Source organism: Cervus elaphus, chromosome 15, assembly GCF_910594005.1.
Source record: "Cervus elaphus chromosome 15, mCerEla1.1, whole genome shotgun sequence".
NCBI classification, from domain to species: Eukaryota; Metazoa; Chordata; class Mammalia; order Artiodactyla; family Cervidae; genus Cervus; species Cervus elaphus.
In genome coordinates, this window is record NC_057829.1 from 17,987,343 (window position 1) to 18,275,700 (window position 288,358).

General features: G+C 40.1%; 1 protein-coding gene and 2 long non-coding RNA genes across 5 annotated transcripts; 1 reads left to right on the forward strand and 2 right to left on the reverse strand.

The window, feature by feature from the left end:
- Positions 1 to 10,960: 10,960 nt before the first annotated feature.
- On the forward strand, positions 10,961 to 199,361 carry ARID5B (AT-rich interaction domain 5B). Of its 3 annotated transcripts, XM_043926466.1 has the most exons (10): positions 10,961 to 11,118; positions 11,550 to 11,804; positions 43,112 to 43,337; positions 100,606 to 100,836; positions 154,083 to 154,195; positions 160,395 to 160,599; positions 162,537 to 162,589; positions 172,196 to 172,293; positions 189,898 to 190,096; positions 193,316 to 199,361. In XM_043926466.1, exons 1-10 carry the CDS (start codon positions 11,098 to 11,100, stop codon positions 195,473 to 195,475), a joined length of 3,561 nt encoding a protein of 1,186 aa, XP_043782401.1. In that variant the 5' UTR covers positions 10,961 to 11,097; the 3' UTR covers positions 195,476 to 199,361. The 3 variants fall into 3 exon arrangements, with proteins under 3 accessions (XP_043782401.1, XP_043782402.1, XP_043782403.1); XM_043926467.1 differs by lacking the exons at positions 10,961 to 11,118; positions 11,550 to 11,804 and adding an exon at positions 12,887 to 13,003; XM_043926468.1 differs by lacking the exons at positions 10,961 to 11,118; positions 11,550 to 11,804; positions 43,112 to 43,337; positions 100,606 to 100,836 and adding an exon at positions 150,543 to 152,673.
- LOC122709252 lies at positions 53,425 to 61,881 on the reverse strand. The gene is made up of 3 exons (XR_006345442.1): positions 61,746 to 61,881; positions 54,729 to 54,851; positions 53,425 to 53,521 (listed from the first exon to the last, which is right to left on the reverse strand). It is a non-coding gene; the product is annotated as an uncharacterized LOC122709252 (long non-coding RNA).
- Positions 187,947 to 208,355, reverse strand: LOC122709253. The gene is made up of 3 exons (XR_006345443.1): positions 208,218 to 208,355; positions 191,834 to 191,844; positions 187,947 to 187,959 (listed from the first exon to the last, which is right to left on the reverse strand). It is a non-coding gene; the product is annotated as an uncharacterized LOC122709253 (long non-coding RNA).
- Positions 208,356 to 288,358: the final 80,003 nt, after the last annotated feature.

The window sequence follows — 288,358 nt, forward strand, 5'->3', positions numbered from 1 at the left end:
ATGTAACTTTTCAATACTTCCAAGTAAAATTTTCAAAACTGTTTTCCATACCATCTTTCTATGATGTCTTCCAAGTGGCTACATTCTCCACCTTCTCTTCATGGTACCACAGTCCATAGTGGCTGGACTCGGCTCTGGTTGCACATTAGAATTCTTTGTTTGGGGGGAAGGGGGGTGGAGTTCATATGACCTGTTACCCACCCTCAGAGATTCTGATTTCAGTAACCTGGAGGTGGGACCTGAGCACCATATCTTAAAAATTTGCCAGATGAACCCAGCGTGCAGCCAAAGTTGATGGCCACCAGTTCAGATGAACTGGCTTCAAAGTGGGGCCATAATTCATCAGGATTCTGAAAAAGAAATTTTGAATGTCTTTATATATATTTTTTGTCTCATTCTTTTAAAATTCTTTATAATTTATATCTTGAGTGTATTAGTGCATATTAGTATAATTGTATATTACAGATTAGTGCAGTAGTAAATATATAATTTATTGACAAATACACACATATTGGTGTGCATTCTAAAACAAGGGTTTTCTAATAGAAGTGCATCCTCCAAAAGTTTGAATCTAAATAACTCATTGAGTAAGTAGCCATTTCTACTAAGTAGGCATTTCTTTAATTATAGTCTTTGTGGTCTGTTGTTTTATATTGTTATTTGCCTTTCATTTGTGCATTTTGTCTTATCTCCCACAGTAGATTATAAATGCCTTTAAGGCAAAGATCCTGATTCCTGATTTTTCTATCCCCTATATTTCTTGGCATGGTATATAACTTCGACTTTGGGCAAACTTTAGTTTCCTCACTTAAAAAATATTGAAAATATTAATAATAGTACCTTCATAGCATTATTATTAGGATTACATTTGAGATAATTCATACATAGTTCCTAACATATATTATGGACTCAGTAAATGGGAGCTATTTTATTACTCGTTTGTTGAATTGAATTCTTATACTCCATATATATGGAATGCCAGGTACCATGCTAGAAAATGAGGAAAAAATGTATAAGACATGGTTCCCCTTTGAGCAACTCATAGTCTAACAACAGCAAACAAACAAACAAAAAAAACCCCAGACATTTAAACATTCAATCATAAGGATACAAAAATAGATGCTCATATCAGAATATGTACAAATGTTAACAGAATATAGCTAAGGGAGCAATTAATCTTTTCCAGTGCCCTGAAGCATGAATAGGAGTTTTCCTGTGGATGAGGAAGAGGTATATGCTTGAAAGAAGAGCATAAGCAAATGTATAGAGCACTTGTTCTCGAAGCACAGTCTGGGGATCCATGAAAATCCCTGAGACCATTTCACGTGGTTAAAATAACATTCATAATAATACTCAGACATTGTTTGCTTTTTTTCACTTGCATACTCTTACAAAAGTATAGTGGCATTTTCCAGAAGCTACATGATTTGTAATATCCAACAGATTGAATGTAGAAGCAGCTATGAGAATCCAGCTGTCTTCTGTTAAAGAGATTAGTAAAAATGTAAAACAATGCCTCTCTTTCCACTAAGTTATAGTTATTTTTTAAATACACATATGTCAACACGTAATGTGTTTATTATTGTTATTTTAAATGAGTTACTATTTAAAATATTTAAATTATAATTTTTAATGTGGTAAATACACACATGCATATATTTATATAAAACCACCATAAACAAAAGCTCTTTGAGGTCCTCCACAATTTTTAAAGTGAAAGGGTCCTGAGACCACTAGCATAAAGGCATAAAATTGCATGTTGTGTCCAAGGAATAAATGAATACATGCAGTTAGCTGCCTCCAGTTCTTTTTGGAGTAGGGTATAAATTGTAAATATGCACATCACACATTCATACACAATGAATATGATTACCATATCCTCTCAGCCCATGAGTAACAGATAAAATATGCTAAAATGCTGAAAGAGTTAACCCAAATCTCTTGGTGATTTTTGGAAAGGAGGAGGGAGCAGATTTAGTTAATCCAGTGAAAGTCATCGCATATAAATTTGCAAACTAAAATACTCCCTGGGCTGAGGTCATGTGTTTAATTTTAGCAAGTAGGGTGAATATGTTTGGGTAGGTATTTATACTAAGCAGTGGACTGAGCTGGAGATAGGTTTGACAGTGGAAACAGTGATACAATCTTTATTATTTTCAATGCAAAAAAAAAATGAACTATTAATGTGATGTTCTGGTTGAGAATTTAAACTCTCAAAAAATCTGGAAATTCAAAGTCATGGTACCCATAGCAACCATAACTCTGCCCCCTTGCATGCCCAGTGTGGAGTATTTTGTATTGCAGTACATGCTGTGAAATCTATGCCTAAATGTGCTATATAGCAGAGTTACAGTTGCTGTGGGAACTGTAACTTTGAATTGCCTGCCTTTTGTGTCATTAAACTTTCAGCTGAAGTATTGCATTAAAGGAATTTTTTTTTCCTCCACTGCGTTTCCTCATTTAAAAAAAAAAAATTGATTGGGTGTTTTTTTTTTAAAAGGATGCAAATGATGTTAGACTCAAAAGGAAGGATAATGCAGTCTTGTTTCCCTTTCCCAGATATATGCACTGATACAACATTAGTGAATTACCACATTTACATATTTCAACCTGCAATAACAAGTCATAAAATAATCCTCAACTTATATAGCAGCTTTAATCCTGAAGGGTCCCATCACACACATAGACACACAGTAACTGAACCACATTGGACAAGAAAACTCAATAAATATTTAACCACGCCCAACAAAATTATACAGTGCTTTAGGACAAGCAGTCCAGAAGAAAGGCACTGTGATCCAGTGGTTGGAACACAAACCAAGGAGTGAGAAATCTCATGCTCCTTCTCTACTCTTTTGATGGCATTGACTCACTCCCTGACCTTGAATCAGCCATTTGAATCCCTCACAACTCTGGGTATTCCATTTTCTCTGTTTACTAAGGAAGAATTTCTAGGACCAAGGACACGAAAAGACTACAAAAGGTCATTTGGTTGTGTCTACTACTGCCAGTCAAGGCACGTACCTACATATTCTAGAACAGGCAATTTCTGCTAAAAGAGGGAAGAGAATAAATGTTTTAGCATTTGAGGGTCATACAGTGTCTGTTGTAACTACTCAACTCTGCCATTTTAGCGTGATAGACGCCATAGACAATACAAAATGAATAAGCATGGCTGAGTTCCAACAAAATTTATTTATGAACACAGATTTGAGCTTCATATAATTTTTATTTGTTACAAAATATTATTCTTCTAGTTATTTTTTCCAACTATTTGAAAGTGTAAAACACATTCTTAGCTCATGGGTAGTACAAAAACAGGTAGTAGGCTACAGTTTGCCAACCCCCACTCTAGAAGTTTGAGTTGTGAGTCAGGCTGAAGACCAGCTTTAGACAGATGTGGACTTCTAAATATTTAACTAGCTTCCCAAACCAAAAGAGGTATGTCTGTGTTAGTTTTTATATATCTAGATGTAGATACAGATATATACATATGGTATACATCCAATAAAATGTATACATATATATATACACACACACACATATATATATATGTAGGTACGTAAATTCGTTGTATATTTTGCTGATTCACAGGAAGTGTAGCACAAATGTACAAATAATAATAAAATATGCCACACTCTTCACTGTAAATTCCACAGAGCCAATCTCTTCTCAAAGGATGCTTTTGTTAACTTGTTGCTGAACTCTTGTATCCATAGCTAACCTACAATAGGATTAACAAATGAGCGTAGTTCCAACTTGAATGTCTGAAACTTCACTTAAATTGAGGAGTAAAATAAAAGTGAAGATAAAAGACATAGCCAAGAATTTCACTCTTTCATCAACGACATGAGCAACTTCTTTGATGAATTATATAGCTTTCAAAAATTTCCTTCCTTTTTTGTGCTATTCACAATATTATTGGTTACAGATCTGACACATGTTTAAGTTTAATCCATGTATTAGTCAGGGCTCTTCAAAGAAACAGAACCAATAGGAGATATATCTCACAATTTGCGGAGGCTGAAAAAACCCCAAGATCTGTGGTCAGCAAGATGAAGACCCAGGAGAACTGACCTTTAGTTCCAGCATGAGTCCAAAGGCCCAAGAACCAGGACAGCCAATGGTCTAAATTCCAGTCCAAAAATCCGCAGGCTTAAGACTCAGGAAGAGCCAATGTTTCAGTCCAAGTCCAAAGGCTAGAAAAGACCCATGTGACAGCTCAATTAGTCAGGTAAGAGTTCTCTCTTACTCAGACTTTTGTTCTAGTCAGGCCTTCAACTGATTGGATGAGGCTCACCCACGAGAGGTTGGGTGCAGTCTGCTTTACTCAGTCTACTGATTCAAATGTGAATCTCACCCAGAAACATTCTCACAGATACATCTAAGATAATGTTTGACCAACTATCTGGGTATCCCATGACCCAGTCAAGTTGACAGATAAAATTAATCATCACAATTGGCAATATTTACATTTTCTCCATCTCCTTCTTAAGTCTAAACAATCAACAACAATACAATAAATCAAGCCCTGATTTGTAATGTTTGCTGAGTTCCATGGGCTAAATACCTCATCACAGCCAATTTCAAGCTACCAACTTAATGCCAATGGTCATGGATTGACAAGACACTGTTATATAGTATTGTAATCATCAAAATACAAAAGGTATAAATAACCTAAAGAGGATAGACAATATTAAAATGTAGTAAGAGAGAAAGTGGTAAACTTTCAGTATGTACTACCTTTGTTTTTAATATAATGTATCATGAATTTATATAATTTATTTTTTATTAAAATTATAGTTTATATAAAACTATATAATATAGTTAAATATTTACCAAATAGTTGTGTTTAATAGCCAGTTTGCAAAATTCCAGAAAATGTAACAATTAGCTCTGGCGAGTCCATAAGAGGTGCTTCCAGCACACCCTGAGAACAGCATTGTGTAAACTGATTGAGGCTCATGTGGTCGCTAACCTTCTTTGTGAAAAGTCTGCCCAATTCCATTTGGCCACAGCTTATTGAAGATGAGAAGAGAAATAATCTCATTATTCTTCTTGTTATTCTTTTTTCTCTGAAGTTCTCAGATTTCTTTATACTCTTAGTGAATAACTACACTTACATATTTCAACCTGAAATAACAAGTCATAAAATTACCAGTCTGTGGCCATGGCAAAATGTAGGTGGAGGCAGCCAGGGACTTGCTAATACTTCCATGGGTTTGGTTGATGGCTGAGCACAGGGGGCTGCCACTACACAGATGACCAGTCTGGATAATTCTTCCACAATTATCTGAGAAATTCTGACAAAGCTGGAATTAGGATTTGAGTCCTGTGGATAATTATAGCCATGGACACGGAGTCACAGAAAATCAGTGCAGAATGGCCTCTTGACTTTCAGTCTAGTGATTTACCTACCATGCCCACTCTGCTTCTAAGTAATGAGTTACTTAATGCTTGTCAAGTATTTTTAAGTTGTAAATCACTAAATACAAGGCATCAGTAACGTCTATTTGAAACTGCACAGAGAAATTTTTAGTAGGCGGTATATGAGTCCCCCAGTGGAGCCAACACTCCATGTCTGTACATTTTCTTGTCTTCTTTTCTAAAAATCAGGTATGACAAGATGTTTTAATAACCTCATATGGCTGGGACCTCTGTTTTTGGTATGATCTAAGATAGCTGTTCCCAACAACCCCTTGAATACCATGCTAGAGGTCAATTTGATCAAATTCTTTATTAGTATGTGGATCATAAATGAGTCTGAATAACAAGGAGCCTATAAGTCACCATCACCCTCTCCCTTAGGATGCTGTCCACCTGAGATGGAATGGTGTGGCATTTCAGATAGAGGAACAAGGTCACAATTTAGTCAAAAGTCATACATCCACCACTACAAGGCATGCAATTTTAAAAAGAAGAAGAAAAAAGAAAGAACTTCAGTTACTTCTAAACTAAATAGCCCAGAAATGTCTAGGGCACTTGAAGGCAATGAATTGTTAAAATTAAGGGGTGTTTGGGTCTATGTGTGACTAGGGTGAGGGAATGGGACTTGGTTTTAATTTACAAATTAGAAAAAAATAAATTGACTCAACATTGCTATTGTAACTGGAAATGGCTTGGGCAAATTTAATCCAACTTCCCTGAAAATTCTTGATTAGTCTCCCAATGGGGAAAAAAAATCAAGATAAGATAGGAAGTCTCCTCCATCTGTACTAAGGGCAGAGGAACTTGGGGCCTCCCGTGCCCACAAAGCACATCACATGACCGAGGAGGGGGGCGTGGGGGGGGGGGAGGGGACCCTTTTCTCTGAGTTCCCCACTTCTCTCTTGGTTGTGGCCTCCAGTCCTGGAGAAATCTATTCCAGGCTACCGGCCTTTACTGTCTAGACCTGAGTTAGAGACCCACCCGCACCACAGCCCGGAGGCAGGCGACAAGCTGGAGGCCCAAATTTAAGATGTAACTCAACCTTTGACCACTAGAGGTCTCCTGGAAAGCAATGACCCATATAACCCGGTTTATCCTTCTTCAAACCAATAGAGTTGTTGAACTAAGACTCTGGCGAGCCTGCTCTGCTGGAGGCCGCCTTATTAATAACTCCACCCACCCCCACCGCTCACGATGGCGCCAGGCTTGGAAGGGGGAGGGGGCTGGGTCGTGGCTGACACGCAGACTGTCCTAGCTTTTCAACCCACGAATCAGTCTGCAGACTCGGGGGCCACCCGCCTCGAACCCCACTTCTTGACCAAGCAAGACGGGAGAGAGCTTCTATAACTGGAGGTCCCCAGGTGGGCAGCGCGGTGTCCCGCGGACTTCTAACCAGCTGTGGACTAGCCAAGGGACCAATGTGCAGAATCCCTTAGCATCAGGTCCATCCGCAGGCCAGGATCCCCCCTCCCCCAGCTTCGCCCCACTCGTTCCTCCCGTCCCCTTTCACCTTCTCCTTTTGCCTTGCGATCGCCAAAGTGGCCCGAGTTTAACCGGTGGAAAGAGATTAGGGGACCATTCACCGTCCGTGTTCTGACCCATGCGGTATTTTCTGGAAAAATATATTGGCTTCTAGGTATAAAAGGAAAGGGGGAAAAAAAAAGTGGTGGGGGGAGCCGAGGGGGAGCAAGGAAGGAAACAGCCAGGTTGAATTCCCAGTCTTTATCAAGCAATTCGCTCACCAATGAAAGAAAGCTGCAGTGGCAGATTCGAGCCACATGCGGTAGTGTGTAGCAATTAGTAGATAAAATGCTGACTAAAGTGCTAAAACATGAAGTATTATTATAGCCAAGGTCAAAAATGTTTCAGTTGTTTTTTACAACTTGGGGGAGGGGGAGTCCCAGAGGGGCGCAGAGAAGGTTGAATTTTTGAAATGGTCGCCTTCTTTTTTCAAATTGTACTTTTTTTTTTCTTTTAATGATCCTGTTTATTATAGTCCAAGCTGCCTAATTATGTCACTGCTGGTTCTTGCAACTAACTTAATCCTCCTGATCCTTTATGAAATGATTCGCAGACACTGAAAAATGTGTCTACTGCTTCCCCACTCCCTTGAGGGGCGGGTATGATTTTTAATTTTTTAACCTTTTAAATAAACCAAATAAAACAGAGTTGGGGTTTGGGCTAGCAAAGCAGCAGGGATATAGATATGTGGGTATAGGTTCTTGTGTTTTGGTGTAAGAAAGAACCCAGAAATAGTGTGTGGTATAAACATATACTGCTTTTTTCCTACTCTTCTTTTATACACAGTGAGTCCCAGCTGTGTACAAGCTTTTTTATAGATAAATAAAGCAGTTGCTTTCATGATTATAACTGTCCTGAATGGATTGTCTTCTTACAACATTCAATCTGTTTATGAGTATTTACTTTACATTAGCCCAAGGACCCTGCACTGCAGGAGTTTGCCTCTATTCCCCTGGGTGTCGGTGTCTCAAGTCTTACATCTGCTCTGTGATTGATGGAGCCTTGAATCCACGTTATTACTCTCTCACAAGCAGAAATCAAACAGGCTATTAACTACATTACTTCAAAGAACTGTTTCAATACAATCTCCTTATCTTAATTGAAACTTTCTTTGTATGGATATTTGTTACATAGATAATTTACAGGTGCCTATCAAGCATAATATTAAAGAAAGAAAATACAGGATTTTTTGTTTTGTTTTTGTAAACACACCATTGTGATCTTTAATTTTGAAAGTCATTCACAGGATTGGACCTGAAGTTTGATTTATTAGATTTTATTATGTTCATGGGGGTGGTGCTGCTGCTGCTAAAATAAGAGAGTCCCTGTGATTCAGTTTTGAAATTTAGCTTCCATCTGATTACAAGGTTGTAGATATTCAAAAATATTCAGACCTAGATCGCTGCAATTGTTAACATCTCAAAAACCTTGTTGAGAGTCAGGCAGCTTGCAGCCTAGTTCAGCACCTACCTTGAAGAGACAGAGAAACAGGGTTTCTAATTAAGTGAAGTTCCTTACAGACCCTTAAAGACTTAATAGCACCAAAACCAGCAGAAGTTGCTTAGATGCTATGAGGAGCTATGTATTTTTAAAGAGAGAGATTTAATATACAATCGAGGGATACCCTCAGGCATTCTGTTGAGGTTTCCTGCATAAATGCTGCTGCGTTGGTCATACAGGAAACTGACTCACAGTCGATCTCAAATATGATCTTGTCAAAATACTGCAACTCAAGTTTTTTAACATAGGATTTCTTGAACTGGATGTGTATATTTACACTAACAGGACAGAGACTAACTGAAGCCTTAGGTGTCTCTCATATTTTTTAAAAATTATGTAAAATGCCCTTCAGTCAAATCCATTCATATGTAAAAAAAATGAACAAAATGGGTTATTCTAATCAAACGTCTGCAGTAAGCATCATAAACTTAAAAAGAGAGAGAAAGCGCCAGAGAGCTGTAATTTCTCTTTGTAACCCATGTTTATAAAATAGAAAGATCAGATGAAATTTCAAGGAAGATAATTAAAGAGTGATGTGCAAGTCATAATTTGGCTAATGCAAAAGATGGGAGGCTGAGAATTGTTACACTGTCCTTCATGGTGCAGAGTTGTAATATTACTTTAAATTATTAAAATAGTTTTCGACATCTTTCAGAATACCGGCTCTTTGGCATGGGCTTTTATTACTTATTGTAATTGGAGGATCTGCCATTTTCTTGCGTTTATCTCTGCGTGTATAGAAACGAGATAGATCTTGCCTTTTATTACTTCCCCATGTTCTGAATCAAAAATGTGGTTTAGATAATGTTTAAGTGCCCTAATTCTTACTGCAGCGGACGCAGACGTTATGAAAAAGCATAAAAATACACACAGAGGGTCTTTCCACCTCAAGTCCCTGAATATTAGGCATTTGTGCTCTGCCGAGTGTATTAACTTCAGCCATGTGAATATAATTTTCATTAAAGTAATCCTGTTTCAACTAGATGCTGTGACTAGAGGTGAAACGTTGCGAAAGCGTTAAAAATAGCTTACTAGTAATTTCAACATCCTGTAATTTTATCACAGATCAAGTTTCAACTGTCATACTATACAGACCTTATTCCCCATATAGTACATGTTTACTTTTTTAGCATGCCAGACTCACTTTGGAAAGATTGGTGCCAATATAATAAAATCGGGGCGGGGGGTGGTGATACTGAAAGGAGTGGGAGGAGAGCGGGGAAGGGGGTGGGGGAGCGTGGGGGAAGCGAGTACACCATTTTACATCAACACTGCGAAAATGCAATCTAGCCTCGCGGAGGACCGGCAGCTGGGTCGGAGCGAGCGAGGGCTTTGCAGTCTCTGCCTGTTCCTTGTTCTGTCGCTCTTAAGTTTCTCTGTGTTTGCATAATAGCCGTGCATGCAAACCTCGCAATGCTCCAGGGCTCCAGAACAATAAATATACACATTTAAAGCCTTTATTGTCTTACGGTTCATGCCCCCGGTTTTCAACAGCTTAATTTCTGGTTGTATTTAACTAGTTTGCAAATGGATTTTTTCAGTTTCAAACTATTATTGAGGAAGCTCCCCTCCCTTTTTGGCGGGGGAGGGGTTGGGGGTGGGGTAGGAGTCAGTATATTATCCCTGTAGCGCTGGGTTATATAAACACATTATCATTTGAGAGCGCCCTTGGCGTCCATCAGCATTGTAAACACGTACTAGTGTATATACTTCAAAATTAAAGAATGCACACGCAGAACCAGGAGCCTGAATTCATATTCCGAGCAGACTCGCTGCTCGCATTTATTGATTTATCATGCATCGTTTATTGTTCCAGTCCCTAAATGCAGTCGCTGTCCGTTCAATATTGTTTGCAAAATCCTGAGATGTGTGTGCGCTGCTCACTTGTCTTTCTGTTCTGTTTTTTTTTTTCTGAGTATTTTTTTTTTTTGCGAAGCGAACAAATGCATTAATATTTATATGTTTATATAATCGATAACCCACTTTTCCCTTCCACGTAAATAGGCATCAAAAGATAATTTAACAGATTAGTTCTCGAAAACATGGCAGTGAGGAAGCGTAATTTAACTATCAAACAAATCTACATGTCTAATAACAGCAAATCTGCTAAGGAGCATTAGAAAGAGGAGCAGCGCCCCGGAATCTCTGCAGGAAATGTTCTTTATATTAGACATATACAAGCAGGTCCTGTCAGATGCACAGCGGAGCTCGCTAGCTCTCGTCTCCTCCAAAAATTTCATCAAACGACATCGCTAGACAAGGGAGATTGAGAAGAGGGAGATAGCATCTTCACACAATTTTAGGGTAGAATTTATTTTTACAAACCTCCCTATCCATTTTTTGCCTTGATCCATCCGCTTCCCGCCGAGATCGGACGGAGCCTTTCTGTCGATTATGAATTTGATCAACCCACATTTAGAAGGAAACCTACATAGTTCTAACAGGAGCTGAAAATTGAGACGTCAGAGAAATATTAGGACATAATTTTAATCATTTTAGTGGCGAAGGGGAGGCAAGAACTTAGTTTTATATTGAGACAGTACGCCGGCTGAAGGCAGAGAATGTGTCTCCCTTCCAGGACCTGATGCAATCCATTCAAGCCAACAAGTTTGGAGAGAATGTTGAGTTCAATCAATTCAGAACGTCGAGATGGAGCCCAACTCACTCCAGGTATTTCGCTCTCCTCCGCTCTTCCGATCCCGGCACCCCCCGGCACCCCCCAGCCCCCCGGCTCACCCACACCTCTGCACCCACCCACGCCCCCCACAAACTTTTCACCAAACTTTTACCCTCTACATCCCCCAAATCATTTTTATTGTTTTAAAAAATCCCTGATCATACATACATAATGTAATTTTACCGCCTCAGATGGAGAGGTAGGGAGAGGTGGCGGGGGGTGGGGGTGGGGGGCCGGAGTTTTTTTTTTTTTTTTTTTTAAGGGAGGCAGAAAATTTGTGGGCTCTATTATTTTTCCACCCAGCTTTATATCTGTTGGCTCTTCTGTATTAAGAGTGGATGTCTGTGTGTAAATGTGTCTGGGAATAGACGTTTGTGCTCTGATGTCTACATTATTTATTTGGTGCTTTTTTTTCCCCCTGCAGTGGGTCGGCTCACCGTGTGGCTTGCACGGACCTTACATTTTCTACAAGGCTTTTCAATTCCACCTTGAAGGCAAACCAAGAATTTTGTCCCTTGGCGACTTTTTCTTTGTAAGATGTACGCCAAAGGATCCGATTTGCATAGCGGAGCTCCAGCTGTTGTGGGAAGAGAGGACCAGCCGGCAACTTTTATCCAGCTCTAAACTTTATTTCCTCCCAGAAGACACTCCCCAGGGCAGAAATAGCGACCATGGCGAGGTGGTAAACTTATATCTCCCTCTCTTCTTTATTATTTTTTCCCGTAGTAATGCTTATTACAGGGCAAGCTTGAAAATACTGTATTCACTTCTGCAGGCAAGCAAGATCGACTTCTTTTTTAAAGGGGTAGCGCCACTAGCTGGGGCTCGAGTATTTTGCCATTGTCAGAGTTTGGCTGTCAGCTTTACAAAGAGGATCCAACTGCTGATTTTAGTCAAGATCAAATAACTTGTTCGAGAAGGGTTTTGTTCAAGGATGTGTGTGTGTGTGTGTGCGTGCGCGCGCGCGTGTGTGTGATCTTTCTGCTGCCGCTTGAACATCACATGCTTTTTATATTTTTTGCTTTTTGAAAATTTACCTTCGAGTTTGGCTCGGTCGGGGATGGGTGGATTTCTTTCGGTGGGTTTCGATATTGTTCACGTTTTTGTTTTTTTTTTTTTTTTTAAAGTAAGTATTTGATATGTTTAAGAGGGCGGAAATTACGAAATGGAGGCAGAGTGAGATCAAAAGCTATTGAGTTGGCAAAGACGTGTTGAATAAAGTGATAAATGACAGGTACTGGAATAATACATTCAAATAACTTGCAGATCTGCCCGGGCGGATTTCAAAGCGGTCGTGTAACCGGCACAAACACGTTAAGCATTAACAACTATCTCTCGTCCCCACCCCCTCTCCCCGGACAGACCATTTGATGTTTTACTTTTCAATTACTCCACGCAAAGTGGACGTCTTCCAGCGCGATCTTTGGGGATGTGGGGGACGCGGACCGGGGAGGGAAATGCAGAGGGGTGTGTGCTCGCCCACTGGCCCTGCGGGTCCGGCGTCCTCCGTGCCCAGACGGCGCTCCCGGGGAGGGTGGAGAGGAACCGAGCCTCCCTGGCACGTTTCTGGGCGGCCGCGGGGGCGCTCGTCGCGTTCCTGGGAGGACGCCCGAGGTGAGCCCGCTGTCACCGGGCGCCGGGGCGGCCGCCTCTCTTCGGCTCTGTCATTTCATGTGTGACCGCAGTTCTGCGGGCTCCCCTCGTCAGCTGACCGACCTCAGCGCCGTGGTACCTACCGGGGGAACTATTTTGGGGAGGCTGTGCCCACTGCGCGGCCGCCTGGCAAGGCTTTGTGTTGTCCAAGCGAGAGCACGGTAATCAAACTCAGACTTTTGAGGGCAGCTAGCTCTGTCTGTGCCAGGCTCTCGAGCTTTCGAGGTAGGTGTAAGGATCTTTTTGTTAAATGAATGGTTCTCCGTTTAACTCATCCCGGAGCGGAGCTCGAAGCTAGCTGCCTGCCAGTCCTTCTAGAATTCCTTGGTCTGATGGAGTTGATTGTACTTTTGGCATCTCCAGTTCACTCCTTCTCCGGGGAATCGAATTACCCATCAGTGGTCTCTGCTGGTTAATTACTGGAGTTCGTCAAAACGTTCGCCCTCCGATCTGCCTCTTCGGAAATAAGCCCCTCCCTCCTCTCCGAACACCCCCCCCCCCGCCCCTCCGCCCTCCGCCCTCCCCCCTCCCCCCTCCCCGCCAGCTCTGGTTTTTAAACGTTCACATTTCCCGACGTCTGCCGGCAATTTTACAAAGGTGTTGTTTGGAAATACTGTGAAAAATCCTGCAACCTACCAACAGGTTGAGCTCTTTTCTCCTGCCAAGGTCTCGGGCCCCCTCCCCCGACCCAACTTTCCTGCGCAGCTGTCTTCCTCCTCCTCCCCCTCCTGATTTCTTATTATTTGCTTTTCAAATTTATTACTTCAACATGGCCTGTGATCTGGAAAAGGGAAGGATTAAATATCCAGAAAAGAGCTGGTGCCTAATAGACTTCTGACTAAACCCAGAAGGAAATTATTCAGTGTTTTATGGGATATTTTGTGGCCACGCTATTTTTTTTTTTAATTGAAAGTGGAATATTTTTTAAAGACCCTGAATTGACCCCACTTGGTCCAGTTTTAATTTCTGTTGTGTAATTAAATAGTGAATTCTGACTTAAGAGTAAAAGAAATATTAGGCAAAGATTGCATCTGGTAGAACTGCTGATAGTGAACAGATATATTTTCAAATACACGATTTTTTACAAATATATTCTTTATGGGGAAATGTAAGCGAACCATTTTAATGATCTTTGCATTTCGTCATTGCTATATGAGCCATACCTGAGAAAATTAATCTTGCTATTTAAAAGTAAACTCTAGGGGTTTGGGGGAGGGAGATGGCTCTATTTATAATCCTCAGCTGCATATACATCGCCTAATATTATGCATGATTTGTTTTTTAATGCTAACACGGCTGGTAATTAGCTGTATGATTATACTTGTATATTTCATTAGGACTTTGGCTGATGTCATTGTGAATTATTCAGCCATATTAAAACAATTTTCAATTGAGATAATGACACGCCTCAAAATTATGCAAATACAGGCTACATTGTGCAAAATAATTATGACAAATGTAAAGCAGGTAGAAAGTTTCCCAATGCAGATCGGTTTTCCACCCTGGTGATGTCATTTCCCCCCTGGCCTAAGTTAGTCATTCATTAGCAGAATAGCAACAGCAGTCTTCTCTGGAGGAGAGCCCACAGAAACCAGCATTTACCTCTGGCACCTAGAGGGGGCAACAGGGCCCTCTCATTAAGACCCTTGCTTTGTTTTCACTTAACTCTATTAAGTTGTTTATATACAGTGAAATGATTTTATTATTGATTTTAAATAGTTTTGAATGATGCATTTGCCATTTGCAGTGCATAACTGGAAGAGGAGGGTTTCATGGTGATGTGCACTGTTACTTGGAGAAAATGTTTAGCACATTTAATCAGCCAGGGCAGTTTATTTAAAGTAGCCAAATGGAGGTTAATAATTTCTTGATTGAGCTGACATCAGCATCCATTTCGAAAGGACAGCCAGGACTCAGTATGGTCTTTTGGTTTAAGAGAACCATTCTGTCTTTTTATGATTTCTTGAAATATGAAGACGTCAGTTCTAAAAACAGGAAAATTATCACTGTGTGAGGTTAGAAATAGCGTCCCTGTGTGGTGTGCTATGATCTTTAGAATACTTTTTTTTTTTTTTTTGGCGTGGGAGGGAAAGTTTCTTATTGATCTTTGCAGTAATTGTAGGAGGCTAGATAAGGCAGGACTTTGTGTGTCCATTTTACAGCTGGAGACAGGCTTGCAGACATTATGTGGTTTGTCAGAGGTCACTTGCTAGAATCTAGACCTTCTTAAATTTTAGGTTTGGTGTATTTTTCCCACTGAAACCTAGTCTTGAAACTAGAGCTTGAATACATCATGTTACATTCTAGAAGTGTATACTCATGTGGGCAGTTCCTTGTACATTTTAGAACTATGACTAGTTAGTCAGCTTTGCTAAAGGTCACCAGATATTTAGGTAGCAGAATCATTCTTATTCTATAAAGTTCAGATAATCGTAGTCAGTGGCATATAACAACAACAGTTACATTTAATACCATTATTAATAATCATTAACAATTTATTACTAGTTTAGATAATTTTTCTAATGTCTGGACTGCTTATATCCCTGCTTCCTGCACGTACTTAGGGTACTGGCAGCTGGTGTGAAGGAGAAGCATTCCAGAGAGTCACATGTTGATTCTACAGTTTACTATTTGTTTGACCTTGAACAGTCCTAAATGCTCTGAGCCTCAGTTTAGTCAGCTGTAAAATGGGAGGGAACAATAGTAAGGCTGACTGGAGATTGTTATATATATTGAGACATTATTATGGGCAAAATTACTTTATCACTATAAATTAAATGAATAGAAAAGAGTTATGATTATAGGGGTCTTTAGATATTCTTAATTTATAAATAAGAAACATAGTAACTTAGGTCTATGTGGAGTCTTCTGGGCCTCATCATGATACTGTTTTGAATTATGAAAGTGAAGAGCAAGGCCATATGCAAGGAGTTAAGTGTCTGGTAATTACCTACAATTGCCATATTCAGCCAGTAGCTCTTCAGGGGAGGAAAATGGCAAAGTAGGTGGGTAATTGGCTCTGTTACTGGGTAACTTCTGATTATATTCCTTTTCAGTTTGCCAAGTGCTTAATCTATTGGCAATATACCCTCTTAAAATAGGTGGATGTACGAGCTTGAATTTCATGGGGTGGATTCTACAAGGCTTGCTGGTCCCCTGCAACATGAATGTGGATGTGTAAGCCAGTGTTGTCAGAGAGTCAGGATCAAGCATATCTGGTCATTACAGATTCTAGCATGCAGCCAGGGTTTCTAACAGTGGTTTGACTATCTAGTTAAAAAAAATTTTTAATGCATATTCCCAAGCCCTTATTGAAATTAATTTATATAGAATCTCTGGAATTGGGATCCAGAATTCTGCATTTTAAATTGTCTTGCTCTCTCTGTGTGGATCTTGGGCAAGTTAAACTCTGTGCCTCAGTTTTCTCATCTGTAAAATGGGAATAGAGAGCCCACTTCCTAGGATTATTTTAAGGATTAAATGAGCTAATATATATAAAGTGCTTACAACTAAGGTGGGAAATAGTAGAATTGCTAAAATAATTTACTCATTATTACTATCATTAATATTAGTATTATTGTTCTCATTAAAGTTTGAGACCACTGCCTTGGACCTTCCTAAAGAAAGCTTTTCTCTATGAGAGGGTGACGTATAGGTTAGTTTACTAGAACATATAGCTGATTCAAGTCACCCCAGATCAGGCTGGCTTTCATCCATATGGTGGATTTAGCTGTGTTGCCATTATAAAAGGCTCCTTAAGGATTTACATTTTATTATTGAAGTATGCTGTTAACTGGATCAGCAGGATTTTTTAGATTGCCTGATCATATCACAGACACATTCTGAAATTCAGGTGCCGGACTGTCCTTGCTTCCCCCGTGGGTGGCCTCTCAGCCTCTGGTTTGTTTCCATGAGCTGATTTTTTAGAAGTTTCTGAGATCACCTCAGGGTCGTCACTAGCCTTGGTCAATTTCTTTAACTTTTTCTAAGCCTCAGTTTCTTCTTCTGTCAAATGGATTTAAAGGTTTCTACCTTTGCCAGGAGAATTAGTAATACTAAAAGTCCTGAAACAAATGATGGACGCTGTTATAATAGTTATTATTTATTGTTAGTAATGATCTTACGCTAAGAGAAGGAATATCTTTATACTTTGCGTAGCAGGCCCTTTAGAACCAGGGTGAAAACCAATGAATTATATGGAGAGAGTTTACTGGACTGTGACAGGCATCAGCAAACTAAGGCCTGAGGGCCGAACCTGGCCCACTGTCTGCTTTTGTAAATAAAGTTTTACTGGGACACAGTCAGACTGTTTATGTATTGTTTATAGCTGCTCTCATGCTATAATGTCAGAGTTGAATAGTTATGACAGTGACCATATGGCCCACACAGTGGAAAATATTTACTCTTTGGCCCTTTATAGAAAATGCTTGCTGACCCCTGGCCTATAGAGTTGATCTGAAATAAGGAATGTGACTGTGTACCTTTTTGTCTTTCTTACTTGGCTTTGGAGCAAGATCCAGTAATAGAAGGAATACTTCAATATGTCAAAAACATTCATATATACAAAATTCTGTTTCAGCTTTGAGCCTCGGATGTTAAAATTTGAGAATCAGTAAAATGTACACTAAGTTTTATTTTGTGTGCTTAAGATCCTAATTCCAGCCAATGTTGGATTCATCTATCCTGAGTTAATAAAGGCTACTTGTTGAGTGCTAACCATGTGCTCAGTGCTTTGCTAGGTATAGAGATGGATGTGAAACAATTCATGATGTAGCTCTTTTTCTTAAGAAGCTTATCAATCTTGATAGAGAGGTGAGATCAACACGTTTTTTTAAAAATGTAAAAGCAATATATTATATAACACACTAGTGAATTGTGCTGACAATAAATGCAATATGTTTTGAAAAGAAAGCTCACTGTCTACATGTTTTTGGAAAACAAATGTATTAATCATTGTCAATTAAACATTGACTGAAGACCTACTAGGTGCTCGACAACCAGGTAGAGAGGTAATGGAGAATAGCCCAACCCTCAAAAATCTCTTAGTCTGCTCCCATAGACAGATACTGGTCACAGAAAAGCTGTCGGATTCTGTGCCCCTTAGTTAAGTGGAGATGAACTGAAGTCACTATTTGTAGTCTTTCATTATCTTTGTGGAAATTAGGAAGTACTGCCTTCACCTTTGAGGTTCATTCAATCCATGCATACTTATAGAGCACCTGCTTTGTGCCAGAGCCTGTTCTAGGCCCCTGGATACAGCAGTGAACAAGACAGACAAGCACCTCTGCCGTCAGGGGACTTAGAGTCCAGTGGTTAGTTTTAACCGCCCATGTAGTTTGCACATCATGCTTCACGTGCCATCTGTGGTATCTGTATTCTTTTTCTGTGCTCATCATCCCATCATCCCTGCTCCCACCGCAGTGCTGTTATTAGGGGTGGAAGGTTGTGCCTTACTCATCTCTGGGTCTCTGCACAGTATTCAGTGCATTTGTCAAGTATCTATTGAAGGACTGAATGACATAATTAAAATATCGTCTTCCCCACAACCTGCTCTCTTTAAGCTTGACCCAATTTCTTTCTTTCTTACAGAAGGTCATTCACCTGTGGCCCAGCTCCAGCAGCCCACCTCACACTTCTTTGTCTTCTAAAATCTATTATCATTTTGCACCATAAGGTGTAAAGAAGTGCAAAAAGTTTCTTTTTAGGAGAACTCACCAAAGAAATTAGTGACTATATGGGACTGAATGATCAGGCGAGAGCCAGCATCTCCCACCTTTTTGAGCACTTTTTCAGTCTTCAGCTATCAGTCCATAAAAAGTCAGGACTTTGGGGAAGTTCCCTGGTGGTCCAATGGTTTGGATTCCTTGTTTTCACTGCCAAGGGCCTGGTTCAATCCATGGTTAGGGAACTAGGATCCCAAAAGCCATGTGGGGTGGCCAAAAGCAATTTTATTAAAAGATAAGTAAAGATTTTTTTTTTTAAGTCAGGCTTTGGATGGCAAACTGTGAAAAGATAAAACTTGAGGGAAGAGAAGTCACTTCTTACCTGAGTGTTAGTTGGCAGTTTCTGCAAACTAGCATGTTTCTCAGACCGATGGTCTTGATGAGGCCATATGTCCGATGACAAATCAAAATTGTAAGCAATTAAAACCTCTCTTGGCATTGAGTATCAGGCACATACTAAGGAAATGCTATTTTTATGAAGTACATGAGTCCATACATGTAAATACTTTGTTATTAATTATTAATAAAGCATAATGTTCATAGTGGCATCTAGTTTTACAGGACTCAGGCTCATTTATCAACGTCTAGTTTTAACCAATATCCAGGATATAATCGCTGGAATCAAATGCATTTGCTTGTCATTTTTTTATAGCCAGGGTGGTTGGATATTTGCCATCTTCCACTCAGAATAATATTGTAGCTAGTGATTACCCGTTGGCTTGGCTTTTAAATAAATTTAAAATAAATTTATTGATTGTTGGCTTAAGGATTCATTGGCCTCTCAGAAATGTGGTCATGGATTCCTGCATTTCTTGAAAAATCTGCTCCCATGCCCTTGCGTGAGGATGGCTTGGCTATTTTTAGTGTTACCATGATCTTTGCTGGCTTCCTGGAGGTTAGAACTTGGGCCAGGCTTGGGCCTTCAAAGAGCGTGGCTAATGTCCTGGACTGTGAGTGTCCATTTGGATGACACATTTCAAACATGCGATTATTGAAAGGGTGCTTTAGAACATGCTAATGGCATAAGTCTCTAGTATATACTTGTGTAAATTAATTCTGCTTTTAAAATCAGATGCACTGTTAGCTGCATTAGAGATGGATATTTGACATTTATCACACAGACCAGGATGTGTGTTTTAATTGCATGAATTTCCTGTAGAATCTTGGTGGCTGTATAAAATTGACTCGCAGTGGTGAGTGTCCTTGTGCACATGACCATCATGTTCAGGGTCTCATATCCATCCGTGTGCAGAGACAAAAAGGGGGTAGAAACCACTGGTCAATTTAGTGGCCCCAGAAATGTCCCCCCACCCCAACCCCCACTGCCTTTCCTTTCTCATGACTCGAGCACACCCTGACTATGATGTACACCCCTCCTCCCCAGAGTTGAGTTCCAAGCCTGATCAGTGGCACTAAACATTAAACTCTTGTCTTTGAGAATAATAGGCTTTGCTTTCTACACCCTCAAGCATGTTGAGCTACTGTGCAGGCTGGAAAATAAAAATGTTCTAATTGTGTCTTTTAAATAAGCATAGGAGTGAATTAATTAGACCATATTTTGTCTTTAGTTGCTTAGTTACACAATAGTATTCCTGAGCACAAGTAAGATAAATTGGCTCTTTTTGGGCTGCCTGTCCCTTAATCATAATTACTGTATTGCTTAGGAGAGTAAAGCATACATAGATTTTGAATTTTTTATTAATAGTCAAAAATATGCATATGATATATAAAGTATATGCTGTTCAACCTGTTTTATATGCTTTTATGTGGGAAGAAGTTTTATTGTGGTGGTAACATTTGCATTAGTTGCTCAAAGATGTAGTTCTGGGAAATACATAATTGAAATGTTTTTGAATTGCTTTTTCTGGCCTTTTCAATCTTATTCAAAATAATAGTGCCTCCAGTCCTAGAGCAGTCATTCTCATTTGATTTAACATCTTTCTTTGCACTGCACACACGGCGCCCAGTTTTAACCCTGAAGAGCCTAGATGCGGTTGGTGATTCACGGACCTCATACATCGTGTCTTAGGTTCTGGGGCCTCACGCTGTCGGGGGGCAGAGGATAGCAGAACGCCTGCATCTAGCAGCCATTACTCCAATGCCCTTAGCCCTGGCACACTTTCACTTCCCTTGCAGAAGGCTCCAGGGTTGGAGATCATAGGAGTTTGTTGTAGCTTGGGCTGGACAGCACTATGTGCTTGCCTTCTGAGGTCTTGCAAAATGGCAAGTGGCTTCTGAGACTTGGGCTTCTAGCCCCCTGCACCCCCAACCCCTGCATCACGGAGGGCAGCAAGAGTTGGACAGCTTGATGTAGTTATTGAACAATGGGAGAGTCTGGCTTAGGACCCAGCATGCGTGCTGGGTAAATATATGTGAAAATCGACCCCATTGTTCTGTTGGGTTTGAAAAGCAAGTAAATTATTTACAGATATTTGTTAATTAAAGCACATGTTGCTTTACCAGCACAAAAGAACACAGTATAACTAGAGACAAAGAACTAAGTGCAAATACTTTAATCTTGCTATTTTTTTGTGTTCTTCTTAAGGAATATGTTTAAAAATATGTATTTGTTGTTGTTTAGTTGTTAAGTCCTGTCCAAATCTTTTGTGACCCCATGGACTGTAGCCCACTAGGCTCATCTGTCCTTAGAATTTTCCAGGCAAGAATACTGGAGTGGGTTCCCGTTTCCTTCTCCGGGGGATCTTCTCCACTTAGGGATTGAACCTGCGTCTCCTGTTTGGCAGGCAGATTCTTCACCAGTGAGCCACATGGGAAGCTCAAAAATGTGTGTGCATAATAAAGTGTGTGTGTGTATATATACAGATATGTATATATGGTGTTGTGTGTTTGTGTGTGTTTTATTCCCACAAGGGAAGCCATGAACACTACAGAGATAACAGACCAAGTTATTTGTTGCTAGGCTGCTCCACATTCCTCGTGGAACATCAGAAATGGAAATCATTTTGGTTTTCCGTTTAGTCCAAGCTTTGCTTGCCATCACCTAATTTGAGCTCAGCTCTGAGTACCATTGGGGAAAAAAGGCAAAGTAGCAAGATACTATACCAAAGAATAAAAACGTTCTCACTTATTACCTTGTCCTCAGACTTTCCTTGGGGCTTACCAGATGGCGCTAGTGGTAATGAACCCATCGCCAACACAGGAGACTTAAGAGATGTGGGTTTGATCCCTTTGTCAGGAAGATCTTCTGGAGGAGGGCATGGTAACCTGTAGGAGCCTGTAGGCTGGTGGGCTACAATCTGTAGGGTCGCAAAGAGTCAGACATGACTGAAGTGACTTAGCACAGAGTGGCAGACTTTCCTTAATGAAGGCCCAGGTTTAGTTGTTTTTCTTCTGTGACAACCCAACTTTGGCGGCATTCTGATTGGAAACGTCCTCTGGAATGAGGGCCATTGACCTGTGGTGAAGGAGTCTGATGCAGAGTTGGTTGTGATAACGTCCTGCGATCTTTTCCTGGCTGGAACGTTGGCCTGTCCATGGGTGCAGCTGGTCCCTCTGCCTCTGCCGTCTGTCCGGATGTGTGTGGTGGTAGGCAGGACTGGCCAGACAGCTCTTGGCATTGTTATTGAGATGACCACGAAGACTTGCCATGGCTGTATAAGGAAAAGGCTCCTGTCTGATGAGCCTTGGATGTTTTAATAGACTCACAGGCTATTCAAGTCAAGCCCCCTTTATGTAATAGATGAAGAGACTGAGGCTCAGAACAATCGTGGGGATGTGCTCAGAGCCAGTGAGTGACGGGTAGAACCAGAACCCAGTCCCTCAGGTACAGTGGCCTGCTGCTTCGGAAAGGGACTGCTCTCTTGAGGCGACAGTCTGAGGAAAGCAGGCAAGTGCTTCCCATGGGTGTGCTCAGGTGGGCCATCCCAGTACCCTGTCCTACACCAGCAGGCTAACACCAGTAGGCCTTAGCGGTGGCTCTGTGGGACATCACTTTTATGAAATCAATGATGAAGGGTGTGGCCTTTATTCTAATGATGAGATACTTACCAAAATGTGAGTGATTACATGGAAACCAGGCTTGATATTCAGGGTCCCCTCTGGACCTTACCTTTATTACCCTCATTTCCAATTTTTTTCCTGGAGCTAGGTGGGCCCTCTGATAGGGATATTTATATTGTCTCAAGGAAAGCTTTGCTAAGATGGCACTCTTGGTGATAAACGGAATTGGCATTTCTGCCACTATTTGATTTTCATGGATGATTTCTTTAATTCAGAAGTGATTATTGCAAGCCTACTATGTGCAGGTTCCTTGCACTGGGATATAACAGTGAACACAATGACTGATGCCCAGATAAAGATTTATGTTTTCATGTTACTCACTGTCCCATAGGAAGAAGGAAAAGGCAGCCTGATTGATTTATCCAGAACAGAGAAACCCCATCTCCATACATTGTCATCTTGGAACCACATTCACACCTCCTCCTTTCAGATGCACAACCCAAAGAAAGTGTCCTAACTTGCTCTTTTCCAAAACCATTTGCAAAAGTTTCACCCACAGTGTTTTCAATGAAGTTACGATGTTTTTTTGACAATTGGGTATCTATAACGTGTCAGGCATTACACATATATTAACATACAAATCAAATACTCATTTAATTATCAAAGAAATTCTCCAAGGTTGATAGTATTGTGATATTTCCATACTTTATGGATGAGGCAGCTGGGTCCGAAAGAGGTCTTGAGTAACCTACCCAAAGTCACATATAGGTAAGACTCATGCAGAATTGAAAACACCTGGTTCTGAATTCCACCAGGGGATTTTTGTGTCCCCCTATTTAGAATAGATTGAGAATTAAAATCAGGATTTTCATTATATACTGACTTATACTTTGTCTGAGCCTTTATGAAGAGTTTCTTTTGGTCTTTTATTAATTTATTCAGCATATGGTTCTTAAAAGCTTCTATCCTGCTGTCTCAGTACTAAGTGATCAGATTGGCTGTTGACTGGTACACGCGTTAATTTGATGGTATTACCATACACCTATGCACTAAGGCATTTCACCGGCTCCCACAGGCCCACGCGAGGCACCAGGCACCTCTGCAGTTTGACAGGCAAGGAGGCCCAGCCTCTCCCTCCAGAGTGGCATCTGTGTGCAGGTCGTGCTGGTTCCTGGAGAGACTGGTAGGAAGCCAGGTAGCTCCTGCTGTCCTGGGGTTTCTTGTTGGGTGGACAGTAAAGGCACAGCTAATCAAACAATCCTAAATAAACAGGTGATTTTGTGGCCTGGTTAGCCTGGTGAAGGCAAAATACAGGGACCTATGATGGGTGCCTGCTCTTACTTGGAAATCTGTGGAGGCATTTTGAACTCAGGGCTAGAGAGATTCTGGTGAAGATTGGTATGAGGTTTCTTGGTAGGATGTAGAGGTGGGAGCATTCTCCTTTTGGCATGATTTCTGAGCTGAACCTAATCTTGGTGAATCTAGTCAACAGGTTAGACGTTGTCCACTGACACCCATTGAAGAGGGCTACTAGTCTAGATCCCATTAAACCCCTCATAGCATCTTCAGAGCTGATTTACATCATCAGAATGGCTGTGGACAAGTAGAAAATGGGGCTTACAGGCCTACTAAGGCTTATGGGCCAAATCTGACCTGCTGCCTGTTTTGTCAATAAAGTTTTATTGGCACACAGCCACAGCCACTTGTTTTACAAATTGTCTCTGGCAGCTTTCACACTATCCTGGAGGAGCCGAGTAGTTGGAACATATGCACAGAGCCTAACATATTTATCATCTGGCCCTTTACAGAAAACATTTGCCTGACCTCTGGTCTAAAATGATTTTATTGGCTTCTTTTTTTTTTTTTAATTTTATTGGGAGTATGGTTTATTTACAGTGTTGTGTTAGTTTCAGGTGTTAAGTGGCTTCTTTTTTTTTATGGAAATATAATTGCTTTACAATGCTGTTGGTTTCTGCTGTACAACAGAGTGGATCAGCTATATGTGTATGTGTGTGTGTGTGTGTATATATATCCCCTCCCTCTTGAACCTCCATCCCACACCACCCCATGCCACCCCCCTAGGTCATCCCAGAGCACCGAGCTGAGCTCCCCGTGCTATACTACAGGTTCCGACCAGCTATCTCTTTTACATGTGGTCGTTATATGTGTCAACACTAGTCTGTCTGTCTCACCTTTCCCTCCTCCTCCCGTGTCACATGTCCACTCTGTTTGCGTCTCTATTCCTACCCTGCAAATAAGTACATGTATAATATTTTTCTAGATTCCATTTGTATGAGTTAATGTATGATATTTGTTTTTCTATTTCTTCACTCTTTACGACAGACTCTAGGTATCTGTACTAAAATGGTCCTAATAAAGGCAGTAGTGAAACTAGTGCTGACAACTTCACTTGGACCTTTCGTGTAACCATAATACCATGAGGTAGTCATTTCATTTTGCAAGAGGGCAACCCAAGAGGCTCGGCCATCCAGATTTCTAAATTCATTCATCAGGTAAACGATAGAGACTAAATGGGAGCTTGAGCTGTCTTGATTCCAGAACACAGAAGGCAAAACCCTCCTGCTGTCCTGCTAACAAGCCGAAGAAACGGGGCCATACCAGAAAGGGGGTGTAAAATCTGCTGAGGTTTTTCCCCGTGAAGTAATAAAATAGCACAACCTCTGTATCCATCTTTCAAGGTCTTGTTCAAAACCCACCTTGCCTGATGAGGGGAGAGGGGGACCCAGAGCAGAGGCACAGGTGTGGGCCCGGTCAGGAAGCCATGGTGGAGCCAAGGCTGGGGGACGATGTGATGCTTGGAAGAACCAGGGAGCAGTGACTTGTTTGTACGTTGCTCCTCAGGTCCTGCCCATCATTGCGGGGCAGCAGTGTCATTTGATGTTGCCCGATTTTTCCACTGTTCAAGAGAAGTGCCCCAAAGCCATATTTTTGTGTAGTTATAGTTGGCAATTCTGTTCAATTTTTAAAAAACTCTGTGGGCCAAACAAAATGTGTCTTCAATCTAGATGTGGCCCGTGGACTGCCACCTTGCATTCTGCAGAGCAAAGGTTTGGAGTATTACAGTTTTTAAAACTTTCTCATATTTGGCCCATTTTGTGTAGTGAAGCAGAAGGAATCTTTTGGTCTTAAAGGGGCAGCAAAGGAAGAAGCTCAAGCAGCCTGGTGGACAAAACCCTCACCATTCTCTCCAGCCAGAGAGTCTGGAGGGATGGAAGGAATGGATGGATGCACAAGCTGGGGCCCACAGTCAGGAAGGGAACAGGGATGGAAATGTGGAGAGAAAGGAGTGAGTGAGTCGGGAGGTCTCCTGTAGCCATGCTGAGGGCACCCTGGAGAAGGGGAGCTTGTGAACATCAGGCCCTTGAAAATACCTAGGGCTTTCATGGGTGGAGGTTTTGAAGAGAGTGAGAGAGGAGGCAAAAGAAGCCACAGAAAAATAGAAAGGCAGGACGTTCCAGGACTGGAAGTGGCCTGCCCTTGGCAGAGCAGCAGGGGTCCGATGGACAGGGAGGTAGACTGGGCCGGACCTGGAGTTGTCTAGCAGGTCAGGCTGGACCTGGACCTCAACCTGGAGGCAGGGCTGGTTAGTAATTTCACATGTCTTGTTTCTTGCTAGTTAGGATATAAACTGTTTGTCTTGAAGCTTGGTAGAACCACACATGCATGTGTATTCTGCCTCTTAGCTGCATGTCATCTTGGTCCATTACTGAATTTTTCTGGGGTCCCTGTTTCCTTATCTGTGAAATAGGCTAGTCTTGCTGGGCTGTGATTATCAAATGAGATTTATATGTGCATAAACCCCAAACCGTAGTCTGGCTAATAGCAGACCCAGGCCTTTAGCAGATGTGAGTTATTGACCCTGCCCTTCCTGATTCTGGACCAAATCTTAACTTTGTTGTCTCCACGAAGTCTGTCACATTGCTCAGACTGTTAATAGTGCCTTAATAAGTAATTTATTGGTTGAGTCATTGGATTTCTAGCTATTGTTTAAAAAAAAATAACTAAGAAAATTATCCATTTAAACAGAATTAAACTTCCTGGTTCTCCATTCTCCAAAAGATTTTTCGTGTGTTTAGGTTCAGAGTTTTTTTGAGGTGTGTTTGAGCTTTCCTGTCACTCTGAACGGGGCACCCTCAAGCCTGTTGAGCTCTGTTCCATTTGGGTCTTAAAGAACCTTGAGGAGGCACTTCTTCCACCAGCCACAACAAAATAAAATGAGATGGGAGTCAAAAGATAAAACCTACATTCTGGATGTCCCATCTCAGTGTACTAAAGGAAGTTCAGACCTGGTGCTTCCCAGGTCTCTCCCCTTTCATGATGCAACCTCCAGGAAACCTGGTGTTGATGTGCTGAATGTCACAACAGTGGATTTATTTTAAATATCCTCATTTTCCCACCATTTAAAAAAGTCTCTCCTAGTTCCTATTCTTCAGAACACCCCTAATTTGGAAACTAGTTTCACCCTGTCATCTCATCCTCTTCTTCTTTTGGTGGTGGTGGTAGGGAGTGCATTCCAAACCAATTCCTTTAAGATGTGTAATGCCAGGTTCTTTTAAAAAGCAGAAAGCATCAGCAAATGGATATAAAGGGATAGGGTCCCAGCCAAAATGGCTGGGGGAGCTTAGAAGAAGGATCTTCAAGACAGAGACTGCCTGCTGGGCCATTAAATCCTTTGGCTTTGGGGTAATCCCACAGTGCATATCAGATGACTAGAATTCAGATGAAAACACTGCTATAGTACTCAAGCTCCCCACCAAATTATTCCAAAATCTAGTGTACATGGGTTGTAAATACAGAAAATAATTGAATTCTGTATGTCTTAAGTGAAATAATCTGTTCCGTTCTGTTTCTTGTGGACCTTCTTCATAATAGTCTAATTGTGTTCTGTGCTCCTGGGGGCTGAATGTGAATTCAGCAACAGTGCATCGGGTTGTAAAATATACAGCCCCAACGATCTGGGCAGGCAAGGAGGAGGTTCTAGAGTAAAGGCTAAAGATGTTTTTTTCTAATGCAAATTATATGAATCACACACATGGTAGTGTCTTTTAAAATGATCAATGGGCTCTGGCGTTTTTCTTTATAGTTGTAGGTCCTGTTTCTCCACATTTTGGATGTTACTGGATCAGTAATTTAATAGACAGCCAAGCAGGTGTTCAAATCACTCCTGACCCCCAGAATTCCTTAAATGACCCCCAAAGCAGTGGAGTGAAAACATTTTCAGCATGTCAGAATATTGAAGTACCTCAGTTGTCTTAATATTTTTTCATCTTAATTTTTAAGGCTGTTTTCTGCCTTTTTCTCTTTGGCTAAAGCAAAGAGAAGCCTTGCCTTGATCTTGGCCATGAGGACTGTGTGTTTGCAGGACCTGTAGATTGTATGTATACCCGGCACAGTGTTTAAATGGTCAGCTGTGCCAAGGCCCTTGAAAAGGTGAGAGGAGGACAAGAGAGATGACGCTTGAGGTTCTTCTGCAATAGCTGAGGATATAATATTGTTCTTAAAGGCACACCATTTCTATTTTTAAATATAGGCTTTTGATTGCAAACTTATTCAGTTCAATGCAATCGATGTGTATTAGTACAGGGTGCTTTGGGGGGTGATGAGATGAGTAAGATTGGCTCTTCTTCCTCTGGTTGCATAGAAGAGAGAAAGTTAGCTTTACTTGATGGGTTTATATTTTACTTTGGCCCTTCCATCCTGACAGGTACATGTATATAGTTCTATGTGCTCAGTCCCTCAGTTGTGTCTGACTCTTTGAGACCCCGTGGACAATATAGCCCACCCACCAGGCTCATCTGTCCGTGGAGTTCTCCAGGCAAGAATACTGGATTGGGTAGCCTTTTGCTTCTCCAAGGGATCGACCCGCCCCAGGGATCAAACATGGTCTCCTGGATTGCAGGTGGATTCTTTACTGTCTGAGCCACCAGGGAAGCCCCTCCATTGTTTTGTGGTATTCTGGGAAGTTTCTGTGGCTACCCCCCAAAAGAAAATACCTCTTAAAAAAAAAAAAAAAAAAGAAAATACCTCTTGTGAAGGCAGTTTTTCCAGGATATAGGCAGTTGCATAAAGCATTTTTCCATTGGCTTGTCAGTTTCTTAGCAGAAATTAATTTCCAGACATAGTTGAAACTGTTATTTAGCACCTTGTTTCACAGACTTTCATTGTCACATAAAAATGTGTAAAAGTATTTTGTGTTTAAAGACTAGTGTACTAGCTCTCTATTGTTCTGTAACAACTTACTCCAAATTTCACATCTTAAAACATTATCTTCACAGTTTCTGTAGGTCAGGAGTCTGGGTAAAGGTTAGCTAGGTGTGCCTGAATCAGGGTCTCTCAAAGCTTCCTGCAGGGTGCCTGGTTGGGCCTTACTCATCTCAAAGCTCTTTTGGGCTAGACTCTACTTTTGAGTTCACTCAGTTGTCTGTTCCTGGGCTGTTGGACTGAGGTCCTGCTCCCTTGTTAGCCATGGACCTTGATCTCCCTGGTTTCTTGTCATGCCTCACAGGCTTCTCCACAGGCCAGCTCCGACGTGGGAACTGACTTCCCTCACAGTATGTGGCAGGAGCCACAGACCTTTTGTAACCTAATCTTGGAATTGAAATCCTATCACTTTTCCATAGGTCTGCTTGTTAGATGTAAGACGTTGTGTCCAGCCCACATTCAAGGGTAGGGGATCACACAGGGCATGAATACAGATAGGTGGGGATCATTGGGCACCCTCAGAGAGGATGCCCACTACAATCAGTGGAACCAGTCACTTTAGTATAAAGCTAGTTTGGTGAGGATTGGAAGATAATCTTCTTACCCTGTCTTGCTCTTTTTTTTTTTTTTCTCCTTTTCTTGTTTTTATGTATTTTCCTTGAGTGGCTCCTTCCAAACACCTACCCACTTTTCTGGGCATTTAATTATAGATGACGTATGTATTAATAGTAGATAGCCGATTGCTTTAATCCATCAAAGGTTTGTTAGTCTTTGAGCATGTCAACAAGTTATATTGAGTCTTTCTTAAACTTCATGTCTTCACCAGTGAATTAGAGGAGTTTTGCTGGAAAGGGCATTGTGTGTGGTGTGATGATGAGTCTGTAGCGAGAAGGGGAATGAGGATCTATAACTGGTATAATTAAACAGGCTCCTAAGTGTATAAAAACATAGGTACATTCCATGCACCATAGTTAAGGAGAGGCATTAAATCAGGTTGGCATATAGCCATGTAAAGAAAACCTAAACATCCAAATGAAAGGGATTGTTGTCCCAGTTTGTGTTCCTGACAAGTGTATCTATAGGAGATATGCGTCTCTTAGCCACCCTTCAACTTCATGCACATGTCAGGGAGCAGCTGGCCCTCCATCTTTTAAATTATGTGGAAATTAGCTGTTTCCATAGGAAAACTCATCTGTTTCAGGGAAGATGAAACTTGGTTTTTGATAAGGTGTTTAAAACATACCTATGGAGGCATTAAAGATTTGAGAAAAGGGTGGCATTAAGCAGATTCTAGTCAGTATTTTAATAATGGAAATTGATTTATGGAGTAGCTTCCGTGCTAAACCTGCCGGAAACTTAGAGGAAAGGAGTCTGGATTTTAAATTTAGAAGCACACATCAGCTCTAGGATGTGTGTATGTTGTGTGTGTTTTCCTTTTTGTTTTTTTTTCACCTTGAGTTTGACAATACACCACGTCCCTGCCAGTGCCTCTGTGTCCTCTGTTCCCTCTGTGTGCAGGGTCCGGCGTCCCTCTCCCACCTCTCTCCCCTTTTAGCCTCACTTGTTCCTTCTCTTCCTCAGGGTTTCAGCAGAGACCTTCCCTGACCGTTGCTTTGACATCATACCCAGTCCTACCCCTTGTCTCCCATTATGGCCTCTCCTAGTTCTTTTGCCTCATATTTTATTATCTGACTCCTTACATCCCTCTCCCCCAACACAGACACAAACAGTACCCCTCCGCCACAACGGTAGGTTCCAGGAAGGTAGGGATTTTTATGTAATTCCTGATGATAATCCCAAAGCCTGACATGTAGTTGTTCAGGAGCTGAGTCATGTCCGACTCTTCTGCAACGCCATGGGCTGTAGCCCATCAGGCTCCTCTGTCCATGGGCTTCCTCAGGCAAGAATGCTGGAGTGGGTCACCATTTCCTTCTCCAGGGGATCTTCCTGACCCAAAGATTGAACCTGCGTCTCCTGCATTGGCAGGCAGATTCTTTACCACTGAGCTACCAGGAAAGTCCGACATATAGTTAGCACTCAATAAATATTTGTTGAATGAATGAGATCACTTATGACAGTTTCTCATTCTATAAGTCACTTTTAGCTGAGGACTGTGGTTTGCTGTCTGTGTCCTGTGTCCCTTGCCCCCGCTAGACTGTTCTTCCCCGGCCCCTTGCTGTGCCAGAGTGGAGCGCAGCTCTAGGATATGCCCTGGACATTGAACATGAAGGAGTGAATGGATTCTCTGGCAAAGCAGACTAGAGAGAGCGAGAGGAACCTTCACTTCCTAGGCAAGAGACAGGAGCCCTGGGCAGCACCGGTGTCATTTCATCCTTTTCTGTCCACGGCTGGTCCTCAGCCCAATACCTGTCACACAGCAGATTACGGGTTAATTGGATCAGATTCAGTTGAGTTGGGGAAAAATTCAAACAAAATTCCTCCGGACAATAGCATTGGGCGAAGCTCAGCTTGTGAATGCTCAGCTTGTGATGGGTCCTTCTGGATTCCCTTCTGCAACTGTTTTGTCAGAACACTCAACGGCGTTCATTCATTCACTCATTCATTTATTCATTCAGCTCCTCCTGGTAGTATATAGAATATCAGAAGGTATGGAAGACAAGTTACAGCCCTGCCTTCAGGAAGTGTACCTTGAGGAAAACTTGGGCTTTATTCTCTGGTCTATATACCATCCCTGAGGTGGCGGAGAGTGGAAATAAGGCAGTTAAAGTTGCTCGTGGTCTGTCCTCTGTGTTGGTCTCCACACCACAGTCTTTGAACAGGCGTAGAAAGGTCACCAACTGTGGTTGCAAATTGGCTCTTATGCTAATCCTGTCTTATTCAAAAACACTCAATATTTTTCCAAACTGAGTTTAGAGCTTTTGACTAAAGCCTGAATCATTTACTGTGTCAGAGCATATCGCCAGTATGGGAAAAACTAGAACTTTAAAATCCAAAGCCCCTTTTAAGTAATCCAATATAGGATAATTACATTATTAAATAAAGCCCTGGGTCTCAAATTATTCCACTGCCATTGTACATGTGAAGATAATAATGTGAACTGTGCTAAGCGAACAGAGGAAAAAAAAAAAAAGTTTAACAGGAGGGAGCATGTCTAAATCATATGTTTATGTTTAAATAAAAGCTACACAAAATAGGAAGATTTACTTGGTTTCTACATTAAAGTGTCCTAAATAGGCGTTAAGGCTTTCTATGATTGTCTGTGAAGACTGCTCTTCTCATTAATGGCAGCCGTATATCAAGATGCTGTTGCCAGATCACCAATAACTTTGACTAATTTTGATGGCTCCCATTGTGATTTTCATATACCAACAGGGACAAGAAATTTTCTTCTTCCTTTTAGGGTCTCAAAGGAATATGGGCCCCACTGAACTTCGTACCTGGGCAGAGTGCCATGTGCCTATAAAACTAGGTAAAAAAAAGATCGGGAGATGCGAAAGTAATGAGTTGAAGTCATTCAGCGTGTTAGAACATCCGGGTTGGGTGGTGGTTGAATCTGAGTTCTATTGCTATTGTTTGTGCTTTTGAGAATGTTCTTTATAGGTACCTCTGTTGAGCTTTAACACTGGAATGGTGCTCCTTTATCTTCTTTTGCTTCTGTTTTAATGGCCAGAGCTAAGTATATGAGTGCCAAGCTAGTTTTTATTATGGCAGCCTGAAAGTAGTTAAGAAAAAATAGACTGTGACGTTAACACCCTATTAATTTGGCTAAAGGAAGGGTAGGCTGGTTCAACCATTGACTGAAGGTGTCTTCTCTACATATCAAATGCTTCCCTGTTTAGAGAGAATGCGGGGATGTGTTTTCTTGTTTCTGTGTAATTTTTTTTTTAATCTTAGGGAGGAAAAAAGATGAATGCATGGTAAATCCAAAAGAAAAGAAATGGAACTGGGAATTAACGACAGGATGTTTCTGAGGTTTTCTTTCAAGATGGCCTTCTGGTAGGGGAGCAGGCTGCTGCCTAACAGATTTTAGATTAGCGTGTATTAAAAATGTATTTAGGAACATAAAATATTTAGGGTTTTTGAATTACTTGTTTGATACTCAAATGCCTTTGGCAATGCCATGAAGGATGGTCATATTACATTTGACAAATCGTCCCTGAGAGCAGTCTTGTGTTTGCTTACTCCCTCTAATTGTGCCAGGATGAATTTCCAAAATCCACTGAGCCACAAAAGTCACCCAGACATCTGGTCGTGGAGGGGGCAGTGGCTGAAAGAGAAGGGACTGGCCTGGGAAATTGGAACCCTATACACTAGGGAGCCTCCATGGCAAATCCATTGCATCATGTTAAGGGAGTCAAATTAAACCTTAGCATACTTGAGAGGATGTCTTCATCACTCAGACAACAGAAAATTCTTCACATTTTAAATTAAGGCATATAGTCTTACTTTGGGGACAAAAACAAAATAAAAATTAAAATATTTTCTGTTGCAAAATGACTTTAAATCCCACCCACCCTGGGAAATTGGTGGGAGGTGGGGAAGGTTTACTTATTCCAGGACGGGAGTAGGTTGGAGTGTTACTACTGTAATGGCTTAAGAGACTGGTTTCTGGGACTTCCCTGGTGGTCCAGTGGTTAGGAATCCAGCTTCCACTGCAGGGGGAATGCGTTTGATCCCTGGTCAGGGAACTAAGATTGGACATGCTGTGTAGCACAGTTGGGGGAAAAAAAAAAAAAAGAGAGACCAGTTTCCCAGAGACCATAGGGTTACCAAACTGGTTTCAGGTTCTACTTCAGTTTTCTCATCACTAAAATGGGCCTAAGAACACCTACCTCAGCAAGTCCTTATGGGGATTAGATAAGATAATGTCTGTTGAATTCATAGATTAGTGTGGGTAAAATAACATACCTCAGAGCTTGTCACTGCTATATCCTTGAGAGTTGAGGAATATAACTTAGAAGCCCAAACATTCTTGATTGCTTTCTGGCTCATCTTTGCCTTGGAGGCACCCATCAGGAGCTACAGGGATATCATCCCCAGACAAAGAATTAAGAGTTAGGAAGTACACAGTTCCTTGCAGGTGCCTTGCGAAGACCAGCCCCGCTCCTTTTCAGTTACAGTGATGTTAATATGTAATAATAGTCATACCCATGATTTCTAGGATGCCTTCATCGACAGTTGTGCTAGAATTACCCCATAGGCTAGATACGCTATGAGGTGGGTTCTTTTATCCTATTCACCTCCCCTGGCCCTGCCTTTTTAAGATGAGACCTGAGCAAGATAATGGTCACACCCCAACGTTAATATTAAACACAGTAGAGCTACATTGGAACCTGGGTCCATGAGACTCACAAGCCAGTGCTTCCTCACCTCTCTTAGTTTCTTCTAGCATGGAGCATCCAGACAGGGGTGGGGGCTATCCACAACAAGCAGACGTACCTGTTGTAAGCTCTGGGCTCAGCACAGTCCATGGCTCCTTAGAAAGCACAAGAGAAGTAAAAGTTAAACAAACATCTTTGCCATTAAAAAGGTGTTTATTGTAGGAGAGAGAATGATGCAATTTGGCATCAAATTCTGACACCTAACAATGATTTAGTATGTCACAACTAATAATCTCAGTAATTCCCACTTCAGGAACCAAGTTAGTGTTGGTATCATTTTATTTTGTCAAGTTAAATACATTAAAAAACAGCTACTACTATCCATTGCCATCCTCATAATATCTTTTTTCCCCCTCTAAAACACCACCAGATGAAAGGAAGAGATATGAAGTCTTAAATAGAAAAGAGTGTGTAGGGAGCCTCTCTTGACTAGCATTCTTGATTAGAATCTCCCTTCTTTCTGCCCTGAGGGCCCGCCTGTGTGGCCCCATTAACAGAATTCCTGGGCCCCGCTTCTATCAAGGTTCCCCATAGAAGAGAGAGGGATGGAGGAGAGTGAAGGCAGGTGTTTATCCTGTTCTTTCCTGTGAGGTTCCCACAGACTGTCGGTGTCCCGCTGAGAAAGAGTCAAAGCCACTGGTAGAAGGTCTGCTCTGATCCTGTAGCCATTCCCTCCACCTTTGACAGTTTCACCCAGGAATGGTGACAGGTGAGCTGCTATGAGCCCACTTTCCTTGACTACGCTGTCTTAGGGTTCTTTTACACCCACCCACATCTTTGTTATTAGTCCCTTTGTGATTATCGTTATTCAAATATTCCATCTTTTTCCTGTTGGGATCCTGACTGATACAAGGATAGTCCTTGAAATCTAGCATATTTAGTTTCTTGAAATATACAATGCTTTGTCTTCATTGTTCTCATTTCACTGTTAATCAGTGAAAACTTTGTATTGTTGACCCACATTACCATTCTCTTTTGCTGGATATTCTTGGATCTCTGATTGACACCCATGTGCCTGCCGAATGAAACCTTTAACTCTTTCCATAGATAGCCTATTAGCAAGACACACAAATGTGTTACAGGGAGAGTGAGGGGGCAGATGGGTAGGGTCTTGAATGGCAGCTATCTGAGGGAGGCTTGGATTTAAAGGAGTGAGTGGCCAGTGTAACCAGGCTTAAGTGGGGCACTTTCTTTTCCTTGGTTGAGTCCGCTGGTGTGCACCATGGGCATACATGCCCATTCCAATGATTAGGGCATCAGTAACTTTTAAAAGTTTGTCTTCAGTTTTAGTTTCTGTCTTGATAAAAAACTCCCCCTCTTGGGACTTCCCTGGCAATTCAGTGGGACTTCGCTTCCAGTGCAGGGGCTGCCGGTTTGATCCCTCGTGGGGGAGTTAAGATCCCACATGCTCGAGGCCAAAAAAAACCCCCAAACATAAAATAGAAGCAATTCTGTAACATTCAGTAAAGACTTTAAAATGGTCTATATTAAATTTTTTTTCAAATTACCCACTCTTGTGGAACCAAGTAGACTGTTATTTTGGTTTCACAATTTTTTTTAGCTAACATCACCTATTAATGTGTTTTGTGTTCCTGACATTTATCACATTTCAACTGCTCTACAAAGAACATTTTAAAAACACAGGATGTTTGAGGATGATTAAGGTGAATAAGCCATGTTTTCCTATTCTCCCCGTTTAACCGCCCCTTCTCCCTGCCAACCCCCACATAATACACTAATGTGTTTATTGTCCTTTGGGCTCTATTAACATAGCTGAATATGGCTTTCCTCAGCGAAGGTCTGTTATTGGGTACCACATGGTGCTATAGGGAAGGTTCTGTTCACATAAAAAAATATATATATATATATATTTTTTATTTATATGTACACACACACATATATATATAGGCTTAGCTGTGCTAACAGAGGCCCAGAATTAAAGTTGTTTAAATAACCTGGGAGTTCAAAATCTCTCATGTCACAGCCTGTGGGTAAGTGGTTCAGGGTTAATGTGGTGACTCTGCTCCATGAAATCTTTGAGACTTGACTGCCTCTATCTTTTTTCGCCTCAGAGATTTGCTTCCATTTGTATGATCCAAAGGCATATCCATCCCCTTTGAGGGCCTGATCCAGAAGTTGTTCACATTACTGATGATCACATCCAATTGGTCAAAACTTGGTCAGGTGGCTGCATCTGGCTGTAAGGGGAGCAGGGAAATGATGTCTTTATTCTGTGCCCAGCAAATTAGCAATCTCTTATTAAAGAAGAAAGGAAGAATAGATACAGGCAAAAAGTTAACCACAGTGGGGAATATTAAATTCTTGTGTCAACTAAGCTCTTTTCTTACATATAAGCCAAATGGGTGGTGCAGTTCCGCTGAACTTGAGTTGACTCTTGAGACATCTAAACTGAGGACTGAACAAAGGACTGGAGTCTGGACGAAGGTTTAAACCAACTAGTTGGAACCAATCTATAGAGTGTAGTCATGGGTTTAGAGATTAACATTGGAATCTCCATGGAGAATGATTTCTTCAGGGAGTGATACACAGAGAAAGAAGACTGGACCCAGAAGAAACCTAAGGATATATGCTTTCCTACATTTTCCCTGTAGGGAAATAGAATGAGGGAGGAGAGAAATTGAATAGTTGTTGGGTAGGTGTTCTTCATGGGTCCATTGAGTATCTGCACATCTTGTGAGCAGAACTACTGACTGCCTTTGTTCCAACTATCTTTTCAAGAAAGTTTATGTCGTGAACAGCCTTGGAAGATGGAGCTTGTGTCTTCCTCTAAAACAAAGGGCTGCTGCTGCTGCTGCTAAATCGCTTCAGTTGTGTCCAATTCTGTGTGACCCCATAGACGGCAGTCCACCAGGCTCCTCGGTCCCTGGGATTCTCCAGGCAAGAACACTGGAGTGGGTTGCCATTTCTTTCTCCAGTGCATGAAAGTGAAAAGTGAAAGTGAAGTCACTCAGTCGTGTTCAACTCTTAGTGACCCCATGGACTGCAGCCTACCAAGCTCCTCCATTCATGGGATTTTCCAGGCAAGAGTACTGGATGGGGTGCTATTGCCTTCTCCGAAATAAAGGGCAGACATACTTATTGCTCAGTATTAAAAAATTTGGGTTCCCTATACACATGTGTACATGTGTCCCCCTGTCCCAACCCCCCCTCCCACCTCCCTCCCATCTCATCCCTCACAGTTGTCCCAGTGCACCAGCTTTGAGTGCCCTGTTTCATGCATGAAACTTGGACTGGTGTTCTATTTCACATATGGTAATATACATGTTTCAATGCTATTCTGTCATCATCCCACCCTCACCTTCTCCCACAGAGTCCAAAAGTCTGTTCTTTACATCTGTGTCTCTTTTGCTGTCTTGCATACAGGGTCATCATTACCATCTTTCTAAATTCCATATATATTTGTTAATACTGTATTGGTGTTTTTCTTTCTGACTTACTTCACTCTGTATAATAGGCTCCAGTTTCATCTACCTCATAAGAACTGACTAAAATGCATTCTTTTTAATAGATGAGTAATATTCCATTGTATATAAAAGTTAAGAATAGCCTTGGTTAGTGATATAGTGGTTTTGAAAGTTTTTAAACTCAAGACCCTTTATGCTCAGATTATTTAGGACCACAGAGGTGCTTTGGTTTATGTGGATTATATCTACTGGTATTAGCAATTAAATCTTAAAATAATTTTAAATGCTCAATTTATTTAAAAATAAAAGTAATGTGACATTTATATGCAAAAACTGATTGTCAAGCTGACTCACACTTCACAAAAAATTAAATCAAAACAGGCCTGGTGCACTGGGAAGACCTAGAGGAATCGGGTGGAGAGAGAGGTGGGAGGGGGGATCGGGATGGGGAATACATGTAAATCCATGGCTGATTCATGTCAATGTATGACAAAAACCACTACAATATTGTTAAGTAATTAGCCTCCAACTAATAAAAACAAATGGGAAAAAAAACCCAAAATGGATTATATTTGTAAATGTAAAACTATAAAACTATGAAGACAAAGGAGAAATTCTTCATGACCAGAAATCAGGCAAAAGAATTCATAGGTATAAAAGTAAAACTACAATGCATAAAATTAAAAAATGATCAATTGGACTTGATCAAAGTATAAAACTTTTTGTTAAGCACACTGATAAAGAATGAAAAGACAAGCTACAGAATAGGAGAAAATATTTTCAAACCCTATGTCTAATAAAAGACATATCACGAGGGTACAAGAACTCTCAAAACTCAACAATATGAAAATAAACAACCCAATGTTTAAAATGGGCTAAAGACTTAAATACACATTTCACCAGAAAGGATATACGGATGGCAAATTAGCACCTGAAAAGATGTTCAACATCATCAGCCATTAGGGAAATGAAAATTAAAAACATGATGAGAAACCTCTACATACATATTAAAATGGCAATAATAAGTTAATTAACAGTAATAGTATCAAGAGCTGGTAAGGACAGGGGACAACTTGAACTCTCATACATTGTTTGTGGGAATGCAAAATGGTACAGCCACTCTGGAAAACAGTTGGGCAGCTTCTGCAAAATGAAATATATACTTACAATATGACTCAACTGTCCCCCTCCTAGGTATTTATTCAAGAGAACTGAAAATGCATGTTCACACGAAAACTTGTACATGAATATTTATAGCAACTCTATTTGTAATCACCAAAGTTGGAAACAACCCAGTGTTCCTCAACGGAACACATCCATACCATGGGGTACTACTCAGCAGAAAAAAAGGAACAAGCTGTTGATACCGGCAGCAGCCTGGTGGCTCTCAAAGGCATTATGCTGAGTGAAATATAAGCAGTCTTAAAAGATTTCACACTGTATGATTTAATTTATATGACATTTTGCAGAAGAGAAAACCATACCAAGCAAGATCAGTAGTTGCCATGTGTACAAAGAACTGTACACCAAAAAAGGAAGTTTTACTGTAAGTTGATTTTAAAAATAAAATGAAAATGGCAATGTAAACCCATTATGTAAATGTAACACATTTTTATGAAAATTAACCATATTTTCAAAAACAAAAAAATTAGTATAAACAGTGGCATTGTTTTACATTTTTGTAAATTTCTTTACCATTGAGCTTAACAGAGACAGCTGTATTCTCATATCTCCTTCTGTATTCACTCTTTTGCCATACCATCTGTCATATAGTCACTGGAAAACCCCACTAGACACTTGAAAGAGAATAAGAGTGAAAAAAGCAAATAATTTCTTAGTATTATTATGATCATTGTTTTGACTCTATGGACCACCTGAAATAGTCTTGGGGATTCCCCAGGGCTCCTGGACCATACTTTGAGAGCCACTGATATATAATGTAGTGTTCCAAATTTTATTTTCATAGCATCAAGACTTTTTTTTGCCATACCCATATTTTCTATGTTTATTTAATGCTTTTGTTCAAACTAACCCATTTTTTAAAACAAAGTTTTTTAAAAAGAAACTTTCTATATCTCCCCTAAATGGGAAGCGCAGTACCACTTCCCCATAAGTGGAAAGTTACTACAAGAATAAATATGCAATGAGTAAGTTATATTGAATTTTAAAAGATTTATCCATGAGCCATCTAAACTCATCTCTGCGTGGTACTATTTGGAAAACACTAATTCAGAGAAACAAGGACAATGATGTGACATACCACTTCATTTATGTTGACAAATTTAATCCTCACCATTACCATCAGAGATAGACAGTATTACTAAACTTTAAAATTTTAAAAAATGTGTGTTTTAAAAATGGAAGCACAAGAAAGTTAAAGTTGCCCAGTGTTCCACAGGGAGTAAATTACAGGGCTGGGATTTGAACCCAGGTAATCTGGCTCCAGAGTCCAGGATGAATGCCGTGTTGGCAGATAGGAAACTTGGATTCTTGTCCAGCTTCCACCTGCAGTTGACAGTAGGACATGTCACTGAGTCTTACTGTCCTCAACACTGAAGTGAAGGAGGTGGGATAAATTAGGGCATGGAAGTTTAAATGATGGGTGCCTGTCCAAGGGGCCAGGCAGGTATGGAAACGGTGGGCTGAATGTAAGTTGACAGGGAGTGGTGGGGTCAGTGGCAAACGAGACGGCTTGCATTCCATCTAAAGAAAGCAGCTCTTACTCAGTTTCAACTTTTCTGTTTTGAGAGGGGTTTTCTGGGTTATTTTTTTTCAGATATCACTTTATTTTATTTTATAAGAGGAGTTAGAAATCTGGAGACTTTGTGTAAAATTTCTCAATTTGTACAACACTTGGAGAGGCCAGCCACACACATGAGCTGGCTGATATATGACCAGATGATCTCCTTTGACTTAGAGGAATCTGTGATTGAGTATGCTGTTACTACACAGTTGGAGAAACAAAATCCAAATGACAGAAATAGGCAGCTTAAAGCAATGATGAAAGGGGATATGAACTTAGAAAGTGTCCCAGCTCAGTCTATATAAATATTGATTCGGTTCTGGGTTAAAAGAGCTAAGGTGTGTTAATAGAATAATAGTGTATTTCTTTATGTTTATGAGAGTAAGTCAGCAATACTTATCTAGTGCTAATTTTTGGTTTGCAGAGAGCTAATGTAATCATTAGATGAGCTTATTGAAATTCTTTTCTTAGACATAGAGACTTGCCCAAGAATGGTATTAGGAACTTCAGTCAGCACTGGCACAGAATAGTAAATACAAACATGTGATTTGTGCCATTGTGTATACAGAGTAATGTTTCCTGAGACGCTTTCTGTATATGTGTTGGCTGTTTTGCTCTTTTGGGTTGTTTAGTTTCTCCCACCTCCTCCGCTTATCAGATCTCCTTCTAAATCCTGGCATTTGACAATGTTGTAGGGCTAGTTTCTCTGAATCCACAGTGAGACATACTGGTGGTTTCACAATTAATCCAAACTTGGGTTTATGGCTAATATGTGTTTATTTGAATTCCTGCATTTATTTTTATGTATTGTGTATATACATAGTACTCAGAAAGCCTGTTTCAGAGAGAAAGAGGAAGGAAGACTAAATCTATAGACTGGATCTTGAAAGATGGGTTTATTCATCAATGACATCATAAGGATTGTATTTTCTCTTGGTTAATAAACGATTTGTTTGGCGGGTGTTGGAAGCCAGCCAGAGCTAGTCATGCCATTTCTTGGAAAAGATCTGAAGCAACTGGTAATTGAAATGATAATCATTTGATCATAGTTAGAGCTATTTGAAAATAACACTCATCTCCAGACTTGTCTCTTCTAGGGAACCATATTTGGTAAAACTGTTGCCAAATTCCATTTTTGCTAATGTTGAGCCTTATATACCATGATACTTAATTATTTTCCAGTATAGTCTAAACTTGATTTCTGGTTTGCCCTTTCCAGAAGCTGTTCCCATATGCTTTGAAACAATACCCAGCCTGAATTTTTATTCTGGCATTTAATAATCACCATGTAATAGCTATAAAATGCGTGACAACTACAGATCTTTTATTTCAAGAGGATGGTGTAGTGAGTCTGAGTGAAATCATCCATTGAAATGGTACTTTGTAATATGCCCCATTGTTTATAAAGTATTGACTTTTTTTTTTTCTTGAGCAGAAGATAAAAACAGTTCCCACTTTGTCTCCTATTTAGTGGAAGTTCATATTTAATCATGATAAGGGAAAGGATTCCATTACAAAAGTTTTACTTTTCATTTTTGATCGAGATTTGTTATTTTGCTGCTACCTAACAAACTCTTCTCAGAGGCAGCTTGGAACTGGATGAGGAAAAGTGAAATTTTAGATCCTACCTTAAAACATTTTAAAAAGACTAAATGTTTTCAAATCCAGGGCTTTTTTACTGTATGAAGCTTATCTTAATAAACACTCTTTTGTTTGCTTTGGAGTAGTGTGTACTGTGTGTGTGTGTGTGTGTGTGTGTGTGTAGGTGGGAGAGAAGAAGGAAAGAGTCATGTTTTATAGAAAAATTAGCCAAAATCTCTTGTGAATTCCCTTTGTTTAATAGCTCAGAGACATCTTCCTGTTGTTGTTTGTCAAAAATATTTCTAAGATTTTGTAAGCTTAGGGGTTTTCACAGCTCAACTTTCTTCAGAAACGTGAAGTAAAAGAAATGAAAGAAGTCAGTTCAAGTTGAAATGTCAAATGCTTCAAATAATCTAACTTTAAACCCACTGAGAAGATCTTCTTAAGCCTTTTCCAAAGAATCTTCGGGAAAGAGAGGCCCTCCTTTGCTCTATGAATAGATATCTATTAAATATCTTGTTGGATTAATTCTGAATCAGAAAAGTTGGTTGTTTCCTGGAAGCAATTGAAGATGCTTAAAATTCAAATTTATGATCCATAGGAGAAACTTAAGTTTCAACTACTTTTCTTAGATTCAAAGGCTCTCTCCTCACCCGCCCTCTTGCCTCTTACCCCATATGTATTAAGAGAAAAAATCAGTTCATTTCTCAACTTACAAAGTTTTTAAGAAACTTGAGAATGTGTAAGTTTCTTTCAGTGGGAAGCACATAACATTTATGAAGTATTTCTTTTGGGATTACATCACAGTTTTATTTAATTTTAGGACAAAAGTTAAATTCAATATTTGTGTATAAGCCAAGGGAAAATGTACCATAAACATAGGAATTTGGGGGTGAGTCAGAGTTCCAAGAATCCCAGATTTACTTAGACCATTTATATAGAGACAGGCTAACCATTAGTCATCTACTTCTCGCTTTTTTACTTTTGTAATTAATGGCACCTAAAAATTAGCTTTCACCCAAGTGGTCAAAAAGGGAGACTGAGCTTTGGCAACTAGCATTAAAAATAGCTATTAGAATTACTGACCAATTTTTGGACATTTTCTAAGCACATAACAAAAAAAATCCTATAAATTACTCCTTAGCTAGACCACAAGCAGTGAAAAACCTTTGAAATGAAGTGAGTTATTGAAGGTCCTCTGTCACCAAAAAAAACACATTGTCTGCTCACATTAGATTAAACTACTCAAATGGTATTTCAGATGGGCTTTATTGAAAAATGTATTATTTACTTCAGAACCACCAATACTGTTGTTCTCTCCCAACTACCTCTTGTAGGATGAAGTCATTGCTGTTTCCGAAAAGGTGATTGTGAAGCTTGAAGACCTGGTCAAGTGGGTACATTCTGATTTCTCCAAGTGGAGATGTGGTCTCCAAGCTGGGTCAGTGAAAACGGAGTCCCTGGGAAGGAATGGACAGAAGGAAGCTCTGCTGAAGTACCGGCAGTCAACCTTGAACAGTGGACTCAACTTCAAAGACGTTCTCAAGGAAAAAGCTGACCTTGGTAATTATCATTTGTATCTCTAAATCTAACATGTGGGCATATACAGTAACCACTTCTTTTATTGTAGGTTTTTCTGGAAACCCTGTCGTTCATATTTGTGTGTGTGTGTGTGTACATACATATGTATATATATGTAATTTCTTTAATCTCAAAGGGACCTGGGAATATGAATGGATAGATGACTGGGTGTGTAAGAAATGGATGGTACCTGTTGGATCACAAGACCTTCTATTTATGGAGCCCTGTGCTAGAAACTGGATGATATAACACATGGCATTTAGCAGCTTCCAGTAGCTTCCCTCATAGCTCGTTGGTAAAGAATCCGCCTGCAATGCAGGAGATCCCGGTTGGATTCCTGGGTCAAGAAGATCCACTGAAGAAGGGATAGGCTACCCACTCCAGTATTCTTGGGCTTCCCTTGTGGCTCAGCTGGTAAAGAATGCACCCGCAATGCAGGAGACCTGGGTTCGACCCCTGGGTTGGGAAGATCCCCTGGAGAAGGGAAGGCTACCCACTCCAGTATTCTGGCCTGGAGAATTCCATGGACTATACAGTCCTTGGGGTCGCAAAGAGTCAGACACGACTGAGCGACTTTCACTTTCACTTTCAGTTGCTGTCAAAGCGTAAGTCTTAATTGAGGTACCCAAAATTGAATGAGTGGAGAGTTTAAATATTTGTTCTGAGTAGATAATATGACATTTATTAGGACTGTGTCAGGAAAGCAAAATGAAGAAGACAGATGAATTACTTAATGTGGATCAAGGGAGCAACGTCATAGCAGGGGAACCTCTGGTTGGCAACTCCTGGCCTAGGTCCCCCAAGAATTTTTAGTGTTCAGTGGTCACCATCAACTATGTGTTTTTTTCTTTCCTTCCTTCCCCTATTCCACTACAGCTTTAAAGGAGAATTTGGGATTCAGTGTCATTATTCTGTTTAGTGTTTGAATCCTGACTCTGTTGATTACTTAGCTGTGTGGACTTGGGCAAATTAACCTCCAAGCCTGGAAAATGTGTGAAACTTTTCAGGGTCACTGGGAGATGTAACACCCAGTGATAGGTGTATATTGGTGTATGGAAGGGGCTCTATAATTTATTCTGTTGCTTTTTCTTAACACTGTCTTCTCCAATGAATTTTTTGTGTCCTTTCCTGTTTTTTTCTCTTTTGTGTCTCCCGGGTAGCATTCACTGACTTACTTTCCTAGCATTGCTCAAGACCAACGTTGTTGACCTCTGATTTAGACCAGTTATTTCCTCTTTAGGCAAAGAGGAACTTCACTTTTAACATATTAAGGCATCTTTTTCTTTCATTCTAGCACAATGCTGATTTTCATAGCCCTATTTTATGCGTTAATGTGACGACTTCCTGTTTTTTCTTTTAACCTAGATTTTAACTACTACAACAAACTTAGACTATTTTAATTGGCATGATGAGACTGAATAACACCGGTAACTGACTTGTCTTTTGTGTGATTCTGGTTTGTGATGAGCTATGCTGTATTCTGGGAATAGCATTAATATTTTCTTGCAGTTTGGGTTTAATAATCAACAGTTTCTTGGCATCTTTTGTTAGATGTCAGACAATAATATTTTGGTCATGGTGGCCCGGTTGTCATGTGCACATTTAGAGAAAATTATTAATCTATTGGTTTTTATTTTAAAACCAAAGAATTTCTTTCTTTTCTTTCTTTCCTTTTTTTTTTTTTTTTAAACTGATTTTCTGATATAGGCTGTTACAAGGCCAATTTTATGAACACATGTGACTAGCCTTCTGACATGTGGTAATGCTGAATAATACAGCTGTTGTGCTACTTGCCTAATATATGATCTAAACTGTATTGCTATTGTCTTATGTTTTTCTTAACATTAAAACCTTCCTTTTGTTTGTTTGTTTTTTTTTTTTTAAGTTATGAAATATACTGTTACTAATAAAAAACTAAACAGGAAACCCATGGGGGACAAAAGGATGTGTAGATGGTTAAGCTTGATGTCACACATATAAACAAGAGTATTTATAGCAGAGCTGTTTTTGTATTTAAAATTGATAGTTTATTAATGAATGAAAAGAAACCCAACTTCTTAATTTCATCAAGACATTTAGAGGTTTTGATCTTCCTGAATTCTAAAAATGTCCATAATGTAACTTTTTAATAATTGATTCCAGAAGAAATTGGTTTATAGTGCATATTCAAAGTACTTAGTGGTTTTTAAATCTTGTTGTTCGTTAGACTCACTTAGAGAAATTTTTTAAATAATACTGATTGCTGAGGCCAGTTTTCCCAGATTCTTCATTCAGTAAGATTGAGGCAAGGCCAAGGAATGTGACCTGATAAAAGGATCTCTAGATGACTGATTTTTGGGGGGTGGGGGGTGGGGGGTGGTCTCATTTGGGAAACAGTTCTATGATTAGTGCAGAGGAAGGGAAAATAAGCAACAGGAGATTTGACTGGGAAAGCCCTCTGAAGAATAAGGAACACTGTGTATTTTTCTCTCTCTTTTTTTAATGTAAAATACCTCTTTAAGGATAGAATTTGGGGCCTTGAAATTCTACTTAGTTGGTATGAACTGTGGGGAATTTGAGACAAATAGCTTTTGTAATTGGAATGCACACTGTGTTGTAATAATGTGGAAAGAGAAACAAAAACTTTCCTTAATGTAATGAGTTTCCATTATCTGCTTCATCTAAGGGTTGCAAGTTTACATTGTGAGGAATTATATTGGGGAGATTGGGGGTGTCCTTTGCTGTGTGCATTCCTGTCCCAACAACTTTCTCTTCAACCTCTTACTTTCTCTGCAGCATCAAAATATTTGTTGTCTGCACTTTTCTTTCTACACAGTGGTTTTCTTATCTCCCTTTCTCTTGGCCACACTGAAACCACTTCCAATACCACATTGTGGATGGAAGTTCACACACTTATTAGGTTTTTCCTTCTGTAGAACCCTTCCATCTCCTCATTGTTCTTACCAGAGAAAGAAGATGAACTCTGAGATTACTTAAGACCCCCTCCCTCTTTTTGTCTAGCAGAAGTAAGGAAAGAATAGACTGATCTCACCTTCCCGTGGATAAAGTAAAACTCCAGTGTGTTATTTTTCTGACTGAACTATTTTGCAATATTAAAATATCAATAATAACAAAATAATTTGGTTGACTCTTAAAGAAGGGATTTTACCATATAAAAGCTAATTAAAGAACTCCTCTTGTTCAATGTTTAGTTAGAATAAGTTCCCTTTAATCCCAGTTTGTCACTTCCTGTCTCTCTGAATAGTAAAAAAGAAAAAAAAAGAAAAAAGAATGTTCTCACAAATGTGTTTCTGCCAACAAATTAATACTCCACAAAGAGAAACTCTGCCCCAAATGGCAACTTCCAATAACTGCTCTGACTCAAATCATCAAATCACTACTCTTTCATTTTTTTAATCCCCTTGCCCTTCAAGGACAATATTTGCGGATGTCATGTTTGCTTTTTTAAAAGAAAAAAAACCTATTTAAGATCGTAAATGATGACTAAAACTGCAGATCTAGATAGTGTGGAAAGTAATAATCTTAAAAAAAACACTTCTGAGATGTGCGAGTACACTCGTCCCTTTCCCCCTTCTTTGTCCTTTTCAAAGAAAGAAAGTTCAATATGAAACCAATTCAAATTGTGACTTTACTCAGTGAAATATCTTACCTTCTTTCAGACAGTTTCATACTGAAGTTTATAGAAAAAGGAGGGAAAAAAATAACTATGTTAAAATAGAAGGGTTAAGGAATGTATTATTCATAAGCATAATGAACACAGGAACCTGTTTTTCCAGAAGAATCGGGTTGATTAAATCGTTCACTATACAAGCCTCTAGTTATTTATTTTTGTCTTTAGAATTACAGTACTTAGCGTTTGTAATAAAGTGGACCTGATACCCATATTTGGTATGGCAGTTGGAACTAGTCAAATGAAGAATTATTTCATTTTACGAAACTTTTAGCAACTAAGGAATATAAACACTATCAGTTAAACATAGCATACTTGCATTTTTTTTATTCCTTGGGCTAAAGTTTGAAAAAAAATCAAATTATTTTATATAACACTGCTTCTTACAGAGTTCCTTTAAGTGAAGTATGAAAGCTGCAGTGTAAGCTTTATTGGCCTATAAATATGTCATTATAGTTGGACTACATTTATATGCTTTGGATTGTTGTTTAAGCCAAGAAAATATGTCTCTACAGGTTGACTTTTTATTGAAACCCTTTGAGGCATACAACAGAATGTATTTTAGGCCAAGGTTATTAAAGCAGCATTTTCTTTCTTTTTTTTTTTTTGCAGCAGACTCATTGTCAATTATGCTGCCACAAATTGTCTGTGAATGGACAGCTATGAATGGTTTCATCTCCAAATGTGTCTCTAGAAAAAGAAAGAAAAGATAGGGGAATCTGAGCTGAAATTGAGAAAAGAGACCAAAAGATGTGGGTGTGGGTAAGGCTGAATTTAATGATGGGGGTTCCTTCAGTTCAATTTCTGTTTCTAAAGTCCCATCAAATTGAGAAAGAGTGCCTTCCCCCGTCTCTTCTGTTGTTGAGACTTCTACTGTACCTTGGGGAACAGACAGCATTGTGAAAGGAGTCATGGTTTGGAGGTCAGGAGAATCTTAGCTCTTCCTGCCCTGGAGACGTCACTCAGGGCAGAAGTCACTGTGTGTTTACACCTTCAGGTCCCTCATGTGTGAAGTGGATAATAGTGTGTGCTTTGTTTTTTGAGAAGATAGACTGAGAAAAAAGTATATATGGAAGCATTTGTGAAGCTGAAGTCTGAGATGGTTTTGTCATCATCATATTATTATGAGGAGGTTCTATATCAAAGGGAGCTAGGCGGTATAATATTAGCTAACTTGTCTCTTAAGAACATCCCTAATCTCGTGTTCTGGTGATTTGGGGCAGGGTTTAAGCTCTCACTATCTGCCTCGATAGAAGACTGTTATTAAAATCCTTTAGGTTCTTGCTTTTACTTATATATATTTTATATATACACATACACTTTGTATATATTATATATACATCTATATGGAGAAAGAATACAAATATATATTTTTATGTTTATGTAAAAACATGTATTTATATTTTATATAACGCTTTTCCTCTTAAATTCTGTGTAAATAAGCTGGGCCACAGTGGCCAGTGATGTGTGGTGTCTTCTCTAATATTTTTAGTTAGAAATTGACTGTAGTCTTTGCTTGGAATTTCTGGAGGCTTTTTATTTCAAATGGTTGTTTCAACTTAGCTGTGAGTTTGATATGTCAAGCTGCTTCCCAGGATGTGGCTATGGGAAGGATTCTCACTTTGTGCTGCAGAAAACAGTATAAATGTCTCTAATAAGAAGCATGCTAAGGTGCTGACAGTTTGTCATAGTAAGTATTTTTCACCGGAGACATCTAATGAACTTCTTAGGATTGAAGACATGATTCTTACTAAGACAATCCTTTTCTTTTATCCTTACTTCCTTCCTAGATGTAAATTTTGTTTGTATGTTAAACAGTCTTCTGAGGGTATTTGTTGTTTATATTTTAACTTCCATTGCTGAACTACCAGACTATTTTTTTTCTTAAGATAGAAACTTGGGAAATTTCTTGGATGATATATTGTTGAATTATGCTGTTTGCGGATATCATGAGGAATCCCTACAGAAGGGCCTCTTCACTGAAACAGATTAGCCTTTACAGGGTCCTTGAGTTCAAAATACAAATCAATTACACTTGAAGCTTATCAAAAATTTGTAAAGATAATTTCCAAAGGATTTTGTCACAGGCTCCTCCAACAATATTGTTGTGTGAACCATGCATTCTTTAAACAATCTAATTCTAGCACAACAAACATAGGAGAGGCATGCTGTCCACATGCCAACATGGCTGTTTCTTCAAAAGGTTGCTTCATTTCATTGTCAAGTGACAGGCCAAAGAACCTCTGACAGGAGCAAGTTCACACTTCCAAGAGTCTATCCCCAGGACATTCAGGGCTTTAGAACAATGTAGTGACAAGCTATTTTCTAAGGACCTGGGAACATAGATGGGAGTTTATTCCATTCCTTTCAAAGGTAAAATTCAGCTTCGTCATGTAATCAAAGAGTTGAACACTATCCTGAAATAATGGTAAAATGAACATGTAAAAAGTGTCTTGAATAAATAACAATGATGTATGTTGTCTGCTCTCAGCCATCTTGGCTAGATCTGCTGGAAGGGAAGTCTGTGAAATCTGTGTGTGAGCCAGTCGACAGCTGGTCCTTGATATTACTGTCTAGATATTCATACTGACATCCCTCCTGAAGGCTCATTTCAAGTAAGACCCTTCCATTTGGAATTTTTATTGACTTTCAGATCTTCTAGTGTTACCTAGAGTGATGAATGTTTTCTGAAACACTAGATTCATATCTTTTGATAATGGATTTAAGGTGGATAGTCAACTGAAGAGAAGTTTATAGAATTTAAGACTTTGTTCTGAACTTTAGAGTTTGAGATGTTGGGGCAGAAGTAGAAAGTGAAATTGGAACTTCAGTGCTATTTTTAGTATTCAGGTTACCAGCATTCACCTCTTGGATACAATAGTTGAACAAAGTAAGAAACTCATGCTTTTTAGGAGCTCTTCATAGTATTGTCAGGCTGGCCATTGGTACACTTGTGATTTCCTTCCCCTTTCCTTGATATCATCCTCAATCCTCTCTTTATTTAGCCAAATAATCCCATTTTTATTTTTCAATTTTTCACCAGGATATGGTTTCAGAATCCTTCCCCATCCTAATTACTCACCAGGACATACTCTGGTTGTTCTTTTATACCGTCGTACCCATTTACATTTTGCAAGCTCATCTCTGCTAAGAACCCTAGGTGTCCAGTGGAAGAAAGCCGTGGCACATCCACCAGGCTTGGCACCCTCCGGATAGGACCGACACAGGCAAAACTATTAGAATATCTTCCCTAAAGCCGTATGGCCTTGACTTTTTACTCCTCAGGGCAAAAAGGAGGGAAAAGATGTTTTTGAATCGCTATACCTCCTGAAGTTTAGTTATCCTTTAGCAAAAAAAAAAATCAGTAGTGTTAAATGTAGACTATTATCTAATGAGTACCATCATCAGCTAATATGGCAGAAGGTTTTGTGACTCTGTATCACTTCCTTGCCTTTCAAGCTTCTGTAATTCCTATAGTTAAATATTGTAGCATTTAGGGTAGGTTTGTAGTGTATTTGCCTCAATAAAGAGCCACAGTTGAATACCAGCTTGGAGTCCAGCTTTGTTTAAGCTGTTCTGATCAAATAAGATAAAAGACCAGCATGTCTTCCCTAAATTATCGTATGTGTTAGTTTAGTTCATTATCATCCTTCTGGACTCTAGCTGTTCTTGCCTTTTTTTTTTTTTTTTTCATTTTCTGTTTTCTGGTATATGGCCATATCTATGATAAAAAAAGACCATGATGGAGAAGGCAACCAGCCCATACTTTTGTTTCAGTCTCATTAATAGAAATGTGAATTTCACAGTGAAATATCTGTGGTAGTCACCATCTGATGGGAAGATTACCAAAGATGAAAGAAATTCAGCTGTGGTCTGAGTCCCTTGCTATATATATATATTTATATACCACCTTTAGTTTCTGATTGCATACCCAGGGTCTTTTGGAAAATCTCTTAGGCAGCCTTGGCTTCTTACAAACTCATAAATATCTGGTATTATAGACAGACTGGCCTACTTGGAGCAATACTTCTATCTGCATCTGGTGATAGGAGCCTACTGTGAAGAACAAACTGACTGGTCCATGTGGTCTGTTAAACACCCTTGAAAAGTGCAACACTGTGCCTCAAAGGTGCTTTAAAAATGAAGTTTGATTCAACATTCCCCTTGAGCTGGAAGTGCAATGTGCTTTTCTTTTATTGTAACTCTAAAATACTTTTGTTTGTGTCCCACCTCTCATCTCTTTAGCTACTACATGAATTACTGCTTATAGGCCATTATTATAGCTGTTGCCATGATAGCATCACCGTGGAGTCCAGTAGTATATACATCCAACATGTGAACTGATGTAGCTATTCCAGAGGGCTGTGTGAACATGTATTTGATTTGGACATTTAGGCTTAATTCTCTTTAGTATTGATGCTGATTCTTTCCAATTGCTCATTTGTCTTTTCAAGTACTTTAAATGTGAGGTTTTATTGCAAAACAGTAATTTTCCTAAATGTCAAAGACCCACTCCTCTTCTCTCCTCTAACATTGTGTGTTTAAGTCTGTAGTTTGTACAGGTCACTTCTGAGGAAATTTGAGGTTTGAACTTTTACCCCATTTTAATGAATATATTTATTTAGGACAGATTGGAGTAATAGTGGGTTTTCAGAGGCTTTACAAAATGCTTTATGCACAGTGGGGTTCGAAAAAAACAGTGCTGTGGATTTGGGGTTTTCTTAGTTGCCTTGCCCTGTGTATTTTCAGCTAGTGTGCTGGAATTCAGTGGCCTCTTTTTGTTTCCCCCTAAAATCCCAGAGATGTGCCTGGCCTTGAATTCTCTTTCTTTGGACCTTTCCACTTGCTTTTTATTAGATTGGTACCGAAGTAATTATGGTTTCAGTCTGAATTTTAAATCACTACAACTAGACTCAGACACATCTTTATTAATCAAAACAGGAGCCATTTCAATCAACACACGTTTGCCAATGAGAAATAAGTTTTTTTACTCCTGTAGCGTAAAAATCTGCGCTTCAGGATTCGACAAACTCTTGGAAAGCATTCTCTGTCTCCTGCTGGTTGTGGAAGCATTTTCCCTGCAAAAAGTTGTCAAGATGCTTCAGTTGGGGAGAGGTCAGGTGAATATGGTAGATGAGGCAGAACTTTGTAGACCAACTTGTTCAACTTTGGAAGCATTGGTTGTGTGATGTGTGTTTGGGTATTGTTGTGGAGAAGAATTGGGCCCTTTCTGTTGACCAATGCTGGCTGCAGACATTGTAGTTTTTGGTGCATCTCATCGATTTGCTGAGCATACTTCTCAGATGTCATGGTTTTATTGGGATTCAAAAAGCTATAGTGGATCAGAGTGGGAGCAGATCATGAAACAGTGACCATGACCCCATTTTTTTGTGCAAATTTGGCTTTGGGAAGTGCTTTGGAGCTTCTTCTCAGTCATACCACTGAGTTGGTCATTGCCAGTTGTTGTATAAAATCCACTTTTTGTTTGCATGTCACAATCCAATTGGGAAATGGTTTGTTGAGGTTGCATAGAATAAGACAACACTTCAGAACAACAATTTTTTTTATTTGTGGTCAGCCCATGAGACACCCACTTATCAAACTTTTTCACCTTTCTGGTTTACTTCAAATGCCAAACAACATAGAATGGTTGACATTGAGTTCTTTGGCGACTTCTTGTGTAGTTGTAAGAGGGTAATCTTTGATGATCTTCTCAGTTGGTCATTGTCAACTTCTGATGGCTGGCCACTGTGCTGCTTATCTTCAAGGCTCTCGTCTCCTTTGCAAAACTTCTTGAACCATCACTGCACTGTACATTCATTAGCAGTTCCTGGGCTAAATGTGTTGTTGATGTTGAGAGTTGTCTCTGCTGCTTTATGACCCATTTTGAATTTGGTTTAGAAAACTGCTCGAATTTGCTTTTTGTCAAACATCATTTCTATGGTCTACAATACATAGAAAATATACAGCAAGTAACAATTCATTAGCAAAAAACATAAAGCAAAAAATGTGCATTAAAGTGAGGTATGACATAACCACATTTAAGAATGTATTCCAGTATCAAATGGCAAATTTCAACATTGCAAAACTGCAATTACTTTTTCACCAACCTAATAATTTTTAAAGCATTTCTAGCATCTTTTATGGAGAAGGCAATGGCAACCCACTCCAGTACTCTCACCTGGAAAATCCCATGGGCGGAGGAGCCTGGTAGGTTGCAGTCCATGGGGTCGCGAAGAGTTGGACACAACTGAGCGACTTCACTTTCACTTTTTACTTTCATGCATTGGAGAAGGAAATGGCAACCCACTCCAGTGTTCTTGCCTGGAGAATCCCAGGGACAGCAGAATCTGGTGGGCTGCCGTCTATGGGGTAGCACAGAGTCGGACACGACTGAAGCGACTTAGCAGCAGCGGCAGCATCTTTTATACTTCTGACCCTTTAAAAATACTGACTTTCAGCCTGTAGTCCCCCTTTCTTTGTAACTTCATGCCTACTGGATAAGAGGCAGGTGTTGTAAGCAAGCATCCAGTGAACTATTCAGCCCCAAACCCCAGATTTTTTTTTCTTTCTTTTTTTTTTCACGTGTTTTTGATGTGGACAAATTTAAAGTCTTTACTGACTTTGTTACAATACTACTCCTGCTTTATGTTCTGTTTTTTTGGCCCCAAGGCATGTAAGATCTTAGCTCCCCGACCGGGGTTTGAACCCACACTCCCTGCGTTGAAAGTATTAATACTGGACCACTTGGAAAGTCCTTCTTTTGTGTTAAATATTGTTATCGTTCATTGTTGTTGTTTTTCTGATTGCCAGTATTATCCGTGTTCATGTTAGAAAATGCAAGCAATACAACAAAGTACAGAAAAATATGTTGCTGCTTTTCCTCCCCCTCTGAAGTAACTATTGTTAGCATTTCTTATATCAATATTCTAATCTATATGAATGTGTCTTTAGGTATGAATTAATATGTATAGTCTTTTTCCCTATAAAAGTAAAATGTCTGCCCCTCCCCCGTTTAAATTTGTACAGGTGTTTTGTGACAGTACCCCCATATTATAAACCACTCTATCTCCACTGTTTCTTTCTGCCTGCATAACGTTTCATTGTAGATGTGCTTCTGTTTGGATATTTCAGTTGCTTCTGTTTTCCCACAAAGTCTGAAATTCTTGTAACTCTGCCCACATCCAGGACTGTTTCCTCATAGGTTTGTAGAGATAGAATTGCCAGCTCAAAGTGCACGCAGAAAGTTAAGAGAGCCTATCTCTCTCTTATCTCCTATCGCTTATGTAAACCTCTTGCCTTAGCCTAACTAGTCTAACTGCCTGGTCTTCTTTCTTTTTAACTACATGCACCCACTCCCCTGCTCCCCAGCCCTCCAGTAAGTCTCATACTTTACTCATTCTTGGAATGCCCCTTCCAGAATTCTTACCTGAAGGAATTCTCTCTTTTCATTAAGATTCAGTTTAAGCCCCTGAAGCCTTTGTTCAGCATCCAGCTCAAAGGATTTCCCCTGCTTACCGAGCTCTTATCACACTTAGTGTCTCTACCACCTGATTGAGCACCTATGCTATAACTAGCAATATAAAGCAGTATATTATGTGTTTGCCTTATCTTCCCAGTAACAGCCCTAACTATCCTGTAGGCTTTCTAACTTCAAAGCTATATTTAGTAGGTTAAGTAAACATGCAGCGTTTATGATCAACCTCCTCTGAAATCTCTGGCATTCTCTGCGTGATGGGGACACATGTGTGGATTTGGTGGTTGACTTGAGTTCTTCTCTGGCACTTCCTAGGACACCCTCTAGTGGAGGGGCTTCCTGTTGGTACCTAGAAGGAGAAGCAATGTAAAGTTAGCCCTCCACATCTGTGGGTTCCATATCCATGGATTCAACCAACCTCAGGGGGAAAGCACTCAGAAAAGAAAGGAAAAAAAACCTTCAGAGACTTCCAAAAAGTGAAACTTGAATTTGCCCCATTCCAGCAACTATTTACTTAGCATTTACATTGTATTAAGTGTTACAGCTAATCTAGGGATGATCTTTGAACCACACTGGTGTTAGGGTGCTAACCCTCTGTGCAGTGGAAACTCTCAGTATAACTTATACTTGGCCTTCCGCTGCAGTTCCTCCATTTTCCTAGTTCCTTATATCCATGGATCCAACCAGCCTTGGATTCTGTGTAAGTGGGCCTGTGCAGTTCCAACCCATATTGTTCCAGGGTCAATTGTATAAAGGAGGGTGTGTGTAGGTTATCTGCAAATACTCTACCATTCTATATAAGAGACTAGCATCCTTGGGTTTTGGTATCTGGGAGGTGGGGAGGGGGGAGGGTGTCTGAAACCAACCCCCCACAGATACCAAGAAGAGATGACTGTACTTGTAGTATTTGTTTCTATTTTTGGCTTCATTTGTAGTCCACTATAGGGGTCACAAAGAGTTGGCCATGACTGAGTGCACACGGATTACACATATTATGTCTATAGACTGACTCAAGGAAATTTACTGAGAGCTTTCGAACATGTTCAAAGCTAGCTTGCTAGCCTAGGGATTTTCGGTAGTGTTCTAGTAGGAGTTTGTATGTGGGCATTTTACATATTAATACTGGCATTTATTAATTCCTCTCCTCCTCAAGAGAATCTATGTCATGCGTCAGGATTATAGCAGTGACAAAAACATACAGGGAAATAAAGCCGGACTGGACTTGCTTTGCCTTATCTTTTTTTTTTTTTTTCCCCTAATCATCAGCTTGTTTGCAATCTTTTTCTTTTTAGGTGACAAGTTATTAAAGAAATGGTTTTAGTAAGATATCTAATACTTCTTATTCTAGGCAATTGTACAGTTTTAATCCTAACCTCACTTAATTACGATGATTACTCCCCAATCATGGTGGAGGATATTTTCCACCTTCCAACCACCCATTCCACTTCTTTGGTTCACAAAGAAAAGTATTCTGTTAGTTTCTACAAAAATAATGTTCCATTCCTGGCCTATTCACTCAATAAGGAATAAAACATTGTTTTCACAGCAATGCTGATAATAAGGCAGATTTCAAAGCATGATGAAACATATACTTTTCTAGCAGAGAAAAACCTATAGTTACCTGGCTAATTACCTATCATGTGATGGCTGTGTGTAAATATAGGCTTTCACATGTGCAGCCTCTGTGTGGGTTTCTTTCTTTCTTTTTTTTTTTTTTTTACATTAAGAATACTCATTTAGTTTCCATTGTTTTGTATAAATGTTTTCAATCAAAGATTTAAAAGAATGAGCAAACAGGAACTACCATTCTCAGGTGGCTTTTTTCTGACCACTGTACTAAACCTCTGCGGCATGAACTTTGAAATAAGACAGAATTGAATTCAAATTCTTGTTCTGTAAGCTGCATGACCCTAAAATTTTTAATTCTACTTTGATTGCTTATCTGTAAAACAGTTAATACCTATCTCAGGGAACTGGGGAAGATTAGATTAGATCACATATTGGGGAGTGTTTAGTCAATTCAAGAACATTAGTGTTCTTTCCTCTTTCCTTTAGAAAAGTAAACCTTAAGAAATGCTATTTTCTTCCCCAAGAAAGTAAAGTGGACAGTTGCAACCTAAATATAGAAACATGCAGTATCAGGCATCAGCTTCTACTCACATTTCATTAATCAACAAAGTGATTAATTCCTTGGTCGTGTTTTACTTCTGAGAAGTGAGGGTATGTAATCATACAGCATTCTTGGAAGGAGAATAAAATTGAATGTTGGGTGAACATTTGTAATATTTCACACACGCCCTTTGGATAATGGTAAATCTCACACAATAATAAAATATCAGGATTGATAATCTAGTTACAGAATTCTAGTTATGACTTCTTTTCTGTACTTAGTACTTCTTAAATGTCCTCTGCAGAAATTAGTTGACTTTTTAATATTTTCAGTGATTGAGGAAACTCATGACTTTACAGTTCCATCCCATCTTTTATCTGTCTCTGTGCTAGAAATTCTTTCTTTTGATGAATTAAATGAGAAATGCATGGTTTAGCATATAAGCAATTGTATTAATAATATTCTGTTGTCTTTGGTGCTGTTCTCTGAGACAACAGAGAACAAATCAAATTTTTGTTTTCTTAATAGCATTTCAAATATTTGAAAATAACTGCCCATATCTCCAATTTTCCATTCTCTAGGTCAAACACAAACACCCTCAATCTACATTCCTTATACAGCATGCCTGCTGGTTTTGCTACCTTTCTAGTGGCCCTTATCTAAAGATATCTAAGTTGTCTCACTCTCAGGGTGTAACTATGTCTTCTACTTAAAGAAAAGGAGATACTTCAATCTGTTTTTCCCTCTTAATTTGACTTTTTATACAAAAAATTTAAACCTAAAATGTACTTCTTTACGTCCTTTCTCATTCCTCTCCTCCCAGAACTAACACACTGCTAATGATCAGTAGTTGCTCTTTTCGTTACCTGTTTGTGTGCACATGTGTAAACTGTCTTGCTTTAAATGTAAGATCTTACTCTGTGGACATTATTTTGCAAGTCACTTTGTCAGCTCCTGTTAAGTAGCCTAGAGCTGTGCCACACGGTAGGCACTGACCACATAGAGCTGCTGGGCCCTGGGATGTGACTACTACAGCAGAGGAACTGAGTTTTTACTTTAATTTCAGTTTGAAATTAAAAACTAAAGCGGTGTAAAAGTTTCTTCGTTAAACATAACTTTATTGCTTTGGTAGGACTGTATCACTTTAACTGAATTATTTAACATGCACGTTAGATACGCTGTAAGTGTAAAATACACACCAGCTTTCAAAAACTTAGCATAAAAAATATATCTCATTAATAATTTTATATTGATCACCTGTTGAAATAATATTTTGATATGTTGGGTTAAATAAAATAGTATTGTAATTTACATTTTTCTTTATTTTTAATGTGGTTACTGAAAACTTTAGGAAACTTTTAGATATAAATGGTACACCTTATATTTGTATTGGACAGTGCTGATCTAGAGAGATTTGGATGGCTGTGATATTTTGCCAGATCATTTATTTTAAAGTATATGTCGGGCATACATTGCAGTGTGTGCATTTCCTCTACAGGTGGATGTGCTTTTGTGACTTTACTGAACAATGCTGTTTAGAGTACAGTATCTGTATTTCAAGCCCAGGATGTCAGGAAGCAAGCACAAAAGCGGCAGTGACATAGCTGGTACTGCGAGGTTGGCTAGGCTAACTTTGAATTAACGAACATGCTCTCAGAATGGCGCTCATTCGTATGTAGGGAATTTACATAGTAGCATCACTGTTGTATCCACTGAGTGCTCAAGATAGCCAGGGCGCTATATTTGCTGCAGAAGGAAGATGAAGTTGAAAGAGACCCAGTCTCTGCCCTTAGGAACTCATGATGTAGTGGGGTGGACAGGCACAACGAGGTTACAAGATTGTATTTAGCCAGTGCATAGATGAAAGCATAAACAGAGAGAACTGGGAGCATGGAGAAGCTTCCTGAGTGGGCCTTGCATGTGAGCAAACTTGTAAATGCTTAAAGAGCAGGGATGATGATGCCCATTCCTTTGGTTGTAGTCTCATGTGGGATTGTTGAGTAAGTGAGGCGATTCCCATCCCATGTGATCTCTGTTCTTCTGAGATATTATTAGACTTGAAGACTATCGTGGTCATCTTCAGCTTAGATTTTCTTTTTGAAGTGCCTACTTATCCCTCTAGGAACTTGGATTTGGTGCAAAGTTGGCTTTCTAGATAAAATGTTCGTGCTTGATGTTAAATGCTGACCTTTCGTTATCTCTGGTAAATACCTTGTATTCATATCAGGCCTATCTGGTTAGCAGAAGAAATACATATTTTATATATCCCTCATTGAAATTCCTAATATTTTGCCAGAGCTTTAGCACTTCCACCTAGAAAATGTTCTGAGATGTTGAAGGGAAGATAATTAAGCTTAAGGCTCTTTCTTGATTTGTTTGGATTTATAGTTTCATTTGTTTCATAACTATGGAGACTTTTCATGTCTACCAATGCGTGCACTGGTGATAAAGAAATACCAGTTGAAACTCAGTGTTAAGTCTTTATCCTCTCATTGGGTGTCCTTGATTCATCAAAGCAATATTTTCATATCATATTCTTAGCTTGTATGACATACAAGCTAAGGGGAAAAGTTAGCAATTTTAGATGGCTGATGATAAAACTTTTGTATGAAAATGTCAACTTTCTGCCTGATTACATTATTCTTGGTTGCAAGTGGCGCTAGTGTGGTTAATCAAATCAATTCATAGAAAACAGTTTCTCCCAAAAGCAGTGTTAGAGTGGATCTTAGAATTTACCCTGGGCAGAGCTTTCTAGCTGAGTAAAACATTCCCTGTCGAATCAGTTCTAGGAGTGAAGATAGGGAGGGCATAGAATCTGTACTATAGATACGAGATTCATGGTTTGCCAGGAGGTTTACTGATGATTATCAGCTGCCCCTAGCCACTGCCCCACTGCCACAACACAGAACCCATAGCTTAAGCTGTAAGTCAGATATTTATATATTCTGCTGGGGAATCATCCGAGTCATGAATACTTATTAAGAAATGATGGATAAATTTTTGTGGGGATGCCTCGACCCCTAAGTCTTCATGCAGATTTCTGAATATAAACACACAATTTCTTGGGAGCCTATTCATAGCATTCATCTAATTCTGAAAGGAGTCTATGATGATTTAAAAAAAAAAAAAGTTAGGAAATACATTTTCAATGCTTATCACTTATCACTCTGCCCAAAATACCACCCATCAGGGATTACCACCAAGGTTTATTTATTGCATTTTCCTTGAAGTCTGTGCGTATGTGACAGGGAGGAAAGGTGGTTGGATTCGCCTATTTCTGATGGTGCTTATTAATCTTCGGGTGTTTGGCTTAGATGACTTTGAGAATTTGGAGAACACTATGGACTCTCCACTGAGAAAATACATCCACAAAATTAATATGACATTTGAAGACGCTCATGGACCCATCCTAAAACTGGTCTTTGAACTCTTGGTTAAAGACTGCTGGTTGATTCCCTTTCAAGAGTATTGACTCATTGTGCTATGAAAAAAAATGAAAATGATTATGTGTCCATCCAACAAGGTTGATGAGATTCTGTTTTCAGAAATGAGGATTTCTGGTTCTCATGCATGTGTGACAAGGAAGAACATATTTATTTCTCTCATGTTGTGTATTTTTTCTATTTTTCTAAATTACTAATTTTGACAGCAGGAACGGGCACTGGGTAATTCGTATTTGCTCCTGTCCAGTTAATCAAGGTAGGCTGTATACACATTATAACTTTAGAAGTTACCTCCTCTTTAGGAAGCCCTCTGAAAACTCCTTTTGGTGAAGTAGAGCCCCCTGTTGTAATGTAAATATATTCCCTATGGCTTAATTTTTACATATCAGGTTTTCATAAAATGAGGCCTGCCAACTCTGAAAGTTCTTTTGTCACGTCAACCTAGTTGTCGTGTTTTTTGACCATGTGGCATGTGGGATTTTAGTTCCCCGACCAAGGATCGAACCTGTACCCCTGTATTGGGAAAGCAGAGTCTTAATCACTGGACCACCAGGGAAGTCCCCAGTGGCCGCTTCTAATAGCAGTTTGTTTATTACATGAATCAATCTCATGCTCAGTATTCTAAATATTTGTAAAATAATAGCTTTGGGGGTTTTACTAATGGAGCTCTGCATATTGTTTATGGGTCTAAATTTGGTCTATTTTCAGGGAGCATGAGTGGAAGCCCAAGATAAGAAACATTTTCTTTTTTATCCTGATCAAGACTCCCATGTGCCGTCTACCACTACTTATAGGAAAGGGAAATAAAGGTCCCTCCCTCACCCCAAATTTTAATCTAGGATATTGTCTGGCATGTAGTAGGTGCTCAATACATACATTGGATGAATGGATACATGATGAGGCTTTAAATCTTATACTTGGAGGCAGCATAATGTAATGGTAGAAGTCTGGCAGACCTGAACTTGAACCCTGGATTGCCAATTTTAAAAAGTCTGTGTAATAATTCCTACCTCACAGAGATGTTGTAGGATTTAATAATGTATTGAATTCCAGGTGCTTAAGACAATGTCTGGCACAATAAAGCACTTGATAAATGGTAGCATTATTAAAGTCTTAGGCCTTAACTTAGGATATCCTAGACTTTAGCCATTTGTAAACCAACATCAACATTTTTGCCATTTCGATAAATTGCTGTTTTATTATTAATATTTTCTTCTTTGCTTTTTTTAAACTTAAACAACTATAATAGGAAATTTTATGTCACTACTGCAAATGGAAAACTCATATCACTTGCTATAAATAACAGTGAAGATAAATACATAATTCTCAAAATTTAAAAAAAAAAGTGTATCTGTGTATCAACTTAAAATTGACTTGGGTACTCCTAGAGTATACCACACTTAAGTCATTTCCTTTGAGGCTTTTCTCTTGGGCAACAGCCCAGCCTGGTTATTGATAGCAGTGAGACCTGCCCGGACTGTGGCAAGCCTCATGTCAACAGCAGGCTGGGAAGGGTTGGAACCAGTTGCACTGAATTAGCCTATAGGCTCAGAAGTGTAACTGCCACACAGATGTGAAGTCTGAAAATAACCCACCGTGCACCTGCCCCTTTTGTGTGTCCGTTACAGAGTTAATTAAGCAAAATAGATTAAATACTGTAAGAACAATAGAATAAAGACTTGACTCTTACCTTTGAGATGCCTGGACTCACATGATTGGTTTCACACTCAGCTCCTCTTTGGGTTGAGGACTCAAGAATCTCAATGCTCGGCAGTTTCTGAACACAGATTCTAGTCGGGTGAGGAAAAGGGCAATTGGGATTGCTACCAATTGACCCAGCACAGTGATGGAGTGACCTGGCACATCTGAGTCCTGGGTGAAACTAACTTCTCTAGAAATTTGTCGAGCCAAATTTGGATTGGCTTAGATAAAATCCTTCAGGTTGTCTAGATTAGGGCAACCTGCCCTAGCCTTAGGTTTAAGCTAAGCAAAAAGACATAAACACTGCTCTAAAAGGAAGTGCACTGCAGTGGTACACAAAAACCAAAGGTGAAGACATGCATCTGTGTTGTGCTGCATAATTGATAAAAGCTAAAGCAACATTGGAAACAGGCTCATCATGCATGAGCCTAATCGTTTAAATATGCACAGCACATTCTAGGACGCTTGTTAATGACCCGATAGGCATGTTGCAGTCAGAACATTCATGTGGTTTGAGAAACCGCTCTGAATGTGTTCGCCAGACAGTCTGATTCCAACAGTGTCCTGAAGACCATCCTCAATTTGACTGTGCTTGTCTCTGTTATGCTGTGAAAGAAAAAGATAATTCAGCCAAGCACTGTGCCATTGGCTATAAACAGCACAGTTCTGAATACAAATATTACTAAAGGTAAATGAATCACTGAAAGAATAGTAGAATAAAATATCTCACAAATGAACTCCTGGAGTTTGGGCGAGAATAAATTTTACCATCACAAGAGCAGCACCTCAGTCCATTGACCAGTAATATTAGTTGTCCATTTAAGACACCAAAAAACATTTATGATCTTAAAGTAAGTGGTAATTAGGACTTACCAGGCTGTAAATACATAGCAGGGATTTGGTGATATAGTAAACTATGGGGGAAGCTCGAGTGGTTTCTAGTGTTAGTAGAACCTTGAGAAATATTTAAAGCCATGTTCTCCGCACCACAGTTTTTTTTTTTTTTCCCCTTAATTAGAGGTGAGGGGAATAGCAGCTGATATTTTATCAAAAAATGTGCAACTCTTTTTCATTAGGGCCAATGGGAGTATCTGACTGTTGAGAGGAGATTAAGCCTTTGTTTTGTATAATGCATTAATCTTTTAACAAACAATATATTTGGGTTGGTCAGAAAGTTCATTTAGGCTTTTCCACAAGAGGTTACGGAATAACCTGAACAAGCTTTTTTGGCCAACCCAATTCTTAAAGAAAAATATAATGCTCCCTCTTGGCCCCTCCCTCTCTTAAGTTCCCTCATTTCTGGGTCCTTTCCTTTGAATAAGGTTTGTGTAAGTGAAAAAAGACAACAGTGGAAAGGCCCTAGGCCTCTCAGCTCCTTGACTGGTTTATCTCTTCTTTCAGATTCTAAAAAGTAAAGCATTCATCATTCTAGCCCTGGACTTTGTTTCCCTGCCTTCTTATTTGTTACCTGGCAGTCTGCAGAGATGTGGAAAGGGGTACCGAGCCTCGCTTGCCTCCTGGCTTCACTCACAGCCGCAGGAACGGCGGCCTGTCACCAGGACAGGATGGCTGGACTGTGCCCAGAGCCACAGCCTGGTGACGTTCTGGCAGCGAATTGGTTGAAGATCCAGCCCAACAGCTGAGGTACAAACCAATGTCACTGCTTGGCAGGACTGGCCTGGCGGAGCAGCTTATGTTTAAGAAGCAAGACAATTCACTGTCAAGTCCATTAGCCCCCCCAGAAAATTCCAAGGGAAATGATGCATGCCCCATTCTAGTGGGTGCTGAGCATTGCTTGCCGCATCTTAGTTGCACCCTTGGTTTCTGTACCCGTATCCCAAGATCATGAGACTCTGATCATCCTTGACTGTGGCTTTTCTTGAGCTCCTACTGTGCGTGTTTATTGTATTTGTGTCTAGTATGTGCAAGGCACTGGGAAAGACCTGACCTGTGCAGTCTACACACCTACGCTGGCGTCATTAGTAACCGTCGGTTGACCGAGTTTATACACAGGGACACATGTGCCTGGGGTGAAAAACGTGGCCAGGCTCTGCCCAGAGTATCTTTATGTTTGCACATTTCTGTGGTCCTCAGTTCCCTTTGTAGATTTGCACCTTTCTTGATTTTGAAGTCTGGAATTGAATAACAATGCAACTTACAGGATAATTAGAGTGAACAGTGGAAATTAGCACATTAGCAACTCTGCAGGACTGATGCAGGCACCAGGCGAAGTGGACACGCACCTCAGGGCTGGGGGAGAAACCAGGCCCCCTGGACTGGCCAGGAATGAACTCTGCAGTGACTGGGGAGTGGGAAGGGGTAGATCTCCTAAGGAAAGATCCAGGGATATAGGAGAGGTGTCAGGGAGCACGGAAGAGAGGGCCTGGGGGCAGTGGCTGTTTACTGATTTGCATGAAAGTCTTTAGTATTTTGATCTGGTGAGGCTGCCCTGGTGTGTACCAGCGGAAGGGCAACCACCACCCCCCTCAACCCCCTCATAAGCCCCAGTGTCAGGGTGTTAACACGGGGGCAAAAAACCTCTAGATTTTGTTTGTAGCTTACTGAAAGCCCACTCTACAATGCTTAACTGAATAGTGCTCTTCAAAATGCACCGACTAAAAATAGTTTCATCTGCAGTGTGAACATAGTTTCATATTTATACTAGCATCTGGCCTAAGGAATTGAATACTCCATTCTTTAAATAGCTTCACTCCAGCTCTTGAATACTCTGAAGAAGAAAATCTCCTTCAAACACCTTGTTTACATAGGCATGTTTAAATGCAAACAAGCTCTGTTTTTAAAATGCAGTAGAATATTAATTTGGGAGTTAATAGGGCTTTGGGATAGTCTTTTTGTGTGTTTGTGTGTGGGGAGGGGAGGCAAGAGGAGGAGAAGTTGAATAGAGAGTGAGTTTAAAATATGTCCATTTAGTAAAAGATTTCTGAGACATCTACAGTTTAACTTTTTCTATTTTCCTAAATTTGATTCACGAACATGTGCATAGTATGTGTGAATCTTTACGTAACATCATATGTGAAGCCAGTTAGAATGAAATTCTTGGGAAAAAAAATTTATGCTGCTGCTAATGCCCAAGAATAATAGAAATATAAGCCTAGATATACTTTAACTTTTTCTACCAGTAAATGCTTTGGGGCCGGAAATCATTTGCCAGCAGGCAATGAATGTACTTTTGTTAGTCTTAGGGGGATACTAATGGTTAGTCCCCATGAAGAAAAATGTGAAAATAACACACTAAAAGGTAAACATTACGAATGGATGGCTAATGATTAGCTGTTATAGTCCAAAGGGGCAGGATATTTTTTTTTATAGTTTTATGACCCTTGCCCAGCCTTTATTGAAAGAACATTGTACATTCAGAGTTATATATTTCAAACTTACACCTCCTTTGAACATCCTAGCAAATATTCTCCACACTTATTTATATGCTGTAAGGGGAGGAGGATTTTAAATGTATACTGGTTTTAACATTATATTAAAGAAGAGGAACACAATTATTTAAAAAAAAAAATCTAGTTTAAGGACCCACAGAGTGGGATGTAATAATAAATGTCCACCCTATCCCCACCCCACTCAGCCTGAAAATTAACTAAGGGCTGTACCATTGTTTTATCAAGTCAGTGAGTTAGCATTTAGTATATTATTGCTACAGTAAAGGCAAGATACATCCTTCTCAAACGTGAAAAGCTTTTGTGAGCATAATCCAGTTCAGAAAAGTAAAATTGTTAACGGGTTGCATTTTTTTCCTTATTTAAAACAAAAATGGCTTTTTTGAGTCCCCCGGGGCTCTAGTTTTACAACTTAGATTAACTGCTTTAGTAAATAAAAGAATGTCGTAGAACATTGCCCACTAAAATGTTAACATGTGGGTATGTTTGAGGAGTAGTAACATAAAGGCAACTTTTCAGTCATTGATGTTGAAATTAGATTTGAGGCCATGGGTTGTTCTTCACGGTCTAGGAAAGTAAATGCTTTGGCTGAATGAAAACTATGTAGATTCTCTGGGAAACACTGAAATGTCATAATTTAAACACCACTTTCATTTTTCACCAGTGGGACTTTTCTAGATAAAAATCTAATCTAATTCTAAATCATTCTTTTAAAATGTTTTTTCCCATTACAAATGTAATATGTTTTTTATTGCAGAAAGTAAAAATATGCAAAAAGAAAAAATAAAAATGATTCTTAGTCCCACTACCCAGAGGCTACCTCTGTTAACAGTTTAATTCCAATTTACTGTATTTTCTTGATTCTAAGAGCCACTGGTTGTAAAGATGCATCATTGATTTCACAACAGCTTTTGGGGAACAAGAAACAATTTCATTCCACATTTAGACATAATTTTTAGATACATACTGATTTCAGAAAATTACAAAGTGGTGAAGGGGGCCAGGAAATGCATTTTAGAATTGATTTTTAAAGGCCCAGCTCTGGCCATCCTTTCTCATGAAGCTGTATTACTCTCTGGGTTCCCAACTCACTGGGACTCCTGCCGTAGTCCAAGACTCTTAGTGTAGTAAGGAACCTCAGTTATTCAGTTTAATTCCACTTTACATCCATCACTGTAATCCTTCCACTGTTCCCCCACTGATACTGGGTTTACTTACTTTATACAGCCCTGGATTTTTTTTCTTACATGCTCTGAATTTTAGGAAGATTTTGTTTTTATACTGGACTGAATACTCTGTCTCTGCTACATTTACCCATTGGGACCAGTTCCCCTAAGAAACCCCATGAGACACAGGGCATAGACTCTTCTCCCACATAAAAGTCCTTTTGATACGTTAAAAGCAGTTATCATGTTACTTTCAAGAGCTCCTGAAGTCTTCCTGGTTCTTCTGACATCTTCTAACTTCTAGGTTAATTACCCCTGGTGTTTTCAATCTAGAGTATTCTTATGCTCCTGTTGGTGAGTTTCGATTAATCACTGCTCGTTTAAAAATACTGTCCACAGACTATCTAAGTTGTTTAACCAATGTGGCGTGTTTAATAAGAGCATTGCATTCTTTATCCTGGACCTATATTTCCATGAATTCTGTGCATGTTCTATTGTTTCTCCCAAGAAGTACTTTCTTTTGAGTCTTATGGAAATTATAGTTAGCTAAGAAAACTGAGTCTTTTTTTAACATGAAATGTTAAGATGGACCACCACCATCCTGTTCTTGTACAATCGTTTTTTCTTTTTTAGAACCAAGTGTAAGACTACATTTTTTCTTTATTATATTTAGCATTATTTGCTTTCAGCCAATTTTCAGCCTTTTAAGAGCTTTTTACTCTTGACTCTCATACATTTGGAGCATATCTCCCAGCTGTCCCATCTGCAAGTGTAAGAAATCTTCTGTATCTTTACTCAAGTAGTGATTAAAACAACACCCACCAAATAAACACAAACCATTATTACTGTTTGAATATGATGCTATTCCTACTTGTATTTCTTTTTTTTTTTTTTTTTTCACCAGAAATTGTTTACTGCTGCTACTGCTAAGTCACTTCAGTCGTGTCTGACTCTGTTCAACCCCATAGACGGCAGCCCACCAGGCTCCCCCGTCCCTGGGATTCTCCAGGCAAGAGTACTGGAGTGGGTTGCCATTTCCTTCTCCACTTGTATTTCTTTTTAAGGTATATTTTCCTAACTTGACTCCAAGGGTCTTGTAGGGAAAAGCAGGTCTTAAATGGTCAATATTTGTATTGTCTAGAGCTCGTAGTTCAGAGTAAATTTTTGATGGATTCATTGTATGTTTGTGAATCATGTTTGTATTTCAGCCACCACCACAATTCTTGGTACATGAGCCAAGGAGAAATTAAACACACAGTGGACCTAGGTGGAGATGGTTCAGACCGTGTCATATATCCTAACTCAAAATAAGTCCTTTTCTTTCATTCATGTGTTTTCTTATAGAATGATAAACAGCTGGTTTATGGAGAAATACTCATCTTTCAGCTAGATGATTTATACTGTGTAGACAAACTGCCCAGCTATTTAACTGTTTTTCCCATTTCTAGTAGATGTTTTGCTCGAATATAGACACAACCTCCAGAAAGATACCTTTCTGGCCTGTGAATGTTAATGTCTCTGTTAATGTGCGTGCTATTTATAATTGAAAAATGATACTGGCATTTTCTTTTGACAAAGTGTTAAAAATATAGCTCAAAGTAATCAAGGGGAGCTACCCAGGCCCATGAAGTAATTCATGTAACCTTCTGGTTTGGATATGCTTGTTGTATTCGTGTAGATAATAATCTGTTTGTACATTCTTATATTTGTTTATTCTTTCATTGGTTTATTCAGTAAACACTTAAGAGCCTATTATGCTCAAGTTCCATTAGACTTTAGCTTTTAGAAAGATTCTTGACAATATTAATTTTCTTATTGTATGGAAGTATTGGGGACGAACGATCTCATGAAAATTACCTAGGTAAGAATTTTGTAGGTGTATGAATATACCCAATCTAATGTCTAATAATAAAAATAAATTTAACCTGGTGAACCAGTATACACATATACAGAAATATCTATATTACATATATGTATGTGTATATGTATAGATAGAGTTGAACCAGTGACTCCACCAAACCTGACTTTACTGTGAATGATGAATTCTAGCATTTTCTTTTTTTACTATATTCTATTTAATTTTATAAAATGCTGTTGCAACCCACCTAAGAGGTTTTGTAATCCTACTAATGGGCTGCAAACCTCAATTTAAAAAACACTGACCTAGAAGTAATCATTTTGCATGAGGTCTTCTTTCTGGTTAAGCACACTATTTCCAAACTTAACTAAGTGTTTATGGATCTGAATGTGGCCAACTGTTACTTAGGTTCTCCCAGCCCTATAACAGTTCCTATAGAACTTGTATTTCTTTTCCAAAGTCCAAAAGTGAATCTTTCTAAAGTATCCTGTTTCTAAGGCATCATTACTAGTATAGTTCTATGCTCTTTTTGGTAATCTAATGTAAAGTACTGTCATAAGTAATTAAGCTGCCCATGTCCAAAATAAAAAGAAAATCTCAGTGTAGTCCATTTATAACACAATGCCCTTGATTTTTCAGAAACTGAGGACAGTGTTGTCGTTCTTCCCATATACAGGGCTTTTACTGAATCCATCTTTTAAGCATTGTCTGAATTGGTGTGTTCTCCTCTGTGGAGAAAGAGCAATAATTTCCTGCCTTTTCGCCTTGGACCTTAGAGAAACTGCTTTCAGCATCCCAAAGACAAAGAAAAGGTTCTATTTATAGGCTTCATGTGGTTTCTAAAGTTTTAACCGAAGTGAATAGAACAATAATAAATTGCTTTCACATTTCTGCCCATAGAATTGTTTATTTAGCATTTTCTGTAAAACAAGAGACCTTCCATCCACATGAAAAGACTGTATTTTGATTGCCTGGGAGATTTGAAATGATTTCTAATCTTGCCACAACTGTCTTCTGCTATATAAATGAAATGTTTCATTTTCAAAGAGACTGTCAGGATATTCTGAAGACAGTTCCTTCCCTGCTCTGCACGCACCTCCCCACCTCTTGTATTTTCCAAGAGAACAATGGCATTATTTCTTATGTTGGAAGATATGATTTTCAGCAAGTCCTAAAATGCTTATTTTATAGCAGTTTCTTTGTTTCATGAAGTTGCTCAGAGGATTCACTTCTTTGATTCACTAACTCCCAAGTATTGCCAGTTTTATGGGAAGGTCAAACAGGACAGGGGCCCTTTGGAAATGGAGTAAGAATTGAACCTAAAATATTGCATGCATGCAAACTATTATCTGTTTTGGGGATGGAGTTGGGCGGTCAGGCCAGTGAATATCTATGTCAGAACTCCCTTCCTTTGTTGAAATAGATGGGCCTTTTCTTGATAGTTGGACAAACCGTACCAAGGGAACTGCCATTTGGGGAAGGTGTTAAGGAGAACAAGTTGAGTTTATCAGTCACGCCTTCCTTGACCCTGGGCTTAGCATTTTCAAATTATTTACATTCTGCTACACCCTGCTTTGTTTGAATTCTAGACCTACCTTGAGTGTGAAAAAGGCTCTAAGCGTCTGCCTGCAATGCGGGAAACTCGGGTTAGATTCCTGGGTGGGGAAGACCCCCTGGAGAAGGAAATAGCAACCCCACTCCAGTACCCTTGCCGGGAAAATCCCATGGACGGAGAAGCCTGGTAGGCTACAGTCCACAGGGTCTCAGAGAGTCGTACACAACTGAATGACTTCACTTTCACTTGACCCAGCCAGTTTTCACCCAAGAATCATCATGTTCTTTTGTCTCACAGTCAGAATAAACTAGTGTTTTCACCATTCAATTTAGTATGTGCTTTAATTTTGTTTAGAAATAGTCTCAGGATTCTTTTGGATTTTTTTTCCCCCACCCTGAAGTTCTTAATTTCCATGCTAAGTTCTTGAGTCTCTTTTTTTAACTGATACATCCAATAAGGAGATTTTTTTTTTAATAATTATGCCTAAAGAACTGGAAAAAGTCAAACTACAAGCATTTATCATGGCTTGCAATACCAGAAAAGTGACTAACATCCAAGCAGAGAAAAATAGCTAGCCAGTCCACTAATTATGTTAATAGGATCACGTCTGTAAGATGCACTTAATATATTCTGCTTTGATTACCCATATTGAAATACTTGAAACCCTGACTTGTAATGTGAAATTCAAAATACTTATAAATGCCAATAGCTTTTATTTACTTAGAGTCAACAACTGATGAAAAAGCTCTTACTTAAATAAATTGAGAACAAGGATGCAAACAGACATTATTCATTCATTTTATCATTTTTCCTCCCTGCTGTGGACATTAGCCTTTGGCATCTGGTCTTTAACCATAATCTATGGCTAGATGTAGGCAGGACACTGTAGTGAATTCAAATTGGATAACGCTGGAGAATTCCAGTTAAGGTTGACTGAAATCTAAAACACACTGTAATATAGACAAAGGAATTGTTATTATAGATTAAATGTATGTCGAAGATATAGAAGGATTATTATGTCTGTTTCAGATGTAATTTCATGCCTGAGAATTTACATTGAAGGAAAAATGGTCTGGATCCCATTAGCAAAAGGCCCTGTTTTGCTGTCAGTTTAATTAAATGGAAACTGCTGGCAAGAGTGCTGAGGAGGTTGATAGAAGCAATACTATTTTGTATGTTGGAACAGGAAACTGTTAGGTCTTCCAGTTTGAAAAGGATACAAAAATGAAACCTGTGATTCATTTTTGTTTACAAACTCCCTCCTAGTTTACAATGACCTTAGTGATAAATTAACTATAATAAGTTATACATAGTGTACAGGACAATGGCTTGATCCCAAGATACGAAATGCTAATCTCTGAGAAGAAAGTAGAACTTATTTTAATGTGCCTTTTCCCCTAAACAATGCCTTCTTCAACAAAAGTAATTGTTTCCTTTGGTTATTTTTCTGTAAGTAGATTGAGAAGGGGGAGGGGTGTTCTGTTTGCTTTAAAATGTGTGTGTGTGTGTGTGTGTGTGTGTGTGTGTGTGTAGCAGAAGAAAGAAGAAAAGGGAGAGAGAGTTAAAGAGAGACCCTGAAACAGTGATTTATCTGTTAAGTGTGTTTGGCTTCCTGCCTTTTGGCTGGACTTTTTGAGAGAAACATATTTGGTTTACTTTAATGGGCAAAAGCTCTGAACCTCATTTGTAGGGGAAAAAAAGAGCATGTTTTCTTTCCCTTTTTCAGTTCGGTTTATTACATCTTGACATTCTGTCTTATAATTGAATAGTAATTCTGAATTTAGGGCTGGAGAAGGAAGAAATTTAAGTGGGTCTCTTCCTCCGCTTCTCCGTCCTCCCCTTCGTGCTCCTCTGTTTCAGCGGAAAGGACTAGCTGATCCCAAAGTTTCATCTCCTTTTACAGCCACCCTTCGAACTGGCAGCAAAAAATGATTAATTTTGCTGAGACTGTGTGGCTGTCTTTGTACCTTGGACCATGCTGAGGGTTGTTGATATGTTTGTGTCCATTCTAATAGCTTGAGGTCAGTATGTGGTATTAGAAGGACATTTTCAATCTCATTTTAAAAAATAGATAGCCAGTGAAAGTATAGTCTGTGCAACACTTTCATGGTGGATGCCTGACATTATGCCTTTGGCAAAACCCAAGGGTGTACAACAGAGTGTGAAGCCTAATGTAAACTATGGATATGATGAGTCATAATGTATCAATATTGCTTCACCAGTTGATATAAATGTACCACACTAATGCAAGATTTAAGTGTTTTGCATGAAGATACCAGCAGGAAAATAATTTCTAAAAAGATGCATAAGTGGTACGAATACCAAAATCCATTTTCCCCTTAGTTTGGTACAGCTTTTTCTTTTTAATCACTATTGTCAACTAAATATATTTATTGATTGTCAGTCCCTTACTAGGTATGTTGGAAGAGATTTGTCAGTTACAAAAATGTAAAAGTTGGGTATAGTATTTCAAAAAGGTCTGATCAGATGTTTGGACTATCCAACATTAAAGAATTTACATGGGGTCATTTTCTTTTTCTATGTCCACTTTTTTTCTTCATCTCTTTTAGTGGTGCCTATTTTCTTATAATAAAAGCAAACATTTATCATGATGGGATGATACAAGGAAATAGAAAAAATTCTACTTGCCCATAATACCACCATGCTGAAATAATTGGTCTTGATATTTATTGTCTATCATCCCAGTCTTTTTTCTCTGCCTGTTATACATAAGTATTTTAAATGATTTGTAGTATATCTTCCATATTATAATACTTTTTAACTTAATATGCCCTTTATACAAAACATATTCACCTGCAGTATCATTTTTGGTAATGCACTCCACTGTATTCCATTGTACAGAAGTGCCATAATTTATCTGGCTATTCTCCTGCTGTTGGACTTTGGAGATTTTTTTCCACTTTTGACTATTGTAAACATTTTTCTCAGGAATGGTTTTGAAAATATATCATTGTCTGTATTCTTGATTATTTCCTTAGAATAAATTCCTAGGAGTGGAACTTATGAGGTCAAAGATCAGAGCAGAATTCTAAGGCTTTTCCTAAGTATTGGTTAAATAGCAAAAAAAAAAAAAAAAAATGTAAAGAACAAATATAGACGATAAAGAAAAGTAGAATTAGGATATCGTATATATTGAAAATCCCTCAGTTCTTGGCATCGCTGTAGCCAATGTAAAGCAAAAAATATGTTACTAAGTTTCAAGAGAAATTGGGCAAATTTAGATATAGCCAGTTTGGGTAGACTTGTGCTTTGTGTGTAGAACACATTTCTATACCCAGAAATGTCTCTCCAGCTCTCCCACTGTGATTAGGAAATATACTCTGAGAGCTCCTGATTGGCTCCACCTACTGGAACTTCCCACAATGCCCCTTTGAGGCCCTGCATCCGATTTGTACCAAGAATTCCAGTGGAAGAGACACACCCCCTGCCTTCTAGAATGGTTTTAGGTCTATGCTATGTGTGTGTCTCTGCTCTCACAGGAAAATACAGGAGACTGGCATGGGAGAACTAGCCAGTGATAGGCTGGGACTCCTGTGAAAGGGTTAACCCAAGAGACTTGCAGCCAATGAGCATTTATCCTGATGATGTCACAGTGGTGAGATCAGAGGCTCCAGGGAGTTTATTTTGAAATTACTCAGAACTGGAAACATTCATTCCACTCTTAGTGGGGTTTTTTTGAGTGTCAAAAACAAGGATAAATTGAAGTTTTAATAAAATAGGGCTATGTGTCTTGCTCCAGGTTCCTGAAGATCATTATTTTGAGTACAGTGAAATTAACACACATACACACACACACACAGAGATGCTAATGTAAAAAAGGGGAGGGGGGGAGCTTTTAATCTTTGTTATTGATTTTCTGTGTGTACAGTTTTATCTAAAGAATATGGTTTATCAGCCATTGTGGGGCTGAGCTTTAAGGCCAATAAAAAGCTTTGGTCCTTAGAAAATAAAATGAGATATTCAAGCAACTAGTTTATTTTAATTTCTTTTCTTTTCCATTTCATGACAGTATTTCAAATAATTAGGTTGATTTATGATTATAGATAGTTTAAAGATGTAATATGCTTTAACACTGCAGTGCTGGTTTATTGTATCTGGCCTTATCCAATTATAAAATTGAGTTTAGTCATGTAATGATTCTCCAACTAAAATATCAATCACAGTGAATGGACTGGTGCAGTGTGTATACTATGAGGCTATTTTGAGCTACTCTCTTCAAGGCATCCTCACATCTGAATATGTTTACTTGGCTTTAGTCTTTAACATGTAAGAACACATGAAACTTTGGCTAAATTTAGCCTCTCGAGTCTAATGCACATGCTTGGTGACAGCAAAAGGGGAGGTTTTGATGACGAGCAGGATATGATAGACTAGAGTAATTATTTCCGCAAGAAAATGAGCATCCTACATTATTTGTACAAATAACACAAAGTGATTATTTGGCTATGCTGTTGTAATGAAACAATAAAGATCATATTTAATTTAAAGCAGTATCCCCCAGGGTCTTCTTTTTTATTCAGAGCATTTTTGGCTACTAAAACAAACATGATTTGCTGCTATGGTTAACAACAGCAATTTTAGAGGAGAGAGAGAGAAAAAGAGAGAGAGAGATTGGCAGATCTCTTTCTATCTTTCCATTAACTGTAGCATTCCAGAAATCATGATAAAGGCATGTGGGACAGGAATGTTGAAATAAGTCGCTTATTGAAATAAGTTGCTTATTTCACTATTCTTTCCATATTGTTCACATAACCATTTATTTACAATAATTTGAGTAATCTCAGAGTTCCTCCTAAAGGCTTTTTTTGGCCAGGATAAAAAGTGCAGCTTTAAGATATTTCTCCTAAAATAAATTTGAGACGGTCTCATTTATAGTCAGCAGTGCCTTGATTACTTGCAGACACACTGGAAATTTACATGCGCTTTTCTCCTTTATAAAACACTGATCTGTTCATATCATTAGTTCCCTCATGACTAGTGCTTGGCTGCTTGCCAAGCGGTCTAAATCTGTAGTTGTAAATCGTGAGTTGAAATAGCAGAAAGTGGATTTGTAACTTAAAAAGTGTAAACAGTTTGGAAAATGAAGTAATTTTGGAGTATGATTGATTGCCTTGTGATTGTACTTTAAATTAGCCTGGGGTCTCAGGGGCAGATCTCTGCTCTAACTGCTTATTATACATTTTCAGTTTTCGAAGGAATAATAGCATTGTTGGTAGGCTTTTAAACAATGTATGCATCTCCTGGAGTGACCTTTTAGGAAATGAATAGTTTTATTGTGTGTCCATTACTTTGCCTGAAACAACATTTTTGAGTTATTAATTTGACTTGTTCTATAAATAAAGAATTCAAAATGCAAAGCAGCTGTGCAGCCCAGAGCGTAGTATATCATGCTCGGGCTCCAGAACCGCTGTTTGAGATTGCTAATCCACAGAACAAATGGTTTCTTGGATGATAAATTAATAATTTTTCTGGAGCCTATGGTTACCAAAGATTAGCCCTTCGATATTATAGAAGCCAAAAATGATTACTAAGGAAGACAGTCGATGAGTTGGCCTTCTGGGGCATTAAAAGTAGAAGCCTGCTTTTGTTGAGGGATCTCAATTCATTTAAAGGCATAGGTAGAAAAGTAGGGATAGCCCAGTGGGGCTTTCTGGGCAAAGGAGAGCAGCTGTGATGGAACAGAAGGATCTGGAGTCAGAAAGCCTAAGCTTAGGTGTCTTTTTCTAAGTATCAGATGCACCAGCTGAGTCATCCTACACAAGTCATCGAGTCTCCAGAGCTCTTTTTTCCTCACCAATAGAATGGGTATAAGAATTCCAACCACACAAAATTATGGCGTTTGAATGAGACTGGACATGAAAGACTTTTCTGTAAAGGTGAAGTACCCAGGATCGTTATCACCGTCATCATGATTATTGCTACTACTGTTGCTATTGTTATTAATATATTGGCTTTGGTCATTTTTTCCTGCTGTTTATATTGTGAGTGGCTCATTGAAGTATGTTTTGAGCAACAGTCTCCTTCACTTTTTGCTTGCCTCAGGGAGGGGTCTAGGAATAGTTTTTTTGTGCATTGATGCTGGAATTCTAGTTTTTTGTGTGTGGAAACAATTTCCCCAAGAAAGCCCTTTCTTTTTTTTTTTTTTTAATCTTCTTCCTTGTCTAATTCAACATGTCTTGGGGGTCACATTTTACTCCTATGTTTGGAGATGAAGAATCTTGGTTCCTTAAGCATTTATTAGAGCTTTTACTGCATGTCAGGCAGAGCCTGTGTTGAGCATCAGCGGTGAAAGGAGTATAGTTTTTGCCCTTGCAAGTGTCTGAACCTCAGGCAGCAGTTTCCAATAGAACTTTCTGTGATAATGGACCTTTCCCATGTCTGTGCCTTCCACTCAGGACTCACCAGCCATCTGTGGCTTTGACCACCTGACTATGGCTAGTGTGACTGAGAAACTGATTAAAAAATTTTTTTAATTTGATTTAACTTTAATTCATTCAACTTTAAATAGGCACATGTGGCTAGCAGCTACTATATTGGACAGTCCAGCTCCAGAGTAAAGATTTGCCAGTCCACTGCTAGCTTGGGGAGTAAACCTAAATATTTTGTAAGTGAATGAAGACTAAGTTACCCGCATTGCTCTTCTCTTGAATGAGGCACAATTTCAAAGCTCAAAAAAAACCCGGTTATTTGGATGATGCCAGTGGCCAAAATGGACGAGTCGCTTTTCAGTGTACATGTTGTTGAAACAGGGAGTTGGTACGTATTGATGAGGAAAATGAATAAAATACTCAGGACCCAACCTCTGGTGAGCCCGCTCATGGTGTCAGTGCTGACCAGGGATGACTGGCGGGAGGAAGCCCCAGCCAAGCCAGCAGGAGGGCGGAGGCGAGGTGGGGGCCTCAATACCCCATCGTTTTAAATGCAGGATTTATGAGGACTTCCCTGGCAGCCCTGTGGTTGGGACTCCATGCTTCCACTGTAGGGAGCACGGCTTCTATCTCTGGTTGGGGAACGAGGATCCCACATGGTCTGCGGTGCAGCCAGAAACCTAAAAACTTTAAAAAATAAGTGCGGGATTTATGAACATTGAACTACAGAGTAAAGCACCCCCTGCCCCACTGAGAAAATGTAGCGCTTCCCATTTTCTCTTTGAGTCATCCGGAATCCATTCATATCCATGGGGCAGAGAAGTCCAGCAGTACTGGGTGTGAACTCGCAGACCGAGGGGAGAAGGCGGTGTGCAGCCGGAGCGCTCCCGGCCTGCGCTCGGGGCTGGGGGCTGTGTGCTGCAGCCTGGCCTCTGCAGACCGTGCGGGTTCCCCAAAGTCCATTCTCGATTCCTATATTAGTGAGTTTCCTCTGGGAGATGAAGCAGCTTTTGGCATTGTGGAACAGTATTTAAATACTTGTGGTGAGAAGTCTAATATTAGAATGGGAACACAGAGCCTTTAGACATCATGGAATCCAATCCCCTTATTTTATTTTTATTTTTGAAATTCAGTGTTCCTGATTGAGCAATGAGGATCTGACTAAGGATTTCTCAGAGTCGACGGGAGGGATGACAGAGGGGCTTGTTTCCACTCCTCACTCCAAATACCATCTGTCATACCTGACTCCTCTCTTCACCTGTCTCGTCACCTGGTCACCAACTAATAGAAGCTCTCCTCTCCACCCTTTTCCCACACAGAGCCCTTTTTCTCATGCAGCAGCCCTCAGCAAACCAGGGGCTAGGTCTTCATCCAGGCCTGGCTTATCCAGGACCAACGGCTGGCACAGTGCCTAGGGCCCTTGATACTTTTGGGGAGGCCACAAGAATGTTTACATTCAAGATCAGAGAAAAAATGCAATGACATTTTTGGTTGAAGGAAATGTTTTAATATATAATATTTAAACATTCACCTTTATACCAATGCAAGTTTTAGTACTTTCCTATGGAGGAAGGGGCCATGGCAAGTCCCTTTGCTGCTCTGCCTTGACCTGGAGCCACCTTCCTTGGAAGGCAGGGCCCCCATCGTCTTACAAAGGAGAAACGAAGCCCAGGAAGGGCAGGGATTGGTCCCGAATTCCCAGAGTGTGTGATGTGCTGCCCCCCTGTGAAGGCCGTTTTCTCTTAGGCCATCAGGGAGATTTCTTCTTAAAACAATTTATTCCAGGGCTGGTTTTTCCTAACCGTAATGTAATTGTACTTTAATCAATAAAAAATTTCCTGTGGAACAACTGGGAGGGGTGGGGAGAAGAGAAACCCAGCAAATGTGAATTGTTGTTTATTTGTCTCTCTTAAACAATGTTTCACGTTAAACCAGCTGCAAATGAAATGAATTGCGTTATAACCGTCTTGGAAAAATAGCAGCTGATCTCATAAATTCATCGAACTTCCTGGTTCCAAAGGCCTCTCTTAAAATAATAGTAAGTGTCTCCTGCTCAGTAAATACCTGCCTCCACTTAGTGGGCAGTGAAGGAATTATAATTGCAAAACCAGAATGGCCTCCTCCTGCCTCCTCCTCCTCTGAGATGGCAGGTTCTGTGCTGACCCTGAACAGGGATGGGGAGGGAATGTGGCTGCCCAGGACAGGGACTTCTGTCTTATAGGATGCCCTCCGTCTTACAGGATGCCCGGATCCCAGATGTCATCACTCGGTGAATAGGCCGCTCCTCTGGGCATCTCTGCTGCCCAGGGTGAGCTCAAGGCTCCATGCTGAGTGCTACTTCAGTGGCAAGTCCCTTTGTGTCACAGGCTTATCTGGGGGTAAACTTCTCTCAGAAGTCCTAAGCAGTGCTTATGGCCAGGGTCTGGGGAATCAGGCAGACCTGGGTTCCAGAGTGACCTTGACCAAGCTGCCTAATCTCTCTAAGCCTCAATTTCCTCATCCATAAAATGGAAGCGGTAAATATCCCTTCCAGGGTTGCTGCAGTGATTACATACACATTAAAGGCTTAGCACTCGCCTGTCAATAGTGTGTGTTCAGTACCAAGCAGCCGGACTCCAGGAGGACAGTGTTAGATCACTGAACATTCTGACGGCAGGCCCAAAGATTCTCATTAATATTTGTATTTTTCTTTAGTTTGGCATCAAGCATTGCGATGACAGCAGTGTTAATAAACATCAGGAAACGTCCTTGGCATTTTGCAAATCGAACTATATCTTCCCTGTCCAGGTGGGTGAGATCTTCTCAGAAAATGATTCCAAGTCAGTGGCACTTGAATGTTGTCAGAGATGAAGCAAGTTTGCCACCAGATTTACCATCTCCTCAAAGTCTAGGCCGAATATTCTTCAATGCAGGTATCTTAACACCTGTCTGTTACATTCTCTGGGGCGTAAGGGGATGCATTAAGCAGAAAAGAAACACCTGACTTGGGTGTTACTAAACTCCATTATCTTCTGTCAGCCATCCACGTCAGAGGAGATGACTTCGGTCCCCGCCAACCTGAGTTTCTGGAAAATCTCACTAACTGTCTTAAGAGAGGCTTGTTTGAAACAAATGGCATTTCAAAATGTTTCCTGTCTTTGCAGGTTTAGAAATCTTATTTAAATCAGTGTAATGAGACACTTGGAACAAAATGTAATCATTCTCACTTCTGCATGTGTTGGAAGAAGCAGTACCACAGCTAGGGAGTTGGGGTTAGATGGAGCTGGGTCCCTTCACACACTGGCATTTTGCTGTGTGCTCAGGCTTGTCTCATCAGTGTGCTGTGTAGGGACAATCTGTTGGGGTCTGTATTAAGTAAATTGTACTCTGCAAGAATTGAGAGAGCCATCACTTCACCGTGATGTTTGGAAGAGTTGGACACCTTCAGTGGAGTGGCATCCTTGGACCAGCTCTCTGTCCTTCTTCTGCAGGCCCCCTTGTGACCTGAGACCAGCTGTTTTCCAGAAGGCTTTATTGAATGGAAGTGAAAAGTTCCCTTAAAGTGTGAGGATTCGTGAGGTCAAGTTTGAGGTCAAGGGAGTCTTCACATTACCGTTTACAAGAAGCATATATTTATATATTCATTCTGAAATTTAAAATTTTTTCTAAATACCATGTGAGCAAAGATAAAAGAATCATCTCATTTCTTCTGACTGAAGAAACCTGGTCTCTTCATGGTTATATGTGAAGGAATGACTCGAGGAGCGCTTACAGAAGAGCATCTTAACCCAAGATACCACGTGGTGGGAAGATACACTGGAAGAATCTCTTCCACTGACCTTGCGTGAAGACACTTGTCCAAGCTCTGAAGTCCTGCTCTCTTAGAGAAAGATGAGACGAGATGCAGCCTCCTGGTTATGTGGTGGGCTTGGAAGCCCATTGTTTGGGTTCTTCTTGTGCATGGAAGAATGAGATTTTTATCTCCAGATTTCAAAACTTGAGCAAACTTATAATACAAAATATTACTCCCCAAGGTGGTAAATTATGTTGCTTGTTAATCTAGAAATAGGCTACCTAAACAGAAAGAACAGGGATGCCTTTAAAGAATCTGATTGATTTGAAGGCTGGGGAAAGACTGATGAATCTCAGCGCTTCTTAGATGGCTTTCAAGCACTGAGGCTTTTTCAGACGCTGCTCACATGTGCCTTTGACTCAGTCCTTAGAACAGCTGGTGTCAAAGGTCCTCTAAGCTTCAGGGTTTGTCACTGGAGCAAGGAAAGGGTGTTTGGGGTGTCCCACTGGACTTGAAGCAAGGACCTGAAAGCTTAACAGCCAATAAAAAGTGTTGGTGGAAGATGGATGCTAATTTTCAGCAAGACCCGAACTCTGTTTTCCTCATGCAACCCCCTTCCCTTCCTCCTCCCATTGAAAACTGAAGAATTGCAGTGGCTTTGTCTTGGGCTTCCCTCATAGCTCAGTGGGTAAAGAATCTGCCTGCGTTGTAGGAGACTTGGGTCCAATTCCTGAGTTGGGAAGATCCCCTGGAGAAGGAAATAGCAACCCATTCCAGTATTCTTGCCTAGAGAATCCCATGGACAGAGGAGCCTGGCAGGCTGCAGTCCAGGGGTCCACAAGAGTCAGACACGACTGAGTTACTTTCACTGTCTTAAGGTGGGAGAGAGAGAGGTGGTTTTAAGTCAAAGAAGGAGACCAACATGGAATTTTTATCTTATGTAATATTTGCTGGTATTTAAGTATGCTTTGGTGGCATCTTGGCTGGTGTTCAGAGACTGTTGAAATCATCTTGGTTTTGAAGAATTGCTAAACGGAGCTGTTAAATTGTGCTTTGTAAATGGCATTTAGCTACGTATTGGTTCTGCCTTGGCCTCATGAACGATAACACCTGTTATCTGAATGGTCTCTGTCCACGTCCCAGCTGAGGAAAAACTCAAATTGAGTTTGCATTTCAGTTGAGGCAGAATATACTAATAATACCCTTCCTGATTAAAAGTGATCTTGACTGTTTATGTGGACAGAGTATGCTAGACTTACCCCGATGAAGGTGGCAAGCCAAGCGCCAGAAATAAAAATGAAAAAGGAAGCATTTAAGTTGTAGGCAACCTAGCCGATGTATCTGGTTTTTTTCTTTGTAAACCTGATCAGCATCCAAATTGTATTTTTTAAACGCCTCCTTTTGTTGAAACTATTTTACCCACCACCACTCTCTGCTTTTGAGTCTGTAATGGCAGGCAGACCTGGGCTCAAATCCATTCTTATAGCCTCCTGAGCAGAGCCCCCGCCACGGCTGCAAGTCACTTCATGTTTTTTACGCATCAGTCTCCTCATCTGGAAAATGGGGATAGTAATAATTCCTTTAGGGTTGTCTAGAGGAGGAGAAAGATGTGTTTATGACCACCACATAGAAAGAGCCCAGGAAGGGATGGTGTTTTTATCTGCTTTAGAGAGTGTCCATTTATTCTTCAAACCTCATCTCGAGCTTTCTTTTTTGAAAGCTATTCTTTTCATTTCTAATAAAAATAATTTTTTAATGTGTATTTATTTATTTGGCTTATGGGATCTAGTTCACTGACCAGGGATTGAACTCAGTCCCGCTACGTTGGGAGTGCAGAGTCTTAGCTACTAGACCAGCAGAAAAGTCCCCAGAAGTCCTTCTTGATGCTCCTTTGGTACCAACAACACGCCTCCTCTGCCGTGACTCATCAGAGCACTTACTGGTACGTTCGTTCACATGCCTGCCACCTAGAAGACCAGGCTGCACACCCTTGAGGGCAGGGCCACCAGGTCTTCGATCTTTGTCCTCCTCCATGGTCTCCTCCTGATCCACAGGGGGTGGTGTCTGATCAGCCACTGCATGGATGGCCATTTTGATGTTGAATGCTATCTTTTCCAGGTTGCGGAGGGTGCAGTTGTGTGAGCCCTGTGTGTGATGAGGGTGGGATGGGTTGTGGGTCTTGGTCTTGGGATCCAAACAGGGGAGGAGAATTTAGTGAGAGAATTATAGAGAGAAATAGTGCCGTTGGATTCACTGAGCCTAAATAGTTTTCCTGCTGAGGGGTTAAAAGTGGAGAAGTGCGCCAATGAAGGGTGTTTTATACAACAGCAGTCTCTTTCCAAGATTATCTTCCAAATAAGGCAAAATCAGGCTTCCTTGGGGGATTGTTTTGAGCCTGGAGACATGAGACTGGAAAGACTACTTGAATAGTACAACCTGACATGAGAAGTGTGCTTCTCATTTGTTCAGAAAATCACAAGGATTTTCAAGGTTATCAGTCCACTGGACAGTCTCAGAGCTTCTCTCAGATTCTCATGAATCTGCTGTAACCCCTCTTAGAGATTGGGGCCCATGCAGAAGGCAGCTGGAGTGTGATGGGGGTAGAGTGACCCTTAATGCTTGGTGACCTATCCCTGCTGTTAGGTGGGCGACCTTGGGCGAGTTATTTACCTCGTTGTGTTTCTGTTCTCTTGTATAAAACAGGAGTATCCATATGGACTTCCAGGGGGGTTCTGGGAGGATTAAGTGAATCTAAGCATGTGAAGGGGTGTTATAAATTCTGAAGTGTTATACAAATGAGTGACTACACTATGCATGATAAACTGTTTGTAATTACATAGCATTAAGCAGGCTGTGTGTGCAAGAGGGGAGTGAAGGGGGCTTGAGGGATTGCCATGATCAACATTTGGGTGCATACTCTTACCCTGTCCCCAAAATTTGATCAGAGAAACACTAGCCTGTTGAGAGGAGCCATAAATGACCACAAAAAAGGGAGGGGGGAGTGGTGTTGGTAAGGAGGAAAGGAAGCAGGTGAGAGAGGATTTCATGGTAAAATAAATTCAGCAGAGGGAGTTTAATTCCTCCTGTTGGCTAAAATGCCCCTTAGTTTGTCAAATGCCCCGAGGAGACTGTCCATGGAACTGTGTTAAATTCAATGCTTTTCATACTATGGTACCCCTTTTTTAATAAAACTTTTGATAATGTGCTCCCTTTTCTCCCCACAAGCTAGTGTTCTTTGGAATATTTGAGGGGATGATTTGCAACTTCCCTGATAGCTCAGTTGGTAAAGAATCCGCCTGCAATGCAGGAGACCCTGGTTCGATTTCCTGGGCCAGGAAGATCCGCTGGAGAAGGGATAGTCTACCCACTTTAGTATTCTTGGGCTTCCCTTGTAGTTCAGCTTGTAAAGAATCCGCCTGCAATGTGGGAGACCTGGGTTCGATCCCTGGGTTGGGACGATCCCCCAAGAAGGGAAAGGCTACCCACTCCAGTATTCTGGTCTGGAGAATTCCATGGACTGTATAGTCCATGGAGTCACAAAGAGCTGGACATGACTGAGCAACTTTAACTAGTAATAGCGATTATCTATAGAGTGTACACTAGAGTCAATATTTTTAAAAATATATTTATTTATATATTTGGCTGCATTGGGTCTTAGTTGTGGCATGCAAACTCTTAGTTGTAGTATGTGGGATCTATAATAGTTCCCTGATCAGGGATCAAACCTGGGCCTCTAGCATTGGGAGCACTGAGTCTTCACCACTGAACCACTGAAGCTAGGGAAGTACCTAGCTTCAATACTTTTTAATCTTTCAACTCAGTTATCCTCTTGGGAAACACTATTTTTATGCCCATTTTCCAGATTAGGAAACCACGCCTCTGAGAGGTCATCATTTCTCATTTCCTAGATCATATCTTTAGTAGTTGGTAAACATCTTGCCCTGCTGCTCTGTCTTTCTACCATCTACCCTGTTGAATTCTATAAATGATTGAACTTACGGGGTTCATAGTTTCTAAACTTTCCGAGCAATTGATCTTTCTGCCCACTGCTATTCCTGTACCCATGAGTAGATAAGCTGTTGAAGCCAGTCTTATGGAATATGTGATTTTGAAATATGTAGCCTTTAAAGGGTTTAACTTGTGTTACCAAGTGTGTGTACGTGTGTACTCAGTTACTCAGTAGTGTCAGACTCTTTGCAGCCCCATGGGTTATGGCTTGCCAGGCTTTTCTGTCCATGCAAGAATACTGCATTGGGTAACCACTCCCCTGAGGGATCTTCCCCACCCAGGGATCAAACAGGTGTCTCTTGCATCTCCTGCATTGGCAGGTGGATTCTTTTAGCAATGTGCTGTCTGGGAAGCTGGTGTTATCATGAGAAGTGGGTAATTCCCATGGTAAACATTACCAATCCCTGTGACCTTCCGACAGGGAGCTCTCCCCTCCTCTTCAGCTTAATAGTTCTGTATTTCTACACCTGACTTTAGGACTTTCTAGATGCACTGTAGTTGCTTCAAATTGATTTTCTGTTTCATATTTCCATCCTGCCCCAACACCTGAGTGTCTTCATCTGTTTCAATAGGGGTGTGACAACCACAGGAGTAGCTGTTACAAAGCCCAAATACAGACACAGCTCAAGCGTCCTTGTTCAGCATGGCAGGAGGGGGCCCCAGGGATTTTTATTTTAACACACCCTTCAGTGATTCTAAGTCACTAAGTCCTAGTGAACTAAGTCACTAGGAACTTAGTCACTAAGTCACTAAGTCACTGCAGTCACTCACAGGACACATGTCCTTTCTTGGGTTTCATTTAACCCCTGAGAATGGGGACATCCTGTGTGTGCTAAATTGCTTCAGTCATGACCTAAAGCTAAATTGCTTTGTGACCCTATAGACTCTAGCCCACCAGACTCTTCTGTCCATGGGATTCTCCAGGCAAGGATACTGGAGTTGGGTAGCCTTTCTCTTCTGTATGGGAACATCCTACCACTTGCCAATTGAGAACCATGGAGGAATCTCTCTCCAGGTTAAGGCAAAAACAAATTTCCTCTGAGGATTCAGTTGGAGAGATGTTAATTGAGAAGATTTATAGAGATGTGGTTAGGGCGAAGAGAACCAAGAGGGACAGTTGAGGTACCCAGGGGTTATACAGAGGAAGCAAGAGGGGTTTTGGTGGAAGTGGGAATCACAAGGGACCTGCCATGGTGTGGGACTGAAGCCACAGCCAGAACTGTGGTGCTGAAGTGGAGGGCAGCAGGGGAGAAATAGCCCAACTTCTCTCTTTTTCTCCACCTGATCTCCTGCTGTGTCTTCCATCTGCTCAACTAAGCAAAAGCCAGGGTGTGAGGGAGACCTGTGATACAACCTTCAGGGGGTCACACAGCAAGACAGAGGGACTAGGCAATGAATCTGGGAGTAGGGTATAAGTAGGGGACACCAAATGATGAATAACCAGAAAACACTAATTTGAAACATCAATTGAAATGAACATGAATTGGAAGCCTACCATGTGCTTCACTTATCTGTGATGTTAGGACATGGTAGAATGGGTAGAACTTCTACTCATTTCCTGACCTCCAAAGATCCCATGGACTAGAAAGAGGAGCCCAACATGAACAAATAAGATCAGTGTAGTGTCAGAGTAACTGTATCTTAGGAACTAAGGTGATGTCAGTGATCCAAGATAACAAGTTTCTGGAAACAATCATCCATTATCCAGAGCAGAGGTTCGCAGAGACAAAGAATAAGTATTTCAGACCGACAGGCCGTAAGGTCTCTTCTGCTACACAAATCCACCGCTATAGCATGAGAGCAGCTGTACACAGTCTATCAGTGAATAGGCCTGACTGTGTTGCAATAAAACTTTATTTACAAAAACTGGCTTCAGGCTGGATTCGGCAGCCCATACTCTAGCATAAACCGTATCACAGAAACATCTAAGAGGTGCCCAGAACAGAGATCGGTAGGACCAGTAAACTCATGTATGAAACCACCGAATTATCACTGGAATTAATTTATTAGTCACCAGCAATTTGTTTACTGTGTCTTTTATGAGAAAAGGGAAGTAGGTTTGGATATTAGAACTCAGGGAAAGGAAGACATTTGCAGTGGAAATGATTTTCAGTGGATGACAAGCGTGACGGGAAATGTGAATAAACCAGACTCGTCTCCTGAAGCCTTACATTGGCATGCTCACTACTAACCCTGTACAAAAGGAAGTAAAACAGAGCATATCCACATCAGTGCCTTTCAGTGATGGTCCCCCTCAGTGTGCTGTAGAGAGCACGTAAGAAGGTGCCAGAGTTTTTATATGACTGCATTGCTGTGAGATTGAATAGCGGTTTCAGTTTCCATTAGGTTTTAGAAGCATTTCTTTCTTTCAGATGTTAAACTAATTTTTGTACTGTGCACACTAGGGAAAAAAAAAGATAAAAAATATACCCATTCTGAACAACCAGGGTTCTCCTGATATTCTGACAGGACACAACAGAGTCCGTGGACGTGGCACTGGGGAACTTGTAGCTCGTCAGCAGGAGAATAGACAGAACCCAGAGCAGAGGGCTCTCGCGGGGTTTTATAGTTGAAGCTTTAATGTTTTTTAACTTTGGTTTGCTTTTTATCATTCACCGAAAACTAAGGGTGGCAAGTGAGGATCTCTATTAAAATAATGACACAGAGTTGCTTGCTATCTCTGGCCTTCATTGGGGTTTTGGTTATCAGAACAATGAAATAACAGTCACAGGAATGGCTTTTTTTCCTGTTTTGTTCTCTTCTCCCAGTTGGGTTTCTGATCCTTTTTTCTTGAGATGGTGGGATCCTAGAGTCCGGGACTGAAAGGCACTGTGGGGATTGTGCCAAGTACCCAGAAGAGGCCAGTGGTCCCAGCTGCCCTTTTAGGCCCACTGTGTCTGACACGGTGGTCTTCAGGTTTCCTTCCCGGTGGACTCTCTAAAGCTCCGCCGTCCAGTATGATAGCCACGAGTTCCATGTGGCTCCAAAGCCCCGAAATGTGACTTGTCCTAATTGAGATGCTGCAAATGTAAAATACAGATTTTTAAAACTTCATTTGAAAAAATGATGTAAAATATCTCATTAGTAATTCTTTGCATTGCTCATGTTGAAATACTGTTTTTTGGGACTTCCCTGGTAGTCCAGTGGCTAAGACTCTGTGCTCCCAATGCAGGGGGCCAGGGTTCAATCCCTGGTCAGGGAACTTGATCCCACATGCTGCAGCTAAGGCCGGGAACAGCCAAATAAATAAATAAAATAAATAAATATATAAAAAAAAAAAAAAATACTGTTTTTGCTGTATTGAGTTAGATAAACTAATTTTTAAAACGTACCCAAAAAAAACCTTGAATTTACACCGTGACATAAGACAAAGTGTTCTTACTATGTGATATATATATATATGTATATATATATATATATATCAAGTCATTACGTTGTATAGCCTAAATTGTTATATGTCAATTATATCATTAAAAGAGGGAGACAAAATGTTCATTGAATTATTACTTTTAATAGTAAAAGACTAGTGGTAAAACAGATAAAAATAGATTATCAAAATTAATTTTACCTGCTTTATTACTTTTTCATGTTTAATTACATATTTGGCTCACAATGTTTCTATCGAATAGTGCTGCTCTAAAAGAGCTTTCAAAAGTCATATATATGTCTTTTCTCAATTTTGAGTAGACAATTAACATTTTTTATCATAAATTTGAATGAATTTTTTTGTTAACAGGCAAAGAAAGTATTAAACGTGATAGGGGATGGAATAAGATGGTGATTGGCTATGATTAGAATAAATCTTATATATCATTTGATAAAATCTTAAATATTAAAATCTATGTTTATTAAAATACAACAGTTCTGATATAAATCATGCAAGTTCTTATCCTTAGGTTTTTATCTAGATTATTTTTTAAAATCTGGTAGCCTTGCAGAACATTCCAGCTACATTTTAAAGGGATCAGCATCATTAACCTTTATTGCTCTGGCTTTTCTGAATTCAGAACATCTTAATGCAGGCCAAAGTACTCTATTTCTACTGCCAAGCTTCTCCTTTAATGGAAATATGTGAAAAGAGGGGAAAGATCAAAGCCTATGGCTTACTGTCCCTTAATATATCAATAAAGTAGACTTCTCCAAAACCAGTATTTTGATTGGTCTCTTCAGTGGTCATAAGATGGCATAGTAGATGGAAAAGGAGGTTGGCTATGTTGAGCGCAGGCTCACTGTTGGGAAATGAATGGGGTAGGGAGTGAAACGTATCTTGAACATGTGTCCCATGCCTGTGTAGACTCTCCTAGGAAAGCCTTCCTGGACCCTCTGGGTCCAGGGGTCCGCCAATTTGAAGACCTCTGATTTAAGACGAGCCAGTGGTAGGAGAAAGGCATTTTGCCCTCCTCATTAAGCCACTCCAGAAGGCCTATGATGATTTACAAGGAAACAGTGCAATCCAGGTGTCTCTTGTCACCTGAGGATGTGAACTCCTAGAGGTCAGTGCAGCTGTGTAGAGATGACTCAGCTCTTTGAGGGTGGTCCACACACCCCTCAGTGGTAAAGTTATTTCTTAAAAAGTCAAAGAATGAGATGACCACCTAAACTCAGGCCCCATCATCTAAAAAGGCAGTGGTGCAGCACTGTTGGGAGGATAATTTCTCTAGGTTCTTTCAGCCTTTGGGGAAGAGCTGCTGGTCCAGAACCTAGAGTGAACGAATGACATATGACAGCTCTTACTCGTTGACAGGATGTTCAGATGTTAACTGCAATGCTGTCTATAGACAGTTGGCATTTGTCAATGGCCCTTCAAAGATCTAGGGGGGATAACAAGAAATTAGGACACTGACTGTGTCCTCCAGGAGGTTATAGTTTAGTTACTGGTTGGAGAGACACCTCTCTTCCTTTCAAGAAACAATGAAGAGTGCATCCAGGTAGAAAATATAACCCTTGCCAGGTAGTCCTCCTTTTTTAAAAAAATTGCATAAAATGTATGCATATAACGTTTACCACTATAACCATTTTTAAATGTAAAATTCAGTGACACTAAGTGCATTCCTAGTGTTGTACAACCTTACCACCATCTATTTCCAGCTTTTTCATCATCCTAAACAGAAACTCTGTACCCACTAAGCAGTGACTCCCCATCCCCTGCCTCTGGCCCTAGCCCCAGCCCCTGGAAACCTCTGTTCTACTCTCTGTCAGATTTGGCCTATTCTAGATAACTTCATATAAAATAGAATCATACGTTATCTGGCCTTTGTCTGCCTTATTTTACTTAGCATAATGTTTTCAAAATTCATTCATTGTTGTTGCATGTATCAGAACTTCATTCCTTTTTATGGCTAAATAATACTCCCTTGTATGCATAACCACACTGTTTATTTATCTGTTGTTGGACACTTGAGTTTCTACTTTTTGGCTCTCATGATTAATGCTGCTGTTAATGTTGATGTACCGGTGTCTGTTTGTGTTCTTGTTTTCAGTTCTTTGGAATATATACCTAGGAATGGAATTATTAGGTCATAGGATCACTCAATATGTAACTTTTTAAGGAACTTCCAGGCTGTTTTTCACTGTAGCTATACCATTTTACATTTTCATCAGCAAAGTATGAGGGTTCCAATTTTTCAACATCCTCACCAGCATTTGGAGTTTATTGTTTTTGTTTTTATTTATGTTTTAAGTAATAGTAGTATTACTAGTAGGTGTGAAGTAGTATCTATGGTTTCGGTTTGCATTTTGCTAGTGACTAATGATATTGAGTAATTTTTCATGTGCCATTTGTATAACTTCTTTGGAGAAACATCTATCCAAGTCTTTTTAAATGGAATTGTTTCTCTTTTTGCTATTTTAAGAGCTATTTGTTTTCTGTATATTAATCCTTCATTTACTATATGATTTGCAAATATTTTCTCCTATTCTATGGGTTGTCTTTTCACTTTCTTGATAGTGTCTTTTGGTACACATAAGTTTTAAATTTTGATGAAGTCCAGTTTATTTTTTGTTCTTATTGCCTACACTTCTGGTGTTATGTTTAAGAAACCATTGTGAAATCCAAGGTAATGAAGATTTCCTCCTGTGTTTTGTAGTCTTAACTCTTAAATTTGAGTCTTTGATAAATTTTGAGTTAGTTTTTATATGTGGTGTGAGGTAAGGGTCAAATGCATTTTTTTCCTATCAATACTTAGTTTTCACCCACATCATTTGTTGAAAAAACTGCCTTTTCCCATTGAATAGTCTTGGCACCCTGTCAAAAGATTTGAATGTTTATTTCTGGATTCTTTATTCTATTGGATCACATTTAAGCCTTATGCTAGTATCACACTGCTTTGATTACTATAGCTTTGTAGTAAGTTTTGAAATTAGTAAAGTGTAAGTCCTCCAGTTTTTTTCTTTCTTAGCTACTTGAGATCTCTTGAAATTCCATATAAATTTTCCAGATGTTCCTGGGCTTCCCTGGTAGCTCAGATGGTAAAGAATCTGCCTGCAATGCAGGAGACCTGGGGTTCAGAAGATCCCCTGGAGAAGGGAATGGCTACCCACTACAGTATTCTTGCCTGGAGAATGCCATGGACAGAGGAGCCTGGCAGGCTACAGTCCATGGGGTCACAAAGAGTCAGATACAACTGAGCGACTAACACACTTTTCCAGATGTCCACATCTTTTAAAAAAAAAGTTGCACAGTAAAAATGCAGACAAACAGAGGAGAAAATAAGAATCCCAGGTGATGTCACAATCTAGGTGTACCCACTGTTAATGATTTTTAGGCATTAGACAAGACAACATGGGATATCTCTTCACACCGTCTAGGATGGCTGTCAAAAAGACAATGACAAATAATAGCAAGTGCTAGCAAAGATGTGGACATATCAGAAACCTCATACACTGTTGAAGAGAATGTAAAATGGTGTAGCCACACTGGAAAACAGTCTGGCAGTTCTTTAAAAGGGCAAACGTAGAATTACCATATGACCCATCAATTTTATTCCTAGGTCTATATACACAAGAGAAATGAAAACATATACCCACACAAAAGCTTTTATACAAATGTTGATAGCATCATTATCCATAATAGCCAAAGAGTGGAAATAATCCCAGTGTCTCATCACTTGATGGAATGGATAAATAAAATGTGGCCTATCCGTACGATGGGATATTATTAAGCAATAAAAGAAAATGAAACGCTGATTGTTGTTTAGTTGCTCAGTTGTGTCCCACTCTTTTGCAACCCAAGGACTGTAGCCCACCAGATTCCTCTGTCCATGGGATTTCCCAGGCAAAAATATTGGAGTAGGTTGCCATTTCCTTCTCCAGGGGATCTTCCCAACCCAGGAATTGAACTCACATCTCCTGCATTGCAGGCAGATTCTTTACCTGGGAAGCCTTGAAATAGTAATATACTCTATAATATGTATGAACCTTGAAAACATAATGCTAAGTGATAGAAGCTGTTATAAAGAGCTACATATTGTGTGAATCCATTTATATTAAATATCCAGATAGGCAAATTTATAGAGGTAGAAAGTAGTTTAGTAGTTGCCTAGAATTGATGAGGGGCAAAGAGATGTGGAATGAGGGGATACAAGGGTTCTTTTGGGAAAATGAAAATGTTATAAATTTAATTATAGTGGTAGAGGCACAATTAAATATACTGAAAGCTTGTACATTTTAAATGAATGAATTATTTGGTATGTGAATTCTATCTCAATAATGCTATTAAACAAAAGACAAGAGGTTGAGCATATTATTTTGTACCTTTCTTATTTTCACTGACTGTAACAAAAGCATCTTTGCAAGATCTTAAATGTTATTTGATTTTATTATGTTTAATGACCACGGAGTTTTAATGAAAGTAGCCATACTGTGATGTTATTTTTCCAGATATAATATATGTTCTGTTATACAGTATATATAAACACACATATACACATGTGTATGTATGTATATATATAGAATGGCTTCAAAATGCTAGGCATTAGGAAATCAACATTAATCAATTTACACTTTTTGGTGTTTAGTGCTCCATGAGTTCAGTTTGGTTCAGTTGCTCAGTCGTGTCTGACTCTTTGTGACCCCATGGACTGCAGCACGCCAGGCTTCCCTGTCCATCACCAGCTTCCAGAGCTTACTCAAACTCATTTTCATCGAGTCGGTGTCGCCATTCAACCATCTCATCCTCTGTTGTCCCCTTCTCCTCCTGCCTTCAATCTTTCCCAGCATCAGGGTCTTTTCCAATGAGTCAGTTCTTCACATCAGGTCGCCAAAGTATTGGAGTTTCCGCTTCAGCGTCAGTCCTTCCAATGAATATTCAGGACTGATTTCCTTTAGGATTAGTGCTCCATACACAGGCTTTTCCCCTCAGATATAAACCATGTGGGAAATGATGAGATTTGGCCTGATCAGTGTTGACTACTTGTGAAATAATCATGTCCATGAAAGTCATGACAAATAGTGATTAGTCATTTTGTTAAGGCACAAATTCACATCTTTCATACTAAGAGACTAATGTGTGGAAGTTAAATCATTTAGCGATTGATCTGTCCAGCATCTCACTTTAGTTAGGTTTATTCGTAAGTTTGGGGGTTCAGGAGGGTCTCTCATATGTCCAAGGCTTACAAGGCAGCTGCAGTAATGGTATTATGGTTCTCACAATGACAGCAGACATAAACTAAAAACTGAAAAATAAAAGGTTGTGTAGCTATTTTTTTAAGAATAATTGTGCTAATGGTGGTCTGATTTCCCTCTCTTATAGCAACTTTGTCATGGTAACCAGAGGGGCTAACTGAATCTTAAAAGTAGCTTCCTGTAAACCAAGAAAGGGTTGATTTAAACTAAGTTCAAATCCAATATAATAGCCTTACTTGGGTCACTAGTAAATAAATAAATGCATAAATTAATCTCTGAGAAAACTTTTGGCACAATTTTAGAGTAGGAGAAATTTTGTCCAAGGTCTGGCTCTTATGTGGTCTCCTGGGCTCTTTATATTCTCTTCTTCAGACACTGAAACTCCCTAAGAATGAATAGTTGACTTGTAACTAAACGGTTAACCCTGTGACTGGGAGGCAGGTCAAGGCAGGTCAGGTCCCTTAGAATTACACCCCAGATGTGGTCACCACTTTTACCTACAGGTCTGTCTAGGCATGTGGTCTCACCGGTATATACACCTGCTGCATAATCCCTGTCTTGTGTGACCTTTAAATTTGTCTGAGATGAACCATGTGGGTATCGTATGCATAATTCTCAAGAAGAAATCTAAAGTGGCTTTTAAATGTGGCTTAGAATTCAGTGACTGCGTGGTGGATCTTGGTGGTGGAGGCTGGCTTTGCCTCCCAGTGGGTCCATTTGTTCCTCGAAATGATGGCCTGCTTGGTTTTAGTTTAGCTTTCTGTTGTTTTCTTTTTTGGGTGATGAAGTAATAGTAGGGCAAAAGCTGATATTAACATATTAACACATATTTTTATATTTGTGTGGCCATCCATTTGAAGTGGTTTGCTTTTGGAAACAGCTGGTTAAAACCCTGGGTTTTTGCATTTGAAATATTCTTTGTTCTGCTTGCAACCCTGAACTGGCATATTTTCCCACATTTTATTAAGTTCTAAAGTGATGTTTTTGTTGCCTATCCTGGGAAGATCTGTCTTTCCATTTATCAAAACAAATGGCAAGCTGGGGACCATTTAAAATAGTTTTTTTTTTTTTTCGTTAATAAAACCAATCTTCTTGTTCTGTTATGTTAAAAGGACATTATCTTTTTATTGTCAGTTCTGTTTGGCTGGGTCTGTTTTCTGTCTTAGCGATCTGAGGGCTGCCTCACTTGCTTACTGTGTAGAGAATTACAAAACCATTGAGGGTGGGGCAGCACCAGCTGACTTACAGTACAAACCATTTCTCAAAATAACCACAACAGTGCAATACTGATGTGCAATTTACGTCACAGTCTGTTTTTATGAAATAGTTTGTGGCATTTTCATTTCTATTCCGGATGGAATCTTGTTCTCTCTCCCTTTTAATCAGGCATTTAATTTATTTTTATTATTAATATTTTCCACTCCTTGTCTTGGCATGCCTCCAATTTAACAGCTTTGATGAGGAAAAAAAAGACCGATCTTTCCCCACCCCAACTCACTTCAACATCAGTTTAACTGTAACTGTATTTTCCCCTTTGATGTGCAGTAAGTTTGGGTACTAAGTTGACTGCTTTATGAGAGATGTAGGGACACATTACACATTTATACAGGTTGTAATCAGAAATTGATAAAGTTGACGTGCAGCTTTGAATTTTAAACACTTTGAACCAATTCAGGCTATTTAGTCGTAGGCACTGCTGCATTTTCCTTTTACAAATGTCTTTCTGTATAATGTCCTGTAATTAGAACAGGAAATCATTGAGTAACTGTAAGATGAATAAGAGCACTTAGACTGAAAGGAAAATTACCTTCCGAGAAATTATATGCCTTTTTTTTTTTTTTTTTGCTGCATGTTACAATGTGGGTAATGATAGTAACAGCTGTAGCTACTCTTATCTGTAGAATTTTCATGCTTAGGTTTTCTGGAATAAAAAAAATTTCATTTTCAGTAACAATCAAAAATGAATGGATGGAAAATAGGAAATGCCTAATTATGACAAATATTGTGTCACAACAGAGCAGCAATTAAGTGGAAACTTCAATATAATTGTCAATAGCAGTAAGAATTGGAACAGTGCCAGGTATATAAAGTTGATGCTTTGCTGTTGGTTGTTGCTAGGAGCACAGTGAAAAGTATAAAGCTTTGAGAAAGGAATGCCTAATGTAATAAAGTAACAGAAAGAAACATAAATCTTTGTAAGAGCCTCTCATATTGACATTTATTTTACTTAAATTGTCTGAAAACTAGACATCAAGTTTTATAACATGAGCAAATTCATATTTGCTTGGGGAACAAAAAAAAAGAACACTGTATATTATCCTTGAAGGACTGGGGACATTGTGTCTCAAACATAACCTTCATACATATTTGGAATCTTTTAAGTGAAAATCTTTAAATGTTTGTTTCTGTTGGCATCCAAATGCATTTGCCCTAATACGATTAAGAGAACTAAAGGGCAAAATACTTGGCAGATTTTTCACTTGAGGTAATTAGGTGCAGGAAGGAACATGCATACTTTTTCCACCAGGCTCTATAAAATCCTGGTGCGAGGGTTTTTTAAGCTTTTTTTTTTTTTTGCTTTTTAAGCTTACTGTGATGTTAGAAGTAGATTATAGTGGTTTTCAGTAAGCATACTAGTGTGATGTTTCCGAACAAGCCTTCTCTCCTCCCCCTAGAATGAAAAAGAAAGTTACATTTCTAAATTGTTGTGTAAGAGATAAAAGCAAATTTCTCCTCCGGAATTTATGTTTTCAGCCTTCTGTGCATTTGGCCACCATTATCTATTTTAAAAAATAGCATTATGGATATTTGAAAGTCAATGCTCCATTAATTCATTGTGTTTGCTATTTCATGCATCTCTCTTTTTACAAAGACGACTTGAGCAACTTGCTATTCAGAATGAATGCGGGCTCTTACCCTCTCCCCCCATCCTCTCCCCACCCCCAGCCCAATGCTGAGGATTAAAGCAATGGTATACAGTCACTGTTTGAAAAGCTTGGGTGGAGTCTCACATTGTAATTATAGTTTCTCAGTGGAATTCTGTTTTGGACTTTGAAAATATATAAATAAGTGAAAAATTGACATTGAGAGAGGTTAACAAAACGTGTAATTATGATATAAGCGCAGGATTAGAGTAATTTTGGTTGAGCATTACAAGCAGTGTACTTTTAGGTATTAACTTTTAATAGGCAAAGTTCTTTTCATTGAAGTTGAAATGAGGTTGAGTAATTTGGGGACTCATTCCCTTTGAATATTTCATTTTAAAATAGGCATACTCATAAGCATACTCACTTCACTTTTTTTTTTTTTTTTTTTGGTGGAGGGGGTACTTGAGGAATGGGATGACATTTTAATAGAATATCATAATTATGGTCTGAAATTTCAGCCTTTGGTACTATTAATTTATTGCTGGTCATTTTCTGTTGACAGAAATCAAATAATGTATATATAACCCAACCAACTGCAGCCAAATAGTGTGTGTTAGAGAAAGATTCCTTAGGGTAATACTTTGATTTCTTTCCCCATGTGGGTGTGGCTGAAAGATAATCTTTGTTCCAGGAACACTTTGTTTATCTTTTGCTAAACAAATGTGCAATTTATCCACTCTTTATTCATTCTTAGATTTATCTGCTAGACCTATTATGAACTGGAAAGGGGAAAATGTCCTACACAGCCTTATTGGCCTTATTGTCAGCTCTTATTGTCAGTTTCATGCGTAACTTTGTATAGGAATGTTTGTTTATGTGTGTATGAAATGCATAGGAGGTAGGAAGTAACTGAGGAATTTAAAAAAGAACTTTTGAAAGGATTGTTTGGCTTTATTTGTTTCTTAGCGTACTAGGGCAAAAATAAAATATGACAGCTGTTGAACAATTTACTTTTTTGTAGCTGTGTCAGGAAGAAGTTAATTTAAATGCGAAGGTTTAGGAGGAAGTTATAGGATCATAGAATTTTGGACTTGGAAAGCACTTCCAAACCCATAGTTTTATATTCCATAGTAAAGTGACCACACTTTGCCTTAAAAAAAAAAAAAAAAAAAATCATGTTTCTTCGGTTCAAGAAACTTCTGCCTAAACCACAAAGAAGAGACTGAGGGTGTCTTCACTCAATGAAACTTTGACCTAGATGAATTGTTGGTTCTTCCAGATCTCACCTCTACACTGGATCTTATCTTGACTCTCACCTAGAATGCTTGTTCACCTCTGCACAGGAGTCCTCAGGGTCTCATGGGCTTCCTCTGCTTTTTGTAAATATTAAAGGCAGTTCCTCTGGGAACATCTAATTGTAAGGTTGGAAATTTGCCTCTGCCCAAACAATGCTGAAATTCTGCTCCAAATAGATGGTTCTGTTCATATACAACAAAATTATAATGATTTTTTTTTTTTAATCGGTAAACACTGCCACATTAGACCGGGTCCCAGCTGTGCGCCTAACCTGTCAGCCAGGGGTAGGGATTCTAGGTTTGCACAACCTAAGAGTTGGCTTGATTTCCTATCACGTAGATAGAAAGTAGAAAGTTGATAAACATGAAGGTGTGTCAATATTGTTAAATTGTTGCAATGGGAATTGAGGTATTCCAAAATAAGAACACTGACTTAACCAGAGTAGAATTCTAACATAGAACAGGCTGAATTCCACAGTTGTGGATGAAACAGACATCTCTTATTTCATTTGATCAAAGACCACTATCCTCACTCCTAAATGTTGTAAATTAGTTAAATCCCTTTAACAACAAAGGAAAGATAATTTACTTCAGCCACACCCTTATTGGAAAAGAAATCAAGATATTACCCTAAGGATAATGTTATTATTATTAGTGACATTTTGTCATAATGAAAAGCTCATCAAGCTTGGAGTTAAAAAGTTGAGTTATAATCTCACCTCTATCACTTTCTAGTTCCTTGAGATCCTAGAGTAGTCACTGGAGAGTCTGATTCTGGACTTTCCCATCTCTAAGGATCTATTAACAAAGTGTCTTGGCACTAATAGGGTTGTTGTGAGAAACAACAAAAGATATGTTGTGTGAAAGCCCTTTGTACATTTTAATGTTTTATTATTAGCACCAGCCATCACAGTAATATTTTTGCTCTGCTTTCTAAGCAGGAAAGCAGTTCCTCGTATTTTTGTTTGAGTGCTTTTTTACATTCGCTGTCTTCTGTGATACCTGTAACAATGTTAGTAAAGTGTAAAAATGTTAGTAAAGTGGCAAGGAGAAGAGAATTTGGTCCCGTATTATTTCAGGTACAGTGGAGTTTTGAATAGAAACATATACTGGAAAATAGGAAAATATATGTGTGTGTGTATGTGTATATATATATATATGGAAAGAAAGATCAAAACCCAACTGAGTATATCATTGTAAGTCTATGGAAAAAAGCTAAACTCAAGTGGTGTTTTCACATTTTAATGTGCATGAACTATCTGGGAACTTGTCAAAGATAAAATAAATTCCTGGGACACTGCCTTAGAGATTCTGAATCAGAGGTTCTTAAGGTTCTCTGCCTTCCTGCATTCTCCTGTGTGATTCTGATAAGGGCAGTCCCAGAACATTCTTAGAGATACTGAGATCCAGATACAGAGATCCATACTTAGAGATCCAGAATGAATGGACATCGTTCATAGCATGTGTTTCCATGACTTGGGATCAGAGGAAATATGAGGTGGAGTCAAAAAAAAAAAAAAAAAAAAAGTCATTTCTAAGCACAGAACATAGCCAGGGATTGATTTTATCCAGAATAGGTAATTAAGAAGAACCTAGAGATGGTATCCTCATGGAGAATGAAGGAATAGGAAGGAAGTGAAGTGGTCCCAAGAGTCCAGGGGACATCATCTACTATAAAACCAACTCTGAAACATTCATTTTTTTTTTACCATTGTTCAACCTTAGAAGTATGACTTTCTCCATTTCAAGAATGTGTGAAAACACTAGTACAGCTCCCCCACACACACACACACACCACCCCTTCCATCGCAGAAGTGAAATCAACAGGCATTTTTATCGTATTTGCTGTGTACCAGAGATGGTATTAGGGGCTGAGCATGCTGAAATAAGTCCTGGGGGTTCGTGGTTATACCCCCTGATTATATATCATCATCTTGGATGATCTTGGACAAATCTTGGTCATCTTGGACAAATAGAGTGCAATAATGCAATTGACACATTAGAAGCTGCTTCTTCAAACAGTACTCAGACACTCTGCAATTCTGATGATGTTTTCATAAATATTCTCACTAAAACTTTTTTTCACTTTAACTCTGTAGAAAGCACAAATTTGAACTAGTGCCTTGGTCTACTGTAGAAATCTCAAGTTGGCATGCCTTGGGACATGTATCAGCATCTTTAAACTATTTTTCTTTGGGGACTTGCCTTCAGTGTAAACATATTTCCATTTAATTAAGTGCGCCAGCTGATGAAGTGGCTACCCACAAACCAGGCAGGAGTCTAAGCAACAGAAACTGTTAAAAGATGTCATCTTGAAATCAGCTAAACATCTCCATTCTGGAAGAAGCCTCCAGCCTGAGGAACTAAGTGAACATGATTAGAAATACATCTGGGTATTGGCCTCCTATCTGAAAAGGTCCCATGCACACCTTCCATTGGTACTGGTTATGTTCCATCATTATGTTCTGTCCTTCCTCATTCGTCTCCCACTGGTTGCCAGATGGCCACGATAATGTTGGTATCCTTAACAACTGTTTTGTGCAATTCCCTGCAGCATGGTAAAGGCTCGAAATATTGAGTGTTTTCCCTTTGGATAAGCAAGTGACATATCTGGGAATTGCTTGCAAACGCCCTGATGGTGTGGTTATAGAGAGTGATGGCAAACTGGGTCATGGCGCCCAAATTCAGCTTGACATTGTACAGGTGGCAGGATACCAAAAGGGAGGGGGTGGTTGCCATTTCTCCAGCTTAAGATAAAGAAGGATTAATCCATGCAGAATCTAGTTTTTGTAAATATGGTGACATGTAAATAAGCATCAAGATCGTTATAAGAGGGAACTTCATTAAAGTTGCTGAAATGTTCCCCTGAGTTAAGTTGGTTCTGATGGAGCTCTCACAAGGATGCTTGGGGAGTCCTCTCAGTGTGGTTCTCTGAATTGTGCCAAGTTACCAGATGGATCTGAGGAACATTAGAAGATAGGGGGTATGGGTCGGGGGGAGGGCGGAGAAGGTGGATGTATCAATCACACTGAGATAGATCACACTACAAAAAACAACCTCTAAATCAGACTCACTTGAAACAACAAGTGTTTGTGTTGTACATCCATTTAGGACCAACCAGGCGCTTTATTCCATGTTATCCTCACTCAAGACCAAAACTGGCTGAGTAGCCACTATTTGAACCATTACAGATGTCCAGAACAAAGGGAGGGAGACAGTATGTTTAGTTGCACTCTGGCTTTTAAAGGTGCCACCCACTTCTGCCATATTTCACTGGCCATAACCAGTCACATGGCCACTTGTCTTCAATGGTGGTCTTTCCACAGGACCATAATGGGAGCAAGATATATTCATTGAACAGCACTAACAATCAGCAGAGCAGGTGATGATGTTCTTGAGACCCATGGATGTCTCTCTTGGGCCAGATGGCCTTTAGACGGGCTTCAAGCACTGAAGATTATATAATCCAAAATAAAAGCAACACAGAACTGTGGAAATAGATACAAAGAGGCTCAACAAAATTCTGAATTTTCCTATTGATAAAATAATGATATTAATTATAAATAAAATATAATAATATATTTATGCACATCAGATTCTTTCAAGACAGTTTTCTAGTTCTGCTGCTTGCCAGTGACCTAAACATTGTTCAGTCTGTCTGTGGGGTTATGGATCCAACTCTTTCTTTCTTTATTGGTACCTGAGGCTTTTTCATGGAGCTGGATGAGTGATGGGGCTGAGAGGATGCTAGTATTAGCCAGACTGTGCTAAAGATGAATCAATACAAGAATCTTGCTGAAGACTATATTTTTAGTACAGAACCAGAGGTGAGCATTGAAATGATGCCATGGCTGCCACAGTTCTTTGTTGGAGGGAAGAAAGTAATGGAAATGTTTTCTCATTTGTCTAGGGGAGGATGAGGAAGAAACGAATGTGATCGTTCTCAGCTACCCTCAGTACTGCCGCTACCGCTCCATGCTGAAGCGCATCCAGGATAAGCCGTCTTCCATTCTCACGGACCAGTTTGCGTTAGCCCTGGGGGGCATCGCGGTGGTCAGCAAGAACCCTCAGATCCTGTACTGTCGGGACACCTTCGACCACCCGACTCTCATAGAAAACGAGAGCATATGCGATGAGTTTGGTGAGTCTTTTCATGATTTTTTTTTTCCTACATGAAACTTGTGCGTGTGTGGCTGGTTGTTTTCAGTGCTTGTTAGGAGCAGTGGTGGGGAACGGGGCTGACTTTCACAAGCCTGGTGTGGCACCCCCACCCCCCCTCTTCCCCCAGTGATTGCTGCAATAAGACGTCACCGCCTCCTTGGCAGCCTCTGTTTCCCAGGGCACAGGATTATTATTTAGAATTTGTTGTTCAAGACAGAGTCTGGAATTGCTTGGTCGACCTTGAAATTGGACTTTATAGGATAGGAGGCTTTTATGCTAGTCGTTTCTTAAAAGGCTTTGGCTCTTCAGATACTGATTGTTTTAAATTTAACTGATCACTCCCTTTTCCATGGTATGCATGCGTGCTGAGTCGTTTCACTCGTGTCCAGCTGTTTGTGACCCTATGGACCATAATCCTCCAGGTTCCTCTGTCCATGGGATTCTCCAGGCAAGAATACTGGAATGGGTTGCCAGGACCTCCTCCAGGAGATCTTTGTGACCCAGGGATCAAACCCACATCTCTTATGTCTCCTGCATTGGCAGGTGGGTTCTTTACCGCTAGTGCCACCATAAAGAACTATAAAAATACAGTAGTTTAAAAAGAATACACCATTTTAACCACTTCATTACTATAAGGTAGATAGATAGATATGTAATAGATCCCCATACCCCTGAATTTTGAATTGCTATGAGCTGTATGTGTAAAAATCACATCAGTTTCAAAGACTTGGTATGAATAAAAAATTGTAAACTAAATTAAAAAAAATACAAAGTTAACTCGGGTTAAATTTAGCTGCTGCTGCTGCTGCTAAGTCACTTCAGTCGTGTCCGACTCTGTGCGACCCCATGGACTGCAGCCTATCAGGCTCCTCATCCATGGGATTTTCCAGGCAGGAGTGCTGGAGTGGGTTGCCATTGCCGTCTCCAATTTAGCTGATAGAATTAAACTATTTAGGTCTTAGTTAAGAGGCTGAAAACATCAAGAAAACAATTGCCTTGGTTTTAATTCATTTCATTATTCCATAATACTGTATTTAGTTCCCTTCTTTAAGATCATATGCTGTTTAAATTTCTTGGATGTGTTCAAAATATCTGGAGAGTAAGAAATTACCAAATTTTAAGTTTTGCTTGACTCTTCATCTATTTTCTTACATGTATAAGTAGTATTGGAGAAAGAAATGGCAACCCACTCCAGTATTCTTGCCTGGAGAATCCCATGGACAGAGGAGCCTGGTAGGCTACAGTCCATGGGGTCTCAAAGAGTCAGACACGATAAAGAATGACTAACAATAACAATAATATCTTTATACACTGTACCCATCAAAGATGGATATGTGTACATGTATCTGTATCTGCATCTCTGTTTAGCTGACTGGTCATGAGTTCTCTGTAGACAGAAGGAAAGGAGGAGAAGATAGGACATCCTCAGTTGTGGAGACCTTGCATGATGCCGTGGAAGATTTGAGACAAGATAAAATCACATCTCTCAAATCTTTACTTTCTCATATCTCCCTTGAAGATATTGGATTATATCAGAAGTTCTCGATAGGCTGGGCAAGGATATCAGAATATTCTGGGGGTGCGTCGTCATAGTACACATGGCACCTGGAAGTTCCTATACTTACGGAGGCAAGAACGGCCCCCTCACCCTGTCCCTTCCCTGGGAATCACCACCATAGAGCAGGCAGGGTGATAATGGAGCCACGCTGACTCCTTCATTGGCACCTGGGTGCAGAAGTGGTAGAGACCTGTGGCCTAGAGAGCACAAGGTCCCTTTGAGCAGGAGCATTCCTTGATTCCGTTGGGTAATGTTTTTCCATGGATGCCTCATTTTGCGAATTACGCAGATTCAGATTATTCTTCTTAGTCATCACAGACCTCCACGTGGCTTGGGGAGTCCACAGTGATCTCTCTAGTCTGATTATACATGGCACCAGCAGCCCTGGAGCAGGGGCAGGTGGGATGTTGTAAGTAGGTGTGGTGGGCAGAGGAGGGTGAGGGTGACCAGATGGCCTATCTGGATCCAAGAAGGAGGGGAAGAAAGAGCAGAAGGGGACCTACGTTTATTAGACATGACTCTTCTGGGGTTTAGTTCAGTTCAGTCGCTCAATCGTGTCCAATTCTTTGTGACCCCATGAATCGCAGCACGCCAGGCCTCCTTTTCCGTCACCAACTCCCGGAGTTTACTCAAACCCATGTCCATCGAGTCAGTGATGCCATCCAGCCATCTCATTCTCTGTCGTCCCCTTCTCCTCCTGCCCCCAATCTGCCCCAGCATCAGGTCTTTCCCAATGAGTCAACTCTTCTCATGAGGTGGCCAAAGTACTGGAGTTTCAGCTTCAGCATCCGTCCTTCGAATGAACACCCAGGACTGATCTCCTTTAGGATGGACTGGTTGGATCTCCTTGCAGTCCAAGGGACTCTCAAGAGTCTTCTCCAACACCACAGCTCAAAAGCATCAATTGTTCGGCGCTCAGCTTTCTTCACAGTCCAACTCTCACATCCACACATGACCACTGGAAAAAACATAGCCTTGACTAGACAGACCTTTGTTGGCAAAGTAATGTCTCTGCTTTTTAATATGCTATCTAGGTTGGTCATAACTTTCCTTCCAAGGAGCAAGCATCTTTTAATTTCATGGCTGCAGTCACCATCTGCAGTGATTTTGGAGCCCAAAAAAATAAAGTCTGACTCTGTTTCCACTGTTTCCACATCTATTTGCCATGAAGTGATGGGACCAGATGCCATGATCTTAGTTTTCTGAATGTTGAGCTTTAAGCCAACTTTTTCACTCTCCTCTTTCACTTTCATCAAGAGGCTTTTTAGTTCCTCTTCACTTTCTGCCATAAGTGTGGTATCATCTGCATATCTGAGGTTATTGATATTTCTCCAGGCAGTCTTGATTCCAGCCTGTGCTTCCTCCGGCCCCGCGTTTCCATGATGTACTCTGCATATAAGTTAAACAAGCAGGGTGCAGACTGTCTTTCTCAGATGCCTTCTACAGCTCTGGCTTATCAGTCTGTAAGAGAGTAATAGTGTTTAAGCAACTTATTTTTTCCTTTTTCCAGGAAGATTTCTTTGTCATTCATAATACTGAAATAACCTTTTTTATTCAAGTAGTTGAATGTATCCAATACATTTAAAAAAAAAAAATACTCTTTCCAGATCAGCATTTATAAATCTTCCCTTTTCAATACTTTTTTGAGTTTTTCCTTTTCTAGCCCCTACTTGCAAACCCTCCGTCTTGCTTGCTACTCAAGACGTCTCTAAATTCTTGATGCAAAATAGAACTAAAAAAATGCTTTCCCTAATTTAAGTGTATTCAGAGTTAGAGTTTCACAATGTAATATAATGAAAAAATGTTTTAACCTTTTTGGCTAAATTAAGAGTTATTAGTCATTGAGTTTCAAAGCTGTTGCATCTAGAATTGGTAATAGAAGTTCCAATTTAACAGTGATCACAATGGTTGTTAAGAGTTACTAAATTAGTTTTAAATGTTCTCACAAACACAAGCATCTGACTTTTAAATATTTTCCTGAACTTTCGTCTGGTAATGCTGCTTTTTCTTCCCCAGTCTCTTAAAGTGGAAGCTTTCTTTTGGAATAAAGGTACCTTTGTTAAAGAGCTTCTAGATGACTAGTCTAAAAATTAGTATATTAGTATTTTTGTAGTTAAGTTTGTACTTCAAATATTTGGTACTTCTTATAGGATTTCATTTTAGTTTTAGTAAGAGAGCAACAACAACAAAAAAAACCCAAAAAACTTATTCTGACCTGATTCAAAAACCTTCACCAACATCCCTCCTTTACTTTCCACTTCTGGTCATACATGTTAATTTCCAGAGAAATTCCTTTTAAACCTCCAACCGGTGCTATTTGAAATCAGCATGGGTTAAAGGGTTTGTTAAAATGTGGGGTTGGGTTTCTCCAACCAACTAACAGTTGGTGGAAGAACATAAATTTAATTAGTGACTGGCATTAAACAAATGTTCCTAATATTAAACACTGCCAGATGACTGAAACACTTCTGTCAGATTACCGTGAGTGCCAGGGGGCCCACAGATGAATTTTCTACACAGTATATATTCTGTACCACACGTTTGGTGACTTCAGTAATTGGTCAAATGTAATTTAGGTAACAGTATGCCTAGGCTGTAAAAATCAAATTTTATTAGCCATATCACCAGGTGGATGAATGGTAGAGCTGATGGCAAAGAGTTTATAGCATTTAGCAGCTACACCTTTGACACATGAAATTCATAAATTGCCATAAAATACCTCCAAGGCCCTTCTCAAAAGGACAGTGTCTGCTTTCCTATGATTAAATAATGTTTATTTTATTAACTAATATAATTTTTGCTCTCTTCTATTAAATGGGATTACAAAGTGGGGGTGAGAGAGGGGTTTCAAAAGATAAATAAAAGGCAGTCCTCGCTCATTTTGAGGATTTAAAACCTAACTGTGGAAGACAGGATTAACACAACTGAAAGGTTAACTAATGTTACAGGAAAGTCAGGGACGAAGTATTGGATGAGTGTTGCAGAAAGCAAGTGCAGGAGGCATTTCACAGTGAGCTGGGGGCATGGAGGAGGTGGCCTGGCTGGAGAAGATAGTCGTCGTGGTGAAGGGTCGGGAAAAACCTCTGGAAAAGGCAGGGCTGGATCTGGTTTCTAAAAATAGAGAATAGTGGGGGAGGGATAACTTGGGAGATTGGGATGGGCATATACACTGATAACTAAAGAACCTGCTGTGTAGCCCAGGACACTCTCCTCAATACTCTGTAATGACTTATGTAGGAAAAGCCTCCAAAACAAGAGTAGATGTATGTATACGTATAACTAATTAACTGTGCTGTGCAGCTGACACTAACAGAAAAGTGTGAATCAACTAGACTCCAATAAAAACCTTTTTAAAATAAAATACAAATAGGGAGAGAGGGCATTAGAAAAGTTTTGGCAATGCCCAGATCATTTAAAATTCGCATTCCGACACCATTAGGAATGGCCGTCTTCACCCTAGGTCGGCTGTTGGGCTCTCTTAGATTTGTTTGCCCACAGTCCTCACTCTCCTGAGTCTGTGCCCTCCAGGTGGCCCAGTGCCCTCTCTGCCAGTAGGATGTGGATGTGAGTCAGAGGACCTGGGCTAGGACAAACCCAGTCCATGACTTTGCAAGGGAACTGGGCTTTCTTTCTTGAACAGGGTTGCCCCCTCATTTCTTCTGTGTGCCTTCCAGCTTTTTCACATTCCCCAGGTTCACCTCTGAAAATGGACTTTGCTCATGTGACAGCCTTGCCCAACTGGCTGGACACCTCTCCTCCCCTTCCACCGTCTCTATTGTCTTAATGTCGTCTGCTGAATAGCAGATTTAATTGAACAATAAAAGTAAGGCTTTTAAATCTACAATGAGTCCCTGTAAATAAATTCTCTGTGGAATTTTATGAAGCTGTTTAATGAAAAGTTTGATTAGAAACTATTAAAGAAAAATAGAATAGATGAAATTTTCATCATTTAGTCCCACGTTACAGTAGTGTCATTTTGATTTTTATTTACATTGAGATATTCAGAATAGAGTAAATATATCCTGGTTTTAATTAACTGTTCTCCTTACTTGGGAAAGGTTATTTTAGGCTTGAAGGGTTTTGATAGCATACCATCTGCTTTCTTCACTGTATTTTATTCAAGTCCCTTCTTTGCTCACAGTGTAGCACAATGTCTAAACCTATGACATAAGCATAAATTGAATCACATTAATGGCAGGTGATAGAAAAGCTTCAGCCTAGACATCCTGCCTGCATTCTTCCATCTTGTCAGTTACAATGCTCTTAAAGGCAATATGCTGTTTTCTTAGCAAAAGAGAACTGGCTATTTTTAAAGCTAAAGCAATGGACTCCACATGAAAACATTAAGAAAACTGGTTGTATTGCACATGCAATGAGGAAATGAGCTTATAATAACGATGAGGGGAAAGTGACATTACGAATGGCATTTTTTTCCCATAAAAATCTCTACATAAAATTTCTGGCCCCACTGTCCTGTTAGAATCTGCTAGCATAATGCATTCTCTGACAGCCCCCTCCCTTGCTTTTACCTCTTTTTATAATTTGATGATCCTTTGGTAAAGCACATACTCGCATTTATAGTGTTATTGTCTCCACTGTAGAGGAAACACACATGCAAACATATTGTCTGTTTTTCCTGTTAGAACAGTAAAATGTCCACCAGTTTGTACTGCACAGTGTTTACATTAATATCACGTAGATTGACTTCACATGTGTGAGCTGTTGACAGCCAAACCCAAACAGAGGCACCCGCAGCAGATAAATGGATAACTTTAAGGTATCGGCTCCTATCAGAGGTGTGAGGCAGACCCAACGTAAATGAGATGAAATCAGTTTTTAAAGGTGGGTGAAGCTAAATGGATTAAGACATGGTGGGTTAAAAAATAATAAAAGTATGGTTTATTTTTGGTTTGAGTTTTTAATTGCAGAGAGACAGAAGTAGTCATGCTTCTAAATTCTTTGGCAGATGGTGTGTGCCTGTGTGTGTGGGTGTCTTGACCAAGGAGTGGGGTGGGGTTAAAGGAAGGATGCGGTAAGTCACCTGAAAAGAACAGAGATGAAATGGACTGTCATCTTGGTGTTTGGTCCATGTATAGAGCACTGTGAGCTCTGACTTCAGGGAGAGGTTGGCTACATCAATATTAAGACGTATACTCTGCTGAGGGCCTGGAGGGCAACACGGTGTAGTAAAAAGAGTTTAGGATTATAGGTATGTAGCCCAGGTTAATCAAGGCCCAACCGTCTGGCTTGCTGTGCCTCTGGGCAGGTGATGTAAGGCCCCTCACTTGTCCCATCTATAAAATCCTGCAGTAACAACCCACTTGCTGGGCTCAGAAAAAGTTTGTATTCATTCATTTTTTGAAAAGACATTCTCTTGATAAATGAAGATTCACTACTGTTTCTATTAGAGTCTTAGGCCTTAGACAACTTGTACGTAGTCATCTAAACCCACCTTGCTCTTTGAATAATAAAGGAACCGTTTTCCTAAGGCTCGGGGGCTCATACTGGAACCTTAATGGAAAAGAAGTTTTCTACTTTTTACAGTATGTTTTAAAGACACTTTTCTGACTCTGCCGTGAATTTTTCTGTTTTCATGTTGGGTGAAATAATGACATTATAGACAAAAGAAGAAAAAGCAGAGGGAGGGAGGGAAACAGAAGAGGGGATAAAACCTTGACTTTCTATGAAAGAAAACTCAGGATGTATAAAATTATTTTGAAGCTTAAAGGATGAGCTGGACTCTGCCTCTTCCCCTCTAAACATCACATGTTTTGCTGGAAACGAAAGGAAAGGCAGTTGTTTTGTTAAGGATCATGGGAATTTGTAAGTGAGTAAACATTTTTTTCTTGCCAAAGTAGGTTTCATGGTCTCAGTGGATTTTGACGATCAAATGGCTTTGTTCCTGGTTCCTGTACACACTCAGGCTTCCCCCGCCTGCCTGCCTACAGTGCCCCCCGCCTCCCAAATGATAACAAGGCAGATGTTTCTGTTTAATTGAAGCCAAGTGGAAAAGGAGTTGTGCTTCTTACGTATTGCTATTTCTGCAGAAGACCTTTACCTTCAGAGTTCTCACTTGAAGGATTGCTTTGTCTTGGAAATTTTCTAGAGGTTCTGTTTATTGTTAGAGGGTGGTCTAACCGAGACCACTCTTGGTACCTGCTCTTTATTGCATGTAGTTTCTGAAGTAGGGACAGAGAGAATGATAAGTTCATTGTGCCAGATAGTAAACCAAACCCCAAGACAGCTGCTGGTCAAGTTGTGTGTAATATGCTCTAGTGTCCATGGAATGATTAGACTGTCCAGTCATTGGACAGCCAAGCTTTGGCTTCCAGGTCAGTAAGACACAAGAGGGCTGGAGAACAGGCCTCCTCAGGCACAGGCATTGGAAGCTGGGTGCCAACCCTTTTGGGGGGGGGGGGGTTAATAAAAAGAATTTTAATGTTGCTATTGTAAATTAATTTAAAGTTATGATGTATGGAATGGGTAGGATTAGTGGGTTTCTTTTCTATTTTTGAAACTTGAAAGGATATTTTAAAATAACTCTGGACTCCTTTTGTAGCTGAGTGGACTCGATGGGTTATTAAAAACTATTTGGACTCATGGGCTCAAGAAACTCTTGTCAGCCTAGAAGAAAGGATTTGTGTCTATATTGGCTAATATTTCATGTAGAATTTTGTAGATAAAAGCAAGAAAGTTATATTCCATTACATTAGCAAGATCAACATATTGCTCTCTGTTGTTGTTCAGTTGCCCAATCCTGTCTGACTCTTTGCGATCCCGTGGACTGCAGCATGCCAGGCTTCCCTGTCCTTCACCATCTTCCAGAGCTTGCTCCAACTCATGTCCATTGAGTCAATGATGCCATCCAACTGTCTCATCCTCTGTCATCCCCTTCTACTCCTGCCTTCAATCTTTCCCAACATCAGGGTCTTTTCTGACTACTTTCTAGGATGAAACAAATATTTTTACTAATTAAATTAAATTAATTAAATTAAAACACACTCTCTATGGGAAAGAGCTGGATCAATGAAAAATCACAGACCAAAAAATTCCTGGTTTGGGGTAGGGTTGGTAGAATGAGGTTCTGAATAAGTCTATATTCATTTGAGTTCTAAAATCCTCATGATAAATGAATATTCTCTGTAAACTCCTTTAGTCTGTCCTTTTGGGGAAACTGGATTGATTTAAGATCCTTGGACTGTAGGTCAGGCTGTCCAAGGCTGCTTAGGTCTCAGCATAGTGCCTGATACACAGTATGCACTTATCTGCTCATTCATTTCACCAATATCTACTCAATACCTACAGTACAAGTACTGATGTGGTCCTTGTGCACAAAGTTGTGAACAAGACAAGAAAATTCCCCATTCTTCAGGAGCTTACAGCATGGTATGTGGGAAGGGTATTGACAAAATGTGAGCTAGCCATGGACCATACATCCTAGGTATAGACCCTACCTCACAGGATTGTTGTGAAGATTAGATGAGTTAATGACCAAAAGCACTTAAATGGAACATGGCAAGTACTGCTTAAGTACTTATGTTACCAGAATCTTCTTGTACCCCTTGCTCTACCCAATACAACCATAACCACATATGGGGTCCACAGTGATTCCTCAAAAATCATGCACAAAATTGTTTCATACCTTTACAGACTGCTAGTGAAAATGAGGTATCATTTGCTACTCAAATTCATTCAACATACGTTCATTCCAGAAATACTTGTTTGTTTGTCCTTCTGCCTGGAATGTGTTTCCACAGATATCATGGGTCTGGCTTCTTTTCATCATTCCAGCCTCATCTCAAATGTCTCCTCCCCAGAGAAGTCTTCTCTGACCATCCACTTTCCACAGATCTGCTCTAACCCATCACCCAATGTATTCATTTCAGCACTTTCAGAAATGAACTCCTGTATTTGTCTCTTTACATGTTTTAGTCTGTCTCCCCACTCTCCACTCGTACTATATACAAGCTCTTTAAGAGCAAGAAACTCGTCTGTCTTTTCACAACAATGTGCCTGGAACTAGCACAATACTTGGCATATAGTAGGTGTGTAATCAATATTGATTAAGTGGGGACTTCCCTGGTGTTCCAGTGGTTAAGACTCCACACTTTCACTAAACGGGGGGGTGCTGGTTTGATCCCTGGTCAGGGACCTAAGATCCTGCATGCCATTCAGCATGACCAAAACATTAAAAAATTATATATATATACACACACACACATATATATATCAGAAAAGTATAGATGAGGTGAGGCCGTGAGCATATATATATATTCAACATATATATGTTGAATGGATACATGCATAATGTGCACCGGTATCATGGTTCTCTGCCAGTTCACAGATAAGAACACTTAAGCACAGCAATGTTACACAGCTAGCAAGTGGTAAGGGCTTCCCTGATGGTACAGTTAGAAGAATCTTCCTGCAAGTGGTAAACCAGGACTTGAACCTCGACAGTGTAACTCAATATCCGTGCTCTTAACCATTACACTAGCATGCTACTCACCTTGGTCCCTGCTCAGAAAGGTCTCTCAGATTTCCTGAGATCATTAGGCAGACAGGAACAGATAACTGAGCACCAGGTCTCTCCTGTAAATAGGATCTGTAGGATTTAAAGGGATTGGTATGTGTTGGAGTGGTTAAGAAAGGAATGATGATAAAGATTCGAAATCCCATTGGATTGGGATCAAGTCTGAAGGCAGCCAGTGTCTTCTCTTGTCTGTGTGACTTAACAGCAGTCTCTCTGTTGTGGCCCTTGCTGTCTTATGGTCTCTTTTCAGCATACCAGTCAGATTGATTACTTCTCTGCTCAAATCTTCCAGTGGCTTCCCACCTCATCAGAGAAGCAGATAATGAATACCGAGCCCCTCTAGAGCTGAAACTCTTTAGAAGTTGAAAGGGGCAGTAGCAAACTAATGCTGTGTTCTCCCACACGCTTTATAAGACATGGGGTTCTGATACTGACAGGACTTTCATTATACACCTCTCTGTCATTTTCTTCTTAGAATGCATTGGCTCTCCCAACTTGGCATCCTTTTTTTTTTTTTTTTTAATGAAAAAATTATAGGTCTAATTTCAAAAAAATGAAATGTATGCAAACTTTCCTGCTTCTGTCACTTCTTTATTCCTGTAGCACATAAATCATTTCCCTTTTTAAAATTAAATTTTGCTTGCCATGACTTGGTAATGGGTTTTCAAAGGAGGCAGAGTAGCCAAGCTGTTGGGTCAGGAGCCAGCTGTTCTGCCTGCTCAGGAAATCTTCTCACTGCTGGCTGCCGTGGGCCTTAATTCCATCATCTGGGCTTTATGCTCCCTTTGGAAGTTACCTAGGAATTCTCGCCCTTACTCTCGTCTCCGGACCGCCTTTATGGCTCTCCAGTCACCATCCTGGAGGACGAAAGAACCTGGGACTTGGGCAAAAGAAGATTGTGTGTTCTAAGGCTTCTTGGGTGCTTATCCATGCATTCATTGAGTACTGACTATTGAAAGCAGAACTTCAGATGTTGTTGGGATTTTGGCCTATCTTCTCAAGACCCTTAAAAATGAAGTTGATTGAGATAAAACCTAGAACAAGTGGTCACTGCCACTATTATCTGTGATCCTTTTAACAGCCCCACATTTGAGCCATGAGTGACCTTTGCTGCAGGGTCACCGTCCTAACATGCTGCCGATGCCCCAGTCAGTACTACCATCCCCCCTACGCCACCCCCACCCAGGCTGTTGACCCCCACGGACTCACTTTTCCTCCATGAAGTGAGACAAGCATGGCACTAAGGAGTCTAGAGTTATTTTTGACATTCAAAGGAGATGCTATCTGCCAAGCTTGGCAAGTGGGAAACCTTGCCCTCTCAGGATGCTGCCAGGCATCTGGAAAGGGCTGAGGAGGTCAAAGTCTAGGTGCCACTGGAATTGAAAGATGAATGAAAGAGGGCCTGGAGGTCAGGGGAGGACACTTAGAGGAAGTGGATCTTCAACTGGACGGTGACAGATTCAGAAAGGAGAACGTTATTTCAGGTGAGGACATGGAAAATACTCTGGACTTTGAAGCTCATAGAATGAGGGTTGGTGTTTTTTTTTTTTCCTTTGCTGTTTTTAGCTTTTAGCATAAACAAAATTCAGCCTCCATAAGCAAAACTCTTTTTTTTTTTTTTCCTCCTAGACGATGTCACTTTCCCCTGAGGGCACACATAGTTCTGGGTCCTACTCTCACGGGCCCCATTGTGATTAGGACCCAGAAGAAGTCTCTTGGAGTAAAAATCGTCTCTTATTAAATTGGAAATGTTCCCTTGGGTCCATAAGAAAGAAAGGAAGGGCTGCACCAACTGTGTGGCAAGGGGTAGAGGAGTGGGGAGCCAGGCGGCTGATTTTCTGGCTGTGTAAAGCGCTGCTTCTGGGCTGAACAAGCAGCTTCAGAATCATCATCTGGGACACTCTGCTTCTGTCCCTTCTGTGCTACTCAGTACTTTTCCAAAGTTATTCTTTCCTTCTGCTTGGTACTAAAGTTAACCGTGTCAACTGCATTTCTCTTCACTAGATTCTAAGCTCCTAAAGAGGTGAGAATCATGCCTTCCTCATGTTTGTATCAATATGTTTGTTGAAGGGCTTCCCTGGTGGCTCAGCAGTAAAGATCTATCTGCCTGCAATGCAGGAGACGCGAGTTCAATCCCTGGGTTGGGAAGATCGCCTGGAGGAGGGCATGGCAACCCACTCCAGTATTCTTGCCTGGAGAATCCCATGGACAGAGGAGCCTGGTGGACTACAGTTCATGGGGTCCCAAAGAGACATTACTAATGCAACTGAGCACACATGCATGCCTGTTTGTTGAGATGATATAAAAACTTCACCAGATTCCAGAGGGCTTCAAGTGTCCCTCATCTTACCACCTTCCTTAGAGTCAAGGATTTCTTGACCTCAGTCCTTTAATAGTAGCTCATTGCCCACTGATTTAATTCTCAAGGGAAACTGTCTAGTTCAAAGGAACTGGGTTTCTCTCAACATTTACTCACCTTTCCAAACTAGAGGAACAACCTTCATAAATTGGTCCACATCTTTGGTTGGTGATTGCTCATTTGTTATGATGCTTAACAGTCCCTGGAGTCTTCACAGCCTACAGGTTGCTCTTTCTGAGAAAGCTGAGAAGCATCCTTAAGTTAGAGCAAATGGTAGCCTGTCTCCAGGGTCAGTGCATCCACCCGTCCTACCTGTACCTGTAGATATCAGAATTCATTGTGGAAATCAAGGAACAGTGATGGGGCTACTAGCATACAGGACATTGACAGGTTCTATTGAAATGTGGCTTCTGTGGATCGGAAACATAATACAGATTACAGTTTAGCCCGGAATCATGTCAGAAAGTGTTGGGAAAGAAGAGGCTCAGCCAGTATAATGTTCACAATAAGGAAGATTGCTTGGCAGATGGCACTTAGGCACGAAGTATACTTTATGGATCACTGACTGGCTCTGTGTTATTGAGGATGAGGTCTTCTATCTCCCATAAGAGTTCTCTACAGAGGAGTCCGCATGAGGCAAGTTCACAACAGGCAGGGTTTAACAGATCACACTGTCTTCCTCACAGTTCCTCACAGGAGCATTTGGGTCTTTAAAATAAGAGATAAAATATTTTAACAAAGATATCATGCATACACGGTGCCAGAAACTACCCTCACAAGGCACTGACCCCTGTTCGGTCCCCAGCACATGCACTTTCAGAAAGAGGGAGAAGACTAGTAATCGTTGGTTCTTCTGAGGTTTGCTTTTATTGTAGTACAGTTGACAGGTCTTATGCTCCGGGAAGTGCATTCCGTCCCACAGTTCTTGAAAGAAAGGAAAGTGAAGTGTGCCAGGACTTGAACAAACAGGGAGTATTATAGACACCCCCCTTAAATGGACTTGCTGACACTGGATGCTAAGATCATCTGCCTGAGCTGAGGAGGTGGTCTCAGCACTGCCAGCCTGCTAACTGCTCATCCTACCCTCAGCCGTGTCGTTCACACCTCACAATGTCCTTCTCATGGAAGAGCTTTCCTCAGGCTTTTCAAAGACCTCCCAGTCTCTGATGCTTTACCTCAGAACGACTCTCTAAAACCAAGAGCAATGACTCTAAAACCAGGAGCACAGGGGTCGCTGACCACATCGGGCAGTTGAACTGTTTAGCCAGTGGCTAAACAGGAGTGCAGTAGTGGTGGGACCTCAGTAGGATGTGGGCCTCAGCTTCTCACACCGTGCCCTTAATGCTCTCCCCCAAAATGTGACCCAGTGCTAAGCGTATGGCATCACAGTTGCAGGATTATACGCAGCAAGCCCTAATTAACCAGAATTTTCAGTTAACCAGATGCTCCCCATCCCTCATCCCCTTTTTATGATATTTCAAGAAGGAAAAAAAAAAGAGTAAATAGTAAAAAACAGCTCATATGTTTTTCAAAATATTTTTCTCATTATGAAATTATTTCCATTATGGAAAGCACAAGTATAATAATAATAATAATTGCCACTCTTCTGTGAGCATGAACCATATGTCAGGCCTTATGCTAAGCCCCTTCCATACATTTTCTTAATCTTTATAGCACTCCTATAAGGAGGCTCGAATTAACCAGGGGACGAAACAGACGCTCAGAAAGTTTACAGCAAGGAAGCCACACAACTAGTAGGTGGTCAGACTGGATTCCAGGTCAGGTCTGCCTGGCTTCAAAGCTGCTATGCTTATCCACGCTTTGATATTGCCTCCCTGAATAGCACCAATAATCTCATCAGTGTTTATCTGTTTCTTTCCAGTCTTTCCAAAGCATTTTTTAGAGAGAATATTTTATATATGCAATTGTTATATCTTAAAATTTCAGTTATTATAAAATAAACCTTTTCTCATATTATTATAAACATTTTTATAGACACCATTTTAATGTTTGCATAATAGTACATAAAATGAATGTATCAGAGTTTACATACTCCCTTTCTGTAAGGAGTTTATATCATTTCCTCCAGGGTTTTGTTTGTCGCTTTAATGTATAATGTATAATTAACATTGTAATGAACATCTTTATATATAAAAACATCAGCATTTTGATGGTTTCTTTAGGATAAATTCCAGGAATCTCTTATTGCCAAAATTATTTTCCTTCTGAGCAGTAGTGGAGAGATCAGATAATCAGAGCCTGCTATGTGCTTAGTTTATAATCAGCTGTCTACAGAACCTTCCACAGCCATCACTGAAGATACTGAGAACCAGTGAGTGCTCAGAATGAAAACCCAGGGTTTCTGTATAGCTCTAAAGCACCACAGGAAAAAAAATTTCTTCAGTGACTACTGTGCTTGGGCAAGAAACTGAGCTTAAGCAGAGATTTTTCACCTCATTATCAAGTCTCCAGAAGAACTTACCAAAATTTTGATTTTTAGTCTCAGACCTCCTGAATTTGCATGTGGAATGTCCTGTTACCAATTATTTTAATTACACTTCCACACGTAAGATTGAGGGTCAGAGACTGCCTAAAGTTGGAGTCCTTGGTAATGGTAGTGGAGGATGGAAGTTGACAGCCTATTACTGCCAGCTCTTCCTTCCTTGTTAGCTTCTGTCCAGGCCTGATGGAGGAACCTGGGGCTGAAATTGGTGCCAGCTTGAGTGGTAGAGTGTGGCAAGAAGCAGCAGTAGAAGGTAGGGTCTATTCCTTAGGCAGGTGTGCATGTATATATGCTCAGTTGCGCAGTCATGTCTGAGTCTGAGACTCCATGGACTACATCCTGCCAGACTCCTCTGTCCATGGGATTTCTCAGGCAAGAATACTGGAGTGAGCTGCCATTCCCTCCTCCGGGGGATCTTCCCAACACAGGGATCGAACGTGTGTCTCTTGCATCTCCTGCATTGACAGGTGAATTCTTTACCACTGAGCCACCTGGGAAGCTCCCTCCTTAGGCAGGTGGCTCAGTTAAGACCTTGCCTTAATTGTAAAAGTACAGAGCCAGGATTTTCGAGGGATACATGCTAGTGTATTAATTCCCAAGAAACTAAGGCAAAACACAATGTACTAGAGAGGATGTTTGGCTGGAAGTCAAGAGACCTGGGTTCAGATCTAATCCTCATACTAAACAGGGAGCTTTGGCAACTCAGTTGACTCCTTGTTTCCGTGTCTTACATGTGAAATGGAACTTTGGACAGGATTTGTGAACTTTTGGGGATTTTGGCCCCTTTTGAGAATCTGATGAAACTAGGAGTCTTCTTTTGATAAAAATGTGCATGCAAATATCATGATGATGATGGTTCTGAACAATATTATTAGCAAAAATGAACATATCAAGCAAATGTAGAAAATTTTGCATATATTTTTCAGGATTCACAGACAACGTGAAACCTTGGGTTAAGAACCCTAAGGCTGCATGATCTTTAAGATCCCCTTTTGTCCTCACATTCTTGCATTCTATCAGTGAAATAATGATTTATAATAATTCTCTGTAAACTCATTTCTCTCAGCAACTCATTTCCTGAGAATTCCAGTTAAGATATATATAATAGCAGGAGCTCATAAGCTTTTATTGTATTGAGAGAGTACTGTGTTGTCAGGCAGTTTTAGGTCCCTAAATATAGTTTGTGTCCCTGAGTGATAATCCATGTAATGAGTCGTGTGAAAGGCTTGGTGAAGCCAACTTTACCATTTATAACACTTAATCCCAGCATTATCTCCTTAAATTCTTGCAACCATGCTTGGAGGCAGGTGTTGTTATCCCTGTTTTGCAGATGAGAAAAGTGAGGCTCAGCTGTTGAAGGAAGTCATCTGCCAGAGCTCCTCCAGGGATGGAGATGGGATTTGAACCCAGCTCCGTGGACTGTACAGTGGGTGCTCTTACAGTGCCTGCTGCTCTTGTTAGTAAACTGCTGACTCCTCTGATTCACTTCAATAATAATTACAGAACCAACTCGTGTGCAAAATTTTTGACATAAAGGACAAAAACAGTGTTCCCACGGGGGTTAGCCAACCACATTTTCCACATTCACCTGCACATCCCACCCTGCTTCCCCACCCTGGACAATGTCCACTTGGTGACTCACGTGAGTTTAGACGTGGTCAGTGGCCTCAGCCTTGTCTGGCCTGTGCTGATATCCTGCTCCAGGTGAGTTGTTAGAAGTTAGGAAGAAGTTAGAAGTTAGGAAGACTTTGTGCAGACTGTGATGAGTTTGTGCCTTCAGTAGGAATAGCATCAGGCCTGATGTTCTATTCATGTGCCCCACTGGGCCCATTCTCATCAGGTGCTGTTGACAATCTAGTTTGCATAGGGTGTCCCATGCCCATGGCCGCATCTGGCCTTTTGCTGTGCTACAGTGTTTGGTTGGGACACCGCCACACCGCTCTCACGCGCTTACGTCTTATCTGTGGCTGTTTTGGTGCTGCCGCGGTGGAGTTGAGCAGGCCCTACAGAGCTGAAAATATTTATGCTCTGACCCTTAAGAGAAGAATCCTCTGACCCCTGATACAGACCAAACAACCTGGGACTGTAGTTCATCAAATCTAAGACAATATGTTTGTAATACAGATTATTTTTATGTGTACCGCTTGGAATTAAAACAGCATAATTGTGAGACACCGTTTACTGGGAGACCACCAATTCTTGGAAAAACTGAAATCTGAAAAGAATTGTGCATCTTACAATCAAAATTTCGTACTTTTCAGAGAGATGTTTTAGAGATTTTTTTTTTATGTAAATATGAATTGTCTTAAAGACTATTTTCGTTTGCCCATAAATCAACCAGTCTGTTGACTCCTTGTGAAACCTATAGTAACAGACCATGTCATGGGGCCCAGTGAATTAGAAAAGTGCTGACTTTTTGGCATCTGTCTTCCCAAAGACTGCTGCTATTAATGAGTAGAAGAAATATTTTGGCATTGTTCTCCGATACTATTTTCAACTGTTAGTATAAATATTTAGGGTGTTTCAGTACAGTGGCTTATGTGGCAGTAAAATTGTTAGTTCTTTTCTCTTAGGGTTGGTATATTTGAAGAGCATGGCTGTTCTTAAACCATGTTATGAGGCTATGTACAAAAGGCTTTGTAATAGTTTGGAATGGAAAACTTCTCAGATGCTGCCTATGGTCAGATTCTTACCAGTCTGAAAAATATGCTAATTACATACAAGGCTCTGAGCAAGGAGAGGGAACTCAGTATTCCAATTTTAAACTTCCTCAGAACAAAAACAGGACACCACTTAAGGGGGAGGTAGTGATGAATGCACAGATAGCCTATGCCTCGTTATGTGTACACACATCCACCGTTATGCTTATACACACTTGCACACTCACATAAAATGTCCAGAGAGCATCTGTATTTGTGCATATAAGTCATGTTTTGTTTTTCTCCAGAAATAGAAATTTAGGAATTCTGAGTCAGGCCACTTCTTATTTGGCTAATTCAGCTGCCGAGTAAGTTATTAATGACCCCCAGATGTTGTTTATAGTGATTGGATATTTTCAGTTGTGAAATAATATTTTCTTTTTTGTGTGTGTGCAAGTGATATTTCTTAATATGCTCCATAGCATCTGAATCAAAGTTTGATGGCAGAACAGTTTGCATGTCCAATGTAATTGCTTCTAAGTGAGCTCTTCATTCTTCACATTTTTAGCTCTAATTGCTTTTTTTCCCATATGTCTAAAAATAAATATTTGCAAGTTTTGCGTTCTGCTACTCATTGTAATACATAAAATATTTGTACACTGAGCAAAATTCACTGATAATGTTCGCAATGGGCTATTTAGAGAAAGTAAGGTTTGTGTGGTAAGAGGAGATAAAATACATTTTCATTAGTCTAAATGCCAAAGACAGCCATTTATCATATTTTGAAAGAGTATTTTTAAAGGAGTGGCCAGATATTTGACCCCTGGGACTATTTAAATAGACTGAGTTGGAAAAAGAGATCTAGAGTCAAAAATAGTCTGTTTTGCTATACAATGGATATTTCAAATGATCTTTAGAGGTGGCAATCAATTTTTGGTTATCAGGGACAGGGGCCCCACTCTGTAGACTATCCAAGCCCCTGGCTTCCTGGGAAGGTCCCCTTTGCCTTCTTTTGAGTTTATTCCAGCTCATTAGCACCTCCACCCGAAGGCTGGCAGAGAAAAGGAGAGGAAGAAAAAATGAAGTCACTTCTGCTGCTCTTAATGGTCTTTGGAAAGAATGGATCATGAATGAAATAGAAACCAGTGGGAAAAATAAGCTATTGGATTTTCTGTTTTCTTTTATCCTTGCCTTCCTCCGTCAACACAGATAATCAATAGTTGGCTTAAAAACTCTTAAATGAACTCTATATCGGAAGGCTTTGCAGTTATAATAGCAATATCATTATTTTATTTACACTCCCAAAGATGGGTGAATTCCAAAGAGGTAAATATTACCCAGTCTCCATGTTGCCATGTTCCTGAGCTTTATTTTTTTCAAACCTTCCCCTAATCCATTTTTATGCACAAAATTCCCCTCCCCCCATGTTAAAGGTAACAGTTATTTGTACGGGTTCTGATATGAACATCTGCTTGGCCACCATAACTTAAACGCATGTCTTATGATCCTGACCTGGTGATATTTTGTGTTACTGAATGTTGGCAGATTTGACCTCCGTCATTGTGTTTACTTCTGAATGTGTTGTTATACTTACAGTTCACCCAGAACAATCTGTGACAAGGTTTGCTTTTATCAGAACAGCTGCCAGATTTATATCACATCTCAAGGTTCTATAGGACGTGACAATAAAGTCATTCTTCAGTGTTTGCATTGCTTAGCCATCTTTTGGATGTGTGTTCTTTAGGGTATCCTGGCTACATACATCTCAAATTTCAGCCCCTCTCTTGGACCACCAGGCAGCCCAGAGCTTTTGAGCTTTGTCTTGGAAGCTCCTTCCATCAATCAGAATACCAAATTTACATTGTTAGGTTCCCTGGAGGTGTTAGAGCTCTGGATTCAGCAATTATTTTGAATAAGAACCTTGCACTAGGGTGAGTGCCAACATTCCAAGTGCGAGCACAATGGAAAAGAGAAGTGGTTTATGTTAGAATATGGTCACATTCTTCTGATTAAACCCACTCAAAAAAGACAACATTGTAATATTTTCCAATGACTGTTTATCATGAATTACGTCAGCCTTCGTTTAAATTGCTATTATTTCTCCTTAATGCTTCTTGGTGCCTGCATAATTTACGGCACTGGCAGCCTCGGGACCATGAAATAACCTTTCACAACCAATGCACAATAGTCAAGAGCATGGCGTTTTTGTTGTTAATTATTATAAGAGTCCTTTAACTTTTACAAAGTGACATAAAATATTGTTGAGGTATTTATGGTTTGAACTACTTTTACATGGATCTATTTTGCTTCTGGCTAGTTCTTAACTAAAGCAATCATTTGTGGTTATTAGGCCGCCAGAGATATTATGTCAGAACTAGTTTAAGAGTATTATTATGTATCACATGTCATACACTACATGTCAGCACTTGAGGCTGCCTTTCAATAAAAACAAATGTAATTTTAGTTTGTGCTCTTTTAGGGATCGACAATTTGTAAGCTAACCTGAGTTCATTCGAAGGTGTCCCAACCATTGGGGAGGGAGCCTGTCTCAGCCTTCACTGTTCGTCTGTTTCCTGTGGATTTAAGACCTTTCCAAAACAAACCTTGGCCAAGGTTTAATTCAGAGTGAAGATTTGCTTCTAGGGAGCAACAGAATTAGCAAAGACTGGTTAATTGCCCATGGCTGAGCTGGGTTTGGTTCCCCCATTTGGTGGATTTTCTTCTAGATTTCCTAGAAGAAATCTAGGTCTTCTGGACTTGAGGAGAGTCCTGCCTCACTGTTCAAAGAGGCTACCCCAACATCTGGAGAGAAGTCTTGAGTAGAGTGGTAGAAATAAAAAGGAGGGGAACACATTTGAGTTTCCACAAAGCTACACTTCCCAAGCAAACTTTGAATTAGTATGTCACTCCCCTGGGTTCCAAATACTATGCATATTTTCCAGTCCCTGCTTATTTAAAGCAAGAAAGGAAGGGCGTGCCAGAAAGTTTTACAAAGAATGAAAACACATTAATGACTCATGTGAACAATTACTGATTTTCTTAACATATAATTTCTTAATTACTGTCAACCAAAATAATTTGCATGATAATATTTTCCCTTCCCCTCCCCACTCTGTCTAAGAGCCATAAAATAGTGATCAAAGGGCCTATTTGATCATTAGTAGGGAAATATAACTCCTTAATTCTCAGGGGCCTGATGGGACTCTGACATTGGATATTCTTTAGAATAATCACCTTCAACACAATAGGCAAAATGAGCTTTCCAGTAAAACAAACAGCTTTGAAAAGAGCTTGGGGGCATTTTCTTTAGCTTGAATTCAAGGAGGAAATTGTGACTTTTATGAAACTTGCATAAATTTACATGTATCCTGTCAGAGTTTTAAAATTAGACAACATGCCTGAATGCCCTGGAAATGAGTCTGCCATCCAGATTTAGAGTGCTTTTAGCTTTTTTAATTAAAGACATTTCACAAGCCAACCCCAGAGAAAGAAGAGAATTAAGCATTACATAAGAATGTAGCAAAGTTTGAGATTTAATGAGTGAATATTACCAATTTATAAAGGAGATAAAAGGTATGAAAGGAGCAGTTATTGGAAGTTCTTTTGCTTTTTTTTTTTTTAATCTAAGAAACGGAAGAAGTGAAAAGGCCAGGCTGCCATTTGCTGTAGCCCTTGTTCTGGAACTGGTTCAGAGCTCGCAGAACTGACTTGGGGCTGTGAGGCTTGTTAATGAGCTCTTGTGGCAGTGAACTGGGATCATGGGTTTGTCACGTGAATATATGTGTATGTATAAAACTCAAAAGATAGAAGAGTTGTTGCTGCCATGTGGTTGTGAGAAACCCAAAACAATTAAAACCTTCCTAGAGACCACGTTTGCAAGAATCAGCACCATCCTACAAGTGCTCGTTTTCAATTCTTTAATAACTGCGATAGTGAAATAGTTATTGAAAATTATTTTTAGCTCCACATGTTATACCGCTTTAAGAACTTAGACTAAATACTGTCAGCCTGTGTTTGCTTTCCTAGCATGTTATTCATTTATTGAGAAATTCAGAATGTAAAACATCTGGGAATAACTTGGTGTGTGCAAAGTCATCTTTAAAATGTGTGTATTTCAGGACTTCTTTTGTGTATTTATTTAGAAATATGGGAAAATTCTGTAAACATGTTCTGGAATATATGTAGCATTTGAATATGAAAGAGAGAGTTGGCATAACTGAAAACCCAAATTTCATTTTCTATAAATATTACTCTGTTGGAGAAGTGGGTTTCTGAAATTAGAGAATTCAGATTATGGTTAGCGATATTTACAAGGAAGTAGTATCTCTTCCTCTTTGCCCTGGACTGAATGTGTGAACCAGAAACGTCAATTCTGGCCCCTTGTGGGGTGTGATATGATGTTTATGTCTAAATAAAGAAGTTAATTTATTTCAGCATTTCAAGTCCTGAGTTGGAGCTGTGCAAACCCCATGGCCTAGGTATAATAGAGTATGACCAGAGGGGCCAATAACTCCCTGGTTCTGCTCAACAGTTAGTCCGTATATTTTCTAGCCAGCCTCTAAGACACTGGCAGCATCACCACAATCGCAGTAATTGAGAAATAACACAATACAGAGAGGAATCAGAGGAGGGGATGTTATCAGTGATTTGTAATTTTCTCCGTTTAAGGAGAAGTGGAAATAAGCCCCAATATTACATAGCTCTTTTCAGTGCTTATAAATTTCACATTTTGTTATCATTGTAGTAGCTTGGAAGCCTCAGGGCAATTCTTCCTGCCCCATGTTCTCTAATCCTCTTCTTTTTCTGAAATAGGATTCTCTGTGATATGAACGGAGCTCATATAATTAGGTTTGTTGGTCTGGTCCAGTGGACCGGACCAGGTGAGCTCTATGCTGTGCTGTGCTTAGTAGCTTAGTCGCGTCCAACTCTTTGCCTGGACTGTAGCCTGCCAGGCTTTTCTATCCATGAAATTCTCCAGGCAAGAATACTGGAGTGGGTTGCCATGCGCTCCTCCAGGGGATCTTCCCAACCCACGGAACAAACCCAGGTCTCCCACATTGTGGAGGGATTCTTTACCACCTGAGCCATCAGGGAAGCCCTGGTAAGATGAGCTCTATAATCCCCCAAACACCACTTTCTTGAGATTCTAAAACCCATTCTGTTTAGGAGGTTCTTTAGAAGCCCATGGGTTTCCAGCTGAGGGACATTCTCTTTATTTTAACCCTCTAGGGAATGGGGTCCTTTGAAAACCTCACTGCTTTACTTGTGTGTCACAACCACCGTGGCTTTGTCTCTGGATTTGATAGGATTCAAGGTCCTTCATCAGAGTGTCAGGGGAGTTTGTAATTTCCTCTGTTCTGTCTCATCGCAACAAAAATTTGAAGCAGCGGACCAGCATTACAGCCCTCAGACGGACCAGTGTTACAGCTCCATGTTACAGCTCAGTTTTATTTAGAAAGTAAAGGAAAATACATCCTTGAGGCATGAGGGTATGCCAACCCAAAAGACCTGAAGAGAAGAGAGACCCCCGGCCCAATTTTGGCTCCTCTTTTTATATGTTTTTTCTTCTCCCCTGGGCCTGCTCTATGTAAATTGGGCTAGCCAAAAGTGCTATTTGTTTTACCTGAGGTCCTCACTCTGGTCCTCGGACCTTCCTTTGTTCTATTTTCATGGGCTTTTCCCTTCCTTTAGCCACCACCATTCTGGACTCCTTTTTCCTATTCTTAACTACCTGACATTCCCCCCTCAAGAGATGGGAGGCCCAGTTCTTTGGGAACAGGGGTGTCGAGGGCTTTCTGGCTACATCCTGCTGAACTAGGACAGCAAGGGGCATTGGGCCTCCCCCTCTTGCTAGTCTCAAGCTTCAGAGTCCTTAAAGTAGTGTCCATCTAAGGGTGAGTGATATTTTCCCTGGTCGGCTGTAGCTTTATATATCCTTGTTGAACTGGCATTGCATGTTGTAGCTTGTTGACCTGAGCAGACACAAACTGGATTAGACAATTGATAGTACGTGGAGCAATCATAAGCAGCATCAATATGGTGATAACAGGGATTTGTAGGGGTATTAGCCAACTCCAAATTCCCCCTTGCCAGAAGAAGGATCCCCGAACGAGAGACTGTAATCACCCTAAGAACTCTCCAGCTCGTTCTTTGAGATTATGTAGGGTCTGAATGTTTTTCTTGAGGACTGTGAGACTTTCTTTAACTTAGCTGGAGGCATTTACCCAGAAACAACACGTCTCATTCAAGATGGCTCAAGTCCCTCCTTGTTCAGGGATCAGGAGATCTATCTCCTCTCTGTTTAGAGTACAACCCCTGCCACACTGTGTTGGCTGTTTAGAGCTGTCCTGAGAAATCTTATCCCCAGAAACTTAATTTTGGGGGTGACCGACACTCATTTGTAGTTCTGAATAGGTATCTGAGATCTCCCAGGGGCTCACAGGTGTATTGAGTGTCCTCTTCTGTTTTCTTCCATGGCTTGACTCGTGAGGAGTGAATCCAAGAGTCATGTCCTGGTACCTTGACCGCTGTGGGAGTAGAAAGTATTACAGGGTAGGGGCCCTTCCATGAGGGCTGGAGTTGAGCCTTTGGGGACCCATCTTTCCAGACTTTAATTAGGACTTGAGTCCCTGGAACATATAGTGGTGACTCTTTAGAATCTTTTGGGTCCTGGTTGACACCCCACAAGTGTATATCCTCTTAGAATTGCCCAATGACCATGGTATAAGACTGGAGGGTCTGAGCATCTGGATCTAGGAAGAGGTCTTTGACATAAACAAAAGGTCTCCCATATAGCATCTCATCAGGACTAAGACCAACCTGTTCCTTAGGGGTAATAAAGGTGCAGAGGAGAGCTATTGGTAAAGCCTCCTTCCATCCCAGGGAGGTTTCCTGGGTTATCTTTTTTATCACTGATTTTAAGAATTGCTTGGCTCTTTCTACTTTTCCTGAAGACTGAGGCCTCCAGGCACAATGGAGATAATAAGTAATGCCCAATGCTTTAGAGACCCCTTGGGTGGCCTTAGAAGTAAATGATGTCCCATTGTCACTTTGTACTGACTTGGGCAGACCAAATCTTGGAATGATTTCATGGAGCAGTTTTTTAACCACCTCCTCAGACTTCCCAGTCCAGGTGGGAAAACCTTCAATCCATCCTGTGAATGTATCTATTGTGATTAACAGGTATTTATACCCTTGAGAAACTGGCATCTGGATGAAGTCCATCTGCCAGTCCTCTCCTGCGTAGGTCCCATGTCATTGGACGGGCTGCGCCAGCTGGGGTCTTCAAGCTCCTTGGGGGTTGTTAAATTGGTGAATGGAACAAGAGGAGACCGCTTGCCTTATAGTCATTTGGAGGCCTGTTCCTCTGAAGGACCTTTCTAGTAATCTTTGGAGGGCCTTTTCCCCTAAATGAGTGGTGGCATGTAAGGAGTTAACCAACTTCCTTTGGAGGTTCCCAGGCATAAAAAGGAGTCCCTTCTTTTGGAATCACCCCATATCATCTTCTTGAAAGCCCTCACGCTTAGCCTTAAGAGTCTCATCTTTAGTATATGAAGGAGTTTCTGGCAAATTAGTCTGTGGAACTAAGGTAGCAACCCCATTAGGTCATTATTCAATGCTGCTCTCTTAGCTCCCTGATCGGCTATTTGGTTCCCTCACACCACTTCCGTGCTCCCATTTTGGTGTCCTTTACAGTGGGAGACTGAAACCTCAGTGGGCAGATGGACTGCCTCCAAGAGCCTAAGGATTTGATCTCCATATTTGATTGGGGACCCTCAGGTGGTCAAGTGGCCTCTTTCTTTCCAAATAGCAGCATGTGCATGTAGCACCAGAAAGGCATACTTGGGGTCAGTGTAAATGGCTACTCTTTTTCCTTTTCCCAGCTCTAAAACTCAAAGTCAGGGCTATGAGCTCAGGTAATTGGGCTGAAGTACCTGGTGGCAAAGGTTTAGCCTCTGTGGTCTTAAAATTGGAGACTACTACAAGAGGACTAGTAAAATCAATGTGTTTTCTTTGGGTAAATATGCCCTGGGTCTTATAATGAACTGGAATGATAGGAAGGAGCTGGGAATAAACCTTCTGGCAAGGAAATTAACTCAAAATTTAAAGTGAAAACAACCCGCCACATTCCCCACCACCGCCCCCCCCCCCCAAAAAACCTCAATGTGAACAATCCACAGAGATCTCCTACAACTGGAGTACAAGGTTAAATTTGTTCGTTGACAAAGGTAGCCAAACCCACTGAACCAGACTCATTAAATTACCATCCATTTTCTTAAGCGTTTCAATGAGGCCTCTAGATCAATGGTAAACAAACCAAAGAGACATGCCTCTGTGTTTAACTCTCTCCCCTGCCTGGACTTTCAACACACTGGGGCAAGTACCGAGTAGGTATAGTAGAACCACATGTTGGTGGATGACTCAGAGAAGACTGTTTTGAGAATTTTCGTCCATTGATGTTTACCAGCTCATGCTCCTTATAATGGACAGTTCTTACATGGTCATTGAAGTAGTGGGTTAGCAGACAGTCAAATATCTGAAAGTAACAATACTTATTAAATACTCAGGAATTTAGATTGTCCATGGTTTCTTTGCTCCCTAAGTGACAGATGTCTTTTCCACAGTTGCTCCTTTAGCCATCATTCAGAGTATGAAATTGACCAGCCCTAGAAGAAGTATTGGAGAAGGCAATGGCAACCCACTCCAGTATTCTTGCCTGGAAAATCCCGGGGACGGCGGAGCCTGGTGGGCTGCCGTCTATGGGGTGCCACAGGGTCGGACACAACTGAAGTGACTTAGCAGCAGCAGCAGCAGAAGTACTGCTGTCTTCAGAGTTTCATGTAAACATGCATAGAATCCTCTTCATACCATCTTGATCAAATAATATATTTATACAAACATGGGCAGGTCATCGCCACATTTTGAGGCACATTTTTATACCAGAAGAATGAAAATACTGAAAGAGGATAGAGAAGACTTAGGTATGTTCTCACCATTTGGCACATTTGTGTTTACAGTAGCTTTTAACCTGATGAGACTTTATATCTCACCCCTACAGGAAGGCAATCAGAGCACCTGGTATTTAGAACCTACTGGGGCTGGTGGAGTTTTGGGTGAAGTAGTCTACAGAATATAAAGACACTACTCTCATAGAGATAAGACCTTTGGTTGGAGATTATGAGAACTTTATGGGTAATTTTTCACACCAGTGCCCCACTTCCCTTCTGAATCGCCACAGTGTCAGTCAGTCAGCGATGTCCGACTCTTAGCGACCCCATGGACAGTAGCCCGCCAGGCTCCTCTGTCCATGGGATTCTCCAGGCAAGAATACTGGAGTGGGTTGCCATTTTCTTCTCCAGTCTGAATTGTCACAATAGCATTTAACTGGTAAACATGATTCTCTTTGTCCCTCCAGGAGTCCTCTAAGTGGATGAAGGGAAATAATATGAGCCCATTGTCACAAATGCAGAAACTGCGTTATTAGAACTTGTGGAATGAAATGTGTTAATGGAAGAATCAGGAATAAACTGGTTCCTGGTTCAACCATTGCTGCTACTCTTGTGTTCTAGTGATGGGATGTTCCTTGTGGCCCTTAAAAAGAAGCCGCCACTTCTTTGTTTTGTGTACTCACAAAAGATTGTTTTTGTGTACTCACCTTTAGGTGAGACAATAGATATTTAAGAAATTTACCCCCAAGTTTAATTCTTGGCCCATTTTCTTGTTCATTTTGTTGTTTGTTAATTTAGTCAACCTTTTGACAAGTTTTCTCATCTTGTATCCAACAATGATAGTTTCCCATAGTCGTCCTAAGGATTGGGCAAAATAATGTATGGGAAATGTTTAGCACTGTGCTTCTGATATGGTAGTTCTTAAAAAAGAGCAATAGTAGTCATGATCAAGGTCACAGAGATAGAGTTGGTGGTGTGCCTGTTTCACCTCTTTTGTATCTTGGATAGAGATAAGAGACTTCTTAGCATCCTCAGCAACTTCCATACAAAGATATGATTTATGTGTCTGCCCCCTCTGTTTAAGCAGCTTCATATTCAAGCCTCAATTTCCTCAGCTTTAAAATGAGTGAGATAGGGAATTCCTTGATGGTCTAGTGATCAGGACTCCACACCTCCTCTGCAGGGGGTAAGCATTCAACCCCTGGTCGGGGAACTAAGATCCTACAAGCTCTGCAGTAGGGCCAAAATAAAATGAGGGAGATAACCACCCTCAACACAGAGTGTCTTCATCCATTCACTCTTCTTTTGGTTGAGGTTACCATTCATCAGTTCAACAAATATATTCACAGAGAACTTAATATGTATTACTGCATTAGATCTGGAGCCAAACTTAGTGAATTAAACAAATGTAAGTCCCTTGCCCTTCTGAAGACTAGAATCTAAGGATGTGAATGGTAAGCAAATATATACAAAATCACACACATGCACCCACACAAGAGAATTACAGGTCACGATAAGAGCTACAAACACCAAAAGATTGCTGTCTAGATGAAAAGAAATAATGTATGTGAAAATGTGTCATTGGCTATAAAATGTAGACCTTCAGAGACTTTATTTTGACCAGTGGCTGCCACACATGCTCAGCGCCTAAGGTTTACTGGAGACACCACCACTCCTTTTTCTTTGAGGCTCATTTCAGAACAGAGAGTGGAAGGGAACCTTTCTGTTGAGTTTATAATAGCAATTACAAGCTGATAAGGGCAACCCATTCATCAAACGATCATACCTCCGGACTTTATCTCTTCGGGTCAAATGTTTCCTGATTGATATTGACTACCATATCTTAAGCAGCTTTGAACAGATAAAAAGCTAGAAAAGAAATTCCTTTGAAGGAGATTTGACAAAATTATGTTTTCTGATTTTTTTTCCCCCTTTAAAGAGAGAGAGTAACTTCTCATTGTTCTTCTTAAAGAGCACAAAAGCTACAGAATTGCAGAAAATGCAAAAAAAAAAAAAAAATTATGGGTACATACTGAATGAATTGCCACTGATCCAAACTATCATCTGTGTTGATATTCTTTTTTTGTTCTGAAATTGTTTGGAAAGAACTTTAAAAATATTACAAATGACCCTTTACCAAAGATACCTAGGAACAGATATCCCAAGAAAAAATACCTTCTTGGTTATTACATACAAGTGCCATATTGGAAAAGTGCTATAAGCAAAGTCTCACAGGTTAAGTATAATTCATTTATTTGTTGAAACAGTGTTTGAAAGGTGGGGAAGGTAGGTTTCTGACCATGGGCCTGATATCCAGCTTCTAATTGAAATGACCATAAACATTGCAATTAATCAACTATGTACTCAATTATAAAGTATATAATTACATTCTGAACAGTAAAAAGCCTCCTAAAGTGTTTATAAATCAGTTAAACAGGGCAATACAGTAACCGATCACTTAAAATTATATTTGATGAGATGTGTCATCTATCGCAGTGTTTTCCACACAGTTCTTATCTTACATCTTTGTGATTCATTTGTGCCATGTTTTTTGCCTCAATAAATCTCACAGTAAAGGAACCTCTTTGTCTTGGCCATAGAATTAGAGACATTATTTTGAGTGGAATGACTCCAAAATCTTTCAAGATTTTGGAGTGGGGAAGATCTGGGCACATTTTAAGGCTTTTTGGAAAGGTAATCTGTATTTGTCTGTCTGCCTTTACTCATTATAAATTTCTCTGTAACAAGCTTGGGCATTTGTACTTACATTGTGATCTTGATACTGTCTCCCCAGGTGGCATGTGTTGCCTTGAAATTAGCTTGATGACCTATGTTTGCTTGCGTACTTTCAACAGTAGATGCTCAATATTACAACAGAGGTGTAATTAGAAAAACATGCTAAATACAAATCACTCTTGATCAAGTCACTGCATGTTGAGAAGTATAGGCAGAACTAACTTAGCACCATATAGTGGTGCCTATATTTATATAAATCCTTTAAGTTTTATATGTATAATCAAGCTGCTGCTGATGCTAAGTCGCTTCAGTCTTGTCCGACTCTGTGCGACCCCATAGACGGCAGCCCACCAGGCTCCCCCGTCCCTGGGATTCTCCAGGCAAGAACACTGGAGTGGGTTGCCATTTCCTTCTCCAATGCATGAAAGTGAAAAGTGAAAGTGAAGTTGCTCAGTCGTGTCTGACTCTTAGCGACCCCATGGACCGCAGCCTTCCAGGCTCCTCCGTCCATGGGATTTTCCAGGCAAGAGTACTGGAGTGGGGTGCCATTGCCTTCTCCGGTATAATCAAGCAGGTCATTCCAAAGTAGGCTGACTTAGGAACAGTGGGACTGAAGCAAAGTAAAAGCATATTTGCATTTTTAACTTTGACAAGTTGGAAGAATTTCTGATATTTTGATAAACGTATTCCAGAATGCCTTTCATTCTGTGGATGTTCAAGAGGTATTTGTGTCTGGTGAAGATATACTGAAGACCCTGGTCTTGCAAATTCTAACTTGTGCCTCAGAATGAATAACGGAGAAATATGAGTAACTTCAAGAAGGTTAGCTTTCTAATAAGGTGGTGATACCATTTCATTTCTCTCCTTTTCCTCTCCTTTGGTTGGGACCAGATTCCAAATGGTTTTTCCATAAGTGAAGGCAGAGTCGTGCTGGGTAGTTATATCCAATACCTGTTGCAAGAAACAGAACCACGCAGAACAACTAGCCAAGGCAGGACTGCCCAATGGTGTGACTTAAAGGCCTTCCCCTGCATCTCAGGGGGAGCTCACATGGTTCTTTTGATCCTCCTTTTTCCTGAGTAATGTGCTCGCAGATACTTGTGGGGAGAGCAGTTGGTTTGTTCATTTATCCATATGGCCAACCAACATGTGTTGATAACCAACTTTGTCATTGTATGTAACCCTGTGTAAGGATATGGGACTGGAAAAGCAAGGAATGCAACATAGTGCTGACCTTTGAGGTACACACATGTTCCTGGGGGCTCCCTTGGATTCAGTAGACACTTAACTTATAATGCTGTAAGTGCTGTGATAGAACTAAGTGAATCCTTCTCAGATTCAATAGAAGAGAGGAAAATATTTATTATTTTTTAATCTCATTTATTCCCTGGAATATTTTACTGCAACTAATATAGTTAAGGGACTGGCAAGTTTTACAAGTGACTAATATATTAATCCCACTCTTCCCTTCTGCCTTGTGGGATTGTCAGTTGAGTCAGGGCTTAAAAATGGAACTTGATGAGATTTGTCCTAAAGATGTTGACTAATACCAGTTAAACCCCTAAACATGACACACAGATTGACTATGTCTTTTTCACGCTTTTTAAAGACCCAAAGATGCACCTAGTTAGTAACCTGCTCCATGTCCTTAATAAAGAGCAGGCTAATTAAAAATTGTTTGCTGGATGGAAATGAATACATGAAGAATCACATGTTAAAGCAGGCATCGTCAGCCTGCATAAAGAGCTGGACATGGCTAGTGGGGAATGAGAGGAGTAATTGTGAGCCCTTTATCACCGAGGATGACACATACAAATGTAGACTTAGATACAGGGAGTGGGGTAAGGAGGCTCTTGGCAGGGCGGGCAGCCAGCTGTCGCCCACTGTGTCCATAATACAAACTGAAAGAGCAGGGAAGGAGTCTGTGTCTCCTCGCTTCCTCCCTCTGTCTCTCCTATCCTACCTGTCCCTCAAGCCCCTTCCTTTCACAAGTCCTGCACCAACCTCTTTGGATCCATCTCTGTGGCTTGTGAAGAGCTACAGCATAGAAGGTCTTTGCCATGATGATGCGTTTGTCACATGGAGACAGGGAAGAGGATGTTGGTCCCTTCCCTTGTGCTCTGTCTAGCCGGGCAATGTGGGACTGTTTTCAGTTTCTTGATCTTGTTTTCCTATCCCTTGATTCTAAACCTAGGCATATATCCTTCCTGGAAAAGAAACCATGTCATCGTTTTCTCACCCTTCAAACTGGCCAGCCTCTTCTGTCTTGCCGATCTCAGCTTAAACATCACTTCCTAAGAACGGTCTTCTCAGATGTTTCCATGATTTCAGCACTCCTGTGGTATTCTCAAAGCTTCTCCTCTTGCTTATTAATAACATCTACCCACCCACTTGACCCTATCTCTCTGTTCTCCATGTTAGGACCTCAGCCTTGTGAGAGTAGGGCCAAGGAATGTCTTGGGAACCCGTGTACCCAGTATATACCCTACATATCCTAGGAAACCAACATATGTTGAAAAGATATTTCAGTTCTGACTAGCAGCAAACGAACTCAATTCTGCTTCCCTGGAAAGCAAGAATCTTGTCTCATGATTCTTTGGTGACCCTTGTAAGGCTAATTGGTGCCCAAGAAAAGTTTTTGAAAACAGTTCTTAATTCTGTTTTTATATTTACCTTAACTATGCTTGAGAAGAGTTTTCTTTAATGATGTGAGGGACATGGAGAGGATGAACGAGCTTGGACTTGCTTCTTTCTTAGTTGGAAGGACTTACATAAGCAGAGTATCACTAGTTTATAGTACTGAATGAGCAATCGCCTGCGAAATGTGAGCCAGTTGTCACTGCATTCTGCTTTACAGTCTCTCTCCTCTTTGGCCCACATCTCAGGGAACGAAAGTCTATTCCTCAGTAGGGTCTTTTAGTAGGCTGCTCTATAAAGCAGATAGCATGGCGCCAAAGACACATGAGCGTCTGGGTCTCAGTCTCCCCTCACGATTACTCACCACCTTTTGTGCTCCTGGGAAATTACTTAACCTTACTAAGCCTCAGTTTTCTCATTTTTAAATTGATAGTAATGATGCTACACACCTCAAGGGGGTATTATAGTCATCTCTTGGTGCTCTCAGGGAATTGTTCCAGAGTCCCCTCTGATAAAATCAGAGGATCCTCCAGTTCCTTATATAAATTAATTGTTTCCATACAACCTTAGCACCTCTCATACACTTTAGTCATCTCAAGATTACTTTTTTAATTTTGTTGAAATATAGTTGACTTGGGGCTTCTCTGGTAGCTTAGATGGTAAAGAATCCTCCTGCAATGCAGGAGAACCTGAGTTTGATCCCTGGGTTGAGACGATCCCCTGGAAAAGGGAATGGCTACCCACTTCAGTACTCTTGCCTAGAAAATTCCATGGACAGAGGAGCTTGGTGGGCTACAGTCCATGGGGTCACAGTCAAACACAACTGAGCAACTTTTACTCATAGTTGATTTACAATGTTGTTAGTTTCTGCTGTGCAGCAAAGTAATTCAGTTATACATATGTATACCTTTTAAAAAATATATATATGTATTTTTTATTGAAGCTTGGTTGACTTCAGTGTTTCAGGTGCACAGCAGTATATATGCATGTGTATACATATATGAATATATGTATATATTCAGTTATACATTTTTACATATATTATTTTTCAGATTATTTTCCATTGTAGGTTATTACAAGATATTGACTCTAGTTCCCTGTGCTATGCAGTCAACCTTTCTTGCTTGTTGCATATCTATTTTTTTTAAATTAGAAATGTCATCTTTAGATTACTTTTAATGCCTAATACAATGTAAATGATATGTAAATATTTGTAAACACAAGGTAAATGTTAATGTAAACAGTTGCTGGCAGGTGGAAAATTCAAGTTTCACTTTCTGGAACTTTCTGAAGTTTTTTTTTTTTAATATGGGTATTTTGATCCATGGTTGTTGAATCTGAGGATGCAGAAGCACTCAGATACGGAGGGCCAGCTCTACATGAGGATTAAGTTCACAGCACCAGGCATAAGACATTTGTTAGTGATCTGCAGTATCTGTCATTGCTCACCTCAGTCCAGAGAGACCTGACAGCCTCCATCTGCTCCCTGGGTGGTGGTGGTGGGACAGTGCACAGAGAGACCTAGGATTCATCTGTCTAGAATATTCCAGAGCTACTGTGTTCTTGCCTCCATTTTTATTCTCTCCCCCTCTATTGCTGCCCGGCGCTTGCGTGCAACAGTAAGGACCACTCTCAGTTCCAGATGTGCCACACCCTCCCTTATCTTGGTGGCTTTCCAAGTCAACTTGAAAGTTTAGAATCAGATTTATTTATTTAACACTTTTTTCTTCTTTTTGCCTCATAACAGCCTCTGTTGTTTTTTTCTTTTTAAGTTTATTATCCTCAATATTTTTCTAAACTGATTTCATAGGGAAGACAATCTTTCCTTGGAATCAGCCAACAACCAACAGGAGCATACATGACCAAAAAATAGTAGGAAGACAATTGTAGGACATAAAACCCAAAAATAATAATGAGAAGGATGGTGATGATGCTTATATGCTGTTTACTATATGCCAAGCACTCATCTGAGCCCTGAATCATTTTCTCCATTTTGCAGAGGATGAAACTAGTTGCCTGTGTGAACCGTATAGTGGAAAGAGTATGTAATTAGCTTAGTTTGCCCTTAGGACTGCATCCTGATAGAAAAGTATTTTTCTGCATTTAATATCCAACAAAAGAAAGAGATCACCTTACCACAAGTTCTCCCCTTGTTTAGCTGAGACATTTGACTCGATTTATACACGTCTACATCTCTGTAGCTTGATCATGACATTGGAATGTCAAAAATAATAAAAGAGAGAGGAAAACAGTATGAAGTGAAATCTACGCTTACTGGTAAGAAACATAAAGCATTTGGCATCAACAGAAAGCTTTAGTCTTTGATGTGGAAAATAGAAGAGTTCTTGCTGTTTCCATTTGGGTCAGAGAAAGAGATGATGGCTCTATGATAAGTTTAGTGGGTTCTAAAGCTAGATGTAATAATTGAAGAGTCACAAGTTGTCCTGCCCTGAGAACATGCAAGTGTGAAATACATACGTTAGGAAAAATGTAATCAGTGAGGAACCACACAACAGGAAAAGCAGAAAATATTTAATAAGACAAGTCCCAATTATCCTATGAGTGAGACCTTGTTATGAGATGAAGCTACATATATGTGTGAGTTGGAGGTTGATGACAGATGATGGAAGAGACAGAAAAGTATGGATGAGTAATTTTTGGTGAATCTTCCTTTTTTAATTTATTTTTTATTGAAGTATAATTGAATTACAATATTGTCTTAACTGTTGCACAGCAAAGTGATTCAGTTGTACATATATCTGTATGTATGTATGTGTGTGTATATATGTTCTTTTCTATTATGGTTTATCACAGGATATTGAATAAATGGCAACCCACTCCAGTATTCTTGCCTGGAAAATCCCATGGACGGAGAAGCCTGGTAGGCTATAGTCAGTCCGTGGGGTCGCAAAGAGCCAGACACGACTGAGCGACTTCACTTTCACTCTCCCTGTGCTATACACTATGACTTTGTTGTTTATCCATTCTATATATACCAATTTTGATGGATCTTCTTACCTCCATACATACAGAAGCCAACAACCTGCAGTGTCCCTATTCTGGACAGCAACCTGAGGAGGAAATGTTTTATTTTAGCTATGGCAGTGTCCTCAGTTTTAAACAATTTTTTTCCCCCGTTTTAAAAAATGTTCACACGATTAATGCCTCTTGCATGTATTCAACAAAAGTTGCCTAGCAACCATCAAGAAGCATTTTTGGAGCGCAAAGGGTCTAAAAATGAATGAAGAGCAAAAACAGTTTGTTGCAGCTGAAATGACCAGGTTTCTGATACCAGGTACAAGATCTGATCTGGCATCCTTAGAGACCCCCTGAAATATCCTGTTCATATTGATCACATGCAAAGAGGGAATGTGTAAGATACAGGAGGAACCTCTAAGTATAGCTTGATCCACTTCTCTGCCTTCAGGCCGGCTGCCTCCTGCCTAATCCCATGTGGATGGGGTTTTGGAAAACACTTAAGAAGAAGGACTATAACACCTCCTCTGGGTAACCCATTTTGGAATCTTGCAGCCTTTGGATTGAGACCACTAGGTAAAGAACATGGGTTAATCCAGGTTAATCTTCTCTTCAGGTTACTGATTTACCATAGTCATATGTTATTCTAAATGAAAACAACTTATGGGATCTTCTATATCAGAGGTCACAAATGCAGGTGCCCAGAGGTGTCAGCAGAGAACCTAGAGGGAGAAGGGTAGTGGGGCTTATGAGAAATCAGGAAGCAGTAGATACCCATGCTCTGCCTAAAGGAGCAACTGGTTTTCAGCTCCAGTCTTTTATTATGTTGTAGGAATAAGAGCCCAGAGTTGTCAGTTCTCTTCAACTCTTTAAGAAGAGCCAGGCATATCAATTTATATGTGAAAAATCTCATGATTTTCAATTGATGACAAATAATTTTTTTTAAATCTACAAACTAAATAAACTAGGATACCAGGCAGATTTGGTCTATGAACCAGCCTTATGAAACTGTCATGTTATATAGATGAGGGAACTGAGGAAGGCCTGGTGAGTGAGGATTCAAATTTAATGAATATGTGAACTCCTTAAAGTGAGGAACTGTGCTATTTTATCCCCAGCTGGACTAGCACAGTTTCAGGCTTGTGATGGCAACTCCACAAGTATTTATTGAATCAACAAATGTTAGATCTTAGAAGCTAAACCAGGACTTGGGTCGGCCAGTAAGAAATCAGGACCTTAAATACTTTTTATTAAATGACTTTATTTTCTTTCTAAGTGACCTTCATTAACTTCTATTTAGATAGAACTTGCTCTTTTGCCATACTGAGGCTTGTTTAAAGTGGCATTTGATTAATAGGAATGTTCTAGTGAAAATGTCAGAGGAAAAGCTCTGGATTCTATCTGGAGTTCAACCTTCCCATAGATCTGTGTATACTGGGACTCTTACAAACAATAGGTTTTCTTGGCCTATCATATTCAATTCCATTCAAATATTTGTCTATTTATTGAGCTCCTACAATGTGCAGAGGCCTCTGTATGGTGATTTCAAGACATAGGGGACTCAGGGGACCTGGGAGGGATCAGGCTTCAATGATAATTTAGAGAATGAAGATTCTTGGCATAGTCTCTCTTTTTATTTATTTTTTAAAACATTTTTTATTGGCGTATACTTGCTTTACAAGTTGTGTTAGTTTCTGCTGTGCAGCGCAGTGAATCAGCCACATGTAAACATGCATTCCCCTCTTCCTTGAATTTCTTTCCCATTTAGGTTCACAGAGAACTGAGTAGAGTTCTCTGAGCTATATAGTAGGTTCTCATTACTTATCTATTTTATACATAGTATCAATAGAGTATTATGTCAATCCTAATCTCCCAATTTCTCTCTTTTTAAAAAAAAAAATTTGGTCCTATTTAGGCAGCACTTTGCTGTGTGGCAATTTCCTTTCTTCACTTTTTGTCCTGAGATTTAATCTTGCCCAAAACATAGAATCGGTTATCACCAAGACATCCTCTCTTTTAACAACCTCTGGTTATTGTCTCTGTGTTGGAAGACTCAGCCAGAGTGGACAACATTCAGCCTACGTGGAGGTATACCAGATGCCGAGTGATCCTCCATTGTGTTTGTTCTTTCTTCTTGGGTTCTATAAGGTGCTTACCTCTATGCCAAGGGTTCAAGTGTTTCCACCGTGTCAATAACACACCCACTAGAGACCTACTGGCCTCCTGAAATGCTTGATGTGTTACTTCCAGGTGTCTTAGCATGTAATAGTAATAATAATGAAGTCCACCATTTATTAGTGTTTTCTAAATACCAGATAATGTACTAGTCATGTTGTCTCATTTTATCTCATTCATAGTCTTTCTCATTCATAATTGTTCAATCCTTTTTTTTGGATAAGTGGGCAAATTCAACCCCAGAGAGAGATGGACTTGCCCAGGGTCATACAGTTGCTTAGTTTGTGAATTTTATGAAGAACTATCTGCCCTCAAAGCCTCTGCCTTCTTAACTTCCTTATGAAACTTGGGGATCCAGCAACAGTTTAAACAGCTTAACCAGCCTTCTGTGAAAGGTATACTTTTTTTTTTTTTTTTAAAGCCAACTCTAAGGGATACTTTAAACAAAGTGAATGATTTTGAATGAGACTGTGTTTAATTTCAGAACAGTGTCCTTTGCTGGCAAAGATAATCATATGTAATGCCATCTTGCAACCTCTCTGCGTGTGTGTGATTTCATAAAACTGGTGTAGCAGTTTATTATTATAAAATTAGTAGCACATAGAACAAACCCGGGACCCAAGCCAGACGAAATAGACAATGAGTAGTTATATAAGGTTTTGGAAGCACATGTAGTAGAACACAAGCTCACTGTATTTTCTTCTCAATTGTCTGCTGTTTGTTAATGTTTCCTTTTCAACATGATTGCATCTCAGTTTAATAGCACTTGCCATCTCAGGCTTTATGGTGCCAGGCCTGACATAGTTACATCCCCTTTGTGCTAAAAATATTGCATGTATATATTCAACCACAACCCGACATGTTTAGCTAATGGGTTACTCAAGGAGCTATGCGCTTATATAATTAAGTGATGTATGTAATTTTGTGTTAACACATTTGCAATGTGTGTTTCCCTGGTGATTGCAATACTTTATTCCGTGTAAAGTGTGACATTTTAATTCCCGCCGAACAATTTCCTACCTTGATTTGCCTTGTTTTTGTGGCAAGGGATTATTTTGCAATCAAGATAAAAGCATTATTTATGAAATTTCTAGGCTATCCCATTACTGGGAACTTTTAACTGCAGATCAATCTCCTATTTTATTGATCCTTGTTAAAAATCTTTATTAGAATTTAAATTTGATCTCTACATTATAGATTTGCCGAGACTTTGGCCTGCAGGAGCACTTTTTTTTTAAGGCAGCTTTGCAGGAATGGGGTTTTCTTAAAAACTAGTTCTCACCAGACAGTGTGCCATCTTCCCCAGAGAACTTTCTCTTCCATGTTGCTCTCTTTCACCCTGTTTAGGTTCTCTAGCAGAGCCAGCATCATCCTGTGGGCTTGGAGGGTCTTGGCAAAACAAGTCAGATTTATAGATTTTCACAGACAAGGCAAGTCTCTGTTAAGCTTTTAAGTGGTTGACAATAGCTGGGTCTCAAAGTTACACAGTGGGAATTAAAATGTGAATGCATATTTCCCCCCGTATTAATGGCCACTGTGACCAAGGGAAGGTGCTACAGAAAGGTGAACAGCCCAGCCACCTCCCCCTCTTCAGAAATATTTCTTTTCTCTCATGGAATCAGCAGTCAGTGCAATTTAATAAACATTTACTAGACCCTCACTAAGTACCATACACTGCTTTAAAATATGATCATCAACTGTTCTGTAAATGTTTATTGAGCACCTACTATGATGCTGCTGCTGTGACTAAGACTGATGTCATCTCTCTAGTCTGGTGAGGCAGAGAGACCCACAGATGATTTTGGTACAGGGTGCCAGGTGCTGGGGTAGAAGCATACTTGATCTAGAAGTTACAGACAAAGAAATCTTCCCACAGCAGGAGACATGGAAAATAAGTGTTTTAGGGGATGCAATTCCCAATGCAAGTCTAGGGGAACAAGTTACAAGTCGGGGCAGGAAGGACAGAGGTGAAGAAGGAAGAGTATTGTTGTCAGAGCTCGGGCACACAGGTGTGGAGCCACGTGAAGAGCCTGGAACCTCTAGGGCACTTGTTACCACTGGAAGGTAACGAGGATGCTCCGAGGCAAGGTAGGCAGTGGTTCATGTCTCCCGCAGGTCTTGAATTCCCAAAGTCTTTCCTCACATGAGGAGGCCCCTGGGCTTGCTTTCAGCCCAGCCCAGCAAAAGCAAGCAGGTGGCAGGCGCTGACGCCAAATGTGGAGTATTGCCCTGCTGGCTTCACAAGCGTTTTCCTTTAAGTCCCTCCCATTTGGGTCTGAGCAAACAGCTGGGAGTGTGGTGCGGAGAAGCCCCGCCAGAGGACCCACGGTTGCATGCTCCAAGTGAGCTTTCTCAGTTGTGTGTTTTGGCATTCGAACACAGCGGGAATGTCCTTGTCAGCTCCCATTTGACTTTATTAATTGCAGTTCCTTGGAAAGTGTGTTTTAGTTACGTGGTCTTGGGATGACAGAGCTCACCCTGCAGAGAGACCCAGGAGGAGGTGTTCGGGGCCCGTTGCAAAGCCATCTGCTGCCAAGGCACCGCTGCTGGTCCCTTGCAGCCAACAGACATGGGTGTCTGTCATGCTCTGCCGCTGGCTGTGTGACTGTGGGAAGTTTGCAGTCTCTGGGCCTCCCTTTCCTGACAAGTAGAATACGGATTTGGACTTGATGGTGTCCGAGGTTCACCTTATGCTGGAATTTCACCATTCTTTAAATTAGTCATGAACAATCCTGCCGCCATCACAGCTCCTAGCAGTGATCTTTGGTTCCAGATCCACTAGAAAACCCACAGGCCACTTTCTGCACTTCACGTCTTCTCTGGCTCTATATTTGAGAAGGCTGTCTACACTAGCACTCAGATCTAGGTTTTAATTTTTTAAGATGCAGAGGGAATTGCTGAGCTTCCGAATATTCCTGGAAGATACGGCGGCCTGGCTCAGCAATCCGCTTCGTTAGCGGTGTCACCGGAGGCTGTCACCAGCAGCGCCATTTGTTTCCAGGCCCCGCCCCCTCCTCCCCTCCCCTCCCCCCCTGCCCCCCTCCCCTCCCCTCCCCTCCCCTCCCCCCGCCCCCACTTCCCAGAGCCCTGAGGCTGAGGTTAATAATGTCAAAAGAATGTTTTAAAATTGCTCTTCTGTTGATTCCAAAGAGTCAGAGCCCTCACGTGGTTAGAGTCCTGGGCTAAGAGTCAAATTCTAAATTTAATTCTAGCCTCTGTGAACGTCTTCGTGCCTCACTCTCTCAACATTAAGTGATGTTTCAGTTTTCTCATCTGCAAAATAGGCCTAAGATCCCTTGCTCCACAGAAATATTTGCAGACAGCTTTGTGGTACACAAGGATTGGCATTATATTGGGGCAGAATATCATTTTTCATTCCATAATGGGACTGAAACAAAAGCCCTTTTGAGTATGCACCTTGTGTAAACTTACCGTGCTTAAATGCTGATGAATTTCAGAGGTCGGCAAACACCACCCCCTTTCTTCATTATATTTTTTAAAGCTAAACAAGGCTAACTAGGGAATTCATTTTGGAATAAAAAGACATGAAAGAAAGGGTATTTCAGCTTGCACAAAGAAGAACAAGAATCATCATGTTTGCTAAAGAACTCACAGCTGTTTAATTTTGTAGTAAAATTACTTTAAAAACTTTGCAAATTCAAAGACAAAACCAAACAACTGTTGTTGCAACACTGAATTTCCACGTGTAAGTAGAAAAGCCAAGTTAAGATTAATCTGCCCCTAAAATCACATTAAAAATACAGAACGTTTTTGTTAATGCTGGTTGGAGGAGCGGCTTTTATCTGAAGAGAAGAGACATAAAAGAGGGAAATGGTACGTTTACTGGTAATAAGATGAAAAATAGTTTATGTTCTCATGTACTTTGCCCCCAGCTTTTTCTTAAGCTGCTCAGTCTGTTTTAATACCAGGTTTGTTTGCTTTTTGGGGATGGGCCTGTTAGGCAGGAAATTGTTGAAAGGCCTACAGCAGAATTTTTATTTAAATGGTGTTTTTAAAAATTAAAATTAAATACCAAATCGAGTAACCGATGATTAAATTTGGAGTTCAGATTTTTATAAAATTTTATTTTTAGATGATAAGTTCTAAACCTGTACTTGTTCCGTAAATTCCAAGTTTCCATATGTTGCCCATTGTCAGAAACAAATAAACTGTTCCTCATTTAAAAAGAAAAAAAGTGGTTTTCTTCCATATTAGGGAATTATTCAGTCTTCTTTCCTTGGTTCCTATAATTCCAAGCCAGTTGGAACATCAGTCTATTTTTGGTTATGAAGAAACTTTTAAAATGTAGGCCTGAATTTTTTTAAGGTTCTAAATCTCATAAAAATCAATTTACCACATATGTAACAGTTATGGTTGTAAATATAGTGAAGTCACTGTATTCTAGAAAGACTGATTTCTAATTTCCATATTAGCCCCTCCCCACATCCTCCTTCCCTCTCCACATAGGAGGGCTGCTAAATGTAAATTCTGAAACATATAAAACAACATAAGGTTGTGATTTGTGACTGTTTCTGTGGAGGCTGAATGTTCTTACCTGAATTTGATTAAACTCTCTAGTTAGTTTCTGGGTTTTTATGGTTTTCCCACCACATCACATAGATTGACCACAAGAGGGCAACCGAGAGTTTCCTTTCAGCTAACAAAGCCAGAAATGGTTTTAATATCAGCTAAGTGTTTTAACTTGCTAAGGATTTATTTCCCCGCCTTCCAATTGCCACACATGCAGCCTCCGAGTTTCCACTAACAGTGAATAATAATCCAAATAAAGTTCTTCTGAGGGAAAATATAGACAGACTGGTCCAGACAAGAGCTTTTGCCCAAATAAGGATTCCTTGTGTGGAGACCCCATGTGTTAGATAACCATCGGCTCACAGTTGGTCATGAGTTAATAATGTTGGATGCTGAAATATGTATACCATGTGCTATAAAAGAGTTTGGAGGGTAAAGACAAATACTGCTACAGTTAGATATCAGAGACATACCAGAGGTGTGCAGACTGCTTCTCTAGATGTAAGCTGAACCTGCCAAATAATTTCATAAAAATTATTGTTACAAGTATTAGACAGTGGAATGAATAATTGTCATTACACATTTTGTTGATGTTGTGGAGATTTTAGTCTGAATCTCTCTGCATGCCATTGCCTTAAATGCTATGTCAACTCTTGCCTTCTAAGAAAAGAAAATATTTCCTAACTTTATTTCCACTGCTACCGTTGCTGTTTTTATTTTTATAATGAGAACCCTAAAAAAGGGGTGGGGGAATTCTATAAAAGAACCCAGGCAGGTGTGTAACCCTTTGATTGGCATGTTTTATTTGGAGAACCCTGTTTCTCCCTAGGTCCATTTCTATGTCGCTGCTACCGCAGGATCAAAAGAGGAGGAGAGGGAGGGGACAGGCTTTAAATTCAGCAACTGTAACAAGTTATTTGGGAGGATGAGACATAGGCCAGCCCTCTTCTCAGGGTGATGCCCCCTGGTCTTTTGGCTGCTAAGATTGGGAAAAGAATGCATCTTCTCTCCTGTCCCCTAGAGTTCAAACCTTTTTGTCCTGTCAACTTCTCTGGGCTTATCGGAGCTCCTGTCCTCAACAAACAACTTCTCTTTGTGTCATACGAAGCTCTGGGACTTCAAGTACCTTGGGAGAGCGATGAAGGCCATGCCCTTGCCTTTGGGCCTGAATGTATCTGACCTCTCTACTTACTAGCAGATGAAAACTCCAAAAAGAAAAACACATCCAGACCATGAACTTACTCAACAATTTGTGATGGAGAAGCTTTTACTTTCCAGTGAGTCAAAATCACTCAAAATCTGTTTTCTCTTACTCAGTTTGCAAATGACTTACCTTATGCCCAGCTCATGCTGGCAGCAGGGAAGAATAGTAAGTAAAATTAAAAATTAGCTCTTTTTCTCACTTTCTTCCCCTTCCCCCACTCTCTCACCCTCCAAATCTGATGTCAAAGCTTAAAATTTGCTTTGGCATCTTAGTTAAGGAAGTTAATGAAATAACATCTTCATCAGGGCCATTTAGTTACTTTGAGTCAATGATTACCAGATTTGAATTTTACAAAGGAGACATTTCAGGTTTGGCAAAATGTTCAGATACTAACATCTATGCATGACTACCCTCCAAAACAGTGAATAAAAGTCTAGATTGTACTGAAACTTTGAATCATGATTTTTGCTTATTATTTTAGCTTCAGATGTTAATCTTATTCTGCCTGCTTTTTAAGACACATTTGTAAGGACCTATCTATAATAGTAACACTGGACTGTTGACTAAACCAGCATCGCCCAAGAGAAAGATAATGCAAGTCATATGTAACTTAAAATTTCCCAGTAACCACATTTTAAAGGGTAAAAAGAAACAGGTAGAGTTAATTTTTTTTTAATGTAAGGCAGTATATCCAAAATATTTTAATATATAATCAGTATAACATGTTAGTAATGGCCTATTTTATATTTTTTGTATATTCTTGGAAACTCAGTGTGTATTTTATACTTACAGCACATCTCAATTCAGACTAGATGTCTTAGGTGCTCAAGAGCCTCATGTGGATAGTGGTTGCCGTATTGGACAGAGCAACTCTAAACAGTCCTAGAAACGTTTTAGCTTTCACTGAAATAAATGGGATAACTCCTAACATCTTCCGTGTGTTCTCCATGTTCACTGTGAGATTTCTATGGGTATTTTTACACTTTTCCCTGTCGTGTGACGTCCTCTCACTCCCAGGAGCTGAGCTCCCTAGCTGACCCCACCGGGTTATAACGAGCTGACCTTGTTTAATATACCACCAGGCACTGTGGATCTTATTGCCGCTTCTCCACACACACCCCAGGCCCTTTCTCCTCACGCCACTTGGCTGCAACACATACTAGTCTTTGCCACCTGCGGGTTCTAAAAAATGACAAACAGGAATAGTAATCTTTTTGCTTCTAAGTAAGAGACTGTCCTGCTTGTTTTTCACTTTATTTTTGGCTGCACCCTGTGGCATGCAGAATCTTAGTTCTGCCACCAGGAACTGAACCTGGGCCCTCGGCAGTTAAAGCACCGAGTCCTCCAGGGAATTCTCGGAAACTATCCTACTTCTTGTGGCTTCCCAGCTGGCACAGTGGTAAAGAATCTGCCTGACAATGCAGGAGACATAGGAGATGTGGGTTCAATCCCTGGGTTGGGAAGATCCCCTGGAGAAGGAAATCACAACCCACTCCAGTAATCTTGCCTGCGAAATTCCATGGACAGAGGAGGTTGGCATGCTGCATTCCATGGGGTTGCAAAGACTCGGACACGACTTAGTGACTGAGAGCACACACATCTACTTCTTAAATTATTCTTTCTGAGTGATAGAAAAACATGAAGAGAGTGAAAAATCCTCTTTCAGCACAAATTCCTTTGGGGATTTTTTAAAAGAAATTGGGAAACTATTATGTGAAGATCTTTTACTTTTCCTATGTGTATGTGTTTGAAAAAGTGAAAAACCTATACTATATTAGTCCAAGTCTATAACAAGTTAAAGATCTCCATGTTAATCCACACACACATACACACACACACACACACAGAGTCTCTTTTACTTATTTCCAAGTGGGGACTGTTTTCTTTAGAGATGTAGCAAATCAATTACCCTTAATGTTGAACATGGAATATCTCATTTCCAAACCTAGAGAAATGGCTGAACCAGAAAGTTCTGTTTATATATGAGTTTAAGAACTGTTTTGATATTTACTGCTCCTTGCAAGATTATTCAATACAAAAATGTAGCTTTCACTTCTGTGCTGTCACATACGATAGTAACTCCATAGAACGTATCAATCATGGAGTAGAATAAGCAGGTTTGTTGATTGTAAAAAAAAAAGAAAAGAAAAATAGACAAAAATTAATTATCTATGCTTAAGAGGTCTTTATAAAATTCATAAATTATAGCCATCAAAATGTCTTTTAAAAGCATTTCCAGAGTGAATCTTTAAATAGCCTAAAACAAAGCACTAGTATCTTAATATTCTATTGATATTACAGATAATCATATAGACTTAAATCTGTCTTAAATCTTAAGACTTAAATCATATAGATAATCATAAAGACTTAAATCTGTGTATATTGAATAGCTATCAAAAAATGCAAGCATGAGTTATTTCAGATTCTTAAGAAAGAGGATACAGTGAGCAGTGAGACAACACATTTGTTCTAAGTGTAGTAGTTGTGATGCAGGTTTTTTCCCTCAACATCCAGCATGATCTTCCCTTTTAACTGAGGAGCCGGGGGTTTGGAATTGGCTGGTGGGTACCCGGCATCTGGGGAAATGAATAGCAGGAGAAATGAGTTGCAAGGTAGATGTGAAACTGACATTTGAGCCACTGTGCTATTTAAGTGTCTGGTTGTTAGTTTTGCTGGGTTTGTGACTTCATGACAAGACTTTACAGCTGGGGGAGGAGACAGGACCCTTTGTGTGCTGTCTGAGCACCTAAAGAACTCCACCTCCTTTGGATCTTAAGGACCAAGCTAGGCCCTCAGGTATCCACTCTGCCCCGATGTATCTTTACAAAATATTTGGAATTCCAGTCTTTCCACAGGCTCCTAATATCATGGTCTATAGACTCCATTACCCCAAAGATGAATAACCGTTTGCAGAGCGGCTATGAGCCACCGCCTCCATCCCCTTACAGGTCCTGAAGGGGCTTTTTCATCTGAGATGGTCCCCCTGGCAGAATCTCTGGGTCGCCAGACAGACCAAAGTTTGAGGGGTCTGGCACTGATTTCAGTCACCTTCCCTTTTCCGGAATTCTCTCCATAAAGAGTCAATCCTCTGAAGACCCAGAATCTCTTCTCACTCTCCACCTTGACTTAGCTCCTAGATTTTCCCCACCAAAGTGACGGTGAAAAGCGACTATAATCCCTTTCTTCTTTGCCCAGTGCCCTCTTAGACAAGCCTATCATACCTATCATAGACCTCCAGAATGCTTCTACATTCCTTTAGAATTCCCTGCATCATTTTGGAATAATATATAGATAACATTTGGCCACTTAAATCCTGTCTCCCCCCTCAAGACACAGAGAGGAAGTAGAGATCTGCCCATCACTGGTGGTAAAACCTGACTGAAAAAGAGGTTTGCTCCTGCATTAATGGCGAGAATGCACAGAGTCACATGGTTTCAGACCAATTAGCAATACAGATGAGCTAGCAAGTCAAGTTCCATTTATAGGCTGGGGGAAGGGGAGAAGTAAAATAATCTGCGTTGTTAAGTGTTTCTGAGAAATGAAGACCTCCAGGGCAGAGAGAAGGCGGATCAGGAAATAGCTATGCAAATCACATGCCTATGAAATTACTAAAACTTTGATCAGAGGCATTAACAATTGCTCCAGCATTCACAAGTATGAAACAAGGAGTGAGTAAGGCAGGGCAGGTTGGGAAGGCATTACGAAAGTGTTTGCTTACATGGTTTGTTGAGCAGTCAATGAAGTCCACGGCTGTTTTGGACTTAAGTTGCCTGAGCAGTCCAGGTATGACAAATGCAATAATACATTCCACTCTCATTAGTGACTCTTAGGGACCTCAATGACAAAGAGCCAAAGTGCCTGGACCTCATATAAAGCCTGCTTCATTTTTTTTTCCCTTTCCCATCCTCTTTCTAATAACACTTCTGCTTACCCTTCCACAGGTGGTAGGAGAGGACCTGGATTCTGTGAGAGTGTAGTTCATTTGGAAATGCTAAATTGTAGTTAGTAGGCACTGTGGTTCAAGCAACATTAAGGTATGGCTTGGGCTGAAGCAAACCTGGAAACTCAAAGTGGCCGTGACATCCAGGGTAGCGAGTGTGACCATTTCCCTGGGGCACACCCCCTCGGCCCCTGTTCAGGGCTGTCTGGTCTGGGTGTCATTTGAGAGTTGAGGGCATTTGAGGCTGGCTCTGGCCTCAGTTCACAACTCTGCTGCTGCTAAGTTGCTACAATCATGTCCAACTCTTTGCGACCCTGTGGACTGTAGTCTGCCAGTCTCCTCTCTCCATGGGATTCTCCAGGCAAGAATACTGGATGGTTGCCATACCCTCCTCCAGGGGATCTTCCCGACCCAGGGATCGGACCCAGGTCTCCTGCATTGGCAACGGGTTCTTTACCACTAGTGTCACCGGGGAAACTCCTCACAACTCTGGACTCATCTTATTAATGCCTTTATTTGAGAAAAAAAAAATTACTCTTAAAAAGGAAACTGTCAGAAAAATTATAGGACATGATAACACTCTTGCAGCTTTTTTCCTTTTTAAATTTTGTTTAAATCGTGCCTATTGCTTTGAAGTCATCATTTAAGCCAGAAAGTCCCCCGGGATGGAGTTGTGCTTGCTAACGGCCTGATGTGTTCGCATCTCAGACAGCACAGTTGCTTCTCAAACATTTCTGTTGAGTGTGGAAAATTATTTATAGACCAACAGAATAAAAGTAAACTTGCATGATCTTAAATCCATATAAATAATTAATGCTTTGTGAATTCACGGAGCCAACCAATTATCAGACACGGAGTCCCAGCGGCTACAGTTTTCTGGCCCTGCTCTGTGAGGTGTGGAGTGGAGAGTATATGGAATGTAACTGTGGATTTGAAACAGAATTTCAGGGAATCATTTATGAATTTAAAAGCAAAAATGTTGGCTTTAAGTTAAAGCCAACATGAGAGCTGAGAGCTTCTGTTTTTCTTTTCTTTTTTCCCTAGTATTTGAAAACTGAAATTCTGTGAGAGATTATCTGTGAAATGCCTTTCTTTTATTACACCCATAAATTTCAGGAGTGGCTTTGATCAAGCTTTCTGCCATTGTTGGTTTCTAAATCTTTTACTCATATGTTAATAACTTTAAAAACACTCATCCTATTTTTGTTGTAGTGAAAGAGGAAGTTTCTAAATAGTCAAAAGGGAAATGTTGAAAATAGAACACAATAAATGATAACTAAATTAGGGTAGGTCCCCCCACCCCCAGAAAGAGCAATGCTCCATGCTGAAACTTGCCGGGGTATTTTAAGATTATTGTCTATAAAGAAAATGTACCAAAGAATTGAGATGCTCAGAGGAAAGGCATTAAAGAAATGCAAAGTATTATCAGATCAGTAATGCACACTATACATAGAACAATGTTTGCCAGTCCTATTTTAATACTTCAGGCTGTGGAGTTTAGTTTTCTGACTTGTGTTTAGTGTTTAAAACACACACACACACACAACTTGCAAATCAAATGAGTTTATGCTCTGCCGGCTTCCTCTAGACATTGACCCTGGGGGTCAAACTCTTAGGAAAATGATGCCTGGTTTTCCATTCCCCTAATTCCAGTCCCTACCAACGAGCAAGTCCTATCTCTGAGTGGAAGCTCACAGAGAATTTCTCGAGAGACTATGTAGCTCCGTTGGCAACAAAATCCTCTCTGCAAAACGAGAAGAAAGAGTTGTTAACTGATGAGTCAATCCAGCTTTTATAGCAGTTTATCTTCGTGGTATTTCCAAGAGCATAAATGTTATAAAAAAAGAGACGGTCATGACAGGAAGAACACAGTAGGAAAAAAAACAGAAACGTTTAAGCCAAAAGCAATTTACTTTGCCAGTAACTGGTTACATTTCCTTTGTTTTATTATTATTATTGCAATATGAAAGTTTCCCACACCTGTACTGCCTGACACATAACTTGTCAGAACCCACAGTGAAGTAAATACATAAATGAGTGCCTGCAACTCTGAGCTTCTAGAGTCTTAAAGGGAAAAAAAAAAAAGCATGTTTTGCTCTACTGTCAAAAAAAAAAAAAAAGACTGATTCATTAATAGTTGAAGGAGTATTTTTAAAAAGGCAATAAACAAAACACATGGGTTAAATGTCAGAGTAGCCTGGAGCACTAGCAGTAGCCGATTTCTCCTGGGATTAACACCTATAGAAATAGTGGTGACTTCACAATGGTGAATACTTGTTAATTTCATGGCACTGAGTAAGAGGAACAGATGGGCAGTCAGAGAGAGAAGATTTTTTTTTTAAAAAAACCATAGACATCATTCACTGATCAGGCAGAAGAGTCGTTGATGGCACACTGCAAGGGGGTAATGTCCTTGGTGATCTTAAGCTTCATTGGAACTCTGCGACTTTGGTGCAAGTCTCATCACCTGCTGCTCGGGATGGGGACCCTGTGCCCACCAGCAGGGCTGTAGGATGCTGTCTGGTGCCCGAGATGGGCTATAGTGCCTAGTGCTTTGTGCTATTTGAGAGTGTTTTCATTTGGGGGTAGCTCCCTGGAGTCTGCCAGCCTGTTAAGAATGTAAACACGTCGTTATAAGACACAGCAAGTGTGTGTGTTAAGGGAAGTTCCTGAAAGCAGGGGCTCTGGATAAAGTCAGTTGCCTGGGTGGGAAGCTTTCTACTACCAGTAACCAGTGGTATGACCTAAGACAAAATAATTTCTATCTCAGTTACCTGGTCTGTAAAATGGGGATAATAATAATAATTGTGCCTTACTGTGGGCTTGTTTTGAGTTTTAAATGAGTTGTTGTATGCAAAGCTCTGACTGGCAAGAAAAAGTGCTCTGTAAGCATCAGTTATTATTATTATTATTAATATTTGTGGATAATATTGAAAACATTCATGCAAAGAGCACTGACTGAACTCTATGAATGAGCCAGGCCAGGGTTGGCCTGTGGGTGTATACTATACACACGTCAAAGTAGCTGTGCATTTATTGCTTCATGCTCTGTGTTTTTTTAAAGTAGAACTGACTAGAACCAGCTATGCTGTCAGTACATGTATTCTCTACCAAGAATTGTTTTCTTGGTAGAGACTGGCCTCCTCTAAAGCAGCTGGAGCTGGTGTGATTCTGGAGTTATAGGATTTGGGTTCTCTCAGTAAGTCTGTGGCCCTTAGCTGTCAAGCAGAGGGCAGTTGTAGGTTGGTCCAGGGCAGCTGAGAAGAGGTGAGCTGTTTCTTTTATAAAAGAGTCAAAATCCAGAGCAAGCCCATCCCTGACCACCACCATGCTATAAAGCATTTATTTTCATTCACCCACTTAGCAAATAATTTAGTTTCTGTGACCCTATAGGGAAAAAAAAAAGTAATTTGGGGACAAGAATATTTGCTGTCCCCAAAAGCCAGCCCGGCAGTCCCAAGCTTTACCTCAGGTCTTGTGGATCTAAAACCTCTCTTAATTGTATGGTGGAGGCTCTTACCCCATATGGAGTCCCGCACGCTTCCCCCAGTACTTTTAACATCTGGTGTTCGGTTTATTTGCTCATTGCATGTGGGACAAAATCATGGCCCCACTGAGATGTCAGACACAATTACCCTAAGCAGGAACCAAAGGCTCATCTCCCACTGTGGGAGAGCTCATCTCCCACCATAAATTCCTGTCACTAGTGTTTGCTCCCAGAGCTCACAGGTGAGCAGGAATTTCCAGGTGCCCAGTGTAATGGGTATTCACGCGATCAAGTTGACAGGCCTAGCTCTTGACACCAAGGGCATATATGTGGGCATCTTTGTTTCTAGCAGTCACTTGATTATTCAACAATATATTAGGCATTACTGCCCCTGGGTGGGTACTGGGGCAGAGAGCGATGAATCAGACATGGTCCTGCCATTGAGGACTCTCCAACTCAGTATAAGAATAAGCCAGCTAAAGTACAAATAACACAATGATACCTTCCATACGAGAAGGTCAGAAAAGGAGCTCAGAGGTGAGACTAACAGAGGTATTCAAATTTGATACTTAAGGGGTTGGTGGGATTTACCTAACCATACCTGAAATATTAGTGCACTTGCCTTCTGAGGAACAAAAGGCTTTTTCTCTTGATCAGATTCTACTTAGAGCTTCAGTTTGTGTGAGCAGACTATTAGGTACTAGTCTGTTCTAAATATGTAATTCTCAGAATTTGCTGGGGACGGGCATGTGCCTCTCTGGGTTCTAAGAGCAGCTCAAAGAATGGAGAAAATAGACCCAATTTGGGGATGACTTATTGTCAGTTCCCGGAACCTCTGCCTTTATTTAAAACAGCCTGTTCAATGCGAGTTCTCTCTGTCTAAAAGGCCTCTGGAAATAAATGCCTTTTAGGTTTAAATGCTTTTTGCCAAAATTGTTAGGAAGGAAAGATCATAGTAACAAGTCTTAGAACAGAGGCAGTGTTGTTTTGTTCTTTTTAATGAAATGCCCCAGACCTACCTCAAGTTCTGTCGGTTTCTGTCAGCTCTCTGCTGGGCTATTATTTTGATAAGGGACTTGAAAGTACATCCTTCCTTCACCGTCATTAAAGTCTTAGCACTTGGGTCAGTTGTGGAAACACTTCTGTGCTACACTGAGATTCCTCAAATCAAAATAGTCCCCACCCTGGCTCCAGGCAGAGGACCTCATCAGTTCATGGAAGGTGGCATCGGGCTCTGACAGGAGCCGGAGGTCAGGAGCCACAAAACAGGCTGGATGAAGTCACCCACCCCATTCGGGGAGGTGGAGAGAGGCGAGCCCTGCCTGCCAGTCTGGCAACTCCAGCCAAGTCCTCAGAGCTCATCCCACACACCCCGTGCTAGTCACTGCTGTGTGTTTACATGAGTAATGGAGCTGCTGGGGGAGGGGAGTTGTAAGCAGAGCGCTGAGCCTCGCAGCTCACATTCGGAGGGAAGCTGACATCCACACCAAGTCGAGTGGAGACTCCCAGGGACGTGGGGCCGGGGAGCAGTCACATGCTGTAGCTTTCATGAGCACAGACATCATCAAGCAGATGTTTGCCGACTGGAATGGGTAATCGCTGCTTTCTCTTTGCTTGATTTTCTGTTTGTGAGTTTGTATCCCTTTGGTAATGCCAGGGTCGCTTTCTGAGATGGGCTTTCAGACAGACATTGTGGAGAGCAGATTTGGGAAGCGGGGAGTCTGAGTCCCGAAACCACTTTTGAAACTTTTGATTAATTTGAAAGGCAGCTCTGCTTTATTGTGCTTTGTCAACAGCAAGACTGTTATCCACAGTAGAAAATCAAATTAGTGGAATTAATTGTGTTTGTAAGATGAGTATCATGTACAGTGTCCTAAAACCACTGGCTAACTGCATGACATAAGTAAGATTAACAACAATTAAGAGGGTTGGAGTTGTTCAGATTTCGCATGGCCATAATCATACCTTAAAGCAATAAAAAAAAAAAAGTGTGGTACCTTGAAAGGGCCTAAAGAAATTGCTTGGGGGTGTAACTGGTTAGTTTGAAATTCTTCAAGGGCTAGTCGGTTAGTTGGTTTGTTTTAATTTTGCTTGACTGGGTAATTGATGAAGTTAAATGTGAAAACTGATGCCGGAGAGTCATAGCAGCATTCAATAAACAGCAGCCTTTTTTTTTTTTCTCCTTCTTTTATGGATCTTAAAGGGATTCAACCTCAGCATCCAAGATGAAATATAACTTTGATTTGTGTCTTGTCTGTGGCTTTTAAAAACTATAATCTCCACGGAATCAGGCTAACTCCAGTATGATCCTTGGAAGTTATTTTAAATAACCCTCAAGATCTCCATTTTCTATATATATATATATATATATAGAAAAGAAAAAGAGCGTACTGACTTAAATGTACCTGCCAGGTTCGCTGAGATCTGAAACATGCTGTTTGCAATACTGTTAGTAAATACATTTAGTAATATTTTTCAGATTATTGTGAATGCCTCTGTCTACAGCTCTCCCTTATTTGTATCATACTTTGAGAAAATGCTTACCTTTCCACTTTTGAAGAGAGAGGTTTTCAAATGTTACATTACTATGATGCCATAATGGGCTGGCATATCACTTGGGTTTCTGAAAACAAGATACAAAACAAAACACACAGAATGAGCCTGGCTCAGGGCTGTCTCAAGCCCAGTGTATTTCTTGTATAACAACAGGGAAGCGTGTTTTCCTTATCATCGTTCTTTAAAGCCCAGGGCTTCATTCTATTTACATTAATTAGGCATGTTCCAGTGTAACAGGTTAGCTTTGGGAAACATGTCCAGAAGTGCAGAGGCTATATAGACGCAGCCCTTCAGAGAGGGACGTCTGAAAGGGAGGCTTGGCTACCGCAGATGTGTACATTTCTCGGAACAATTAGAGGGTGCCGCTAGAGTGAGTGTCTCAGTTTTTAATAAGAAAACCCACGCAAATGAAAATGCCTCTCAATTGTTCTCCATTTGTTTTCAGCGCCAAATCTTAAAGGCAGACCACGCAAAAAGAAGCCATGCCCACAGAGAAGAGACTCTTTCAGTGGTGGTAAAGATCCCAACAACAATTCTGATGGCAAATCCGTTGCCAAGGTACAGTCATTTGGCTCCCCAGTATTCGCTGGTATTCGTTTTTGCTGCATCTTTTTATTTTTCCCTTTTTCTCTCTGCGCCTGTGTCTTGGTGGCAGTTTTCAATGCAGAATCTGACTTTGGTATTCACAGCCCTCTGCTGTGAGTGTTCCCGCCACCCCCCTCCCCCGGCGGGGGTTGGGGGGGAGCTGGGGGAGGGGGCAGTGCAGGCATTTTGATTAGTCAACAGAAAGACTTCCCACCTCCCGGCTTGGCGGGTTGGGTAAAGGACAGATGATTAAGCGCCCACGTCATTGAGGCTGAGATTTCATAGTAGGTGACACAATGACATAGTTTACTCTGCTGGTATCAAAAATAGACTGGATGAACCATCCTCTTTCTGAATGTATTCATCTAAATATGCTTCAGAGATGAAAACTGGATGGAATTAGAAATGGCTAGAATGAATCTTTTTTTCAAGTTATTTTTTTTCCAAATCACCTCTAATTGACCTTAGGATTAAAGGCACGTAGCCCAGTCCTTACATGTATACATATACTTGTATACAGATTTATATGTTTTTAAAGATCATTTGGTAATGCAGAATGGAAGTCCAAATTCTAGACTCTTTCAGGACCTGGGGCCGTTTTGCCTTAGCATTCTTAGGAATCTTGAAAGTGCATGCCTGAAGAATTTAGCACCGTGAAGGGTGAAGTGTCACTTCATATTTTCAGGCTTATCTTTTTTGCTTTTGTGGGCCTGGATCGTATTTCCATGATTCCGTTTACGGGGTGTTTGCGTTTACGTGTTGTTTCTGTGCCAAAGACAGCAATAGCCCCTTTAGGACCTGAATTGAAGCCCAGAATTCAACTGACACCACATTTCCAGATCCAAGGACTAAACTTATGAAAATGGGAGCATTTTTAGTGAATCTAGAAGACCCTGATGTGGAAAACCATGACTTCAGCTCTATGTTGGCAGTCGACTGTTTTTCTGCCATGCCCTCCACTTCTCTTCCAGTGTAAAGAAGCAAGTCACAGACATTCACATTCTGTATCTTATCTTCAAGCATGACTTGTTTCATCAGGAAGTTCTGAGGACTTTCAAAATTGCAAAGGGTTAAAAAGATCACATAGTAGAAATGTATATTTTCTGGCTAAAAACAAATCTGTTTTTGCCTAAAGTTATTTTTGTTCTATTCCTTTGACCTTCTGCGAGTGAGTCCATGTGGATACCGAGGGTGACATTTTCTGGTAATTTGGACATCTTGGCCCTACAACTGCCTATCCAGGACTTTGGCTTCTGTGATCTTGAAGGATGTCAGCGGGAACAGTTTATTCCCTATGATGTGGCTTGCAAGATACTGCAGGATGGAGCGGAGAGAGATCATAGCCCTCAGCAGAGCTTGTACGGACAACGTCTCCTGTTGGAGCCCTGCCCCATACCTCTAAGGTGATGTCATGTGTTTATCCCAGCATGTTCTGCACCTGAGCCCAGCAGGATGAAGCTCCTTCTCGAGTCATTTGCAGCCACCACCACAGTATGCCTCTGGGAGTTTTATAGAACTCATACAATTGACCTGAAAGAACAGTACCTCTCCTTCCATGGAAGGCAGCTCAGGACTCATACTGGGACCCATAAAACCGAGGAGAACTGGAGACTGTATTTGCTGCTCACCTCCTTCTTAGGAGGAATGGTAGTCTAGCCTGGGTTTTCTAAGTGATCCTTTCTACCTGCTCTGCAGCAGCACTGCCATTCAGCATCCTTACAAGGAGGAGGATCACCCTTCCATCACAGATGTCAGTGGTGAGTGGAAGAACGTCACTCTGTCCTCAGCTCCCAGGGACCAGTCTGAATGCCTTGCTCTTCTTGGGAGTCTTGGATTACAGTCCTGCCTTGGCTGCTTCCACTGGGTCTGGAAAGACCACTTCACCTAGAAGAGAGAGACTGGTAGCTATGAAGTATGGCAGGCTTCTGCTGTCACTGACAAATGGATGCAAAGTCCCTGCAGAATAAACAAGCCACATCTGGGGCCAGGACAACCATGCAAAAGGCTTGTGTGTCTTAGAGTGGTCTCTTCTCAGGAAATACTACAGGAGAGGTTACAAGCCTGTGACTATCTGATCACTTGCTGAACTGGAAGCAACATTGCAGGTGACAGTTGGGCTTTTTAACCAAGACCTGTGTGGCTGTTTTTTTTCAGAAGTGCCTCAAACAGACCACTTCTAACTATGGATAAGTACCAGCTTTCTGCAGCTCCATGCAGCAAAGCGCTCTTAGAGTAAGAACCCACTCAGTTTGTTGTCTGCATGACTGGAAAAGCAGGTCAAGTTAATTTGCCTGTCGCCATCCAGAGTTTGCCCTCTTTCAGTGAGACCGTGGAAACTAGCTTTGCAAGACTCTGTTTTCTAGGGGACAGAGAATGTCATGGCTTTACAATGACAGCCTCATGGAGAAGAGGCTACCAGTTCTCTGAAGATGACAAGAACATGTCCTACCCAAATCCAGGTCTGGGGCAAAAAACTTATTCACATGGTGACTTATATAAGAGAAGTCTTCTTAGCCTGGCTCTCACATGAAAGGCCTCTGCTGATACAAGACAAATGACTTTTCACATCCTGTAAGCACTTTGCAATGGCCAGAAGTACACAACAGGTGGCTTACATTCTAAAAGGACCGTTGGAAAGGGAAACTGCAGTATGTTCTTTCATTGAAATCACAAACATACTTTCACTATTTCACAAATGTGATGCTTTCATTATTTTCAGTATTTTTCATCCCATTTGGTCCTAAGAACTTACCCCGGGGATTATCCTTCTTGCTTTCCTGAGGAAGAAAATGAGGATTTCCGAGGAAGTTAGTGACCAAATAGAAATTAGAGTCTCGTTCCTTCCCTGCTGGTTCAGCACATCCTGCTGCCTCGGTTGAAGGCTGGATTGGTTACAACTCAATCCAGTGAGAGGATGTGGTTAATATCAAATAGGTGGTGGTTCACTGCAAATGTTAAATGTGGATCCTTTAATTAGCACTTCCTCAATCACTTTGGAAACCCCAAAGCTCTTAGTGAACTCGACAAGTGTAAGGCGCTCAGGTCAGGAAAAACAGACTATAGTAATTACCTGTTACCATCAAAAGGTTGGGCTTTCTTGAGGTCACCATGAAGACTAGCTCCCATGTAATATTTCAGTAGCTTAAAATGCTGAGAAAGTTTCCAGTAAGTGTGAAGAATTGTGCAAAGGAACTTGACTTGGTCCTACCCAGAAACGGAATTATCCTCTAGAGGGCTCATGTATGTTGAGAAATGCATGCAGTTAGTCTATGAAGAGAAACTACTGTTTGTATCTTAGGAATCCCCCAGACCCAAGAAGGAGCTCCTTGAGGCTTGGGTGCAACTCAGAAGGCGGCAGCCAGGCTACACCTGGAGCCTTTGCTGCCGTCAGGGGCTCCGGTGGCTTTGGGCTGGGTTCCGTGTGCTCCGCATGCTTCCTTTTGTTCCTGGTTGTTTCTGCATGGCAGAGGCAGCTCCCTAGACACTGAGGGGCAAAGCTTATGCTCCCTTAACTTGTGGCCTATTATCACTGCAGACTTAAGAGTCAACCTGATTTTATATGCAAAGCTGACATCAACTGCTGTTTTTAAAGGGTTTAGAGTGAGGAGATCTGAGTTCTAGACTCCAGGTTCTACCTGACACTAGCCACACGCCAAAATACATCACCTCGCTGAGCTTCAGTTTCCTCCTCTGTAAAATGGGACTCGGATCCTTGTATGAAGCCCACAGCGCTGTTCCCAGCTCACTGTGGCTGCTGCATTCACACTGATTTCCTTCCCTTTGCTCTACACACAACAGAGGGAATGGAGCCCTTTACACTCTGGAAACCACCTAGCTTTATCTCCTACTTCTCACTTGGTAAATCACTTTTCTAAGCTATAGGTTTTGTAATGCTTAGTAATAAGACACACTTTTTAATTGGAAGTATGTTTTGACTCACTGGAAAAGACCCTGCTGCTGGGAAAGATTGAGGGCAGGAGGAGAAGAGGGCGACAGAGGATGAGATAGTTGTATGGCATCATCGACTCAATAGACAGGAGTTTGAACAAACTCTAGGAGACAGTGAAGGACAGGGAAGACTGCTGTGCTGCAGTCCATGGGGTTGCAAAGAGTCAGACATGACTGAGAAACTGAACAATAACAATATTTTGACTATCAATTTGATATTTTTATGAGAGCCAGTAACAGATAGTGTTTAAAACCATAAGTCCTTGAGTGAGACTGCCATTCTGTGCCCTGCTGAGTCACTTCAGTCGTGTCTGACTCTTTGCAACCCCATGGACTGTAGCCCACCAGGCTCCTCTGTCCATGGGATTCTCCAGGCAAGAATACCAGAGTGGGTTGAGACTACTAGGGTTCAAATCCCTAACTCATTACTTACTAACCTGAATGCTGGACGTGATCCTATGGTCTTGGGCATGTTACTCTTCCTCTCGTACCTCAGTTTCCCCATCCTCTGATAGGAGGGTAATAACCTTCCCTGTTAGGGTCATGAGCATGAAAGGAGATAACACCAAAAAAGGGCTTATAATAGAGCCGGACTACACAGTAAGCACTCAGAAAAAGCCAGGAAGCAATACAGATTAGAACTGGAGTGATTTTTATGATTTCAAAGAGCTGTTAAATTATAGATTTCATCAGAACTTTAGACTCAACAATCTAAAATTTGGCAGTGAAAAATGATGACAACATAAAGTTTCCCAGGATGCTCGCCTTAATCTAATGTTACAAAGTACTGAAGTTTGAAAATAACTGTAAATAGAAATCCTACATGGGAAAATGTTTTCATCCCATTTCCACTGCTCTTTAAAAATGAGAATCTTATCTAGAGGCCTGGTTGAATGAGTTGTGCAGGAAGTTTTATTTCTTTATTTTTTTCAGGACCCGTCTAGATATTAAACTGGTGTGTTCATGTGAGAGAATGAGCAATAAAGAAAACCCTTGTAGGGGAGATGTTTCCCTTTAATAAATAAGCATAGCCTTTTATGTTCTTAGTGCTTGCAAAGGAGAATCTGAATGGAAAGACAGAGAGGGGTCAGGAATCTGAAATGGAAAACCTTGTTGACTCTGTGGGACATGTTAATTCACCACATTTCCCAGGCACCCGTCCTCTCCTCACCGATGTTAGGTCGGGAGATGTAAAGAATATTGGAACCTACTCGTTCCCCGTGGGCACACTTGAACTTGAAGCTTGACCCTTTGTACTTCCCCCTTTGACAGTTAAAACAGTTCAGCACCTTAGCGTGTTATTTAACAACCATCAAAGGCCTCTTGTAGAACATGGCAGTGAGGTGGGAACGTGGGGTTAGCTGCTCCATGTGGCCCATCTACCACCATTTATTTTTTAATTCTGAAGCTTTTCACTTACTCCTCCTGGGTTTTTACTTGACCTGTACTTTTCCCTTTGTGGCCACTTAACATCTACAAGATTTTCAGAGCTGACTGAAAAGCTAGGCACCCTCGTTAAAGAGTGGGGTGTCTGGTTTCCTATTGAGGGTGTGTCTGGGCATCACGCTCGGGTGACAGAGACTTTGCTGGTGCTCCCGACATCAGCCAGCATTGGCCTGTTTTTCCAGGTTGCTGGGAAGAGTTGCAACAAGATCAGTTTACTATGAAGAAATGCACTTGCCTTTCATCTTGATCCAAAGTGCAGAACCTGGGACTCTTACTAAGAATGCAGGGTTCCTTCCATGATGACAGTAACCACTGGTACCCCTTAGGAAAATAAAGTGTATAAAGAGACAGGAGAGTGGTCTCAGCAGATGTAAACACTGTTTCTGGTTTCACATCAACATGCTGGTAAGGAGTCTAAAAGAGGCTGGCATAGTTTGGCACACCATGGCCCACTGGCCACCTGTTTCTATAAATAAGATGTTATTGGAACACAGCCTCATCCGTTTGTTTACATATTATGTGTGATGGCTCTCGTGTCTAGCATTGAGTAGCTGTGACCAAGGTTATGGTACCCCCAAAGCCTACCACAGTTTCCGGCCCTTCTCAGAAATTTACCATCCGTGGTCTGTGATGCTCTAGGAGCTATTTCAGGGCCAGGATAGTTTCCTGGTTCCCCCCCTTCCCACTCAGTGGACAATGTCTCTAGCTGTGTCCTTGTAGGAATCCCAGAGCTGTGCTGGATTTGACGTGGCCTTTTTTTTTTTTTCCCCTTTTCCAGGTGAAATGTGAGGCTAGGTCAGCCTTGAACAAACCGAAGAATAACCATAATAATTGTAAAAAAGTCTCCAATGAAGAAAAACCAAAGGTTGCCATTGGTGAAGAGTGTAGGGCCGACGAGCAGGCCTTCCTGGTGGCACTTTATAAATACATGAAAGAAAGAAAGACGCCAATAGAACGAATACCCTATTTAGGTTTTAAACAGAGTAAGTATACTTGTTTTCATTTCTGAAATATCAAAGCTACTCAGATTCTTTGAATTGGGGGTTGGAAATTTTTGACTCAGGCTTATGTTGAAATCCTCTACTGGGGATGATACTCTTGTTTATACTAAATCTACAAATCATCCAGGCCAGGAATTTCTTCCCCCTGCCTCTTTCTGCTACATTGTTCCCTTCTGGGGCAGTTGCAGTGAGATATTTATAGGCTTGAATCCTCTGATTATGACTGGAAATAGACATGTTGAAAGTTCCTCATTTTCTGTTTTGTCAATCTTGAGTATCTGTAACGCCTTTCTTCTGAGATAATAACATGACGTAGTTTTATCAGGCACAGATGTTGCCTGTGAAAAGACAGCTTTTAAAAGGAGGACATTTAAAGATGGACAAAACAACCACAAAGAAAAGACATATTTCCTAAGCCCCAAATTTGCTAAGAGATAACAAAGACCCGATGACTTCAGAGAAAACAAGAAATACACAAATTTGCACTGAGGGCCCAATTTTGAATTACTTTGACATGTACGTGTAAGCGTCATCATATATTTTAGAGTAGAACAGGGAACTCATGGCTGAGCAGAATTCCATATAAAAAGAGAAGAAACCCAGACCCTGTCCTGATGTCACAACTGAGTATATATTTTAGCTCTGTCTGGATTTTGTGGCACACAAAGAGATGAGCCCCTGGTTTGAAATAGTATTTTCTCCAAATGTATCTTCCTAGATTAAAATCATGTGTCATTCTGATGAAGAATGTCAAACCTGTATGTTTTACATAACAATTTACATACCTAATGGCGGCTGGCACTGATTGCAAGAGAGCACGCGCAGCCATTACAAACTTACGTAACTACGAGTGATTGCAGTGTTTGTCTGAAAACTGGCTGCTGGAAATAGAAGTAAAATTAATGTACTATGAACAGCTTTGTTGCATTATGCATTGGTTCAGATTAAATCAAGGCTGAGGCAGGCCTCCTGATAGCTTTGAAATAGTGCAAGGTTCAATGAGGCTTTGCGAACGTGTTGTGTCAAAGAGCAGTTTTGTTTTGTTTTGTTTTAATTTTATTCTTCATTTCCTTTACCAAAGAATTACTTGAAGTTCAATTTTCCCATCTTATGAAAGAATCAAATCCACAGCAGTCCCATTTCATGATATTTAGTACAGATGAACAGGGTTACCAGTAATTTGGCATAGATGATTAACAGCATAAACATATGCATGCCCTGTGAAGAGAAATTTGTTTTTAAAAATACATATTTGCACCGTCACACAGACAAGTAAGTTAGGGGACTAGGTGGGCACAGGACTCAGTTCCTTTGGGAATGAACTTTTCCCTTGATTTGTTGTATCACTGCACCCTTAAGGGTGACTTACTTATTTACCTGCTCAGCGCAAAGCACCATGTGATAGTGAAATACGCTAAGAGGTTTTAATATAGTGCTGCCATCAGAAATTCTGTTAAGGTAATCATATATTAAAGTGGCTGGTATTTATTGATTATGAAGAGTTCTTCTCTGAAGGAGGCATTACATATTACTATTTAATCAATGGCTTCTTTCTAAGGGTCCTACAAGACAACCCCTGTTTTGAAATCCCATGCTTTTCTCAAGGAGGCTGTAATGTAGCTTCCCTTGGTCTGCTGATGGCAACAGCACTAAAAATTGTGTTGTCCTTTATCCTAAAAGTAGAACCGTTTCCGGATTTGTGACTGTTTCTTAAGAAATATTTTAAGTGGTACTAATATACCCTATTGTTGAATACCCTTTGGTAAATTGTTTCCTAAGACCTTAGCTCTCTGGGTTACGTTAATATTTCTTTTTATTTCTCTTTCTCATTGAAAAAACAAAACTAAATGTTTTAATTGACATTTCTTGGAAATATGTTAATGCAATGCTTATCTAAATACTTATTGTCCCTCTAACAGTTAACCTTTGGACTATGTTTCAAGCTGCTCAAAAACTGGGAGGATATGAAACAGTAAGTGTTTAAGCAACTTAAATGAAATAATTTTGCAATCTAACTCCCCCTACCCCCACCCTGCTCTGACCAAAATGGAGAAAATGCAAACATAACCGTCACTGACTGCCTTTTCAAATGGCTGTACACTTTTGGGGGTTTATTGGGCCGCTTTTGGAAGCAGTCCCAATTAGTTCCAGGTTTGGCAAAATTGTAAACTTGTCGTAAAAACTACAAGTGGAAAACATATGTAACTCTCCCCTGTCAGGGAAATTAGTTAGGTCTGTAATTTTTTCCCATGTTGAGAAAGGGCTATTATTGTACAACAAGCCAAGATTGCATAAAAGAAATTTCCCTTGGCAACATACCTGACATCTGTTCATGTCTAATATGGGAAATGTATTAAAGGCTTTCAAAAGTAATCAGTATTGGCCATTAAGGAATAGAATGCAGCAGAATCTCCTCTCATTCTAGAGCAGAGAAGCTTTATTAGACAAGGGTCAGTGCTGCATAAACAGGAAGTTATCAAACTTACTCAGAACAGGCTCTGACACTCTTTATCAGCTAATTCTAACTGACAGGAATGGGTTATTTTTAGCTTACAGGAAAATTTGATGGCCACGGATTTTTACAGCATGAATTTTGAACCGATAAAATGTTAGAGCAACAGACTCAGATTAGAATCTTGAAAAGAAGAAGAAAGAGCTGCACTAATATAGCATACAGAGATGACATCTGTAATAAAATCAAGTGACATAGGAAGATGTCGTCATTGGAAAGATTTTCTCCTCCACATAGTGATCAGATTGAGTTGTGCAGTTTCTTTTACAATTGAAGACATTATTTTTTTTTCCTTACAGAGTAACCTGGGGTATATCTCTGTATCAAAGTAAGATGCCAGAGACAGAAAGTCAAGAAAACGAAACTCATTTTAACCCAAAATGATAACTAGTGTTTCTTGCCAGATACAGCATTTTATTCCACAAACTAATATGAGGGTTTGATGTGAGGGGCTTGGGATGGGAAAAGATGGTGAGCAATATGTGAGTCAGATAATCTGGTGTTCATTAATGTATTAATTAATCTGGTGTTAATTTGTAATTAATAACCTGGTATTAATTCTAAGAATTCTTTGTGAGTCTATATGCATGTAAAATGTTTATTATATAGGCAATACATGTTTATAAGGAAATCAGATACTTATATGAACTATATTTAAACATGTATTTCATAGACATAATTTGCTTAAAATTTCTGTTTTACTGAGTGCCCTACTGAAAAATAAATAATGTAGTTTCTCACTTGGATCTGTTGATAAGGCAGGGAGATTTACTCCTTCCCACTGTGGCTCATAGTTTTCTAAAGTCTTGAGCTAATTATAGCTTTCGTGCATGTGAAAAAGATGATAACTTATTCAGTGTTAGTCTCATAAATTTAGCAGTCCACCCCATAGCCTAGACTTTTAAGTCTAACCTTTAATGTTCAGGATAGGAATACACATTCTTATGAACTCTGACTACAGATAGTTACATGATATTGCACAACATTATGAAATGTCTTTTCAAACCCAGGAATTTTTTTGTTACTCACTGATAGGGAGAGAGCCAGCAAATTTCACTGAATCAGTTTTTCCTGCTTTTGTATCTTATGTATTTGCACCAGGATTTTTTTTTTAACAAGCAACGGCAGACTGGTATAGAAAATATAAAAGAAACTTCTGATGACTTTCAAGGCATTTGCAATATTCTTTGAACAAACACTGATTATTCCTTTGTTGAATGAATGATTGAATGATCACACAATCAGCAGATCACCTGACTACATATTTATTGAGTATAATATGTAGTGTTAGACACTCTGGGGGACATAAAAATATTTAGGCTAGGGATTCCAGTTGCTTACCATCCAGGAAAGGCATCAGTTGTAAGACAGGGTGGGAGAAGATCAGTTGCGCTGTTTGGGTAAAGTACTTCCTCATTTAGAGGAAGAAAGACTTACAGGTCTGAGGCCACTTGAGCAGAATATTGGAGAACAGATGGAATTTAGATGTGAAAGATTATGGTCTTCTAAGGATGAGACAATCAAATGGGGAAACAAACTATGTAGGTAGAATGAAGTTTGGTATAGCAAGTTTGAATAACTTGGAGTCACTAGGTGGTTGGGATAAATGACCATGAAGGGGAATTCAGAGGGAAGGATGGCGCCTAGGGAAGGAGGTCCTTGGATGCTGGCAATGAGGGGTTGGGATCATGAAGACTGACAGCAAGTTAAGTGTTATGTTTTGCCGCCTATATTGCCTGCACTGAATTGTGCTAGACAGAGTGGAGAGAAAGACTGGGCTGGGAGACATGGAAGACCAGATTGGCATCTGCTTTCCATCTGGTTTGTGCGTCACATCTCTTGAGCCAAGCCACAGGGAGGACTGGTGACCTGTGGGGGCTGTCCTTTTCCTCCTTCCCTCTCTGCTTCACCCTTCAGCTCCTTCATCCTTTGTTGGGTCCCTGCACTCTTCACAATATGCCACATTTTCCCATCTCATTTCAAGCAGTGAATCTGTGTGACTATGTCAATATAAAATCTGTATTTGAGGCCATAAACTGAATAAAACCAACCAGTGGGATTTTTTTCCCTTCCTTCTTTCCTTCTTTCCCTCCTTCCTTTCTAAAAACTGCCTCATACTACCTGTTGGCCCTGCAGGCACTTGAGTTTGCCACTCTGATTTTGCCTTTAAGCTTTTGAACCTCTGAAGTATAGAAAACATTTTTCTTTAGTATATTTTGACTAATATAATTGTGAGATGTTCAGTGAGGATTCAGTTTTGAAGTCAGTCCAGGAGATGTATTAATAATATCCAAAGTCTGAGGACTTAAATTGTCATCACAGCCTTACTAGAGGATACTTATCTATGAGATCATCTGATATCAGAAGCAAGTGTAGACTTGTCATTTAGAGCTCAAAAGAGATCTTGGAATCTTCTAGATCAGTGGTTCCCAGAGGCTACTCAAGAACTGCAGCTCAACTTTTCAATGGGGAATTTTAAAGTGTAAGTAGTTTTCTAGGTCTCTCATATATTAACTCTAGAGTGGGGCCTGGGCCTGAGAATTTGAGAATCTTTAAAACAACAACAACAACAACAACTGCCCAGATTCTGTTAATTCAAAGCTAATGGTAACAATGATTATTATTAAACTTCAGGACTCCTAGCTTCAAAATGTGGCCCCCATCTAAGTATCAAAGATTAGAAGATTGTCTTCAGGCTATTACTAAATAAACACAATAAACATGCCAGAATATTAACATTCCTTGGCTCAAAAGCAGCACAAAGTTTCCAACTATTATTTTTCCATTTGGTAAAGTGGCAATCTAAATTGGGACTCGATGAGCTATTTTCATTTTGAATAAGGAAAAGTGTAGCCCCCTCACATTTTTATTTTCATGAATTGGCCTTTGTGCAGAAAAAGATCCTTGCCCTGCTCCATATATGGAAACTGAGGCACAAGGAGATGAAATGAGTTGAATGGGGTCATCCTGGCATTCTTCAAATTCTGAACTGCTGAGAGTTTCATGCACAATTATCTCAGCCTCTGTAACATCATCACTAGGAGGAAGAGATTTATAAATTCTTTGTGCCTTGCATTCTCAGCAGTCTCTTATATACATTTTTATGTATTGGGGGTGATGCTTTGGGGAAAGAAAAGATCTAATAACCTACCTTCATTCATTTCTACCTTTCAGTTATTTCTACCTTTTAGTCATTTCTTTGAACTTAACATGAACCTTACCTAATATACCAACTAACTAGTTGAGATTTTCTGATTCTTGAGAAAAATGTGTGACCTTAGAAGACGGGTCAAGAAGTCTGGAAAATGTAAATACTCAGTAATAGTAAAAACTTGCAAGTTTAAAATCTGTAGATGTATTTCTTCTGCTGTTAACTTGTGATTGGATAAAGAGATCTCTCTGGAATTCCTTCTGGTTATAAGAAGAGGCCATGTTAATTGGCTTGTTTTTGTTTGTGGTTATAAACTATTCCAAACCTTCTGGTTTGAATTGTGGATTATGGATTATTTCATTTTAGTCCTTCACAACCCTCAAATTGATTTTTTTTTTTAAAGAAAAGAGCAGAAGTTCTATTTTAAGCCTTTATAGCTTTCAACTAATAGCTATGTTCTGTTCTCTTGGCCTCTTCTGCCTTTGCTAGAAATATATATCGTGTCTCTGCATCCCTAGGTTTAGAGATCATAAACTTATTGAATGGATTTGATTTCCTAAAAAACATCATCTTGGCATTTTGATTGGTTGGCAATGAGACCTCTTCTTTAACAGTCATATATCTGATTTCCCCTTCCAAACATTTAAGAGTCTGGGTCACCTACAGTGGAGGAGGCAGAACTGAATAAAGTTTTGCTGATGAGCTAAGAAGGTCTTCACTTCAGTGTCTGGTGAAGTAGTTAAGGCTTGCAGGGTAGCTTGGGGTATTACCAGGATGCAGCATGTTGACGGTGGTTTGCTAAAGTGATTTCCATTTGGCTAAACATTTGATGGCAAGCCAGAGGCAATATTTGGAGAGAGGTAGAGTTGGGAAATGGGTTGAGTAAATCTTATCCTAGAGGCAGAGGACCATGCAAGAGCAAGTGTGTTGCCTTCTAAGAATGCCAGCTCGAAGTCCCGCCTCTCCCCAGGGATGAGACAGGACCACTATTTCACAACTGGAAGAAGCCACTTGTCTTCTTGCTGGAAGGATTAGGCCTTGACATCAGATTCTGGCTTTGACATCATTTCAAGACATCCTCTGAATCTAACCCTAGTTCTCTGGACAGACAAAGCCTCTTGCTTAATTCAAAATTCTCAAGGCCAAAGATGATGTCATGTAGCTTTGAAAGGCTCCAGTTCCTGGAGTACTACCAGGAAAAAAAAGTCATCTTCCTTGAATTCAGTCCGCCCTCAAGGTGTCCTGAGAAAAAAGGCTGTTTCTTACAACAGCCCGGGCAACACTGCTCACAGGCAAACTCTCCTTTTGACTTCCTAAACATATCCTGCACACTCGTACAAGTCATGCAGTAGTGGAAACACTGTTGTCCTAAAAGATTTCCGATGACTGTTTCCTCACCAAGCCACAAAATACCAAAATTATTTCATCCTAGTGATTCCAAAGGTAGGAAAATCAAGGCTCCAAGACTGTTTTGGGTTAAAATATTTTTCCAGTTTTTTAAGTGACAGAACATTTTCATCAAATAAAACTAGAGGAGGGACAGAGTCCTTTCCTACTCACTGGGTCCGTTTTCTTCTCAAGGACTGGCATTGTTGAGAGTTAGTTTCAGGCCACTTTTGAAACACCACCTGAATTCTAAAGAGAGTTTAACAACCACTTTCCAGTCTGTCCTCTGTATCTGTGGGTTCCACATCTGAAAATTCAACCAATCTTTGATCAGGAAAAAAAAAAATTAATCCCAGAAAGTTACAAAAAGCAAAACTTGAATTTGTCAAGCACTGGCAACTATTTATACAGCATTTACATGGTATTTCGTGTTATAGCTAATCTAGAGATGATTTAAAGTACATAGGTTATATGCAAATTTTATATGAGACTGAATTTTGGTATCCACGGTGGGCGGGGGTCCTTGGAAAGAGAGGGGTAGCTATTTATAAGGAATGAAAACTTTGTGAACATGACAGGTGTAGAGTGCTTTTCACAGTTTCTTGGGTCTTATCCATACTAAGGAGGGAAGTAACCATCAAGTGTCTTCAAAGTGAGGTTAAGTTTCATATGTACATAGACTGACTTTCTTGGGTGTGGTCTGCTTGGTTTTTCATCTTGCTTTATGGTTAAATCATATGGGATTATGATTCCTGCAAGACTGTGAACCCTTTAAAGCAGTAACATTTCTTTCTGTTTATGCTGTTTCCCACCCTCAACCATCCAGCCTCTCCTTCCGCCTCCAAGCCTCTGTACCTAGTACGGGCCCTAGAATAGTAGCAGCAGAAGACACGCTGTCAGGAGCCCCTCCTGTCTACGTGAGGCCCTTGAGCGGGGGACAGGGGAAGGACGTGGAAGGGAAGTCACCGTGTGGGTGGAGTTTTTCTTTAGGAAGTAGAGAGCCAGAGTCCTTTGCATCCTTGAAAACCTAAAATAATGAATCAGGTTGAAACATGAACATGACCGGGAAGCCTGAGGCTTTGTGAGACAGTTGATCAAACTGACTCTGTAGCTAGATCAAACTTTCCAGTCAAATGGGTCTGGGGGCCAGATACCAGGAGGCAGACGCCGCTCCTACCCTAGATGGGTTTAAAGCTTACACACATGCAGGGAGGACAACAGAATAAGAACCCTGAGCAAATGCACACCTAGGCACGAGGAAAGCACGTGTTAGAGCAGAAGGCAGACGCACACAGGTGGGAGCATGGCGCCCAGGGCTGTCCTGGACAGAGGGCTCTGTCCTCCCCTTCCTCCTCGTGGGGCTCTGTGACCCCCTGTAGGTTTGGACAAGTTGAGGATTGAGACATTTCATGCTGTAGAGCCTATGGTCAGTGTTTGAATTAAAAGTGCATCTGGGCACAAAAAAAAAAAAAAAGGAGATGTATACCCAGGAGACCTGTGTACTTAAAAGCTTTTAGCAGTTGGAAAGAGCACATTTTATGACTTTCCTGTGGAAAGAAAATATCTCAAAATGGCCTGATTCATCTAGGCTGGCCAGTGGAACCTCAGTAAACAGAGAGCCCAGTTCCTTGAAGGCCCGGCCCTTGTCTTTTCTCCACTGGTTAAAAAAAAACAAAACAAAAAAAAAAAACTGTATTTAAACAGCAGAATCTGCTAGTAGGGGGCTAACACAGACCTCTAGGCAGCTGAACAGGGCTTATTATCGCCGAATGGTGACTGATGCTGGCTTCCTGCTGCCACAGTTTCAACCCTAGTGTGAGGAAGACTTTGTTTTTGTTTCTTTTGATAATTCATTATTTATTCTCAAAGAAGTTTTGTCGTTTCTGTGATAGGCAAGTGTTTAACAGGGCATACCTCAGTTTGGATGACGGATTGTGGGTGGGGAGCATGGACAGTTTCCACACATTACATATCCCTGTCAGCAGTGGTCTCTTGTTCACTATATTTTTCACAATCAGTATTCCTTTGTTTATAAATTTGGTCGTGTGTTGATTTTTGGAATCTGCCACTAAGATGCAGGCATCTCAGGTGTTGGGTTTGCACTGTGGCCACCCAGCTGCTGGCACAGTACCCAACAAATGGGAGATGTTCGATAAATGTTTGGTGAGTTAATGCATGGCTGAATAGACAGATTCTGATAAAATTGGGACGTATGTATGATTTAATGGTGAATCTCTGTTCATAGAGGCACAATAGGACAGGGTGGCAGCAACCACAGTTCTAACAGATACTTTAAGAGAGTAACATCTCAGAGAGCTATTAACCCAACCCCCTCCCTTAGATTCTTGCTGACCTCCTAGCTGTGCTATTTTCCCACTAGTGAGAGTTTCAGAATTTGTAGCAAAAGCAATGGGGCCCACAGTTATCTCCCTCCTTTGAAGCAAAAGGTCCCTGGAGTCCTGTATTATCACCATGCTACACCATTCACCAGGTCATTCTGATATGGAGGCTGCTTTGATGTAGTGGAAAAAAGTCTGCTCTTGGGACCATAAGACGTTGGTATGAGTCCTGGTATTCCCAATCTGCTGCTGTGTGTCCTTAGGCAAATCATGCAACCTCTCTGAGACTTGTTTCCTTTGTCTGTGAATGAGATTCCTATAGGCTGCCTCACAGGCTGATAGGAGGATTAAATGATATCATGGATATGAAAACTCTTTACAAAATAGAAAATACAGTGCACACCAGAGATACAAGAATGACAAAAGCAATGATTTCTTCTAAAGTGACTATAGGAACACAGATAGTCTTGTTTTCTAGCCTTGTGGGGCTCCCCAGAGCTGACACCTCATCTGAGGGAGGGAAATATGGAGATTTGTTTCAAGGGCGTCTGTGTTCTAAGAGCTTTGAGGAATCATGTAGATACTTAGAAGAAGGGTATCCTGTTTCTTCTGTACACCAGTCTAGAATAGACCAGCCTGTAACTGTATTATTTAAAAGGTTGGAGGGAGACTGTAATTAAATGTAAAATAATTACCAAAATATGTATTTTGAGTATTTTTAAAGGGCCTTGAAAACATTTATTATTATAATCTAAACCAAACTACAAATACAGGAGGATTTTTACTTATACCTGCTAGTAGATGTAAGAGGTGGTTCAGTCTAATGAGAACTATTGAAACAAATTGATTTAAGAATGCTTCATGGGAAAGTGAACAATGCATGACTCTCATTGTCTAGAGGTCCTACTTGGACTTGTTAAGAAGGGCTTATGGAAATGAAGGGGTTCTTTTTATTTGAAACGGGTACCACTTAACCTATAATATTTAACCACCCTTTTCCTCCTTAGTTCACAATTATGGAGCCCCTGGTTACACACTGAGTTTTTTTTTTTCACGCCTCTAGCCCTAAGTCAACTCCGCGGTCAGCTCTGCGGGTGTTTTTCAAAAGATGCCTCCTGTTCTGATTGTTTAAATTCCACCTTCACCTCTGCCACGCCCAGCTCCCTACACATTCCAATAACAAGAGTTTTCTCGGAACCCTGTTTGGAAATGTTCACAAGGATCTCAGAACTTGCTCTATCCCTCCAGTTTCAAGGAAACATTGGATTGCTCATATGTAGTAGATGACGTGGTTTCCCCAAAGTAATCATTTGCCAGATCATACATCTGTTATTTTGTTAAAATCTTAATTTATATATAGAAATAAAATTAAAGGAAAACAAGACCATAGTATGCCTTTCAGTATATTACAAGCTGTTTGTTTTTATTCACCCAACTCGGTGAAATACGGACCTTACATTTTAACTTTGGAATATGTTAATTTTCATAGGGTTTCATCAATATCCCATTTTCCTGACCTGAGTGAAGAAAAATAAACAGCTTGTGACTTAAGACAGTTTAACATTTTGGTTTTGTCCTGGTGGTTAGCACAGCTGGCATAAAAATATAGCCTGAGAGGACTAGAAATTTCATAACCAACTTGATCATTTTAATTAATTTGTATAGTAATTTAAGTAGGCAACACATCACAGTAGTTCAAAACTCAGAAGATACAGAAGTATGTTTTATGGAAATTCTGTGTTTACCTGTGTACTCAGCCACCCATTACCATATCCCTCAAGTAACCAGTATTAATTCTGATTCATTTAAATGGATATACTAAGACATATTTTAGCTGAAATCTATATTTTGATGCTTTAATCACATTACATAAAGGAACAGAGTATGCATTTGGGACCTGGGGGGCAAATAGCTACATGAATATCCAGGGAGATATCTTTGATAAAAATGCTGTAAGGGTGACAAAATACAGAGCCCAAAGCAGAATTCCATTTTTATTGTGAAGAAGAGTGCTGAAAGTGAGATCTTACTGGAAGCCCCTGAGTCTCCCCACAGACCCATTTGGACTTCTCTGTTTCCGGCTTTCCAGGACAGACTGTTGTTCTCTTCTGACTGTTGCATATGTATTGAACCCTGGCACTGCGACTCTCTTATGATGCAAGATTGAATTTCTCATTGCCCCTTTTTCAGATAACAGCCCGCCGTCAGTGGAAGCACATTTATGATGAGTTAGGCGGTAATCCTGGGAGCACCAGCGCCGCCACTTGTACTCGCAGGCACTATGAAAGGTAAGACACCCTTTCCTGGAAAGTCGTTGCTTAACAAAAAGTGTGTTAATGCAAAGTTAACTGGTCAAGCATAAGACCTTTGAGGAAACAGGAAATATCCCTGGCATTTTGCATTGCATAGTGCCTTGTGATTTTTAGGGGACCTGGCTTTCTCTGGTTACAGGAGCTAATAGAATTAGATGTTCTTCTAATTCGGTTTTATCCTATAACCCTGTCTGACTATACTGATACTCCCCCCCACCCCCCACCACAAGCATGGATTATTCGGTATGTACTATGTACTCCATAGGTTCATTCACTATTAGAACTTTCAGCTTCTGGAAAACAGGTCTGCGGTATTACTGTGGGGTTGCCATGTAACTGTATTAGCATAGAAATGTATTAATGTTGAAAGTACTAATATTGAACAGTAAGTATTTCTTTAACAAGAAACTCAGTCCTAGATAAGATCTGTTGTCTTTTTTCCCCACCTTGGTGTTTTTCTTCTGTGCTTTTGACCCAGGAAATCCTTTCTTGCCAAGCTCTGTGTAGTTTGGTTTTCTAATAATTTCAGCTTCTTTTAGAAAGGTGATGATGATAATGCAAATAAGAAACAATACCAAATTAGCGTACTATGAGGGTTGTATCCATGGGAATTTTCCCCTTTGCATTAGGACTGTGTGCCCCACAAAACTGAAGACCAGTTAGGATAAATCATTTGTTATCATTGGTCTGTGTTTTCAATCCATACTTGTTTAGGTCACACCAACTTCCTTATCACTGGCATATCCCTGCAGGAGTCCGGACAAACTCAGCTTCTTGGTTTCACATTCAGAGCTTGTGAGATCCAAGTAGAGGTGTCTGTGTGTGTTTTTCATTATGGCCATGGATGGGATGAAGTCAAGACATAGTCAGCTGAGCAAATGGGCCATATAGCTTGCTCCTTTGAAAAGTACAACACAAGTGCTAAATTGATAGTTGCTCTTCACATCATCAGTTACCATCCCAGCTTCAACCCACATGCTTAATACCCATCTTTGGATTACACAAATGCATCTTCAGATAATGTCACCTCACACACCAACTCTTAGTTGTATTTTGAGTCCAATTATATTTTTATCTGCACTGCACTTTACAGAGTCCCTTTACATATGGCCATTCAGTGAAACTTACTTTTTATAGGTATAATCATAGTAAATTAAGTTGGGTTTAGAACCCTATGAAAAAGCCTCACAAAGTATTCCCAAGAAACTGCTTTATTTGACAGTGTTATAATCCAGAAAGACTTTTTTTAATTGATAATGGAAATTCAAATTACTATTCTTCATGGCATTGTTGCAGTATACTGCATTGAATTTTTTTTTTTAAGTGAGTGTATTTCTCTCAGTATTTAATACAAAAGACCATACTCTCACTGTTGGTAGCGGATATAACACTGAAGTTCTAGTACAAAAAGGCACTGGCATCTGGGGTGAGTGTTCTGTAAGTAGCATCTGGGGTATCAGAGTCCTCTTGTTTGGATTATGAGTCAAAGCTTTAATCAAAATGTTTTCATTAGAAACACTGTCTCTATTTTGAAACAGTTTTTATTATGATAGTGAACCTCCCTTAGCTTCTTGTGCAAATGTCCCCAACATGTGACCCATCATACTTAAAGAATCAGATAGTGATTAAAATTTGAGAAAGGAGTGTTATCTCAGCTGTGAGCTAGCTCACCTCATTGGAGTAAAAAAGTAATCAAATGTATCACAAAGCGTCACATGGTCAAAAAACAGATAAGGTTTGGGATAGAAAAAGGCTTGGATTTAATAGCAGCAGGTACATGTGCATGGTTGTGTGTTTAATTTACTCAAGCAGTTGTGTGTATAAAAATAGCTTCAATCTTAAATGCCATGATATGTTCTTTTGAAGGTTGTGTACTTTGTTTTATGATTTACCTCTTCCTGGAGTAGCAGAATCCCACATGCCTGCAGTCAGTCAAAATGGAAAATTCTAATAGAAGTACCTCCAACTTCAGCAACTAAAAAGCATTATTAAAGATTTTTAGAGATTTTTCTTCTCTCATTCTTGGGAGCAGAATTCATAAAGCTTTGGTCTCCCACTGGAATAAATTTTTTGAAAAGCTATGTCAGTTACTCTTCCAAATCTAGAATTTTCTTTGGTCATTGTATCAGTCAGGATCCAGGGAGGAAAATAAAAATTCACACTTAAGTATTGATCAAGGAGAACTTACTGTAGGGAATTGCCTAAACAAGTGTTGGTGTGAAGCAGTCCACTCACACAGGCACTAACCATAGGTTTCCTAGGATTGAGAAAATAAAGAGCTGACGCTATCACCACCCAGAAGTTGGGACAGTGGTTCCAACAGGAACCACAGGGGTTCAGATCCCTCACAGGTAGAGGCACCTAGTGAGTGCTGGTGCTTCGAGAGCTCAAGGGGGGCACTGTGGAGCTGGATGCAGGCGGCTGGTGCCAGACCATCTCAGAGGACACTGTTCAGGGATAGTTGAAAGAAGCGAGAGGCTGGAACCGGCAGCTGCGACTAAGTTACTGCTGGCTTGGCACTGAAAGGAAGGGCAAGCAAAATGGGAAGCAGTCCCTTCTCCCTTGCCCTGGCCTGCGAGGGCCATTTGCAGAACCCCAATAGGAAGATGGCTGACAAAAGAGACTTGGAATTTGTGTTGTCCCAATCCCAATGTCACCAAGCAGAGCGCAGAAGAGTGGGTTTGGAGCTGAGAGACAGCAGTCAACTACCGGGGGGGAGGCACATGGCACCCCAACATAGAAATTGCTGTGCAGAACCTGAAACCCAGGTTCGCGCACAGCTGTTGCAGGGTGATTAGCAAGGTCATCATCCCAGTTCCTGGCATTTTGTTTTATTTAATTTTTATTTTATATCAGAGTATGGTTGATTTACAGAGTTGTTAGTTCCTGGTGTACAGCTAAGTGATTCAGTTAAACATATACATATGGCCATTCTTTTTCAGATTTTTTTCCCATATAGGTTACTACAGAATATTGAGTAGATTTCCTTATGCCATACAGTAGGTCATTTTGATTATCTATTTTATATATAGTAGTATGTATAATTTAATCCCATACTCCTAATTTATCCCTTCTCCCACAGTTCCCTTTGGAACCACAAGTTTGTTTTTTAAATCTGTGTCTGTTTTGTAAGTAAGTTCATTCATATAATTTTTTAAAAATTCTATTCATAAGTGATATGCCTTTTTCTGATTCACTTAGTGTGGTAATCTCTAGGTCCATTCATGTTGCTGCAAATGGTATTATTTCAGTCTTTCTGTGGCTGAGTAATATCCCATTGCATGTATGTACCACATTTTCTTTATCCATTCCTCTGTGGATGGACATTTAGGTAGCTTCCAGGTCTTCACTATTCTAACAGTGCTGCAATGAACATTGGGGGTGCGTGTATCTTTTCCAATCATGGTTTTCTCCAGATACATGCCCAGGAGCAGATTACTAGATCATATGGTAGTTCTTAGTTTTTAAAGGAACCTCCATACCATTGTCTGTAGTGGCTGCACCAGTTTACATTTCCACCAACAGGTGGGAGAGTTCCCTTCTCTCCTGACTCTCTCCAGTATTTGCCATTTGTAGACTTTTTTGATGATGGCATTCTGACTGGTATGAAGTGATACCTCACTGTAGTTTTGATTTGCATTTCTCTAATAATGAGTGGTGTTGAGTGTCTTTTCATATGCATTTTGGCCATCTTTATGTCTTCTTTGGAGAAATGTCTTTAGATCTTCTGCACTTTTTTTTATTGAGTTATTATTTTCATGTAGAGCTGCATGAGCTATTTGTAAATTTTGGACATTAATCCCTTGTCAGTCATTTCATTTGCAAATATTTTCTCCCATTCTGTGGGTTGTCTTTCCTGTTTTATGGTTTCTTTTGCTGTATAAAAGCTTTTAAGTTTAATTAGGCCCCATTTGTTTTTCTTTGTTTTTATTTTCATTACTCTAGGAGGTGGATCTGAAAAGATGTTGCTATGATTTCTGTCAAAGTGTGTTCTGCCTATGTTTTCCTTAAAGAGTTTTATAGTAGGCATTTCCTTTCACCATCTATGTTTTGCATTGTTGTGGTCGCTATAAGGGGTGTCATGAATAATTAATAATTTATAATAGTTTAAATCAATCATCTGCAAATTTTGGTAGGGCTTTTTTTTTTTTTAATTCAGACTGTACTTCCCATAATGCCACTCTCACTCATTTGAACTATGTCTCGAAGGAATCATCCATACTCCTGTGTTTTGTGGTGGGGAGAAATGTCTGGGAATTGCTGCTCTAGATGTCTTTTTTTTTTGATGTTTCTGACAAAGAAGGGAAGAATACACCCAGATCTGTCCCAGAACCTGAACCATTTATGCTTAGGTCAAAGAAAAGGCTGAAGCTCTTGGCTACAACTGTGTTGGGTGATGCTGGCAGATTTCATTCATTGTTGCTAGTTATAGGCTGCGCTCACACAATTAAGAAAGAAATGACTAGGTTGGGGAAAGCCCATCGCATTCAAGAAGGCTCAAGGAGTTGTAAAGGGCCAGGATTTTGTGAGCAAACATCTAGTCTGGAGATGCCCTTACAGTCTGGTTGGAGTTCGTGCTCTGCGGTCTCTCATTTTCACTCTCATACAGAGACTGGCTCCTCCTTCTGTTTCCCTGCCACCAACTTTGCTTTCCTAGAAGATGGAGAAGTAGTGAGTGGTTACTGTGCATTATCCACTGATTTATTTTTCACGCAGTGTGGTTCATGTTTCCAGTAAATGTTTTCTTTTTTCAACAAGAAAAAAGTAGCTGGCTCCTCAGTAAATGTTACTTGTATATTAGTTGGACACTTTTGATTTATTAATGAGTGTAATAATGAAAGTACAGGTTGCTGAAAAGAATCAGTGTTTTTATTTAAGGCATAGCAGAAATGGTACAATGCCTGTGAATGCATCATTGTCGCTGAAGGCCTGACTTGTCCAAAACTTGCCTCTGATTGGTTTAAATAAAATAGGTCCAAGCACTTCATAAAAATGTCTTTGTCAGCCTGGTTTTGCTTCCAAACCTATTCATCTCTGTCAGTTTTTAATATTAGTAACAGGTTCCTGGCCACAGTCCATTAGTACTGTACTTAATTGCTCATGTTACAGATGATCACCAATATAAAAAGCATTAATGTTTCCCCATCGAAAGACTTGCTGTGTAGATATCTCAACTCAGAAAAGCTTATGAAGTGTGGTTATTCTGGACACTTCTTCTTCAGGATTTATAGATAAAAATACTGCAGATTACAATGCAAAGAAAAAGACACCCACAGGAAGTGTCTTCCTGTGCAAGACACTTCTAGGTGGAACATTTTCTTTCTTGTCCAACTCTTTAAGATGCCCCACATCAGTTTCTTTTATTGGTAAGGCAACAAGAAAGGAAAATGGTTACCTTAACAGAGTTCTCTTAGCTTGATTTTCTGGCGCAGTAATTCATTTTAAAGGCTGTTTTCACATGCAGATTTGTTTTCTTTTTCTTTTAATGTTTTTTAAGCATCACATGCAAGGGGGGAAAAGTCTTTACACAGAATACCAGATTACTGGTTTTAATTTTCCTGAATAAATTACGTGGTCTGTTTCTATGGAGCACATGAAGCTGTTACTAGGGATTTTAAAAGGAGCATTAAGACAGAAGTACTTTATGATGTGCTTTTCTGAGTACTTAGAAAATCAAAATCATAAACAAATGTATTTGTGGGGGAAATGAACAATTATGCCTCATCTTCTTGCATACGTAATGCCCAATTTCCAATTCTACCCTTTTGCTTTGCCCATAAGCATTCCTTGGGTGAGATTGTCATGCTGCTGGCTTCCTTTGCAGTTACTTGTTGGGGGACAGGGGAATTGTGAGCTGCACCCAAGCCCCATGCATTTGGCCAGAGCCTGAGTGACAGTGAGCTGCATCTTCGGCCTTTTTCTCTCTGAAGGTGGAACCCAGGGTGTGGGAGGTTCACGTTTTGAGTTCAGAATGTGCTTTAAGTTAAAATGTCAAAAATACATCAGGTTCTAAGGAACTCAGCTAGTCATATTGTGGGAAAAAGCCAAGGAAAGGGGAGTTACAGTTCTGTTCATGTCTAGGACGAGATGTGGGGTGTTCTTGCTCATTTTGATGCCCTTGAAGTTAATCAGTACACAGTTTCGAAGGCCACAGGCAGGCTGCACAGATCTGAGGCAGCCTCTAGCAATCCTCTAGACAGTGTTACTCAAGTGAGGTTCTCCTATGAACAGGCAGCAATGAATAAGCATTGAGACACTTAGATAGCAATTTACCAGCATAATTTTGTGTGTGTCTAATTTTTTAAAAAATGAGGCTATGCATTTTGTATGTCTTTTAAAATTTTCATTTCCTGCTAATTCTTTTCTATAGTGTTAGTCGCTCAGTCATGTCCGATTTTTTGCAACCCCATGGACTGTGGCCCGCCAGGCTCCTCTGTCCATGCGATTCTCCAGGCAAGAATACTGGAGTGGGTTGCCATTCCCTTCTCCAGGGGATCTTCCCAACCCAGGGATCGAACCCGGGTCTCCTGCACTGCAGGCAGATTCTTTACCATCCGAGCTACAGGGAAGATCCAATTCCTTTCTATGGGATTTTACAAATGTGTCAGTCGGAACAGGAAATCCAGGGTCACTGGAGCAGCGCTCCCCATCAGTGGTCACAGACTCACATGTTGACGGGGGCAGGTAGCACGGTGATCACAGGCGGCCCAGGCTGGGCAGCAGGAAACCGGCACACACGGCCCGGCCGGGGAGGCCCAGGGGGATCAGACTTAGTGATCCCAGGGGGATCAGCCCACACTCACTGCCTTAGGAGGATGCGGTCTCGGTGCTTCCAGACCTTCCATGTCTTAGCGATAATTTTAATGTGAAATCACCCAACTTACAAATATTGGCTCCAATATTTCTGAAAATATTCTACGTAAACTAAACTGTAGGCGCAGTGTAGCCTGCAGGCTGCCCTGTTCTGCGAGGACTGAATGACTGCTGGCACTGAGCTCATCCAGTCTCTGCTTAGACGCCCTGCAGTGGGAGGGCAGGGAAGGCACTCTTCATCTGTACACTCTTCCTCAAACTGAGCAAGACGCCTGTGGCTTCCCATCGACCCTACCTTACCTTCTGGGGCTGACTTGTTCCACATGCTCCGTTTTCTCGGTGATGGGTCTTCATACGCTTGGCAAAGCTCCTCTCACATCAAGTTCTCCTGTTCCATTCATCCAAGCCTCAGAGCACAGTTCCTGGGCTTTGACCAGCTTGGCTTGCTCCCATGTAAACGCCTCACATTCGTGTCGCTCAGAAGATCCAACGCTCTTCCAGATGTTGCATATAGTATTTCTTGGGATGAGGGCAGTGTCAGTCTATCAGCAGTGCCTAAGGTGACTTTTGAAATTGGTAAGAAGCCCTCTCCTATTGGCCAGTTTCTTTTTCTTGGGTGGGATAGATTTACCATTTGATTGACTGTCTTTTTCCTTTGCTACTGCCCTCAAGAGCCAACTGGTGTTTTTTGAACGTCTACCAAGATTGGGGTGCAAACAATGAGGAGGTGCCCATGCTACCACATTCATGGAAGAGACTGTTAAGGGAACATGATGATGCTCCCCTAGAACCCAGGCTCAGCCTCAGAATTCTCAGTATGGCTGGCACCTCATTAGAACTGGGAGGTGCTGTGACCTTTGGCTTACCTATCTTATCATATGATCAAACTTCTAGTCCATACATACATGAAAAAGAGTTAAATACTTAAGGCTATAAAAACCTTATGTAAGTAAGTTGTAATAGATACAAATAAGTTCAGTGAAAGTGAAAGTCGTTCAGTTGTGTCTGACTCTTTGCAACCCCATGGACTTTACAGTCTATGGAATTCTCCAGGCCAGAATACTGGATTGGGTAGCCTTTCCCTTCTCCAGGGGATCTTCCCAACCCAGGGATCAAACCCAGGTTTCCCGAATTGCAGGCAGATTCTTTACCAGCTGAGTCACAAAGTGATAGAGATCAAAGAAAGAAGAGAATTTCCAAATGAAATGAGCAAAGTCTTTCAGGGGAATCTAGAATTTGAACTGAATTTTTTTTGTATTGAAGTATACTTGATTTACAATGTTGTATTGGTTTCAGGTAGACAGCAGACTGATTCAGTTATAAAAATATACGTATTCATTCTTTTTCTCATATAGGTTATCTCAGAACTTTGAGTCCCCTGTGCTCTACAGTAGGTTCTTGTTGATTATCTATTCTATATATAATAGTGTGTGTATATGTTAATCCTAAGCTCTCAATTTATCCCTCCCCACCATGTTTCCCCTTTGGTAACCATAAGTTGTTTTGGTACCTATAAGTCTGTTTCTGTTTTGCAAATAAGTACATTTGCATCATTTAAAAAAATAGGTTCCACATTTAAGTAATATCATATGATTTTTGTTGTTCTCTGACTTACTTCACTCAGTATGATAATCTCTAGGTCTATGTATGATAAACTCTAGGACTATGCATGTTGTTGCAAAAAATATTATTTCATTCTTTTTTATGGCTAATATTCCACTGTATATATGTACATCTTCTTTATCCATTCCTCAGTTGATGGACATTTAGGTTACTTCCATGTCTTAGCTGCTGTAAATAGTGCTGCAATGAACATTGGGGTGCATGCATCTTTTCAAATATGATTTCTTCTGGGTGTATGCCCAGGAGTGGGATTGCTGGATTATATGGTAGTTCTATTTTTAGTCTTTTTAGGAACGTCCATATTGTTCTCCATAGTGGCTGTACCAATTTATAAACTGGATCTTAAAGTGATTAGGTTAGAATCTAAGGTAGATCACCATACACTGCTTAAAATAATTCAGTTGTAGAACTCAAAAACAATAAAGAAACTGTATTTGAGGGCAAGGACCAGGTGGTATTAGCTTTCCTTGAGACTTACTAGTGCACCCAATACAGCATCATGAACATATCAAGAATTAGGGGTTGAGTGAATTAAATCCAAACAAAAAGGACAGTTTCCTCTAGGATATGTGTACAAAGAAGTAAGGAATGAGGTGCTGGAAGGGGCTGTCAGTAGAGTTCTAAGGCTGAATTTCCAAGCCGGATGCACCAAAGGCAGGTATTACAGTTTATCCCCTCAGTGTCTGTTCAGTCTCTTACCTTGAGGTCCAGTGGGGAGAGCATGTGCCATCCTCATCCATGTAGGGTCAGCCAGTCTGTGGACTTGGCATCTTCTTTGTAAACACTGTCTTGGTAATGGGGGCTCTGGCCTAGGGGCACTCTGTTGGTAACACTTCTGTACCATTGCCACTCAGACACTCTCACCTCCCTTTTCCCCACACCCAGAGAAGGCCCTTATCGGTAACCAGCAACTCCCCCCCTCCAAATTGTTATAAGACACAGTGTTGAGACATAAGCAGGCTAAGGTATTGCTGTTGCTTTTCCAATGATACCCCCTCAGGCTTGTTCTTATAAGGGACCTGAATTGGATGGATGTAAGACCTTATGCCTGGAGCAGCTTCTCATCAGTAAAGAATTTCTCCCCAAAGGACGGTCAGGTAGTTTCATAAGAGCGCCTCTCTGTATCGCTCAACATGCCTAAAATGCTCTGATAACTTTCCAATGCCTGGATTTTTCAAGAAACTTTTAAAAAGGAAAACAAAACTGTAGCCAGGGCCTGGAGTAGAAAAAGTGGTTTCTGTTTTCAAAAAAATGAATAAATAAACAACAGCCTTTGAAAAATCTCTACTTAAAAATTCTTAAACTTGCCTCTAAATGCAAGTTGTAATTATTAGAAGTTGGAATTTACACTGTTGAGTGTAAAAACACCCTCAGGCACAAACTAATCAAGTGTGTATGTCATGCTATCAACTACAGCAAGCTCTTTGTTTGACCCAAAAAAGGCTTGCCAAACAGCAGTTTCTTCTTTGTCAAGTTCCTTTATTGTCTCATTTTTGTTTTCTTGCTACTCTCCCCACCCAACCTCCTTTGAACCCCACTGTAGTATTTAAGAAACTGCAGATTCCAGGTTATATTGATAGTTTTCATCAAGCATGAATTTAAATTTGAGAATAGATTAGGTGTCTTAGCCCTTTTTCTTTTTGATAAATAACAAGAGGTTTCTACTTATGATTTTCTGTCCTCGGGGCTTTATCATTAAGATTAAATAACTGTATTCTCAAGCATGCCACTGCACAAACATCTTTTCAATTATGTGAGTAACAGATGCCTTCACAAAGGAACTATTGAAAATTCAGAAAGCATGTTTCCAAAAAAGAAAGGGGAAAAAAAAGTATCAGATGACAGAAGAATGTAATTGTTTACCATTAAAATATATCCTTAACTCTTCCACTGAAAACCTCTTGGAACATTTTGTTTTCGTACAAGTTATTACAAAGTTGCATCAAAATGATACATGTTTGGGGAGATGGTTGAACATTTCAGAAGCTCTGAAACCTGTGGTATCTCACTTACATGAGAATTCAGTGCAGTGGTTGCTTATCTGCTTTTACATATGGACCCTGCCTGCTTTCATGAGGAGAGGTGGTGCACATCATGTTGAAAATACTATAGTTATATTTGTCTATTATTCTTGAAATAATGTTCATCTGCCCTTGAAACAGATCCATGCAACTTGATTCTGAGTCAGTCATTGTTTTTGAATTGAGAAGAATTGGTACCACCTCTGCTGGGGCATTGTGGAAGCCTGGGTTGCTATTTACCATCCATGCCCTCTGTTGTGAGCACATATTTTAATCCCTGGGATGTAAAGTCAGCCTTTCTTAAATCCATGTGAGCTTTCTTCAATGTGGTCTTCGTTGGAAAGCTATGGGACTGACTAATGTCAGTCTAGACCCTCTGAGAAGAAGCAAGGAGGCACTGCAGGAGTGACGCTCGAGGAGCGCTGAGTCTAGCTGGGGAGGCCTTGGGACCCTCAGACAGGGTAGGAGTTAACTGCTGCAGGCTGGGGTTCCTGGGAGATGTGCTTCCCGAGTTTCTCTTACCATCCAACATCAGGTTGTGCCGGGTGCATCCAGGGTTACCACCTTTTGGAGAGTCGTGGCTTGGCTATCCTGGCGTACAGGACGAGGAATGGTGTGGCCAGTGCTCCAGCCGTAGGGTGCTCCTGTGGGACTGCCATGACCCTCGGTGGAATGGCCACATGTGTATTCTGTAGGTCTGCTGGCTCTGAGGAAAGGAGGGTGCTCACCCTGACTTTGCCTGAGGAGCTTGGACTTCCCTTAACCCGGGAGTGATCATTTTTATCTTCCCAGTGTTGGTGCTTCTCAGATAATGTCTGAAGATACACAGCTACCTTGCTGAGATGAAGACAGGTCAGAGAGGCAGATCGTAATTGAACTCAAATTTTGGCACACAATAGCTATATGCTTTTCACTTGTGCTTTAATAGTTATTTCACACTTAACTTCATTTTCCTTCTCAACAAATTGATGATAAGGTATACAAAGTGCCTGGTGTTATTAGGAACTTAATACATGACCCAGCTGCTATTAATACTGTAATGCCTAATCAATATGTAAGACAACTGGAAGTTTCTTTCCCCACCCTCTGACCTCATCCCCTACACCCACAGCCCATGTAACTTCAGTTCAGGGACCTGTCATCCTGGACCTTCCCCTGTCACACTGACCCTCCTTCATGAGAGTCAAGCCACCGACTTGATGGATCCCAACACGACTTTCCTTTCATTGCTTAGTTAGGTTCACGGTCACTCCACGACTATTGGAAGGTATCAGAGTCATCAATGGGCCTAAGAAACACCCCTCCTGCCACTTCCAGGGGCAAATGGAGACTATTAGTGTCTTCAAAAGGTCTTCTTCATCTCTGGCTTCCCCCTGAGTAAGAAATGAAGCCCCTGGTAAACTAATCATTCTCTTAAGGAAGTGATTTCTCTGAAGACAAGTGGCCATGTTTTGTTGTTAATAATAAGGGGCTGCATACCTTTTTGGTATCTTAAGGTAGAATATAAATGATGCTCTTTATACCTACTTCCTTTGCAAAGAACTCGGGACAGTTTACCCTTGGTAGTTCATGGCTTAAGCCAAGTCTTTTACACAAAACCTATGTTGTGTTCTCCCACCATTTTCTTTCCTCAAGTGGGTCCTGCCATTGACTTGTTCTCCATGGCCTACCTGTCAGCATGACACCTCCTTCCATGGTTTGCTGTTGAAAGCTTTGAGTTCACATCTTCATCTGTTGGAAGGTGACACCGAAGTCCTCTTTCTCATCTCTCTTTGTTACTGATACTTTGCTCCTCACACACTGCACACCAATTTTTTTCTGCTCCACTGAAACTCACACTGTGAAATGGTAGAGATCTTCATCCGGAGCCCACGTTTGTCTTAGATGGAGCTTGGCTTACAAAAGGACAGGAAACAGCAGCACAATTACCATTATCCTCAACCAGTGTTGTGTCCCCTGAGGAAACATTCCCACTTCTCCTCACCTTGACATAGCTCATTTGTGTATTAGACTTTAGTTTTGCTACCTAGCTTCCCCCCACCCCAGCTAATGCTTTTTCTCCATTTTTAGAATGATGGTCTGACACCATCATTGAGCTGGAGGTGAACAGTATGTGATATTAGAACTTACCATATTTCCTGGAACCTTAACAAGTCTGTGTACTTTATCTTTAAAAAAGAAAAATATGAACACAGGTAAATCCATGGCTGATTCATGTCAGTGTATGGCAAAAACCACTACAATATTGTAAAGTAATTAGCCTCCAACTAACAAAACTAAATGAAAAAAAATAAATAAATAAAAGTTAAAAAAAAAAGAAAAATATGCCTCGTTTTGGCTCCATATTTGGTGAAAGATTGCTTCCCACACTTCACAGCAAAGTTGTATATTTTCACTTTCTGGCTGAGAAGGGAAATGTCCGGCCAAACCTTAGAATTTATCAGCCCTGGAGTCAACTTGAAGGTATAATGACTCCATTTGGGATCATATCAGGTCTGAAGCCCCAGTGGAACCAATGTATCGTTTCTTTTCTACTGGCATGGAAAAACGTACTGGTTATAGTTTTTTAGTATAGTAGTAGTAGCATTTGTGTCCTGATACATACACCAACATTTTTCCCTCTGCCCCTAAAATATTCTGCTCCAAGGGCACCGGTAGATCTCTAGGCCTGGAATTTTTGACTGATTTGATAGCAGAAAAGTGCCTATGAAGTAACTAGGCTGAGTCTGAGGTTCAAATGCCACTCTAAAGATTTGCTGCTTCTCCTACTCTTCAGACTGGATCAGTCCCAGACATTATTATAATATCATTTTCCAAAGCTCTGTAAATAGATAGATTCTCATTTCTCCTCTTAAACACTGTTTGCTAAATGTTTTGGCCCCAAAGTTCAGTCATCCCATGCAAGCATTAATCAATACAGGAGACATTAGTGGTCACTCATTCTGATGAGATCTGACATTATTCTTCCTCTGCCTATGAGGAGGGGAGGGGAATGTTGCTTAATAAAGATGAAGGTCTTTGCTTCTTTTGTATGAAATGCAAATGATGAGGGCATGTGCAATATACATTTCTTGAATGTGAGGCTGCTGTTTTTTGTTGAGAAAGAGAGGCAAGGCCCTGGAGGATTTCAGAATTTGTAAATATAAAATTATCTGCCTTCGTGTTTTAAAATAATAATAATAAAAGGGAAAAAGAATTGGCAGGTTGCCAGATTACTTACATTACAGTAATAGATTTGCTGACCCTTGACTTCTGCTGTAGAGAAATGTATTGAATTTTTCATAATATCAGATGAGGCAGATCTAAAACCCTAGTACACTGAGCACCATTATTTTACTTGAGATTTAACAAAGCCGAAATCTTTTCAAACCAGCAATTTCTTGTATGATGATAATTTAGTGGCTCAGATGCTAATAAATCAAGGTTATAATGCCATTGATTTGTTAATTTTAACTTGGGTTGATTGTAAGTCATCTTTATTTAAGGGAAAAAAAAGGAGAAGGAGGAAAAAAATCTTGCTTTTCACAGCGACTGAATTTAATAAGAATCTCCATGATAGCAAAAGGCTCCCCTACTGTTTCTGCTTTGGGGTGGAAAATGTTGTTCTTGTATTATTCCTAGGGAAAAATAAAATCTCATGCTGCTACAAATCTTATGCCTATGGAAAAATGTTATTTTTTAATACATAGTGGCTTACCTATTTCAGATCCATTAATGGCATTGTAAATAAGCATTCTGCTAATCTGAAATGTGAAATCTGGGTAACAGTAGAGGCCCATTTATCTGCCCAGCTTTCAATCCTCAGACTACATTAGATTGGGGGCAGGGGTGGGGGTGGGGAATCTCTCTGGATTTCCTAATGAATATATTGCTTCTCTTCCCTATTACTTCCACCCATCAGAAACCCAAACCACATTCTTAAGAGTTGCAGCCCATTGGAAATATTTCTCCTGTGTAATGAGTTCTCGGGGCTGAATGCATTTTTGCTTTTATCTGTACAGTTTAGAAGCTGATTAAATCTTTGTTGTACTACAGATATTTGAGGAATAATCTTCCGCAAGGCACAGTCACGTTGCATTATACTAAATTCTTTATACAATACAATGCTTCCTGCGTTGGGCAGTGTTGACCTTATGTTGGCTACCCTGTTTTTAATGGCATCGCATGTACATTAAATGTTTAAATGTTTAGAAACCTATACTAGCTTTCGTCCTCTTGTGCTGTAAAAACTTCTAATAATCAGATGATAAGATCATATCCTGTGGAGTAATTGTGTTGTACCATGACAGGGTAACTGAAAAAACATTCAGTGAAAATCGCACCAAACGGAAATCACTATATGAACAGCGATTGTTTGTGTGCTGGATGAGAGACCATGAGCTGTTCTTCAGGGTTTAGCTGGTCATATTTCTACTTGTTTCCTTTTAGCTGCTGCCTTTCTTGTTTTATTTTGGGAGCTTTTATTCCCTGAGCCACTATAATTATCTTTCAGTGATTTAGAAAGGAAAAAAACCTCTCAATTGACCTTTATACACACACACACACACACACACACACACACACACTCCCTCTGGAAGCCTTGAACAAGCAGCGTTTGTGTTTGGATTCAGTTTTACCTTAGTCATGCCTCTTTCCAGATACAAGAAACATTTAATTCCAGATTTCCTGCTTCTGGCTTCAGGCCTTTGACCAGCAAAGTGAAATGTATTTTTTATTGCTGCCGTCCAGCCAGCTGCTGAGTTGAGTGAAGGGAAGAAAAAAAAAAGAAAGGGAAAAGAAATGAAATAGAAATGTTGCCCTGCCTCTTCAACTTGCAACACTGTATAAGGAAATTAAAATCTCCTGAGCACCCATCTAGAAAGCTGGGTTGGCTCAGGACTCTCAGGACCTGTGGGAGTGTGGGGACTCAGTGCAGCGGCCACGTCTGTTACTCTGTGGGTCTCTGCTTCCTCTCCTCTCCTCCCCCACCCTCAGGTGATGCTGAAGGGAGCCCCTCGTGGTGTCACCATCTCAATTACGGAGTGGAGTTGTGGGGGAGAGGGTGGTACCAACAAACAATAACCATTGAAATACCCAGGCTTCAATGCTCCTTGGGTTCCCATGGCAACCAAACAAAAGTAAAACAAACCTATCTGTCCTAACAATAAAAGTATGTTTTCATTAAAGTCAATTTAACATATTCTTCCTAATTTAAAATATTCAATGCATTTTGCTCCTGGACAAAAATCTCCAACCTGCCGCTGTTGAAGGGAATGAAGTCCCTGGCAGAACTATGCAGATAAAAGCAATTAGGGGAATGTTGGGGACTTCACAGATGAGACGGAATACATTCAAGTATGAACAGGATTGCTTTTTTCTCTTTCTGCTTAGTTATGCTTTTTATTATATAAACATTAACTGTAATATTACAGTGGGAAGCAGGTATTTGGCAGCCACATATTATTTTAGTAAGTCTACATAGAGAGAACAGTTTCCAGTTTTAGCAGCTGTAACATGTTTAAACTCAGTTTGTAATGGGATCTGAAGATAACTATTCCCCACGGGCTGTGTTGATCTTCATGGCTGGCCCACTGCCAGATGCAGGGCTCGAAACTATTATTCACGCCTTTTTGCACATACCTTGTCCGAGCATGCTCAGTAAGTGAATTTTTTGTCTACTACGCTGTAAATTGGGATTTGACTTTCCCATAATTTACTTGGTATTTTATTAAAGAGTGAAATATTACGATCACAGATATCCCCACGTTTGTACTCACAAACCTGAATAGTTGTATATGTTTAAGTAGTTGAGATCCAAATTGCATAGTTAGAAACCAATATCAGAATAGCTAACAAATATTCAAACCAAAGAAGGTTTTGCCTGGGAGTCTTAGTTTAAAAATAATTAGGGTTCCCCATATTTGAACAGATTTATGTTGTTTATAAGCCAAGTACATTTTCTTCATTGAGTCAACTTGTCTTATTTAAAACAAATTATGTTTGCTGTATTAAAGTTCATATTTTTAAGGCTGAGTCTTGTATTAATCCCACAGTGAGTCATTAATCATACCAAATGCATTATAAAAACTTTAATCATTGAAGTTGAAACTGAGATTGTAATGCAATCCATCCCTTTTAATTACATCAGCTATTTTTCCCTTTTAGATCAAGCGCTATGTCGCAAAGGGAAAACAGATTAAAACTAGAGCTGTTTGATGTTTCTCTTTTTAGAGCAATTTTATGTACTTTGTTTTAAAAGTTATATAATTAAAATGCTTGAATTTTTCAGCCCTCTGATTTTTGTGGCTTGAATGTTCTGTCCGCCTTCCTTCTCTCGGGGGCCCTCTTTAACTTGGCACCCCAAAACAGAGCTCCTGGTCCTGGAGTCCCCTTCCCACCTCAGGGCTCTGGCTAAGACAGCCGCCTCTCCACTATGCTGTGTTTGCCTCGCGTAACCTCTTTATCTTAAATGTCTGGTCTGTATTTTGACATGAATGAAAACAAACTTTGGAGACAGACAGAACTAGGTTTAAATCCCACATCTAACAGATAGGGTAACTCAGGCAAATTATTTCATCTTTTTGGGGCCTTAGTTGCCTCATCTGTTGAAAAAGGAATAACAACAACAAAAGTAATACTAATACTCCATAGGGACATGTCCACATTGTGGATATTACGTGAAATAACCTATATAATGTATCTGGGCCATTACCTCGCAGAATGTAAACCTCAGGGGCTTTGACTATTACTGTTTTGTTCACTGCTGTATCTTGGTTTCTAGAACACTGCCTGACACATAGTCAGTACTCAGTAAAGAGCTGTTGACAGAATGGTAATGAATGGCAGCTATTGTTATAGTTGCTGTTATTGTGATGTTGCTATTAGAATTTGGCCAAGTTCCAGGGACAGTGATAATGATGTGATTTTTGGATGTGTCCACTGGTATCCTCGGTGTACAGATTCGCAAGATGAGAAAGAGGTCTCTTAAAGAAGTATGTAAGTTACCAGGTGCTGGTTTTGACCGGAAAAGATGAAGGCACTTGATAAATTGCTTGTACTGAGAAAAAACGTACACCCCCACAGCATCGACAATGCTACTGGCATTGCCGGCCCTGCCTGATCCTCTCTTCTGATGCCCTTTCAGGTTAATCCTGCCGTATGAAAGGTTTATTAAAGGAGAGGAAGATAAGCCCCTGCCTCCAATCAAACCTCGAAAACAGGAGAACAATTCACAGGAAAACGAGAATAAGACAAAAGTATCAGGAGCCAAACGCATCAAACATGAAATCTCTAAGAGCAAGAAAGAAAAGGAGAATGCCCCAAAGCCCCAGGATGCATCAGAGGTGAGTTGTGCTCCTCCACAGAAGTCTCTCCCTCGGGGTCTCCCGGAGCCTTGCACTCAGAGCCTCATCCCTGCCCAAGACAATGCCAGGCTGTGAACCCCAACCATCTGAACTTCACAGGTGCCCCAGGAGTGGGCCTTCTGGGGGGCAGTGTGAGTGATGAATGGGATAGGCCAAGAATAGGGTCTGGAAGGAAGCAAAAAACGGTGTAGAAAGCTGAGTGCAGAGGCTGACTTCGAGACAGGAGTCAGAGCTTCAGCTCTGAAAGTCAAGGGACTCTGATGTGAAAAATGTGCCCTTTCACAGCCAGTCTGTCTGAGGAGTGGGTGTGACTTTAAAACACTCACCCGTGGGATCCGCCGTGTCTCTGCAGAACTGTTTGGGAAACTTCAGAGGCTTGTTTGCCTCTTGTAACTGACCTCTGTGCAACAGCCTTGGGTTGAGACCAATTTAGCAACATGTTAAGTACATATTATTTATAGGGGAATTTTGAAGTGGTTCCTCTGAAACCACGATTATCTCTCTTGTTAACAGGTAGTTTCTGAACCTTTTAAAATAAGTCCCAGCTACCCACAGCCCCCAGCAGCCCTTGGTAGAAGCCATTACTGTCAGTGTCCAGCCAGTCATGGGGGCTGATCTGGGCTCTGTTTCAACATGAATAATAAAAAACTCTGCTGCCCATTAAAAAAAAAAAAAAAAAACTTAGCAGCCACATTTGGAGACAGCATGTTCTAAGATTCAACCCCTGAGGGATTTTTGGTGCTGATATTAAACACCCCCTAAAAATCAGGTTTATAATGAACACATAAGAGACTCCCTAATTAAACATTGGCTTAAAACAAACAACACACACCCCAATCTCCTAAATAGAAATTAACTTACCCAACTGACTCCTGTGTAAGAAGATATGAACACCAAGAAGAGAAATTTGTTTTTTTCTTTCATAATTATTTTAAACTCTAATAATTTAAAGAGGGGGGGGAGAGGAAATGAGGCAGAGGTTTCTAAACATCTGCAAGTTTGCAATATAAATGGCCAAAAGCAAGGAAATTCCACGTTAAGGCTTACATTCCATTCTTCCTTGATCTTGTTGACCTGCTGATTTATTTCAGGGCTTGGGCTCAGTGCGTTCTATTAGATACCATAGGCACAGCACTGCCAAAGCTCAAGAGGACAAACCGAGGACCCAGAGGCCAGTTGGCCTTTGAAGGGCTCCACTCTGGGCATGAAGATTTGTAAGTTGAGGGAAGAATCCTCAGTCATGCCCTGAGCCCATCAGCTGGGGAAAGACCATTGTCAAGAGTCAAGCCTGATGCCCTGTGGGCCACAGAAACCCTGAAAGCCTTAAGACCCCCTGTTTCCTATAGGCCCCAACAGATTCCCTCAGAAGCTATGAGTATCTAAGTGACCAAGGTCATTATGATCAGGTTACCTAACTACCTGGAATCCTACACCCTCTCCAAGGTTGACCCAAAGGTAAGAATTACACCTCTCACCTCCTACACAGACTCATATTATTGAGCAAAAGTATATTTCTTTTCATTGACTGTGTTTTGGTTTTTATTGTCATTGTTTTTAATTTTTGATGTTTTCAATGTGAAGCAGTGAACTCAGTGGAATAAAAAGCACTTCTAGCCAAACTCACTATCTTCAAGTAATCGGATTACAAGCTTTGTGGGGGAAGGTACCATACCAAGGCAAATCATAAAATGCCATCCTAGAAAAAGGGTCCTTAACTTTTTTTCTGCCTAGCTTTCAAAGACCTTCTATACCAAAAACTAGAACTTCATGCAACTCAAGGCCTAGGTCACACAAACACCAGTGGGACTGAGAATCCCCCACAGCCCCATAAGAATCTCATTTAACTCCAATTTGCCTCTTCCCCTTACCGTTCTCATTTTTCTGTATTTTCATGTAATACATAAGCTCCAGAGACCAATGATGATTGTTAATGTAGGACAAATAATGATATTTGTACTGGAAAAGGCAGCTATTAGTACAAACACCAAAAAGGAAACGAGGATAAGCATCCTTAGAAAACAGGGATATCTTGAAGTGGATTTAAGGAGAAATCTCTATGAAATGGGTATGCTTCCTTAAAACTTTTGTTCCTATGCATCCCTCCACCAGCATCCTCAGTCTTGCCCAAAAATACTAAAGTGGTGGACACTTCTTTCCTTAACAACAAATAAGAAAAACATTCATGAATAAGATGGAGGGAGAGAAAAAGACACCAGCTTTATACAACTGTTTTGTGACTGTTCTCCACCCAGACATGTCAGGGCAGAATGACAGAAGTTTTGAAAGAACTTGCCAGTCAGCTGGGTCCCAGATGGAAAGTTAAGATGACCTTCTAAGGTCAAAGTTTGCAGAGCTACATAATGCAATGAATGAGTTGAACTGTGCCCACAACTTCTGTCAACAGGGACACATAAAGAGCATCCATCTCATTGATTACAATGTATTTCAATGGACAGAAAAGCTGTATTTGTGGTGGCATTCACTGCTTGAATTCTGACAACTTCATTTTCAGCTTTAATGGAAATGTATTTTGCTGCAGCCTAAAAGGACTTGGAGTCCCTCTGTCCCTCAGGTAGACACTAGGCTGATTTTGCATCTGCATAATTTTTCAGTATTTTAGCCTTACCTACATGTCATCTGGCTCTGGGTATAAAATAAACACTTAAGCATCACTAATTTTATGCACCATAAAATTGAACACGTTAGGATGATACTTGCTCTCCTAAAGAAAAACAAGCGATTATAGTAAGTTTGTCATTTGTTGTTGACATGGGGTTGGATTTTGAAAGATACTTAAAAAAAAATCTTTCTCCAAAGTGTCATAAAGCACAACATGTAATTTAAAACCCATTTGGATAATTGACTGATTTGACAAGAAGACAACCTCAGAATTAAACTATATATTAGAATCAAGAAGGAGTGATATGATTGTACACCAGCAGTATGTAACACTGTGCTGTTTTGATAGGTATCTCTTAAGGGACTGAAGTGAATATGCATATTTCTCCTAATGCTTTCTGTAATTTAGATTTCTTTGTTTAGAGCCATGATTGGGGAGTAATAAAGCTTTACAGAAACTCGATGAGCTGACTGACAAGCCTGTTTTCAGAAAACTGCTGTGTGTAATGTTTTATTTCATAGCATAAACTGTCAATGCATTTGGCTTCCTTCTGACCATCTTTTGCAATATCTTACCAGGTTTCGTCAGAGCAAGAGAAGGAACAAGAGACTGTAAACCAGAAAAGCATCACTGAGCCTCTCCCAATAGCAGACACAAAGAAAAAATTGGAAGGGTACCAGGATTTTGCAGCAAGGCCCTTGGTGTCCCAAGCAGACCCAGAAAAGGACAATGAAACAGATCAAGGTGCCAACAGTGAGAAGGTGGCAGAGGAGACAGGAGAGAAGGGGCCTGCCCCTCCGCTGGCGAGTGCCCCTCTGGCCCCTGAAAGGGATCCGGCCCTGATTCCCGGGACTGGCAAACAGTCCCTTACCTCTCCCAGTGCTCTCGTGGACTCAAAAGAACCCAAGCCCTGCTGTTTTACAGAGAGCCCTGAAAATGAGCTCCAAGAAGCATCCTTCCCTGGCTTCACCACGCAGCCCCCACTGGCAAACCAGAGTGAGGTGGAGGATGACAAGCTCCCTGCGATGGCGGATTACATTGCCAACTGCACTGTGAAGGTGGACCAGCTGGGCAGTGATGACATCCACAATGCACTCAAGCAGACCCCGAAGGTCCTTGTGGTCCAGTCATTTGACATGTTCAAAGACAAAGACTTGACTGGGCCCATGAATGAGAACCATGGACTTAATTACACCCCGCTGCTTTACTCAAGGGGGAACCCAGGCATCATGTCCCCACTGGCCAAGAAAAAACTTTTGTCCCAGGTCAGCGGAGCCAGCCTCTCCAGCAGCTACCCCTATGGCTCCCCACCCCCTTTGATCAGCAAAAAGAAACTGATTGCAAGGGATGACCGGTGCTCGAGTTTGTCCCAGGCCCATCACGGCCAAAGCACTGACCACATGGCAGTCAACCGGCCGTCGGTGATCCAGCACGTCCAGAGTTTCAGAAGCAAGCCCTCGGAGGAGAGGAAGGGCATCAGTGACATTTTTAAGCATGACAAACTAAGTCGATCGGAGCCCCACCGCTGCAGTTTCTCCAAGCATCACCTTAGCCCCTTGGCCGACTCCTATGTCCTAAAGCAAGAAATACAGGAGGGCAAGGAGAAACTGTTGGAGAAAAGGGCACTTCCCCACTCGCACATGCCTAGCTTCCTGGCTGATTTCTACTCGTCTCCTCACCTCCACAGCCTCTATAGGCACACGGAACACCATCTGCACAATGAACAGACGTCCAAGCACCCCTGCAGGGACATGTACAGGGAAACGGAAAACAGTTCTTTTCCTTCCCACAAACACCAAGAGAAGCTCCACGTGAATTATCTGGCGTCTCTACATCTGCAAGACAAAAAGTCGGCTGCAGTGGAAGCCCCCACAGACGATCAGCCAACGGATCTGAGCCTTCCCAAGAACCCCCACAAACCCACCGGCAAGGCCCTGGGCCTGGCCCACTCAGCGCCTGGACCCCAGGAGAGCAAGGGCACCTCCCAGTTCCAGGTCATAAATAGCCAGAGTCGAGACTGTCACCCCAAGGCCTGTCGGGTATCGCCTATGACCATGTCGGCCCCTAAAAAATACCCTGAATCGCTTTCCAGGTCGGGAAAGCCTCACCCTGTGAGACTGGAGAATTTCAGGAAGATGGACAGCATGGTCCACCCCATCCTCCACCGGAAAATGAGCCCTCAGCACATTGGCGCAGCGCGGCCCATCAAGCGTAGCCTGGAGGATTTGGACCTTGTAATCGCGGGGAAAAAGGCCCGGGCCGTGTCTCCTCTGGACCCCGCCAAGGAGGTCTCTGGGAAGGAGAAGGCCTCGGAGCAGGAGAGCGAAGGAGGCAAGGCCGCACACAGTGGGCACTCTGGGGGCGCCTCGGAGAGCCACAAGCTGCCCCTCTCCTCCCCCATCTTCCCAGGTCTGTATTCTGGGAGCCTGTGTAGCTCGGGCCTCAACTCCAGGCTCCCGGCTGGGTACTCTCATTCTCTGCAGTACTTGAAAAACCAGGCTATGTTCTCTCCACTCATGCAGCCCCTTGCTTTCCACTCGCTTGTGATGCAAAGAGGAATTTTTACATCACCGACAAATTCTCAGCAGCTATACAGACACCTGGCTGCAGCCACGCCCGTAGGAAGTTCATATGGGGACCTTTTGCACAACAGCATTTACCCTTTAGCTGCTATAAATCCTCAAGCTGCCTTCCCATCTTCTCAGCTGTCATCCGTACACCCCAGTACCAAACTGTAAGCCCGGCCCTGCCCAGCATCCCAAATGGCGACATGGTTAACAGCGCTTCACTCCTGCACCTGGGGTGACGGCTTGGAGAATTAGAAGTCAGTATTTCTTCTAATCTGGGGGTGAGATCAGTCCTGGCCTAAGGGGCCCGGAGGGGAGGTGAACATACCTGGTATTTCTGGGATGATTCCGGCTTTGGCTGGTCAATCTTGAGCCCCTTCCAACACAGAGGCCCTCGCACCCTAGATGGGTCACTTAGCACGGGGGTCTTGTGAAGGGATTAACGTGTATCCAGAAGAACTTAGAGGACTCAATCTGAGTTCTGATGGTCAGAAAACAATCTGGGCAAAAAAGGGTAGACATTTCAGAGGACGGGGCAAGGAAGACTGGCAAACATGCCAAGGGATGCCCCCTCTTCATAGAACTCTCCAAGGTTCAATCAATGCAATGTATAGTGAAGCTTCAATAGATCTTTCATTTTGACACTATTAAACAATCCAGAGAAGTAAACACTGTTAAATTGACTGTATATATTTGCTTCTTAAAACTACCCATATCACTGTTTGCTCACCTAATTTATATACAGGTAGTCCTATTTTTCTCCCGGTTTCTTCTTGTCCTTTTTTTTTTTTTTTTTTCTGTTTTTAATTAAACAGTATCGCTTTTATTTGCAGGTCTTTTATTTTGTTTTAAAGACTGACTGTCCCAGTTGTCGATGTGTGTTTGTAATTTTTCCACATCTTATTTTGAGCAGCTTTGGGTGGTAATGTTATTGTTTACAAATTGAAGCAACTGATTCTAGTGGAACAAATGAAAAAAGAAACAGTTGAGCACACAGCCGTGCAAAGAACGTTCCTTTGCAAATCTGCAACTTAAGGATTTTGTTCCTCATAAATGGCATAGTTGAAAGAGCTTATACACTGCTTACTTACCCTGCCAAATGCTCTGCTTTGAAGTATTGGATTATGTGAAAACATCGAGCATTGTACTTACCTTATCTAGGCTGTGAAACTGTCCTACATACCAGAGGAATCATAAAAACAAAAACCTCACTGGCAGCAAGCTGCTGAATAACAAGAGTCTAGAGGACATATTTGTGGGCTGCACAGATATTTTAGGAATTTCAGAAATTAGAACAGAAGCCAAAATGATTTACATTGGTGTTGGCAAAGATCCCTTTAAACAGTCTGGGAAAGGGGGTTGGGAAGAGGATGGAGCTTGACTATCCAGAAGAAAGTGAGCAGCGGGAGGCCCAGGTGCCAGATACCTGCCCTGGGCCACAGTCTTTCCAGTAATAGGTTGTCACATTGCCTCATCAGGTTGGTTTCTTGCTATTCCCAAGAAGAACCTCACAGGCCACATCTTTGGGGGTAACTGGCATACTGGATTACTCATTTCACAAGCAAGCCATCTTCCTTGGGTTTATGGGGTGTGAGATTTGTATGTATGCACACAGAGTTTTGTGCCATGTTTTTAACCACCTGGCAATACAGTCCACCGAATGATTTTCTTTATTGTTGGAAAGAAATGGTTAAGCTGTTCACACATCAAAAGATGTAAAGAATGTATATTGTCATTCTTGCCATTTTATCCTATAGGCTGACAAGATGTAACATCAAGGTGGATGCCTTTTTCTAAGTGTGTTAAAAGTCTATAGACACAGAGTGGACTTTCCTTCCAGATCTCAAGCCCCGCTAAGACTGCTTTGATGAACTCCCCAGCCAACACTCCCCTGCCCCAAAACGACTGGTAGACATTAGAACCATAGTTATCCAAGTCTTTTACCTCTGAGATATTTAATTCTATGAAAATTAATGATAATTTTCAACTTCTAAATAGGTAACTCGACTACAAAATAATCAAAACTGGTAAACAATGAAACTGTGGCTCTTAAACCAAGCCATGCATGCCGTGCATTTGTATTGAAATGTCTCTATGATACGAAGCCAAATATTCAATGTAACATACTTAATATCCAAAGGTGGAAACAAAAGAATGTAGAGATCTAGTGTTAAGAGTTCCATTTGCTTCAATTAATTATTTACCTTCCTGTGGAATAATATATACATATATATATATTTAATAGAACCATAGATAGACTAGTAGAATTTAGATTATAAATGTGTGAATGCAGATTATCCTGCTATTGCACAAGATAGAGTGGGGGAAAAAAATCTCAATTGCAGCTGGCAAAATGCTGGCTAGAACATATATAAGAAAGTTGCACTAGACTGAATGGTCACAGAATCAGAGGCCATGGAAGAAGGGGGAAACTCCAGTGTTTCTGCAGCTGACATGGACTGGATCCTACATGGTGTCTATGAGCTTGTTTCTCAAAACCGGGGCATGTGGCCCCGGTGGAGCTCACCTATCCGTTCTGAAGAGGGGTCATTTGTTTTCCCCACTGCAATGATTTCAGTCTGGTTTCATCATGTTGGAATTTGATCACACCATTTTCAAACAATGTTAACATAGTCCAGCTTTTGTTTTTCTCATCTCTTTCCGAGAGGAGACTCACTGTTTCTGTCTGAGGAAGCTCATACCCTCGGCAAAACATCAGGACAAGTACGGAGACATGAGGGTATACATTCCCAACAGAAGCAGTGTGTTATTTGTTTTAAAACTCTGAACAGAGATCTTGGAAATCTTTCAAAAAGACCATTGAATTCTTCATTGGCTGAGAACTACATTTTAAAAAGTCTTAAATAGGGCTTTGTTTGCATTGTTTGAGTTCAAGGGGCCTTATTATTGAACGGCATTGCACAAGCGTTTCTTTGTGCAATCAAACCATTGTTATTGGTAGTTCTGTAAAGGAAACTGTGGAATCTAATTGGCAGCGGAGTCATAAATCTATTTACTAAGTGCGGCTTCCAAGAAATGTTGCAATTCAAAATGCACTAAGACCCTGATTTACTGGAGATTTGGAGATTCTAAATAATATTTTTTAAAAACCTTTCCATGCAACTTCTGGTTTAGCTTTTGGCAACTCAACATTAAAGAAAAAAACAGCCCAACCAAGTTTCAGAATTAAGTATTCTCCTAGTAAGTGATTGGAACTTGTAATATTTGCCACAGGACTGACTTATTTATTTACTAGCTAGAGGCGCTTAAGTTCACTTGTTTATCAGGGCATATACAGAAGGGTTTGTTAAAACTCGACATTGACTTTACAACTTTCTGACCTGGTGCATGAATTCTCAAGTACTGTATTTCACTGTGTTGGTGTGTCTGATGGAAATTTCAAGGTGATCCCACAAAAATATTTTATGTAGTGTGCCTTCAAAGAGAACTTTTATTTCTCTTCACTTGTTGTCCCACAAAGTCACATTTGGTGGTGGTCAGCCAAGTCCCATCTGGTCTAGTTTTACTCTTGTCCCAATTTTAAAGAAAAATGGGAACAAGTCTGCCCTGGTGAGACCCACACCATTGCAATGATTATCTTGAGCACTTAAATTCCAGTGTTGGCTGTTGGTGTATTTGATATTCTGCTTGTCTCCCCATGGTTGAAATATGTCTGAAGAATAGCAGCATAATCTCTTGGCTGTTTATACTTTTTTAAACTTTCCTGTGTTGTAAATATTGTATACTTTTGGTGATTCCAGCTATGTAACCTCTATGCTCTGTAAGGTGATTATTTGTATATAGCAACATGGCCCAGTGATATTATATAGTTTCCCAATGGAGAGGTTATTGAGTAACCTTTGCATTAGTTTAAACACTACCAGAAAAATGCTGAGCCAACTATAAACACTCAATTTTGTATGTTTTCCAAATTGTACTTATTACTGCTTTTGATACTGTATTACGTGCCAATAGTTTCCCAATCACATAGCAGGCAAGAGATATTTTGTACTTTTTGATCCACTGTAATATTTAATAAAAAATGTTACTATCTGTTTCCTTTTGGGTGTAATTTGTCACTTCCTCCTGAGGCGCCCTGTGGCCTCTGCCAGAGTACTTTCCTTCAGGCTGTCTCCAAATAGAATAATAACAATGATGTCTGTTTGTTGAGAACCTACTGGGTGCCAAATTGGCATACAATATCTTTACCCTTCACACCCTCATGTAAATAAATATGGTTCTGCCCATTTTACTGATACAAAGACTGAAGCTTAGACTGCTAAATCAACTTGCCCAAGATCATCTGGTTAACAAATTGGCAGAGCTGGGACATGAACCCAGGGCTCTTAAATCGACAGCTTCTTCTATATACCACGCTCTTCTCCTGGCAGGTAACAAAAGTGACCACTTACTTACTTGGTCAACAAAAATTGATTCATGTCTCAACTGCCAGGCATATTTGTTAGGAGCTGGGATTACAATTTTGAGTAGAAGATAAAATATACCATCTCTGGAGCTTATAAGACTAATGGGAAAGAGAGTTAATCGAATAGTCACCCACATAAATATAAAACCTCAAGCTGACCTAGTCACAAGGGAGAGGAGTGTGATTACTAAACTGATACCTGAAGAATGAGTATGAGTTGAGATGAGAGGGAATTAGGAGAAGAGTTCTCCAAGCACAAGGTACCACGTGTACAAAGGCCCAAAGGCAGGAACAAGTTAAACTTATTATAGGAACCAAAAAAGCCCGTGTGACAGAAGCATAATAATAAGGAATGAAGTTGAGGTGAGGTTAGAAATTATAGCAGGGGTCACCCAGATAGATCCTAAGAGACCAGGTTGAGCATTTGGTCTTTATACTGAACAAGAAGTTTACGTGGAGAGAGGATACATTCAGATTTGTCTTTTTCGATGCCACTCTCTGGTACTGTGTGAACACAGAGCAATCTAATCCAAGTGGTGGTCATTTCAGTTGTGTTGGTAGAATGGGGGAAGGTTGGATACGTTTCAGAGGTACTTGGAAGCAGGGAAGGACAGCCTTGATGATGGATTAAATGGAACAACTGATGGACATTTGGGGTTGAAAAACCAGGAAAATGGCATTTTTCTGGTGTCTAGTGATGATGGACAAAGACTTCTCTCACCCTGAGTCCTCTGCTGCCAAGCTTTCCCCTGGTTTTGCCCAGCTTATTATTAGTTGAAGTGCCACATTGGAAAAGTAGCATGCTGTGTGCTACCTTCTTAATGGGTCCCAGGGGACAGGGTGGACAGACTTTGGTGACTTAGTTTACAACCTGTACCATCTGGTCAGGGTGGACTTTGAACAGATAGGATAGACTAAACTGCTAACAAGCATGATACCACAACTCTAGGAGAAACACCAAGAATACATTTTGATAAAAGACCTAGGACCCTTTCTTTTATCATGGTTGACTCCCTGGAGGATCCTGCCCACCCCTCTCACACCAGCAGAACTTACAGCAACATGTTAGGGCCCTTATCCCTTCGATAACCCAAACATGCCAAACATAAAATGAAGCCTCAGCCCCATGGTCTCCTCGCCCTCATTCCGATTCATCTATATTTCACCATACTATGTGAATTGTTAGGAGTATATCAAAAGAATGTTCTTCCATCTATGATACATTCAGCAATTAAAGCTCAGATACTTGAATCATAAAACAGGAAACATCATGATAAGTTATCTATTTTTACCAGGCCTGGCTAATACTGTTGGGAAGGAGGTGCTTTTGCTAAAGATGTCACTCATGGTGCAAAAGCAATAAAACTGCCCAATGATTTTTTCTAGGAAAGTGGCCAAAGTTGACAAATGTTTTAGGGCTGATAGTGACCAGGAAATAGGTCATTATTTACATCAACAAGTACATCAGTGGCAGGAGGCTGGAGTGGGGTGAGAGGTGGCCTCTGGCCAGAAATAATGCAAAAAAAAAAAAAAAGTATAGCTTTCAAGGTTGACTTAGAGAGTAAATAACACCAACTTGGGTCCACTAATAGAGAATTCCTAAATTTTGGAATCTCCAGATATTCCTGATATGACATTCCAAAGCATTTGTTTCACCTGCTTAAACAAACAATTTTAATCATTATAGCCATAACCATAGGCATTCCCAACCTTGTAAGAACAAGGTAATCTGCTCCCTGAGGCATCCACACAAGAATAACTACTACTTTATTATTGTTGAAACTTTCTCTAGAACACAGCTGTCCTATGGTACTTCTTAGGATGGCAGAAATATTCTATAATTCAGAGCTTTCCAATACTATAGCTACTAGCCAAAGTAGTTGAAGTCTTTTCATGTGCCCAGTGTGACAGAGGAACTGATTCTATAATGCTATTTTATATTCACTTAAATTTAAACAGCCACATGTGGCTAGTAGGTACTATAACAACACAGCCCTGGAAGGTACAATTGGCCAGTGGGCACGCATTAATGCAAACACAATTAGAGATGGGATAAAAATCTGCAAATAAATTTTAACATAGACACTAAAGCAGGCAACACTATCTCTTCTGGGCAAAACTTTGTTAATCCGTTGAGGGGGTGACTATAGATTTAACACTATTTTTCACTCAGGATACACACATCACAAGCATCTAAGTACTTACTAAATGAACAAACAAATCATTGGGAGAGCATGTACCAATAAAATAAACAACCTAGAAGAAATGGACAAATTCTTAGGAAGGTTCAACACCAAGAAAGAACTAGAAAATGTGAACAGACCAATCACAAGTACTGAAATTGGAGCAGTGATTATGGAAGGGAGACAGGATGGCAGACCAAGAGATAGTAGAGGCCATCTTATCCCACAAAAACACTGAAAATACATCTACCAGTGCAACGATTCACACAAAACATCTACTGAACTTCAACAGAGGATCTCAGACTTTGGAAAGAACAAGAAAACCTCCATGTAACCTGGTGCAACAAATAAGAGAAAGAAGGAATTGGGACAGGGCTTGTGCTGCAAGGAGGGAGCTGTGAAGGAGGAAAGGTTCCCTGGGAAGTCTGCTGTTTGGTGGGGAGATCAGTTTGGACAGAGAGGAGCTTCAAGCCCAGGAGAAGAGTGCAGCAACCAGTCTGCAGAAGGCAAAACTGGACAACCGCCACAAAAGGCGGGCACTGCCCTGTATTCCCCAGGCTGTGCTCTCTAGTCCACTGGAGGTTGCCATTTTGGCCCTACCAAACAGCCTATAGGCTCCAGTGCTGAAATGCCTCAGGCCAACCAGCCAACGTGATAGAAACACAGCCACACCCATCAGCAAACAGGGTGCCTAAAGCCACACTGAGAAAAGGAAACATATACCCATTTGAAGGCAGAGTCCCAAAGAATAGCAAGGAGAGATAAGAAAGCCTTCCTCAGTGATTAATGCAAAGAAATAGAGGAAAACAATAGAATGGGAAAGACTAGAGATCTCTTCAAGAAAATTAGAGATACCAAGGGAACTTTGCATCCAAAGATGGGTTTAATAAAGGACAGAAATGGTATGGAACTAACAGAATCAGAAGATATTAAGAAGAGGTAGCAAGAATACACAGAAGAACTATACAAGAAAGATCTTCATGACCCAGATGATCACAATGATATGATCACTCACCTAGAACCAGACATCCTGGAATGCAAAGTCAAGTGGGCCTCAGGAAGCATCACTACAAACAAAGCTAGTGGAGGTGATGGAATTCCAGTTGAGCTGATTCAAATCCTAAAAGATGATGCTGTGAAAGTGCTGCACTCAATATGCCAGAAAATTTGGAAAACTCAGCACTTGCCACAGAACTGGAAAAAGTCAGTTTTCTTTCCAATCCCGAAGAAAGGCAATGCAAAAGAATGCTCAAACTACCGTGCAATTGCACTCATCTCACATGCTAGCAAAGTAATGCTCAAAATTCTCCAAGCCAGGCTTCAATGGTATGTGAACCATGGACTTACAGATGTTCAATCTGGATTTAGAAAAGGCAGAGGAACCAGAGATCAAATTGCCAATATCCGTTGGATCATCAAAAAAGCAAGAGGGTTCCGGAAAAGTATCTATTTCTGCTTTATTGACTATGCCAAAGCCTTTGACTGTGTGGATCACAATAAACTATGGAAAATTCTGAAAGAGATGGGAATACCAGACCACCTGACCTGCCTCTTGAGAAACCTGTATGCGGGTCAGGAAGCAACAGTTAGAACTGGACATGGAACAACAGACTGGTTTGAAATTGGGAAAGGAGTACGCCAAGGCTGTATACTGTCACCCTGCTTATTTAACTCATACGCAAAGTACGCTATAAGAAACACTGGGCTGGATGAAGCACAAGCTGCAATCAAGATTGCTGGGAGAAATATAAACAACCTCAGATATGCAGATGATACCACCCTTATGGCAGAAAATGAAGAAAAACTAAACAGCCTCTTGATGAAAGTGAAAGAGGAGAGTGAAAAAGTTGGCATAAAGCTCAACATTCAGAAAACTAAGATCATGGCATCGGGTCACATCACTTCATGGCAAATAGATGGGGAAAGAGTGGAAACAGTGTCAGACTTTATTTTGGGGGCTCTAAAATCACTGCAGATAGTGATTGCAGCCATGAAATGAAAAGATGCTTGCTCCTTGGAAGAAAAGTTACAACCAACCTAGACAGCATATTAAAAAGCAGAGACATTACTTTGCCAACAAAGGTCCGTCTAGTCAAGGCTCTGGTTTTTCCAGTGGTCATGTATGGATGTGAGAGTTGGACTATGAAGAAAGCTGAGCGCTGAAGAATTGATGCTTTTGAACTGTGCTGTGGAGAAGACTCTTGAGAGTCCTTTAGACTGCAAGGAGATCCAACCAGTCCATCCTAAAGGAAATCAGTCCTGAATATTCATTGGAAGGACTGATGCTGAAGCTGAAGCTCCAATACATTGGCCACCTGACGCAAATAACCGACTCATTTGAAAAGACCCTGATGCTGGGAAAGATTGAAGGTGGGAGAAGAAGGGGATGGCAGAGGATGAGATGGTTGGATGGCATCACCAACTCAATGGATAGTAGTTTGAGGAAGCTCCAGGAGTTGGTGGTGGACAGTGAGTCCTGACGTGCTGCAGCCCATGGGGTTGCAAATGGTTGGATACGACCAGAGACTGAACTGAGCTGAAAGCCACACTGAGCTCACAGACACCTATAAACACACATTGCTTGCCACAGGGACAAGACCCAGCTCCACCCACCAGTGGGCAGGTACCAGTGCCACTTCCCAGGAAGTCTGTACTAGTCTCAGGATCAATATGATCTAGCCAAGGGCATACACCAGAAGCAAGAGGAGTTATTACAGTCCTCTAGTCTGCAGAAAGGGGACGTCAGACACAGAAATTTACACAAAGTTAGATGGTGGCGAAATATATTCTAGATGAAGGAATAAGAGAAAAGCCCACAGGAGCAACTAAGTGAAGTGGAACCTACCTGAAAAAGAATTTAGAGTCATGATAGTAAAGACGATCCAGGATATCAGAAAAAGAATGAAGGTACAGGGATTTTCCTGGTGGTCCAATGGTTAAGAATCCCCCCTCCAATGCAGAAGGCGCCAGTTTGATTCCTGGTTGGAGAACCCACATCCCACATGCCACAGGGCATCTAAGCCCATGCACCACAACTACTGAGCCAGCAGCTGCAGCTCCTGGGACAGCAAACTCTGGAACCTGGGTACCACAACTAGATAGAAGTCCATGCATCGCAACCAAGAGCCCACAGGCCTCAACAAAGATCCTGAATGCTGCAAATAAGACTCAATGGAGCCAAAAATAAATAAATAAAAGAGTAAAAGAAGAAAGGAAAGAAACTGAATCCTGGGTTTCCAGTCAAGATAGTGGAGTAGAAGGACGTAGGTTCACCTCCTCCTGCGAGAGCACCAAAATTGCAACTAGCTGTTGAACAACCAATGACAGCAGGATGCTGGAACCCACCATTAAAGGATATCCCAAGTCCAGAGACAAAGAAGAAGCCACAGCAAGATGTTAAGAGGGGCACAATCATGATAAAATCAAATCCCACACCTGCCAGGTGGGTGACCCACAGACTGGGAGAACAGTAATACCAAAGAAGTTCTCACGTTGTGAAGGTTCTGAACCCCATGTCAGGCTTCCCAGCCTGGGGATCCAACAAAGGGGCTGGGAATCCCCAGGAATCTGGCTTTGAGGGCCAGCAGGATTTGATTATACAACTTCCAGAGGACTAGGGGAAACAGAGACTCCAGTCTTGGAGGGCACAAACAAAATTCTGTGCACACCAAGACCCAGAGGAGAGGAGCAGTGACCCCACAGGAGACTGAACCAAAACTACCTGCTAGTGTTGGATGGCCTCCTCTGGAGGCGTGGGTTGGCAAGGACTCACCACAGGGATGGACAGGAGAACTGGAATGTTCCCCTTGTCATAAATCTTCTGGGAGTTTGCCATTAACCCTACCATAGAGACCATCAGAGAGCAGACAGAAGAAGGAAGAAGCACAGTTTCACAGCAGCTAAAACAAAAACCGTATTACAGAAAGTTAATCACAATGAAAAAGCAGAAAGTTATATCCCAGATGAATAGATGAGATAAAGTCCCAGAAAAAAAGTAAATATAGTGGAAATAGGCAACCTTCCAATAAATAATTCAGAATAATGATAGTGAAGATGATACAGGATCTCAGGAAAACAATGGAGGCAAAAATTGAGGCTATGCAAGAAAAGTTTACCAAAGACCTATAAGAATTAAAGAACAAGTATACACTAGAAGGAATCAATAGCAGAATAACTGAGGCAGAAGAATGGATAAATGACCTGGAAGAGAGAATGGTGGAAATCTCTGCCACAGAACAGTATATAGAAAAAAGAATGAAAAGAAATGAAGACAGCCTAAGAGACCTCTGGGACAACATTAAACACATGAACAGTTGAATTACATGGGTCCCAGAAGGAGAAGAGAGAGAAGGGACCTGAGGAAATATTTGAAGAGATACTAGCTGAAAACTTTCCGAATATGGGATAGGAAATAATCAATCAAGTCCAGGAAGCACAGAGAGTCCCAGGAATGATAAACCCAAGGAGGAACACACCAAGACACATAGAAATCAAACTGACAAAAATTCAAGACAGAGATAAAATATTAAAAGCAACAAGGGAAAAATGACAAATAGTACAAGAGAACTCCCATCAGGTTATCAGCTGATTTCTCAACAGAAACTCTACAAGCCAGAAGAGAATGACATGATATATTTAAAGTGATGAAAGGGAAGAACCTGCAACCAAGAATACTCTACCCAGCTAGACTCTCCTTCAGAACTGATGGAGAAATCAAAAGCTTTCCAGATAAGCAAAAGTTAAGAGAAGTCAGCACCACTAAACCAGCTTTACAACAAATGCTAAAGGAACTTCTCTAGGCAGAAAACACAAGAGAAGGAAAAGACCTACAGAAGACAAGCCCAAAACAACTAAGAAAATGGTAATAGGATCATGTACTGCGCTCGGTGGCTTCAGCCGTGTCTGACTCTGACTCTTTGCGACCTATGGACTGTAGCCTACCAAGCTCCTCTGTCCATGGGATTCTCCAGGTGAGAATAATGGAGTGTGTAGCCCTCCTCCAGGGGATCTTCCCAACCTAGGAATTGAACCCAAATCTCCAGCACCTCCTGCTTTGCAGGCAGGTTCTTTAACCGCTGAGCCACCTGGGAAGCCTGTTAGTATACTAACGCCCCTTAAACCTTGTTTCCATTAGCCCATGGTATCAGAATGTGGAGAAGCAAGCCTACAGATCTGTCTCCTGACTACCTTCATAAGACATGTAACTGCTCTGTTATCAACGGCACACAGGCCTCCTGAATGCAAGGTTTCTCCACCCCTGCAGAGCCCCTTAAACTGCTGCTGTAAGCGACATTTACAGTAAGCAAGGGCACCAGGATAAAGACAAATGCTAATCAAACAATGTCAGGGCAGCATTTCACATACTTCCATCGAGCATAGCATATGAAGTAAGTGAGCAGAATCAGGAGAAATCATGTCCGAGAGCAGGGCTGGTAGGCACTGCAAGCGGGCTCTGCAGCAGTGTCAAGCAGGAAGCCAAGAGATGCACTCCGTATCATGCATGTTTCTGCCAAGAAATGGGAAGAATGGGGTCTGACAGGAAAACATTCTATCCCTAAATAAAAACAGAACATGGTTCAGGGACTCTGAATGCACATTTAAGGCATAAAATAATTCCAATTCTCTGTTTTCATAAAGCAAAATCTCAAGTCTTTGTGATTGCGTTTCACATTAACTGGCACTTTATTTGCTTAAAACCTAAACATTGTCAGTTTCAGAAGAAATCCACTGTGATATATAGATCTCCCCATTTAAATTCCAGGGTTTCTTCTTTTGATCCTTGATAAAATTTTTTATCCAAGAAACAGAATAGATATAGATATTTAAAAACATGAACCATTAGAGAATGAAATAGGAAATCAAGAAACAACAAAGTTTTGAACAGCCCCTCCTTTTTTTTTCAAGTTCCTTAAAGACTGTAGCAGAATAAAAGGATCACTGGCTCCAAGTCTCTTAGAGATAACAAGGGATGAAACTAAAACAAACAAAAAAACAAACCCACATCTCCAAACAAGGTCAAGTAACCTCAATTCCTTACCCAGCTCCAAGGTTAAAAACAGCAGTTCAGAATTTACCTTTATCTCCTACCTGCTCCATCAGTGGAACTTTATAAAGTCATGATTTTTTTTTTAGATATCCATATTTTGGTATATGGAATACAAACGTACTAGATGACAACTTTTTTTCTTAAATTAAGGTAGAGAAAGAAGCAGTAACTTTTAATAAAATCTTCTACATTTTTTGATTACTGTTCAACTTGCTACCATTTAGCAAAAAGCTTTTTATCCCTTTCATTGAAAATAACATTTTCTTCTTTTCATTTTTTTTTTTTTAAAGAAAAGCACTGTATGTTAAATTTACCTTTTTTGTCTATTGGTCTTCTCTTTGTCATGACCTCTCTTCCCCCCCTGACTTTTCCCAATGAAAGCCATGTTAAATTAATTACTGGATTGACTGCTTCATCTTTTTATTTTTAATGAGAGCATACCACAGTTTTAAAGCAGTAAGATTCGAGGTTAATGCTATGGAATAGGATCACACATATCAATAATTATCTTAAATGTAAATGGATTAAATATACTAATCAAGAGACAAAGACTGACTGGGTGGATGAAAACTTGTGCAGGTATGCACTTCCACTTACCACATCATTCTGCTTGACTCCCCCAAATTGTATGTAATTATTTTATATTGTTAAGTTAATCATGTTTCCCATTATGGCTTGCAATTATAACTATCTTTTTTTTGTTGATTGGCTATTTATTGTGAAAACTGATAAACATCTTTTATTGTTGCACTTATGCAGCTATTACTCAATACCATTGTATCATGATTGATCAACTGAAAAATAATACAATTCTATATCACCAAAACAAGGATCCAATAGAAAAGCCTGCAATCACTTTTTAAAATCCAGATGCATATCAGAAGTATCTTGAAATCTTTTGAAAAATACAAATGCTCAGGTATTGCTTTTTTTCTCCAAAACTCCAGATGTTTTTAATGAGCCATGACTCTAATGAGTCATGTTTAAAAACAACTGGACTATATTATGACCTATTATGTAGCTTGTTTCACTTTTTATATTTCATATTCAGTATTCCCATATCATTTAGTTTATATTCTCCAATTCTTCCATCTCTTCTTTTTTTTCTTGGATATTCTTTCTCAAGTCTTTATCAAGTGTAGTAGAAAAGCTTTTGTATATATACATATAAATATGTATAATATATATTTGAAAACTTACAAATTTTTACCTAACTAAAAAAATGACATTTTGATTCCACTTGTTTGACAGTATGACTAGAATGCTACATTTCTAATTAAAAAATAGATATACAACAAGCAACAAAGATTTACTGTATAGCATAGGGAACTATAGTCAATATCTTGTAATAAGCTATGATGGAAAATAATTTCAAAAATAATGTATGTGTATTAGTATAAGTACTGCATTTCAGACTCTTTTGTTAACTATGATGGCTACTCCATTTCTTCTAAGGGATTCCTGCCCACAGTGGTATATAAAATGGTCATCTGAGTTAAATTCACCCATTCCAGTCCATTTTAGTTCGCTGATTCCTAGAATGTCGATGTTCACTCTTGTCATCTCCTGTTTGACAACTTCCAGTTTGCCTTGTGGAGAAGGCAATGGCACCCCACTTCAGTACTCTTGCCTGAAAAATCCCATGGATGGAGGAGCCTGGTAGGCTGCAGTCCATGGGGTCACTAAGGGTCGGACACGACTGAAGTGACTTAGCAGCAGCAGTTTGCCTTGATTCATGGACCTGACATGCCAGGTTCCTATACAGTATTGCTTGTTATAGCATCGAACCTTGCTTCTATCACCAGTCACATCCACAACTGGGTGTTGTTTTTGCTTTGGCACCATCCCTTCATTCTTTCTGAAGTCATTTCTCCGCTGATCTCCAGTATCATATTGGGCACCTACCAACCTGGGGAGTTCATCATTCAGTGTCCTATCTTTTTGCTTTTTCATGCTGTTCATTTGGCCTTGGAGTACAGAATAAAGCAGGGCAAAGGATAATAGAGTTTTGCCAAAAGAACACACTGGTCATAGCAAACACCCTCTTCCAACAACACAAGAGAAGACTCTACACATGGACATCACCAGATGGCCAACACTGAAATCAGAATGACTATATTCTTTGCAGCCAAAGATGGAGAAGCTCTATACAGTCAGCAAAAACAAGACCGGGAGCCAACTGTGGCTCAGATCATGAACTCCTTATTGCCAAATTCAGAGTTAAATTGAAGTAAGTGGGGAAAACCATTAAAGCATTCAGGTATGACCTAAATCAAATTCCTTATGATTATACAGTGGAAGTGACAAATAGATTTAAGGGACTAGATCTGATAGACAGAGTGCCTGATGAACTATGGACAGAGGTTTGTGACATTGTTCAAGACCATCCCCAGGAAAAAGAAATGCAAAAAAGCAAAATGGCTGTCTGAGGAGGCCTTACAAATAGTTGTGAAAAGAAGAGAATTAAAAGCAAAGGAGAAACAGAAAGATATACCCATCTGAATGCAGAGTTCCAAAGAATAGCAAGGAGAGGTAAGAAATACTTTCTCAGAGATCAATGCAAAGAAATAGAGGAAAACAATAGAATGGGATATACTAGAGATCTCTTCAAGAAAATTAGAGATATCAAGGGAACATTTCATGCAAAGATGGGTTCAATAAAGGACAGAAATGGTATGGACCTGACAGAAGCAGAAGATATTAAGAAAAGGTGGCAAGAATACACAGAAGAACTGTACAAAAAAGATCTTCATGACCCAGTTAATCATAATGGTGGCATCACTCACCTAGATCCAGACATCCTGGAATGCGAAGTCCAGTGGGCCTTAGGAAGCATCACTACAAACAATACTAGTGGAGGTCATGGAATTCCAGTTGAGCTATTTCAAATCTTAAGAGATGATGCTGTGAAAGTGCTGCACTCAATATGTCAGCAAATTTGGAAAACTCAGCAGTGGCCACAGGACTGGAAAAGGTCAGTTTTCATTCCAATCCAGAAGAAAGGCAATGCCAAAGAATGCTCTAACTACTGTACAATTGCACTCATCTCACACGCTAGTGAAGTAATGCTCAAAATTCTCCAAGCCAGGCTTCAGCAATACATGAACCATGAACTTCCAGATGTTCAAGCTGGTTTTAGAAAAGGCAGAGGAACCAGAGATCAAATTGTCAACATCTGCTGAATCATCGAAAAAGCAAGAGTGTTCCACAAAATTTTCCATTTCTACTTTATTGACTATGCCAAACCCTTTGACTGTGTGGATCACAATAAACTGTGGGAAATTCTGAAAGAGATGGGAATACCAGACCACCTGACCTGCCTCTTGAGAAATCTGTATGCAGGTCAGGAGGCAACAGTTACAAATGGACATGGAACAACAGACTGGTTCCAAACAGGTGAAGGAGTACATCAAGGCTATATATTGTCACCTTGCTTATTTAACTTATATGCAGAGTACATTATGAGAAATGCTGGGCTGGAAGAAGCACAAGCTGGAATCAAGATTGCTGGGAGAAATACCAATAACCTCAGATATGCAGATGACACCACCCTTACAGCAGAAAGTGAAGAAGAACTAAAGAGCCTCTTGATGAAAGTAATATAGGAGAGTGAAAAAGTTGGCTTAAAGCTCAACATTCAGAAAACTAAGATCATGGCATCTGGTCCATTACTTCATGGCAAATAGATGGGGAAACAGTGACAGACTTTATTTTTGGGGGCTCCAAAATCACTGCAGATGGTGGTTGCAGCCATGAAATTAAAGGAGGCTTACTCCTTGGAAGAAGTTATGACCAGCTAGACAGCATATTAAAAAGCAGAGACATTACTTTGCCAACAAAGGTCCATTTAGTCAAGGCTATGGTTTTTCCAGTGGTCATGTATGGATGTGAGATTTGGACTATAAAGAAAGCTGAGCACTGAAGAATTGATGCTTTTGAATTATGGTGATGGAGAAGACTCTTGAGAGTCCCTTAGACTGCAAGGAGATCCAACCAGTTTATCCTAAAGGAGATCAGTCCTGGGTGTTCATTAGAAGGTTGATGTTGAAGCTGAAACTCCAATACTTTGGCCACCTGATGCGAAGAGCTGACTCATTGGAAAAGACCCTGATGCTGGGAAAGATTGAGGGCAGGAGTAGAAGGGGATGACAGAGGATGAGATGGTTGGATGGCATCACCGACTCAATAGACATGAGTTTTGATAGGCTCCAGGAGTTGGTGTTGGACAGGGAGGCCTGGTGTGCTGCAGCTTATGGGGTCGCCAAGAGTCAGACATGACTGAGCAACTGAACTGAACTGATTAGTATAAGTGAATCACCTTGCTGTGCACCTGAGACATTGTAAGTCAGCTATACTTCAATAACATATATATATATATATATATATATATATATATATATATATATATATATATATTTTTTTTTAAAAAACAGAAACTGAACACTGAGAACAATAAACCAAAAAAAGAATGGAGGTACAGACAGAGAAGATACAAGAGATGTTTAACACAAAGCTAGAAGATTTAAAAAGATGAACAATAAAATACTGTAATGAAAAGTATAGTAGAAAGAATCAATAGCAGGATACCTGAGGCAGAATAATGAATAAGTTAGTTGAAAGACCGAATTTTATTTTATTTATTTATTTATTTTTAGAAACAGTTTATTTTCCATCAACCAAATTTCCATTTTGGTGGAAGTTTGTGGAAGTTCTACAAGTTTGTGGAAGAACAGCTTATGATCACTCAGTGGTGGTTCCTACCCATTCAGTGGCCTGAGCCGTGGGAGCTGCAGACCAGGAAAGACCAAATTTTAAAAAATGACAACAGACTCAAGAGACCTCCAGGAGAATATTAAATGCACCAACATTTGAATTATAGGGGTCGCAGAAGAAACTGAGAAAGAGCAAGAGTCTGAGAAAATGTTTGAAGAGATTATAGTAAAAAATTTCCCTAACATGGGGGAAAGGAAATAATCAGTCAAATCAAGGAAGTGCAGAGAATGACATACAGTGCCAAGGAGAAACACTCCAAGACACATATTAATCAAATGAACAAAAATTAAATACAAAGATGAAATATTAAAAGCAACAAGGAAAAGCAATGAGTAATGCATAACATGCAAGGGAATTCCCATAAGTTTATCAACATTTTCAGCAGAAACTTTTCAGGCCGGAAGGGAATGGTAGGATATATTTAAAATGATGAAAGGGGTAAACCTACAACCAAGATTACTCTACCCAACAAGGATCTCATTCACATTCAACAGAGAAATCAGAAGTTTCAGGGAGAGGCAAAACCTCACAGAATTTAGCACCACCAAACCAGTTTTAAAAGAAATGTAAAGGAACTTCTCTACCTGGGAGATATAAAAGAATAAGAAGACTTACAAAAACAAGCCCAAAACAATGAAGAAAATGGCTGTAGGAACATACATTATGGATAATAACTTAAATGTAAATGGAGTAAATGCTCCAAACAAAAGATATAGACAGGATGAATGGATACAAAAACAAGATCCATGTGTATGCTGTCTGCAAAAGGCCTGCTTCAAACCAAGGGACACATACAGACTGAACGTGAGGGGATGGAATATCTATTCCATGCAAATAGAAATCAAAAGAAAGTCGAAGTAGCAATACTCATATTAGACAAAACACACTTTAAGTACTATTAAAAGGGACAAGGAAGGATACTACTAAATGATCAAGACATCAATCCAAGAAGATATAACAATTATATATGCAGCCAACAGATGAGCAACTAACACTTTCATGCAACCAACACAGGAGCACCTCAATACACAAGGCAAAACCTAACAGCCATAAAAGAGGAAATCAATAGAAACACAATAACAGTGGGTGACGTTAACACTCCCCTTACACCAATGGATAAATCATCCAGACAGAAAAATAACAAGAAAATACAAGCCTTTAAATGACACACAGATTTATTTTATATTTATAGTATACTCCATCTAAGGGGCAAAATAAACTTTCTACTCAGGTGCACACAGAACATTCTCCAAGACAGATCCCATCTTGAGTCACAAATCAAGCCTTGGTAAATTTAAGAAAAATGAAACCATATCAAGTACCTTTTTGGACCAAAATGCTATGAGATTAGAAATCAATTACAGAAAAAATAATACAAAAAACACAAACATATGGAGCCTAAATATTATAAGATTAAATAACCAAGGGGTCACTGAAGAAGTCAAAATGAAAATAAAGAAATACCTAGAAACAAATGACAATGAAAACATAATGACCAAAATTCTATGGGATGCAGCAAAAGAAGTTCTAACAGGGATGTTTAAATCAATTCTTTCTTAACTCACAAGACAAGAAAATCTCAAATGAACAACCTAACCTTACATCTAAAGTAACTAGAAAAAGAAGAGCAAAAACCCACCAAAATTAGTAGAAAAAAAGAAATCATAAAGACCAGAGTAGAAATAAGCAAAATAGAAATGAATAACACAATAGTAATGAACAATGAAATTATTTCTCTAATTCTCTTCATGGATCACACCCCTTCACCCTTGTCATGATGAAAGGGCTTGCATAACTCAATGAAGCTATGAGCCATGCTGTGCACGGTCACCCAAGATAGGTCATAGTGGAGAGTCCTGACAAAACGTGGTCCATAGGAGTAGGGAATGCCAAACCACTCCAGTATTCTTACCAAAACCCTATGGACAGCATGAAAAAGCAAAAATATATGACACTGGAAGATGAGCCCCCCAAGTTGGAAGGTGTCCAATATGTTACTGGGGAAGAGCAGAAGGAAATTACTAATATCTCCAGAAAGAATGAAGAGGCAGGGCCAAAACAGAAAGGACACTCAGTTTTGGATGTGTCTGGTGGTGAAAACTAAGTGTGATGCTGTAAAGAACAATATTACATAGGTACATGAATGTTAGGTCCATGAAGTAATGTAAATTGGATGTGGTCAAGCAGGAGATGACCAAGAATGAACATCAACAACTTAGGAGCCAGTGAACTAAAATGGACAAGAATGGACAAATTTAATTCAGATAATCATTATTATTTACTACTGTGGGCAAGAATCCTTTAGAAGAATTGGAGTAGCCCTCATGTCAACAAAAGAGTTGGAAACACGGTACTTGGGTGCAACCTCAAAAACGACAGAATGAGCTCAGTTTGTTTCCAAGGCAAACCAATTGACACCGTAGGAATCCAATTCTATGCCTCAAACACCAATGCTGAAGAAACTGAAGTTGACCAGTTCTATGAAGGCCTACAAGACCTCTAGAACTAACACCAAAAATGGATGTCCTTTACTTCAAATGGAATTGGAATGCAAAAGTAGGAAGTCAAGAGAAACGTGGACTAACACACAAGTTTTGCCTTGGAGTACAAAATGAAGCAGGGCAAAGGCTAACAGAGTTTAGTCATAACAACACACTGGTTGTAGCAAACATCCTCTTTCAACAACACAAGACATAACTCTACACATGGACATCACCAGATGGGTCAATTCCGAAATTAGACTGATAATGTTCTTTGCAGCCGAAGATGGAGAAGCTCTATACAGTAAGCAAAAACAAGACCTGGAGCTAACTGTGGCTCAGATCATCAGCTCCATATTGCAAAATTCAGTTTAAATTGAAGAAAGTAATTTAAGTGGAAAACCATTAGGCCATTCAGGTATGACCCTAAATCATATCCCTTATGATTATACAATGTAGGTGACAAATAGATTCAAGGGATTAAATCTAGTACACAGAGTGCCTGAAGAACAATGGAAGGAGGTTCCCAATACTATACAAGAGGCAGTGACCAAAATCATCCCAAAGAAAAAGAAAGGCAAGAAGGTAAAGTGGTTGTCTGAGGAGGCTTTAGAAACCGTTGAGGAAAGAAAGAAGTGAAAGGCAAGGAAGAAAGGGAAAGATATACCCAACTGAATGCAAAGTTCCAGAGACATAAAAAGGAGACATAAATAGGTCTTTTTAAGTGAACAATGCAAAGAATAGAGGAAAATGATAGAATGGGAAAGACTAGAGATCTCCTTAAGAAAATTGAGAGATATCAAGGGAACATTTCCTGCAAGTGTAGGCACAATAAACGGCAGAAATGGTAAGGACCTAACAGAAGTAGAGAGATTAAAAAGAGGTGGCAAGAATACACAGAACTATATGAAAAAGGTCTTAATGACCTGGATAATCATGATGGTGTGGTCCCCCACCTAGAGCCAGACATCCTGGAGTGTGAAGTCAAGTGGGCTTTAGAAAGCATTAATATGAACAAAGCTAGTGGAGGTGATGGAATGCCAGCTGAGCTATTTAAAATCCTACAAGATGATGCTGTTAAAGTGCTGCACTCAATATGTCAGCAAATTTGGAAAACTTAGTAGTTTTCCTTAGTAGACTACCACACTGCAAAAGGTGTTTTCATTCCAATCCCAAAGAAGGGCAGTGCTTAAGAATGTTCAAACTACCATACAATTGAGCTCATTTCACATGCTAGCAAAGTTATGCTCAAAATCCTTCAAGCTAAGATTCAGTAGTATGTGAACTGAGAAGTTCCACATGTAAAAGTTGGGTTTAGAAAAGGCAGAGGAACCAGAGATCAAATTGTCAACATTTGTTGGATCACAGAGAAAGCAAAGGAATTCCAAAAAAAAAGTCTACTTCTGCTTCATTGACTACACTAAAACTTTTGACTGTGTGGACCACAACAAACTGTGGAAAATTTTTAAAGAGATAGGAATCCCAAACCACCTTACCTATCTCCTGAGAAACCTGTATATGGGTTAAGAAGCAATAGTTAGAACCTGACATGGAAAAACAGACTGGTTCAAAATTAGGGAAGTATTACAGCCAGGCTGCATATTGTCACCCTGCTTATTTAACTTCTATGCAGAGTATATCATGCAAAATGCCAGGCTGGATGAATCACAAGCTGGAAGCAAGGTTACCAGGAGAAATAACAACTTCAGATATGCAGATGATACCACTAAAATGGCAAAAAGTGAAGAGGAACTAAAGAGCCTTTTGATGACAGTAAAAGAGAAGAGGAGGAAATCTGGATTAAAACTCAACATTCAAAAAACTAAGATCATGGCATCTGGTTCCATCACTTCATGACAATAGAAGGGGAAAAAGTTGAAGCAGTGACAGATTTTATTTTCTCGGGCTCCAAATCATTGTGGAACATGACCACAGCCATGAAATTAAAAAGACACTTGCTCCTTGGAAGGAAAGCTTTGACAAATTAGACAGCATATTAAAAAGCAGAGACACCACCTTGCCAGCAAAGGTTCATATAATCAAAGCTATGGTTTTTCCAGTAGGTCATGTAGGGATATGAGAGTTGGACCAGAAAGAAGGCTGAGTGCCCAAGAATTGATGCTTTCGAATTGTGGTGCTGGAGAAGGCTCTTGAGAGACTCTTAGACTGCAAGGGTATCAACCCAGTTAATCCTAAAGGAAATCAACCCTGAATATTCATAGGAAAGATTGATGCTGAAGCTGAAGTTCCAATACTTTAGCCACCTGGTACACAGAGCTAACTCATTGGTAATGACCCTGATGCTGGGAAAGTCAAAAGGAGAAGGGGGTGACAGAGTATGAGATGGTTGGATGGCATCACTGACTCAATGGATATGAGTTTGAGCAAACTCTGGGAGATAGTGAAGGACAGTGAACCCTGGCGTGCTAAAGTCCACAGAGTCTCAAAGAGTTGGACGCGACTTAAAGACTGAACAATAACAATGAAATAAAAGCTGCTTCTTTGAGGTGATAAACAAAATTGATAAATCTTTAGCCAGAATCGTCAAGAAAAAAGGGAGAGGACTAAAATCAACAAAATTAAAAGTAAAAAAGAAGATGCGACTGATACTGCAGAAATACAAAGGAACATAAGAGACTACTACAAACAACTATATGCAAGTATAATGGACAATCTAGAAGAAATGGACAAATTCTTGAAAAAGTACAACCTTTCAAGACTAAATAAAGAAGAAATAAAAACTATGAACAGACCAATCACAAATAATGAAATTGAGACTGATTGAAAATCTTCCTAAAAACAAAAGTCAAAGACCAAATGACTTCTCAGGCATGTTCTATCAAATATTTATAGAAGAGCTAACACTTATCCTTCTCAAACTCCTCAAAAAATTGCAGAGGGAGGAATATTCCCAAGTTCATACTGCAGGGCCATCATCACCCTGATACCAAAACCAGACAAAGATAGCACACACACACACAAATTACAGGCCAATATCACTGATAAACATAGACGTAAAAATCCTCAGAAAAATACTAGCAATCCAAACCCAACAACATGTTAAAGGGAACATACCTCATGATCAAGTGAAGTTTATACCAAGAATGCAAAGATTCTTCAATATATGCACATCAATTAATGTGATACACCATACCAACAAGTAGAAGGGTAAAAACCATATGATAATTTCAATATATGGAGAAAAAGCTTTCGAAAAAATTCAAGATGCATTTAGGGCTTCTCTGGTAGCTCAGCTGGTAAAGAATCTGCGGGCAATGTAGGAGACCCTGGTTTGATTCCTGGGTCAGGAAGATCCCATGGAGAAGGGATAGGGTACCCACTCCAGTAATCTTAGGCTTCCTTGGTGGCTCTGATGGTAAAAAACAAACAAACAAAAAAAAAACAATCCTCCTGCAATGTGGAAGACCTGGGTTTGATCTTTGGGTTGGGAAGATCCCCTGGAGGAGGGAATAGCAACCCACTCCAGTATTTTTGCCTGGAGAATCCCCATGGACAGAGGTGCCTGGTCTATGGGGTTGCAAAGAGCTGGACACAACTGAGTGACTAAGCACAGCATGGCAACATCCATTTATGATAAAAAAAAAAAAAAAAACAACTGTCCAGAACTTGGGCATAGATGGAACATACTCAACATAATACAGGCAATATATAGTAAACCCCGCAGGAAACATCATTCTCAACACTGAAATATGAAAGAATTTCCTTGAAGATCAATAACAAGACACAGATGCTCACTCTTGTCACTATTATTCCACATAGTTTTGGAAGTCTCAGTTATGGCAATCAGAGAAGAAAAGGAAATAAAAGCAATCCAAATTGGAAAAGAAGTAAAATTGTCACTGTTGGCAGATGACATGATACTATACATGGAAAATCCTAAAGATGTCACCCAAAAACTACCTCAGTTAAACAATGAAATTAGTAGTCACAGGATACAAAATGAATACACAGAAATCTCTTGCATTCCTGTACACTAACAATGAAAAATTAGTAAAACAAATTAAGGAAATAATCCCATTCACCACTTCAACAGAAAGAACAAAATATCTAGGAATAAACATACATAAAGGGACAAAAGACTTGTATCCAGAAAACTGTAAGATACTATTCAAAGCAATCTACAGATTCAATGCAACCTGTATCAAATTACCAAGGCCATTTTTCACAGAATTAAAACAAAAAATTTTATAATTTGTATGGAAACACAAAAGACCCCACATAGTAAAAGCAATACTGAGAATGAAATTAAAGACAGAGCTGAAGAAATCTAGATCCCCTACTTTTCAATATACTACAAAGCTACAGTCATCAAGATAGTATGGTACTTGCACAAAAACAAAAATATAGATCAATGGAACAGGATACAAAGCCCAGAAGTAAACCCACACACTTAGAGTCACCAAATCTTTGACATAGGAGGCAAGAAAGTACAATGGAGAAAACACACCCTCTTCTATAAGTGGTGCTGTGAAAACTAGACAGTTAAATGTAAAAGAATGAAATTAGAATGCTCCCTAACACCATGCACAAAAATAAACTAAAAATGGATTAACAACCATGTAAGGCCAGATACTATATATTAAAAAAAAAAAAACAACACCCAAAAATCTCTTGGAAAAAAAGTAGGCAGAACACTCTGACATAAATCACACTAAGACTTTTGAACAACCTCATAGAGTAATGAAAATAAAATAAAAAATAAACAAATGGGACCCAATTAAACCAAAACATTTGCACAACAAAGGAAATCATAAGACAAAAAACAACCCTCAGAATGGGAGAACATACTTGCAAACGAAGCAACTGAGAAAAGGATTAATCTGCAAAATACAAAAACAGCATATGCAGCTCAGTATCAAATAAAAAAAAACAAGCCAATCAAAAAATGGGAAGAAGACATAAATAGACATTTCTCCAAAGAAGACATACAGATAGTCAATAAACACATGAAAAAATGCTCAACATCACTATCAGAGAAACACAAATCAAAACTATAGTGAGGTATCACCTCACATCAGTCACAATGGCCATCATCACAAAATCTATAAAAAATAAATGCTGGAGCAGGTGTGGAGAAAAGGGAACCCTTCTTGCACAGTTGGCAGAAGTGATACAGTTACTATGGATAATGCATGGAGACTCCTTTAAAAACTAAAAATGGAACCACCATATGACCCAAAAATTTCACTCTTTGGTATATATCTGGAGGAAACCATAATGTGAAAAGATACCTGCACCTGAGTATTCATTTTAGCATTTTTTACAAGAGCCAGGACATGGAAGCAACCTAAGTGTCTGTTGACAGATGAATAAAGATGTGGCACACATATACAACAGAACACTACTAAATCATTTAAAAGAACAAAACTGAGTCATTTGTAATGATGTGGATGGACCTAGAGGCTGTCATACAGAGTGAAGTAAGTCAGAAAAACAAATATTGAATATTAATGCATATATATAGAATCTAGAAAATGATACAGATGGACCTGTTTACACAGCAAGAATAGAGACACAGAGAGACTGGACACACAGGGGGAAAGGGATGGCGGCACTGATTAGGACAGCAGCACTGACGTGTATACGCGACCATGTTACAACAGCTAGTGTGAAGCTGCTGTGTGGCAAAGGCAGCAAAGCTCAGGGTTCTGTCACGACATGGGGGGGGGTGAAGTGGTGGAGGGGGGATACATGTATACATACAGATGATTCACCTTGTTACACAACAGAAACTAACACAATATTGTAAAGCAATTATAATCCAACAATAAAAATTTTCTAAATTTATTTTTCATGAGAGGATATTTGCTTTACAATGTTGTATTAGTTTCTGCCAAACAACAATGTGACTCAGCCACACACACATACATATATATCCCTTCCCTTTTGAGACTCTCTCCTGGCCAACAACAACAACAAAAAACTTTTTCCAAAAAAGCATTTTGAAAAGGGAAGTTTACAGCAATATAACCCTGTATCAAGAAACAAGAAAAATCTCAAAGGAAGAGCCTAACCTTACATATAAAGCAAATTGAGAAAGAACAAAAATATCCCAATGTTAGTAGAGGAACAAAATCATAAAGGACAGAACAGAAATAAGTAAAACAGAAACAAAGAAAATAATAGAAAAGAATTGGTAAAATTAAAATCTACTTACTTGATAAGATAAACAAAATTGAGATATAGCCATAATCAAGATAAAAGGGATAGGACTCAAATCAATAAAATTACAGCTGAAAAAGGAGAAGTTATACCTGACACTGCAGAAATACAAAGGATCAGAAGAGACCACTACAAGCCAATAAAATGGACAATCTGGAAGAAATGGCCAAATTCTTAGAAAAGTAAAATTTTCTAAGACTGAACCAGGAAGAAATAGAAACTATGAACAGATCAATCACAAGTAAATAAAATTATCATTAAAAATCTTTCAACAAACAAAATTCTAGGACTAGATGGCTTCACAGGCAAGTTCTATCAAATATTTAGAGAAGAGCTAACACCTATCCTTCTCAAGCTCTTCCAAAAACTGGCAGGGACAGGAACACTGCCAAACTCATCTATGGGGCCACCATCATCCTGATACAAAATCAGACAAAGATATCACAAAAACACAAAATTATAGGCCAATATCATTGATGAACATTGATGCAAAAATCCTCAACTGAATACTAGCAAACCAAATCCAACAATATACTAAAAGGATCACACACCATGATCAAGTGGGATTATCCCAGGGATAAAATGATTCATCAATATACACAAATCAATCAATGTGATACACCATATTAACAAACTGAAGGATAATATCCATATGATCATCTCAATAGATGTAGAAAAACCTTTTGATAAAATTCAACACCCATTTATGATAAAAACTCTCCAGAAAGGGGGCATAGGGAGAACATATTTCAACATAATAAAGACTATATATGACAAACACACACAGCAAACTTTATTCTCTTTTTTTATTTTTTTCATTTATTTTTATTAGTTGGAGGCTAATTACTTTAACTTTATTCTCAATGATGAGAAGCTAAAGCATTTCCTCTAAGATCAGGAACAAGACACAGATGTCTACTCTTGTCACTATTAATCAAGATAGTTTTGGAGGTCCTAGCCACAGCAGCAAGGAAAAAGAAATAAAAAGGATCGAAACTGGAAAAGAAGTAAAACTGTTACTGTTTGCAGATTACATGATACTATACATAGAAAATTCTAAAGATGCCACCAGAAAACTACCAGAGCTGATCAATGAAATTAGCAAAGTTGCAAGATACAAAAGTAATACACAATAATGATAAAAGCTAGATTTATCCCAGGGATACAAGGATTCTTCAATATACACAAATCAGCCAATGTGATACACCATATTAACAAACTGAAAGATAAAAACCATACAATAATCTCAATAGATGCAGAAAAAGCTTAGGACAAAATTCAGCACATCACTATTATTCAACATAGTTTTGAAAGTCCTAGTTATGACCATCTCGGGGAGGAAATGGCAAACCACTTCAGTATTCTTGCCTGGAGAATCCTGTGGATGGAGGAGCCTGGTGGGCTGCCATCTATGAGGTTGCACAGAGTTGGACACGACTGAAGTGACTTCGCAGCAGCAGCAGCAGTTATGGCAATCAGAGAAGAAAAAGAAATAAAAGGAATATAGGTTGGAAAAGAAGCAAAACTCTGTCTGCAGATGACATGATACTATACATAGAAAACCCTAAATATACTATCAGAAAATTAGAGGTAAACAGTGAATTTAGGAAAGTTGAAGGATACAAAATCAATACACAGAAATCACTTGTACTCCTATACACTAACAATGAAAAATCAGAAAGAGAAATTAAGGAATCAACCCTATTTACCACTGCAACAAAAATAAAATGCCTAGGAATAAACGAACCTAAAGAGACAAAAGAGCTATATACAGAAAACTATAAGAAACTCATGAAAGAAATCAAGACAACATAACAGATGGAAAGATATTCCATGTTCTTGGATTGGAAGAATCAATATTGTGAAAATGACTATACTACCAAATTCAATCTACAGATTCAATGCAATCTGTACCAAATTATCAATGGCATTTTTTACAGAACTAGAACAAAAATTTTCACAATTTGGATGGAAACACAAAAGACCCCCAAAAGCCAAAGCAGTCTTGAGAAAGAAGAAAAGAGCTGGAGGAATCAACCGTCCTGATTTCAGATTATACTACAAAGCTACAGTCATCAAGATAGTATGGTACTGGCACGAAAACAGAAATAGAGATCAGTGGAACAAGACAGCAAGCCCAGAGATAAACCCACGCAAGAATATATGGGTATATTCTTGACAAAAGAGGCAAGAATATACAATGAGGAAAAGACAGTCTCTTTAGTAAATGGTGCTGGGAAAACTGGACAGCTCTGCATAAAAGAATGAAATTAGAATACTTCCTAACACCACACACAAAGATAAACTCAAAATGGATTAAAAGAACTAAATCTAAGGAAAAATACCATAAAACTCTTAGAGGAAAACATAGGCAGACCACTCTATGACATAAAATACAGCAAGATCCTTTATGACCCACCTCCCAGAATAATGGAAATAAAAATAAATAAATAAACAAGTGGGACCTAATTAAATTTAAAAGTTTCTGCACCACAAAGAAAACTATTAACAAGTTGAAAAGACAGCCCTCAGAATGGGAGAAAATAATAGCAAATGAAACAAATGACAGAGGATTAATTTTCCAAACATACAAGTAGCTCATGCAACGCAACACCAGAAAAACAAACAACCCAATCCAAAAGCGGGCAAAAGACCTAAACTGACATTTCTCCAAAAAAGATGTGTGTGTGCTCACGCTCAGTCATGTCCGACTCTCTGTGACCCCATTGACTGTAGCCTGCCAGGCTCCTCTGTTCATGGAATTTTCCAGGCAAGAATACTGGAGTGGGTTGCCATTTCTTTCTTCAGGGGATCTTCCCAACACAGGGCTCAAACCTACATCTCCCAAGTCACCTGCACTGCAGGCAGATGCTTCACCATTGCACCACCTAGGAAGAAAGAAAGAAGACATGCAGATAGCTAATAAACACATGAAAAGGTGCTCAACATCTCTCATCATAGAGAAATGTAAATCAAAACTACAATGAGATATTACCTCACACCAGTTAGAGTGGCTATCATCAAAAAATCTACAAACAATAAATGCTGGAGAGGGTGTGGAGAAAAGGGAACCATCTTTCACTGTTGGTGAGAATGTAAATTGATACAGTCACTATGGAAGACAGTATGGAGATTCCTTTTAAAAAGTAGGAATAAAACTACATATGACCCAACAATTGCACTCCTAGGCATATACCCCAAGGAAACCAAAATTGAAAAAGACACACATATCCCAGTGTTCATTGCAGCAATATTTACAATAGCTAGAACATGGAAGCAACTTAGATGTCTATTGACAGATGGATAAAGAAGTTGTGGTACATATATACAATGGAATATTACTCAGCCATAAAAAGGAACACATTTGAGTCAGTGCTAATGAGTTGGATGAGCCTAGAGTCTATTGTACAGAGTATAGTAAGTCAGAGAGAGAAAAATGAGTATCATATATTAACCTATGTATATGGAATCTAGAAAGATGGTACAGATAAACCTATTTGCAGGGGAGCAATGAAGACAGAGACATAGAGAACAGACTTACAGAAATGGAGGTGGGGGGAAGGAGAGGGTGGGATGAATGGAGAAAGTAGCATGGAAACTTCACAACTATGCATTATACACTACCATACGTAAAACACATAGCCAGTGGGAATTTTCTGTATGACTTAGGCTACTCAAACTGGAGCTCTGTGACAACCTAGAGGGTTGTGATGGTGTGGGAGGTGGGAGGGAGGCACATGAGGCAGGGGACATATGTATACCTATGGCTGACTCATGTTGATGTGTGACAGAAACCAACAATACTGTAAAGCAATTATACTTCAACTAAAAATAAATTTTAAAAAGCTTCAAGATAGATTTAAAAATATTAATATGAGGAAATCTCTTGCATTCACATACACTGACAATGAGAGTTCAGAAAGAGAAATTAAAGAATGAATCCCACATATTACCGCAGTGAAAAAATAAAGTACCTAGGAATAAACCTATGTAAGGAGGCAAAAGATCTGTATGCAGAAAACTATAAGATAGTGATGAAAGAAATCAGAGATTAAAAAAAAAAAAGAAAAAGAAATCAGAGATAACTCAAAATTATGGACAGATAGACCATGTTCTTGGATTGCAAGAATCAATATTGTGAAAATGATAATACTACCCAAGGCAATCTACAGACTCAGTGCAATCCCTATCAAATTACTAAGGCCATTTCTCACAGAATTAGATTTTTTAAAATTGCAATTTATAGGCAAGACAAAAGATCTTGTACAGAGAGAGCAATCTTGAGAGAGAAAAATGGAGCTGGAGTAATCAGGATCCCTGACCTCAGATTATACTACAAAGCTACAGTTATTGAGACAGTATGCTACTGGTACAAAATCAGAAATATAAATCACTGGACCAGGGTAGAAAGCCCAGAGAGAAACCCATACACTTGTGGTCATCTAACCTATGACAAAGGATGGAAGAATATACAATGGAATAAAGACAGTCTCTTCAATAAGTGATGCTGTGAAAACTGGACAGCTGCATGTAAAGAATGATATTAAAACACTCCCTAACACTATGATTTGGTGTTACTTGCTAACTTAATTTGGCCTTGGAGTACAAAACAAAGCAGGGCAAAGGCTAACAGAGTTTAGCAAAGAGAATGCACTGGTCATAGCAAACACCTGCTTCCAACAACACAAGAGACAACTCTGCACATGGACATCACCAGATGGTCAATACTGAAATCAGACTGATTATATTCTTTGCAGCAAAGATGGAGAAGATCTATAAAGTCAGAAAAAAAAAAAAAAAAAAAAGACTGGGAGTTGACTGTGGCTCAGATCATGAACTCCTTATTGCCAAATTCAGACTTAAACTGAAGAAAGTAGGGAAAACCACTAGACCATTCAGGTATGACCTAAATCAAATCCCATACGATTATACAGTGGAAGTGACAAATAGATACAAGGGACTAGATCTGATAGACAGAGTGCCTGATAAACTATGGACAGAGGTTCATGACATTGTACAGAAGGCTGTGATCAAGACCATTCCCAAGAAAAAGAAATGCAAAAAGGCAAAATGGCAGTCTGAAGAGGCCTTACAAATAGCTGAGAAAAGAAAAGATTCAAAGGCAAAGGAGAAAAGGAAAGTTACACCCTTTTGAATGCAGAGTTCCAAAGAAGAGCAAGGAGAGATAAGAAAGCCTTCCTCAGTGATCAATGCAAAGAAATAGAGAAAAACAATAGAATGGGAAAGACTAGAGATCTCTTCAGGAAAATCAGAGATACCAAGGGAACATTTCATGCAAAGATGGGCACAATAAAGGACAGAACTGGTACGGACCTAACAGAAGCAAAAGACAATAAGAAGAGGTGGCAAGAATACACAGAAGAACTGTACAAAAACGATCTTCATGACCCAGATAACCATGATGGTGTCATCACTCACCTAGAGCCAGATATCCTGGGATGCGAAGTCCAGTGGGCCTTAGGAAGCATCACTATGAACAAAGCTAGTGGAGGTGATGGAATTCCAGTTGAACTATTTCAAATCCTAAAAGATGATGCTGTGAAAGTGCTTCACCCAAAATGCCAGCAAATTTGGAAAACTCAGCAGTGGCCACAGGACTGGAAGAGGTCAGTTTTCATTCCAATCCCAAAGAAAGGCAATGCCAAAGAATGCTCAAACTACCACACAATTGCACTCATCTCACACGCTAGTAAAGTAATGCTCAAAATTCTCCAAGCCAGGCTTCAACGGTATGTGAATCATGAACTTCCGGATGTTCAAACTGCATTTAGAAAAAGCAGAGGAACCAGAGATCAAATTGCAAACATTCGCTGGATTATACAATAATCAAGAGAGTTCTGGAAAAACATCTACTTCTGCTTTATTGACTACACCAAAGACTTTGACTGTGTGGACCACAACAAACTGTGGAAAATTCTGAAAGAGGTGGGAATACCAGACCATCTGACCTGCCTCCTAGAAATCTGTATGCAGGTCAAGAAGCAACAGTTAGAACCAGACATGGAACAACAGACTGGTTCCATATTGGGAAAGGAATATGTTGACTGTATATTGCAACCCTGCTTATTTAACTTATATGCAGAGTATATCATGAAAAATGCTGGGCTGGATGAAGCACAAGCTGGAATCAAGATTGCCAGGAAAAATATCAACGAGCTCAGATATGCAGATGACACCACCCTTATGGCAGAAAACGAAGAAGAATTAAAGAGCCTCTTGATGAAAGTGAAAGAGGAGAGTGAAAAAGTTGGCTTAAAGCTCAACATTCAGAAAACTAAGATCATGGCATTTGGTCGCATTACTTCGTAACAAATAGATGGGGAAACAATGGAAACAGTGACCAACTTTATTTTGGGGGGGCTCCAAAATCACTGCAGATGGTGACTGCAGCCATGAAATTAAAAGATGCTTGCTCTTTGGAAGAAAAGCTATGACCAACCTAGACATCATATTAAAAAGCAGAGACATTATTTTGCTAAAAAAGGTCCATCTAGTCAAAGCTATGGTTTTTCCAGTAGTCATGTATGGCTGTGAGAGTTGGACTATAAAGAAAGCTGAGCACGGAAGAACTGATGCTTTTGTACTGTGCTGTTAGAGAAGACTCTTGAGAGTTGCTTGGATTGCAGGGAGATCCAACCGATCAATCCTAAAGGAAATCAGTCATGAATATGCATTGAAAGGACTGATGCTGAAGCTGAAACACTAATACTTTGGCCACCCGAAGCTGAGAACTGACTCCTTTGAAAAGACCTTGATTCTGGGAAAGACTGAAGGCAGGAGTAGAAGGGGATGACAGAGGATGAAATGGTTGGATGACATCTCAGACTCTATGGACATGAGTTTGAGGAAGCTCTGGGAGTTGGTGAAGGATAGGGAAGCCTGGTGTGCTGCAGTCCATGGGGTTGTGAAGAATCAGACGTGTCTGAGTGATTGAACTGAACTGCACACTAAGAAGAAAAATAAACTATAAATGGATTAATAACCTAAATGTAAGACCAGACACGATAAAACTCTTAGAGAAAAACTTATGCAGAACAATGTTTGATTTAAATCACAGCAAGATCTTTTTTGAACCATCTCCTAGAATAATGAAAATAAACATAAAAATGAACAAATGGGACCTAATTAAGCTGAAAAGCTTTTGCACAGCAAAGGAAACTATAAGCAAGTCAAAAAGACAACCCTCAGAAGGAGGATAAATATTTGCAAATGAAGCAACTGATAAGGGAATAATCTCCAAAATATACAAACAGCTCATGAAACTCAATATCAAAACAACAAACAACCCAATCACAAAATGGGCAGAAGACCTAAATAGACATTTCTCCAAAGAAGACATAAAGATGGCCAAAAGGCCCATGAAAAGATGCTCAACATCTTATTAGAAAAATGCTAATCAAAACTACAACGAGGTATCACCTAACGCAGTTCAGAATGACTATCATCATAAACGTCTACAAACCAAAAAGATCTACAAATAAACGCTGGAGAGGGCGTGGAGAAAAGCGAATCCTCTTGCACTGCTAGGTGGAAATTTAAATTGATACAGCCACTATGGAGAACTGTAAGGAGGCTTCTTAAACTAAAAATAGAACTACTGTATGATCCCACAATTCTATTACTGGGCATATACCCACATAAAACCATAATTCAAAAGGATACATGTACCCCAATGTTCATTGCAGCACTATTTTCAACAGCCAGGACATGGAAACTACTTAATAGTTCATCAACAGAGGAATGGATAAAGATCTGGTACATATATACAGTGGAATATTAGCTGTAAGGAATGAAATTGTGTCACCTGCTGAGATGTGCATGGACCTAAAGGCTGTCATACACAGTGAAGTGTGCCAGAAAGAAGAAAACAAAGCTTATAAGCAGTCTTGAAAAATGGTAAAGATGATCTTATTTGCAAAGCAGAAACAGAGGCACAGAGATGTAGAGAACAGACATATAGGTATCAATGGGGAAGGGTAGGTTTGATGAATTGGGAGGTTGAGATTCACATATATACACTACTATGTATAAAATAATAAACTAATGAGAAGCTACAAAAAAGAATGCATTCTTTAACATTTTTACGTGCAAACTTTCAGTATTATTCATGCCTTTTATAAAGAGGTATTTTAAATGCAATAATTACCAGTTAATTTCAAATTCAGGTTATGCAGTTAATGCTAAAGCTATTAAGTAAAAAGATATACATTTATATAAATATAGGAAAGTAATTAAAATATAACAAGAAAGGCTCTGTATAAGATCACATAGCTATGAATTGGTTTTCTTTTTTATTTTTTCAGTGACTCCCAAGATTTCCAAAAAGACAAGATGCTCCAAACATTTCAACATGTTTTAATGTGAAGTATAACTCATATGCAACCCTGATAAATGTAGGTATTCAGATATATTTAATAGATATAGCTATAGATAGAAATACCGATAAGAAGTCAGTTTCTTCCAGAAAACAGAACCCTCTTTGTACATTTCAAGAATAGGAAAGGTCAGAGTAGGCAGCAATTTGAAGACAGATGGTTCTCTACAATCCTCTAGAAAGTGGCTATAATTTATAAGAATCTTAGGCAGTATTCACAATCTTTCTAGTTTGGGCCTCAAAATGAGTGGTTTTCTAGGTAGCCAACTATGAACTTCACATCTGTAACTGCCTCACTAGCCATCTCTTCTTCTCCTAGTATACATATTTTGTGATATTATGTCTCACTGACAAATTTACAAGAGAGTAAATAGTGAATTGCCAAGAGGTCACTGAGAACAATCACACGTACAGAAAATGGCACAAAATTTAGAAGTTGATGCAGCAGAGATACATATAAAGTAATCACCACTGCAAGCACAATACTTGGATAAAAAATAAAAGCAACACAGACAGTATTCATGAAGATACTCTCATGCCCCTTCCTAACTATTCTCTTTCCACCTGAGAGATAACAAGAATTTTATAGTAATCACTTCCTTGCATTTCTTTCTTGTTTTCCTACCAAAACCAGATTTCTTAAATACAACATATTGTCTAATTTGATCATTACATAATTGGAATATTATGGTATGTGCTACTGATATCTTGCATCTTTTACTATATAATAGGTTTTTGAAATTTATACATGTTTCTTTGTATACCAGATATTTGTTCATTTTTTCTAATTTTTTTGCTGTGATAAAACAAGAATATTTATCATCTTGAACATTTTTAAGGGTACAGTTCAGTGGTATTAAATATGTTTATACTCTTGTGCTATGAAACAAACAAATCAACAACAACAACAAAACAAAGGCGCAGAGTAGGACTTGAGCTTACTACCTCTCAAGAAAAATACCAAATTCACAGCTAATTGCTGAAAACCATAGAGAAGAGAGACTGGAAATTACGAGAAAAGATATCTTACATTCAAGACAAAGAAGAAGCCACAAGAAGAAAAACATGAGGCACGCTTTCATGACACAGTCAAATAACATTAGGTGGGTGATGCACAACTGAAAAATAATTACATTGCAGAGGTTTTCCTATAAGAGTAAGAGTCCTCGGGTCCACGTCAGGCTCCCTAGCCTGAGGGTCTGGCATTAGGAGTAGGAATCTTTGAAGAATTTGGCCCTGAAGGCCAGCAGGGCTTTAGTGCAGGAGTTCCACAAGACTGGGGAAAACAGAAACTCTCCACTCTTGGAGCGTGCACACAAGGATTCACATACACTGGAATGCAGCACAAAGCAGCAACTCCACAGGAGCTACGGTTGGATGCATCTACAAATCTAGGGGGGTCTCTGAGGGAGTCTGGGATTGGCTGTGACTCACTGCGGGGTAGGGGGTAAGGACACCAGTGGGTAAGGCCCCAAAGAATAATGATATGCCTGACCTCTCCTGAAGATGCAATTTTAGCATCAAGACTTAGCCCTAACAAACAGCTTACAGCCTCCAGTGCTGAAATCCCTCAGGGCAAACAATCAGCAAGATATGAAGACAGCCACACCCTTTTGGCAAATAGGGTGCCAAAAGAGATCTTGAGCTCACAGTTCAGTTCAGTCGTTCAGTCGTGTCCGACTCTTTGCGACCCCATGGACTGCAGCACACCAGGCCTCCCTGTCCATCACCAACTCCCAGAGTTACCCAAACTCATGTCCATTAAGTTGGTGATGCCATCCAACCATCTCATCCTCTGTCATCCCCTTGTCCTCCTGCCTTCAATTTCCCAGACTCAGGGACTTTTCCAATGAGTCAGCTCTTCACATCAGGTGGCCAAAGTATTGGAGTTTCAGGTTCAACACCAGTCCTTCCAATGAACACTCAGGACTGATTGCCTTTGGGATGGATTCCTTGGATCTCCTTGCAGTTCAAGGGAATCTCAAGAGTCTTCTTCAACACCACAGTTCAAAAGCATCAATTCATTGGTGCTCAGTTTTCTGTATAGTACAACTCTCATATCCATACATGACTACTGGAAAAACCATAGCCTTGACTAGATGGATCTTTCTTGGCAAAGTAGTGTCTCTGCTTTTTAATATGCTGTCTAGGTTGGTTGTAACTTTCCTTTCAAGGAGTAGGCGGCATTTAATTTCATGGCTGCAATAACCATCTGCAGTGATTTTGGAGCCCCAAAAAATACAGTCTGCCACTGTTTCCACTGTTTTCCCATCTATTTTCCATGAAGTGATAGGACCGGATGCCATGATCTTAGTTTTCTGAATGTTGAGCTTTAAGCCAACTTTTTCACTCTCCTCTTTCACTTTCATCAAGAGGCTCTTTAGTTCTTCTTCATTTTCTACAATAAGGGTGGTGTCATCTGCATATATGCATATCTGAGGTTATTGATATTTCTCCCAGCAATCTTCATTCCAGCTTGTGCTTCATCCAGCCCAGTGTTTCTCATGATGTACTTGGCATATAAGTTAAATAAGCAGGGTGAACATATACAGGCTTGACATACTCCTTTTCCTATTTGGAATCAGTCTGTTGTTCCATGTCAGTTCTAACTATTGCTTCCTGACCTGCATACAGATTTCTCAAGAGGCAGGTCAGATGGTCTGGTATTCCCATCTCTTTCAGAATTTTCCACAGTTTATTGTGATCCACACAGTCAAAGGGTTTGACATAGTCAATAAAGCAGAAATGGAAAATTTCATGAAACTCTCTTGCTTTTTTGATGATCCAGATGGTATTGGCAATTTGATCTCTGGTTCCTCTGCCTTTTCTAAAACCAGCTTGAACATCTGGAAGTTCACGGTTCACATATTGTTGAAGCCAGCCTTGGAGAATTTTGAGCATTACTTTACTAGAGTGTGAGATGAGTGCAATTGTGCAGTAGTTTGAGCATTCTTTGACATTGTCTTTCTTTGGGATTGGAATGAAAACTGACCTTCTCCAGTCCTGTGGTCACTGCTGAGTTTTCCAAATTTGCTGGCATACTGAGTGCAGCACTTTCACAGCATCATCTTTCAGGATTTGAAATAGCACAACTGGAATTCATCATCTCCACTAGCTTTGTTCATAGTGATGCTTCCTAAGGCCCACTGGACTTCACATTCCAGGATGTCTGGCTCTAGGTGAGTGATCACACCATCATGGTTAATGGGTCATGAAGATCATTTTTGTACATTTCTTCTGTGTATTTGTGCATCTTCTTCTTAATATCTTCTGATTCTGTTAGTTCCATACCATTTCTGACCTTTATTAAACCCATCTTTGGATGCAAAGTTCCCTTGGTATCTCTAATTTTCTTGAAGAGATCTCTAGTCTTTCCCATTCTATTGTTTTCCTCTATTTCTTTGCATTAATCACTGAGGAAGGCTTTCTTATCTCTCCTTGCTATTCTTTGGAATTCTGCATGCAAATGGGTATCGCTTTCCTTTTCTCCTTTGCCTTTTGCATCTTTTCTTTTCTCAACTATTTATAAGGCCTCTTCAGACTGCCATTTTGCCTTTTTGCATTTCTTTTTCTTGGGGATGATCTTGCTCCCTGTTTCCTGTATAATGCCACAAACCTCCACCCATAGGTCATCAGGCACTGTGTCTATCAGATCTAGTCCCTTGTATCTATTTGTCACTTCCACTGTATAGTTGTATGGGATTTGATTTAGGTCATACCTGAATGGTCTAGTGATTTTCCCTACTTTCTTCAATTTAAGTCTCAATTTGGCAATAAGGAGTTCATGATCTGAGCCACAGTCAGCTCCCAGTCTTGTTTTTGCTGAGTGTATAGAGCTTCTCCATCTTTGGCTGCAAAGAATATAATCAGTCTGATTTCGGTGTTGACCATCTTGTGATGTCCATGTGTAGAGTCTTCTCTTGTGTTGTTGGAAGATGGTGTTTGCTATGACCTGGGTGTTCTCTTGGCAAAACTCTATTATCCTTTGCCCTGCTTCATTCTGTACTTCAAGGCCAAATTTGTCTGTTACTCCAGGTGTTTCTTGACTTCCTACTTTTGCATTCCAGTCCCGTATAATTAAAGGGACATATTTTGGGGGTGTTAATTCTAGTAGGTCTTGTAGGTCTTCATAGAACCGTTCAACTTCAGCTTCTTCAGCATTACTGGCCCAGGCATAGCCTTGGATTACTGTGACATTGAATGGTTTGCCTTGGAAACAAACAGAGATCATTCTGTCATTTTTGAGATTGCATCCATGTACTGCATTTTGGACTCTTTTGTTGAGTATGATGGCTACTCTATTTCTTCTAAGGGATTCTTGCACACAGTAATATATATATAATGGTCATCTGAATTAAATTCACACATTCCAGTCCATTTTAATTCACTGATTCCTAAAATATCGACGTTCACTTTTGCCATCTTCTGTTTGACCACTTCCAATTTACCTTGATTCGTGAACCTAACATTCCAGGTTCCTATGCATTATTGCTCTTTACAGCATCAGACCTTGCTTCCATCACCAGTCACATCCACAACTGGGTTTTGTTTTTGCTTTGGCTCCTTCTCTGTTCTTTCTGGAGTTATTTCTCTACTGATCTCCAGTAGCATATTGGGCACCTACCGACCTGGGGAGTTCCTCTTTCAGTGTCCTATCTTTTTACATTTTCACACTGTTCATGGGGTTCTCAAGGCAAGAATACTGAAGTGGTTTGCCATTCCTTTCTCCAGTGGACCACATTTTGTCAGAACTCTCCACCATGACCAGTCCATCTTGGGTGACCCTACACGGCATAGCTCATAGTTTCACTGAGTTAAACAAAGCTGTGGTCCATGTGATTAGATTGGTTAGTTTTCTGTGATTGTGGTTTTCAGTCTGTCTGCTCTCTGATGGAGAAGGATAAGAGGCTTATGGAAGCTTCCTGATGGAAGAGACTGACTGAGGGAGAAACTGAGTCTTGTTCTGATGGTAGGGCTGTGCAGCACTGGAGCAGCCAAGAGGAGATACCTTATGTCCAAGGTCAGGAGCAGCGGCTATGCTTCGCTGGACCAGCCTTGTGGAGATACCCCATATCCAGGGTCAGAGAAACCCCAGTAAGACAGTAGGTGCTGGAGCGACTGTGAGGAGATACCCCATGTCCAAGAGCAAAGGAGAAGCCCCAGCAAGATGGTAGAAGGGGCAAATTCATGTTTAGAATCAAACCCCATTCCCACCAGAGATGCTCAGAGGGCTCAAACAAACCTTGTGCACACAGGGCCTGGCAACCCCACAGAGACTGAGACAGAACTGTATTTGAGCATCTCCTGTGAAGGTTCAGGTCAGCAGTGGTCTGCTGCAGGGACAGAGGCTCTGGGTGCAGCAGACCTGGGTATGGCATAAGCCCTTTTGGAGGAGGTTGCCATTAACCCCACCACAGAGCTGCAAGAACTTACACAGGAGTGGGAAATAGATTCTCAGAGGGCACAACAGAACCTTGTGTACCAGGACCCAGAAGAAAGGAGCAGTGACCCCATAGGAGACTGCCCCGGACTTGCCTGTGGGCGTCCAGGAGTCTCTGGTGGAGGCATGGGTCGGTGGTGGCCTGCTGCGGGGTTGGGGACACTGAGTGTAGCAGTACATGCATGGGATCTTTTGAGGGAGGTCACCATTATCTTGTTACCTCCACCATAGTTTGGCCCCGGTAAATAGCAGGCAGAGAACACAGCTCTACCCATCAACAGAAAATTGAGCTCACAGCCACCTATAAACCCAGGCTTGACATAGCCCCTGACCACCACAGGGACAAGATCCAAATACCCATCTGTGGGTAGACACCAGTGCTACTTTCCAGGAAGTCTGCACAAGCCTCAGGACCAACCTGACCCAGCAAAGGGCAGACACCTGAAGCAAGAGGAGTTATAATCCTCTAGTCTGCAGGAAAGGAGACCACACTCAGAACGTTAGACAAAATTAGATGAAAGAGAAATATGTTCCAGATGAAAGAAAAAGACAAACACCCACAAGAACACCTAAAATTAAGTGGAGATAGGCAACCTAACTGAAAAATTATTTACAGTAATGATACTAGTGAAATGACTAGATAGCATCACCGACTCAATGGACATAAATTTGAACAAACTCCTGGAGACAGTGGAGGACAGAGGAACCTGGCTTACTGCAGTCCATCAGGTCATGAAGAGTTGGACACGACTCAGTGACTGAACAACAATGATATTAAAGATGATTCAAATTATCAGAAAAAGAATGGAGGTACAGACTGAGAAGACACAAGAGATGTTTAACAAAGAACTAGAAGATTTAAAGAACAGAGATGAATAACAACTGGAATGAAAAAGGCACTAGAAGGAATCAGTAGCAGAATACCTGAGGCGGAAAAATGAAAAAGTGAGCCTAGCAGTCATAAAAAGGAAAATCAACAGAAACACAATATAGTAGGTGACTTTAACATTCCACTCACACCAATGGATAGGTCATCAAGATAGAAAATTAGTAAGGAAACAAACCTTTAAATGACACATTAGATCACATTGATTTAATAGATATCTAAGTCAAGGCTATGGTTTTTCCAGAGGTCGTGTATGCATGTGAGAGTTGGACTATAAAGAAAGCTGAGTGCCGAAGAACTGATGCTTTTGAACTGTGGTGTTGGAGAAGACTATTGAGAGTCCCTTGGGCTGCAAGGAGATCCAACCAGTCCATCCTAAAGGAGATCAGCCCTGGGTGTTCATTGGAAGAACTGATGCTGAAGCTGAAACTGCAATAGTTTGGCCACCTCATGTGAAGAGTTGACTCATTGGAAAAGACCCTGATGCTGGGAGGGATTGGGGGCAGGAGGAGAAGGGGACGACAGAGGATGAGATGGCTGGATGGCATCACCGACTTGATGGACATGGGTTTGAGTAAGCTCTGGGAGGTGGTAATGGACAGGGAGGCCTGGCGTGCTGCGATTCATGGGGTCGCAAAGAGTCGGACACGACTGAGTGACTGAACTGAACTGAATAGGGCATTCCAACATTCTCCTGTTGATTGTTCAGAGGCGAGTTGCAATTTTGGAGTTTTCACAGGAGAAGATGCATGCACATCCTTCTACTGCACCATCTCGCCTATTCTTATCTCACTGTTAAGGAAGTTCTAGGACCCACAACAGATTTCCCAACCTGGGGATCTGGCAAAGGGACTGAGAACCCCCAGGAAATTTGACTTTGGAGGTCAGTAGGATTTGATTACAGAACTTACACATTCTGAAGAAAGACTCTTGGAGGGCACAAACAAAACATTGTATGCATCAGGACCCAGGAGAAAGGAGCGGTGACCTTACAAAAGACTGACCCAGACTTACCTGTGAGTGTCTGGGAGTCTCCAGTGGAGACATGGGTTGAGAGTGGTCTGCTGCAGGGTCAGGGGCACTGAATAAAATAGTGTATGCACAAGACCTTTTGAAAGAGGTCACCATTATCTTCATTACCCCTACCACTGTTTGGTTTCAGGTCAAACAACAGGGAGGGAGCACAGCCCCACCTATCAACAGAAAATTGGATTAAAAATTTACTGAGCATGGCCCCGCCCACCAGAACAAGACCCAGTTTCCCCCACAGCCAGCCTCTCCCATCATGAAGCATCCCCTAAGCCTCTTATCCTTATCCATCAGAGGGCAGAAAGAATGAAAACCACAATCACAGAAAACTAATCAAACTAATCCATTGGATCACAGCTTTGTCTACCTCAATGAAACCATGAGCCAAGCTGTGTAGGGCCACCCAAGACGCCTGGGTCATAGTGGAGAGTTCTGACAAACGTGGTCCACTGGAGAAGGGAATGGCAAACCACTTCAGTATTCTTACTTTGAGAACCCCATGAACAGCATGAAAAGGCAAAAAGATAGGACATTGACACTGAAAGATGAACTCCCCATGTCAGTAGATGCCCAATATGCTACAGGAAAAGACTTGAGAAACAATTCCAGAAAGAATGAAGAGACAGAGCCAAAATGAAAACACTGCCCGATTGTGGATGTGACTGGTGAGGGAAGTAAAGTCTGATGCTGTAAAGAACAATATTGCATAGGAACCTGGAATGTTACGTCCATGAATCAAGAAAAATTGAAAGTGGTCAAACAGGAGATGGCAAGAGTAAACATTGACATTTTAGGAATTAGTGAACCAAAATGGATTGGAATGGGCAAATTTAATTCAGATGACCATTATATATCTACTACTGGGGGCAAGAATCCCTTAGAATAAATGGAGCAGCACTCATATTAAAAAAAAAAAAAAAAAGAGTCTGAAATGCAGTACCTGGGTGCAATCTCAAAAATTACAGAATGATCTCTGTTCGTTTCCAAGACAAACCATTCAATATCACAGTAATCCTAGTCTATGCCCCAACCACTAACGCCAAAGGAGCTGAAGTTGAACGGTTCTACGAAGACCTACAAGACCTTCCAGAACTAACACCAATAAAAGATGTCCTTTTCATCACAGGGCACTTGGATGCAAAAATAGGATATCAAGAGATACTTGGAGCAACAGGCAAGTTTGGCCTTGGAGTACAAATTGAAGCAGGGCAAAGATTAACAGAGTTTTGTAGAAAGAACACACTGCTCATAGCAAACACCCTCTTCCAACAACACAAGAGACAACTCTGCACATGGACATCACCAGATGGTCAACACTGAAATCAGACTGATTACATTCTTTGCAGCCAAAGATGGAGACACTCTATACAGTCATAAAAAAAGAAGACCAGGAGCTGACTGTGGTTCAGATCATGAACTCCTTATTGCCACATTGAGACTTAAATTGAAGAAAGTAAGGAAAACCACTAGACCATTCAGGTATGACCTAAATCAAATCCCATGTGATTATACAGTGGAAGTGACAAATAGATACAAGGGACTAGATCTGATAGATCTGAGTGCCTGATGAACTATGGACAGAGGTTCATGACATTGTACAAGGTTGTGATCAAGACCATCCCCAAGAAAAATAAATGCAAAAAGGCAAAATGGCAGTCTGAAGAGGCCTTACAAATAGCTGAGAAAAGAAGAGAAGCAAAAGGCAAAGGAGAAAAGGAAAGATATACCCCTTTGAATGCAGAGTTCCAAAGAATAGCAAGGAGAGATAAGAAAGCCTTCCTCAGTGATCAATGCAAAGAAATAGAGGAAAACAATAGAATGGGAAAGACCAGAGATCTCTTCAAGAAAATTAGAGATACCAAGGGAAAATTTCATGCAAAGATGGGCACAATAAAGGACAGACATGGTATGGACCTAACAGAAGCAAAAGACAATAAGAAGAGGTGGCAAGAATACACAGAAGAACTGTACAAACAAGATCTTCATGACCCAGATAACCATGATGGTGTCATCACTCACCTAGAGCCAGACATCTTGGAATGCAAAGTCAAGTAGGCCTTAGGAAGCATCACTACAAACAAAGCTAGTGAAGGTGATGGAATTCTAGTTGAGCTATTTCAAATCATAAAAGATGATGCTGTGAAAGTGCTGCACTCAATATGCCAGAAAATTTGGAAAACTCAGCACTTGCCACAGAACTGGAAAAAGTCAGTTTTCTTTCCAATCCCAAAGAAAGGCAATGCCAAAGAATGTTCAAGCTACTGCACAATTAATTGCACTCATTTCACATGCTAGCATAATAATGCTCAAAATTCTCCAAGCCAGGCTTCAACAGTACATGAACTGAGAACTTCCAGATGTTCAAGCTGCATTAAGAAAAGGCAGAGGAACCAGAGATCAAATTGCCAACATCCATTGGATCATAGAGTAAGCTAGAGAGTTCCAGAAAAGCATCTACTTCTGCTTTATTGACTATGCCAAAGTCTTTGACTCTATGGATTACAACAAAACTGTGGAAAATTCTGAAAGAAATGGGAATACCAGACCACCTGATTTGTCTCCTGAGAAATCTGTATGCAGGTCAAGGAGCAACAGTTAGAACTGGACATGGAACAACAGACTGGTTTGAAATTGGGAAAGGAGTACATCAAGGCTGTATATTGTCACCCTGCTTAATTGCCACCTGATGCAAAAAACTGACTCATTTGTAAAGACCCCGATGCTGGGAAAGGTTGAAGGCCAGAGGAGAAGGGGATAACAGAGGATGAGATGGTTGAATGGCATCACTGACTCAATGGACATGAGTTTGAACAACTCCAGGAGTTGGTGATGGACAGGGAAGCCTGGTGTGCCACAGTCCATGGGGTCACAAAGGGTTGGATACGACTGACTAAACTGAACTGAACTGATAGGGCATTCCACCTCAAAGCAGCAGAATATACTGTCTTCTCAAGTACACATGGAACATTCTCCTGGATAGATTACATCTGGAGTCACAAATCAAGCCTCAGGAAATTTAAGAAAACTGAAATCATATCGTGTATCTTTTTTGACCACAGCACTATGAGATTAGAAATCAATTAGAGAAAAAAAATAAGTAAAAAGCACAAACACATGGAGGCTAAACAATATGCAACCAAATAACCAAGAGGTCACTGTAGAAATCAGAGAGGAAATAAACACCTAGAAACAAATGACAACGGAAATATGACAACCCAGAACATATGGGGTTCAGCAAAAGTATTCTAAAAGGAAAGTTTACAGGAATATATTCCTATCTGAAGAAACAAGAAAAATCTCAAATATACAGCCTAACCTTATACCTATAGTAACTACAGAGGAGCAAAACCCAGTAAAACTTTGTAGAAAAAGAAATCATAAAGGTCAGAGTAGAAATAAATGAAATAGAAAGGAAGAACAGCAAATATCAATGAAACTAAAGGTTGGTTCTTTGAGAAGATAAACAAAATTGAGAAACCTTTAGCTGGAATTGACAATGAAACAAGGAGAGGACTCAATTTAGTAAAATTATAATTGAAAACCAGAAGTTACAACTGACCACAGATATTTAAAGGATCATAAGAGACTACTACAGGCAACTATTTGCTAATAAAATGGATAACCTGGTAGAAATTGGCTAATTCTTAGAAAAGTATAATCTGCCAAGACTGAACCACAGAGAAATAGAAACTATGAATAAACCAATCAGAAGTAACAAATATGAAACTGTCTATTAAAAATATTTTAAGAAACAAATGTCCAAGACCAGATGGACTTGAACCACAAGTGAGTTCTAGCAAACATTTAGATAACACCTAACATTTATCCTTCTCAAACTGTTCCAAAAAGTTGCAGAAGGAGGAACACTCCCAAAGTCATTGTATGTGGCCACCATCACCCTGATACCAAAACCAGGCAAACATATCACAGAAAAAGAAAATCACAGGCAGATATCACTGATGAACATAGATACAAAAATCCTCAACAAAATACTAGCAAGCCAAATACAACAATACATTAAAGGGATCACATACCATGATGCAGTGGGATTTATCCTAGGGACGTAAGGATTCTTCAATATACACAAATTGATTAATGTGATATACATTAACAAACTGAAGAATAAAAACCATTATGAACATCTCAGTAGATGGAGAAAAAGTATTTGATAAAATTAAATATCCATTTATGATAAAAACTCTTCAGACGGGGCACAGAGAGAACCTACTTCTTTATTAGACTATATATGACAAACTGACAGCAAATATCATTCTCAGTGGTGAAAAATTGCAAGAATTTCCTCTAAAATTAGTTACCAGACAAGGATGTCCATTCTCATCACTATTGTTCAACACAGTGTTGGAAATCCTAGCCATGGTCATGAGAGAAGAAAAAGAAATAAAAGGAATCCAAACTGGAAAAAAGTTAAACTGTCACTGTTTGTAGATGACATGATGGTATACACAAGAAATCCTAAAGATGCCACCAAAAAACTAGTAGAGCTAATCAGTGAATTTAGTAAAGTCACATGATACAAAATTAATACATAGAAATCTCTTGCATTCCTATATTCCAACAATGAAAGATCAGAAAGAGAAATTAAGGAACAATCCTATTTATGATTGCAACAAAAATAATTAAATACCTAGGAATAAACCTGTGTAAGGAGGCAAAAGACCTGTATGCAGAAAACTATAAGATAACAGTGAAAGAAATTAAAGGTGACACAAACAGATGGAGAGGTAGACAATGCTCTTGGATTGGAAGAATCAGTATTGTGAAAATGACTATACTACACAAAGCAATCTACGGTTTCAACGTGTTCATGCATGCTCAGCCATATTCAACTCTCTGTGATCCCATAGACTTAGCCCACCAGACTTCTCCATCCATGGGACTTTCCAGGCAAGAATATTGGAGTGGGTTGCCATTTCCTTCTCCAGGAGATCTTCCTGACCCAGGGATCAAACTCTTGTCTCCTGTGTCTCTTGCATCATCAGGCAAATTCTTCTCTGTGTACAGTCCTTTTCCTCCATACAGATTCAATGCAATTCTTATCAAATTACCAATGCCATTTTTTTTTAGAACAAAAAAAAATTTACAACTTATGGAAACACAAAGACCTCACGTAGCCAAAGCAATCTTGAGAAAGAAAATCGGAGCTGGAGGAATCAGGATCCCTGACTTCAGACTGCACTACAAAGTCATCATGGCAGTACGGTACTGGCACAGAAACAGAAATGTAGATCAGTCAAACTGGATAGAAAGCTCAGAGATAAACCCACACACCTATTGTCACCTAATCTATGCCAAAGGAGGCAAGAATGTCCAATTAAGAGAAGACTTTCTCTTCAATAAGTGGTTCTGTAAAAACTGGACAGCTACATATAAAATAATGGCATTAAAACACTCCCTAACACCATGAAGAAAAATAAACTCTAAATGGGTTAAAGAGCTAAATATAAGGCCAAGAAGTATAAAACTCTTAGAAGAATACATAGGCAGAATATCCTCTAACATAAATTGCAGCATGATCTTTTTAAACTCATCTCCTAGAGTAATGAAAATAAAATTAAAAATAAACAAATGGGGCCCAATTAAACTGAAAAGCTTTGGCACACCAAAGGAAACTATAAAGAAGACAATTCTCACAATGGGAGAAAATATTTGCAAAGAAACAAATTAAACCCACCAATCGATCAATGGAGAAAAGATACTACCACTAATTATTAGAGAAATACAAATCAAATCTACAATGAGTTATCACCTCACACTGGTCAGAATGTTCACCATCACAAAGTATATAAATAATAACTGCTGGAGAGGGTGTGAGGTAAAGGGAGTCCTCTTGCACTGTTGATGGGAATTTATATTGATACAGCCATTATGGAAAATAGTATGGAAGTTCCTTAAAATCAAAACAGAACTACCATATGACCTAGCAACCCCACTTCTAGCCATATGAAAATGATAGTTGAAAAAGATACATGCACCCTAATATTCTGCATCATTATTTCCGATAGCCAGGTTGAAAGCAACCCAACCGTCCATCAACAGTGAAATGGATAAAGAACATAGGGTACCTAATGGGTCTTCCCTGGTGGCTCAGATGGTAAAGAATCTGCCTGCAAGGCAGGAGACCCAGGTCTGACCCCTGGGTCTGTGTACTAGCATACAATGGAATGTTACTTAGTCCTAAAAAATAACAAAGTAATGCCATCTGCAGCAACATAGATGGACCTAGAGACTGTAATACTGAGTGAAGTAAGTCAGACAGAGAAAGACAAATACCATAATAGCATTTATATGTGGAATCTAAAAAAAAGACAGAAGTGAACTTATCTACAAAACAGAAACAGACTCAGAGACTTAAAGAAGGGACTTATGGCTACCAGGGAGGAAGAGAGGGATATACTGGAAGATTGGGGTTATCATATACACACTACTATATATAAAATTGACAACTATGAGGACTACTGTATAGCACAGGAAACTCTACTCACAACTCTGTAAAGGCCTAGATGGGAAAAGAATCTAAAAAGAGGAAATGTATGGATATGGATAACTGATTCACCTTGCTGTACACGTGAAATGAACACAACATTGTAGATCAACTATAGTCCATAAATCTTTTAAAGGGCAGTACTGGAATAACTGTCAATTACCTGTGACATTTTTCATAGAACTAGAACAAATAATCCAAACATCTATATAGAACTATAAAAGATGCAGAATTGCCAAAGCAATCTTCAGAGAAAAACAAAGCAGGGGGTATGACTCTCTCAGACTTCAGACAATACTATAAGGCTACAGTAATCAAAATAGTGTAGTACTGGTACAAAGAGCAATATTGCATAGGAACCAAGAAATTTAGGTCCATGAATCAAGGCAAATTGGAAGTGATCAAACAGGAGATGGCAAGAGTGAACGTCGACATTTTATGAATCAGCGAACTAAAATGGACTAGAATGGGTGAATTTAACTCAGATGACCATTATATCTACCACTGTGAGCAAGAATCCCTTAGAAGAAATGGAGTAGCTATCATAGTCAACAAAAAAGTCCAAAAAGCAGTACTTGGATGCAGTCCCAAAAATGACAGAATGATCTGTTCTTTTTCAAGGCAAACCATTCAATATCACAGTAATCCAAGTCTATGCCCCAACCAGTAATGATGAAGAAACTGAAGTTGAACAGTTCTATGAAGACCTACAAGACCTTATAGAATTAATACCCCCAAAAAATGTCCTTTTCATTATAGGGGACTGGAATGCAAAAGTAGGAAGTCAAGAAATACCTGGAGTAACAGACAAATTTGGCTTTGGAGTACAGAATGAAGCAGGGCAAAGGCTAATGGAGTTCTGCCAAGAGAATGCACTGGTCATAGCAAACACCCTCTTCCAACAACACAAGAGAAGACTCTGCACATGGACATCACAAGATGGTCAACACTGAATCAGAAAGATTATATTTTTGGCAGCCAAAGACGGAGAAGCTCTATACAGTTAGAAAAAAAGAAGACCAGGAGCTGACTGTGGTTCAGATCATGAACTCCTTATTGCCAAATTGAGACTTAAATTCAAAAAAGTAGGGAAAACCACTAGACCATTCAGGTATGACCTAAATCAAATCCTGTATGATTATATAGTAGAAGTGACAAATATACAAGGGACTAGATCTGATAGACAAAGTGTCTGATGACCTATGGACAGGAGACAGGGAGCAAGACAATCCCCAAGAAAAAGAAGTTTAAAAAAGCAAAATGGCAGTCTGAGGAGGCCTTACAAAAAGCTGTGAAAAGAAGAGAATTAAAAGCAAAGGAGAAACAGAAAGATATACCCATTTGCATGCCGACTTCCAAAGAATAGCTAGGAGAGATAAGAAAACCTTCCTCAGCGATCAGTGCAAAGAAATAAAGGAAATTAATAGAATGGGAAAGACTAGCAATCTCTTTAGAAAATTAGAGATACCAAGGGAACATTCCATACAAAGATGGGCTCAGAAAGGACAGAAATGGTATGGACCTAACAGAAACAGAGGTGGCAAGAATACACAGAAGAACTTTACTAAAAAGATCTTCATGACCCAGATAATCTCGATGGTGTGATCACTCATCTAGAGCCAGACATCCTGGAATGTGAAGTCCAGTGGGTCTTAGAAAGCATCACTACGAACAAAGCTAGTGGAGGTGATGGAATTTCTGTTGAGCTATTTCAAATCTTAAAAGATGATGCTGTGAAAGTGCTGAATTCAATATGCTAGCAAATTTGGAAAACTCAGCAGTGGCCACAGGACTGGAAAAGCTGTTTTCATTCCAATCCCAAAGAAACGCAATGCCAAAGAATGTTCAAACTACTGCACAATTGCACTCATCTCACATGATAGCAAAGTAATGCTAAAAATTCTCCAAGCTAGGCTTCAACAATTTGTGAACTGTGAACTTCCAGATGTTCAAGCTGGTTTTAGAAAAGGCAGAGAAACCAGAGATCAAATAGCCAACATCTGCTGGATCATCAAAAAAGCAAGAGAGTTCCAGAAAAACATCTATTTCTGCTTTATTGACTATGCCAAATCCTTTGACTGTATGGATCACAATAAACTGTGGAAAATTTTGAAAGAGATGGGAATACCAGACCACCTGACCTGCCTCTTGAGAAATCTGTATGCAGGTCAGGAAGCAACAGTTAGAACTGGACATGGAACAACGGACTGGTTCCAAATAGGTAAAGGAGTACGTCAAGGCTGTATATTGTCACCCTGCTTATTTAACCTATATGCAGAGTACATCATGAGAAATGCTGGGGTGGATGAAACACAACCTGGATCAAGATTGCCGGGAGAAATACCAATAATCTCAGATATGCAGATGACACTCCCCTTATGGCAGAAAGTGAAGAAGAACTAAAGAACCTCTTGATGAAAGTGAAAGATGAGAGAGAAAGTTGGCTTAAAGCTCAACATTCAGAAAACTAAGATCATGGCATCTGGTCCATCACTTCATGGCAAATAGATGGGAAAACAGTGGAAACAGTGGCAGACTTTATTTTGGGGGGCTCCAAAATCACTGCAGATGGTGACTGCAGCCATGAAATTAAAAGACGCTTACTCCTTGGAAGGAAATTTTGACCAACCTAGACAGCATATTAAAAAGCAGACACATTACTTTGCCAACAAACGTCCATCCTGTCAAGGTTACAATTTTTCCAGTAGTCATGTATGGATGTGAGAGTTGGACTATAAAGGAAGCTGAGCACCAAAGAATTGATGCTCTTGAACTGTGATGTTGGAAAAGACTCTTGAGAGTCCCTTAGACTGCAAGGAGATCCAACCAGTCCATCCTAAAGGAAATCAGTATTGAATGTTCATTGGAAGGACTAATGTTGAAGCTGAAACTCCAATACTTTGGCCACCTGATGCGAAGAACTGACTCTTGAAAAGACCCTGATGCTGGGAAAGATTGACGGCGGGAGGAGAAGGGGACGAGAGGATGAGATGGTTGGATGGCATCACTGACTCAATGGACAAGAGTTTGAGTCAAGTCCGGGAGTTGGTTATGGACAGGAAGGCCTGATGTGCTGCAGTCCACAGGGTCGCAAAGAGTCGGACACAACTGAGCAACTGAACTGAACTGATTGGTACAAAAACAGACACATGAATCAATGAAACAGAATGGAGAACCCATAAATAAACCCACACATCCATGGTCAATTAATCTTTGACAAGGAAGGCAAAAATATAAAATGGGAAAAAGTCTCTTCACCAAGTGATGCTGGGCAAGTTGGAAAGCTGAATGTAAATAAATAGCGTGAGAACACACCGTCACACTATGCACAAAAATAAACTCAAAATGGCTTAAAGACTTAAACATAAGACATGACTCCATGAAACTCCTAGGAGAGAGCATAGGAAAAACATTCTCTGACCAATATTTCCTTAGGTTAGTCTCCAAAGGAAATCGACATAAAAACAAACAAATGAGACCTTATTAAACTAAAAAGCTTTTGCATGGCAAAGTTATCCATAAAAATACAACCCACGGTATGGGAGAAAATATTTTCAAACAATGAGATTAATCTCCAAAACATACAAACAGCTTATACAACTCAACAACAACAAACAAAACCCAATCAAAAACTGGGCAAAGCCTGAATAGACATTACTCCAAAGAAGAAATAGAGAACGAACCAAGTGCCAACAGGCACGTGAGAAGATGCTCAACACTGCTAATTAATAGAGAAATGCAAATCAAAACTATAATCTCTTGGTAGAAACCATAACAAAGAAAGAATATTAAAAAAAAGAATGTTCATATACCTGTATAACTGAGACATTCTCTTGTACAGCAGAGACTGGCATGACACTGCAAATCAACTATAGTTTAATTTTTTTAAGTCTACAAGCAATAAATGCTGAAGAGGGAAAAGGGAACCCTCCTATATTGTTGGTGGGAATGCAAATTGGTATAACCACCAGAGAGAACAGTATGGAGATTCTTTAAAAACTAAAAATAAAACTACTATGTGTTCCAGCAATCCCACTCCTCAGCATTTATCTGGAGAAAACTCTAATTCAGAAAGATACATGCACTACAATGTTCATTACAGCACTAATTACAATTCATTACAGCCAAGACATGGAAGCAAACTAAATGCAAGACAAATATGACACAATATCACTAGTATGTTAGTAAATCCAACTTGTAAAAAATGGTGTGGATGCATTTTATATACAAAATTGAAATACACTGATCTTGAAATAAAATTTATGGTTACCAAAGGGGAAACATGGGACTGTGAAGGATTTGGGGTTAACATATACACATTACTATATGTAAAATAGATAACCAACAAGGATCCATTGTAGAGTACAGAGAACTCTACTCGATATTCTGTAATAATCCATAAATGAAAAGAATCTGAAAATGAATAAATGTGTATAGATATTAACTGAATCACTTTTCTATACATGTGAATCTTACACAACACTGTAAATCAACTATACACCAATAAAATTTAGAAAAAGAGTCTACAAACAAGTATGGCACTTTGCAAGCCATTCCCACCTTTCATGTTAAATCTGATTGTGTATGGCTTGAATGCAACTTCCAGAAAGTCTATGTAATGTTAGTGTGGCCATGTTCAAGCCACACTGTTTTACCCCATGGTAGTTTCAGTATTTATCTCTGGAGACTAGCAAAGTACTTAGCATGAAAGAGATGACCAGGTGGGGAAAGGACCCAGTCACCAAGTGTGGGAGAATTCATGACATATTTTCAGTGGTCCTTGTTCTCCAAACTAGGGCTTCCCTGATCACACAGTGGTAAAGAACCCACCTGCCAATGTAAGAGAACCAGGTTCAATCCCCCAGTCAGGAAGATACCCTGGAGGAGGGCATGGCAACCTACTCCAATATTCTTGCCTGGAGAAGCCCATGGACAGAAGAGCCTGGCGGGCTACAGTTCATGGAGTCACAAAGAGTTGGACAGGACTGAAATGAAACTGATAGACAGGAAGTTAGCTGAGAGCAACTGAGGCAGCCCCTTCAGCTAACTGTCCAATAGTGGCCTAATCCCACTAAGCAATTTACCAGCCTCACCCCTAATAGGCCCCCACCAGTACTCCAAAATAGTCAGGGAGCAGGAAAAACACCCCACCAACCTAGCTTACAGGACTTCCCTACTTCAGCACATGGGCACACTTCACACTATCCTGTACCAAAGAAACCTTTGGTGGCCATTGGACTCATTAACTGCTTATAAATAGTCCATGAATACATACATCTAACTATAACAGACTGAATTATGGGAAAGGATATGTGTGGTAGAGTATCTGGTTATATAACCTTCAGCTGTCAATCAATGCTGTCAATCAATGGCCCCCTTGGATTATGCAAATGATCCTGCCTTAAAAACTCTGTACCCCAGCCCTCCAGGGCCATTTGCCTCCCTTGGCAAGGCCCACCTCTCTCTTGAGGTGTTCTTTCTTTGTGTGTGCTCAGTTGTATCCAATTCTTTGTGACCTGCTCTCTTATTGTTAATAAACTTTCTTGCAAGTATAAGACCTTAGGTTCTTGCATCCTTACCAAGAACCGAGGCCCATAGGAGGAAGGGTCTCCAGACCCTATGTGCTAACCTTTTGGTGCCAAGACTCAGATTTTCTGTAAGTAACAGACCTTGTCTCTCCAGATCTCTTCCACTCCTCTCTTTTGTGCAAGCACAAAGAACTACTGATTTCTCTGCTCCTCCATTCTCTCTCAATCCTCTATCAGTGGACTCTTGCTCCCAACCTCTTCCCCATCAAACCGTCATTCAACCTGAGCCTACCTCTTCAGACAATGTCAGAGATTCATGTAAGCCTCCACTTTCCCATCAGAATAAGAAACGCCCCAGACCCTGACTGGCCACCAGGCATCTGGGACATTTTTAGTTGCGTACAAGCAGGAAATGTCCTCCCCAGCTCCCATGTAGTGCTGGACTGTAAGCCACACTGTCGATTATGATCCTGGGACACCAGGCTCTCTAATTGTCCTATTTTCCAGATGGGAAACCAACCATCTGTCCCTAACGGGATACCCTTGAGATGCACCCTCCAAAACTGATTTCAATTTGACCCTGCCATGCTACGGAAGAGGAGACTCATTTTCTTTTGTAATATGATCTGGACCCAATATTACCTTTCAGATGGGGTATCCAGGCCCATAAATGGAACCATTAATTATAACACCATTCTACAAAAGGCAAATTTTGGAGACTTATTCCACAAAATGCAGAGCAAATGGTCTGAGATTCCATATGCACAACTTTTCTTTATCCTATGGGATAAACAGTATTTCCTTCCAACTAGTAAACTTACTACCCTTGCCACCCTAATACTTAAGGAAAATCCCTCAATTTCACCGGCCACCTCACCAGCTTGTGCTGCCCCACCACCTTACAAGGGACCTTGATTACCTCCATCAACTAAAGTCTGTCCCTTGGTGGAAGCACAAGAAGGCGAATTTGGCCCATAACTAGTCCATAAACTCTTCTTACTGGTAGAATTAAAACAGATTAAGGAAGAATTGGGTAGCTTTTCAGACACTAAAAATATTGAGGGATTCCAACATATCACTATGGCTTATGAAATGACCTGGAAAGATATCACTGTAATTCTAAACCAGACCCTCTCTGATCCGACTCTTTATGACCCCAAGGACTGTAGCCCACCCACCAAGCTCCTCCGTCCATGGGATTCTCCAGACAAGAATACTGGAGTGGGTTGCCATTTCCTTCTCCAGATACTGACATAGAAAGAGTTAAAAGAGAGGCAAAACATTTACTATGGACTCCACCTTTCTGATACTAAATATCCCATTAGGGAAATGGTAGTCCCCAGCATTAATCCCAAATGGGACTACAATCATAAAGAACATCAATGGGAAATAAATCATTTATCATCTGTATCAAAAGCAGGCTTTAAGACAGCCCAACATAAAGTCATAAACTACTCCTAAGTAACAGCAATCAGCCAGCAGCCCAGGGAAAATCCAACAGCTTTCCTTAATAGGCTGAGGGAAGCATTCATTAAATATACCAATCTAGATCTGGACTTTTTTTTTTTTTTTTTAAGATCTGGACTCTTAAAAGGGACAAGAGATTATAAAAGATCAATTTTCAACTCAGCACATGATATTAGACACAAATTACAAAAACTAATGCAAGACCGTAGTGTCACCTTAGATGAACTGGTGAACGCAGCCTCCACAGTCTTCTATAACCGAGACCAAAAGGTTGAGGCCAAGGCCCGGGAGAAAGAAAGAAGGAAGGAATCCAGGCATGCCCAAATGATGGCTGCTAGCTGCCCAAATGAGGGTCCAGCTGTCCCCAAGAGTACCCTGACTTTACAGCCCCAAAAAGACAAATGTTGCATTTGTCACCAAATGGCCACTGGGCACAGAAGTGCCCCAATCAGGATAAACCTCCTAAGACTGCTTGCTATAAATGCCATCAGTTGGAACACTGAGTGGCCCTTTGCCCCTCAATCTAAAGGGACCAAGGACCAGTGACTGCTACCCAGGACTGAGGAGATCCCCTCCAGTTGACCCCAATACAAGAGATCCACATCACTGGACTGGAGCCAAGGGTACAAATGGATGTGGTGGGTAAGTCAACCATTTTCTTACTCGATGCTGGGGCCACTGGTTCTGTCTTGACTTCCTTCTCTGGACCCTATTCTTCACGAAGCTGTACCATCATGGGAGGCCTTTTACTATACCCCCTTCTGTGTCTGGGAGGGATTTGGGTTCTTCCACAGTTTTTTACATATGCCTGACAGTCCTAGCCCACCTAGAGAGGGACCTACTACAAAAATGGGATGCCACTCTCTCTCTCCCTAGGAGGGTCACATGGACCCCCCCCCCCCATCCAGGAAGCAACTTTCAGAAAACTTTAGGAGCTCTCTTAACTAATGAAGATATCAAAAAATCCCTCCAGGTCAGATGGCTACAACAAGTCAACCCACTGGCCTGAGACCAGGGGGTTCCAGGCAAAGCTAAAAATGCAATGCCAGTCACAACAGCTCTAAAGAATCCACATAAATTTCCCCAAAAGACCCAATTCCCCTTAGGCTCGAAGCCTGCATGGGACTTCAACTCATCATTTTCAAAATTCCTGTCCCACGGACTCCTCACCCCCATACTCTAACACTAACACTGAAGAAAAGGGATGGTACTTAACTGCCTGGTCTAGGATTTCTGAATCATTAATGAGGCAAAAATTGCCCTACACTTGACAGTCCCCAATCCTTACAGACATTTAGGAAAAATGCCCCCAGACAACAGCTGGTTCTCAGTCCCAGATTAAAAAGCTGCTTTCTTCTTCATCCCATTGGCCCCAGAATCACAACACTTGTTCACATTCGAATGGGAATCTCCACCACAAGCTCCTCAATAACTGAATTGTACTCTTTTGTCCCAGGGCTTTAGGAATAGCTCCCACCTCTTTGGACAGGCACTAGCCTGAGATTTAGAAGATTTAAATCTTGGGCTCCAAAATCACTGCAGATGGTGACTGCAGCCATGAAATTAAAAGACACTTGCTCCTTGTAAGGAAAGCTATGACAAACCTAGACAGCATATTAAAAAGTAGAGACATCACTTTGCTAATAAAGGTCCATTTAGTCAAAGCTATGGTTTTTCCAATAGTCATGTGCAGATGTGAGAGTTAGATCATAAAAAAGGCTGAGCACCAAAGAACTGATCCTTTTGAACTGAAGTGCTGGAGAAGACTCTTGAGAGTCCCTTGGATGCAAGGAGATGAAACCAGTCAATTCTAAAGGAAATCAATCCTCAATATTCATTGGAAGGACTGAGGCTGAAGCTCCAATACTTTGGCCACCTGATGCAAAGAGCCAACTCATTGGAAAAGACTGATGCTGGGAAAGATTGAAGTCAAAAGGAGAAGAGGATGGCAGAGGATAAGATGGTTAGATAGCATCACTGACTCAATGGACATGAATTTGAGCAAACTCTGGGAGACAGGAGAGGACAGCGGAGCCTGGCATGCTGCAGTCCATGGGGTCACCAAGAGTTGGACAAGACTTAGTGACTGACCAACAACAACACTTGAGGGGGGGACTTTCATACAGTATATAGATGATCTCTTGATTTGTTCCCCCTCTCAACTCCAGGCCATTCAACATGCCATTCAGGTCCTTAGTTTCCTGGCTGAGTGGGGTTATAAGGTGTCCAAATCCTCTGAAAACTAACACAGTTCTAAATTGGGTAACTCTTATCTGTTTCCCTCTTTGAAGTAGAATAACTCCAAAGGATCCCCTCAAAGTCCATATGAAGCCTTATACAGGCATCCTTTCTTAACATCATACCTACTTATGGACAGGGAAGCACTAGGATTACAATTTTATGTATCCAAACTGTCAATGTTCCAACAGGCCCTTGGGGAAACTGACCTGAAAACCAGCCCTCTTAGCCCTCAGCCACCCATACGATACTAATCTGGGGAAAAGGTCCTTATAAAAACCTGGCAGGATGGGTCTCCCGAGTCCCAGTTGGACCCTATTTGAAAGGGACCTCTTTCAGTCCTCCTTTCCTTATCCAAAGTCCATCAAGTTTCCAGGAATCTCCACCTGGATTCACCAATCTGTGGTGAAGCTGTGGAAACCACCCTCTGAAGACTCAGACACTCCAACATCCTACTCCTATGAACCACATGAAACCCTTAAATTCCTCTTCAAAAGGACCAAAGATAAATAACAATCTAATTCTTTAAATACATGGCCTTGTAACAGTCTTGATATCTGACTGTCCTTTCTTCTGAGCTTGTGCCCTCCTGTGGGTAACCTTATCTCACACCTGTAGCACCCAACCTTGGTCTTCCTGTGTTTCTGAGGCCTACACTAAGCATCATTCTTGACCAAATGCTACCCAAACTCACTCTCACCTTATGCCTCCCCTGGTCCATTATACAATCTAAACTCTCTCAACATCCCTTAGACCCAGAGGATATTTAAAGACCATAGCTACTGCCCACACCTATCCTCCCTCCAGGCTATGTACCTTCAGCATTAGCCTTCAGACAATATCACCCTTGCCAATAGAAATTTGGTCCAATGTCTCATCTTATCCAGATGCCCAACTTGATCCTAGGACTAGATAATATAGAGTCTTATCTTTTGATAGACCCTCATCGCACACTTACTGGTCTGGGGACAACAAACCCACTTTTTAAAATTCTATGTTGCTTCCAGCATCCATGCAGGCAAATTTGGACCCTCTGTTCCCTCATGGAGGAACAGAGGCTGGGAGTCTCACTGGCCAGTAACACTAATCCCCTAATTACACTCCACTTCTACAGAATCAACTTACCCCCACCTCAAGGCCTCTATTTCATCTGTGGGACCTCAGCATACACGTGTCTGCCCTTGAGGCAGAAAGGAACAGGTTCCCTGGGTTATATCATACCAAATGTTACCTGGATCAATGATCCTCCCCAATACCCTATAAAGTAGTTCTGAACTAGAACATGGAGGGCAGTGGTGGGCCCCATTCATCTTTATCCTAACAGGCATCACCGGAACGGCAATCGGAGGGGCACCTCAATTCATATATCCACTCAGTTAACCATGGCCAGGTCCAAATGTCCACCATCTTGGGAAAACTTCACACCCAAACAAACAAACTCATTGACAGGTGTGGTATCCCCAAACTGGTGGGCACTCGAACTTTTAACCAAGGCTGAAGGAGGCACATGTTTCTTCTTAGGAGAAGAGTGTTGATTCTACATCAACAGATTGGGAAAAATTACCACAAGTCTATTCAAAATCAATCCAATCTTAAGTGGGGTAATCACAGTGATGTCCTGATTCCAGTCAAAAAAACCTTTCTGAGATGGCTAGTATCCCACCTATATATATTTTCTTAATTCTATTGTTTGTCCCTTGCTTCCTCAACTTACTATCCTAGTTTGTTTACTCCAGGTTAATAAGATGCAAGCCCAACTCCTGTTGTAACAAGGATACCAGCCTCTAGCCTCTCCAACAAACTCATCATACCATCCCCCCCTGAGACGGACATCGACAGCTGCTTCCAGCCCCTCTCATTGACAGCTAGTGAGTGATAGACACCCAAAGCCCCTCTTTACCCCTGGACAGCAGGAAGTGGTCAGAATGAATGATGAACAATGCCCATCTCCCCACTGAATTGGGGTCCATGCACTTGAGGGGGGAACGATAGGAGGGGGTTAGCTGGGAACAGCTAGAGGCAGTCCCTTCAGCTAATCATCCAATAGCTGCCTAATCCCATCAAGTAATTTATCAGCCAAGCCCCTATATGCCCTCACTAGTACTCCAAAAATAAGGGGCCAGAAAAACACACTAGCTAACTTGCAGGACATGCCCCACTTTAGCACACGTGTACACATGACACTATCCTGTACTAAAGTAACCTTTGGTGGCCACTGGACTCATTAACTGCTTATAAGTATTCCATGAATACATACATCTAATTATAACAAACTGAACTATGGTAAGAACATGCATGGTAGAGTATCTTTTGTTATATAACCTTCAGCTGTCAATCAACAGCCCCCTTGGATTATGCAAATGACCCTACCTTAAAAACTCTGCACCCCTCTCCAGGGCTATTTGCCTCCCCTGGTGTGGCCTGCCTCTCTCTTGAGGTGTTGTTTCTGTTCCTTCCTTGTGTATGCTCAGTCGCTTTGTCATGTCCAGCTCTTTGCAACCTGTTCTTTCTTTCCTTGTTAAGAAACTTTCTTGCAATGGCTAAGACCTTAGATTCTTTTTGTGTCCTTACCAAGAACCAAGACCCACAGGAGGAATGGTCTTCAGACTCTTCTACTAACAAAACCTTGTTATGTCACTTTATTCCTTTGTCCTTTACACAACAACAACAAACACTAAGGACATAGACTTTTAACTCTGTATGCGCCAGATACTGCTTCAAATGAGTATTTTTTGCTGTTAATTCATTGATCCTCATAGTATCCCATAAAGTAGATATTCTATTTCAACTTGAGAGTTGAAGGGGAAAAGGCACAATTGAGCTTTTGATAACCAACCAAAAGGAGCCGTGCCAGCAATTTAGTAACAGAAGATTCTTTCCTTAAATTTGTTTTTGTTGGGTTGTTCTCTCTTTTATTCTGCCACCCTAACCCAGAAATTAGGTCGGCAGAACACCCTAAGGTTGGATTTCCCTTGTGACACAGTGGATAAGAATCTGCCTGCCAATGCAGAGGACATGGGTTCGAGCTCTGGTTCGGGAAGATTTCACACTCCATGGAACAACTAAGTCTGTACACTTCAACTACTGAGCCCACGTCCTGCAACTACCAAAAAAACCTGCATGCCTAGACCCTGTGCTCTGCAATAAGAGAAACCACCAAAATGAGAAGCCCTGCAATGAAGAGTCACCCTTGCTCTCTGCAACTAGAGAGAAAGCCCATGCAAAGCAAAGAAAACCCAGCACAGCCAAATAAATAAACAATTTTTTTAAAAAGAACACCTTAAGGTTGCTTGTAAATCAATGAGGAAGAAAAAAGACACCAAGAAATAGTATTAGGGAAGAAAAACAGTTGCAGCAGAGACTTTTTAAATTATTATAGAGCAGCATTAATTTTAAGCCTATAAATTGGAAAACTTAAAGAAGCTATTTCTTACAAAAATAAAACTTAATAAAATTTTCCCAAGAAGAAATATAAAATAAATAACAATTAAAAATCTTATCAGGTGTCAAATCTCCACAAAAAAGGACCAAGCCCAGATGGTCCTAAGAACTGTGTCAGAGAACTAAAAAAGAGGGAAAGCTACTGAAATCATTTTATGAATTTATTTTGACCTCCTTTAGTGAAAGTCATGCAGTTGTGCCCAACTCTTTGCAACCCCATGGACTATACAATCCATGGAATTCTCTAGGCCAGAATACTGGAGTGGATAGCCTTTCACTTCTCCAGGGGATCTTCCCAACTCAGGGATAGAACCAGGTCTCCTGCATTCCAGGCAGATTCTTTACCAGCTGAGCCACAAGGGAAGCCCAAGAATACTGAAGTGGGTAGCCTATCCTTTCTCCCGCGGATCTTCCCCACCCAGGAATCAAACCCAGGTCTGCCACGTTGCAGGCAGGGGTCCTGCCGGTGTTCTCTCACTTTTAATATAATGTATGATTACTGAAAGGTGCTCCATTCATGTATGCAGGCCAAGCCATATTCAGGAAGTCAAGCTTCCTTTAATTTGGGAAATTCTGTAAAGGAACTAAACAGCAATGGTTTCACCAGAGTTGGCATCTTCTTAAATTAGTAAGCAGCTCAGATCTGGGAATAGGTTGGTGGGAAAAAATGGAATTTTCTGCAAGTTAACATTTAATGACCTCATAATATAATGTCTGGCGATTCTTTGTTGTAATACAAGCACAGCACTTTTCATTTTTTCCATTAAAAGTTTATAGATGAGGAAATGGAGGCTTATAAAGAGTAAGTAACCTAGGTCGGGAAGATCACCTGGAGTAGGAAATGGCAACCTGTTCCAATATTCTTGCATAGAGAATCCCATTGATGAGGAACCTGGTAGGCTACAGTCCACAGGGTTGCAAAGAGTCAGACATGACTGAGCAACTGAGCACACACACATGTACACTTGCCCAAAGTCACTCAACTAGTAAGTGTCAGTGCTGTGACTGTGAACACGTGATGATGTCTGGCTCCAGCATCCCAGAGCCCAGCTGCTACCCTGAACTGGAAGAGCAGGAATTCACCCCTCAGAATTTGCACCTTTGCTGCCAGCTCCTGGGAGTGGGAGTGAGGCTTGCACACAGCCATCCTGGGCCTTCTCCAGCAGCCCCTGAGTTGCTCTGTTTCAGCTGCTCTGGGTCTATTAACCAAACTTTGGGAAGTGCATCTTTGGGAAAATTCTTTTTTTTCCCCCTTATCCATCATATAGTTTTTCCCTATTGCTATACACACAGTCTGTGGCATGTTTGTGCTGTGCCTTTCTTCTGTCTCACCTTTCATCAGAACCTGAGGCCCTGCATCCTGCCTCATGTGGGTGGAGTGGAGGAGCCCAGAGAAAAATGTAAATGATAAGGTTCCTCCTCTCATCTCAAGGAATATATGATAATCCCCCAAGCAAATATTTTGGAAAAAAATCCTCATTCAGAAAATAACTTCAGTGGAAAGCTAAATCATCATTACTATTTTAAGTTAAAGATGGGGAATTTAAATCTCTTGTAGTTCACAAAGGCATGGAAAAACAAAAGCCACCTCCTGTTGTGCTAATTTACTCCATCATTGAAAAAAAACATTATTTCTATATTGAAAATAACACAGACATATTATGTAACTGAAGGCAAAATTCTTCTGAGTTTTAAGATAAAACCAAAGACATAAAAAATGTCAAATTCAACTAATAAAAAAATTAAAAAAAATAAAAAAATAAAAAAAAAAATGTCAAATTTGTAGCAGGCTACTTTAGTCTACACTCACTGGGAGTCTCCTCTGTGCCAGGCACAGTTTAGAGCTCCTAGTTAGAGCACTGAGTAGGGCAGCACCTTTCTGTTTCTTCCAGACCCTGAAGTCTAGTAAAAAAAAAAAAAACAAAAAAACAGATATGAGAGCAGCACTTCTAAGTGTGCTGAGTATTTCAAAAGAGAACACAGAGGTGCAAGAGCATACATCGAGGAGAATGGTAACTTCAACCAGGATTTAGGGAAGACTTTTTGGAGGAAGTGACTTTAAAGCAGAGATTGGGTAAGTGATGAATGGGGAAATAAGATACATGAAATTTCACAAACAAGAGAGAGCATGGGTGTCCTATGAACTGAGAAGGCAATGGAGTCAGTGGTTGGGGTGGGGAAGCAGGATTTTGGGGGGGAAGTACCTAAAAAAAGAAAGTATGTAAGGCACTGACTTCTTAGACTACAATTATAGCACAACCTTCCATAAAATAGGAATAGTCAAATATTAGGCAAATAAACTTTTTAACAAATATTACCCCATATGGAAAATTTACATTCTAAAAGAGAATGCCAGCCCATAAAACTTGAGAGAACCAACTGAAAACAACATGACACAGTAAGAGAATTCAGAGATGAGTTGCAATGTTAATATATATTTAAAATCAATAGCTTTTCCTAAACCATTACCTGTTAAAAATTATGGTAAAAGATCTCATTTAAAATATCATCCACAAAGGATCCTAGGGATAAATGCAACACATAATTTGCCTTATTAAAAACACTTTAATGAGCTATTGACAGACCTAAAGATGACTTAAGAAATTCAAAGACAAACTGTGGTATTTGATGGAAAGATATCAGTTCTTCCTAAATTAATTTATATAGGTAATGAAACCTCGGTTAAAAAATTACATTTTTCAACTTAAAATAATATTAAGGTTTGTTTGGAAATAAGAATTTTAATCAAAAAGCTTCTTTGAAATAAAAATAGAAAAACTAGCCAAGTCTGACACCAAACCTATTTTAAAGCTATAATAGTGAAAAGTTTGTTATTAAGGAAAAATACATTAGTAAATAAGAATAAAGCCAATTCATTCAAAGGATCATATGTCATAATCAAGTAGGAATTATTCCAGAGATGCAAGGATGGTTCAACATCAACAAATCAATGTGACATACCACATCAACAAAATTAAAGATGAAAATAATATGATCATCTCAATAGATGCAGAAAAAGCATTTGATAAAATTCAGTAATATTTTATGATAAAAACCTCTCAACAAAGCAGGTATACAGGGAAAGTACCTTAATATTAAAGACGATATATGTCAAGTCCACAGCTAACATACTCAATGGTGGAAAGCTGAAAGCTTGTCCTCTAAGATCAGGAATAAGAAAAGGACATTCACTCTTGCCACTTTTATTCAACATAATATTTTAAGTCTTAGAGTAATTAGATAAGACAAAGAAATAAAAGTCATCCAAATCAGAAAGGAAAAAGGAAAACTTACTATTTGCAGACAATCTGATATTATATATGGAAAACCTAAAGAATCCATCAAAAAACTGTTAGAACTGAAAAATGAATTCAGTAAAGTTGTAGGAAACAAAATCAATACCCCAAAATTTGTTGCATTTTTCTACACTGATAACAAATATCAGAAACAGGAATTAAGAAAATAATCTTATTCATAAATACATCAAAAGAATAAAATTCCTAGGAATAAATTTAAGCCAATAAAGGCCCATATGTTGAAAGCTACAAGCTATTAATGAAAGAAGTTGAAGACACAAATAAATGGAAAGATATTCAGTGCTCATGGATTGGGAGAATTAATATTGCTGAAGCAATCTTTAGATTCAGTGAAATTTCTATCAAAATTTCAATAGTATTTTTCTCAGAAATAGAATAGACAATATTAAAAGTTGCATGGAAGCATAAAAGACTCCAAATAGCCAAAGCAACATTGAGAAAGAAAATCAAAGCTGGAGGTAGCATGCTCCCTGATTTCAAACTATATTACAAAGTTATAATGATAAAAAAACAATATGGAGTTGGCATAAAAATAGACACATAGATCAATGGAACAAAACTGAGAGACCAGGAATAAATCCACACACATATGGTCAATCAATTTACTACAAGCAGCCAAGAATATACAATGTGGAATGGAAGAATCAATATAGTGAAAATGAGTATACTATCCAAAGCAATCTATAAATTCAATGCAATCCCTATCAAGCTACCAATGGTATTTTTCACAGAACTAGAACAAATAATTTCACAATTTGTATGGAAATACAAAAAAAACCAATCTTGAGAAAGAAGAATGGAACTGGAGCAATCAACCTGTGTGACTTCAGACTATACTACAAAGCTACAGTCATCAAGACAGTATGGGACTGGCACAAAGACAGAAATATAGATCAATGGAACAAAATAGAAAGCCCAGAGATAAATCCACACACATATGGACACCTATTCTTGAACAAAGGCAGCAAGAATATACAATGAAGAAAAGACAATCTCTTTAACAAGTGGTGCTGGGAAAACTGGTCAATCACTTGTAAAAGGATGAAGCTAGAACACTTTCTAACACTGTACACAACAATAAACTGACATGGATTAAAGATCTAAGTGTAAGACTAGGAATTATAAAACTCTTAGGGGAAAACATAGGCAAAACACTCTCTGACATAAATTACAGCAGGATCCTCTATGACCCACCTCCCAGAGGAATGAAAATCAAAGCAAAAATAAACAAATAGGACCTAATTAAACTTAAAAGCTTTTGCACAATGAAGCAAACTATAAGCAAGGTGAAAAGACAGACTTCAGAATGGGAGAAAATAATAGCAAATGAAGCAACTAACAGAGAATTAATCTCAAAAATATACAAGCAGCTCATGCAGCTCAATACCAGAAAAATAAATGACTCAATCAAAAAGAAGGCCAAAGAACTAAACAGACATTTCTCCAAAGAAGACACACAGAAGGCTAACAAGCACATGAAAAATGCTCAACATCACTCATTATCAGAGAAATGCAAATCAAAACCACAATGAGGTACCATCTCACACTGGTCAGAATGGCTGCTATCAAAAAGTCTACAAACAATTAATGCTGGAGAGGGTGCAGAGAAAAGGGAACCCTCTTAAACTGTTGGCGGGAATGCAAACTAGTACAGTCACTGTGGAGAACCATGTGGAGATTCTTTTAAAAACTGGAAACAGAACTGCCATATGACCCAGCAATCCCACTGCTGGGCAAACACACCAAGGAAACCAGAATTGAAAGAGACACGTGTACCCCAGTGTTCATCGCAGCACTGTTAACAATAGCTAGAACATGGAAACAACCTTAATGTTCGTCAGCAGACAAATGGATAAGAAAGCTGTGGTACATAGACACAATGGAATGTTACTCAGCTATTAAAAAGAATGCTTTTTTTTTTTTAAAAGAACACATTTGAATCAGTTCCGATGAGGTGGATGAAACTGGAACCTATTATATAGAGTGAAGTAAGTCAGAATGAAAAACACCAATACGGTATATTAACACATATATATGGAATTTAGAAAGATGTACTGATGACCCTATATGTGAGACAGCAAAAGAGACACAGATATAAAAAACAGACTTTTGGACTCTGGGAGAAGGTGAGGGTGGGATGATGAAAGAATAGCATTGAAACATGCATATTACCATATGTGAAATAGATCACCAGTTCAAGTTCAATGCATGAAGCAGGGCACTCAAAGCTGGTGCACTGGGACAACCTTGATGGATGAGATGGGGAAGGAGGTGGGAGGGGGGTTCAGAATGAGGGACACATGTACACCCATGACTGATTCATGTCAATGTATGGCAAAAACCACTACAGTATTGTAAAGTAATTAGCCTCCAATTAAAATAAATACATTTTTAAAAAAAGAACATACAATGTGGAAAAGATGTATGTATGCTCGGTCATTCAGTTGTGTCTTATTCTTTGTAACCCTATTGACTGTGGCCCACTAGACTCCTCTGTCCATGGGGTTTTCCAGGAAAGAATACTGGAATGGGTTGCCATTTCCTACTCCAGGGGATCTTTCTGACCTAGGGATCAAACCCACATCTTTTGTGTCTCCTATGATGGCAGGCAGATTCTTTACCACTGAGCCACCTGGGAAGCCATAGTCCCCTCAATAAATAATGTCGGGGGAACTAGACAGGCATGTGCAAAAGAATGAAACTGGACCACTATCTCACACTATACACAAAAACTGACTCAAAATGGATTAAAGACTTGAAAGTAAGACCTAAAACCATAAAACTCCTATGCAGTAAGCTCCTTGACACAGATTTTGGTGATGATTTTTTTAATCTGACACCAAAAGCAAAAGCAATCATGAAAATAAACAAGTGGGACAATATCAAATTAAAACACTTCTACCCCTCAAAGGAAACCATCAACAAAATGAATACACAACCTTCCAAAACTAAGAAAATATGTGCAAATATATCTGATAAGAGAATAATAGCCAAAATATATAAAGAGCTCATTCAACTAAACAGCAAAAAAACAGACAGGACAAACAAAAATATTCCAATTAAAATATGGGCAGAGCTGTGAATAGATTTTTTTAAAAGGAGTCAAACAGATGACCAAGAGGTACATGAAAAGATGCTCAACATCATTATTAGGAAAATGAAACTTAAAAAATCATAATGAGATATCACCTCACACCTGTTAGAATGGCTATTATCAAAAAGCACGAAATAACAAGTGATGGTGAAGATGTGGACTATGCCCACTGTTTATGGGAATGTGAATTGGTACAGACACCATGGAAAACAATATGAAGTTTCCTCAAAATATTAGAAATAAAAATACCATACAGTCCAACAATTCCACTTCTGAATATTTATCTGAAGAAAATGAAAACACTAATTGGAAAAGCTCTATGCACCCCTATGTTTACTGCAAACAACATGGATGAAACTTTAGGGCATCATGATAAGTGAAGTAAGTCAAAGAAGGACAATTACCATACAGTCTCTCTTATATGTGGAATCTAAAACACAAACAAGCAAAGAAGAAAACAAGCTCATAGATACAGAGGACAGATAGGTGGCTGCAAGAGCTAGGGAGTGGAGGGATGGAAGAAATAGGTAAACTCTATATGTGTATATATATATTTACTTTAAGTAAATTAAACTTTAAACATTTTTAAATAATCCATAAACAAAACCAAATTCATAAGACAACTTAATATAAGAAATGGTAACCCTTTAAAAAGTGAGGAAAAGGTGATTTGTGAATAAATGGTGTTGGAGCTGATCAGAGAAAATAAAAAGTTAATCTCTACCTCATTTATTATACCAGCATCAATACAAGATGGATCAAAGATTAAAATGTAAAAAAGAAACTATAAAAGTTTTGGAAGAATAAATAGCTAAAGCATATACACCAGGAATTGAGAAAGTTTTTGTAAGAAGGAACAAAAACCCAGAGATCACAAAGGAAAAGACTGAGAAGTTTTACTATATTAAAACTTATGATTTTTTAAAATAAAAATGTACCGTAAGTCAAGAGGAAAGACAAATGAAAAGTTGGGGAAATATTTAACATATGTGACTGGAAAGGGGCTAATTTCTTTCATTCTTAAAAAGCTCATGCAAATAAAATAGAAAAATGATGAACAATGCAGATCAGTGGTCAATTACTAAAAAGTGAAATAAAAAGTAGTCAGTAGATATGAAGATATGCTCAACATTACTCATAAGACATGCAAATTAAACAGAAACAAGAGACAAGTTTCAGCTCAGATCGTGGGAAACTAAAGTGATGAGGTTCTATTCTGAGAAGCCTATGGAGAGGCAAACAGTGTAAAAGCTGAAACAAGGGCTTGTGAAGTGGTTCATTTCTGGGGGGGAGAAAAAAACAAACGGCAAAATTCATCTAGTTTTAAAGGTACTGCTATAGACTGAATGTCTGCATCTTGCCAAAATTCATATGTTACATCCTAAACTCCCAGTGTGATAGTATTAGGAGGTGATTAGGCGTTATTAAGAGGGAGGTGATTAGACCATGCAGGTGGAACCCTCATGAATGGGGTTGGTACCCTCTAAAGAGATACCTCACTCCAGTGAGTTCCCTCACCCCTTCCACCATGTGAAGACACAGGAATGATGGCCATCTATGCAGCAGGGAAGCTGCTCACCAGATACTGTTATTTCCTGACACCTTGATTTTGAACTTCCCAGTCTCCAGAACTGTGAGAAATGAATTTCTAAGCCACCCAGTCTATGATATTTGTCATAGCAGCCTGAGTGGACTAAGACAGATATCATTTAACTTAACAACTACTTTGCTAGGAATTTATCTAGGTAAATGGACCTAAAGATGTTAGTCAAGAAGTATAGAAAAGTGTGTACATTATGGCGTTATTTGATTACAAAAAAAGAAGAAAGAAACTCACCAATTAGGGATCAAATAAAGCATGGGGTTCTCATATGATGATTCTTATGCAGGTAGAAAAAGAAAGAAGTAGATTTGTGTGTACAGAGATAGGGAAAAAAGAAGTGCAGGCCTATGTACAACATCATCCTTTTTGTGTCACTTTAATAGAAAGAAATGGAAACAGATAAGTAATGACAACAGGTAGATACAGAGGGAGGGAGTGGAAACTACTCACACACTTTCTGAAAGCAGTCAAAAATATTTCATCTGTGGGTACCTTTGGGCAGAGTCATGGGACTGAGGAATGCAGACTTGCACATTTCATTTTATGGCTTTAAAATATACAGAGCATATACTTTCATTTATTAAGCTATGTACATAGATTACCTGGGAGTGAGATAATGGACACCTTTTTTCTTCCTTGTCTGTAGTTTTTTTTTTTTTTTTTTTTTTAACAGTTTGGTGGAGGTAATAAAGGAACAGGTAAGGTCTTGACTCAAAGGAACAGATCTCAGTGGTGACCTGTCTGAAACTGTTAGAGCCCCAGGATGAGGTATTTCTAGAGGGGACTTTCCAGAATCTCACAGAGTTCCCCACTCGCCTTGCATAATGATGGTCTCCCCATATATAGCAATCAGGCACCCTGGCTTCAGCATCAACAGGGTGAAAGGAAACCAGGCTTCAAAAATAATGTCATTATGATCTGTGCAAGCATAGATAAACCTCAGTAAGATAAACCTCAGTAAGATAAACCTCAGTAGATAGATGAACCTATAGATATAGGTTTATATATAAACTCTCTATAGATAAACCTCAGTAAGAAGACAAAACAGATACAGGCTCACCTCATGCCGCTTCTTTGCCTCCACCTAGTTAAGCAGACTGCCTAACTGTGGACTCTGAATGCCTCAGTGGTGAAAACATGCAGAGCTTCAGCTGGCTACCCCAGGAACATGTGCTGTGATACTGGTGGGTCTTCTTCCCTGCACCACCAATTTCTGAGGCTCTTCCTCACCTATGTCCTTCTTGGGAGGCAATTCTGCCCCATTAATCAGTACTGAAGCAACTCTCTGAGGGCAGCTCTGTATATAGCATCACATGGGTGCAAGAGATGGTAAAACACATTACGTATACTCAAAGAGGGCTTCCCTCATAGCTCAGTTGGTAAAAGGAAGGGTCCGGAAGATCCCCTGGAGAAGGGATAGGCTACCCATTCCAGTATTTTTGGGCATCCCTTGTGGCTCAGCTGGTAAAGAATCTGCCTGCAATGTGGGAGACCTGGGTTTGATTCCGGGGTTGGGAAGATCCCCTGGAGAAGGGAAAGGCCACCCACTCCAGTGTTCTGACCTGGAGAATCCTATAGTCCATGGGGTCACAAAGAGTCAGACATGACTGAGTGACTTAAAAAAAAAAAAAAAAACTCAAAGAACTCCGGGATACTTTTAGGTGCCTCAGAAAACAATTAGGTAGCCACATGAAAATAGAGATCTACAGAAAGAAGGACTTCATGGGATTCACCTGCTGGTCCAGTGGCTAAGATTCCATGCTCCCTTTGCAGGGGGCCTAGGTTTGACCCCTGGTCAGGGAACTGGATTCCACATGCTGCAACTAGGAGTTTGCATGCTGCAATGAAAAACCAAAGATCCCACACCACTGGCCACAAATAAGATCTGGCATAGCTAAATAAATAAATACTTAAAAAAAAAAAAAAAAAAAAAAACACTTAAAAAAAGGAGAAATTTCAGCCCAGAGCTTGGGATACAGCAGAAATTGCTGGTTGACTGACCCAAGCAGCTAACTTCATCTACACAGCAAAGAGTGGCCCTGTGACACCGTTCAGGCAAAGAGGTATGAACAGAAATCTTTGGATTTTTTAAAAAAAATTTGCAAAAAGGACATACCCAGTTACCATGTTCCTTTGGCCTTTGCCCATGACTGCTTTTTTCTTCATTTGGAGACAAGGCCCTGAGGCTTAAAGGGAAGTCACTGTCTTGTAACCAGTGGCAACATGCATGAGGGTGAAGCCAAAATGTTTCGAAGAGCAGAGTTTAGGAAATAAAGAACCTGAGTCTCCACAGACATGGGTGGGCCAGTGCACCAGCTCTGATTACCCACATCCAGATTTTTTGTTGTGTGAGAAAAATAAGCTTCCTATTTGTTTAAACTGCTACTGTGTGTTTGTTAGTTGCTCAGTTGTGTCTGACTCTGTGATCCCATGGACGACAGCCTGCCAGGCTCCTCTGTCCATGGAATTCTCCAGGCAAGAATACTGGAAAGGGTAACCATTTCCTTCTCCAGGGGTTCTTCCCAACCCAGAGATAGAATCCAGGTCTCATGCACTGCAGGCAGATTCTTCACCATTCGAGCCACCAGGAAGCTGCTACTAATTGGATGTTTTGTCTTTGTTTAGTTACTAAGTCGTATCTGACTCTTTGCAACCCCATGGACTGTAGTTTGCCAGGCTCCTCTGTCCATGGAATTCTTCAGGCAAGTATACTGGAGTGGGTTGCCATTTCCTTCTCCAGGGGTTCTTCCTAACCCAGGGATTAAACTGGCATCTCCTGCATTGCAGGTGGATTCTTTCCTGCTGAGCCGCTATGGAAGTCCTTTGGATATTCTGTTATTTGCAGTCAAATTCATTACTAATTGACACACTTGGTCATGAAATGAAATAGGTCTGATACAGTGGAAAGTGCTTGGAATTGAAAGATTTGACTTTGAATTGCAGTACTGTGGTTTATCTGGATAAATTATGGCTTAACTTTTCTGGTCTCTGTCTCCATAGGTATAAAGTGGGGCTAATAAAGCTACTCAGTTGATAGGGCCTGTTTTGCTTACAAACCTATTTTGCTGACAAAGGTCTGTAATAGTCAAAGCTATGGTTGTTCCAGTAGTCATGTATGTATGTGAGAGTTGGACCATGAAGAAGGCTGAGTGCTTAAGAATTGATGCTTTTGAACTGTGGTGTTGGAGAAAACTCTTGAGAGTCCCTTGGACTGCAAGGAAATCAAATCAGTCAATCCTAAAAGAAATGAGTCCTGAATATTCATTGTAAGGACTGAAGCTGAAGCTTAAGCTCCAATACTTTGACCACCTGATGCAAAGAACTGACTCATTGGGAAAGACCCTGAAGCTGGGAAAGATTGAAGGCAGGAGGAGAAGGGGATGACAGAGGATGAGATGGTTGGATGGCATCACTGACTCAATGGACATGAGTTTGAGCAAGCTTGGGGAGTTGGTGATGGACAGGGAAGCCTGGGGTTGCAAAGAGTCAGACACAATTGAGCAACTGAACTGAACTGAACCTATTGAACCCACAGAGAAGACTCTCTCATTCTTTCCCAGTGGGATAAAGCACTAGGGTGTGACCACTGTGTGTCACATAGTGAATGGGGGGCCCTCTGTCCTGTCCTGAGTGTGTTCTTGGATGTTCTCCTAACTCTCTTCAGTTTCCTCATCTTGAAAATGGAAGTGTGTGGAAAGGAGGAGGAGATGGAATACTTACTTAGTTAAGCTCTGGATTTCATTCTCCTGCTATTTATTGGTGGCTTACAGCCCATAGTATATAAGAGTGAACATCTGATCACTTGTTTTTCCCATACATGTCTACTGAGCACCTCCTCTGTACGAGGCACTGGCTTAATCAGTGGAAATACCACTGTGAATAGACAGCATCTTATATCCTGATGAGGAAGAGAGGCAGTAAATGAGAAAAGCATAAAGAAACTGGATAATTTCAGAACATGACAGGAACTCTGAAGAAAATAAGACTAGGTAATGGAAGAGAGCACGCCTGGGGTGAGGGAGCTGCTTGAAAAGAGATGAGTCAGGATAAGCCCCTCTGAGCATTCACCTTTGTGCTTAGCAGGAAGAAGGAGCCAGTCTCACCCCAGACCTCTGCCTGGATACCTGGAGTGGTCTTCATAGCACGTATGCTTCCAAGATGATAAGCTCCAAGTCCATGATGGCATCCTCATGGGCCAAGCCTCTGGGTTTTCTTGGCCCACTGGAACCATCAGGGTGGGTACAGTCAAGCCTAGTCATAGCCAAAGGAGAGAATGAGGAAGTAGATGGTTGTGCAAGCCAATCCAGAAAGGCAGGCAGAAAGTATTATACTTTTATCTATTTTTCAATCTCATCTTTTTCAGTTTTTTAGAAGGGGTATTCTTTATAAAGAATATGGTATGTTTCTGGGACAACAATAATGTGTTGTTGTTGTTTAGTCACACAGCCTTGTCTGACTCTTTGCAACCTGGTGGAGTGCAGCATGCCAGGCAGCCTTCCGACATGATGACCATGCAGCTTGTAGAAGAAAAGGACCAATGGTTTTAAACCACTGATAATGGTAAGTGTTACCTTAGTAAAACCTAATCCGTAAACCTGGTGAGAGAGATTATGGTTTTTATTTCTTTAGTTCCCCTTTGACTAAAGCCAAAATATGGGCAGGATTTGCATGTCAGTCCAAAGTCTCGTTATAGGATCATCTAGATTAGAAAGGCTAATTTTCCTCATCTTCCAGGTTGGCCATAGACCTGACCAGGGCACAATGTGGGGCTTGCTGGCAAGAAAGGAGGAGAAATCAGTGTGAAGAGGAGAAGGCAGGGCTGACTGCACACAGCTGCACTGGATCATCAGGGGACAGCCCTGGGCTGGCTGGAGGCTGGAGGCCTAAGGACAGTGGGTATTGGGACAGAAAGTAAAAATATTTTTTGAAAAAGTGTGTTTATGGGATTCCCTTAGTGTTACTGCCAGCCTAGTTTTAAGTTTAGAGCCTTCTGTCACAGAATACAAGGGCCCTCCTATCTGCTCTCTCCACTTTCTGATCCACAGTCTGTTCCTAGAACAATACTCATGAAACAGCAATTTGATGATATCACTCTTCTGCTCAAAAACCTCCCCCTTGAATAAAAAGATGAGGTGAAAGGTCCTCTTAGTGACTTTAGGGCACCCTAAAATGAGACTGTGGATAACTTGGATATATTCCGTCCTCCCTCTCCTCAGGCTCTTTCTCCCCCCAGCCACATCCCTCACACCACAACCCCTCATGTCACACCCTATCAGACCTAGCCAGCCTGGATGTGTCCAATCACCTGCAGGGAACCTTCCCAGAGGACCACAGCCCCAAGGAGCACCTTCAGGATCCCAGAGCACTTACATTCTCTCCAGCAACCTGGACTACACTGTTCAGATACAACTTGTGATCCAATCTAACAGGCAGAGAGCATGTCTTATGCATCTTTGTCCAAAAGCCCAGTATTTTGGACAAGAAGTTGCCCCATAAATGCTTGGGTCATGGTCAAACCAGGGTTCCCTGCTCTGGCGGGAAGGGTTGTCAATGCCCATTACTTCTGAACTACCACCCCCAGCTCTGCCTTTAGAAAACCTCCTCAAAGGCAGCATTTTCTCCAGGGCTTCGAAGGGACTTGGGAGACACAGGCAATTATTTCAAAGTAAAAAAAACTGGAAATAGAACTGCCATGTGACCCAGAAATCCCACTGCTGGGCATACACACTGAGGAAACCAGAATTGAAACAGACATGTATACCCCAATGTTCATCGCAGCACTGTTTATAATAGCCAGGACTTGGAAGCAACCTAGATGTCCATCAGCAGACGAATGGATAAGGAAGCTATGGTACATATACACAATGGAGTATTACTCAGTCATTAAAAAGAAAACATTTGAATCTGTTCTAATGAGGTGGATGAAACTGGAGCCTATTATACAGAGTGAAATAAGTCAGAACAAAAAACACCAGTATAGTATACTAATGCATATATATGTAATTTAGAAAGATGGTAACAATGACCCTATATGTGAGACAGCAAAAGAGACACAGATGTATAGAACAGTCTTTTGGACTCTGTGGGAAAAGGCGAGGGTGGGATGATTTCTAGAGGATAGCATTGAAACATGAATATTATTATATGTGAAACAGATCACCAGTCCAGGTTCAATGCATGAGACAAGGTGCTCAGAACTGGTGCACTTCGGATGACCCTGAGGGATGGGATGGGGAGGAAGGTGGGAGGGGGGTTCACATGTGCACCCATGGCTGATTCATGTCAATGTATGGCAAAACCCACCACAATATTGTAAAGTAATTAGCCTCCAATTAAAATAAATAAATTAAAAAAAAAAACAAAGTCATTCTTTATGTCTATTCTTAAAAGCTGGTAGAATTGTCTGATCACAAAGTACTATTGGGAAAAATAAACTTTTTTAAGTATATATTTTTTAAATGTGGTGTACTCCACCTAGTGCTTTACCTAAAAAATAATGATATTTTGAGAACTGTGCTATGTGCTCAGTCACTCAGTCGTGTCTGACTGTTTGTGACCCCATAGACTATAGCCCACTAGGCTCCTTTGTCCATGGAATTTTCCACACAAGAATACTGGAGCAGGTTGCCATTTCCTTACACCAGGGGATCTTCCCCATCCAGGAATTGAACCTGCATCTCTTGCATCTCCTGCATTGGCAGGTGGATTCTTTACCATGGTGCCACCTAGGAAGCCCTACTTTGAAAATTAAGGGGAATAAAATTCCTCTACAAAGAGATTCTGTTGCATAGAATTTCCCATAAACCTTTGGGAACAGCTAGCATAATCTTGAAAACCCAAAAAGATCCATTAGGATGGTTATTGTTTAAAAAAACAAAAACAAAAACCCAAAAACCAGTGTTGGTGAGAAACTTGAATCTTTGTGCTCTACTGGTGGGAATGTAAAATGGTATAGCCACTGGGGAAAACAATATGTTAGTTCCTCAAAAAATTAAAGTAGAATTACCAAATGATCCAGCAATTCCATATCTGAATACATATCAAAAAGAATTGAGAGCAAGAATTCGAATAGATATTTGTTCTAATGCACCATGTTCATAGCACATTATTCATAAATAGCTAAAAAGTGGAAGCAATTCAAATGTATTGACAGATAATGGGTAAACAGAATGTGGTGTGTATGTATGGACAGTGGAATTATTCAGCCTTAAAAAGGAAGGGCATTCTGACACATACTACAACATGGATGAACCTTAAAGACTATACTAAATGATAGAAGCTAGTCACAAAAGGACAAATTCCACCTTCCATGAAGTACCTAGAGCAGTCAAGTTCACAGAAACAGAAAATAGAACAGAGGTTGCCAGTGGCTGGCTGGAGAGGAAGCAGGCAGTTACCATTCAATGGGTGTGCAGTTTCAGAGAAGCAAGATGAAAAAGTTCTGGAGAAGGATGGTGGTGATGGTTCAGAACACCGTAAATGTACTGAATGCCACCGAATTGTACACTGAAAAAATGGTTAGGGTGGTTAATTTTACATTATGTATGTTTTGTCACAATAAAAAAAAAACAAGGAAACATGATAGGCTTTTCAAAATTCAAGAAATTACAGAGAAACACTTGTATTTTCACGAAATGTTTTTAGAAAAGAAATGGAAAGGAGAGAACTTTTCTTCCAGGTTAGAGAGAACACAGCCCTGTGACCTTTCTCCCCAAAGTTCTTCTTCCAGGAATTGATCGGGTTTACCCTGAGCATTATCACCTGTTGCCTTGGAACCTGAGGATTAAATGAGTCTAAAACTTTGTTTCTTTCCTCTTCTAAATGGGACAAAAGACATATATATGTATTGATTCTGTAAGCATTTTTCTTGTAGTCAAAGACTGACCAATAATGACCTAAACTTGTAATTCCTTACCTTTTCCTAAAATCAATATTGCAAATCAGTCACAAATTTTCCCCACTGAGACATGATGCAGATTCAGAACCACCCGCCCCCCTACCCGCCCTCCCCCCCCCCCCCCCCCCCCCACCGCAACACATCTCTGTAACTGTAATACTATTAACTGGGTATTAGCATGAGGTCAATGCAATTTGCCATCACTAGGTTTGGAGGACCTCCCTCAGACTTACAGGCACCTGTATCATATGAAAACCCAAGGTAGGGAAAGAAAGAAAAAGAGAGAGGGAGAAGGAAAGAAAGAAACCCAAGGCAGGGTTTGGAATCAAAAGCCGTGGCCTGCTGGAGAAGAAGAGGTGAGTACTAACTCTTGTGTTCAGTAAGCAAATGGTGGTATAAGGCCTTCCAAGAACCCGAATCCAGGCTTAGCCATGAGCCAGCTTCTTAAGCAAGCCTCCAGAGCCAGGCAAGTGCCAGTTAAAAAATGATGATATAAGTCAAAATCAACATTAACTTGATTTCCCCCTGCAGTGTGTATAAAATTATGTAATGTAGAAATTAAGGAAGAAAAACAGAAACCCAGAGAGCCTGCTGTGTGTTGATGTGGGCCTTCTTTGCTAATATTTTTCTTGGTTTAAAAGAACTCAGAAGGTGGAACTTCCATCTTCAGAAGAGCTACTGGATTCTCTTTTTCCTCACTTCTGGTTCTAAAGGCCACATCACCTTTCCCCTTCTCTGCATCCCTCCTGACTCTTTTGAAAAATGTCCTCTGGTGTTTTTTTTTTTTTTTGGCCCACCTCTGCCTCTGGCTCTGCCTGCAGTTTCCCTGGCTCTGATACCTACTGCAGGAGTCCCTTAGGGCAAATAGGCCTGTGTGGACCTTAGCTTGGGTGGCTCCTAGAACACTCCTGGGTCCCACTCCCTGATCCATGAGCCTAACAGTTTGGAGCCAGAGAACAGTTCTAAAAAAGAAAATCCAAGGTCTCCTTTCTCCTACTCTGCCAAATGTTTTAAATATGGAATCCTATTCATCATCTTAATAATTCTGTGAAGTATTATTCCCATTTTAAAAATGAAAAATCTTACAAAAAGTTAAGTTTCTTAATATGAAGTTAAGTATCTAACCCAAAGTCACACAATAAGCATGGGGATAATACTGGGACTCCAGCTCAGCTCTGTCCTCACGTGAAGCCTGCACCCGTAATGAGAAGCCGCCTAAGCATTCAACATGATTTTCTTCTGGATTCCCTTCCATCCATATCCTGGCCTGAAGTGTTCCTGCAGTCTTTCAGGAGTCTCTGAGTTAAAGGAATAAAATTCTAATAATGGGTTTTTTGGCAGTGGGGCAGACTCAACGTTTCTCGGATAGGATGGTACATGCTGGAGAGCCTGAAGGAGGAATTAGGGAGCTCCAGTTGTGTCCTGGCCCTGCCTCTGACTCACAGGTAGGAAAGCCTCAGAGTTGCTCAGACTTCAATATCCTCAATAACATGAGGGTATATCCTCAATAGGGCTTCCCAGGTGGCACTAGCAGTAAAGAACTCGCCTACCAATATAGGAAACATAAAAGACATGGGTTTGATCCCTGGGTCAGGAAGATTCCCTTGGAGGAGGGCGGCAAATCACTCCAGTATTCTTGCCTAGAGAATCCCAAGGACAGAGGAGCCTGGTGGGCTACAGTCCAAAGTGTTGCAAAGAGTTGGACACAACTGAGGTAACTAAGGACAAAGCATAATATCCTCAATAATGCGAAGGCATTAAAAGTAGGAGAAGCTTTCAAGGATTTCTAATACAACATTCTAAAAATCCTAAATTCCATCCAAAGTTTATTCATTCATTCATTCACAAACACTTACTGAATGCTTACAATGCATCAATATCTCCATTGGATTCACAAGGAAACTTAAATACATCCCTGCAGTATTGCTTTAGTAATCTTTCTCACTCTTTAAATAAACTAGATACTTTTTAGTTACAGAGTGAAAAACTGAAGCCCAGGCCAGTGAAAAAGCTATAATGTCCAAGTTAGTTTAGAATCAGTCATAAAACCAACTCACTTCCAACTGAAATCTCCTAGAAGAGCAAAGAAACCATGTTTCCCTGGGCCTTCTGGACTTGAAAATCATAAGGAATCTGGTTGTTTTTTTTTTCTAATGTTTATACCTTGATAGTCATTTTTCCCTATTTAGAAAAGTAGAGGATTTTTTTTTCCCTCAAAAGGTCAGTTGTTAGAAGCAGGGAACTTCTTCAGCTTGATAAGGGGCTGTCTACAAAAATCTATAGCTTTTACCATATTTAATGGTAAAAGCCTGAAACCCTTCATATTAAGATCACGAAAAACACAAGGATGCCTGCTCTTACAACTTCCATTCTACATTGTACTAGAAATTCTGGCAAGTGAAATCAGGCAAGAGAAAGAAATAAGAGGCATCCAGTTGGAAAAAGAAAATAAAACTATCTCTATTAGTGTATGATATGATATTAAACAGTGAAAAGCTTAAAGAATCCAGGCCAAAAAAAAGAAAAAAAAAACTATTAGAGCTAATAAATTAGTTCAGCAAGGTTGCAGGATATAAGGTGAATATTAAAAAGTCTGTTGTATATCAGCAATGAAAAAAAATCTTAAAATGGAATTAAGAAAATTCCATTTACAATAGCAATAAAAATAAAACATTTAGCAATAAATTTAATTTAAAAAAGATGTATATTGATAACTACAAAACATTACTGAAAGAAATTTTAAAAGAGCTAAATATGTGGAAAGACGCTTTCTATTTATGTACTGGAAGACTTATATTGTAAAGATGGCACTATTCCCCCAAATGATTAATAGGTACAATGCAATCTCTGTCAAAATCCCAGCTATCTTTTTGCAGAAATGAAAAAATTGATCCCAAAACTCACAGGAAATACAAAGGACTTGGTCAAAACAATCTTAAAAGAGAACAAAGTTGGATGACTCACACGTCTTGATTTTAGAACTTCCTACAAAGCTATAGTAATTAAGAGGGTATGGTATAAAGACAGAAACATAGATCAAGGGAACAGAACTGAAAGTCTAGCAATAAACCTATACATTTATATGTCAATTGATTTCTGACAGGGTATCAAAACTATTCATTGGGGAAAAAATAGGTTTATCAACAAATAGTACTAGGACAATTGAATATCCATATGCAAAATAATGAATTTGGACCACTATCTCATACTATACACACGAATTAATACAAAGTGGATCACAGATCTAAATGTAAGAATAAAACTATAAAACTCTCAACTATCAAAAAAGTAAAAGTACAGCTCAAATGATGAGACAAAATATTTGCAAGTCAAAATATCTGATGAGTCTAGTATCCAAACTACATAAAGAACCCATATAACTCAACAATAAAAAGACAAATAACCCAATTTTAAAATGGCAAGGAATTTGAACAGACATTTTTTCAAAAAGATATACAAATAGCCTGGTATTTCAAATGGTAGAGCATCACACTTTAATCTGAGAGCCCAGGATTCAAGTCCCTTTCCAGGGGCCAAAAAAATATATAAACAAAATAAAATTTTAAAAAGAAGGTGATATACATATAGACAATAAGCACTTGAAAAAAGTGCCTAACATCATTAATCATTAGCGGAATGTAAATTAAAACCACAATGAGATATTATTCCAAATAAAAATGGAAAATAAGTATTGGCAAGGATGTGGAGAAACTGAAATCCTCCTACATTACTGCTGACAAGGTCTAATGGTGCAGCCAATTTGGAAAACAGTGTGACAAGTCCTCAAAAGGTCAAACACAGAGTTTTACCATATACTCCAGCAATTCCATTACTAGATATATACCCAAGAAAATTGAAAACAGATTTTCAAACAAAAACTTGTACATGAATGTTCATAGCAGCATTATTTACAATAGCTAAAAATGGAGAAAACCCAAATGAGTATTGACTGATATACAGATAAATATATGGTATGTATATACAATGGAATATCATTCAGCCATGAAAGGAGTGCTACAATATTCAAGAACCTTGAAAACAGTAGGCTAAGTGAAAAAAGCTTGATACAAAAGGCCACATACTGGATGATTTCATCTACATGAAATGTCTAGGATAGGAAAACCCATTGAGACAAAAAGTAGGTCAATGGTTGCCAGGGACTAAGGGTCAGGGGAAATGGGGAGTGACTGCTAACAGCTATGGTTTTTCTCCACTGTGTGAAAATGCTCTGGGATTATAGAGTGGAGATGGTTACACAACTCTCTGAATATACTAAAGGTCACTGAATCATACATTTTAAATTGGTGAATTTTATAGCAATCTGAATCATATCTCAATAAAAAAAGGTCAGTTATAAAAGTAATTTCTATTCAACATTAATAAAAACTAAAAGAGTAAAAAGTTGCCTATTTTTTAAAAGTTTATGTTTTTGTCAAGGAAAGAGATTTTGTTTTCATTTCTACCAGCTGATCAGGAGACTAATATTAATTAAGATCCTACCCAATGACTAAACCAGCAAATGGTAATGAAGGCCAGGAAATTTTGAAAATATTGTTTCTGAGAAATGCGATTGTCTTAGTTTGAGTTTCCCCAGAAACAAATCCTAAAACAAAGATTTATGTGCAAATGGTCTATTAGGGAAGTGAAGGAAATACCAGCAGGGGAGTAGGAAAGTGAGTCAGGGAAGGGAAGGCAGCCAATGAAGTTTGCATTATCAAGCAGATCACCACAGAGGGGAGAGCTTGGTCCTATTGGGGAGCCCTGTGAGCCTGTGTAAATTGTGTTTCAGAGTCACCCTCACCCCCAGGGACAAGAGTTGGGATATTCATGCTGCAATTCTTGTCACTGGCTGAGGGTTAGTTCCTCCAGCAGCAAGAGAAAGCCCTCAAGCAAAGAGACCTGGATGCTGGTAGTTGTAAGCTGGGCAGGCTTGCACTGAAGTGGAAAGGCCCAAGGAGATGTGAAGACCTGGATTGGAGTTTTCACTTCAGCACTTGGGACAAGCTACCCAGTTTTCCAAGACGCATTTCCTTATATGCAAAATATGGGAGGGACGAGGTAAAAACATACATCTCAAGGAGTGTTGTGAGGATAAAACAACATATATGAATCTTAGTAGGTCTTTTAATTTTTAAAATTTTATTTAAAAAATATAGAGATGACAATAATACACTGAATAAAGATAACCTGTAAAGTTGGAATGACGTCTTGCTAATCTTTGCTCACTGAGCTCTTGAATGATGGATATAACCCAGGGGCTCTGCCAAATTTTCTTGAAAGAAGATTCAGTTTTGTTCATCCATCTATGAACATACAGAGTCGTGTGGCAAAGACAGCTTTATATTTATCAAAATGTGTTTCCTCTTCTTCCTGGGCTCACAGATTACTTTCCTAAAGCTCCTTTGTACTTAGGGGAGGCCATGTGACTAAAATGTGTTCCATTACCAGGCTTGGTCCATAAGTGCCATAAGCCCTGTCCTGTGTTCTTTCACATCTTCCGATTGGATGAAATGGAGAAAATTGCCAAGGTGAATTTGGAAGCCGCATGTTAAAGATGGCAGAGTGTGGATTTCTGGATGGCCAACCTGATCTCCTTTCCTGTACTGTGATATGTGCAAGAATGCTTGATAATTGTATTAGGTTCTTCTTGTTGTTGTTGTTGCTTAGTCAGTCAGTTGTATCTGACTTTTTTGTGACTCCATGGACTCCACCAGTCTCCTCTGTCCATGGGATTTCCCAAGCAAGAATACTGGAGTGGGGCCATTTCCTACTCCAAGGGATCTTCCTAATCCAGGAATCAAACCTGCATCTCCTTCATTGGCAGGCAGATGCCTGCCTAAGCAACCTGGGAAGCCAAACCACTATAAATTTGGGGGTTTATTTGTTGAAACAGCTACCGTTACCCTAATATATTAAAAAGATTTTCACCTGGGGGTTTTGGATTAACACTTGATTAATAAGGTTTCACTAAGCAGAACCAAATTTTTCAAACATTCTGATTAACTATAGTTGTATTGGAAGGACTTATAACCAGATAGGGTACTGTCATATGTAACCAGTGTTATGAATTCAGTTCGTAAACAGCAGGCTTTCAAAGGCAGTCCACCAGCTGGAAAATGCATCATCTCTTTTGGCTAGCCTTAGGGAGAGAGAGCAGGGGATCATGTCCCCATCACATCAAACATTTTCTACCTGAGAATCTTCATCCTTAGGCATCTCTAAGGTGATGGTAGGTAGGAGGTATCAGACATATTTTGTGTAGAAGGCCATTTGGGGTGAGACATTTCTTCTTTTCTGAGCTAATGAAAGATCAACTGAGAGAAATAACTGAGACTCTGTGCTTTGCTTTGTTTACTTTTTAATTAGTTCAAAAAGACAATAAATACCACCTCTGTTCCCATTATCTATTGTTGAATAACAAACTACCCCCAAGTTAGTGGCATAGAGTAGCCCTTTTATTATGCTTCTAGACTCTTTGGAATTCAGACAGGGCACTGTGGGAATCGCCTGTTTCTCTTGTTGCTCCAAGATGTCTGAAAAGTCAGGTAGGGAGACTGAATGGCTGGAAGTTGGAACCATCTCCAGGTAGAGGCTTCCTTCTTCACATGCTTGACTTTCAGGCTGGGATGACTTGATGGCTGGGCTCAGGTGGACTGTTGACTGCCTGGGTTTCTCACAGGATAGTTGGATTTTGCACCTGGCAACTTGGGCTCTTCCAGAGACCAAGGCATGTGGTGTAAGTCCTGTTACGAACCAGCAGTAGAAGTCACAGTGCGTCATATCCATCATAATTTTTAGCCTAAGAGTCCCAAAGCCACCCAGATACCAGGAGAAGGGGCACAGATATTAATTACCTCTAGATATGCTGAATGTCAGATATTGGCCGCTGTTTTAACGCATCCATGATTTCTAATTCCACAAATATAACTGCTATTAATATTTTGGCTTGTTACCATCTTTTAAAATCTCCAAATATTATAAAAATGAAAGAAAATTTTTTGGTATAATTTTGTATACCAGTCTTTCATTTTTAACCCAATGTCCTGAGCACTTCTTCATGTCATTAAAAATTCTTCAGAGATAAAGAGTACACAATGTTCTACAGCAAGAATGTATCATAGTTTATTTATTGATAGATTCTTTGTGTGACATTTGACTTTATAAGTGACATGAATACCTTCACTAACCCAAGTTACAAATATTCAGGTCCAATTTTTTTCTTCTTTGTAAAAGTTGAAGTATAATTTACATACAGTACAGGGAACAAATTTTATGTGTACAGATTAGTGAATTTTTACACATGTCTATACACTTGAAACACACACAAATATAGGTATAGAACATTTTTATCACCTGGAATTTCCCCTGAAATCCTGTTCCTGTCACCTTCCTCTACCCAGACGTAATCACTATTCTAACTTCTATCTTCATTAAGTAGTTTTGCCTGTTGTTGAATTTCTCATAAGAAATGAAAGTATGTGTACTATTTTTGGTCTTCTTTCATTCATATAAGTCTTTGAAATTCACTCATGTTGTTGCATGTACATAGTTTGTTCTTTTCTTATTGCTGAGATATTTCATTGAGTGAATATACCATGATAGATTTATTCATCAGCAGAGCTGACGGACATTTGGTGTTTTCTGTTTGAGCTATGATGTGATAAAGTGGCTACATTCTTGTTTATCATTATTTGTGGACACATTTACTTAGTTCTTTTGGAACTGAATTCCACCTAAAAGTGGAATTTCTGGTTCTTAGAGTAGCTGTATATGTACCTTTAGTGGTTACTACTCAGCTGTCTTACAAACTATTTAAACTAATTTACATTCCCATAAGCTATATAAGGGCTTCCCTGGTGGCTCAGATGGTAAAGAATCTGCCTGCAATGTGGGAAACCTGGTTTTGATACCTGAGTCAGGAAGATCCCCTGGAGAAGGGAATGGCAACCCACTCCAGTATTCTTGCCTGGAGAATTCCATGGACAGAGGAGCCTGGCTATAAGCTATAGTCCACAGGGTCACAAGAGTTGGATATGACTGAGTGACTAACACACACACACACACACACACACACACACACACACACGCAAGCAATGTAAACTAATTTACATTCCCATAAGCAATGTAAGGGCTTCCATGGTGGCTCAATGGAATGTCCTGCAATGCAGGACACGTGCACTTGATCCCTGAGTTGAAAAGATCCCCTGGAGCAGGAAATGGCAACCCACTCCAGTATTCTTGCCTGGAAAATCCCATGGACATAGGAACCTGGTGGGCTACAGTCCATGGGGTCACAAAAGAGCTGGACATGACTAAGAGATTAAACAACAACAACAAGCAATGTGCAAAAGTTCCAGGGGCTCCATATCCTTGACAACACTTGGTATTTCCAGTTTTTACAATTTTAGTCATTCTAATGAGTATCAACTGCTATTTTACTGTGGTTTTCATTTTCATTTCCCTGATGATTAATACTACTTAGTACTTTTCCCACATGCTTATTAGTCATCTGGATATCCTCCTTTATGAATTGCTTGCTGAAGTCTTTTGCTAGTTTTAAACTGTAATCTTTTTTTACTTTTTAAATTTATTTGTAGGCCTATATTCAAATATATTTGGTATATTTGTTTTTCTTGATGAAGTCTTTTGATGATTAAAAATTCTTAAACAATTCCAGCTTATTAACTTCTTATGATTAATGGTTTTTGTATCCTGTTTAAAAAATCTTTACCTATCCCAGGATCATTAGCATGTACATACCTTTTTTTCCTCTAGAAATTTTCAGCTTTAAGTCTATATTTTGCACTAATTTTTACAGCTGGTGTGAATAATGATTAAGGTTTCTTTAAAAAAAATACAGATATGTATTCCAGTATCATTTATTGAGTGAGCGAACTGTTCTCCACTGAATTAAAAAAGGACCTTTTTCATAAATCAAATGACTGTACACACAAAGGTCTATTTACGGCCCCATTCAGTTCCATCAATTCATTTGTCTATCCTGTGGCACCAGCACATTATCTTAATTACTATAACTTTATGTAATATTCCAGGAAGTGAGGTGCGGGGGGTGCTAGAGACTGAGTTCTGCCTTGTGACTAATGATTCAATCATTCATGCCTACATGATGAAACCCTGAGAAGACTCTGGACGCCAAGGCTTGGGTGAACTTCCGGTTGGCAGCCACACTTCCGTATGCTGGGTGATGTGTCTTGAGGATAAGAAAACTTCATGTTTGAGACCTTCCCAGACCTCACCATATATGTCTCTTCATTTGGCTCTTCCTTATTTGTATCCTTCATAATAAAACTCTAATAAAAAGTGAAGTACTTTCCTGAGTGATGTGTGTCATTCTATCAAATTACCAAACCTAGGAGGATAGTGGGAGCCCCTGAATTTGTATCCAGTTGTTAAGAAGTGTGAGTGGCCTGGAAACCCTGGAGCTTGCAGCTTGTGTCTGAAGTGAGGGGAGTTTTATGGAGAACTGAGCCCTACACGTGTGAAGTCTGCACTAACTCTGGGGTAGTCCACATCAGAATTGCATTGCAGCCACGTGCAATGTTAAGGATTGGCTTTTTTTTTTTTTTTTAAAGAACTGAGCCCCTTTTTATTACACAATGCCTCTTTATCACTGATAAGTTCCCTTGTTATGAAGTTGGCTTCGTCTGGAATCAATATGGCCACTCCAGACTTCTTTTGATTAGTATTAGCATGCTCTGTCTTTCTCCCTTCCTTTACTTTTAATCTATCTATGTCTGATTTTCTTGTTGACAGCAAAGAGTTGGGTGTTGTTTTTCTGTTAAATCCCCTCTGAAATCTCTTTTAATTGGTATATTTAGACCACTGACACTTAAATTGATTACTCGCAGGGAGTGTGAGTATCTTGAAACAGCATATTTCCAATTCCTCTCTCCTGTTCCTTTCAACATTGCTTTCATTCATTTCACTTATACTTAGGACATAATCACTCAATACATTGTCACTACTGTTATTTTGAACAAATTGTTATCTGTTAGATCAATTTAAAATAAGAAAGATCAAAGATTTTATTTTACTTTATTTCTCCTCTAATGCTCCTTTTTAAAAAGTAGATCTGAATTTCTGACCTATGTCATTTTCCCTCCCTCTGAAGAATTTTTAACATTTCTTTCATGGCAGGACTAATGGCAACCAGTTCCCTTAATATCTGTTTGTCTGAGAAAGTTATTATTCCTCCTTTACTTTTGATGAATGATTTCACGGGATACAGAATTCTAGATTTGTAGGCATCTTCACCACTTACGTCTAAAACACTTCACTCTTCTTGCTTGTACGCTTTCTGAAGAGAAGTCTGATGTAATTTTTATCCTTATTCCTCTGTTCCTCTGTTGGTAAGTTGTTTTTGCTTCTCACTTTCAGCATTTTCTCTTTGCCTTGATTTTCTATAGTTTAACATACTATGTTTAGGTACACTTGTTGGTTTTTTTTTCCCCTTTGGTATTTATCATACTAAGCATTTTCTGAGCTTTCCAGATCTGTGGCTTTGTGTCTGCCATTAATTTGGAAAATTCTCAGTCATCACTACTTCAAATATTTATATTGTCTTCTCTTGTTTTTATCCATCTAGTATTCCCACTAAATTGTACATTGTTATACATTTTGTAATAGTCCCGTAGTTCTTAGATTCTGTTCCATCTTTTCTTTTTTCTCCTTCAAAAATTTCAGTTTTTGAAGTTTTATTCACAAGCTCACTGACATTTTCCATGACCATGTCCAAGCTGCTAATAAGCCCAACAAAGACATTCTCCATTTATTTCACAGTTTTTGATTACTAGTATTCCCTTTTGATACTTAGAGCTTCAATATCTCTGCTAATATAACCCATCTGTTCTTGTGCAATGTCCACTTTACCACTAAAACCCTTCACATATTAATCATAGTTATTTTAATTCAAATCTCTGCTATGTCTGTTTCTGGTTCTGATATTTGTTTTATCTCTTCAGATTTTCAGGACTTTTTCCCCTTTAGCTTTCCTTCTAATTTTTTTTTTTTTAATTGAAAGCAGACATGATATGCTGGCTAAAAGGAACTGATTTACATAGGCCTTTAGTAAAAAGTTTTATGTCTATCTGACCAGGAGTTAGGTGGTGTTCAAAATTTGCTGTAACTGTGGTGTCAGAAATTAAAATTTTTGCTAGTGTCCTTGTTTTTGTATCCCTCATTGTTTGAGGGTTTTCCTACAGACTTCTTAAATAGGATCTGAGGCCTACAGTTCTTTTAGCTGTAATTTCTGTTCTACTATTACACAGAAACTGGATTGATGTGGTAGTACAGTATGTGTGTGGAGGGAAGGGGAAGAGTTTTCTATAGTCCTATAATTAGATTTTAGTCTTGTAGTGAACATAAGTTGGGTATTTCCCTTTCCCCAAGGTGGTTCGGCTTTGGTAAAACCTCAGTAGATTAGACATTTGTAAATTAGTTTCCCTTGAGGGTAGGCCTTGCTGAGGAGAACAAGAGCTCTGGATATATTTCAAAATGGCTACACTTCCGTTCTCCCTGCTGGAAGCATGAGGGCATGTTTCTCTAGTCTTCATAGTGACAAACTTATAAGACTCTTGAAGATAAAAGTGACGAATGGGTGGAAGCCACCCTAAAAGTGGGCTTTCCCAGAGTTTTTAACTGTCACACTTGTCTATACTGAGTCAGGAGCAATTTGTCAGTATAGTTCAAAATATTCCTACCAATGTTGGCTGCAGTGAAGGATTTCTGTTCTAAGAGCTGTGACTTTCTATATCCACTTGCCTGTTGCTCCAGTTTTCAGGGCAGCAATTTCTCCTATGACTCCAATTCTCTGATGGATCTAGGAAGAATTGTTGATTTTCACTTGGCTTAGCTTGATTGTCATAAGTACAGGAATGACAACTTCCAAGTTCATTACATGTTAGACCAGAAAACAGAAGTCCACCAGATCTACTTTTAAAACTTAAATTAAGATATTGAGCCCTTATGTCCATAGTAGTGGGAGGTAATATTTCTTTCTTTTGGAACCCCTGGCTATATTATCCTAGAATTTCAGGGTATAGTCTAGTTAGTTGAGCTTTCCTCCCACAGGGAGGATCTACAAAATCTAATCAATCCATTAACAGATTTCCCTTTTTATTCTTTATTTCTATTTTACCAATTCAGGAGCCACAGGAGATATGGGTTTGATCCCTGGGTCAGGAAGATCCCCTGGAGAAGGGAATGGCAACCAACTCCAGGATTCTTGCCAGGATATTCCTATGGACAGAGGAGCCTGGCGGGCTACAGTCCATCGGGTTGCAAAGAGTCGGACATGAGTGAGCACTCATGCATCACTACAATGACTGTGTTAGACTGTGTCACCATTGAGAAGTCCTGGTTCTCTGAGGCCAATGCATCACGGCCTTCTACTACCATGATGCCTACTGATTGTCCTCTGACCTCAGTGGCATGTTTGTCTACAAGTGCTCCACCTCTGGGTTCCTAGGGTTATAACTGCCCTCTTCATACATTTAGCCAAAGCCCCAAAGTGAAGCAGTCATGCCAAGCTAGGGTAGGTCATTTAATAGAGGTATCTACAAACCCCTGTCTTCAAGGTGAATTCCCTCTCACTTGAGCTTTCTTTCCTATAAATAAGCTCACTCAGGACCAGCTCAGTTTATCTTTTCTTTTTGCCAGCAAAAGGGAAGGGATTGGGTCTGATCCACTGATTTGCTCACTTGCTATCCGGAGACTAGTTCTGTGTTCCAAGAGGTAGAGAAAGAGGCAGCATAGTTAAGGCACCTGTGCTCTTCAGAGACTGCCCTGATGCTGCAGCCAAATGGCTTGCATTTGCACAGACCTAGAAGCATCTGGGAATTTATATCCTGCATTCCCCACAAAAAGAGGCCCTTTACCAATAGAGAAAACCCAGTTCTGTCGCCTAAGACTGGACACTTGAGACATGTAATGAGTACTCCCAGGGGCCCCTGCAGGGTCAGGGTGCAGCCACCTCATATCCTTGGTTTCCCTCCTTTCCTTGTACTGCTTCTTCCACATCCTCACCTGTCTTTCTGGAAGCACTTCCCTAGTCAACCATTTCCCTATGGCTTTCTCTCAGAGTCTGCTCCTGGGGAATTCAGCTTAAGACACCAACAGAAGTTTCCAGGTGCTGACCACTTTTTGGTCTCACATTTTCCCCTAATATACTCCAAAGTTACTTGCTTCCCCCAGGGGAAGTGGCTGACATTTAAATGGCAGCTGCTCATACAAATAAATAAAGTCCTTATTCCTGCCAAACCACATTCTTCACTATTGGTTATTTCCAATCTTTTTAGTTATCATGTTTTCTTGTGACTTTAGAGGCCTGAAAAGGTCAGGACCCACAGTAGGCAAGTAATTCATTTGATCAACCACTGTATTTAAGGAAGCTTGCTTGAATATTTACTCTAAAATCAGTTAAGACTTTTCTGTTTTAAAAAATGTTCAGCAGCTTTATTGAGGCCTAACTGACATACAATAACTGCACATATTTAATGTATATAATTTTATAAGTTTTGACATCTGCACACACCCATGAAACCACTATTGCAGTCAACACTGAGCATATGCATCACCTCCATGTCTCTTCATACCCCTTTATAACGTCTCCCTTCCACTCCTCTCACCTTTCTCCCAAGTAGCCATTAACCTGCTTTTTATCAGGACATATTAATCTGCATTTTCTAAAAATTTATATTAATAGAATTGTAGACTATGTACTCTTCTTTTGCTGTTGGAATTTCAACTCAGTATGGAAACTCAGTGTGGAATTTCACAGTTAGCATAATTATTTTGAATTTAATCCATGTTGGTACTTGTATCAAAATTCATTCCATGTAATTGCTGAGTAGCATTCTGTTGATAGGTTCACCTGTCAGGACACTTGGGATTATTTCCAGTTTGGGGCAATTACAAATAAAGTTGCTATCAACATTCATTCGTATATCTTTGTATGAACATGTGCTTCCTTTTTGCTCTTGGGTCAATGCTTACACATGAAATACTTGGATCACATAGCTGCTAAATGTTTAATTTTTTAAAAAACTACAAAAATTCTTTCCAAAGTGGTTATGTCATTTTATATTCTCAGTTCAGTTCAGTTGCTTAGTCGTGTCCGACTTTTTGCGACCCCATGGACTGCAGCACACCAGGCCTCCATGTCCATCACCAACTCCCGGAGTTCACCCAAATTCATGTCCGTTGAGTCGGTGATGCCATCCAACATCTCATTCTCTGTCGTCCCCTCTCCTTCTGCGTTCAATCTTTCCCAGCGTCAGGGTCTTTTCCAATGAGTCAGTTCTTCGCATCAGGTGGCCAAAGTATTGGAGTTTCAGTTTCAACATTAGTCCTTCCAATGAACTCTTAGGACTGATCTCCTTTAGGATGGACTGGTTGGATCTCCTTGCAGACCAAGGGACTCTCAAGAGTCTTCTCCAACACCACAGTTCAAAAGCATCAATTCTTTGGCGCTCAGCTTTCTTTATAGTCCAACTCTCACGTGACTACTGGAAAAAGCATAGCCTTGACTAGATGCATCTTTGTTGGGAAAGTAATGTCTCTGCTTTTTAATACCCTGTCTAGGTTGGTCATAACTTTCTTTCCAAAGAGTAGACGGCTTTTAATTTCATGGCTGCAGTCACCATCTACAGTGATTTTGGAGCCCCCCAAAATAAAGTCTGACACTGTTTCCACTGTTTCCCCATCTATTTGCCATGAAGTGATGGGACCAGATGCCATGATCTTAGTTTTCTGAATGTTGAGCTTTAAGCCAACTTTTTCACTTTCCTCTTTCACTTCCATCAAGAGGCTCTTTAGTTCTTCTTCACTTTCTGCCATAAGGGTGGTGTCATCTGTATATCTGAGGTTATTGATATTTCTCCCGGCAATCTTGATTCCAGCTTGTGCTTCATCCAGCCAGCGTTTCTCATGATGTACTCTGCATATATTCTCAGCAGTATATGAATTTTCACTAAATCTTGATATGGTTGGTTTTTATAATTTCAATTTAATTGTAATTTAATAGACGTGTAATAGTATTTCATACTGGTTTCAATTTTCATTTTTTAATTGAAGTATAGTTGATTTATAATATTATAATAGTTTCAGGTGTACAATGCAGCAATTCAATCTTTTTACAGATTATACTCCATTTGAAGTTATTGTAAAACAATGGCTATATTTCCCTGTGTTGTACAATGTATCTTGGTTGCTTATCCATTTTATACATAGCAGTTTGTGTCTCTTAATCTGCTACCCTGAACTTGCCCCTCCCCACTTTACTATCTCCACTAGTAACTACTTCAGTTAAGACTTTCTGACTTCTCCTTTCCCAGCATCTTTTTTGCTCTCCCAGTGTCTTAATTCAGGCAAAAATGCCATCTATCTCTTCCAATGCAGTCAAAATCTATTCCTAAGAAAAGATTAAACCAGTCAGTGGGGGAAAAGCAGTTTCTACTTTTCTTCTCTCAGAGAGGAATGGGGAGGGGGGGTACTAGGATATTTAAAATATACCCTTTCCCTCCATAATAAAAAGTTTTGGATGTTGGTCAAGGCATTTCAGAGGTCAGACAACTGGTAGGAAGAGAATTTTGAAGCATAGGGGGCTCTTGAAGATAACCCCTGGCATCTGTCCCTGGTAAGTCAAAGTCAACAGTAGGTAATTCCTTATTTACAGAGTTCATTGAAGAATCACAGTGGAAAGGGGAGGAACTCTCTCTAGATGGACCTCCCTCCACCCCCTTCTCAGTACCACACCTGGTGCTTATGAGAGCTCAGGAGCAGGTGACTTCAGGTTCAGCTCAGCAGCAGAAGCAGCCAGGGGAAGTCTACATGGTGCGCTGGACAAGATGTCAGGTTCAGCAGAAAATGACCTTGGTTAAAAATTCTGGCTTTGCACCTGCCTTTCTGTGTGACCTCAAGAAAGTCACTTAATCTCTCTAATGCTCCAATTCCCTGACTGTAAATGAAGATAATGATACTAATCTCCAAGAACTATTATAAAGTGTAGAAATGATATCAAACATGTACTAAAATGGCTGGTACCAAATAAACACCTGAAGAATATTAATCCCTTCCACCCCCCACCTCCCATACTACAAGGTTCAGT

Excerpts from the sequence above, each read along its gene's own strand:
- ARID5B (XM_043926466.1), top strand. The coding sequence starts at position 11,098 with ATGGAGCCCAACTCACTCCAG. Across the intron at positions 11,805-43,111 it reads GAAATAGCGACCATGGCGAG|GATGAAGTCATTGCTGTTTC; the intron begins GTGGTAAACTTA and ends TACCTCTTGTAG. Across the intron at positions 172,294-189,897 it reads ACTCGCAGGCACTATGAAAG|GTTAATCCTGCCGTATGAAA; the intron begins GTAAGACACCCT and ends ATGCCCTTTCAG.